This window comes from Sturnus vulgaris, chromosome 16 (assembly GCF_052056855.1).
Source record: "Sturnus vulgaris isolate bStuVul1 chromosome 16, bStuVul1.hap1, whole genome shotgun sequence".
In the NCBI taxonomy this organism is placed as follows: Eukaryota; Metazoa; Chordata; class Aves; order Passeriformes; family Sturnidae; genus Sturnus; species Sturnus vulgaris.
Genome location: NC_142258.1, coordinates 6,222,665 through 6,511,022, shown reverse-complemented (window position 1 = coordinate 6,511,022; position 288,358 = coordinate 6,222,665). Strand labels below are relative to the sequence as shown.

Below are 288,358 nucleotides of genomic sequence, written 5' to 3'. Positions count from 1 at the left end.
TGACACTTCTTAATTTATTTTCCTCTTTTGTGATCATTAGGCAATAACACTAAATTAGCTTACCATATTTGCTTAGCAAGTCAACAATTCTTGAAGCAAAGCTGCAGAGAACTGGAAACTTACTGGGACACGTGGATGGTACCTCCTGTTATTAGAGTAGAAGAAAAAAGAGGGGATTTTATCTGTATTTTCTTAGGGCAACCCTCCCTGTGTGATAGATACAACCCAATGCAGTGATGTCTGCCTGAATTTGCAGAGAGCCTGCAACAATAGACCTGAGGGGAAAAGTGCTGCATCTTTTGGAACTGGTTGCTGACACCCAGGTCAGTCATGGATTTTTTTAGTTGTGAGCTGTGTTCCTGTTTATGAAAGAAGAGCAGGAGTCATGCAGTGGATTCTCATCATCAAGCAACACAATTTCTTTTGTAGTCAGTCAATAATCAAAATAAAATTAATTCTTCTTGCCTATGAGTAGGTAATCTCTAATCTTCTCCCTTTTTTTGGGTACATTTCAAATATTTAGCTTGCCTTGGAAGTACAGGAAGCAGAACAAACATTTAGTGCTTTAGTGTGGCCATAGATGTGTCTTTTGCAGCAGATCTCAAGCAGGGTATCTTCAACTACAGACTCTGGCCTAGGGAAGAGGACATTTTAGATTTTTAGATACTTATGGCACAGTGTGTTTGCCATTGGCTTTTTGCTCTTTCAGCAGTGATTTTGGCTGCTCACTCATTTTTCCCTGGTTGAACCATCCTGGTGTCTGTGAAGCAGAGCCCATCTAAGCCCTGAGCCACCTCCAGACTCAGCAGCAATGTCACATTGTCCCTGCATGGTCTGCCCCCCAGTTCAGCCTGGAGAAGGGCAGAACTCAGCGTGGATGTGAAACAAAAGGGAAATTTGTGCCCAGTGCCTCCAGGTGGCCCTGGGGGTGCAGGGTGGGTGTGGGGAGCCAGCAGAGCTGCAGGAGTTAACTGCATCCAAAAAATGACCCAGGAATCTTATTTTTGTTACTTTAATTCTGTGTACATCACAAACAAACAAGCTGTAATGGGAAAAACCATTTTATCAATATCCTGTGTCAATGATATGGAGATTAAGGGCAGCTGGATTCCAGCAATAGCACAAAATGTTGGGCAGAGTATTCCTATGCAATTTAATCCTTTAATCCATGCAGTAAATAAATGTTTTTGATCTAAACACAATCACTTTGATTACAGCAGCAGAGGGGCATATTTTTTATTCTGCTGGGCTAGAGAGGAAAAAGACTGATGGAGGTTTGACAGAGTAAGCCCTATAAATGTACTGTCTTCCTGTTGTTTAGACAAATTAATCTGTGGGTAAGGGCACTATTATTAGCAGAACAGACCAGGGCTCAGTTTCTTGTCACCCATCTCTCAAGTATGATAAGTATTCTTCCAGAAGAGTTTTGTTTCCAGAAATTTTGTTTTCAGAAAACAATATAATTGTTGTTCTTTTTAAACTATCTTCAAATGAAAATAATTTTGATTTTTAAAAAATTCAATGCGTTTTATGTGGAAAGTTTTACCTTCAAAGTTTAAAAATAGTAAAAATCAATTTTTAATTTTTTTTTTTCAGTTCAACCAGACACATAGTCAATTGCAATTTTTTTGATGGGATGCTGTTGGGATGTTCTCAATTTTACAAGCATTCCATTTCATGTCAAATTAATACCAAACCTTATGCTTATTTTTTAAATGGTAACATAATAGAACAGTTGGGCTTTCTTATTGTGCTAGTGTTGAGTTATATTTTCAGCTGACCTGCAGCTGGTATTTAAAGGAACCTTATGCTTTAGGGCTATGCAACTAAAATAATTGTGACCCTTCTACAGTGATGGGGAAGCAGATCTCTGTAATTAAAGGTGGTGAGTTATTTTGAAAGTATGAATTTACAAGAGGTTAAAAAAAAAACCAACGAGATTTTTGGACAGAGATGCATTTAACAAAGAATTTTCAAAGGTTAATCCAGAAAATGATGAATCTTTGCACAGCCTGAGTGCAGCACAAAGTGAACAAAGCAGCATTCCCTCAGCCGTGTTCCCATGGAGGCATCTGTGGGGTATAAAAGTGAAAGAAATGAGGGGAGTTGTGACGTTTCATTGCAAGCTGCTTAGTCCTGGCTGTTAATTCCAATGGAAACCCTGCCCAGGTTCTCTGCCAGAGCTGCCTCCCACTGGGGGCTGTGCAGGGATGGAGCTGGGAAAGCTCCAGGGATGGAGCTGATGGTCTAAGAGTGAAGGAGAATGTCAGTAGGATGGATTATAATAATCTAGTTAAATTAATTGAGACCTAAATGGGGCAGGCCTTTGAACATCCAAGTAAATATTGGCAGGATTTAGGGAGAGTTTACTTTAGTTTGTCCTTCAGAGAGACCCCTTGGCATCTCTGTTCTGTGTTTGCAGTGTGGCTCCTGGAGAACTTTTGGGTTTCAGCTACTTTTATTAGTGACAATGGTACAGTTCAGAAATCTCAAGTTTATTCTTGATTTGCTCTAGTCCATTTTATTAGAATGGCCACTGGGCCCCTTAAAACAAATTTTGCTGTCCAATGCCTATGCCTGATTTCTCTCTCAGTTTTGCATCCCAAACCTGTTGCCCTTCTCCAAAATTCAGAAGATATCTTCCCTAATCACATGTGGATCCAGCCTTGGTGGCTATTGGGAGTTTATTTAAATTATAATTTGTTTGTAATATCCTTTTATTGAAATGTTATGGAGCATATTATTCTCATTTATTTTTCTTTAACGAAAAAAAAGGAAATCGTGTGGATTTAATTTTATTTTTAAGACAATAATTAATTATATTTTGAATTTTGAATTATCAATCCCTTGTGATGTCTCGGATATTTTTAAGTGTAGAGCTTAAACTTTTTGTGAAAAACTGTCATTTTCTTTATTTATTTATGCTGCCCACTACAATGGGGTTTTTATTCATCTGAGCTGTCCCTAAGAAAATAGTTAAGTGATGAGGCATTTTCCTCAGAAATCCAGAGGGGCTTTTTAGTATATTTTAAAAAATGTAATATTTTAAGTCTGATTTTCCATCCTACGAGCTATAAATCATACCTGTTTACAGATATGTATGGAATTCTGTGGACTAATGATTTGAAAGTGCTATCACAGGAAAACAATGGTGTTGCACAATAGTTGACTCCCCCAGGAAATTGCGGAGCTATCTCAGTGCTCAGGAGGTTTAAAACTGTCAGTGCTTGGTAAAGATGAGTAATAGCAATCCTAGGTGTTCTCAGCCTTGAGTTTTAAAATTGTTTTCAACTCTCGATGCAAATGTCCCTTTCAAGGTGAAAAATGTCACACCAGAAAGGCTGAAAACTTTCCAGGCAATTACACTGGTGAATAAGTGTGTATGGATTCTTGATAACTTCAAAATAAGCTCTTTTAAAATAAATAATAATAGTGAAAAAGACAAGAGGCCCTTGTAATTTATATATGGGTTGACTGGAGAAAATAAAGCATTGAGTAAATCTCTAAGGCTATTTACTGATTGCTCAAGTCTAGAAATGATTTTTTCAGTTCTGCATTAAGGTTTCCTCTACAGACCAGCTCCACAAAGGCTGTCAGGTTTTATGTAATGACATGGTCAAGTCTCAGTCAGTGACCTTCAAAGCCCCAGATTTCATTTTGTATTGCAAACCAATATTAATAGGCAGTAGTCCATCCACAGTTTATCTCTTGCTAATTTGACAGAATTTATAAGCAGCAAATGTGCTTTCATTTTTTTTCACCTACAGCTCTCTCTGCTGTAAAGAACATGAAGTTTTTCACGATAATTCTTTTCATGTTCATATTATGCCAAGAATCTGGCTACCTGTTCAACAGATGCAAAAAGTTCCTTTTGTCTTTTCCTGGCAATTTTAGGAGGTTTAAAGACAAAGACACCGAGTGTTGTGACTGCTATAATTGCAACTGAGAAAATGAAGGTTAATATTTCAGAAGACAGGGATGAATTTGTTTAATGTATGTTGTGATTCTCATAATTTTCTGTTGGCATATGATGGTTGGTTCACGGGCACCCAAATGGCAACATATTCATGTTTGACACAGCTGAGATTTAATGGCTGTGTCGTCCCTCTGTAGAAAATAAGAATCCTTGTATGTCAGGAAACAAACATGCTTCCTTGGAACTATTATTTGTAGGCACTTTGAAAAATGACTTTTTAACCCCTGTTTAGCAAATTCTCTTATGCAAAAGAGAATTTTTATTACTTGAACAATTATTATTATTTAATGTGAATTTGAATTTTAAATAATCCATTTCCAAATAAATATCTGCACTTGATTGCAATTCTTTTTCCCATCATTATCCTTTAGGGAAATAGTACATAATGTGCCTGGAGAAACCTGGAGGCCCTCTTGGTAAACTGCATCATGTCTACAAAGAAAGGGGATATATTTAGATGCTTTACAAATGGCAGAAATAAATCTGTTGTCATTTGGTATCAGGCATAGATTTGTAGTCTAAATGGAAAGAACAAATTTTTCTTTTAACATTGTGACTCTGAAGCATAATAGGCAAAAGAGCTAAAAATACAAATTTAAAGCAACTTTTCTTTAGGCAAAAGGGAGCAAAGAAGGATTAAAGCAGGTAAAGGAAGCACATAAATGGATAACCGGAAGAAAGAATTACTGAATCATGTGCTAAAGACAACTCCCAAAGATATGAGGCCCTAATACTATTTTTATCTAGTGCTTTATGGCTATAATCTGGAAAATTGCTTGCACACATCTAGCATGGAAGCAATTCCACTGCTTTCAGTGAGTTAGGAACAAATGGGGCTGCCATATGTGAATATGTTTTCCAGCTCAGAGCCATCAGACTCTCCTTTGTGCCTGTTTAAAGCCTCCAGTGAAGTCAGTGGGAATTTGGGCCAGTTGGAGATTTCATCTGGAGCTCATTTGGAGCAGTCTCACAGCAGAGCTTGTGTTTCCCTTCAGGATGTAACTCACAGAAAAAGAAAAATCAGGCATCATTTCACCCTTTCACGTGGTCAGGACAAACCACATTGTGATGGCTGCTGAGGAGGGAAACCTCAGGCACACCACGGCTCACCCTGGGGGATTTACCCTCCCAGCCCCATGGATTGCAGGGCTAAGGCAGAGCTGTGACTATGGCCAGGCAAGCCTCGTGCTGATGGCAATGCTGAGCTCTTCTGCAGAGTTGGAATTTGGGCTTCTGGACCAACTGGGGAGTGCCATGAATGGGCAGATGCCAGTTTAGAAACGTCTTGTCCTGTATCCTCCCTGCCTGGGGTGAGCACACCTGTGTTTAACTAAGCTAACCACCCTCCACTCCTTTCCAAATCTGGCTTGGAAAGGACAAGCCCTGGGTAAGCTTGGCCTAGTGAGGTAGTTGGAAACAATGGGGGAAATATGGCCACTTGCTAAATTATTTGTAGTACAGTTGAAAAGGTAGCTATACCTGAAATGTAAAAGGTAACTGAAAATGATAACGTGATTCCAGGTACAACTCTTACCTTTAAGGATCAATGGTGTGTTTATGAAACTGCAAGCTGTTTCCATTATAGCTTATCAACAGAATAATATTTGTCTTTTTCTCGTAAGTGACTCCTTTTTGCCTGTGGGGAAAAAAAAAGTTTAAAAGTATTTTTCCCAAAGAAATAATTTTTCATGATATATTCATACTTGGAAAGCAACACCTACCATGAAAACATAATTTCTTACCTACCGATTATGTAGAGTCACTGAGTTGAAAGCCCACTGTACACTCCTACCATGAGTAGATCAACACCATGCATCTCTGAAGCAGTGCATTGATATGGACCTATTCAGATTATCAGTTTCAGCTACGTGTAACCATTTTATTATAATTGACCTGGGTTTGTTTCTACATGTCTCCCTCATTAAAATGTATAGCACCTGGGCTAATGGATTTTGTTTCTATCAAGATATAATGAGGACTGGCATATCTGCATATTCTCCGAGTGCACCAAGAGCAGAGACAAATACTCCATTTTATTACCATCTGACAGAGACATAATGATTGCTGAGAAACTCATTACCATCATATTATGCAATGATTTAACTCGAAAACCTTGCTGTGCTGCAGCCTAGCAGTGGCAGAGCTCTTGGAAATGCCTGGTTTTGTGTTTGAATAGAGTGAGCTGAGCTGATTCCCTTCACCCCTGTGCTGCTGCTGTCTATTTGCTTTGCAGATTCCTGACTGGCTTTGAGTGTATTTCATTACTGTGTAATTAAGGAGTATCACTGAAATGGTTAGAAAAGCACACATGATGAAAATACAGGTAGTGAAGGAAGTTGGTACAAGAGGGACAACTGAATATTCTTCCTTCTCTCTGTTCTCCCTCATTTGCACACCCCATAACACGGTGGTTTAGAGGTGTTACAGGTTTATAGGTCGGGCACCCTGGCTCCTCTTTGGAGGCAGCTGCTGAGAGAGTTCCAGCAGCTCTTGGTCAACTTTTCTGCAGCTTTGCAGATACAGACAGGTACTTAGAGATAAAAGCTTCTCAGCTGCAATTTGTGTCTTCGTTCTCTGTACAACTTTCCTCTTCCAAATGGTACTACTGAGCTGATTTCTTCAGAGCTCAGTTTAGTGCAAAAGACCGTGACAGAAAATGTCACTGAGCACAGTTTATCATTTGAACACAAAACTCCTCAGTAATGCAAAATAACATGGTTCAGCTGGCAAATGCTGGCTGCAGTCACTCTGCTCTCATGCCAGGCAAGTGAGGGGGGGGTGGACTGATAATTTGTCTCTGTCACCTGAGATAGGAGGTCCTTAAGTGTTCTAAATGTCTATATAATAGTCAAGAAGGTTCTAGTCAAGTTCTAACCCCTTCCAGCCTGCTTGACAAATTCACCTCAAGGTTTAAAATGTCGCTGTATGTGAAGGGGTGGGAGCAATGTTCTCATTTTTCCTTCCAATGTGTAGAATTCACAATGTTGAAATATGTTAAAGCATTCATTCTTTCATATATGTATCTATAGAGAAATGCACCATTTTAATGGGGGGATGGTAAGAGGATTTTGGGATTTTGTAAACTTTTTCAACTTCAGAAATTGGGTTAACATTTCAAATTTCAAACATTGAGCAACCCTAACCAAATGTCAGGCTGGACACATATTTGGGATGGTTTGGGAGTGTCATTTTATATAATTGGACATCTGCTTCAGCAGTTTGGATCCCTTTGAAAATAATTTGTTCTTTTAAGTAAGTTCAGTTATTAAAGAAGCATACAGTGTGTTCACACCACATAGATGTGATTTACTTGGTGAGAGGAAGAGTGATGCAGCAATCTAGAAATCTAACTTTAGCCATTTGATTTCAGTACTGTAAAGTCAACGGATAGAGATTAGTCCCAATATGCAGAAAGAAAAATGCCAGGGATGATTAATAAACCTGTTTCCACCTAATCAGCAATGAGAACTTTGCAATACAAAAGTCCATGAAGACTAATTTAAATCCTGAGCTAGTTTACCTGTGTTTTAGTATTTAGAAAAGAGGAGAATGGATAAGCTTCTTCTGTTTATGGACATTGGTGAGCAAGTTAACAGGTTCAAATGCCTGCTGATAAAGACAATGTGAAATTGATAAAATAGGTCATGCGTACCTGAAAATAAATGGAAAGTTTTCTCCATATTCAGTGTTTGATCATGTAAGTAATTTAGCTGTGTTATATCATAGAATTGTGAACACAGGATTTCACCTGGGAGAACTGCTGTGGGTTTATAGAGCAGGTTTCCCAGTTGGAAAATGAACCATATGGTGCATATGTCAAACCCAGGGAAGGAGGTAAACCTCACATAGACCTAACAGATTCACTCTTAATTAAGATCAGATGGTGCCTACCATTAATCAGGATACCCAGGCAGTCTATTTACAGTTACCTTGATCTGGGGTGTGAAGTTGTTGTATGAGCAAATTTCTCCAATTTTTCACCTGAAATCAGTGGAGTTTCAATGATGTGGAAGAATGTTCAACACAAACCTTTGTGTTGGGGGAATTCTTGTGAGTGGAGATGGGAACATCTCTGGACAAGCCATGTGTCTGGTCTAAGGCTGCCAGCTTGGAGGAAGGCAACACACAGAGCAGCAGGGAATGGGAAGAGCTGTGTGTGATAAAGAACTTATTTCTAGAGTGCAAAAAGGGTGACATCCCTTAATTTCTCCACCTTCTTGCCGTTTCCATCCAGCTCCTTGCTCTTCACTGTTCGTTCAGATTCCAGAATGCACAAAGGCTTTTCAGTCTGTTGTAAAAGACTCATTTGCTTTTGAAAACTTGAAAGATTATTTCACAAAAATGGTGATGACTATAAACCAAAGAGATCTAAAAGTCCTTATTGGTCTACAGATGCCATCAGTCCTCAACTGCTAAGTTTTGTTTTATTTTCTGCACATATTTTAGTCAGCCCTAACTGGCTCCTCTTCAAAGTAACCCAAAATCATTCAGCAGTATTGAGTCAGCCCCACAAAAGCTGGGGCACTTCTCACCCAGTGAGTATCATCAGGCTGAGATTTCCTTATTACTGATAGAAGCAAAAAAATATTTATTTTGTAGTGCAACTTATGAGGGAGAGTTAAAAACACCCTCTTCTTGAAGAGTCTGTAGATAACAGTTACTGGCCAGCTTTGGCACTGAGGCTGTGGACAGACTTTCTTTTTTCACAGCATTTTTTCTTCCCTGTAGCTTTATCTGCATTTTGGAGAAGGCAATCCATGTCTTATATCCAGGAGTATGGAGTGTGTAAGAAAGTGCCATAACAATTTTTGAGTACTGAGAAGGAAAAAAACCCACAGAATTATTTCCAACAAATTGGAGAATTGCTATCCCAACACACAAATTTAGAGCTCAAATGTTTCCCTACCTTGTGTTATTCTGGCAGAAAGAATCCCATGTTGACTGTATTGACTAGAAGGAAATTAGGTCACTGCACAGTGAGGCATTGAGCTCATTACTGATGTTATAAAGGATTGTTTTCCTTAGGTAAGTACAAGGATGTTGATAGCTAAAATATACCATGTGTTTGTTTTGGGTAAACATTTTGCTGTAATTCAATTTATGAGAGGGATCTTTCTCTTAAAAGCATTGGACATGTCTGAATACTAATAAGAGATTATGTTCTTTAGCTCTACATACTGGAGAGCCTGAAAACAGGCAACTTAAGTCCAGGAGAAGTAATTTTACAGTGTAATTATGAAATAAGAAAGACAGCACCCAAAATGACAACAGGGTGCTGATTTTGGAAACAAGAGTTGTGTTCATTCTTGTGTTTCTTGGGTTGGAGGACCAGTATGTCTTAATGTAGAACATAAATAAACCATATGATAGAGAAAACCAGTGAAAATACCTATAGCTGTGCAAACTTCAGAGGGATGAGAATTGCTGTTTCCTCAGGACAGGTTTGTGTTGACAATGTACAAAAAGAGTCTGTTGATTTTGTTGGGATTTTTTGTGAAGAGGTGTTTGATTTTGCCTTTCCTTTCCTTTCCTTTCCTTTCCTTTCCTTTCCTTTCCTTTCCTTTCCTTTCCTTTCCTTTCCTTTCCTTTCCTTTCCTTTCCTTTCCTTTCCTTTCCTTTCCTTTCCTTTCCTTTCCTTTCCTTTCCTTTCCTTTCCTTTCCTTTCCTTTCCTTTCCTTTCCTTTCCTTTCCTTTCCTTTCCTTTCCTTTCCTTTCCTTTCCTTTCCTTTCCTTTCCTTTCCTTTCCTTTCCTTTCCTTTCCTTTCCTTTCCTTTCCTTTCCTTTCCTTTCCTTTCCTTTCCTTTCCTTTCCTTTCCTTTCCTTTCCTTTCCTTTCCTTTCCTTTCCTTTCCTTTCCTTTCTCCTTTCCTTTCCTTTCCTTTCCTTTCCTTTCTCCTTTCCTTTCCTTTCTCCTTTCCTTTCCTTTCTCCTTTCCTTTCCTTTCTCCTTTCCTTTCCTTTCTCCTTTCCTTTTTCCTTTCCTTTTTCCTTTCCTTTTTCCTTTCCCTTCCCTGAATTGTAAACAAAGCAGGAATTTACTCTGTAGGGAACAACATTTGGTGTGGCAATGGGATATGGAAGAAGCCAATTTGTGGATATCCTGTAAGGATAAATTCTGAGGGAAATCCTTTCACATCTGTAAGCATTCAATCCTCATTCCAGAGTTTGGTAAGTGATTCCACTGTTATACCCAGTTTAACTGTTTAACATGCATTCTTACCTCAGAGGCAGTGTTTGCACAGCTCAGGAAAACCCTGACACCAGGCCTTTTACTCCAGATCGGAATTAGGAAAACTTTCTTCACTGAAAGGGTGGTCAGGCATTGAAATGGGATGCCCAGGGAAGTGGTGGAATCACTTTCCATCCCTGGAAGTGTCACTGTAGGGGCGAGTGTGACATACAAAAATGCACACTACATTTCAGAAGGCTAATACCTGTTTATTACAACAGCTAGCTGCCTTTTATACCCTCTACACAGTTTACACTTTCTTCATTGGTTACAATTAGTCAACATAACGATCACTAGTGTAAAACCATCTATGCCTCTGTTTGCCACAAAACTTTTCTAAAAATGCTTTTTGCAGCTTCAGGTTTCTTCTTGCTTATCTTCTTCTCTTCTTGGTCTCCAGGCCAACAGCTTGGTCAGAGAATACTTCTCAAAAGAAATCTCATTCATTAACCCTCTCTAACCCACAGACCAGTTGTGAGTTCTGCTATATGGAAGGGTTCAAAAGGCATGTGGATGTGGCACCTGGGGCATGGTGGTGCTGGGTTAGTGTTGGACTCAAAGATCTTGGAGGTGTTTTCCAACCTAAATGATTCCACAAGGCTCCAGGTGCCTGTGGTGGTGTCCAGCTGTGCCAGGCTCCCTGTGTGTCCCAGCCAGCCCAGGGCAGCACAGGCTGTGAGTGCTGTGTCCTGCACAGTGTCCCTGGGGGCAAGGACAGGACACAGATGTTCCCTGTGCTGTGATCTCCCTTCTTCAGTGGCACGCTGGAACAGAACAGCTTCTTTCTATTTCCTGAGTTTTCATTGTCTTTTAATTTAGGAGAGTTCCAGTCTGCTCTGGAGGTCTGTTTTATAAGTCAGTCAGAAAGTGTATTCCTGAATCTGATAAAGCAAAGGCCTGTGCTTGCTGTGAAATATGAGCCTGATTCACAACCCTCTTGTGCTCTTGGAAGTATTTCCATTGATTTCAGCAGGCTTGGATCTATTCTTATTTCTGTGAAAATTCTGAAATAAATGAAGCTGCTTTAGGTCATTGGGAATGAAGGATGGCAGCTGTAGGTAGAGTGTTATTACCATGGTGCCAATAATCTCCAATTGTATTCAAGCTCTTACAAGGTGTCCATGGGAAATAGTTCCTTTTGTGTGGGACAGATGACTTCTGAGTTCCATATTTTTTTTTTCTTTTCATTCCTGGTCTATCCTGGTTTCTCTGAGGCTCCTGATTTTTTGTTTTTTTTTTTTTTCCCCCCATTGGTGTTCTGGTCGCCCAGGGAGGCAGTAGCTCATTAGAGATCCTGCTGGATTCCAAAGTTTGGCTTCTTGCCTGGAGTCGTGGGTTGACTCTGGCTGGACACCAGTTGCCCAATAAAGCTGATCTATCACTTCCCTCTTCAGGTGAACAGTGGAGAGAAAATATAAAAAAAGGCTTGTGGATCTAGATAAGGACAGGGAGGGATCACTCAACAATTTCTGTCAGGGGCGCAACACACTTGACTTGGGGAAATAGGTTCAATTACCAAGATTTCAGGAGTCACATGATTTTAAAAAGCTTATTCTCTCCTGAATTTTCTCTTCTCTTCTCTTCTCTTCTCTTCTCTTCTCTTCTCTTCTCTTCTCTTCTCTTCTCTTCTCTTCTCTTCTCTTCTCTTCTCTTCTCTTCTCTTCTCTTCTCTTCTCTTCTCTTCTCTTCTCTTCTCTTCTCTTCTCTTCTCTTCTCTTCTCTTCTCTTCTCTTCTCTTCTCTTCTCTTCTCTTCTCTTCTCTTCTCTTCGCCAAGCTGAATAATGATATTCTGCTTTCTTTAATCACAGAATGTGGCACAGCAGGTAATGGTGCTGGTGATGCTGTCAGTGCCTTGGCTCTGAAACAGTAAACCCAGCCCAAAAGGACAATGTGGACCTCCTCAATCTTCATCTCTGTTGAGGCAGGTGTCACTTAATGCCAGGAGCAGTGAATGGCTTTGATGGTGTGGAGACTTCTAAATGAGGAACATGAATAAAACTGCTTGCTCAGAGACATTCAAAACTGTCCATCTGTCATTGTTACCATCTAGGATTTGGGTCAGAGAAAATCTCTGCCTTTACTAGAATTCTTATTTTCTTGATCATCAAAATCGGTAATTTAATCTCTCAGTCTAAGAAATAATAACAGAATGAAATGTTGAGTATCAAGCTGTAGGCTGTAGCCAGTCTACTCAAAGAAAGGCTGATTTGTCTAATTTTTTAAATTACTTTTTAAAAAATATAAACAGTGTTGTGCTTTGCACAACTGCTTTTTATTTTGTTGGTTCCTTAAGAATAACACCTGTAAATTTCCAGTTGTTTATCTGCGTTTTTAAATGCGGGGTGTATTCAGGTCATGTTTTTGCCTCCCTTTTCCTAGACTTACTGTTAGGTCTTTGATATTATACAAAATAGTCAAGCAGATAACAAACAGTATGGATTGTTATCACTGGTTTAACTCTGTGAAAAACAAAGCATAATGTTTTCCAGGCACTAAGTTATCTTTCTTTTCTTATAATCTTTACAAATAATTTGAATATTATTACAATATGCTAGGTAAATGTCTGGGTATATTTACATATGTATCAAAGAAGTTTTTTTATGTTTTACAGTGAAAGACTTAACTGAAATGAAAAATATCAACCAACTACTTTTTTTTTTTTTAATGAATTAAAAGATAAATGAGGCTGAGTTAACAAAGCTGTTCTCTCTGCCAATTTTGCCAGTAAGTATATTTGCAATTATATGTTCTGAGTTTTCTCAAGCAATTAACAGGGAATAAATTGGAGTGTTTTGCTTCAATTTCAGACAGGTCAGAAGTAGCATTAAAGAAACCCAGTTGTGTTATTTATAGACATTGTCACACCACTGATGCTCCTAAAACTTAAACGTTGTGCTCAAGGAATTTTCTTCCCCCATCTCTATTTTTTCCACCACTGCCTTTTGTTTCTTTGAGCTGCATAAAGTCCCAGAAAGCTCTGTCCTGTAGTTTTATTTCTTTGAAAATTAGTCTTCACATCCAAAGTGCATGGGTTCAGATAGAGTTATTTCCTAAATTGTTTCCATTTGACATATTCATATTCTGAAATCTGAACCCTGACTTCTGGAAGTATGTGAATTTGAAATTTGAAGGGAGGGCATAGTAACTGCACAACACTTAATTTTGGTTTTGCTAAACAACAGAAAATGATGAGAAATCAGCAAAAACACAAGTTTCTCTCCTTGCCCTGCCTCCTTGGTCCAATTCTCTGCAGGTTGTTTTTAGCAGTGTGTATTCTCTTCTCTACTGGCATTGGAAAACTCAGTATTTTGGTTCCTGCCTGGTCTGCCCTGCTTGAGAAAAGAACCTCAATAGATCAATTAAGACAAGAAACACTCTTTCTGCAGCACACAGCCATGGGGATTCCTGAGGGCCACTTGGACACTGCCCAAGCTCTTGGAGTGGCTGCCTGTGGTGACAGTCCCACTGGCTTTGTGCATAGCAGAGCTCTGGGCACGGATGGAAGGTGTGTGCAAGGATCCACTGTGGTGTCAAAGCCTTCTTATCCCTGCCCAGGCCCTGCTTGGAGGCAGATCTTTCCTTTGCACAGGGTTCCCGAACAGGCTGAGCACAGAGGGTGCAACCAGCACAAGAATTCCTGCTTTTGGGACACAGCAGAAACTTTCCTGCCCCCCCAGGTGCAGGTATTGCACCCAGACCCACATATCCAAGTAGAGACAAAGCTCATCTGTCTCCTTCAGCTCAGTTTTCTACTGAGCCCAATTAATTGTACTTATGACATAGTCCCTTCCTTGTCATTGTTTTCCAGCCCTGAATTCACCATAGGGTTTGCACCCTTCAGGAACCTGCCTGTTTGAGAGTTGCTGTCAGGGAATATCTGTGTTACACTGATTCTCAGGGGGAGCACTCAGGGCAGGCATTTCAATCATTAATTGTCTCAATGATAGGAGTGATGTTTCACACACACTTTGAGCCAGTATAAGCAGATGTTACTGCCAAGATCACCAGTTCAGCCCTCCCTATGTCCCTGGCTACTTTTTCCCACCCCAGAATTCCCTCTTTGGTGAACTTTATTGTTTTCTCTCAGATAAGTTCCCTGATCCACTTCCCCACACGGCCACACAGATACTTGTCAGCACGGGTGGAGGAGTGGAGCTGAGAACAAACAACTGCAACCACAGGGGAGGGCAGGACTGCACTCTTCTGGTGCCTGTCCTAGCTTAAGCCAGCCTAAAGTGTATGTGAAACTACTGCCTCACATGAAATAGTTCTATTTTACATCCTGCTCCTTTAGTTCTTCATGGGGGTCCCTCTTCAAAGTGCCTGTGCTTCAACATGTGGTTAGAAGAGTTGAAGTGAGAGAGTATTTGTTATGTATTGAAGATGGGCTCAGTTAATCAGAGTTTGAAAAAGAATTGGATCTTCTCTTACAAGTTGAGAAATCTAGAGTTTATTGCAGGGACAGAGTGGGGAAATAGCTCTGAAGGCATTTTAAAAATCCATCATCTGGAAGCATGGGTTTCCTTGCTTGGCAGCTCTTGGCTTGCTTCCCCCAGGAGGTTTATTGTCTGGTCAACACTGATTCTGTAGCACTGAAGATTTTGAGTTGTTTTATGGTACCCATGGCTGTTCTGTCTCTGACTTTGGATTTGGGAGGAAGAAGGGAGCTGGTGTCAGGCCACCTCAGCTCCCTGCCTTAGCTGATCCTGCTTTTGCTGCCCTGGGGATGCTGAAACACCATCCAGGGCTGGGATCCTGCCAGATGGAGAAGTGTGGGGGTACTGGGACAGCCTGGGGGCACTGCCCCACGAGCTGGGACTGCAAGGGACACCTTGGTTTGTCTCTTTCTCTGCATGGTTCAGTCTGTGAGGCCACTCTCTCATTCTCATGCAGGGCCACCTTTACTCAGCCTCACCAGTAACATCACTGCAACTCAGCTTTAATTGGCCAATTTTTAAAAAGCTGCCACAGTCTTTAGGCTCCTAATGACTCCTAAAACATGAAATGAATTCCTAGTCACTGAAGCCAAAACAAAAATAAAAAAGAGCTCAGAGCTTTTTCTACTGTTTTTCTTGCCTTTTCATGGGTAAGTTATTATAAAGGAAGCTATGTAACCCTGGAGACATTCATTATTGTAATGATAACTGGAAAGGGCTTCCTGTTGAGGAAATAATAAGTGTATCCTGGTTTGAATGAACTCCAAGAGAGAAAACTCTGTCCTTCTGCCTGTCCCAGCATGGTGCCCCTCCACAGGGGCCCTGATGATTTCTACATGGAGCACAAGGGAGAAGCTGCTTCTCACAGCACCCATCTCTGGCTGTGCTGGGGATTCCACATGGGAACCCGAATGGGAGGTAATTGAGCTGGGAAATACATTTACCTCCCTCTGGGTCCCACCTGCTGTCACCTCCCATGACAGTGACAGGGATGGCACAATGAGATGCCGTCAGTTTGCTTTGGGGAGGCTCCTGGCTGTAGTGGGAGGAGAAAAGCTCTCGAGGGAGAACTCTGGGAGTTTGAGAAGCAGAAATCCCAGAACAGCAGCCACTCCAATGCTTTTCTACGTTCAGCAGCATTTTAGAGGGAAATCTTAGTGGGTTCCTCTTCCTTTTCCTAAGCTCCACAGCCTCAAGCAGCCTGGCCCCTGTTCCTCTGAACCAGCTGTAAAACCTGCAAATGGGAGTGCTGGTAGACAAGGCAGGAAGGATAACTATGGGCAAACAGTTTGGATGAAATCATCTTCCTTTTCTCTGCACATCTGCTTCTGTGGAACTTTTGGATGGTTTGGGTCATTTACTGAGGGGCTGTGTTGGGGTATTTAGATTCTGTTTTAAGTGAGCTGGGGAAATGTATCAGTTCCAGCAGGGAGAGCAGAGAACCATGCAGAGTTGTATGGCTGATTGAAAAAAAAATTAAAATAATTAAAGGAAATCACTGACCTTGGATTAAATGTTGCTGTCAGCTGCTCAGAGCATGGAGCTTTGCATAGCTGTGGGGTGATTATGCAGATCAAATGCATAACCAACCAGAAAATGGGAATTCTGTTTTGCAAAAAGCTAGAATTGTGCAACAGTACCACAACAGCATCTCTGCACCCAGGGTGGCTGGGGCAGGGCTCCTTCAGTCTGTATCAATAAGCTACACACACAGAGGCCAATCAAAATTCTCATTCGTTCAAAATCCTTTTATTCTAGATAAAAAATTTCATGGTTAATCATTATCATCTTGTTCCCTTGCTAGGTAATTAGTATTGCATTGTTGCTTTGTGCCTTTCCCTATGTTCCCTTCATGTTAGAGAAGTTTAATTGACATTAAAAGAAGAGGAAATTAAAGGGATTTTAATCAGTTGGTCTGTCCTATCTGTTTTAAAAAGAAAAGCTGGAGTAATAGAAAAATAGGCTGGTGTCTATGCTCTCTTATCATCCATTTTGCCGTTCATTACTGAATTGATGAGAATGTCTGCTTTGCATATTTAATCATGGAACTGCTTAAAATACGACTGGGGTTTCTTCCTGTTAGTGCTTCTCTAGGCAACACTATAGGTGTCAACAGGTTTCTGCCTATTATCTCAACTTTTTCAGTGTTCAATCAGAAACCAACACTATGAGGTGAAAAATGGGCACTTGTAGTTTTCTCAGAAGGTTCTTTGATATCTAGAGTAAGATTTCATCTCATAAAGAGCTAAGTAAGAAAATAATCTTATCTATAAGGACTCTTCAAATCTATAGTTTAACATAAGAGTTTGCTTGAAGCTGTTTGCTTAGAGATTTTCTGAATCAGGACTTTGGTGCACTAAGCTTGCAGAATCTATAAATGCCCAATATCTGAGTTATCAAATGGTTAGATTACTTATCCTGAAGGCAGCAAGAGAGCAGAACAGGTCACAAAAATAATATTTGGACTACATTAAAATTCAAATCCTGAGAAATTTTGAAAACACTCTAAATAATAAACCCTTTCTAGAATTTGACTCAAACAATAAGATAAGTTTAATGTATTTTAGTGACCTGGATGAAAACTGAAAACACTGGTCTCATTTTTCTTAAGCAAGGATGTTGAAGAACTATTATTGTCAGTTTTTCCTATAGTGAAAAACAAATATGAATTTTAAATATAGTGTTTATTAGGCTCTCTTCTGAAAATTGACAATAAAGAAAATCAGAAAACATTCTTTAAATAGCCTTGGAGAAATTTGCTAAAAGAATAGGAGTTCTACAATTTATGGTGTGCTGTTCAGAGGTGAACTCAAACATGCCACTACCAGGCATTTAATACAAAGCAAATTGTTAGGGACTTCGGGTTGTACACACTGGAATAAGCAGGAGAGCTCCCACTCATTTCACTGTGCTTGGAGTCAGGCAGTGAAAATGAGATCCTGGCAGTTCTCCAGTGCAGACTGATGGCAAAACTCCCATTGCCTCATTAGGGACGGGATGTTGTACTAGGTTTTGTTAAGGCTTCATTCCCACTCAACTTTTATCCTCAAAATGAAGGAGAGCAGGAGCTGCATCTCGTTGTGTGCCTGCTGCTGCTGTGCAGGTGAGGAGCAGTTAAATGCCATGGCTGGCTGTGGCTTTGGCAGCCTGGCTGGTGATGGGGGATGGCCCTCGGGACATTTATTGCTCATCCTTGGGTGGGAGCCTCTCCTGAGCAGGTGCTTGCAAGCTCTGACTGTGTGGAACCTGCAGAGTGACACATTGGTGGGGACAGGCTGTGAAAATGATGGATATGGAGAGGGAAGTGCCTTTTTTACCTCCGCTCAGTGCCTGTGCTCATTCACCCACATCTCCTGACCATGCAGGTGGGCAGAGGTTTTCTGAATCCCAGGAGCAGTGTTTCTAATTCAGACTTTTTCCCTTTCTATTCCTAGCATGTGATAGCAAGTTGCACAAATTGCTTATAAACCTCAAGACCCTCCCTAGGATTTCTTGCATCCCTGAGCTAAGATTTTCTGGGTCTCAGAGGTCCATGCAACCCCAAACACCAGTGAATCCTGTCTGTGGTGAATGTATTAGAGAGAAGAGTTCAACTTCTTCTGTAAAAGCACCTAAAGTGGAAACTTTACCTAGTGTCCATTCTGATTTGTTGTCCATAGACTAATTTTGGAGATCATTGAATATTGACAAAAAATAAGCAGCAGGTTTTTTTTTTCTTTTGTAATTTTGAGACTTGCTGTCTAAATATGATGCTTGAACTGTTCTGATTCCGATGAAATGAGCACAGACTTCTTTGCTTTGATTTTAATAAACAATGGATTGGTTCCTCTGCCTACATGTTAGTAATTATGAGAGTAATTGTGTGTGACTGTAATTACTCCTGTGCTTAATTTTCATCCTGGTTAAAGGCAGAAGGAAGTTATCAAATAAAAAACGAAAGTGGTTTGTTCCCAGATATGGAATCATGTTTTTGCATTAAAAAGTTGTCTGACAGACTAGATGAAATGCAGATCTCTTCTGGGAGGTCTTTAGCTATTGTGTATCTAAAAGAAAATGTATTTACAAGAAAATATATGTTCCCCTCAGATTTTATTTTGGGTGTCTTTTGGAGAGGTGTCTTTGTCTCTTTGGGAGACATCACTTACAGGAAAATCACAAATCCTTGGGAACATGTGTTCCTTCATGTTGCAAGCAAATCTGTAAATGAAAGAATGCAAGGACAGGTGCAGTGTGGTTCTCCTAGGTGTGAGATGACTTTCTCTGTAACAGTGGTCATTTCCTTACTGAAAGGAAAAATGTTCTGAAGTTTTCTTTTCTGAAGCCCTTAATTGGGAGGTCCTGAGACTGATTTAACTTCTGGATCTCCTTATAGATAACTGCCCAGGTGTCGGAAAGCATGGAGGTAATTTTAAAATGCTTTCTTTGTCTTATGAGAACACTGCTACAGTAGAGAAGATGTCTAAGCTGCCATGAGCCCAGCTTTATGGATCTGGAGAAGCAGAGTGTACAGGGTAGTTACAAGTTAAAAAGCCCCCTTCATTTTAAATTCAATAAGGCCAGCACTAGAATACAAATGCATTCCTGAAGCTCTTTCCTTCTCCTTTGAGTGACTGCAGTCTCTAGGAGGAACACAGACACCACCATTAGCAAGGGACAAAGGGACAGCTGTGCTGCTTTTCAGCAAGTGGGCAAATAAAATAACTTGGGAAGGAGATCTGAGGAAAAAGGAGACTCAAACCCAAGACCTTTGATTAACCAGCCATCTCCACCCAGCAGTAGTCCCTCTAACAATTCCTGTATAGAGTTATTTCCTAGCAGTGACATTGGAGGACATTACACATCTCCAGCCTTCTCTTTCCCTGTCTTGTTTCTGTGCTCGATGAGCAGAAAGCTTTGCTACAAATTGACAAAAGTTCCAATGCTTTCATAGCAATCAGCAGCTTCCTGCAGGCTTTGCAGGGTGTCCTGATGAAGCCTGGAATGATGAGCAATTCCCTCTGCACTGATGGTCACTGCCTGAGTGTCCTGAGAGAATCAGGAGGGTCTCTTGTTGGACCTTTGGTGGGATTTCCCTGTGCAGAGCCTTGCTCCCTGAAGCTCCACTCCTTCAATCTGAAGTTCTCTTTTATTTATTCTGGGATAGGAGCCTTATAATGAAGGCCCTGCACGTCAAATTATTTGAATGAATTAGACCTTCGGGAAGCCATTAACAGAGGCTTGTGCTGTGTTCAAGCATGGTTTTTGTGTGGCAGCAGCTCCATCTGCCACAGCACTTCTCCAGGGCACCACACCACACAGGCTGCGAGCCACAGGGAATTGCACTCTCGCAAGCACAGCTTTTTGCAGAATTCCCAGTTCCCAGCAGTGCTGGTATGATCAGGTGGCCTTTGCAGGGCACGGGAGGCAGGAGGAGCAGGCTGGGCAGGGCGCTGTGCCTCTGGGATGCTCTTGGTGTGTGCCACGAGGGGGAGGCAGATGCTGCTGCATCACCCCGGAGGATGCACGCAGGAGATGCAGCCCGAGGGACAGGGGAGGGCTGGACAGAGCCGTGACACTCAGCCCTGTGATGAGCTGCTGAGACCTCGCTCTCCTCTGCGAGGCACTTACAACTTGGCACGTTTTCAAACAGGAGCTCTGTCACTGTGTCACCCATTGCACAGGTGACAACCTGCCCTCCAAAACTCCACTGGGATCTGGCAAGGCTCACTGAGAGGAGCTGGGTGACAAGGCACTGGGTGCCTGTCCCTGGCCCAGTGTGGTCTGTAAAGAGCAAAAGTTCCTTTCTCATCTTGTCCCCACGCTCCTTTGCTGTACAATACCTGTGGTGTTGTGTTGTGTGCTGTTCCTCAATGCCCACGGGAAGCCTTTTGCACTCCTCCTGTTCCAGGTGCTACAGGTGACTTCTCAGCTCCCCCCACATGGGAACGTGCCCTGGGAATTTGCTCAAGCAGAAGTTTTGCTGTGCCTGCTTAGAGAACTCTGACCTTTCCTCAGAAATTCAAGTGTTGCCCTTGGTTTTCAGCGAAGAAAAGATGAGCACATATTTACAACTTCACATAATTATATTTTATGATAACCTGACGCTAATGTGAACACCAAATTGAACATCGCAATCTAATTGTGTACTTCCTGTTGAATAATGCAAGAAAGTAGCAGTCATTAGCCTTGTTCTGTCTGAGAATGCAAGGCTCTTCCCTTTCTGGAAAGCACATAAACAGAAGACAAAGAAACAAAATCTTCTCACAAGGTTGTCATTGTTCCTTTCTCTCAAATCAGCAACAGTGTCTCAGTGAATTAGATTCCCTGCACTGAGCACTCCCTGGTGTCTGGATGTTAAAAGAAAGGGTGTAAAACACGTTGTACCAGCTAGCAAACCATACTGGCTTCTTTGAAACCAGTGGTTGCACAGAATGCCCGTCTGGTTTTGAAATGTTGACCTTGGTCTGACACTCTGTACACGCTGGTGGCCCCAGCCAGTCCCCCAGGGCTCTGCTAATGTGGCAAAGTGGAAGGACAGGAAAGATATGAAAAAAATTGTTGAGTCTGAAGGACAGAAGGGATGAAAAGTAGCAAACGGACCAACACTTGGCAACGCCACCTGTTTCCAGGTAACCACTTTTATAGCATTCTGCAGTGTCAGGGGTTCACTCACACATTCAAGTTCAGGACTTGGTGTGGGGTTTTGATTTTCAAACCTCTTTTCTGTAAGGAAACTTCATTGTAGAGAGGGTAGGAAGAAAAGGAGGAATTTTGTTTGAAGCTGAGTGCAAGGCAAAAGAATCTGCAGACCTAGCTCATTAATGAAATTTGGAAGTGGGCTGCAATGTTTTGACATGGCTGTCAAAACTATTGTTTTCAAATAACTGACCCAAGTGATTGTCACTCAGTGTTTCTGCAAATCCAGGCTTTAGTATGGGGCTATTCATCAGATTGGAGAACTGAAATGTAATTGTAAAATAAGAGAAACATACAAAATGGAGTGAAGTAACAGATCAAAGGTTTCTTGATTTGTGCCTCAGCCTTTCTTTCTGTCCCGCTGGTGTTCAAGGGGCAAGGGAAGAGAGCAGAGGAGATCTTCCCCCTAATATAATCTCCCAGCAAGAGAGAATTTTCCTCTTTAGCAGGCAGAAGCCTGGGAGGGGGATTAAAAGAGGCCTGAAGGTTATCCTTATCCCCAGTGGATCATTTATTTAGTGCTGGCACTGGGAAGAGTGGCAGGATTTAATTAATGGTGTGTTTCCTTTGTCTGTCCCATGGCAGTCACATCCCACTTACAAACAGTTCTTACACTATATATTCACCCTGGTGGGACTCAGACTTGCACTGTGGTGGATCCAGTTAGCATCATGTACCTGGATATCCTTCCTGTGTTACAGCAGAGCCTGGTGGTCCACGGATGTGACAAGCCAGCAATGCACAGCCCTGGGTAGGTAAAAGCCATAAAGGAGGATGGAGTGACTGTCACACAAGCTAAAAGTTCAGAGAATGTCTTTATGTCTTTTGATTTGCACTGGGAGCACCAGCTGCCAATGCACAGCAGAGGCAGCTCTGACTCACGATTGTTCCTGTTTCTGGCAATCTCAGTATTTGCAATCACCATTGGGCTAATTGTTATGAGAAGTGCCACTCTGCTTCACACATCTGATGTGTGTTGATTGTAGCTGTATAACAGAACAGTTTGTAACCTTCTGCTTCTTGTCTGTGTGAAAGGGATGTTTCTTTTCACTCTTGTGACAATTGAGAAATTAAAAGCTGTCTCAGCTGGGGCTGTGCATGATCTAAGTCTTGTGCCTGCCTCCTTCTGTCATAGAGCTCCCTTTACTCCCTTGGGGAATCTCTGCGAGGAAGGGTTTGCTGCCATGAACAAGCATGGGCTATTGTGCCTTCACATTGCAAGGCAGACTTTCTAAGAATTCAGAATGTATGTATAATTTTCCAGGCTCTGAAAGAGCAAACCGTTGCTCCTGAAGTCAACTTAATGTGATATTTGAGGTGAGTACGGGCATAGCAGGAGTGTGAGTCCCTTGACAGGATCACCTGGCCAGACTGGCCTCTGTTGGAAGCCCTGTAATCACAAGTGGTGTGCTGAGGTCAAGCTGTCCTGTCCAGCCTTCAGAGGACAAGAAGGATGTTCCTGGCTAATTTACAAACGTGGTTTTATAAATGTGTCTCTGTGATGTGCACACATGAAAGGTGAAAGTAGCATAAGTTTGGTTGCTTTTTCCTTGAGCTGAAGGTTGATGATTTGCTGTTCAGTCTTAGGGTGTGAGTGGTTCGGGAGAGTTCCTTACACTTTCCTTTCCCCTCACATTCTTTCTAGACCTGCATAAATCCTAAATTCACGTCTGTTTGGCACTGCCAAGTGCATTTCTTAGATGTAAGTTAGGTGGACTGTGCTTGGGACTCTGGCATTTCTGACATACAACTTCTGTCTTTGTCTCTTGTGAGTTACTGCCTGGCTCTGCTGGCTTTTTCTTCCTGATTTTGGTCAAATGCTTATATCTAATAAAGTTTGTGGGTATTATGAAGACAACTAGCATTATGAGCTCTCCTTATGTCTGTAAACTGTCTAAAAATGGTCAGTAAGACTTTTCTTAATGGCAAAACCAAGTATGTCAGTGTTTCCAGGGCTGCATTTCTGTCTGTACTATGTGCAGGTTGCAAGATGAGGGACGATTTTCCTATGGGGCTGTTTCGTGCTGTGCTTACCTTTCCCACTCTGGTATAATTTTTTTTTTTGTAGATTTGTATCTCCTCTGAGAAACTAACTCCCTCTTTTGGCAATTTATCTCTCTTTTTATTGTCTTTCATTTTTTTTTTCTTTTCTCCTAACCTGTGCAAGAACAATTTTGCCTTGCTCGATGTCAGATTCTTGAAGAGGAACATTTTAACTATGGTTATTTGAGGATTTAAAAGCAGCAGTTCTGAGGCATATTTAAAAAGAATATTAATTTCTTACCAGGAGAAGGAAGCAATGCCTGTATTTTTTTGTCAGATTGCTGAACTCTCTGCCTTCCCAGGTTGAGTCTGCTTGTGCCCCATTTTTGTTATTGCAAATGCTTCTCTTACAGACTTATTTAGTACTGGTAAGTGTCTCACTAGTGCAGTGTTGCCCAGCCATTAATCAACCCTGCAAGTGGAGCTTCTATTTAATTGTTGGGGTGGTCCCCACAGCTGGTGTGACACTCTGCATGTTCTGGTGGCCTCAGCCTGCACCTGGCACAAGGCTGAGAGTGTTTCTCTCTGGTGAGCACCTTGCCCATGTACCTACACTGGACTGTATGCACCAGAAATCACTCCCCCAGGTGAGTAGGGGCAATTTTCTCAGAAGGAAAATTACCCTGGCTGGATACTTCACCTCGCTGTAGCAGAGCTGTGCATGGCACCAGGGTGATTCCCACTGCTGGAGGGAATTGCCTCAAGGATGTACAGGGCATGAACAACAAGAAATGGCCAAGTGGCCACTGAACTTCAAATAGGAGGCAAGGTGCTTTTAATAATTCTAGCACACATTTAAATATTTCTGTGAATGTAGATTTGAATTGTTTAAGACCACATCTCCTTGAAAGACCCTGGGCTTAGCTCATTTGCTGAGGCTTTCAAGGGAGCAAAGGCCAATGCTCTGATGCCTGTGAAAGTTGTACAAGTCCACTCTCTCAACAAAGTGTAACCTACAGATGACAAATGGAATGTGTATTTCAAAATAAAACAAAGCAAAAAGTACTGCCAAAAAGCACACTAGGAGATTTAGCAGTTGGATGAAAGGAAAAAATTGTGGAAGAGAATGGGTCTAATGGACAACATCATGACCTGTTTTCTGGGAAATGGCTTGAAATGGCATGCAACAACGTTTTCTAATCTTTCGAGAGCAGAGGAAAGGCTTTCAGCTCACTGCTTGTAGTACTATGTGTTGTGGCTTGGCTTTGTACTGAAATACCAATAATTTAATGTTTAGCTGAGAGTAAATGTCTTTGGAAGCAAGAGGGTGAGAATGGCAGCCTGCAGTCTGGAAGGATTGGTGTTTTAGGCCTGATGTTTGTTTGATTTCTGAATATAATGAAAATGGTCTTGATACGTCAATAACCAATAATTTCTCTGAGCTTCTTAAATAAAAAGGACGAGTGGTTGTACTGCAGAGTGACATCTTGTGCACGTACAGCTTTTCTTTGGAAGGTTTTGCCCTTTGCCATTCTCATCACATGGTTACTGGAGCACTGTCATTGTTCTGGAAGATGAAGAATTTTTTCATTCCACATTATTCCTGCTAATGCTACTCAATTTTTTCAAACAGATCAGTGTATTGACTTACTAGCTCTAGTCACGAGGAAGCAGGACCAGTCCTGTGAACAGCAGAGGATAAATCTGTCAGGCAGAGAAGCAGGGATTTGTGTTACAGAGGAGTCAATACGAGACTGTTGTCCTGACGTCCATAATCCATTTAAGCTCTTGTCTCAAAACACATTACTATGTACATTTTCCTGTAGAGTAATCAGCATTTACCCTGAGACATGTCCCTGCCTTGAAGGGTAGGGACAGATGGGCAGTGAATATTCCCAATATGACAAACATACTTAGGAAGTATCTATTAATTATTCCACAAAACTTATATGTTGACCTTTTTGTTTTCATAATCTCAAGGTATTGAAGAAATTCTGTCTGCATATTCCTTTATAGAAATACAGCATGCAGTGGGAAAATTTTCTTGAAAGGCTTTATTTTGTAAATCCTATAAGGGAACTTCAAACCCACCACACTCTTAGTATATCATCTAGGGGGAGGGATTATTTTTTTCTCTTGGTTTGGTTTTGTTTGTTTGTTTATTCTTTTCCTGTATCACAGCTTTCCACCAGTAGCTTTTGATATGTTGTCCTCATGTGTTATATTCCCATTTCTCCCTTTCTGCTCACCAAAAATGCAGACTCTAGTTAAAAACCCACTCACTTCTGCCAAAATGTTTCCAGCTGAGAGACAAATCAGGGCTGTATCATTTTTATTTGGTAGCTGTCAATGTCATTCTCCTCTGAGGTGCTTTTTGTAAACTGTGGCCATGATTGTTTCGTAGCTACTGCTTTCAGACATGCCATGCACTCCATCTGTCAGAACCAGGAAATATGTCTTAGCCTAATTATGGTGTTTGTGAAGAACAGACTGATCAACTGAGTTCTAGTTTATTTCCAAAGATAGATCTGAAATGATGTATGTACATAATGTGGTGGCTTTTTGTGTGGTCAGGGGAGACAACAGTGAAACCTGGGAGGAAGGAAGTGGCATGAGGATGTTATAGCTCCTGCTGCTGGTTTGTATCCAGCACTGACCAAAGGAAATGGGTGAAGGATGTTGGCTCTTTGGCCCCACTTTACTTAACCAGGCATGTTTTGACCTGTGGTTTTTATCAGATGATTAAACTGCAGCACTTGTAGGCAGTTCTCTGCACAGGCACAGCCCTTATAGTTGATGTAGTATAGGAACAAACGCTCACCAAGGTTTGTTTTCAATCTTACAAGTATGTTTCCTTCTGGAGGCTGATTTTCTGGTTTCTCTTTAGAAACTGGCTCCTTATATTGGTCTATGCCCCATGTCCTGCACAGTGATTTATTTTACATGTGAAATAGATAGCACTACTCAAAAACTTATTATTTGTTTAGTGTGACAGTGGAAGGGTAAGAATAGTGATTGGTCATGTGTTTTATAAGGGAAGCTCCTACTCTGGGATTTGGCATTGCATTCCCTACTATAACAGCCTCCTTTTCTCCTCTGTATGTCTTGAGGACGAAGTGGAGGGTCTTGCTTGGGTGACCTTTTCATCTGCAGGGAAGAATAAATAAAATCCCTGAGAGTTTTATCAGGGTCCATCTCCTAAGGAGAACTTTGCAACATTGAGAAATCAGCTGGATTAAAGGATCAAGATAGCTTTCTGAAATTTCAGGGCTGAGGGCTCTTTTCTGACTGTGAATAACCTATTGCAGGCTTATCACAAAGGAATATACCACATAATGGATGGTAGTGAAAATCCAGCCATCAAATTATCAACTAAATAAATAATCTCCAGAAAAAACCCAACCTGATACATGTTTTCAATGGGTTATAACTAATAGGAAATGCTTCATCATTTAAATTGGTAGTCCAGGGTGTTCTTTAATTAAATTACCTTTTTGTGGAACTGATGGAATGTATGTCTTCATACCCGGTGGTAATTTACTGAGGTAGAGTCAAGGTCTTTTCTGGAAATGTTGACACCAGAGTGAGTCAACTTCCCAGAAAAACACCAACGACCTACATAGTTTGAGTTCTGTATTTACAGTGGGCATCTTAAAGGCAAGATTGGCATATTTATATACAAGTGAAACTTTATTCTCAGTATCTGTTCTTACATTGTTGGTATTTCTAGTCTGTTCTATGCCTGAGGATGGGTAAGAACTCTTTGCAAAATTCTGCTGCCCATATTTGTCTTGTGAAGTTTAATGAGGACTTTTTCACAAGGCTGTGCTAATGGAGTGAGCTCAGGGTTCTCACTGTGTCAGGTGAAGTCCTGAGGGTGGCTGTGAAATGCTGGACCCCTGATGTCAGAAATGGTCTTTGGAAAAGGAGAACAAACACAAAAACTGTGCCATTTCCCTTACCCAAGGGAAAATGAATCCAGTCTATTCAGGGGTAGGAGCTTCTCTTTTACTGGAACCTCTCTGTGTCAGAACAAAATTCCAATCTGAAATAAAAAGTGGAAATATCAATGCTTCCTGCAGTTTGAAAATGAGAATAAATGTCAGATCAGTTCCACCACTTCTTGTTAGGACAATGTCAGAATGATTATTCAAATGAAATAGTTTTAATTGAAATACTGATTTAAACTCACTTTGAATTTGTGATTTAGGTTGTGGTGTTTAACTTTTATGCTTAAATATTGATTTCTGAATCTATAGTGGCATATACTGGAATGAATCACATTTTCAGCATTGACGTGGAGATACTCTGATAGCCTTGCACAACAAAAGGGAAGTAAAAAACGAATAGTTTTGATTTTGTATTCAACTCTTATATCTCAGACAAAGCTCTTTTCTTTATAAATACAATATGAGGACTGTAGAAAGCTTCATTCTAAACCAGTGTCCTTGAATCCAGATGAGATGGATTGCTTGACCTTGAAGTTATTTAGGTGTCAAGTGTGTGGAAGTGGTTTTTTCTTTTCACTCTTGTGGGAAGTGTCTCTTACCTGGCTCAGGTCTGACCCATTTGGATCCAGAGTGTGCAGTGCATGGTGCCTGTAAGTGGAAAAAAGCAGCACCTGAGCTCTCTGACACCTCAGCTCTGGGGGCTGTGGAGTGATGTCACTGACCATGCAAGAAAACACTGTTGTATTTAATGGGCCACTCAAGCTGTGGACAACTTTCCCGAAATCAGTGATTTTTACATTGCTAAATTCGAGTGGTGTTAAGTGGAAAAGTGGACGCTCAAGTGAAAATGGCTCTCAGTTTTCCTTGCCTAGATATTTTTATTTCCCTTTCTTTCTGAGTATTTCACCAAATGCCTTCCACTGGCTCATCCTGACCTTTCAAGGACTTGGTACTACAGCTTCCTTTCCTCCTTTAAAAAAAAATCTTCCTGTGGTTTTGAACAATGGGGTAGCAGTGGTAGCCAAGACAGCTTGGACCATTAGAGTGATCACCTGTTGTCTTTTATCACTGGTAATTTTTCTCCAGCCAAGCTGCCTGTTGTTATTTGTCCCTTTCTTGTTCCCAGAGCTACAAATATAATCAGTGAATTGGAAAGTTTTCAGGGGTGGTGCCTGTAATGAGTAGGAACATCCTGCTTGCTTCAGGTCCAAATTTAGGCTATGTGGAGCATCTTCCTGGTTTTGGCAGACTTAGACTCATTTTGTGAATGCAAGGGGATTAAGAGTAAATGGAGTCATTATATTTAGAGCTTTTCTGCTGTTTCTCTTCCAAGAACATACCTGCAAGCCACAGCTTCACTGTGTCATACCCGGGATCCTGATTAAACCAAATTTAGTTTTCTTTTTTGACTTCAGACATGTTAGGACACAGAGAGGTGGTACCTGTGTACAGAATGTTACTGTACTCTGATGTCTTGCTTTAGGGATTCTATTTAATGGCATTACTAAAATCCCCCTTCCCCCCAGTCATCATTCTAAGACAAACCTGTGTGAATTCAGACTTTTCATAAAACACCTTATGTCTCACCTGTACATTTTCTTAAACCATGGATAGTATTTAGAGCCCCAGTTCTGCTGTGTATTTTCTTTAGCAATCTCCATATTCCACCAGCCAAACTGCAATTCAAGTTGAAGTGTAACACTTTAAGCGTTCTCTTTTTACCACAGCTTACCCTAATGACCTTGAGGGGCTGTTCATGTGCTGCAAAGCCTTAGAAAACATCATGAGGCAAACCAGATAGAGAATGATATGCATGGTGGCTGATTGCAATCCAATCATGTCCTCCTTTTATTTTTATTTCTTAAAGATAATAAAACCCTAAGCAGGAAACACACAGTGAAGCTTCTTTGCCTACTGAAGCTGCTCCTACAAGTCTATGAGCATAAATCAGCAATTATCAGTGGCAATTTCTTGAGAAGTGCAGGGTTTGGGACCTGTGTACAAAATCACAAGCCTGATGCAAATAAACCTCAGGGTGGTTCCCAGAGAGCCAGGGAGGCTTCTCTCATATTGAGATTACTGCCAAGCAATAGTCTGTCCACATCACTGTGTTCAGCCTTGTTATTCTTTCTCATTGTTCATGCTGTGGTGCTTGAAAACTTCAAGCCCAGAAACTTAACTGATTTTTTTTGTCTGGAAGAATGTTTTTGAGAAATGCAGTAATTCCAAGGATGTGGCATCTGGTGTGTTATGACCTCAAGGAGAAAGAACACATGAGTTTGGATTGTGCCTCCACACATGTGCATTTCAGGAGAATTAAATATGTGTTCCAGGCAGAAGGAGAAGCAGGAACTTTCCAGCCAGCTAAATGCTTGTTTGGCCCATTCCCCATCTTCATTATAGCTGCACTTGCAGCCTGACTCTAATCCATGGTAGCTGCCTGCCAGCCCTTGGCATGAAATCTTTTCAAACAACCTGTTTCATAAATAAGTTGGTGTTTGGTTGAACCAGAAAGTTTTCCTTTGTGGTTTTCCTCCAGCTCCTTGTTCTCTTTCTCTTTAGTCTGAGGAGCCTTGAGTCATGTTTTTATTTGGCTGTTCTGCTTCCAGCTCAAATGGAATAGGGTTACTGCTTGGCAGTGGGTATTTACTGAATAAGTTTCAAGTAGTTCCACCCTAGGAACCAGGGGAATGTCTGCAGACAGTGATTAAAATTTGGGTGTAATTAAGAGATATACAGTGGGGTTGCACAGCAGCAGTGCAACACTGCAATATTAAGAGTGAGCTAAGAGTGAGTTCTGGGATTAAGGGTTTCTGAGTGGGTTCCTGAGTTAAGCACCTAAATTAGTGACCTGCCTTTCAAAACAAATGAGCTTCTGACAGATTTCATTGCCTATAATTTCCCTTTCTCTCAGTTTGCTTGTCACATGAAAGGGATGATTTAGCTCACTGCTGGGATAGGCAGGGCTTGATTTGTTTGTGTTTTTAACAGTGGAATGATAGTCTAAAGTAAAAGCATTGATATGAAACTGAGGAGACTTGGATTTCATTTCTGACTGTATCACAGAGTACATGTGACCCTGGGCAGCTCATTTAATCTGTCTGTGCCATGGTTTTCAGTTGTAAAATAGGGCAAATCCTATCTTTCACACAGCTTTTCCCCTTCTAGCTCTAGTTTGGATCATTAGACCTCTCTAAGTCACAAAACCATTTCTCACTCTGGGTATGTTCAGTCCAAGAGTGTGATACCTAAATATAATTCTGCTGCTAGCAGGATAGAGAGTAAACCATTCCACAGAATCTCAAGGACTTGGGGCTCACTTTGCTGCTGTTTCAGTTTGCAGAAGTTTTTCTCCATATTTCCTGAAGTATTCACTACAGTTCACTCAGGCTTTTTCAGTGCCTTATTAGAATGTGTTTGAGAAGCAGCAAAGATGAACATGCTCCAGTGCTGAGTACTGTATTAAAATCCTCTGCACCTCCATTTCCCCCATTAGACAGAGATTTCCATGGCTACTCTGCAACAAGCTCTCCACAGTGCTCTAAAATGCCTCTACTTTTTGAGCTATTATTTCCTTCTTCAGGATTTTCTTAATTTTGGAGCTTTTCATTTAATCAAATAAGACATATGTGCTGGCAGATGACCTTGCTAAGTATTTTTAATTAAAAAGACCAGCTTTTCTTTCCCCCCTTAGGGAATGACTTTGTGACTTATTTCCAACTGAGCATTCTTGTTTTCCTAGACAATTTTTTATTTACAGACACCACATAAATGATTTGCTTTGCTTTGACATTTTCCAGCTAGCTAAAAGAAAGCCACCTTTTGCTATTTTTTCAGTGGGGGCCTTGCTATCAGGGGACTCCTTTCTCTGCCTGTTTATGGTTTATGGTGATCCTTTGTTTAGTCAGAATATTTTTTCCAAGTCAGGAAAAAGAATCACTTATTGACCTGACTTTTATTGCTGCTCTGAGCCAAACATCACCCATAAATTGAGCATCCTCTTTTATCTGAATGAAATGCTGTAAATTCTATTAAACATTTTACCATTTCTCTCCCTTGCAAGAATGTTGGAGTGTCATCCAACCCAGAGGAATAGTTTCATTTTTGTTATTAAATAATCTGGTCCTGTTCTTTATCAATCTCTATTTTAAATGAGTTTGCCTAAATTAAATGACTCTTTATTGTGGCTGGCAAGACAGAATGGTTTAGTGCTCTGGCCTTTTATCTCTGGAGACCTGAAGGCCTTGCTTTTGGTCCAGATAAGGCTGCTTTGCACCTCTGAAGCAGTATAAAGTGACATTCAGCAGCCTCAGAGGACTGTTAGCAGAATCCTTTATAGCTTGAGAGCCCTTCACAGAGACTTTCAAGGAAGTTCCTTTCCAATCATTGCATTGTGCTACTATAGTGCAAAAAGATGATTGGAAAACTCTTATGCTCAAGAGCAAATCCTTGTGCTGATTTCCTGCTGCAGGTCCCAGACAATCAATTTGTTTGGATTTATCTGAGTCTGGTGGGTCTGGCCAGGTCCCAGGGCCATGCTGCAGTTTGCACTCAGTCTAATGTGACCAGACCTGCAGTCTTGGGCAATGGCTGCAAGTCCATCCTGGCAGAACTGTCCTTGCTTTTTATTAATTTGCCCTACTCTAAATCCCCAGGAACTCATTTTACCCAGAGGGTAATACATTTATTTATCCATCTTGGGCCCATTTCAGCATTCTCAGGTGGTGCTGAGGGTTATGCACACCATCACATGCCAAACCAGAGATGGGATTTGTAGTGTCTATGGGAAGAGCACATGGTTCTGTTGGAACATGACAGCAGGAGTGCTGTACACAGCTTTGGCCAAATGCTTATAAAACTGGAGTGGTTGTGAGAAGAGCTGCATTGCTCTGCCCCACAGGGTCTGTGTGCTGCTGTCTATCTTGTCAGAAACTTTGGACTTTTGCAATTATTTTAACAGTCTCCTGCGGTTTGATGAAAAGGCAGCGACCTTCAGGATTTTTATTTCTGTATGTTCCAATGAGGAAGTTATTTTGGTAATGGAGAAGTAGAAAAGCTTTAGGAAGTAGTTGCAGAATGAAAGGGAATTGGCTGGCAAGAAAAATAAACCTTCAAGAATCTAAGGGAGATCTGTATGCAGTTGGCAGAGGTGCATAAAGTGGCATTGGCTGTTGTTGTACTCGGGTAAGTGAATCTGCATTTGATTGCAGGCAGAGATTGATCTGATTCTGAGAACCCTTTCAAACCCATAGCTTTGACTGCTTCCTTGGGGATCTGGCTTTACTGTAATGTTTGTGGGAGCCTTGTTGAAGTTCAGGAGCCTGGGAATTGGATTTTACCAGCTTTGGTGTTACTCTGAAAAAATCCTACAATTTTTCTGTCCCTCCAATAACGCCTGCAAGAGTTACACTGGAGGAGCAGAAGAGCTTTGGATGACATTGCAGTAGCTGAACATGGGCTGCAGAAGGGCTGAAAATCTGAATTTACACCATGCTGATACAGCAGCATATGACAGGGACTGGAGGGACCCCCATCTTTAAAACCTGGACTTTTAGAGAAGCTCAGATCTTTTCACTTCTTTCCTTTAACTTGCTGTTGGTGCACTTCTCTCTGCTGGACTCTGCTGAACTCAGCTGAGCTAATCTGAGCTAGCACTGTGTGCTCCTCTTCTCAGCTAGAGAACTAAAGCTTTAGTGGCCAATCTCTGATTTGATTAAAAAACCAACCAAACAAAAATACAAAAGTAGAAAAAAAAATAAGAGAAAAGGAAAACAAAAGAACTTGCTGTTACAGAATAGTCTCAATGAACTTTCTAGCTGTCATCACAATAACTTCTATTGCATTATGTTTGAAATTTCATCATGCTCTCCTCTGGCAGTGATTCACCTAGACAGTGAGAGAGTATTAGGACCAGCTTATCAAATAGTTGCAGTAATAAAATATTTCCTGCCTTTCTGTGAAGAGCTTTATAGAATTATGGCAAAGGAAGAGGTACAGCTGACGAGGGCTTCATGATGCTTCATAGCCCAAATGCTTTTTGCGTGTTTTTCTATTTCACAGTTTGTATTGGATTTCACAGATAAAAGACTAATCTTGTTGCTTTTTTGGCATAATTTGTTTTGTCTGCTTCATGCAACTAGGTGATTTAAATGGTCCACAAGTGAGAGATACCTTGGGGAAAAAAACTTAGTTTTCTGCTTCATATTATTCAGACTCTAAAGCTCAAAGTAATTGAATCTCTACTCAGAAATGAAGATTGAGTATTTTTGTTTTAAATTTAAGTGTCTATATAAACATGATGCCTCAGGGCTTTGCTGATTTATAATGTATGTGATTTGAAGGGTGCCTTAGTGGCTTCAGCAGAACCCTTTTCATTTTATTAGTCTTTGGGAACAAAATATGCAGCACATAATTCTTTTCTTTCCTGCACTATAATATGGCTAATGCTCTTTTCTGTCATGATCCTGTATAATGCTATTAGCTAAGCAGCTGTTCTGTACCTCACACACACGAAAAACACCTCCCAATATTGGTTCCTCCATGCACTAATGATAATCTCCATGCAGTTTTTTCCCTTTTTTTTGGTGTTTTTCTCCTTTCCCCTGCTGCCTCTCAGCCAGGTGGCTTCAGCCTAATGGCCATAATAACAGATGAGCTGATGATTCCAGAGCTTGCTGCTGCCACACCACTGCTCCTTGGGAGCCTCTCTGGAGTCTCTGTGCACAGCAGGATGTCTGCCCTGGCCCTGGAGCCTTGGAAAGGCACAGCCTGAGGGTTCTGTGCTGTCTCACTGACTCCTGTGGGTCTGCAGGTGACAGATCACCTTCCCAGGACGTGCTTTAGCTGCTTCTTGCCAGAGTGCAAGTTCAGGAGTGTGAACACGAGTGATTTCCCTCATCCTTTCATGTGCCACAGCCCCAGGTAACAGTGCTCAGGTGATGTCTCCCACGGGAGAAGTGGCTGAGGCAGCAGCACTGTTTGATATTTCCAGCCAGCTGTGTTATGGCTTAATCTGTGTCAGATGTTTCCAAGCACCATCAGTTCAAAATATATTCCTGCAAGTTAAAAACCAGGACAGGTGGGAGAGAGTCACAGCTGGAGTGACCACTGAACAGTCCTGGTGGCACCAAAGTGAATTCTGCCTCCTGAATGAGCTGCCCAGGTCAGTTTTCATTTGAGACCCAAAGTAAAGCTTGAAAATTGCAGAACTGGCAATTTTAACATGAGAGCCCTCTCAGTGTGACTCTGATCACTTTTCATGGGCCTGTATTTTTCTGTGAAAACCTCTTGCCTCTTTCACTTCATGGACAGCCAGTGGTCAGTGCTTTGCAAGGCAGTCCAGGGCTGAAATTTGGAATGACCACAATCTCATAAATGCAGCAATTTATGTACTGTAATCTGAAGGTGAGACCATAGTGATGCTTGAAGAACTCTGTTTTCCTCAGGGAGCAGCAGTAAATGTGTTTAGTTTGGCTTTTTGGTGACAGTGTATTCTGTTGATGTGCAGTGAACTGAGGAGTTAGACTGGGATAAGTGCTCTTAGTATTGGTTTCTATTTGGGAGTTTATTCTTGTCAGTCAGGCAAGGACAGTGGAGAGAATTATCTATAGCTTGGTATAAATCCCTCAATTTCTGCAGAAATGCAGCCTGTATGAATTGAGTTGACTCTTTTAAATTTTATTTAATTTTTAAGTTTTGACTTGCTTAATGGCCATTGATATATGAGCTGGCCTCCTTTTGTGTGCAGGAGGCAACAGTCCTTTTGCACAATAAAAGCTTCATATGTTTTAAAAACCTGTGGGCTCTGTAGAAGAATGTTCATTCTGCACAGAACTGACAGGAAAATTGGCTTTAAAATTGTTCAAATTATTTGAGAGTGGTGTTCTCCTTGCTTGTACTTAGATACCAGTGTAATAGGTCCCTTACAAAAACCTAAGGCAGTGAGACTTGGCTTTAGACAAGGTGGTACTAACACTTCCATCGACATTTTTTAGCCTGGACTGAGAATGTTTATGCTTAAAGGAGTTCTAAGTTTGTGTGTCTGCTGGTCAAGTGTTACCCAGACCTCTCTTCAAGCTCTGTGTAAGAGTGCCCAGAGGTACACACAGAAGGGAACAGGTATTTTTGTCTTTTTTTTGCTGGAACAAAGTGGTTGCACTCCACAGCCTGTTGTGTATGTGTGATGTGAGTGTGTTTTGCACTGAAGGAGGGTGTTGGCACCTGTAAATTCTGATGGTGCAAGGTCTAATCCTGTTTTCCTCCTGTTCCTGCACAGATGCTGGTACATGCAAGCACAGGTTCTTTGTGTGGGGCAGTGAATGCACAGCTTTTCCTGGACAAAAGGGAATGTTAGCATTGGAAAGATGAAGTCTGTAAATAACTTTTTTAAACTGAACTCTTTGTCCATGTCCCACACATCCCTCAGGCCACTGGTTAGGAATTATCCCACGCTGTTCTGCCTATTCTTATCCCTGGGCTTTCCTCATCTTCACATTTATACAATTGCATGTTACCTAAATACACTGTGTACATCAGGGAAAATGTTTATTTTTTATTTTTACTACTGTTTAATTTCCTAGTGTGCTGCTGGTTTCCTCAAGAGCCATAGAGTAACAGCTGGGACACAATTTGTACTTCCAACAGATCAATAGGGCTATATGTGCCTTTAGTTCCTAAGAAAACAAACATTTTGTTTATCTTTTCCTGGAGCAGCCTCTTTTCCACTGAGAACAAACATAATTTGTCAAACTAGGAATATTCTTCTCATGCCCAACTAAAAAACCCAAATTAATTTATAGTATTTCTTGCTCTGAATACTTCTGGGAGGCATTTGAACAGTGACTCAGGAATATTCCCACTTCTACCAACTTCATAGGCGAAAATAAAAAGAAAGGAAATTCTGTCAATTAAAGAAAAATTATTGTGACTAAAATATGTGAGGTCAATGAATAATTTTAAAAATCCAATGTTACATTAGTTATTTGAGTCTTTTACTTTGCTTTGAGTTCCAGTCCCAGTTTTGAGTTTCAGGAAGATACATCTCCCATCCGACCCTGGCCCTGCTTCCCAGCAGCACAGATATTATAGATCTTATAGATAGTATAGATAGTATAGATATTATAGAGAGGGGAAATTGGTTACCAAAATGAGGATACAAATGCTAAACTTTTCCATTTTGGTGTAGTGATCTGTGGAGCAGACTCACAGAAAGACAGATGGTATTTTCTACTGAATCCTGGATATGGATAACCTCTCTACTCTTTCTTCCCCAAGAATTTTCGTTGCTTTCTGGTGGAAGACAGATGATGTGGCAAAAAGAATGAGTGATATCCCTAGAATGGCAGAATTGGTGAATTGATGTGATTTGCCCATAGTCATTGAAGGCATCTGTGGCAGAGCAGGGAATTGCTTTGGATCTTGTGAGTTCCAATATTTCATGGCCCTTTCTGAAGGTATTGCTTTCTTAACTTCCTCCCCTCCCCTCCCCTCCCCCCCTTTTTTTTGTTATTCTTTCTTGACAGATTTTCTTTGGCAGTTTGGCAGCATCCCAGATATATTCTGATAGACATCAGAGAACTGAATAAAAATTAAATTAATACAATGACAAAAGCAGTCAACCATTTCAATGACAATCAGAAAAGGTGTAGGGGGAAAAAAACAACCAAACAAAAAACCTCAAACTGCTTCTAGAATAAGAGCATCACTATTCATGAGCCATTACTGAACTTTTCATTCTCATATCTGATTTATTTATTTTTTAATAGCTTTGAAGAAGGAAGAAAATAAGATCAGAGCTGCAATGCAAAATGACAAGTGTTGGTTTGTTATTGGTTCCAGCTAATAAATATGAATATTGCTGTGAGTCTCTTTCAAACTGTGGGTATAACAACTGAAATTTCATTCAAGCTAAATGAGGGAGCAGTTAAAAACATCTTTATTGAGTGAGGGATGAAAGAATAGAGGCTGCCTCCAGAAGCATAGAATGGTAAAACACAAAGAAGTAGTTTGGTTGGATTCAGGCATTTCCTTGGATTAGCAGAGCATGCTGGGAGATTGCAGTGCTGGATATGAGGAGAATATTTTTAAGAGAAGCAAGACCAGAAAAACTGAGGAGATGATCAGAGTAAACATTACTACCACTGGGAACATCTCTTTGAGGAACAAGATGCTAGATACTCTTCTTGCAAGAAAATGGGTTGTTATTGCTTCCTTATTTAAAAGAAAAAAAATAGAATAATAAAAAGAAGGTAAGAATATATAGAAAAAAATAGGTCTTGTCTCCATCACCTGTTTCGTTTTTGGATGTGGATGACAGGTTTGGCTCAGTGCTCAGGTGAAAAGGGAGGTAATGAGATCCATATTTTGGGCTGAGTCTCAGCTAATACCAGTGAGCATAAGTGTCTGCTCTTGACCCCTTGTAAGGACAAGATGTGCAGAAGCAAGTGGGAAAGGTGATTGAGTTCTCCTCTCAGTTTAGGGCAAATTAGATGTCATTTGACACAGGATGGTTTCCAATTCTGACATACTTTACTGTCAAAAAGTGATGCAAGGATGAAAATAGAACTGCTGGAAAGAACTAACGTTCATCCCTCTTCTGACCAAACTGCAGAAAACAGGATAATTATAGGTGTGTGGGGGATGAGGAACCTTCTGAACTTTGCCATTTCCCTGTAAACACTGAGCCCAGAGACTCATCCAAGTTCTGTCAAGTAAACAGTGGGAGTCCATTGCTATGGCCTAATGAGAGAGGATGGTGTTAACTGGGTTTTTTGTTTGTTTGTTTGTGAGTTTTTTGGTAATTCTTTTCCTTAAAATCTTTTTCCTTCCATGTCAGTGTATATTAAAATATATGTATTAAAATTGCACCTGTGTATCAAAAATTTCCTCCTATAATGCCAAGCTCACAGCTAACCACACCTCACCTCTAGGAAGGGTTTGGGTTTCCTCCTTTCTTTTCTTTTTTAGCCTAAAGAGAGCAACCGTTCTGCTTTTGCAAAGCTTTATGTATAATAAATATGACATGCTTATTATAAATGTATAGTGCCACCACAGTAAATTTTGCTCAGACATGGTAAATAAAACAATAGGAAATTACCTAGGCAGTGATTTGCTGACAGATTTTTGTTTGGTGGTTGCTGTTTCAGTGACTATAAACTCCAGACCCACAGTAACTTTCTGCCATTATCATCCCACATTCTGCAGTTATTTTGCATGTTTTATGGTGCCAGTGTTGTTTCCTGCTCAACTGCATACCAGCTAATTTAACTTAGATAAATGAGCTGAAATCGAAACATAGTGTGACTGTGGCCCTAATGGATTTCTTTTTATTAAAAAAGGGAAAAACAGAAATTTCTAAACCCATGAAGCATATTTGCAGGATATGCAATTAGCTCTGGGTGGCAGAGACACCCTTGAAGAAGGTGCTGTGCAAGTTATCCATCTCTTTTGTCACTTCTCACTCAGCATGTGCCATATGGGAACATTCAGCAGAGATTTGTGTGGAGGTAAACATCATCTTTCTGCAGCAGCTCACCCATGGAGCAAGGTTTGACAGGCAGCACTGCTTGGATTTGCCTGTAGAGTTGTACTTGAGTCTGAAACCCCTCCTGCCCTTCACAGTTTTCTTTGCTGAGTATTTGAGTTTTGTGGAGTGGGGAGGTAAAGTGATCTCTGTGCTGAGCTGCCTTTACCATTGAAATCTGTTATAATGTCAGATCTCCCAGGTTAAATTTGTTAACTTTTCCAGCATGAGCTGTGGTTTGACTGAGGCATGCCCGTGTCATTAGTTCTTGCAAACACCCCAGATTTCTTGAAAGCTTCAACACACCTCAGAGGAATAATAAAGTCTGGAAGATATATCTGGTGAATAGTTGTTCTGTGTTTGAAGGAGCTCCTTGTATTTATGTCTGTGAACCTCAGGCAGCAGCTTCCACCCTACATGGGAAAAAATTGCTTGCATGGCACAAGGCTGATACTGGGATGACAAGGAACTGCTGGGGCACAGAGTGCTAAACCAGCATTGCTGCCAAAGAAATGACACAAAATATTTTACTCTGATTTATGATAAGGTAGAAAACATTCAGGGCACTCATAATTAGAAAAACACCCTGATTTAGATTCATTTGCTTTTTGAGCAGTTCTTAGCCCTGATGAGTCTATAGTGCACAAACTATTTTAAGAGATGCTCTACTCCAATTTCATGTGGTATCCATGCTCTGTGTCTGAAATGTTCCCCTCAAATCCCATTAAATAACAGTCTATGTGCCAACATTATTCTCAATTTTCTGACCTTTTCAAGCAAAATAAAAAGGTACTCATAGGCATCTCTTTAGCCACATTTTTCTGTTGATAAGAATTTTGAGTGCTCATCTAACATTTTTCAACTTCAAAGCTCTTCAGAAGTGAGGGGCCTGATCCAAAGTCCCTTGAAGTAAATGAACAGTCTTTCTGCTAGCTTCACAGGGACTCAAAAAATAAATTGCGCTCCTAGTGCTGTCATTTGCCCCCATCTATTCTCTTAATCCCTGCTATCTTTTGCACCTTCTTAAGTTTTAGGCTCTGAGTAGTCTCTCTCCTGTTGTGCTCTTGTTTGGCAGTGGCATGAGACCATTCCTGTGAGTAAATTTCTGAGAGATGCTCAGATTTGGGGTATGTATAGGCCCCTTGTAACGAAAATATATCTTTATATATGGGTTTCCAGCCTGCCATTCACAGTAATTTCTTCAGACGAGATGGCAGTGAAGTCTCTATTTTGGTAACAAAACCAGCTCTTTGATTTTCCTGGTGGTTCTGTGATTCTTTGTAAGCCCTTCTCACTATTAGAGAACTCAATTTCTCAACTATTTGGATGGGTAATTCCACTTCTTTAAGGACTACAGCAGGCTTTATCCTTGTGAAACTATTTCAAAGGTCCTAAAACACTTTGCTGCTCACAGCTTGGTCAGCAAGGATCCTACATCCTCTGTGCAAGGACGTAGGTGGAGATCATTCATTTAACAGCTCTGCTTTGGCTTTAACACTTTCTCCACATCGGTTTCCTTTATAACTCCTGCTTTTCTTGCTTTTGCACCGTTGCATCTTTCTGGCAGATTTTGCTTTCTCTGTGCTGCAGAGTTCTGCATTAGTTCTTCCCCCGTTCGTGTTTTCTCTTCCATGTTTGTAGCATGCATTTCCCCCCCCCCACCATGTTTCATCAGCTTTCCCTTCTGTTTATTTATTCATTCCAATTGTTTTTCCTCTTCTCCCTGCAGGGTACTCTGCTTCTGCAGAGGTGAGGGAACATTGTGAGCTGACAGTGTGTGGGCAGGTGGTCAGTAGGGATCACTGATATAAAAATAGTCCTCCAGTCTATTAGCAATTGCTGCTGCTGTTTTCATTGTTGCTTTTTCTGCAAGTCAGCTGGAGCCACTGGAGACCTTTGTGTGGCAGTCAGTGAGTTTGACTCACAGATCCAGGATCTCCTTGGGCACCAGGATTTTGATTTACCTCATTGCTTTTGGTGGTTTTGAGCCCTCTCAAACCCACATTTAACAGAGAACACAGGAAGTGGTTTTACGTGCCTGTGTAACCTTCTGTTCTTATCATTGCTAGGCTTTTCATCACCTCCAGTTATCTGTCTTTTCATTAGGTTGGGACTTGCATTAAATTACCACTTGGTTCTTATTCCTGCACTTGAACTCCTGGACCCTACACAATTCACATTTTCTTCCCTCCTTGAACAGCACAACCTCTTAAATCTGCTACAACAGAAGTTGGAAAACTGTCCTCATCTTGCTGTTGCAATGAGATAATTCAGCAGCTGAATTACCTCGAATTCTCTGATTTTCTATAAGGAAAGTAGATTCTGCCAAAGCAGCCAGATTGCCTTTGGCTTGTTTGCTTTCCTCGTGTGTATCTTGGCACTGTCTCCCACGTCCCTGTCTTTGAGCTGGTGTTGAGTCCAGATTTGCTACAAACAAGATGCAGGTTTTATTTAGCAGCCAGTGATTAACCATTAGAGCATGCTGCTGTAGAAGGTGATGGGAATCCTCATCCTGGAAAGTGAATGTGAATCTGGGGGTTTAACTGTGCCTTCTCTGGGTGAAATCCAGTGTTGGTTGTTCTGTGAAACATCAGTGTAAGTCCTTCCTGAATCTTTGATGTTATTCTGTGTCCAGTGGCAGGGATGATGTGAGATCTGGGGCTCCTAACTCTGTCAGAGCCATGTATTGACAGGCTCCATGAGCTCTATGGGTTTCCTTAACACGCAGTTTAATGATCATCATCTCCCACGTGATGTGCAACAAAATGTAAAATCTAGGGGAAAGAATACTTCAAGGAAATCATAAACTGTGAAAATCACATGTTTGGCTTTATAGACCCCAGTCAAAAGCAGCACAGACTGTCAAGTACTTGACTCTAGGGTTGAAAAAGATAAGTATTTCACTCCACATTCTTGTTTTCAGCAATTCTTGCTCATTTGTTAAATGAGGACTGTTCTATGGGCTGCTAATGTGTTTGAACATAATTTAATGTTGTATTTTGGTTGTAATTCATGTTTCTTGCAGCTGCCAGCAGCTTAGGACCTGTTTATAGAGAACTAGACATTATACATCAGTTCTTTTGGGGCCAAGTTTGGCAGGGAAGGAATCTACATAAAAATAGTTAAGATGGTAGTTTCTGGTGCAATTATTGGGTAAGAAGTAGTGATAGACTATGGAGGTATTTTATAGCCTTCAGTTTTTCTCTCATTCATCCTAATGATCAATCTCAAAAGCTATACACCTCTTTCTTCCACCACCCCTCTCCTTCATACTCTAGTAAAGAAATAGGATTTTTCTAAAGGCAATTTTCTTCCAAGAAACAGCACAGACCATTTTCTTTTGGACTTCATTGCTTACAGAAAATTTTCACCTAGGTAATTTCTACAGAAAATGGAAGAGTTTATAGCAGAAAAAAAATGAAAGCAATTAGTTTTCTGATTAAATTCACCTTGGTATTGAGAAGCAGGTAAGTATTTTCTGTTTCCATGTGCATTCAGATGGAACGAACCTGGTAGAACAATGGGAAAGGCCTCAGTATAGAAAATAATAAAAAAGTAATTGGCTCTTCTGTGTTCTCAATAACTGTCCTGGGTTACTGTGTCCTTTGGGAAACAAACACATCTGTCCAATACACATGTCATTGTTATCACAGGGCTCTCTGAATATTTAATATGATTAATTCGTTTCTACTTATTCTGATTTGATAACCAGCACTGCATTTCCAAGCACCCCACAGCTGATGCTGTTGCTAACATTGGTGCTGTAAGGTACTGGGGGTGTGGCATGTGCTTTTCTGCACACCTGAGCAAGAATCATCTGTGTCATTCTAAAGGTAAATAGTGCTGGAGTGAACATGTGAGTTAAATCATACCTTGAGCAAGAGGAAACACCATCTGCTCCTCGAAGAGCAGCTCCTTGGCCTCTAAGGTACTTTTTTTACTGGCAATTATTTGCTCTCCTTTCTCTCCAGGAGAAGGATCAGGATGATGAATGTCCTGTCACATTCCCAAATGTGGATGTGCTCCTTCACATTCAGTGAAAAGATATATATATATATATATATCTATATGTATAATCCAGGGTCTGCATTTCCCCTGCCCCTGTCAGCCTCTCCTCCTCAGCTGCTGACCCATGGAAAGGATGTGAAGGAGGGAATTCAGGCTCTCAGTGCCTGTGTAGGTCTATTATTCATGTTAAAAATCTAGTCTTAAAATGTGGTACCTTGAAGATGGGAAGCAATACGAAGTTCCAAGTGGTTTAACCCTGTAACAGCTCCTTGCTGGTAGGATGGAGCTTCATCCTGCCAACATCATCATGGTAGAGTGGAGGATGACAGAGTATTGCAGTGACTGACTGAGGAGCACTGATTTAAACTTCAGTCTTGTTCCTTCAACATTTTCTTAGGTTGAATTTGCTTTTCTCAGGTGTTAGGTTTATGCTTGCATTCCCTTGGATAAAAACACAGTTTTGTGCAACTAAAATAGTTTGTTTGCTTCCACTTGCACAGAGATAATTAGTTGCTGGTTCACAGAATCAGAAGTGGATATTGCCCATGTGTACTGAAATGGAGAGTGATGATAATTTTCAGAACAATAATTTAATTTGCATGGCTTTGGTAGTTAAAGCAGCCCAGGTGTTTGTTGTTAGGCTATTGCCTGAAGGAAAGCCCACAATTTCTGTTCAGTGCCTTAAATTTAATGGTTTTGTGTGTCTCTGGTGTTCTTTAGAAGGCCAGAAGCTTTAGAGCAGAAAAGGGAGTAAAAGTTGGATGGAAGTCTGAACCATTGGCAAAGGCTTGTAGCCTGAAACGTTCTGCAAACCATATTTGTGTAATGAAAAGGGACCACATTCCTACAAACTCTGTCCTATTCCTATTGTGGAGTCCCTCTTTAGTGTAAGGGGAACAGCCATAGGCTGCTCTAGATCTACAACTACCATCTACAGTGATTTAGTAGCATTTGGACAAAATGTTCTTTGGTTTGAGGACTTTGAGTCAAACTGAGGAAGAAAGACAGGCATTTTCTGTTTTGATGACTCTTCTGATTGCTCCTGTTATTTTGTATCATTTTTTTTACAATTTTTCAAAATAGTGGCATGTTTGACTGAGGTGTGAAAAAGGTATCTCGTCCTGTCACGTATTTCTTGCTTTGTGGAAAATGGCCCTTCACTTTAATCCTGGCTTCATCTGGAACGTACTGTGTCCTGAGAAATTGTTTTATCCATCATTTGACATGTGATTTTGTAGGGTCAGATGTGAAAGGACCCCACAAAATGCATCATCTGACCTGTTTTGGTGTGGTGTGGCATAAGTCATAAAAATTGTTATTTTTTCTACTGTAGGTACAGTAATTTTAAGGGTATTTTTCCTGCATTGCCCATGAAGCAGCAGTTTAGCCTGTTTACTGACAATACACATTACTTTTGGGATTTTAAGCATATCTCTACTTTCCACTCTACATTAGGAAGTCTGAAGGATTCTTAGAGATATATTTGCAGTATGATTTCTAGGGATCTGTTGCACACCTATTTCTGTCAAGGGAAGTTGTTTTGTTGTCAGCGTGTTCATGTTGTGAAAGATGAGCCAGTATTCACCAGACAATGTTGTACGCTGAAGTTTGGCTTCAGACTCCTTAAAAATCATAAAGCAGAGAAGTAAAAGGGGGGGATAAAATCTCCCAATCTTCACCACTCAATTTGCAGAATTAATTCTACATATGTACATTTTTAAAAACGCTTTTTGCATTGGGCAAATCATAACAATGTCTAATAAAGCTTTTTAAGGCAAAAAGAACCAAGAACACCAAGATATCTGCTTAGTGTGGATGCTTTCCATTGCAAATTAAAAAACCCCAAACCTCATATATAAGATCCTGATCTGTGTTGAACAAGTTTGCAGTAGCAGTTTCTGACTTAATGGAGTTTTTGAAAATCCTGCTTGTTTGATGTCACTTGTTGTAAAAAATACCCTGTTCTTATCAAGTTTAAATTCAAGATTATATGAGACAGGGACTCACATTGATGCCTTTGCAGTGCCTAAAAAATGAGAATCTTGATCTGTGATCTCTTATGTGACACTGCAGTAAAGATTAAAAAAAATTTACTTAGCAGGAAAATATGAAAAATAGTCATGGCAAGGAATTCACCTTGATGTTACTGCAATATCCACCTTTATACAGCTCTGTAGTTGTGACAGTGGTGTGCACCTCCACATATCAAGTAATTTCACTCCCATCTTTGAACAGTTCAGCCCATACTAATTTAAGTTTCTCAAAAATTTAGACACAAACTCATCAGCCGGCTCAGAGTCCTGTTAAAGTGGGTCCAGACATTTCCAAATACATTTAGACTCTCAGTGAGTCTTGTCTGAGCTATGAATTAGCACAACTGCAAACCCAGATGAGCTTTGAGGAGGCTTTGGATCACTGTGAACATTTTATTCAAACCTGAAATCTGATGGGATGAAGCTTAGTGGGAAGGATTTTTTTTCCTTCTAAACCTCCTGATGAAAGTTATTTACTTGATCTCTTGGCAAAACCCCCATAGGTTCCAGGCTGTAATGTTCCTTTGTTATTGCTCATCTCTCACCTGTAACACAACCACAGAGGCTGCAAATTGCCTGGAGACTCCTGGAATCAGGGATGGTGCCCCAGGCATTGTTACATGACTGGTGTGTTAAAGTCAGATGGTGGAGGGGAAAAAATAAAAAAGAAAAGCAGGTGTGGCTTTCTCTGTGGGCAGCAAGATACTTCAGGGGAATATGTAAGTGAGAAAGAAGAGTGTGTCTCTATGTTTTAGCAGTTCGGTTATATCTGTGTTAATAAAGAATTTGAAGGGGAATAGGAATGATGTTACAGTTTAAGGATAGGGTGGATTGTAGTGCAGAGCAATGGCTGGCCATAAAACCTGCCCAGAGAATTTCACATGTGATCAGAAAGGGCTCCCTGGAGCCAAGGTGCTTTTGTCCTGCTCTGGGCCATGGCAGGGTCTCTGCACTGTGGGCAGTGTGGCTGTGTGCATGTGTGGGGAGGGTGTCCCTACTCGAGCATCACTGCTTTGGTGGATGCTGCAATGTGTGTACTCAAACATGTGCTTTCCACAAATGTCAGCCTTCAAAGCACTGAACTCTGTGCAGGTGGGATTTATTCTGGCTCCACCTCCATTTCTACAGCCAGTCAGCTGCTGGGTACTCTGTATCCCGTATCTCAAGATTCCTGTTTCACTGCATCTGCACAGGCAAAAAATTTTTAAAAAATTAAAAAATTAAAAAATTAAAATCCCTCTTTTAATCACAAACCCTGTACAATGGTGGTTCTTGGTGTGTAGCACATTTCTAGGTGCATTTCTCTATGTAATGACTTCTGTATCAGAAATAGCCTACATATCACATAAAGGGATGCTGCTTTTGAACTTGGCTCTGACTGAATAGCAGTGTCTTACAAAATTCAATGTGAATTTCTAGAATTTCTATCAGAAGTGACACTAGGCAATAGTCTTTGAAATACCCCTGCTTTGAAATTTTCAATAATGTAGCCCCCTTTTGGGGTCAGTCTGTCCCTCTTTAGCTTTGTTGATATGGAGAAGGTGCACAAAAGGTGCTGTATGTAGTGAATAAAGCAGATTTAATGAACGGGGGAAAAGCAGATGACACACTGTGAGAGGTTTTTCAACAAAATCCTTGGAAACCATATGCAAAGAAAGGAACTATTTTATTGAATGGATTTTGAGTCAGCTGTAAAAGTGGACAAAGCTGATCTTTGTGTCTTCAAGAGGGAGTTTCTTTGAAACAGTCATCCTGTTCCTAGGGGAAGATGCAGTAATCATGGATAGTAGCCTGAGAGGTCAAACTATTTTGCAATATGAAAATCAGTAGGGCTTTATGGGTGTAAACACTATTTTACAGTAAACTTTCCAGCCTCAGCAGCTGATTACTGTGGTGCTCTCACATTGTGCTCTGTAATTGTCACCATTAATACTTTGATCTTTGTCTGTGTGAGTGAAGAGCAATTTAAATTACCACCAACCCAAAGTGGTATCGAACAAAACAACCTTTTGTATTTTATATCCTTGCCTATGCAGGAGCATTTGGTTTCCTATGAAGTTTGTTTCTATGTAAATTTTCCAGCAGATTTCTTCTTGTTAGAGAAACCATACAAATTTAACCATAGTTTGTACCTGATAAATTATTAATCTGGCAGAAGTTGCTTGATAAACAATTTTGTGTCATTAAAAACGCTGTTCTGCAGTATAGTGGGGAGTTATTTCAAGATTTTGTCTGGAGGCGAAGGCATTCACACCAAAATCCAAGTAATACATGTGGCAATACTTAGAGCTGTTTAAATGCCACCTCTGTCCACTGACTCAGCTCATGGTTTTTCAGTGGCTGTTGAAATCAGAGAATGATTACATGAACATATCATGATTTTTTGCTTCCTTGGCTTCTGTCTCTGATCTTTGACTCTTCAAGCCTTACTGATGAGTTTATACTTCTCAGTTAACTGCTCAAAACCCGACTGACATTCATTTGTCTTTGGAAGATTTAGGAGAAGACCCTTAATGCAAAGTGGGTTTTGGAGACCTCTGAAGCTGTAAGGCTAAAGCCAAGCCAGCTGTTAATACCACTGGACTGAAGTTGGCCCTAGAGATAACCAGCAGGACTTCAGTGCACAGCAATAGACTTGTGTTTTGCCTAAGGTCACTTTAATTACTTCAGCAACATTAATCCTAAATTAGCAAGGCTTACGTATGGCAAATGACTTATCTCTATTAAAGAGGGCATACATTTTCACCGAGAAAAATTATGATGTTTGAAAGTGAGATGCTGTCAAGAGAAAGGACAGAGAAAGATCTTGTTATACATTTCCTGCAAATGGACATTTGAAAGTCATCCTTTCTGCTACAAATATATAACATGTTACAGTATTTTCTTCTAAGCTCTAGTTTGTTTCTTGTCTCTTTGGGGATTTTTATGCCATTAGTACCACCAAGTTCTGTACCCTAGACCCAGTTAAACATACTTATAGATAAATACAGGCAATGCCAAGCTGGAAGGAGGAGAGCATACCTGAAAGGGGATTTTGTTCTCTCTATTCCCTCCCTGGGGGGGGGTGCCGAGTACTGACAGGCAAGGACAGCACTGAGCAATGGATTTCAGGAGCAAGGACACAGTTCCCTTTGTTTTGGGGAGAGGTGAGTGAAGTCCTGGGGCTGGTCACCCTCCCACTCTGTTCATAGTATGCTGGAAGGTTTTTAACCTGCTTCAATAGGAGGTTATGTCCAGAATTAGGTAATAATGATTTCATGGGAGATGGATTAGAGCTCCAGGCAGAGGTGCTCATGGAGGCTTAACATGTAACTCAGAGGAGAGCTTGGCCTCTTTCACTTAGTGAAATACAGGCCTGGAAGAGCTGTGATTTGTTTCTAAATGAAGCACATGAACACTAGAGGAGGAGACCTTGCTGGCTTAAGAGTGAGGGGTGAGAGTTGTCCAAGAGTGCATTTGGGTTTGTAATTAGAAGAGTTTTTCTCAGACCAGTGGAGCAGTAGACTTCTGCAACAGCCTGCCAGGAGAAATCATCAGGGTGAAAATCTAAGCTTTTAAGTTCTATTAAAACTGACACGAGGTAAGAACAGTTTCCCATTGTAAAGAAGAACTTAAAAATGTGCTTTAATATGTAATTGAAACACTTAGCCAGAACATTAGAAATGCAGAGCATCACTTGTAAATTGTTGTCATGGTATTAGTTATTACTATTGTAGCTGAGTAAGGTCAGCACCTTTTTGGTGAGATATGCTGAAAAGTGAAGAGCACTCCTGTTTCACATGTCTTTAATTGGGAAAGGCAGAGCAAAGGTAGCAGGGAAAACAGCAGCAAGGGGAAATAAAGAAGTGAAGTGACTTGCCCAAGGGCACTTGGCATTTCTCATTTTTGCCCCCAGTGCACACGTTTTCTCTTCCTGGAATAGAATGGGTGAATCCTGCAAGGCACATCTCATTTGTTATGAGTAGTCAGATGAGAATTCTTATCTTAAAGTTTCAGGAGGTGCTGGCATTTCTGCCACTTCAGTGAAAGGAGAAATTTCCTTAACACATACATAACAAGAGCTGTAAAATAAAAGGTGAAGTGAAAAATGGTCAAGATGTTGTAACTTTGACAATTAGAATCCATCACTGAACAACAGGAAGTGGAGAACTTGCTGAAAATGGGGAAATTCCCCTTTTGTGTTTTTGAAACTGAAGTTGGTCCTATTATGGCCAAATAATTAACACAGGCCAAAAAGTAAAGAAAGAGTAATTAAGTTAATGTCTCTAGTTTTAGCTGAGAAAAATCCCAATCCATGTTTTACCATGAATAAATTGGCTTCTCTTTTCTTTTCTTCCCATTTTTAGTGTCCTAAACTGATAACACACACTTGTTTCTTCTCAGTTCTGGACCCTCCCACATGTGAAGAAAACTATAGCCTTTCAAAAATCTTATTTTTAATTAACTGAAATGATATAAGCTTCCTAATATACAGTCTATTACAAAGTTTATTCCCCTACATGAAGAATTTCTGCCGCAGTTGCTGAAATGAGATGTAACATCTGCTTGATCCTACAAGTGTTCAAAATCCTTTCTTTCCTGTGCCCACAAACAAGGCTCTCTTCTGTGCCTGTTCTCTTCTTGCCATACCCTTGAGCTCTGCCAAGTTCCTGAATTTGCTCAGGGTAAAATTAAATGTCAGTGTTGTATTCCCAAATAAGTTACAGCAAGTGATCTTCCACTTTGCATTCAGTGTCAATCTGTGTTACTGGAGTCGGTAAGTGGGGCAGGAAGAATGATAAAACTTGACAGGATTTCCTGATTGTCAGTTCTGGTCTCATGATAGCTGAATTTCCTTCCCTTTGCTGCACAAGCAATGAATTGATCATAGGTGCTGGCATATAATTTATCATCGTTGGACACCTTGCTGAGTTAAACAGGACAGTTTGTCTCAGAGTGATATTCCAGATGTGTTCTTGACACCTCTGAATTGTTGCACTCTGCTTTTGTTTATCATCTTTGAAATGCCAAAAAATAGAAATTCACTTTTTAAAACAATAATAAAAAATTAAACTTTGAAGAGCTTGGAGACCAACTAAAAGAATTGGCCAGTTGGGCTCATTAATTTTAATACCAAAGACAGACTTTGTAGAATCAATGTTAGAAGTTCCTTTTCTTTCTCTATGTTGTTTTATACATCTGGGCTCCTCTTATGTTCTCTTAGTTGGGTTTGCAGTCCACAATTTATTTGAAACTCAGCGCTCTGATGTGCAACTTAATGAAATCAAATGCTTCATATTTGGCAAATGGTATTTCAAGCCTTCCTTGGATTGGATAATGCATTAATATCAGCCACTCCTTTTGTTAGATTGATACTTACCATAATGTATATAAGAATTAATCAGCAAATAGAGGAAAGTGCCCGGCTTCCTTCTCTTATTGAATCATGAGCATTTGCTCCACATTTCACTTGGAGGAAAAGTAATGCATATGAGCCAGATTGTGGTTCAATTTTTGGTGGTTGCTTTTGGAGTGTACTGGGATTCCTTGGTCTTTGCTTGCTGTTACATTGGACCTTAAGCTAGAAAACCCCTGAGCAAAGCCCCACGAAATTAAAAGAGAGACTTTTCTTTTATGAATAAGCCACTCTGTGCAAGTTACCTCCTATCTGTGTGTAGAGGGGAGCCTCTCAGCAATCTGCTTATTGTGCACATGTTCCTCTTGATTTAACAAGATGAATCAATTAGAAAGGCAGCCAGAAGTACCACTGCGTGTCATATTAATTTAAACATTGTTTTCTGCAGTTGAAAACTTTATATTCAGTAACTTGTTAGATTTATCCCCCTCCTCCATTCTCTCAGTCTCTGATGCACAAAATTATTAAACTTAATTGGGTTTCTCTGGACACTACTCATTTCTCAAAATTTATTGCAATTATACAATGCCCATAGCTCATTTATTTTTTTTTCCTAGTGATTAAAACTTAAGACACTGAAAAATGTTATGTGTATTTTCCTTTTCATCACTAATCCTTCTCTGTCCTCTGCATTCAAGACATATTCTGTAGTCATGAATCATTAAAGTACCAAAATTCACAGGCAGAGTTAGTTCATAGCTAAGTATAGTAAAACCAGAATGTAGGTCAGAATTCTTGAAACATTTTTTATAAGATATTTTGGTTTTGTTTTAGAGTATGTTTTTCTTAACAGTGGAAACATTCCTGTATTTCTTATCTATTACTGAAGTAAAAATTGGAAGTAAAAATTTTTCTAAGTTGATGGCTATTACCAAAGATTATTTTTTGAACTGTAGTTGGTAAACAAAAATATTGTGTGAGCAACACTGAGTGATGCAGTTACACCCAAGCAAGGTAGAGGAGGTAAAAGTGGCTGGGAGTCTTCATGAGCTGGTGCTGGTCCTCATAATTTCCACAGTTTCTGTGGAGGGCTGGTTCTGTGTGTGTTTGCAGAGGGGGAAACTCTGCTTCTCCCAGGGTTCATTCAGCCCTGCTGTGCTGCCTGTAGCTGCTGTGGCAGCATCCCAGTGCCTGTGCTGTTTTCTGGGACAAGGAGCACTCAGGACCATCCCAGCAATGGCAATGTTGGTGTGGGGTCCCCATCCTGCAGCACCTGAATTTCCCAACTCAGTCACCAAACATCTCCAGCCTTGGCTCCAAGGAATTCCAGAGCTCAGCTGCTGGGAGTGCTGTCCTGGCAGGTGTTCCTGGGGGCTCTCTGTCACCTTTCCCCCACTGACTGGGCAGGGAAGTGAGCTAGCTGGGGTTTTGATGTGGTCCATGATAGCTGTTCTGATGCTTTTATGCCAAGAGGTGTTTGCAGGACCTGCATGGATCCCATTTTGCAGAGGCAAAACGTGTTCTATGCTTGGATGCTGCTTTGTCATGGTGGTAGGTGAGTAATGGAAGTGAACAGGGCATAATTAATACCATTATAATAACTAGGAGTGTTTTTAGCACTAGCCAAAGTAGAAGGCACAGATATTTCTTCAGGCAGAAACACTCTCTGGGTAATGCAGCAGAGCAATGCATGTGCCAGGGCAGTGGTATCTGCCCAGGACAATGCAGAATATGCTGGTTTGATATAAACACAAACCATGCAGAGTCCCTCCCAGCTGAAACAGCAGCAAAGTTATTCAAAGCAAATATATGCAGTGGCTGAACTTCCTCCAGCACTTAGTGAATGGAGTTCAAGTGACGAGAGCTTGGCCTGTTTCCAGAAAACCAGACTTCTGCTTCCAGTGCTGGCAGAATAATGTTTGGGAAATAAGCTTGCATCTGAAATGTAAACATGTCCTTTAGTTCACCAGACTTTTGAAATCAGCTAAAGGGAGTGGAATAAATACTGTGGGGTGGAAATGTGGTGGTTGGAGATACTGTAGAGAGAAGTGATTTGAATTGTTCTTCTCTTTGGAGCTGAGGAGCTTCTTTGTAGGCAGAGATGGACCTGCAGTGTGTTGTGTTTTTGAGGAGCCCACAAAATTCACTCCATAAAATTACCAATGGTTCTTGCTCTCAGTGTTTACAGAGGACAGGAAGTTAGTATGCAAACATTTATGTCTGGACAAGTTCATCATCTTCTTTTCTTCATGGTGAAAGATGGGTGAAAGCCAAGGCAAATAGCAGCCATCTATTTGTGAGCTTTTTTAGGGACCCTGTTTGTGAGGAATTGTTATGGCCATTTTTGTCCAAGTCTTGCTCACATGGCAGCCAGAGGAAAACTCTTTTGACCTGAATGGGAAACCAGTCAGGCTTCTGATATTTTTATAAGTTATATAAAATATTGCCTTTCCTCGTAGATATTTCTTTGAGCAAGTGAAAAAATAAAAAAGTGTTTAATTTCTGTCACGCTTTCCAGCTGAGGTCCTCTAAGTGCTTTAGAGCTCGTGTGGATTTGGCCTCACAACATCCCTTTAATTCTGGTAGCACTCATTTCAGCATTATGGATGGAGAGGTGAGAGAAGCCACTTGGCATTCTCAGGCCAGAGCTGTACGAGCACCAATCTCCTCTTCTGGCACTGTTCCCACAGTGCTATTTTTTCTCCTTGACTATAACGTGTCTTACTAGCAAACTGGATTTTTTCCTCCAGTATGAGCTCTTGAAACAGCTGAATAAAGCATCTCAAAATCATAACTAGGCCTGAGCTGCACAGCCTTCAGCACTACATGACCTTTAAGTGCTGTCAAGGAGTGACAAGGAGTTTTCTTGCAGAGAAAGCTGATCTGCTCACCTGTGAGGCCAGTTTACAGCAGGAAATAAAACAAGTGCATTTTGGTGATTATTGGACATGCCACACTCTCCCCAAGCTCTAAGGAGCACCCTACTGCACATGTTTATTCAATCTGTCATTTCCCTGGAAACTCCCTATTCAGATGAAAAAATCCCTTCAGCTTAAAATACAAACCAATATCCTTTACTAGTGTAAAATGAAAACCAAGCCTCCCATAACTAATGCCTCCTTGATTTCAAACTTTTTCTTAATGTATCAGCAGTCATTCAAGTGTCACATGTTTTCATTGTCCTCTTGCTCTCCAGTGAGGATTTTTCATGTAAAAAATATCTTTTAAGTCAGGTTATTTGGTGTCATTAGATGAGAATCTGATGACAAACACTGCAATGGTCAAACTGAATCATGGTCTTGCTTCAGTCACTGGAAACAAAAAGCAATTGTGATGGATTAGGTAGTATAGGAATATCTGGCTGAAAACTTTGGTTTTTAGGCTGTGAACCAGTTATGGATGTGACTACCTGCAGTAATGTCTAAAGCTGAGTACTCACAATTTGCTAATTGTCTCGTCTTACCTGAATTTATCCCATGAGTCAGTGAGGTTAATGGGCTTGAATTCATTTGCCTGACAGGCTTCTGTTACCTCAGATTTTATTATCACTGCTTCCTGATACTGAAAGAGAAGTCAGCTGCATTTTGTATTAGAGTTAGCTGAAAAACTTTATGGGAAGCTGTCCACACCTGAGACTCCACCCCCTCTGATTTGGAGTTTCCAACTCTGAGTTTTCATCCAATGTCAAAATACCAAATGTACTCTGTGAAGTGACATCATCTTCTCCCTGTGTTTTGCTGAGCAAACTTTCCCTGAAGCAACATTGGGATCTGCAGTTTGAGAGCAGAGGAGCTGAGATCACAGGACAGAAAACAATAACCTTACAAAAGGACCTGTTTTATTAGAAGGTGATTGACATATGAAATGCATGATCATGGGCACTATAGCATTTAATTTCGTGAAAGGGATTAGAATTTGATAACACGAAATTGATACAGCTTGTAAAAGACTGCTGGAATTTACACTGGCTTTTTGCTTTCTTTGTAAAGCTGGCGGCTAATTTGTTAATCAGTCACTGAATTGTGATTTAGACTGTGAATTCCACAGGCGTGGGATTCTTGTAGAAAAACGTTTTGGATGCCTTTCATCTAAACATTCCACTTGTGTTTAGCTCATGGAGAAATCAATGCAGTTTATGCACCTTCTTAAACATACAAAGAAGTGGTGATTCAGAGGGGATGAGAAACGCCATTGTCAAATTCTGGGAAAAATGCTGGCATCCTGGAAAATATGTTTTTTGTAAACAGGATAAAACCCCCGCAACCTGGAGGTTTTGTTGTTGTCCTTATATTGAAAATAGCAATGAAGCAATTGCTTCTGGTTAACTGAATGTTTTGTTTCCATTTAAAGGTTTTATTGTTAAGTCTTGAGTTGTTTTTGTTTTGGGCTTTTTTTTTTTTGTGTGTGTGTTATAATTACCAATTTTCTAAATACATTTCATATCAAAAGAAAGAGAGAACCACAACCTTTCAAATAAGTGAAAGTTACTACTGTCATGTACTGAGCCTCTGGCAGCATGAGCCACCTTGAGCTGGTTTTTTCAACTGGAAATGGACATATCTGTAAACAGGCAAATACTGAAGCTGCATGAAAAGGGTTAAGTAGGAGAGAAAGAGTAGAAAATTGGCTCATGCTTATGTAGTAGTAAACCTTGTGAAAAGTTCAAGTCCTCCAGCACAGACCTTTAAAGTCATACAATCAAATTGATTTCCATGCAGGGAGAGCTGCCTTTCACATGGAGGAGATGAGCACATGCTTCATAGCACAGGAGAAGGTGGGAGGATAACTGGCAGATTTAATTCTACTCTGAACCTGATCCTGCTGTGACACAGTGGGGGTGCCCTGTCCCTTGTTCTCCTGCTGAACAATGAGAACTCTCACAGATTATGGGAGCAAGTTGTCTAGAGCAGTGGATGGTGTATCTGCATGTGCAAACCTGTCGTGGTTTACCCCAACAAAGAGCTAAACACTCAGAACCTCTCACCAACCCCCCCTTCCCCTACTGGGATTCGGGGGAGAACTGGGGGGAAAAAAACCTTAAAATTCATAGCTTGGGATACAGATTAATAAGACTAAACCAAGAAGGAAAATAATGATAGAAATGGTAAAGGAATTCTAACATACAAAACGAGTGATGCCTGACTCTGCTGCTGACTGATCCCAGCCAGCTTTTCCCTGTCTGGATGCTGTGTGGATCCCTTCCAACCCAAACCATCCTATGGTTCCATGGAACCAGCCCCTCTGTGACATCAGCCCAGCTAGGGAGGGCACCAGGGCTGTCCTGGAGGTGACAAACCCTCGCCCCTCTCAGTGCCAGGTGCCACTGGCAGTGGTGGCTCTGCTGTGCCTGCCCCCATGGACACCTGTGGGTGAGTGGGAGCTCTGGGAGCTCCTCACTGGTGGGCTGGGGTGAGGAGCAAAGGCTTTCAGTGCTGCTCAGCAGCAACTAAAACATCAGTGTTGACATTTTCCTCATCCTGAATACAAAACACAGCACTATGCCTGATACTGGGAAGAAAAGTCACTCTATACCAGCTGAAACTAGGAAAAAATATCAGGCAAAATTTTAAAAAAGAAGGAGATAGTGATTCAGTGCTGTGCACCTTCAGTTTGCAGTGAAATTTTTCCATAAAAAATATAACACAGTCACGGTCTATGGCTGCTCTGTTTTGCTGCCACTAGTGAGGCAATGGGGTAAGGCAGAGAAACTCGTTCATATTTGTTTTCCTTCTGTTAAAATGAAATTTATCCTTAAGAAAAGGCTCCAATACTAGATTAAAGGAGCATCTTGAAAATGATGGAAGTGAAGCAACTTGTGAGATAATATTCAGCTCACTCTCTCACTGGTGCTGCCACTACAGTTAAATTCAATCTCTCGGGAAGCTGGGACCTTGTAGCAGTGTGTTTTAACAACAGATTGCCCTAGGTTAGTAATGAAAGTGTTTTCTGTACTACTGTGTTTGGGGAAAACAGTTTCAGTGGTGCTAGAGAAAATCCCCAGCAATTCTCAGTGGTCTCCTGTGGCTGAGGAACACAGGTGTTATACATGCAGTGTTAGTCTAAGTTTGGTCTTTGATGTGTCCTTAAAGAAAAGAGAAATGAGATTACAGCCACACTCAGTGTGTGTGAGAGCCTAACACCTTGCCCCATAGGTTTTGAACCTAGGCCTTGATTTAAGCCATATTTGATGGAAAGTGGACATGTCCAAAGTATTTAAGGTAATCCATCATTCTTCAGGAGAGAAGATGCTGATGGGAGGGCAAGACCTTAGAAATACCCTTTGCATGCTCCCCAACCATAGGAAATGGTTTACCTGCAGGTTATTAAATATGCTTACAATCCCCACAGAAAAAGGTGACCTACGTCACCTCCAGCATGTGATCTGCTAAAAAAAAATAAAATGTAGCTGGGATTTAAATATCTTTTTCCATAGAGCTGGATGAAATAGTGAGAATGTTATCCAAAAACATAAAAATAATTTATCTGGTCTCTTTTATTTGAAATTCAAAATGGTAATAGGGTATTGCAAACCAGCCAGTTGTCGTTATTTAAGTGATTAATTCAAAATTCTTGGCCAAGTTAAATCAAATCCTTTTTCCTTTATTAATCCATTTTTTGATTCTTCAGATTCATTGCTTGAAGATGATCTCATGCTATTGTATGAATAAAACAAAAATATCATTTATCTAGGGCTGATCCCTGCCTTACCCTTTTCTCTGACTATTGATTTCTCCAGGTGTTTTATTTCTGTATCAGGTAATAAGATAGTGATCTGATTAAGGGATGATGAGAAAGTGAAATACTTTGATATACAATATGTTCAAAAAAACCTGATTGAGAAATAAAAGGAAAGTATAGAAGTGAGCTCTTCTCAACATTGACATATAAAGAGAAAAATACAGAAAATCTTTTAAATCCCTCCAAATCTTGGTAGCTAACAGAGGTCAGATTAGCCACTTCAGATGTAAGGTTGTACCCATTTGACTTTTTTCCCCATTGTACTTTGAAGTTGTTAAAGGCCTGTTGGTAAGTGAAAGCAGTTGAATCACTGTTCTTTTAATGTCTGTTGGGTATTTCTGAAGGAATTTTTGTTAAAAATTACAATACCTTTTAAGTCTAGCTCAAAATATCTTTCAGAAAGCTACAGAATGTGCAATTCATTTTTGTGCCTTCATAAAAATGATGCTGAAGTGACAAGCAGGGTCACTCTTCCATGTGTATAGGCTTCCCTAAACCTACTGGCGTCAGAAAGGTGCTGGTAAATAGCTCTGTCTTTAAAGCTTTAAATAATTAAATTCCTCAGGCTAGCAAATAACCTTCTTAAAACATGGCAATGCTTGAACCTTTTAACAAGCCTGATATGAAAATGACACTGTCTAAACAACTAAATCTGAATTTAACTCCTCGTGGCTTGATGGGCAGTTCTGGTTCAAAAAATATGTCCAGCCAAAATATTTTCTCTGTTGTCAAGTGCTTGAATTTTTTGGATGTGCAATGCCATTGCCAAGAAATAAAACACAAAAATAACCCAGAGTCTTTGTGAAATGCTTAGAAAAACAAATCAGTTGTACTCCTTGCTCACACTAAAAAATGTATTGCTGCCAAATCCTTGAGAGAGCAAACAGAGCCCACTGAACAAGTCAAGGCACTGGGAAACCAGTGCTTGTCCATGTGATATGAGCTGGTGTTTGAAGGAACACAATTGTGCCATGAAACTGAGGGCAATGCCCCAAGTCCCTGAGAACCTGCTTAGATTTCTTTAGCAAACAAGTAGGCAGTGAATCTTCTAAGTAGTGAGATGCTCCTAGTTAGCTTTGCACAAGAGTACATTTTCTTGTGTTTAATTATTTAAAGGAAGCTGTATAATGGGTCTTTGGAATTGTGTGACCCACTAATCAATCCATCCACTTCTGCATAATGCATGTGGCATCATTGTTATTCCATTTCAAGATCACTTAGGAGAAGCTTTGCCAGCCTGCTCATTGCTCCTGTGCAGTCAAACACCAACACACAGCAGTGCCATTTGCCTGCTGTGCTTGTTTAGAGCCAGCTGTAAATGTTCCCAACAATTGGCTTTCAGAGAAGCAAGGAGTCTGTAAATTCCTAGGTTTGGGTGATATCACTCGAGGTCCCTGATCTTTGGACCTGGGCGAGGTCCCTTCCCAGTGCCAAGGAATATCCTTGCTGTGAGATCCTAAATGTGAGGGAGTGTTTGTGAGCCTTGCTCTGCAGGGTGGCCCTGCTGTCCAGCTGGGGTTTGTCTCCCAAAATTCCATTATATGTCTGAAAAACAATCCTTTTAGACACCTGAGCTGGACCTACTGGACTAACTCCTGCCTTTCAAATCCCATGCTGTAATCTTAAGGAAGGTGCTGCCCACACTAACTGCCCATAACAGCCTAGCAGAGCTCAAACTCTCCTTTTTCACCCTTAGGGAAGCACCTTATTGTACCTCCAGAAGGAGGAGGAAGCTTGGTTTTGGAAGGTGTGCACAGGATCTTGGATGTGATGTTGCTTTCCATAAACTCCAGGAAATTGTGTAGGGACTGAGAGGAGGGTATGGAAAACATAAATTTCAGTAATATCTTGATTAGATGCCTTTTAGTCTATTTCTAATTCTCTTATCTTGTTTTGATTGTATGTAAAGGGTGGAGGAGGTTGCCTCAATCCATGACAGTCCTGCTGGAGACAAAGGGCTGTAAATGTCCACTTCTAGGGGTATATGATTGTTAAACATCATGTGGCCTAGCAAAGAGGGAATCAAAAAGCTGTTTGTCCTATGGCTTCTCTGGAACTGCCTTCATGAACCCCAGTATTGTCCCCTGAAAATTAAAGAAAATTATTCCCTCCAGTTAGAGCAATTAATAATTGCCTGATAAAAAGTGCTATATTTTATCCAGACCTACTGTGTGTCTAGGATTATTCAATGGATCCATATAATAGGATCCTTCACCAACGATTGCTGATTCCTAAGTCTGGACTGGATAAATAGATTATATTATTATTATTATTATCTATATTATAGATAAATAGACAGCCTCTCCTGTGCTGTGGAGATGAATACAAGGATTGCAAAAAGGTTTGTCATGCCAAGATGCCTATGCTGTGTCATGGGTAGTCACACATCTCTTGGTCCTTTTCACAGCTGTAGTCACAATGATTTTTAATGAACTGCATCTCCTCAAAGTTTGAAGCATTTGAAATTATACTTTAATTTAGGATTATCTATGCTGGGTAGGTTTTTAAGGTAAAATCTTGGTCCTCACTGAAGAAGTGGAGTTTTGTCATTGACTATGTAAGGACTAAGACTCTACCCATTATATCTACTGGCAATGATAGGTAAGTGAACATGAGTTTTTTCATTAAAAAATGCCCTGCAGTGCTTCTGAAATGCACAACACACGGAGAAATATATTGTAGATTTAATGATTTATTCAATGAATGTAAAAGCTGGTTGCATAAAGGAGATTTAAGTGATTATTACCATCTGTCACTAGGTTTCACTGTGCTGCAATAAAAGTGTGTTTCAGATTATCAGCAGTTCAGTCATATAAAAACCCAAAACGACCAGTTTCTTGTGATGGCATTCCCCAGCTCTGCCCTTAGAATTGCCTCTCCAGATGGTGGGTATGTGAGCACAGAAATGCACAGAACATGGATGAATCTCAGCTAAAAGCTTCCAGAGTGCAAACTGCAAAACTATTCAGGGAGAAATGTTGACCTGGATTTCAGACAGTGGGAACATTCCATATCTAACTTCTACAGTTCCCTAATCCTCTTCCATCCTGTAAAAATATAGGGACACATTTCCCCATGTCCACCCTTTTTCTTCTTTTGATTTTGTTGCATCACTTATAATTTTAACTTGTTTTTTTTTTCTTCTTCCTTGGCTTGCTGAATCTTTTCTCCCATATGTAAATCCAGTTCTGGGCAGGAGCTGCTCCACCAGCTCCCTTAAGACCTTCCTTCCTCCTTGCTGCCATGAAAATATAAAACACAGAGAAAGTAGAGGGAAAGGGAACAAGGTCACTGGCAGGAACAGGACTATGGTGCACTCCTTTTTCAAATCTAGCTGGGTTTTTTTCCCCCCTTCTGTGGTGTCCTGAAGTGATCAACAGAACTTCAGCTGTCTTGATCTACAGGTAGAACATGGGCTAGGTTGGGTGTTTTAAAAATGAACTAGCATTTTCTTTCATAATCTAATTTTTTCCTCTGATTTAGAATCTAAAATAGGAAACATGAAATTAATATAATAATACCAAAGAGGAAAGGACATAGTTAATAATTTTGGGTTTTCCATCTCAGCTCAAAATTAGCAATACAGAAGGTTAGTATTTTGCTATAAGCAAGGGATGAGGACATCAATCATGTTCTCTGTGCCCTGGGAAAACTAAGGAGGAGAGAGTGATTCTGAATCTTACCAAAGATTATTAATGAGTAGCAAGCCAGAGAAACATGGAAAAAGGAAAACAAAAAAATGCTATAACTGTTATATAGTTAATATCTGACTTCTACTGAATCCTTTTCTTGGTACATTTTGCCAATTTCCTAGAACTGGGCATTTGGTATTTTCTCATTTGACTTATACCTAATTATTGCTTTGTTTCAATGGCGCTTGAATTCCATGGATTTCTGTCTCTAGTGATTGTGAGGGACTAAAGGATTTTACAGGACGAAAGGATCAATATTATACATATAAATAACATTTACTATTTTTATTGTTCAGATACAGGTTTTTCAGCCACAACCTGGGCTGATTCTTTGGTGAGGTATTCTGCTCTACTTGCACCTATCTCACTCAATATTTTTTTCCCTGTAGGGTGTTTTATTGAGCCACTTTGTTTCGTTGTGTTTGTGCTTTGCTGCTCTCACTGTCCCCACTCATCCCCCACTGTCCTTCCTGAAGAAAAAGATGTAGGAGAGATACATCATCTCTTCATCTGTCTACATAAATGGAAGTGCTGAATAACTCTTTGACAATCTGAAAAAAGATCCACTTTTGGTTCTGTTGTGAAAGCTGGAACCCTGAGCGAAGCTGTCAGTCAGTCTCTGAACAAAGACCTGATTATCTCTGGTTTTGGATCAGCTCTTTGTGGTTTGCACAGTGAATGTTGTTATTGAAAATCCTTCCCTTAGCTATGGCTGTAAGTGCTGGGCTTGGGCTGTTGTCACTCGCTGCCTTTGATCAGTGCTGCAGGTACCAAATAGCTCCCACCCACATGGTTTGATGGTCTGATGGGAAGGTCTTGATCCCACATGGCTCTGGGAACATCTTTTTGCTAAAGAAATTTTTTACAGTTGTAGGATTGAAATGCTTCATGCTTCCTGAGGCTGCAGAAAGATGGTGTTTGCCTGAATTCAATGTCCAGCCTCTCAAAACGCTGCACAAATTATTGACAGCAGAATCAAATGCAAACTTTCACACTTCTGAAATATATTTTCACTTATCTTTTTAGAAGTACCAGCACAATGATGGTACTATTTCCTTGAATCAAAGGAACGAGGTCAGAAAGTTTTGAAAAGGGGATGGGATATTTCTCACTAGCAGTGGTGCTGGGTAGTTATGTATTTATCTTCATGAGGATGTACTGGAAATGTGTTCATGAATGGATTTATCCACATATACACTGCTTGATGCTTGTGTAGTACTGTTCAAATTTTCTGTACCTTCTTGTCAGTTTGAAATACTCAAAATCAAATCTAGAGTGTCTGAAATGTAGAACAGCGTTTTTCAGGCTAAATTTCCTTGACTTGGAAATAGTTTTTGGAAGGATGATAATATCTTATGCTCTCATGCTTGTGTGGAGAGCTGTGCCCCTGCTCAGGAACACTCTGAACTCCAGGCAGCTCCTGAGACCAGGGATCAGCCCATTCTCACCAACCCTTGCAGCCTTTGGTACGAGTGTGTTGGCAACACACAGAGATTTCTGCTCCTGTGAGAGCCTTGTCACACAGTATTTAAACCATCTCACAAATTCATAGGTAGATAGGAGTTTGTTGTTTTGGATGAGCCTTTGAGGAGATGGTCTGCTTCTGTTTGGAAGGAGTGTATTTTGTCATTGAAATCTTTTTGGTCCAAGTTACAGTACCTGCATCGTATTGATATTCTCCCATGGTCTATTTAGACCTCAGGTGTGTGAAATACATATTAATTAAACATTATATATTTTAAAGGTATGCTAAAAGCTTGTTACTATCAATATTTGCTCTAGTGGTCCTATCCTGATAATAGCTCTATTCCTCAGACTGCATCATTTTTTAACTGCTTGAGCAAATACATGCTCAAGAATGGAAGGAAAAGGTAAAGAGGTGTGGAAACCAGAATCATCACCAGTGGACGAGTGCATGTGCGTGGGAACTTCACACGGGACCTTGAATAAGCTATGGTAGAAAATCCATTGCTGAAGTGATGGGCTTGATCAAACAGTGTTCTAGCAGGGACACAGCTGGAGCTGGTGTGCATAGAAGTGACCATAAAGATATTCTACTTCAAATTTTACAGTCTTGTCTGCCAAATCAACCTGAAGTCAGGCAAAAAAAAGAAGAATTACTGTTTCCCTACTGATATTCCATTAATGTATAATATTTTGTATACCTTTGTTCATGAAGAAGTTAGCCAACAATCTAAAAATACACAGCAGGGGAAATGGTGAGCTGAATTTTTTACTATTTGTCACAATATTTTTGCTGTAGTTTAATAACTTTTCTATTGTGCTGCAAAATTCCCTCCTTGGTGACAGAGCACAAACTGCAAAAGCAGCTGGTTAGGAATATGCTTTGCTTATCCCCTACATGTACAGCATTATTCTTCTAGATATAAGCTTGAAATGGTCTTTCATTTTGGAATATATATTTAGGATTGGGCCACAGATAGTTTTCTGTCAGCTCTGTGAAATTAATACTTTTTTATGACAGTGTTTTACTGCTTGCTGTATGTAATAGCTTCTTTCATTGGCACTTATGTCCTTTGCAGGGAAGGAAATTTGCCTCTATGACAGTACACTGTGAGTGTCATTGGCTTTCATATTGTCTATTAAAAAAGGTAATTGTGAGGAGCAGTTCAGACCTCAATGAGGCCTTCTGAACTGAACCCGTTTCAAAGGGGGAAGCCAGAGCTGTCAAGACTTTGACTTCCTAATTCCTGAAGAGATGTTAATTCGCTCGGCTGCCTGATCTACAGGGAGTAGAAATGAAACTCCACTTGCACGACCTTTGGTGTCAATCATTATGGGAGGCATCTGCATTTATATTGTCAATGCACAAACTTTCTTTACTTCCTGAAGCATGAAATCACCTTTCAGATGAAGAAAGAAATATAACCCTGCATTCTCGGGAGATGTAGCAGTTCCATCTAAGGCTTCTGTTGCACAGAGAAATGTTTAAACACAATATTCTGACTTCAACATCAACCAGTCTCCTGGAAGTTGTCGTTTTTCAAGTGAAAGTTACACTATATTTTTTAAAGAGATCTATTTTATTACTTCATATTATTTTAGGACTTCTAATGTTCCATCTCTAAGCCAACAGGAGGTTTATCACTAACTTTGATACTGTCAAAACTTGGCCCAGAGTGTCTCACATTAAGTTCTCAGTTAAGCCTGTGTTCCTCTGGCACAGAAAAAAAAAAAAAAGAAGCTGTATATTTTAATGAAATTTTACAAACTGGAATAACAGGGTGAGTTGGTAACCTGCAGCAGGATATGCAGCCTGTGCCTGTGATACATAGTCCTTTAATGCATTGAATTCACTGGGATATTTTATGGTGTTTGGTATCAGGTCTTTGTGATCTCTGCTGACATTCACTTAATTGAAGGATTCACACAGAGAATTTTGGGGTATCTCACTGAATTCTTTCACTACAAAGTTAGCTAAATGAGACACACTTGTACATTTCATTACAGCATTTGGGCAGAGATCATGAATTGGTTGCTAGGGCTTGTTTCTTGCTGGTTTTGCTAATGCTCATGACAAAGTTCTTGTCCATCACCTGAATGAGTCAGAGGCTTCCTATGTGCCATGAGTTTATTGCAGCTCGGAAGTTCTGATTTTAAGAAAACAGTATGCTTCCAATAAAATTCTGAAAAGGCTAACTTTTAGTTCCAGAGTTGAGGAGATCACACATCAGACATGCCCACTTTCTCATTCTGTGAAGTACAGAATAGTTTTCTTCACTCTAAATGTGCCAATTGGAGCTTTGTTTGTGTCAGTACAGCTTATCTTGATTACCTCTGCACGACTGTGGCTGCACAGCCTCCTAGGTATAGTCTCAGTCATAAGGTGTGCTTCAAACTGTGTCAGCCCTCTAAAAGCTGTCCTCATTTTGAAGTGAATGGGAGAGAAATTTGCTTCGTTTTCTATTTTTTATTTTGTATGCTGTGACATATTTCAGTGTTCTTTTGTCACCTGAATCATGTGGTAGAAAGACTTAGCATGAAATGAAGGAAAACAACCCTCAGGGGTCACTGGAGATGCAGCCAGCAAGTTTAGGCCAGTGCATGCAGTAGAAAATGTAGCCTCAGTAAAAGGTAGGAGAGTAGAAAAATTAGCAAGACCTTCACTGCACAAATGTCTCAGAACTTTCCTCTCAGAAGGGCAGGTGTGCTGAAGAACAAGATTGAGCTGTGTTGTTCCCAGTCCCAGACCCCTCTTGAGCCTGTTTAATATAGCTGCCATCTAGATCAGTGACAGGGCTTTCAAGGCAGGCTTGGAATGTGAGGAAATGTATAAGATTTAAAAATGAATCTGTGATTTCAAAACCTGCAGTTTCTGTCAGATCTCACAAGTGAACTTGCTGTTCTTGTTAGAATGTGGCTATGGAAAGACAAATTATTTAAAAATGGTGTCTCCTTTACTCTACAGAAATGACACTTTGGGAATGAGTCAGGATTGCTTTAATATCCAGATCATACTCCTGATCTTGGTCCTTTGCTGCCATTGGAGTCTGTAACTCTCTTGTCCCATCTTTCCTGCCCCTCTATTGCCAGATTTCCTATGGGATGTTCACGTGCTTTTCATGAAAGATGGCAATTGGCAAAGTAGAGAAAGTCATGTTTCCATGACAGCAGCAGCAGCATAGCAGGGAGCATTCAGCAAAGAGCTGCACCCAACTGGGAAGCTTCCTTATCATCTCCAGCATCCACAGTACCTGTGCCCAAAGAAAAGGATCCTGTGAGCATTCCTGCACAGCAGTCTCCAGGGAAGGCAGCCTGGTCTGAAGGGCTCTGGGGGAATGTTGGAAGGGAATGCCTTAGGATTCTCTGCCTGGATCATCCAAACAGATTCCATGGATTGTGTCTCTGCATCTTGACAAATCCTTCGCATGATAAGGCTGGCAATTAAACAGGGAAAAAAAAAACCAACCAAAAAAACAGTACAGAAGAGAGTTTTGGAAGTAAGAAGAGTCAGCTTTCCTTGCTCTCTTCTAGGTCATGATGCACAGGGATCATGAGTCAGCCAGGAACTGGGAGGATGATGGGATTTGAAAGCAGGTTGTTTTGTCTCTGTCAGCAGGCTGCAAGTTTGTTTATGAAAGGCACAAGTTGAACTGAAGATTAAATCTGCCTGATTTTTTAAATCTCCATCTGTTGATAAGGACTGGCACGAACCCAGTGGCATCATGGCATGAAGCTCTTTACAAGCCCATCTCAAAGAAGCCTGAATTTCTCTCTCTATCCCTAGAAACTAGAAAGAATAGGTATATATTTTTAGAAGTTGAAACCTTAAAAAGAATTTATTCCTTATTCTTCAAACCAGAAACCAGTTGGCATGACCTACTTTTCTATTTCTGATATCAATAGGATATGAACATAAGTAGGCATGATCCTTTGTTTGCAAAGATAGCAAGGCAAAGTACAAGAAAAGAAAGAATATACATTGCAGGATTAACTTCTTTTTTTCCCCCTATCAATATGAATTCTTTCTGTGTCAGTTTTGTAGAGGATTTTTCATATTGCATTGCAGTTCATGGACCAGTTTCATACCTAGTGTAAGATGCCCTGCATCTCACATGACATATTTTGGCAGTTCTTCCCACGTTTCTGTACTACAAGCACAACTTCTGTTGTCTCCTTGGCATAATGAAGATGCACTCTACCCAACAGTCCTTAGGTAATTCTGTATCTTATCTGTCAAGTTTAGTGTGACTCCATGTTACACATCTTTTTACAAAAGACCTATTGTTCCTAGTCAAATAGTCTGGGTTCTGTGCTTATTAGCACTTTAAATAACCTGCTTAAAATGTCACCTGAAGCACTGCAGAAAATCATCAATACCAACTGTGAATTTAGCCCAGATGCTTTGAACTTGTATCTGATATGCCTCATGTCTAATATGTTCCACAGAAAAATTCAGGAAAACATCAAAGTAGTGCTTTCCCATGAGCCCTCACATCCTGCAGAGCCAAGGCAATGGAAAGCAGCCAAGTAAGTTCACACTGCAAAGCTATAACTCACTTTCCATTGAGTGATGAGTCCGTCATCTCTTGCAACTCACAGTTTTAAGAAGCAAGAATCCTTCAACCAGACCCCAGGAGTGCAAGCTAGTGACCCTGTTAATCTCCTCTCTACTTCAGTGGCATCTGTCCCTTTTTTCCTCTATTTTTTTTTTTTTTTTTTGGTAACCCATCTGTACATCCTGGCCAGCACGAAATCAAAAGAGCAAAAGTAACTTGTCTTCTCAGTAAGTAGGGCACCTTCCACCATGTGAAACAAAGCAGTTTTTTTTTAAAACTGGTGCCTGAACTGGAAGCTTGAACATACCATGAAGAGCCTTTATCTGTGGAAAGCTCTGTGCACAGCTCTTGTGACCACCCCAAATGTTCACCAAACAGAGAAAAGCTGCCCTTCATGCTGGGGCTTGTTCTGGTGGAGGAGCTGGGATAGAGGAGGAATGGAGGTGCACCTTCTGAGTTAGAAAATACATGCACAGTTAGAAATACACATGCATAAATTAATATATGGCTGTAGCTTGCAGTTTTATGCATCCTCTTCAGGGGAATATGGGTCTGGTCCTCCAAAATTCCTCATCTGTCTGGGATCTTTTGCTGGAAGACAAAGAAAACTGTAAGCCTTCTTTGAGATGGTTTTGAGTGCTCCCAGATCTGTCTCTGCTGCACATCTCTTCTGTAGTGCTGCTGCATCCAGGAGAGGGAACAAAGGTGTCTCTGGCTCCACACCATGTTCAGGTCACTGAGATCTGTTCTGTTTAAAGCTGGCTTTGGCTTAGGAGAGAAACATTGCTCTGTAACCTGTTCCAGTGTACTCAGTGCCCTGAGCAGAGGCTCTGTGAGCACACTCTGTGAGAGATGTACGTGCATGCCTTGAGGAGGATCTGGGTACACAGAGAGTCTGAGCAGGGAGAAAATCTCCAATGCTTTCAGTTACACTGTGCATGTTCTAATGCAAAAAGAATATATGGTCTCTTTTGTGCCACGATTATACCTCTTTGTCTTCTGTTGAGTTTAGGAAGTCTTTTGACATTTGGAAGAGAAAGCAAACCAAAGCCAGCTTTTAGAATTAGTGACTTCTAAACCCTGTATTTTCTGTAATAATCTCCCATATCAGTATAGAATACAGATTTGTGGTCTTCTGGTGCAGTCAGTTTCAGATTGACTTCTTGTGCCTGTGTTATCTTTCCATACCGGAGAACCTGATTAAAACAGACTTAATGTGAATTTCTTGTTCAGGTCATGGCTGAGCCAGTGACTGCCTTGGGACATGGAAAAATGGTTACTCTAGCCCAGGCTGCTTTAAAAATACTTCAGCTGAAAATGTACAGAACTTTTGAGGCTCTTGGAGGTACATATATTGTAGAGGAGAGTAGCATACTGAATGGAAAGTAAATATTAAAGCTTTTTTTGCTAAGAAAGGAAACATTTGTCTAGGGAAGTTATGATAAGAAGCTTGTCTGGAAGAGCATGAAAGGTGCTCATAAGCTTAGCATCAGCCAGAAGAGCAAAGATACTGGCCTGATTCTTTGTGTACATTTTTATGAAGATGATTGCTCATACTGAAAGCTCTAAATGCAACACACCAAGCATGTTTATGCAGGATTATGTAGTTCTTGAAAGTCTATTCCTGAAGGAAGTTAAACATAAAACTTCAGCATTATCACTACAAAGAGAAGCAAAACTTTCCACTCAGGTAAAAAAAAGTGCCATTTTTCTTCCTTTCTAAATGAACATGGAAAGTAATTTGACAGATTTTTAATTTTTTTTTTATTTTTTTTTACTCTTCAGTATCTTTCTCTCTGTGTATCCTTTATTCAGAGAGCAAGAAGTTCCTTTTGTTCTTACATTATTTAGAAATCACAGGGATTGAGAATCTCAGAACGACGTCAGAATTTCCAGTTGATTTTCTGTGGTTTTTGGTTTTTCATAATGCTATGTAGAAGGTTCCTGAAACTGGCAATAAAACAAGAAGAGAGCAAGGATTGATTTAATACTTCTTAGTGCTTATTGGTTTGGACTTGTTCTTGATACTGGACGTGAATAAGGGAAATCAAAGTTCTTGTGGTCAGTGTCCTGTAGCCCCAGTGGTTTAAAGAAGTGATTATGGACATCACAATTATAAATGTTAAATCATGTATGGGAAATAATCCCTGGAGAGAGGGAGAATGCTTAGTTGTAGCTTTTTTAATTAGCAACCTATATTGTCTGTTTATAACAAACTCTTACTGACAAAGCTAGAAACATTTCTTGAGCTCCAGATGGCTGCTTTTCTTTATGACTTGCTGTAGGGCACAGACTTTGATTTTATATATTTTGATAATCTATCCTGATTATTCAACTAATACTCATTGTTCTCCCTGTGCTGCAACAATACTCTTTGAGAAACTGCAGCATATGGCTTGGTGAGGGAAATCTCAAGATTAAGAAAAATCTTCTTTATCTATATTTCTCACTGTTTTGTTTCCTTTTTCTTAGGGCTAGGACCTGCAACTTTGATAATAACTCTTTAAATGCTTCCTAGAGACAAGATTCTCATTCTGGGAGGTTTCTTTCAATGCATGGGGGATGGTCTCAGAATATTTGCTCATCTTCAGAAGTCTCTTTTAAGGCAACCAATATGAGAGATAAAGTCCCAATTCAAACCAAGCTAACAGCAACAATAAAAACAACAACAACAGATTCTGATTTTTATAGACCAATATTTACTGGAGCTTTGTGTATCCCAAACATGAATGCAGTTTTCCTAACTGCTTCAAAATACAGCTGCTTCCCAGTAAAACTTTCTTTCTGCAGTGGGTCCCAATGTTCAAACTGTTTCCTGATTAAAAGCACTCATCTAGCCCTTAACAAATTGGGAAAGCCAAAATCTGTGGACAGAGATTCAGGAGAGAGCACTCAGTATAAATTTTTCATTTGTTTGTTTATTTGAAAAATGAAATTGAGCCAAAAGAAAAAGTGCAAAATATTTATTTTCCTTAAACTCTACAGTGTTGTTTTCAAGTTTGCTGTCAAAGAAATCCAAAAATAATGATTATCGTTAGCTGATGAAATGGGTCTGTGATTTATGTGCCATATAAATATTTTGGCATTAGTTCTTTATTCATACCATGGAATAAACTTGCTGAAACTCTGCACTAGAACAAGAGTGAAAGGGAACATAAGGAAAGGTTTACATGGATATTGTTTTTCTTAGGGAAAAGTACTTCATTTACATACTTATTTTCATACTTATTTTCATATTTTCTACTGGGTGCCTGGATAAATACAAATGCCACTTCCCCCAATTTAAAATAAAACATAAAGAAAAAAGGACAACTTTTTAAGAAAAATATTTTACTTCACCACACTTAAGGTGTTGTCTTTGCCATAAGAAATCAGTCGAGTTATTTACTATGGAGAGAGACATTCTCTGTTGTATGGGGTCCTATAAAGTTATTCTGCACTGTTCAGCTACCATTTAATTGTGTAAACTTTTGCCAGCTGTCTGCAAATAGGAGAATTCGATAATAGAAGATGTGAATGTCACTGATCTGAGTACAATTTGACCCAAAGAAACACACGAGGTTAAATATTTGAGAAGCAATTTTGTCCAAGAGAAGATGGATAAATGAGAGGGCAAAGTTCAGTGGGTAGGCACCATGTATTTATTAGGAATATTTGTGTTGCTCACAAGTGGGCCAACATGAGCTGTAGGACCCTTGAATATTTGGCACTTGGGAAGATGTCAAAGCCCAGTGCAGGAGCTCTGTTCTCTTGGTAGCTTTGCCCTCAAGGCTTGGCACTGCAATGGTACCTTTAGAAGAGACAAAAAGCTCTCTGCCATCCATAATATTCGTTGAGGGGACACAACAGTGAATTTGATCAATCTTAAGAAGTTCTGCTTAGCTCTTGAATATTTTGTGCTGCATCCTGCAGTTGTGCCAACTGTGAGAAAGCTGAACCCAGACATGCAGACTATGACTAAGATTGTCTGTTCATGTTGCTGGTGTTGTTCTGTATTTACATTCCAGTGGGTAAAAGGACAAACTGTGTGTGATTCACAAATAGGAAACACTGACTGTGGACTTGTCCCAAATGGCTTTTTCAGAGACATCCCTATAGCTGTGACTTCAGGAAAGAACTTATAAACAAAGTGTAAATGAGCATGCAATTTACTGGACTGATCTATGTGTACAGCTTAATGCTGAGGTTTTTCTGTTAGTATTCACTTCACAAATGAGAGATGTACGATGTTTAAATTAAATGAAGCAGAAAAAGAATTGATTCTCTCCTTTCCCTCCATCTTTCTTACTAAAAGTTTTTGGCTTTTTCACATTAATGGCTGTGCTCTATATTGGCATTTACACTAATGAAGAGCCCATGATGTTTCCTAAATGTTCCACTACAAGGACCTTGTTAATAGCTTTCATTTATCCAGCAAAATAGAAGCTCCTTGCAATCTCCAACTATTGTGCAATAAGCCAAGGACATAGAAGGGACACAAAACTGGAATCTGTCCTTAACTGTGCCATCCTTCATTCCAGTATGGCCAGGTGCTTTGTTCAGGAAACCAAAACCTGGGAATGCAGGTTAAAAGCAGCTTGCAGGCATCTGTGTTTGTTCCTCTCCCATGACAGAGAGACAAAAATTGAAATCTCAGTGTGGCCCTGTGGTTGGTCTCACATTGGCTCCTGGGAATCTCTGGTCTGTGTGGTGCTGATCATTTACCTAATACAAGGTTGGGGCACTGATATTGACAATTCCTTCCTTGCCTTGCCAATCATCCTCCTTCCAGAAAGTGTGAACCACAGAATCTGTGGCTGATCCTGGAGGTTTTGATCCAGGTGATCTTGGGCAGATCCAGTAAGGCAACAGCAGCATTGCCAAGGATATAAATCACATGTGGTTCATCTCCCAGCCTGTGCTCTAAGAGCTGTTGAACTGAAGAGTAAAGATTCTTTTCATACTCCAAATGTGATATTTAGTCACAAAGAATAAGAGTAATTATTTTATCTATCTTTTAACAATTAGTCTTGACACATCATAATGAGTTCTGTAGTCTTCATCTAATCAGCAACTTTAAAATGATCATTTAAAGACTGTGAGTGATAAAGATTAAAAATTACAAATACTAATAACTTCCTATGATTAAAAAAATCAATTGGATAGAAAACTAGTTTCATCTCAGTGAAATTACATTGTATATGAGAAGTCATAAAGATATACAAATATAGAGTAATCAGTGCCAAAATTTAAACCATCTCAAGGGGACATTAATATTATTTGCATATATTTTGACTAATTTGACTTTATTATGCTGCAGAATGTAATCTTTTAAGATCCTCCAAATAATTTAAAGGTTTTCACTGAGGCTGCTGTTTTATAAATACTTGTGTTTTTACTTTGAAAGTAGAAGTACTTAGGAATTTGTGTTCTTCTTGGTTACTGTGTTAGCATCTATTTTCCTAAAAACAGGCAAAAATAATTAAACAATCTCTAGGCTGATTTTTAAAATTTTCTCTTCTGAACAAAGCAAAGTTCAGAAAACAGATTCACTTTTGGAGAGCATTTTTTCTTGCTGTTTATTTCTCTCAATTTTATTAAAATAGTAGGACAAACCTCTGTGAGTTCAAATTAGTCCTTCATAAAAATTAAAATCACAGATATTCCACTGTGACTTCCACATCCTCTCTGGTTTTGTTGGGCATCACTGTAAGGTGTGAAAGCACAGCAAGAAAGCACAACTTCATTGTTTTAAACTGACCTGAGACAACCCTCTGGCTCTTTTTTATTAATCCACAGAAAATTTCTTTTCCCTCTGTTTTGAAATTAAATGGAACCCATGGAGTTCCTTGTAGGCAGGGTTGGACTTCCCTGTGCTCAAAAAGGAGACAACTTTGGGATGGAAGAAAGGGATACTCATCACAATGCATAAAAAGTTTTATTCATAATGTAGTAGTAATTAGCACAGAACTCTTTTACAATGAATCAATAATGGAAATAAATCCTACAGTGCACTTAATACAGGAGAAAATGAGAAAATGGCTATATAATAGTTTAGAAAGTGCAGGAACAATTTATGGAAGCACTACCAGATATTCCCAAAGGTTTCAGCTACCTTTGCTACATGCTAGAGGCACTAATTTGAAAATGGAACTGATGCTTCCTGCATTCTAACTCTCACTTTTGCAGAACTGTATAAATGTTCCTGTTTTGCTATGTATCAAACATAACATAGCTCTGTTGAGGCTGTGACACTGTTTTCTCAAATCTACAGTCAGTGCTTCAGATAATTTAAATTAATATGAGCTGAATGTTTGAACGGAGAACTGTCTGAAAGCAAACAGAACCCAAACAAAATGAAAGATATCACGTCCTTGGATGTTTTCAGTGGCTGACTGATTTTCTTTGGTCAAAATTCTTGAAGAGCAAAAACCACAATTCCTTGTAGGTTGCAGGGACGACCTCTTCATTTTCTACCTGCAGGAGCATTTTAACATCAGATTTGCTGGATTAGTCATTTTGGAATGTTGCTGAAACCTGCTGGTTTAACAAATAAACAGATAAAAGAAAAACTACAACAACAAAAAGAGTTTGACACTGACTCAGCTGAATGATTTCACTGCCTCCTTCAGCATCACCTTGGTCTCTTGGTGGGAGCAAAACTCCATAAGCACTGTTGTCTATGAACACATTCCAGACTTGAGCTGTGTTAGGGAATTCATTCTAGAATTTTTTTTCCAAAGGCCTAATTGCCACCAATTATCTAAAATTTGTCTTGTGATCTAAGGAGTGCCTCCCAGTCCTGTGTAAGGAAACACTGTCCCTGTAGAGATATTTCCACACTTGAGTTTCAATAAGTGAATTAAAACAAAATAAGCTGAAAGTAAATTTCAGCTGGAAGTGAATAGTCTGACTCCATTTTTGACCAAGTTGAATCCAAATCAATCATAAACCCTAATTAGTCCAGATCCTGTTCGTTTCTTGAGGCTAAGTGCCAGGTATATTTTGGTATGTTGATTTTGGAGTTGCTATTGGTGTTATTTTGTTCACCAGGGTTAGATGTTCTCGTGATGTTTGTTAGGAGCTGCTCCAGTGTGAGCAGGGTGCTGTTGTGGCTGATGCCCATCCTGATTATCTCAAATATTCCATTGCTAAGCTGCTGGGCAAGCTTTTGTTATCAATTTACTTGGCTTTCCTACAATCCTGTGCTGCTTCTCAGATAGCCTTGAACCCCAGCTCTCTGGAAGGAACAGATGATTTATTTTTGCTGTAGGTTGCTGCTGAAGTTGCTCATTAACTGTTATTGATACGATAACACTTTTTGCTATAACAGACTTTCTTTTTATTATTAGATCTTTAGGAGTTTCAGGATTATTAAGGTTCTGAAGACCTTACTCTTTTATTTTGGATGTCTCTAACATTTGGATTTTTAAAAATGATTTGTCCTATTTTTCTTTATTTACTAAAATGTCTATTGTAATCAAAAGAACTTCTATCTCATTTTGTCCTTCTGGGGGAGATTTTTTCAGAAGTTCCAGTGACTCTGTAATAACTAGGAATATGAGGTTCTGTGTGTGGTCTGCTTCTAGGATACCTACTTGAAATTCTCAAAATGCTTGAAAGTTATTATATGTACTGTCCTCAAGTAAATCATGTGCAAATAATGTGTGGGGATGAACCAAACTTATTGTGATAGATAAAATTGAATTGGAAAACCAGGTTTTTACTCCAAAGCCTGAGATCTAAAACAAACTAATTTTTAAAATGAAAACATGGCAAATCGGCACAGCAGGTCTTGCCCACCAAACACTAAGCTCATCAGTAATAATTTTTATGTTATTTTTATTTGTGTTTTATCTGGCTTCTGATTTTAAAAGAATTGATTAGAATTTTTCAGTTCATTTAAATTGGAACAGGATTAGACTAATAACTAGAGATTTTTAAAATAAGTTTGCACTAATCCAGAGGAGCTGTTAGTAATACAAGTTATTCCAATTGTTTGGTTTGCCTGGTTATTGCAAAACTCATAATTAAATGTTTTCAACTTTTTCTTTTTTGTTAGAGTGTTGTTTATAATTCTAAAAAATATTTTTTATAGCAAGACATTTCTCTTGGGTTTGTCATTGTACAAAGAAATGCAAAGTATGCCATTCTCTCCCCAAGTTTTCTGGAATTTGTGCCACTTCTCTCTATTGTATGTGCAGTGTATCAGGTGGGTTCTTTTCTCTTGGGTTCTTTTCTGTTGTTTCAGGTTTCTTGTAGGAAGGAGGAGTTTTTTTCTCTTCTGTTATTTAACGAAGAGCAAAACAGACTTGAATTGGATCTTTCCAGTCATAAAACTGCCCAAAGTTTACTTGGCAAAAACAGGAGTGAAGAAATGACATTTCTCTCTACATCCACCTAGAATTTACCTCCTCACTCTTTTTAATAATCTCTCTTTGCCCTTCAGTTCAGATAAAAAGCAGGCATCAGATTTTGTATCAGTAACAGAGAAATCTGATTAAATAAATCACATTGAGCAGTTTTATGGTTGGTCTATTCAAATTCAAAGCACACTCTGAGACTGTAGCAAAATCCAGGAGAATGCCCAAGCACAAGCTTGAGCAGGTTAAAGCTGGTGTTCATGTAGCCATCAGCAACCTAAGCACTCAGTACTGCTGTCTTAAAACTTGTTATTGTATTTTCTCCTTTTATATTTAATTATGAATTCATATCTGTACAAGTTATTCCAAACTTCTCTCTTCATAGCACATGAGATAAGATTATATTTTTGGGGGATGAACGTCCATACTGCAGTCTGGGAGACTTGAGAATTTTCCCAGGCTGCAAATGAGAGACTTTTGTTCCAAGCTGCAATATGGCAATGGCAATATGTCTATTTATACACACACACTGGATGTGTACCCGTCCCTTGCTATAAGATTAATGGTCCCATATTTTTTGAAACTCTTTGACAGTGAACTTGATTCTCTTTTGTTTTGTACCTGGTGAAACACAACTGATTTAATCCAGAAAAGTGCTGGTGTGTAAGAGTGTTTATGGTAGAGTGTCACTGTGGATGATGGTTGGTAAGGGATTGCCAAGATCCCATAATCTTTAGGGTTTTTGTTTGATCCTCACAGTAATGTGCAGTGGATAGATGGAGGGACAGGGAGCAGTGCATGGCTTTCAACACTTGGCAGATGTCTGAGTTAGGTTTCCATTTGTACCCTTCCAATGGATTGAACCAACATGGTTTTAAGGTGTATTTACAACTATTCCAACCTTACCCTAGGGGAAAATATTTGGTTTTCAGACAGTGTGCAAATGAGAAGACATAAAGATGACTTAAAAATACCTTTGCGCCTCAGACTCACCATTTCCCTCTGTACTCTGTGACTGGAGGTGAAAACTCAGTGCTTTTAATTCTATCAGACAACAAACCCTGTTTTATTAATCAGACACAGGTTCTCTATCAGAGCATGATGATGGTCTGGGATGAATATTTGAAACCCTAATAAGGCTGAATGAGTTCCACATTATTGTCCAGTATTTGAACAAGAAATAATTTTTTTTTCCCCCCACAGAAACATTAAAAACTCTGTAAGGAATCCAGTGAACCTTTACTCCTCTAAGGTCCTCTTGGACAATATTTCCCCTTGCAATATTCCTACTACTTAGTTCTGATTTTTTTTCCATAAAAGAGTGATTATCTTTCTTTTGAGATTATTAGATTATTACTTTTTTTTTGAGCAAACGATTTTCTAAATTGAACTAGTCCATTACAAGAGCAGAGGGAAAGTTGTTTTTGTTTTAAAATACTCTTAGAGGATTTGATCTACCCCTTAAATCTCTCAAGTTGATAATGGGATGTTTTTCCCAGTCCATAGTTCTGTTTGCTTAAGAATTTCTAGAGAATTACTCAAATAGAGTTTGAAACAGGTGAATTTTCTTATTAATCCAAACATTATCTGAACATACTTCTTCTTTAGGATTTAGGGTTTTACAGCAGTGATGCAGATAGGAATTCAAAACATGATCCACCTCAAGGACTGATGTATCCGTCCAGACTTTGAAAATTACCCCGTTAATGGCAGGACAAGGCATGTCAGATGCAACTTTTGAGACAAGACTGGCTGTTTATTTCATTAAAAGCCTCTTTTTATTATTTCCATTCATTTCTGCCACCAGGGAAAGTTACAGATCCTAAGGTGTTGTGCAGATGGTTTGACTTTGTGAGAACTGAACTTGGTTTGTGTGTCAAGACTGTGACATATTTCTCTGAAGTTTTTAGTGGGAATGACTTGCTGGGTGACAACAAGTAGATCTATTGCAGGGAGAAGATTAGAACAGAATTGTTCTGCCTCATGGCCCGGGCTTTCAACTACCTCAGAAAGCAGCAATCTTCCTCATTCTGTAAAGCTGTTCTAAAAAATCGTGGTGTTTTTTATTTTTGTTCCACAGCTGTCAAAATGGTACTTAGTATGTTTATTCAACAGACTGTGAGCTGGAGGTGTACTCACTGAGCTGATCCTGTTTCAATCATTGACCTTAAGCAGAAAGAAGGGAAAGATCAAACAAATATTTTTTTTTCTGATCTTTGAAAAGCTGCCAAAACTAACGAAGTTGAATTCATTTGGGACAAACGAGATGTTTTCGTTTTTCTACCTCTCTCAGCTTAGTTGTGTTTTGGATGGCACTCAGCTGGAATACAAAACAACTGCATCAAACCCCTCTGAAAGCCAGGTCTGTCTCGTGTAATTGCAGTGCCACCCAGGAAACACTTGTTTGTGTATCTTTAGTGTGTGTTATTCTCATCTTCTTGGTAAATAGCCCAAATTCGCACAGTGGGCTTGTTTTTGTTTTCAGTTTTGTTTTGTTTCACTTTTACATAGGGGAAAGAATTGGAGAAATAACTTTCCACACTTCTTTAGCTTTCCCAGAAGAAATCAACATAAATCAGGGGCTGGCCCAAATACCTCTACTTTTAAAAATGACAGAGGGTAATTTTTAAGTAGAATATTTTTTTTTTTTGGTATCAGATAGACTGCTGATGTGAAACCCCCTGGAACTGTTGGTTGTGTCCTTATGCTCAATGCTCTGAGGTACACACACGTGTTCCCAGTTTAGCAACCTCTTATCCATCCACATGGCACATGTCCAATATTTACGTGTTCCCCAGTTTCCATATGCTGGGAATAAACCTTAAAGCAAAGCCACGTTTCTCAAAAGGTCATTAAAGCTTTCCAGAGGCAAAACTGTTCAGTGAGGTTCATGCAGAGAGTGAAGTGGTGCCATGTTGGTGATGGATGTAAGTTAAATAACGTGGGCTGACCTTTACATGGCCCGAGACAATTCCATCCCACACTGTCTGCTCTTGGACTTTGCTGCAGCTTTGGTTCTGGCTGTGGGCTCCTGGCTCTCCTCGAGCTCAGATGGTTGTGGAGGGCACTGCTAAGATTGGGGGTGGATTGTTCATTATTGGAGAGGTCATTAATTGTTTGTGCATGAATCAATGTGGCCCAGGATATTTTATTCACTGAATTACAACTGAAACAAACCTACAAGAACAAAACCGAGCTCAGCTGGACCAGCCTGGTTTTCTTAGGTGCATTGCTCCCTATTCTGGCCTTGTGATAAAATAATTTGATTTCCCAGGAGTGTAAGCATTTGTAGGTTTAAATAAATAAAACCAATATTAGCACAAATACATGAAAAGCATTTAACTCCCTGAAAGTTTCATTGATGATAAACCAAGTCATCCTACAGACAATGTTGACTTGGGAAAATTAATTTTATTATGGAAAGTTTATAGCAGGCCTTTTCTTCCGTTGAACCTCAGTACTGTGTTGAAGAATAAGATTAATACAGTTCTGAAATCAGTTACTTTAACCTTGAAATGTAAGGGTGTTTGCCAGCAGGAAACAATTTTCACTCACCAAGGACAGAACTCATACACAGAAAAGAAAAATTTGAAAAGACAGTACTTCAGAAATCTGATAAAATGGTTATTTTCAACTGGAATTTAGGAAGCTATTAAGTGCCTGTAAAAATTTTCTGTTATATAAGTTTTGCAAACCGACAGGGTTATTTTTTTTCTCTCTCTTCTGACCTCCTTCATTTTAATTTTTATCTCTCTGTATTGCACTTGAAGTCCAGACAGGCTATTGTCTGTAATAAGTTTTTTGAGAATTCAAAGACATTTCAGTTGTATTGAAACCAACATGCCTGGTTTATGGATATGTCTGTTCCTTTCAGTCATATTTTATCATTTATTCATCAAAAAAAACCAGCCTGGGGGAAAACAAAAATTATTTCAAAATGGTTTTGGCTGAGTTGCATGAGGGAAAACATTTTTTTAAGGCTTTAAGGGTTATTCTATATGAGTGCTGCTTTTTTGATATAAATTTCGCTACCTTTTAAGAGTCAAAGGATGGAAGTTGCCTTTGGATGTATGTGTGTGTGCTCCAAAAGAATTTGGTTTAAAAGAGCATTAATTTAAGGTTTCATAGAAATTCTCTTAGGGCAGTAGGAAAACTTCTATTGGTTTCAGTAAATTGACTCAATCCAACAGGCAATTAACTCAGGAACCAGACCCAAGGTTTATGGTATTTACTAAATGATCATATTTGTAGTTTACTTGCTGTGGATTCAGAGCCACTGTGCTCGTTACCCTTCACTGAGTTTCCTTTCCTCAGGTCTATCTGGTTCTTTGCTTTTCAAAGTTGAAGGGTGAAGATCAGGAATTTCATCATGAAAGCTGCACAATGTAAAAGAACTGACACCTAGAAAAACAAGCAGAGTTAAACAGGATTTGACAGGCTGCAGAAAAGAGAGAGTGAACAGGATGGGAACAATGAGCAGCAACTAATTATTATTTCACTGGTCACCACAACACATTAAAAACTTCCGAAGGCTATGAAATTAATTGCATGCAGAACAGCACTCAAGGTGCTTAATATTTTGTCTCTCTGGGACAATTTGCTAGAGACATCGTTTGAACTACAAATACAAAGCAGGAAAGATGGGCTTCTCTCTGGCTGTGTCATTCTTCATTTTAATGAGGAAAAAATGTCACACAGAGCAGTGTGAATTTGAAATATTATAATATGCTTCAGCTTTATGTCGGAGTAAGTATGTTTCTTAAAAGAGCCCTAATGATTCTAAATTCTAGACCTTGTTGACAAGACATCTGCTTACTTGGCCTGTGGTTTGTGTCTCATCTAGAAGCTCATTAACATATATATTAAAAGAAACCTATTAAAATATTTGCATTTTAAAATGAATCATAACCCCCCCACACTTTCCCTCCCCCCCATCTTTTAGAAACTTGTTTTGGTCTTGCAAAACATTCCACTAGGGAGGCAGAAATATTTCAGTTATTTTCGAATCATTTAACATTTGGGTAATTCTTATAATTACTTTTCTCTTTAATTGTTAAAGCTGGAAGGCTTATATAATATTACTTTCAAAATTCATAGTTCAATGTAAATAATCTTTTCTGTACCCACAGACCTCTCAGCTGGATGCTGACTTGAACCCTAAGGGTGCTCATTCCTTCTTTCGGTCTTCTTTATTATTTTCTTCTCTCCTCATCAGTTTTCTATTATTCTCTTTCCTGCCTCTTCATCTGTCTAGAGGCACATGTATTGGGTGAAATGGCACTTGAAGCCATGCTGGTTGTTTATTTAAACAAATCATATTGAGATGAAAAGAGCAGATGATTGCAGAGATATAACAAATCTCGTCGAGAAGCTCATCAGGCTCTTGAGAGGTCTTGTCATTTCAAGGGAATCTCCCATCTGGACTGGTGGCTCAGAGATCTTCCCTGGCAGCACTCCTGGTCCAGCACGGTGTGCAGGAGGCTCCTGCCTGTCTGCTCTGGTGTTCTGAGTCTCCTGCTGTGGCAGGGCTGGCAAATGTGACAGAATCAGTAGAATACAGCCACCAGCAAAGGGGCTGCCTGCTGTCCAGGCTCTGTCAGGAAATCTCTGCACAAGGGATGCTCTGAGTGCAACGGGGAAATCACAGCTGAGAAGGTTCAGCTGTTTTCTAGAAACTTCACAGCACAAAACATCTTCAGAACAAGATGTTTTTCCCTGCAAGCTCAGCTAGTGGAAACTAAATAAGCAGAAATATTTGCTTCATCTGCAAAACCAGAAAGGTGATCTCCTGGGAAGGTGAGCAGGAGGTTCTGCCACCTCTGCTGGAAGGGGAGCATGGCTTGGATGGCATTGGTCTGGCAATGTGCTCACTGTGAGCAGCACCCACTATCGCTAAGCCATCACTAATTTTTATTTCAGGAAACAGGTTCCCTAGAAGGAAAATCTATAGCAAAGATGAGCTATATCTACTTTGGAGCACCCCAGGTTACACTGGGAATAGTATTTCTTAGTGGCAAGTCTAGCAAAGGATAATTTTGGCAGCTGAAGTTCTCATACATAAATAGGAAATATTTTTATTGCCAGACACTCCTCTTCCAGTTTCCTCTTAAAAAACTTTTACAGTATCAGTTTCTTAAAAGATTTTTAGTGCTTTCTCAGGCTTTTAAACCATTTTCTTGCATATTGAAAGCAGCTCTATGGGGAAAGGAAAGCTCCTGCTGCTTCTCAAAAGCAGTATGTGTAACATCACAGTGGGAAATAACATGTTTCATGAACTTGATTTATCCCCTCTGCTGTGCAGTATAAATCCTCCTCCCTCACTGCATGGCCTGCACAGACATTTTTGAGGGCCTCATCCTGCCTGGTCCTGAACAAAGTGCAGAGGAAGGATTTAATTAAAAGCAAATATTTCTTTTTGGGAACTGTTAACTCCTACACATACTCTGCTACCTAGCTGGGGGAAGCACTAAGTAAAATTACAGGAAACAGTGAAAAATATTTCCTATCCACTGGAATGATTAAGTATTTGCAGTATCTAGTACATTATTTCAAAATCACAATTATAACCCATGCAAAACAGTGCCAGACAATGCCTCACTTAAGACAGCATGGTCTGTTCATTCTGTTTCATAAAAACTAGTGGAGGACAACCTTCCATGGCTTCCATTTTATGTTGTTTTTTCCTCTTAGACAATGCATTTTGATGGCAATTTTAATGGCTACCAACCTATTTTTTTTTTTTTTAATGGGCAGCTGTTGGATCCCTGTTCTTAGAATAACTGAGTCCCTCACACTCCTTAACTTGATTTTGTCTCCAGTTTTTGTGTTGGTAATTTTCACAGATAAGTGAAGCAGGGAAAAAATCATAATGTATGTGGGAATGTTAAATTAATAAAATGTGTGGGAGTTAAATGTTTTCAACTGAGTGAGTCACTTGCTGTCATGCAGGACTAGAAGTAAGTAGTCTCCAGATGCAGCAATGCTCCTTCCTCCTGGCCAGGCTGCAATTTCTGTCCTACTGCTGGCTGTCTTCAGATGTGATGTACCCCATTGAATATTAAAAAGCCAGGGAGGTTGTTTGCTGTTTCTCACCTTAGAAAATCTAGTTGTTGGTTTAGATTTCTAAACATCTAGTCCTGCAGTGGACATTAAATATTGAGCCACCAAACCCTGGCTGTCTCTGTCCTAGTTGTGCCGTGTCATTGTGTTTATAAAGGCAGCACTCAGACCATGATCAGAATCCCATCATGGTTGTTGCTGTACAGACACAAAGAAAGATATCCTTGTCCTGGAATTTGAAATCTCTGAGATACTAAAGGGGTGAGAAGCTTTGTTTGAACCTTGAGGAGTTGAAAGATGCTCATTAAATGTTTCACCCATCACATGGGCAGCTTGTGGTGGGGCTGGGAAATGCTTCTGCCTGCAGCCTGTGTCTGAACAGCAAAGCTCCTGCCAGGCTTGTGTACAAACTTTACAGATTTATAGCTCAGTGACAGTCACTGATTAAAAAATAAAGCTATTATGCTTTATGAAGTGTTGGAGTATTTTATCTCTTTATGTCTGTTGTGGTGTCCTTCCCTCTCAGCATGAGAGAGAAAGGGACCAAGATCATCCAGATAACACTGCCCTTATTAATGAGAAGTTCAGCCAAGCATGTGCTGGTTTTTCTGTCTCTGTGCTGTGGTTATCTGCAGAACAGGAATAGAAGGCGAATATCTAATCTTTAAAAAGGGCTTTGGAAGATTACTTCAACCTTTACCCTGCCCCAGCTGAGCTCCCCTTAAATCCTAAAGGGATCTAAATATCTTGTGTTTCCAGGATGGACATTAGTGTACCAAGCTGGAACCATCCAAAGCAGCAGGTGGGAACTAGCTGGTGAGAGAGATTTTTACATAAAAAGTAGAATTGGAGAGGGTTGCCTTTTCAACTTTCTTCTTCTTTGTTTGCTTCTTCTTCCTAACAAAGAAAAGTGGAGCTGTGTGTGTTGGAACAAACCAGTGGGAGTGAGTGAAGGTCAGATGAGGAGGATTATTCCTTGAATGTTAACCAGAAATGCTAACTCCTAATTCAGTGTGGGCTGAATTCTTTCCCTATGTCATTGTGACTTCACGGACTCCCAAACAATTATTTGGATCTTGATTTTCAGTGAAACTTTTAAGAAATGAAGAGTAAATAAACCTTTAGTATCTGTGGGGATTCTGCCTAGATTAGCATCAGCCTTAATTAGTCCTGCTGCTGGAACATGTTCAATTCTGGTCTCCTAAGACAACCTTGTTCCTTCAAGAGTGTGCTGACAACACGACCTGACTTTCAGGCTGACAAGGATAGATTGTATAACCTTGTGGCACTGGCTTGCACATATTTTTCGGCACTGCATTTAAAGCATGGAAGTTACTGTATGGGAGAGAGAAGCTGTAAAAGACCACATTCCAGAATAGAGTGAGTGTTTCCTCTGCCACTCTGGGAAGAGAGCAGGCTAAGCTTATGCAGCTGAAGGTTTGTTCTTTAACCTCAATGTCTGTTTGGAAAGAAATGGTTGATTTATGACCAAATTTATTAGATACAATTCAGTACCAATTTCCCTATATTTTCCTTCAGTCTGGACTGTGCTGTCACACAGAGCAGCTACACCTTCAAGAACACCTCTCTGCCCTCTCACAGCTGGCAGAACAATCCTGGAGTGCACTGTGCAGCACTGGCCAATTGCAATGTTTCAGGATGTTTCGGTGAGATTTATCTCAAGTGAACACAAAGTGCCTCTGGCAGCTCCACTTCATGAGGTCTCTACCCACAGTCCAGGCGCTGCTCTGAATGGCTCAGGCTTGATGTAACTGTAACAGAGACTTGATTTGCTTTCATGTTTGTACTTCTGGATTCAAAGCACTGTCTTTCCTCTCCCCCAAGCAAAGGCAGAGCAATGAAAATAGCTGCAATTTAGCAGGTGTACAATGGAGATTGGGAATAGCTTTAGCAGCTCTCCCATCACAGCCCTGCCCTTGGGACACAGGGGCTGGGGAGTGCCTGCCATCACTCACACAGCCTGAACGCTCCATAGCACCAGAGGAGTCAAAGGCACTTAATTCTTTACAGGAGGTGTTTATGGCATCAGTCTCCAGGGCAGTGTGTGAATTAGAAAAAGGATCATGTGTGTACCTGTCCTTGCTGTTAATTACCTTGCCATTGAATAAAACAGAGCAACGTAAAATGGCCTGAGGAAGTATTTAGACTGGCTGGAACATAAGGTTAAAGGTTTCTAATCTGCTTTATGATGGATGGTCCCAGCAGTGCTGAGGGGCAGGAAGCAGTTCTTTCTCTTTTTGGTTATAATGGCTCGAAAATTTTCAGAGTGTAAACTTCCAGCACCTCCCCATCTGCAGTGCAGCTCCAGTCCCTCTCCCTGATGTTTGCACAATATTGCAGCAGTCTCTTGCTGCTGGAAGAGCAGAAGTAAGAATTCCTAGAGAAACAGGACCATATATTGTCCCTCTGTATGTTTTCCTGAGAAGTATAAATGGCAGCTGCTTTTTTCTTAATCCATCCATAAAGTTTAGCTATTCATAACCAATTTCACTCTATAGAGCTCTCATGTATGTTTCAAAAATAGAACATCTTTAAATGAAAGTGAAATCTCATTTTTAATTCACACAAAGGTTAGTGCTTCTGCTCCTAGGAGTTGTCTTTGAATTGCTGTGAGAAGGTTACCTTGTTTCTTCTAACATGCACCTATATCTGACAGCTGGTCCCCCTCAAAGAAACTTTCCAGCTCAGTAATTTCTGTATATAAATGATATGCTATGAAAATATTGTCTTTTTTAAAGAACTTTTTTTTTAAAAAAAGCTTGGGTCTTTTCTTTATGTGAAGAAATTTCTTTATGTATAGACAAGAACTTCAGTAGTGGAATAATATTCCCCATCACATTTAACTTCCCCAGAGTCCTTGTAGATCATAAAAATATAATTTCAAATTCTAAAATAGATTAGACATAACTATGCAAAGAACCAAGGCTCTGATTTTGAAAAAATCCAAGGTCAGAGGGGAAGGGTCTTCAGAGTAATACAGGGCAGCATTTTTCTGCTCAGAGCTGCTTGGACATTCACAGTGCAGAATGTCAGTCAATCCCTTTCCCCCTCCACTCTCCCCTCTTTCACTTTTTCCATCAGCAGCTTTTAACTAATAATCTTCAGAGCTCAGTGATTAAAAAGTCTTTCTTGTGAGCAGCATGAAGGCACTGCCATCCTTCATGTTCCGCTGTGAACATTGGCAGTGATCATTTCTCTAAAAATGTGCACATTTTGTTAAATGCTGTCATTTATTTCAATGCATTTATTGCCATAAAACTTCAATGACAGTTTAATTAAGAGCTTAAATATTTTATACTACAAAGTAGAAATATTTATGAAGGAGCTTGTCAGAAGCAAAATATTAGAAGAAAACAGGTGTTTTTGCAGAAACACGAATATATCTAACAGTAAACATTAAAAAATAAATTATTAATCATAGTTCTTTTCATTACTATTGTATTGCCTTATGAAGATGTTATGAATGACAAAGTCTGTGGGTGTGCAATACTGTCTAATCCAACCACTTGGTCTTCCTATTTGTATCCTGTGGTGTGGCTGGACAGATTATTTTATTCAGGAAAACATATCAGGACCAAACTAAGGTGAAGGCTGTAAATTAATGCTGTGCAAGGAGGGACTGAGAACCAGAAAGAACCACGCAGACATTTGCAGGCACTTGTGAAAAGCTCTGAGAAGGCACCTGAGTTGCCAGGGAGGTGTTTCTGTTGCTGTAGGTGGATCTGTGGATTTGGTAAGAGGTATTGAACTGCCATAAGATCCAGTACAACTACAAAAGCCTTTCTGAGCAGGAAAACCCTACAAAGAGAAAAAGGATGAGGGTTGGTAGTTTGGAGTTTTAGGGACCGAGGCTGAACATTGGAGAAAGGGAAGTTTGCTCACACCTTGATATGTGCTTGTGGAACGGTGCTTCCCTTGAGGATGATCCCTGACTTTATCTGGAGGGTTTTTTTGCCTTCTGCCCTTTGTATAAAGCTAAAAGCACAAAGAAGAAATGCTTATCTAAAGGCTTTACTCCCACAGTTAAACTGATTTTTCCTGCCAAATGTTTTCTGAAACAGTAAGACTGTGAAGGTAAACTAACCTTTACTGTACCTTCACATTGATGGCAGAGTTATTTTTCCAAAACATCCTATGCCAGGTAAATGTCCTCTGTTTCACTGATGTATCATCCTGTTCCACTATAACCAACTGCCAAGTGACTTTGTTTTCTCACTCCAAACTCCTAATGGAGCCATTAACATTTTTTCCAACAACTATTGTTGAACTCAGTGGGTGCACTGGGCTGGCAGAAATCCCATTGGCTGCAGTGGAGGCCAGATTCCACATATTGCTGTTTCTCTGTTAATTAGTGGATTTATGTTTTTTCCCTTTCCAGTCTTCACAAACAATTGAAGGAGCTGCAGTGGGTGCTTCTCATGCTGTCTGCTGCTTAAGAGAGTGAGGGAAGGAATTAAACTGTTTAAAACACATTTACTCTTTGTGATGTAAACTCAATGACTTAATTCTAGGTACAAAACAGCCAGGGAGTTGGTCTGCCAGCCTTGCCAATGTCTCAGTATATGAAATAATGAGTGCCTGAAATACAGAGGGTTCCAGTAACTGAAACACAGAAAACAAATTAAATGTAGCTCATGACTAGAGGCTCAAAACTCTGTATCCAGTGCTGGCTGTAATATCAATCCTGTCTTAATCTCGAATTAACAAAGAAATTGGGCTATTGGTTAAGAATCTTGCTGTCTTGAGAATCAGAGCATATTCCCCTCTTAATTCTTCCCTCCAGGGAGGATTTACATCAGTGTTGTAGATATTTTTTTTTTCTTTTTGCTAAGCAGTCCTTAACTTACAAAATACAAAAATACTAATCTTTCTCCTGCTTTAATGTCCAAAATCTTTACTGCTGGAAGCCACAGAGAGTATAAGTGGCCTGACTCAGAACAAAGGGTAAAGCTGTGGCTCCACTGGTGGGGAAAGGAGGAGAAAAATAGCTCTTGTCAGAGCAGCCACTGGTTGGTTAGAAATAGAATGCTGCATAGTCTCACCTGAAGAGTTCCTTCTTACAACTATTTATTTTAGTCATCTACTCTAAGACAGCCAGTAAAATAAGGTGGGAGAGTCATGTGCCAATTCAGAATCATTTATCCTATGGATAATGTGCTCAAAACTCCCTCAGGATGGCATTAACCTTTGTTTGATTCAATCCAAGAGTCTCACATGATTCCCAAGCTGCCGTGTGCTCTAGGTGTGGAGGGAGTGCACTTGAACATTATTCATCTGGTAGCACTGTAATTAATTAGGACACATTTTAGTTAAGAGTAGTATAGTGAAGATGCTCACTCACAGGTTATAGTTTTATAATTGCAGTGCATCAGATTTTTCTTTCATCTTGCCTCTACCTTTCAAGCTTAGAAGCCATTAAATGTAAACTTCTAGCTTCCCTCCCCAGTAACCTGCTATTTCAAATGCAGCTCTACTTTTAATTACCCATCAATGCTTGCTTGCCCAGCCTGAAAACTATTCTTTCTTGTGGTGGTATGTTTTGGCTTATACCTTACTAAATAACCAAAGAAAGGAAAATCTGTTTTGTTGAAGTCGTTTTGCTGAACCCCAGCAACAGAATAGTCACATTAGAGCAGTGCTGGAGGATAAAATGTTCCCTGATCTGAATGGGAAGAGTGGGCTGACATCAGAAACTCATCAGCACCTGCCTCACAGTGCTGCTCCTGCTCCTGCACACCTTTGTTTCTAATGCAAAGAGCTTTACTGCTTGCTTTAGGGTGTGGAGTGGAGCAGCTTCCTTTCAGAGCTCTGCCATAAAAGGGGGGTCCATTCAAGTCCCTGGTTTGCAGGAGTGGGATATGACCCCGTGCTGTGCTACAGGTGAGCAGCTACAAGTTCCTGGAAATCTGTCCCCTTGCTTCTGTCAGTTGTGATTTTTTTTTTTTTTTTTTAATTTAATTTTTTTTTCCTTTTCAGTCCTCCTTGGTCTGTCTGCCTTTTCCTAAAACCAGAGCATGTTTGTAGCCCTGGGAATATTTAGCTGTTGTCAGTAGAGTGTGTTCATCATACTTGGTGGGTTTTTTAATGAGGACTTTTTAGAGAAAAAACCCAAAAAACCCAAACCACCCTTACTGTTGTGTATGATTTACGGTGTCAGAGGAGCTAATTAAAAATAATAGGGAGGAAACTGCCCAGAAGAATATAATTGGAATTAAATCCAAATGGAAGTCTGTTTTGGCCTCTCTTGTACTTTCTCCCGAATTTTGGAGCTCTTATTTGAGCATTAAGGAATGAAATTTATTTTATAATATACCTAAAGTAGAATAAAGAATCCAAAGTAGTCTGAGTGTAGAGTGAGTATGGAACTTTTGTGGCTTCTATGTCTTCATCACTGCTACATTTTCAATGCGTTTTTTTAACTCTTTAAATACTTTTTAAAAAAAATTACACACTCAAAGAATACAGTTTTACAGTAGTTATAGGAAGAGTTTAGATGTTACCTTAGGAAAACTTACTATTCCTATCTCATTAGCACTAGCTGCTCTCGATGTTCCTTGTTGCAATTTCTGTATAATTTCACTGTTTGCGTTCATTGTAAACCTCTTGTGTTCCCCCACATAAAGAGCAAACGAGTGCCTTGTGGGCTGGAAAGATGACAAAGTTCTACCCTCTTTACTTGTATTTCTGAGAATCTATTTTAGATGTTTTATGAACAGAGAAAACTGTATTTAACAAAGACAGTAAAACAAACTGAGAAGCTCCCAGGCACGTAGACACTGTGCCACAGGTTATAAATATCTGCCTGAGACTTATTTCAGAAGAGGGAACAGTGTGGACTCCTTTGCAGTTAAGAATGAAAATTCTTGTGGCCAGTGGTAATTGATCCAGCTGGCATTTGGATTAGCTCTAGATGAGAGACTTGCATTCAAGGTTTTTATTGCCATTATACAAGCTGTCCAAGTGTTTATGCCACGTCCCCATGGAAAACAAAAGATGACATATATGCAATTTGGTTCTGGTGTTTTTGCTGCTACAATGAATGCACGTGCTGGCTTAAAATGAGAAAAAAAAAAAAAACATCAAATGGTTAGGGCTTAAAAATGTTACTTAATAGAAATAACCTATTTTTATCAGTAACCAGTTTTATCAGGCTGTATCCGTATAGCACAAGGTGATAGAGGGTTTTACAGTCTGTGAGTAGGGCTGTGACAGCCCAGAGCTAATCCCCCAAAAGGGGAAGATGTGCACTTGAGTCCAGCTTGGGGCACACAGAGGGAACTCCCCTGAGCCTGCAGGAGATGATGTGGATGAGTTGTTAGAAACCACAGGGCAGTGTGTGCACACCACAGTCCCTGCTCTGCTCAATTAAAGGGCTTTTGGGCATGAGTATCACAGACTGGCCTGCTTCCATGAGTCTTTGAGGGAGCCTGGAAAAGCACTGCAGGTTCTGTTTCTGAGCAGTTGGCTTTGAGGAACCTGCAGGTTTTGTGTTGAGCTGTTGGGTAGGGCACTGTGTGTGAGGCTGCTGTGCACAACCACTGAGCTGAACCAATTTTAGTGACAGCATTAGGAAACTGCTCCCTTTGACTTGGTGTTTGGATGGCTCCAGGGGAACCCTCTCCTATGCTGGAAGATGAAGAAGAGGGTTCAATTCCTAGCTTGTCACGAGTTGGTTCTTCCTCAAATGCTGCTGTACAGTGTGTAGGTGTGTGCCAGAACAGTATCAATTATCTGCTCTAACCCCCTTTCACATCAGTGAGTTACTATCTTGTGGCAGTCACAACTGTTACACTTCTTTCCCCAAATATATAGAAACATGAGGTTAAATACTGTCTTGAAATAGTTTTTTTCTATTTTTCAGAACTGTGTATGAGCCGGTACATAAAAACTGTCTTTTTTTTTTTTTTTTTAATAGCCCCAAAGTCTCCAGCAGTGTGTTCAGAATGCAAATTAATCAAGGGTCCTGTGGATAAAATATTGTGTGATCATGTAATTAGAACCATTCATATATACAGTTGGGCCAAATTGAAGATGCATGGGCAGTTCTAATTCTGGCAATTCTTAATTTTGGAGTGCTTGGCTTAGCAATAAAATGCTGTTTTATTGTAGTTCTTGGATGTAATAAAAAATATACTGGAAGATGAACAAGTGAAGTAGGAAACAACACTGAAGATAATTACAAGCAGATCTTCATTTCAAGCAGAGAAGTTAATCTTCCTTTGGACTCTTGGGTCTGTTTTAACAGAGTAATTAGCCATGGACCCTGTGGCTTTTGACTCCCAGTCCCAGCTCAAACCTCTGTGTCCTAGTAAATGAGGACACACAGTTCTGTGACTGGGAGAAGCTGTCAGAGGCACATGTATTATGCACGTTTGAACCACAGGGAGAGCAATGGGAGTCAGCTGGACTCTGCTGCTCCAGCAAGGACATGTGTCCAACTGGTTTCAGTGAAGTGAAGAACTGAAAAAATTTAATTCATGTGCATGGATGAATTATTTTAGCCCTCTTTCTTGTCTTTTACTTTGTCTATTATTTTTATAAGTATACAGTTATGGTTGAATTCAGCCTGGCAGAGCTGTAAACCAAATTAATTTGGTTTCTACTTTAACTTTTTCCATGCTTTGTTTTTGGTTCTCATATTCAGCTTGTTTCCTTTACTTAGATAGGCATTGCCAGAGGTGAATCATCTGTTCATCAGTCTGAACGTCCGTTTGTTATGAATCTGGTACAAATGGTTTTTCTGCCTCTCTCTTGTTCAAAAGCAGCTCCTGTCTTCTGGATCAGGCCCTTGATGGTTTTTCATTTGATCATTTCCTTTGCCTTTTCAGCCTCAAAGGCCCTTCCAGCAGGGGTTCGTTCAGAAGATGTTTGGGAGGAGATGGGCTCTGACCACCATTGCTGCTGTAGGAAGGGAGTTTATGGATTTGCAGTAGGAGGGAAGAAAACTTGTCTCTCACTATAGCTTGCTGACCCATTTCACATGATCAAATATGGCCCTTTTAAAACTAAATGGGCCTAACACTGGGGGGGATTTGGGTGCAGTGCTCCTCAGCTGAATTGTATGATTAGTGGGCTTGATAGCTGCAGTCTGTGCTGACAAGCCAAATCATTCTGCCAAATCTATCAACCCCAGAGTCTTGGCTTTGTTTTTTTCCCCTTTTTCTTTTCAATTATACTTACAATAGGAATGGGTAAAGATGGGAGGGAAAAGAAGGTAAGGATAATTTGTGACATGTATTTCTCCCAGGCAACTGGAAAGGAAGGCTTTGGCTGAGCCAGAAAGATAAACAGTGAATACAAATTCTGAAAGTTGAAAGGGCAACCTAATAGGGTAGAAAAAACAAACATTACTCTCAGCTTCCTATGAATGTTAACATTTTTCTCAGGTTTACACAGTGATCAGTATTTAACACTGGCTGATCCTTATTTTAAAACTGTTGACATGAGCAAGCAAAGTGGGGCTTACCATTAACGTCAGTGGGAAGAGGCTCACACAGCCATCACTGCTCCAGCTTTGCACTGCTTCTTGGAGGGGGGAAGAAGTCAATGTTAAAAGCCTCCCAGTGGGGCTATTGAAGTGAAAACCAAAAGAGCTGCTAGTTCTATGGGAAGATTATTCCCTATGGCAAAATGTGTGTGTTGAATAATCTACAATCCAGCCTTATTCTACTTCCAGTTTTCTAACACACTTGCAGAGAACTCGCTGAGCTTTAACACTTTCCCTTTTCCGCTTCATTTTGAGGAATGCTGCTCTCAGTCCTACAGCTAAACCCATGTGATATCAAAAGATGATCAGCAGAAACAAGGAAGCCAGTGCATCATCCGTCCCACTCTCTCTCTCTCTGGGGAATTTCTTACCCTTCTGTTTCTTAGACGTGTCAAATGTTCTGTTCTGTAGGTAGCAAACTTCAGCACATCCTTTTCCTAAGGAAGCTCTGCTGCACAGCTCTTTGCTCACTCTTTAAGGCTGCAGGAATGCCAACTAGCAGACACAGTTTGCAGCTAAAGAAATGTTAAGCTGCTTGGTTTTTCTTGTCTGTGTGCGTCTGTGTGTGCTATAAATGGAGGAGGAAGGATTAAAACTTTACACAGTCTGGAGGTAGCTAAATCTACTAAATATTGTATGACTGTCTTTGCCATCAATAATTCAAAGAGCTAGAGTCCAAAATGACAAAAATCTCCCTTGGACTCTCCTGTAGCTGCAGGCACAACAGAAAAGGTCTGAGCCAATTGCAGACTTGGTGCTTTGTTGGCTATAAAGGTTGAAGAACACCTGATCTCCCTGCAGTCATTAAAAGAAGAGAGAAGGGTAAAGCAGAATATTGCTTCAGAAAAGGCAAAGCACACTTTGGCATTTGCTACAATTGTACTGATAGATGTGAGGGTTCTGAATATCTACTGCAGCACAAGGAATGCTACCCTGAAATGCCGGGTTAATTTAGGAATGTACTGAGCCCAATTATATCGTTTTTGTGTAGTGAGATCACCTAGTCCCTGCTCTCCTTTAATCACTGGGCTGGATGCAGAGACAGGAAGGTAGAACACGGATTTGTGTCACCTGTAGGATGCAGGTATTGATCCATGTGCACACCGTGCCAGCAGGAGCAGGGAAGGAGTGAGAGCTGTGATGTTATTCCAGCCCTGCAGGACGGGCTCAGGGTGTGCACAGGGATTTTGGGCTGTGTCTCCTCCCCAGCCTTTGCTGGGGGATGCAGTGTTATAACATGACTGTCCCAAAATCTGTGGACCTCAGCCTTGATGGCACTGGTCCGTTGCATGTGTTATCAGAGTTGCACCATTGTTTGTGTACTCCATTTTACTGAGTACAGCTACAGCTGAGAGCTTGAAAAAACACCAGGGGAATGGAATGAGTTCTAGGAAGAGGGAGAAGTTGCTAACTAGCTAGGAAACATGGTGTTTTTATGTTAAAAACCTGATCAGGCTTCAGTCCTCCTTGGCTCAAAGATTATTTAACTGAGAACTAATTCCATGTTCTGACACTTGGTTATTGCAGATGCAAATTTAACTTCATGAATGGGTTCATGAGTTGGCCCTAAAAAATCCTGAGGTGATAAATCCAAGAATATCTTCCTTTTAATTCCCTCTATTTCTAGAATTTCAAATGAACCTTGTGCCCAAAAGAGCAGAATATTGAGTTCACAGCTCTAGTCTTCATCATCAGAAATTGTTCTTGCAATATTTCTGGCTAAAGTGAGCAGACCATAAAAGCCTCTTCTCATGAAATTTTCAGCCCAATTTTATGTTACTGCACAGCCTGGAGCAAAAATTTTTCTTTTCTAAAGTTCTTATCTGAACTTCATTGATAAAAGTTTGGATTTTTTTTTTTTTACTGACTACTAACTTGCAAACCTCCAATGTATATGTGAGCAATTCCATTAAATTTAAACATCAATGAAATTACTCAAGTGAATAACTTGAAAAGATCACTCCCTTTAAAGCATGTAGATAAAATTCTGATCATTTTGCAGAGCTCTGTTTGAACTCAATGACACTCCTGAGAGCAGAGAATGAAATCTTGGTTGAACATGATTGACATTTTGATGCCATGTATTGTCTGACTTCCTCCAGTAGCTTCATAAAAAGCCCACAGAAATAATGGGATCAGCTCTTAAGTCAGTGGAGCAAGTTCTCTCTCCACTTCAGGGTGAGAGTGGGTTCAAACTGCTCTCCTTCTTTGAGGTCCTGGACCAAATGCTGTGAAATCCCTTGGACTTTAAGAAGGATGTGTTGTCTGTGTAAATCATAGAACATCCTGGGCTGGAAGGGGACCCATGAGGATCATGGAGTCCAGCACCTGGCCCTGCACAGGCACCCAAACAACCCCACCTGTCCCTGAGAGCTTTTTCCAAATGCTTCCTGAGCCCTGTCAGGCTGGTGCCCTGGGGAGCCTGTTCAGTGCCCAAACACCTTCTGGGGGAAGAACTTTTTCCTGCTCTCCATGCTGACCTTCCCCTGGCACAGCTCCAGCCATTGCCCTGGGGCTATCCCAGGGAGCAGAGATTGGAGCTGCAGCCCCAGGACAGGTCTGACCTCACTCTGCTCCAGGCTGGACACACCAAGTGTCCTCAGCTGCTCCTCGTGGGATTTTGCCAGGATGTCATCCAGTGTACCCTGAAGCCAGGGACTGACTTTGGAGCAGGCCCTTGAAGGTTTTTATGTTAGATTGAAAAGCAATGTGTTTAAAACTCAAATTGTCAAAACTTCCTCTTTAATATTCTTTAGATTAAGGCCTTTACTCCTCTTGGCATATTGCTGGCTTTTAAGTAAATCTGTGTTACGTGAGTAGCTGATGCAAAGAGCTAGTTTAATATGAAGCATTTTCCTCTAAGCAACATGGCCGAGGATATAAGCAGTAAATTTCCTTTAATGTAGCTGCATTATATATTTCACTTACATTTTAATATAATTATAGGTACAAATTGTTCACATTTGGTTTTATGAAGCCCTGAAAAGTTATATCTTATGAGTCAACATGTAATTTCCTTCTGCACAAATTGCAGAATTATGCATTGAAGCTAAGTACATTGAATAATGGTAATTTACAATTGAATTCCTATGGATTTACATATTACAATCACATTAATGCTGAAGGAATCTGCAATATTGTCAAATAGGTTAATAATAGTTACTGTTAGCACTGAGAATACCAATGAAATTAATAATGATTAACCACTTACCTTAAATGTATGCAAATTTATGCAGCTACTTTGAAATTACAAAATGGCAAAAATGCCATGGAAAATAAAGGCTGGAAAGTGGATTAAATTTGTGTTAATGAAGGGTTACCCAAACACAACTCTGGGTTTTCCTAGGGAGTTCTGTTCACGTCTGAAAGTTACTAAAAATTTGACTCACTTGGAACTGTAGAATTTTTCCTTTTTTCCAAAGTATTTCTTGTAATTTAGAGTTGCAGTTCTGCTGTCTGCTCCACTCATCTTTCTCGTGCCTTTCCTGCAACACACAGTGCCACACGGACAGAATTATGCTACTTATGCATGTGTACCATCCTAAAAATCCCTTTCCACCATTTCTTTGCTGTTAAAACCAAGAAGTTCAGTCAGAGACTCCCAGTGACTTTGAACAGGTGCAGAAATAACCCATCTTTCTTCATTCTGAGCTTTCCCAAAACCGTTTGTCCACGGGAAGCTTTTGAGATAAGCAACCAAGAATAGATGTTGAGAAATTGGTGCTCCTTGGAGATTGAGCCTGAAATCTGGACACAATGCCCTTTGTGCCCTTTGTGGTGTCAGACAGGAACTCTCTGTGCTGGGAACTCTGTGCAGGCTCCTTTCAGGCACTGATAGAAACAGGCTTTTCTCCTGTGGACTGGGATGAGGCTACAAAAGTCTTCAAGCAGAGGTGGTGGAGCCTCAGTTCCACAACTAAATTCTGTTCTTCCAGCTGGTGCATGGATGTGTTCAGCCTTGAGCCCATCTCAGAGGGCAATGAGGATCTCTGTCTCCTTTGGGAGCTGTGTCCAGACAGAGTCTGAGCAAGGAACAGGGGCTCCCACATCAGGAAAACTAACACTGATGTGCAAATCTGCAGGTGTGTGCAGACTCCCTTTACACAGCTCTGATGCAGGGCTGGGTGCTCATGTCTATGTCAATGGAGAGATGTGAAAAACTGGGCTGTAGTGAGCTGTTTTATGAGTTGGGGTGGAAAACCTCACTGAGGTGTCCTCTAAGAAGAAAATGCAAATACATTCAGGAGAGCATGGAAGAGGGAAATAAATGGCTCTCCAAATGAATGAGGCCTGCTATTTGTACAGGCATTAATATTTAACTGTCCTTTTTTCACAGGCTATTAGCACTTGAATTTGTAGGATGTCAAAGTTTTCCTGCTTTGGATGAAACATAGATTTGATTGTGGCAGACTTTGAAAGGTGCTCAGGTTTTATTTTCTTGATCACAATACATCCAGTGTATTTGAGACGTGTTTAAAGCTACAAAGCATCCAGCCCTGGGTCTTGGCAGCCTCTGCTCTGCATTTCATCTTGTTTGATTAGCTGGGGAACACAGCCTCCTTCAAAAGATGGGGGGATTTTGGTGTGCTTTTTTTTTACCCTCCTGCTCAGCGTGAGTCAATGGTATGTGAGGAGTATCTATTAATGCTTCAGTCAAAGCAGGAAGTGATTTTTGCTAATCGTTTCAGCCCTTTTGAACTGGATGACCACATCCATAAAACAAGGGGGTTGAACAAAACATTGAGAATTTCCCCCTGCTTTTAAAAAGAGATGTGGAAAGGATGAAATAGGTAATGTTTGTTTCTTCCTCTGTCATTTGGAGTGAATGATTGCTGTCAGTAAAAAAAAAGGGGATATGCAGAATGCCTCACTGCCAAAAGTTGGTCTTAAAAAAATAAGGCAAAATTACGATTTTGTGGAAAAGAATTAATCCGTGACACTGCCTGGTCTCTGTATAAGAAAATGGCTAATAAGCCGTTTCCAGAAAGCAGCTGGTTTTCTTTCTTTAGCAGAAAAACAAAAACATACTTAAGCTTGGATTTAGGACAACCTTTTGGTGAACAGGAACAGTATAAGGAAAAATGTTCTTCTAGTCAATTTGCACATTTTATGTGGATCTGTCTAGAAGGTGGCTGTTACAGGAAGATAAGGATTCTAATTTTGTAATTGAGTGCACTTTGAAAAGACAATTAGGAGCTAACGTGATAAGTAATTGTAAATTATAACAGCAGAGGAAACCTGATTCACAGTTCTCTGTGGAAACTGTATTTGTGTATTCAAATGATGCATCTGTACTTTTATTTTCCCTGCATGTACATTTGATTTAATAAAGCTAGAAAAGATTTCTGTATGGTTTGGTTTTAAAAAACAGGAATTAAAAAATGCAGATGCATCTCACTCAGCCTCATTATAATCTCAGAGCAGTGCTGGAACTGTGCTAGGTAGGATTTGGCAGCTCTGCCATTTATGAAGAATTATGTGGGTATGGTGCCTGCTATCCGTAGTCTTATGGGTTTTACAGGATTTTGATCTATGTCTCTTTGTCTGGGATAAACGCCCGAGTCAGGGGAGAGCAGGAGGAAGTTTTAGTGCCTTTGTTATGGCAAAAGAACCATGCTGGGGTGTGTCTGCAAATCCTGGTGGTGCAGGGTGCAGCAGCAGCTCCAGCACCGTGGGGCTGAGGCTGCAGGCTAAGGGAAGAGGATTCTCTGATTATGGTGCTGCCTTATTGCCTGGCACAAACGTGCAGCCCTGGGCTTTGCCTCGCAGTCAGCTTTCCAAATGGGGCTGCTTCTATTTGTGATCGTTAAAGTGGTGACAATGATTTTATTTCACGGGGAAACGCTGTGGTTTTTAGGGAGATAAGTACTCCGTGCCCATGGGCAAGATGTCCCAGCTGCTCTAAAGCTGCTCTCCTCTCTCCGGGTCTGCACTGGCACCCTGCAGATGGTTCTGCTGTAAAAAGGTGATGCTAACACCTACCTCATTACACTTGCTGCTCCAGGCAGAACCAGAAACTTCCAGGACCCTCTGTCAAACACAGGTGGAGCAGGCACTGTTTGAGATGGACGTTTGTGAGATCTTTTCTGCACTCTGGATATATATTTTTTAAATTTTTAGTTATTCTTGATCCTATAAATGAACTACTTGAGCATCTTCTCCCAAGGGTTTTAGCATAAAGTAGTGAAATGGTCTCAAGGAGCCAAAATTTTATTATTAAAAGAAGCAAAAGTCGTGTTTTCTCACCCTCTTAAGCCTCCTCATGAGTCTGCTCCACAGACCTGCGCTCTCTAACGGACTAAGGAATGATGCAGGAATGTTTGGGTGGGACAGCACCCAGCTGAGGCAGCTTTGTGCTGCTGCCTGGGCTGAGCTGAGCTGAGCTGAGCTGCAGAGCCCCCGCCCCACCGGGGAGAGGATGCTGGCCCTGCACAAAAAGGGTTTGACAGGCAGCCCCCATGTGAGAGCCCTGCTGGGTTCCCTTTGAGCTCCTTCCTGTTAAAGTAGCTCTATGCCAGTTCTTCAAGCATTTTTTCACCTTCTTAGGGGTCTTCTTCTGGGGATAATTCCTTGATCTTTGTTTATGGCGCTGCTAACTTCATTTAAGGGAAATTCAGCTTTTAAAAGGGATATTTCAGCGCTTTGTTATGCTCATTTAATCAGTTCAATGTGGGTTCATTTTGAGATCATATCATTATTCAGGACTTTAAAAAAATTTCTTGGAATTTATTCTAACTAAGATGTTGATCTGATTTTCAAGAAGTAAAGCTCTTGGATTTTTTTTAAAGGTTAGAAATAACAAATATTTTGAATTCTTGGTCTACAAGGACATTTTTGAAAACTTATACTCTATTTTCCACATGTTGCTGTAACTGCAGTTGATGGAGTTTTTGTATGCAATCACAAAATCTCTAAAAGTAGCTGGTTATATGTAGTTTGTTGAAATATCTTTTATTTTATCCTTATGATAAAATCGGTTCTCTAAGAATCCAGTGACAGCAATAATTATTAAATTAATGAAAGTATAACTTTTTCTCTTGTCTTTCTAAATGTCATGGCCTTTTTCAGGGCATATTAATAAAAACATTTTTTGAAGTGTCTGATTTATGAAACTGTCAAAACAATTAATAAATTTACTGTAAGGGAAAAAAATCCGTGTAAACAAAATTAAATATTTGCATGAACGACCTGATGTGAGGTTTAGGAAAGGGCCCATAAGAAAGGATGCTTGACTGTTGAAAAGAAACAAAGAGTAAAATTACTCTTGAGTTCTCACATTTGCAGCCAAGTTAAAGTTTGAAAGTCATTTTAGAAAACAAAACCATTCTTGGGTAGGGAAGAGGGAAACTATGATCAGTTTATCACTGCAGAAATCATCCTAGTGCTTAAATCAATCAAACCTGTCATATTACTACTCTCAATTTCCCCAGTCTCTAGACTCAGGTCTGCTTCAGATACAGCAGTGCCAATTTAGCAGGTGCTAAACCTACAGTAATTTTGTGTATCAGCACTTTTTTTCACTTGATAATAAAACTTCCACACTAGTGGAAGCTTCTGGTACATGGAGACTTTAGTGCCACCATAAAAACAGCATTGTAGGAAAACTGCCTTAAGGTGAGAATGGATGAGTAGTTTCAAAGTTGTTATACAGTAGCTCTAAACAGAGCCAGGATGGGAGTTCTGAACAGAATCCCAAATGTTATCCTTCTCTCGAGTTTTGTTGATTTAGTGTGAAGGACCATGGTGTGATTTAGTTGAGAATATGCTGCTGTGTTGCAATTTGTCACATAAAGCCAAACTTTCTGTGTATTGCATATAGTTTTCAGTCCAAAGCTCACTAAACTGGTATTTACTGGCAGTAACTGTCCTCATACCAGGCAGTGTTCTCCAAGCTTGCATGATTTGTCCCCGTGCCTACAGGGTCTCTTCTAGTGAATATTCACTGGAAGGAAAATAAGGTAAAACAAGACTGGAGAGCTGCTTTTGCTGAAATGAAGTAAAAGTTACAGGCAGACATGGCTACAAGAAATTGATGCTTAGGAAGGCTTTGGAAATCCCAAAGTGATTTACCAAGCTGGGGACTGTTAACCCTGATTTTGGTTATTACTTTAGCTGACCTCAAAATATTTCAAAGGTGACTAGCTTATATTATTATGTGGTCTGGTAACCTGCAACTATTGATGGACTCTATCCATACAGATTAGAATTCAGTAGGAACACTTATCCAGACTTTGCAGCCTGTCCTGGGTGTCTGGAAAGGAATAAATACATATATTTCAAATGTGCAGTTAGCAGGAGAGATATATGCAAAGCAGATAAAAAGCCATTTTTATCTTGCAAAGAACAGTGATATTAAACAACATAAATGCTGTGTTGCTCTGGAAATCAGGTTTAATTTTAGATTATTGAAATTGGAGTCTACTTTATTTCTGTACAAATGTTCAGATTTTTCTGTTGAATGTCACTGATTCCATCAAATATAAATCTTGACCTCAAACAACATCCAATCAGGCACTAAGTGCAGATGTGTTAACATATAGGAATCCATAGCAGCATTAAGGTTTTGCATGTCTGCTTTAAAGACTAGGGACAGATTTGTGCCTGTTAAATGATTCCTATCTAGTTAGTGTGATGATAATTACATGAGTCTTTTGGTGACTATTGCTGAGTATCAAAGCACAAGTCAGTAAGGCTCTTCCATAGATGAAGTCAGAATAAAAGAGGTTGCAAGGGTGCTGTTCATGAGTACGTGCAGTAATGCTGATCAGAAGAATTTTTAAGTATATATCAGTTTCATCTGACCTAGACAGACAAAATAAATCGCAACAAAAAACAAATCTATCAAAATGTTGTTCATGAGTATTATCCGAATTCCTGCTGATGAGGAAATTGCCATGTGTACCTAAGAGCTGGGGCCATTGCTTTTCTCACGTGCTTTTCACTGACACCACTTTATGAAACTCATCAAGGAGCACTTTGCTATTAAAACCTGTGTTGATTGTAGAGTGATTTAATTACTTTCAATTAAATATCTCTTGCTTAAAAAGAAAAAAATCATTCATGAGAAGAATTGCAAATCTCATCTAAAAATGGTGCTGAATCTGATTCCTCTGGGACGTTCAATTCATTCAGAGGAGCTATCTGGGGTACAGGCATATTGTTTATTAAACAACAATAGTTTTATTAGTTATTTTTCAAGCAGGTAAAAGCCTTTTGACCATTTTACACAGCTGAAATTCCTGTCACGTTCAGAACCTCACACAGGAAACTAAAATATAAGTATGAAATAAAGCATTAAAATTTAAAAGGTTTGTGAAGATACTGCACGCTCAGATTCTTGTGAAAATACATATATTATCACACATGCACTCACACAAATATATGTATTCCAAAGGAATGCCTAAATTCTCTTGTGAAGACATATAAATGCATACACAGATGATAAAATAATCATGATAGGGAGTTCATTGATTCCCATACTTTGCTTTTATACTCAAATTCCTAAACCTGGCTGCCTAATTACTATGAAACTTCTATTTTTGTTTTTTACAAAAATAATTGCTGGAAACTTACACTAAGGATATGAAGCAGCACAAATTATCTTGAGTCTTTGATGTAGCATTTGTTTGGAGCTGGTGCTCACTAGAGGGATGTGATGCTGTGGGTAAGGCACAGATGAATTCTCCTCTGCAGAGCAGCTACCAGCTGCCTCTCTTACAACTTTAAAAAACAATCACTCACTGCCAAGCCAAGAAAACTCATTAGTATGTTCATTACCCAAACCAGGAGCTGATAAAGGAGGGGGTTGACTTGTGGCTATATAAAATTTCAACCCACTACCACCCTTCTCCTGAAAAAAAATACCCCAAACCCAAAAAAACCAAACCCGTCCAAACAAAAACCAATCAGCAACAAACAGCCCATAGCCCAGACAAGTCTTTTCCCCTTGGAATTCAAAGAAGGGGTTCATGTTTCTAATAACTTTAATTAAAAAGTTTCTCTGTGCGTTTAACAGGTTCTATCAATCTCCCACCCAATAATTAGCTGCCTGCTATGCCTCAGACAGGACATTTTCTCACTGTTCACCTGTTCTTAGTGTGACTGCAATTGAAACCAAAAGCCCATTTCACCCAGCCAGGAGTGGCCTCTGGTTTTTAACCATGTGGGGCTCCTCTGCTGCCTGTCAGCTGGCACCAGGTAACAGCACCAGGCTACTGCTGAGGGTGGCACTGGGACTGCTGAGCTGTGTGGTGCTTTGTCCTGGCTAAATATATTAATTTGTGTGTGTGTGTCATGATCCTGCAGTGAGAATAGAAAGTGTATGTGATAAAAAAATCCTTGCCAGTTTAAAAGCTGCTTATGAAAATCAATAATAGATGTTTTTGTATGGATCTTTGGAAATTAATCACTTCTGTCTGTCTTTTGTTTTATACTTTAAATTTCACGTGGAGAAAGCATCTCTGGCTTTTAATGGATGTCCTTGAAGATAAGTTTATTAAACTAGTTACATTTCTTTTCAAATAACCTACTTATCTTTTTTTTTAAATCAACATTACCTGTTAATCACTGTAGTTGATCATTTTGTAGTTGAATATGCTTTTCCTTTGATACATAGGTAAGCTCCTGATGCTGTAGGCCTCTAATTTATACCTGAAAACTTATGAATACCATGAATAGAACCCATTATCATAATTGTGATTTCCTTAAAGAGAGAATTATGAGCCCAGTCATTGCTGCCCTTGATTTATCTGAGCACAGTGCTCATCCTGAGAGTAGAAATAGCTATAAAGGAGTGAAAAAGAAGTTTTCCCTAAACTATGACAGACAAAGTGGTAAGATTTTGTTTTCTGTTTATTTCTTTTTTAATAAAGCAAAAAACCCCAAATTTCTCTAGAAACTATCACAAAAATACTCCACTGAGCATGGTGAGAGATGTAGGTAAGAGTTAAATAATGAGACTGGAGCTGGTAGCACTTTATGGCCTGGGCATGGGTTGGGAGCAGGGTGTGACAGGAAAGCTCTACAGCCTCTTTCTTTTCAGCCCACACAGATAAAGCTTCATGGAAAAATATTTTGAGTGCTGTGTGAATTTCAGTGTTGTGTGATTCCTGTGACCACTCTCAGAGTTTCTGTGTAACTTGGCTCGAGCTGTTGCTTGACATGTTTTTCTGTTCTCACTGAGCAAGGAGGAGAGCCACCAAGGGTCACAATGAGACTGGGACTGGGCAGCCACCCCAGTGCCACTTGTCACTCACCAAAGGAGCACGTGGGTATTCTCAGGCAAAGATTTTTTCCGAGCAATCACTTGGGTGATAAAGGTCAGACTGTGTCACTGAAAGTATGTCTGGGTAATGAATGGATGAAACTGGTTGTGCTGGAAAAGAAAATCACTTCTAGAGGTGCCAACAATAGACAAGACTTTCCCAAACAGTGACTCTGTTTAATGCCTGAATTTTCAGACCAGAGTAAAAAGCAGAGGGAAGTGGAAGAGCTAGAGTGTTCTAGGTGACAACTGGTTATTCCCTGCTAACAACAGGTTTATGTTAACATATTTTAGTTTAATAGGGTTTTTAAATGCCAGCTAATTACTCCTTTGTATTATTAGTGTTTTAGCACTCCAAACATAAATTAGGGTATATTAAAATTTGAAGCTCTTGTGTGGCTATGCAGGTTATTTGTTCAGGGTTTCCCGAGCATCAATTTGGTTCACACATCTAATTATAATCATCATATCAAGAGTGTATGGAACGTTCCAGCACATGAATCTCTAATATTGAGTAATTCCTTATAAAAATGAGGCAGCCCATATGGGTGAACAGATGAAATGCTGATAAACACTGTGAAATAGAGCAGATGCATGAGTTATACCAAAGGTTCCTCACTCCTAATATTTACTGTCCATGAGGAGATAGAATTAATTTATTGCCCCATCTTAAATTCTCTGCACTAAATACAGCAATGGAATTGCAAACCAGAATTATCCAAGGTATTTCTAGAGATGGTGATACTGTTTGAAGGGGTTTTTTTTAGTTTTTTTTTTGGGGTGTAAGGTTGGTTAGAACAATAATGAAGGGAGTGTTGGATTACCCTCCTGGTGAATGCCACCTAAATAATGGAGCAGAATGTTACTTGGACAGTGCTCTCTGTAATGACTTTGTTTCTATTGTTCAGAATAATTGATGTAAATTGAACAATTTTGTGCAATGTCTATTGCAGCTGGAGAAAACCGGTTCCTTATTACAGCCTAAGCATATGCATTTTGGTGTTTATGAACGACTTTATTCATTTGTAATAAGTTGCTTAAGGCAAATATAGTGGATGGGTACATAGTCTCTCTTGGCTTGTGTGTAAAGAATAAAAGGTTCATGAATAAAAGGTGTTTGAAGTGTTTGTAAAACTTAGGTCTTGCATGATTTGGTTTGTAATAAGGCCCAGTACCTTGCAAGATGATACATAATTTTAAGAGGTTTTTGGTGGCAGCATCATGATGATGTAGGAGCAGCTGTTGCTCCCTCTTCCCTGGCCCCTGACTTTGCTGGGCTTTGGGCTCTGTCGTGCTGAGTGAACTTTTCTGTTCACTTGCAGTTGCTGCCTGAGCAGCCAGGGCTGAGATGCACTTTAGGGCAAAGCAGAGCTGCATCTTTATTCTTTGCTACAGTGAGAAAAGGTTAAATTAGTGAGCCCAGTACCTTTGTTTGGGCCTCAATTGCCACACACCTATGTCCATAGATAATTGCATGTTGTTTTAAGGCGAGATTAAGCTTCCACATGTTTTCTTTGAGCAACAATACTGTAATGTCTTATGGTTTGACACATGCAGGTTTTGAGAATACAGGTAACAGAGATGGAATCTGTGGCTAATTCTGCTCTTTTAGAGTCAGAGGAAACTCAGGCTGCCTTCCAGCACTCAGACACAGACTCCTTAATGCAATAATCTGATTGAATTCGATATTGTTCATGAAGGCTTCTTTGCCACAAAATTGGAAAGGGTGTTTTGGGATGTAGATATTAGAAGTGTCTCACAGCACACCCAGATAGTGTTTCTATAAGCATTAGAGTCAGCAAGATTTATTTCAAAGATCCAGCTTATTGGAGAAAGCCAACCTATTAAATGTCTGTTACCAGTGATGGCATTCTGGAAATGGAATTGGTTTTGCTGAGCAAAGAAATGAAACCTAGATTGTTATATACAGACTATGATAGGCACTGATTTCTTAGCATAAAGACTGCTGGGTTGCTCAGGATTTATTACTGTTTAGTTAAAATATGTTGAGTGAAAAGGTTGATCTGTCCAAATGATTTGCAAGGGAAAGAGATGAAAGCGTGTTTTATCAAAGTTAATGAAAAGCAATGGGGAGATAACTTGTGAATAATTTATTCATGAAACTTCATTTTTGTTCATAAATTTCTTGCAAACAGGTGGCAATAGTCTGATGCATTTGAATTTCTTTTTATAACTTATTTGACTAATTCTTCATCAGGGGCTCACTGCTAAGTTGGATGAATTTTGTATGATTTGAGCAATGTTGATTGGCTCACCTGAGTCACTGCAGATCCTGCTCCCTGATGAGAGACATGAAATTTTTGGTGCAGAGTTCTCCATCCAAACCCTGTGGTATTTTCCCAGCCTATGAACAGAGATGATGCTTTTATCTGAGGGCCAGGCGGGGATCAGCAGATAAAAAGTAATTAAACTTGATGTGCAGAGGAGGGAATGTCTTTATTTCCAGTCTTTCCAGCTTTCCCTCAAGGTGAGAGCAGGTGAGTGGCACCAGGGCTCGGGGTCCCTGCCTGCCCTGCTGCTGGGGTGGGGAGGGGAGAGATGGGGAGAGGGCCATGGAAAGGATAGTGCCCCACAGATTTGTCACATTGTAGGCTCTCCATGCAAACCAATCTGGAAATGCTGCTCCTAGTACACAGGTGCCAGCTCCTCATGGTGGAAATGGTGGAGGGAGTCAGAAATTTGCAGGTTTTTCCTCACACTCTGAATAGCAGAGTAGCTCCCAGAGCTGGGCTGGGAGAGGCAGCTCTCAGTACCTCTCTCCTACCCCATTCTGAAGGCAGTGGCACCTGGAAAGTGCTGCCTCACACAGAGTGGAGGGCTGTAGACAAAACCACTGCCAACACTTTGATTTTTCTTTAATAAGCATTTCCTGATGCCCATGGATTTTCTGCTTAATCTACGCCCTGCAAAATAAAACCATAACCTGGCACGTCTTCCTGGGAGCATTGCTGCTCCTTGTGCCTGTCAGTGCAAGGGGAAAAGGTAGCAAAGTGCCTTTTCCAAGCTGCTCAGGTGTGACAGCACCCTGCTCCATCGCTGTGTGCCTGGCAGCCACTGAGTCCTGGCAGTGATAGCCACGTTCTGCAGTGTGGGCCTGAATCCTTTGTCAGATCAATGAGGCCAATTTTTTCATTAAGGGGGGGGGAAAAAAAGTGCTAATGATGTCAGAATACTCCTTCAATTGGTTTGTTTTTACTTTTTTTTCCACCTCTAGTAATGTGTGCACAATTTTTACGTAGAGCACACTCTGTCATACTAGGTTGTTTACAGCTACTTCCATATAATATTTAATAATAACTCTGTCAATATTGCTGGAGAGATGTATGTTTTGTTTTCCTGGAGACATTTAGGAAGTGTTCAGGAGTAAGTAATATTTCCATAATCTAAATTCATGCTCTACCCAAGAGGGCTGTGTCTCAGGTACACAGAATTATGTCTCACAAAATATGTTTATTGCTACAAAGATATTGCTATATCTTTTTTTATAGTTCAGTTGTTAAGCTAAGTAATGATGTATAGCTGCTTACACCAACATAATAACAATTCTTTCACATCCTTCATCCTTACAATCTCTTCCTCTCCCCTTTAAATATACTCATTGAGGGCTCTGTTAAATGAATTCTCAGTGACATATTGGTAACAGTTTCTCTTTTAAAACAAACAGAATCAAACCAAGAAAAAACAACTCTCTAGTTACCGTAACTGTTGCCAAAAGAGATGAGACAGCATAAAACAAAAGCCTACCATGAATGTATTTTTCTTTTAAAATTCGGGCCTTTAGAAAGCAATACTGACATAGGAAGAAATAGTTTGGACCCCAAAATAAACTAAGAGTTAATTTATACAAGAAACATCACCTTTGAAATGGGACTACAGTAGAAATTGTTCAGTAATATTTCACTTTTTATTTTAGTGGTAAATGTAAAACGTTGAGACCAGGTCTTCAGCTATCATAAAAGGGAACAGCCAGTACTTGACTTGTGCTTGTATAGCACTTCTGGATCATCCGGAGTGCAATAAATACTAAGTTTCAGAAGTCACATGGGGAAAATCCCTTTTAATCAAGGAAGGAAAATTTAGAGGTAAAAAGAAAAGGACTTCCTATATTAAAAAAAGAGCAGTCAGTGTCTTTCTCACCAGTTGAGCTAAACCAATTTTTAGATTATTTTTCCCCTTTGATGAAGTCAGTGTAAATGGCATGTATCAAGCAGCCTTGGTCATGGTGCCTAAGGGCTTGGTTACTTTTTGATGCAATTGGTATCCTAGGAAGTATTTGTGTGAATTTCTCTGTGTGTCTCAGCAGGAGGGTATGGCTGGTTGGGGATAGCTGAATTTATATTTCTACTTTTAGTACAATTTCCTACTGGAGATGTATTCAGCATAAATATTATCTTAAGCTTTGCTACAGCTGTTGTGTGCCTGTGTGCTGGCTGGTGAGAAGGCAGACCCGAGCTGTGCCACCCTACCATAGGCATCCCAAGGTATAATTCGCATTTTTCGTGGCTTATTTTCACAGAAGAATTGGATCTGGATTTTGAAGTCGTGGTGCTGCAGTGTGGTGCTCCTGTGTGCCCTGGAGCTTGGGTGCTGAAGCCCAGCATGCAAACCTCAGCACCAATGCAGCTGCTGCTGCCTGCTCACACTGCTGCTCACCAGGACATCCTGACCACACAAGAGGTGTCATTTCCCCCTGCTTTGGTGCTGCTGTTGTGAGGGGTGACCTCCTGGTCCTTCAGCCCCAAGCTGAGTGGCACCAGCAGATGAGTTGGCAGCAGCTGGGACTCTCAGAACGGGGTGTGTGACAGGAGGGATGAATACGCTCCCGCTGCTGAGGCAGCTCCTGGAATTGGGAGAGCTTTAACTGACAGTGTTTTCAGCAGCACAGGCCCCAGGGAGTTCCAGACAAAGGAAATATTCCACGAGACTTTAGGAAACAGAGTCCTATTCAATTATTCATATTTTCACTCGGTTTTCATTTCTTGAGAATTGCATAAGTTGTTTGACACAGGCTCGGTTTAGTTTTGAGGATTGGCGTATGATTTCTTTTGTTTAAAGAATCTTAGAAACATTGTTTGAAATGCTAACTCTGCTGTGAATTTCAGAGGGGTTGGGGACTCCCTGGAAGTCAGATGGAGCTGGGAACTCACACCCTCAGGCAAACTCTTAGTTCTCACGTCCATCATTAAAATTGACCTGTAAATAGCTTAAGGGCAAACAGAAGGCATTTTTTCCCCTTTATTTGCTGGAATATGCACATATAATTCAGGAGACTGATACATAGACTGAAAAGGAGAAGCCAGTATCACAGGATACTAAAATCCTTCAGGGAAAAAGAAGTGAGGGGAGATCATGCTGTTATCAATTCACAGTGCTCTGGTATCGGTGAAAAGCACCCAGAATATTGCATCACCATCTATTTGTTTTGTAACTTTCTTAGTGGCTTTGACAAAACCATCAGTTTCATCCTGTTAAAAATGACGTTTTCTTGGCTTTCTGGTGCTTGATGCCTGTATTTAAAAAGCATCATCTGTAACATAGAGCCATCATGCTTTTCTGTTTTGTGTTCTCATTGTCAGAAGAAGAAAGTTTTGGGGTTGGCAGGTTTTAGTGTAGGCATGAGGAACAGGAATGGTTCTGGGACAGCTGTGGTGATAGTTGAGCACAACTGGGGAATACCTTGCTGTCCAAAGTAATGCTCCTTTACTGTAGGAACATGAGTTTACTTAGAGGGGGTTTCTTAACAGACAGAATGGGAAAAGAGAGGAATGCTGGAGATGGGAAGTGTTTGTTGTAGAACAAAGAGAGGCCTCAAGTTTCCAAACTGACCTCCTCTTGAATTTATTCCACTTGTTTGGTTAAGGAGGAAACCCTGAGCAGTCACAGATGTGAAAGGGGTCAATCCCTCTGCTGTGGGAGATGAGAGGATTTTCTTACCCAACACAAGGGAGTCCTGGAGGGAGATGTCCTAGATATGCACACACCTCCTGGGGTTGTTTGGAAAATTAAGGCTGCCTTGGCTATCCCCAGGAGACAGCAATCTCCAAGTCAGAGACATATGTTAACACTGTCTATTTTAATATTGTCTTTCTGTTATGTCTTGTTCCTACTGGGAGAATAAACTGTTTTGAGTAAGAGCAGATTCTCTGTTTATGGCACGCAGCAGGAGGAGCAGTCTGGATCCAGCAGACATGGAATACACAGGGAGCTTGTAGGACCTGGGATGGAGTGGTGGAAGGATCAAGTGTTGCCACAGCACAATGGGAAGGGAGACACAAGCACAGAGAAGAGCAAATAACTTTGAAAACAACAATTGCAACCCAAATTTGTTTGCATGTCCCTGTTCTGAGGCCTCACAGAGGACTCGCCAGGCGAGATGGATTTTTCATCCATGGAGGCAGCATGGAAATATGGGTCCCCTCTGCTCCCAGCAGTCATGTAATTTTTGTCTTGTTTTGAAACTGTGTTTCTCTATTTTATGAAGGATAAGTTTTAAAATAGAATGGAGCAAATGTATTTATTATTGTAGAACAAATGCAAATATCTTGCCTTAAAATGCTGCTGCTTGTTTATGTGTTATGATCTAATTATTTAAGAAACTGCATCTAACTGTTATTGCAGTGTGTTGAGGCTTCCTAGTGGAAGCCATAAACATTCTTATGATCCCCCCTACATTTTTCTAACACAGCAATATCTATTCCTGAGGTAACTTGGAAGTTATTAGTAATTCCTGGAGTTTTTTACTTTGCATTCTGGTGGATGGTAGAGCTGTGCAAGGATTACCAGAGCTTGTCTTGCTTTTTTTGTTATGGTAAATTAGAATTCTGGTATTCCAGCCATGGAATCATAAAACGTTTGGGATGACTTAGGAAGTATTTTCACAACAATATCTCTTGATGTGTAAACTAGTTACTATGCAAAAGGCATCTTCCCATCCACTTTGGGCAGGAGCTATGTAGGTTAGCACTGGTCTAGTTCCTGTGGTCTGACACGAGTGCAGGATAAACCAGAAAACTCTTGGGTGTTGCAAACTGCACATCAAGACTTGCACAATGTAAATTTTTCCTGGATGCTTTGGATGTTTTTCTAGGCCAGCCCTGGAGGCATCTCCCACTAACCATGTTGTAAGAGAAGGGGAATCAATAGCAATGAAAGAGGAGTTCCTGTAAGTCATATAAAAATATTCGAGAAGCAAACCATCGTGGATTTTGGCTGAAATATTTGTGACTCCTTACAATTTAAAGAGAATTCTTTCCTGGTATGAAACTAGAAAATTTCATAAGATATATGCTAGGAAAGGTGTATTTGTATTCAAATAGGATTTGACTGCTGTGGAAATGGTGGAAACAGGATGTATGTTTGCTCCTGTGTTATGGCACCTTAAATTGTTCTTTGTGATCTTAGCAGAGAGAGATTAGCAAATTAAACAGGAAATCTCTGTGCAAAGCAATGTGCAGATTTGTTGTATTTCCGAGTCAGAGTGGTCTCAAGAGAGAGAAAGCAGCACAGAGTACCCTTAATGAAATTGCAAGAGTCAACCTCAACACATTGATTTCTAATATCTGAATTGTTGTCAAAAGATTAGAGCAGGAAAAGAGAGAAGAAAGCCAAAGGAGGGATAACAAGGTGGAAGACAATGGGGAAAAATAGAAGGATGAGGCAAAATAGAAAAGGTTTAGTAGTAGTATTTAAAATTTTCTAGGTGAGCATAATAAGATGATGCTGAAAAAACAGTTAATCATTTATTGTGAAGTGTCTTCCTGAGAAGAATGGAAGCTGAAGAGTCTATGGTGTTCTGAATAATGCTTGAGCATAGAGGCCATAATTAAATAGGGAATCTGGCCCTCGTCCAAATGAGTTTGGTACCTGTGTCCTAAGCACCAAGATCTATGGAATTGATCAAATGCAATGCCATTGTCATACTTCTCATGCCAGGCAGTGATGAGAAATTATGCATTGTTTTTGCTTCAGTACGTGGTACTTGTGTGGCTGGTACTTTTTACATAGAGGCAGCATCATAATCAACTTTCATTAAGAGTAATGCTGACTGTTGATTTACTACAAAGAGTATTTCGATTAAGTTTAGCATTCTCGATAGGACATGATAATTATCTGGTGTTGACATTCAATTTTGTAGGCCTCAAGTTTACAAACAAATCCCACATCTTTGTTAGGCATATTAGCAATTGAAATACCCTCCTAAATCACTGTCTGTATAAATGGGAAATCTCTGCAATCAATCCTTCTTTTCTTTGAAAATAATTTTTGGAGGAATTTGCATAATTGGCTTGATAAAAGTCTGATGTATAATGTTGTCTTTTAAATGCACTGCTACCTGAAATCACGATGAAGTATCAACATGCAGGAGGTAAATATAAAACAAGCATTTAGTAAAGGATGCAGCTGATCTCATGAGGTGAGAAATGGCATCTAGTGATGTTATAATTTGAAGTGTCTTGATGTAGGTATTTTGCTGTGAAGGATATGAGAGAAAAGGACAGAACTCAATCATATCAAGAAGCTTTGATTTGCACTGAACTTTGAAGTGAAATTTATGCTGAAAAGTGCTTTTAAAATACAGTGAGGGTGATGCAAATGAATGTCTTCACTTTGGTGCAAACGAAGAGCTCACTGTATAGAGTCTGGGCTAAAGGCTGGCTTTCTCTGGAGCTTGGTGCTGTCCCAGCTGCTGCCCTGCCCTGCATCCTGCCACAATGGACCCAGCCAGCAGGACTGCACCAGGGTATCCTCTGGTAGGTTATGGTGAAGTCACATCCTGCTGCTATTTCCAGTCTGTGTGGCATGGCCAGCATTGTCCCCCTGTCCAGCACGTGCTCTGAAGCTGTCACTGCCAGCACTAGGAGCTCACCACACCTCTGTGCCCATCCCACGTTCCTCACCACAGGCTTGAGCCCAAAGCTTTTGTGAGGCACCGGGTGCTACATGTCAAAGTGCTGCTCCTGTCATCTGACATGGTGTGTTTCATATCAGGAAAACACCCACCATGACCCCCTGTGAGTGGGAAGGGCATCCTGGGCACGCTGAGATGCTGTGCCAAGGAACAGACCCAGAGCTACAGCAGGAGAGATGGATGTGCCTGGCCCTTGCCTCTCCTTTCCCTGGGGGTTTGGAAATAATGAAATGAGGGATATCTGCTTTCCAGTATCTTCTGTGCTGTGTGATGGATGTCTTATGAACTCTGCAGATGCTATGATGTGGTTACTGTAATATGCCTTGGGCTTTTACAAGAAACCTGCTGGAAAATTTAGGAATATGTATTTACCCTCTTTAAATAGTGATATCTGCTACAATGAATGCTGCTGTTATTCCAGCAGTTTCTTTTGAGAAGTTAACATGAGTATCTTGTAGCACCCTGGCCATTTCTGAAGACATGACTCCTGGGTCAGAGCTGACTAATGGAAAGTGAGCAATGATGTGTAATGCCCTCAGCTGGGAACTGTTGAGTAAAGGAGCTCAGGTAACACTGCAAGTGTGATTAGAGGTTTGATAATACTGACAGTCAATTGTGTGCTGCATGTGGTATCAGTGTGGGGATCTTAAATTACAGAAGTAGCATAAAGCACTTAATTTCCATTCTTCTGTACTTGCCAGGGAATTTTTGACTTTTTGTGAATGGTGTTCATACTGTGGTCAGGCACTTTACTACATTATAAAACATTGCCTATTGAAAACCAGGAACTATCATATATACACTGGCAGGGTTGGGATTTTTTTTTGTTATTTTACATTTGAACCATTATGGTACTATTAAATAGAAAATGTATCTTTTTTTAATTTGAAAGAATTAGCCATGCCCGTTTTATATTCTAATTCCAGTTCTTTGTTTGCAATATGCTGGGATTTGGATGTGCACAACACATCAAAGATTCGAGTTGCTGGGATTTCTGTCACTTTTCTAACATAAGGCATTGCAAGACAAAAACTGTTTCTGCATTGTTTACAATATTTTGTAAAACATCATTGTCATCCTGCCATAGTAAATGCTGACATATTGTTATCACAGCATTGCACAGGAGTGTGTAAACTCTACAGTATGCACTGGTGTTTTGGGGAGGGATGACAGAAATTGTGGTGTGTAGGCAGATGGGGACAAAGCCCACCAGAGCAACAGCTGCTATTTTTGGGGTGGTTTTCCACAGCCCACTCATATGTGTGCACTGATGAATCAGGAAGGCTTGTGAGTCTTTGGGGATTCTCTAAAGCCTTAGCTAAGGATTTTTTCAAGCCCTTTCATTCCGTTCCCATGAGAACAAGATGATCCACAATAATCATACTCATTTTTAAAATATAATAGGTGATTTTTTTGTTTGTTTGTTTCTGCTGAGACCATAGACAAAAACTTGAATGCAGACAGCTTATTTTCCTTTTATTTTTTTCTTAAAATCATAGCTGAGTAGACTGGTAATGTCAACAGGCTTTGCTGTGAGAGAGGTGGAGGTCAGCAGCACTGCTCTGCACAGTTCAGTGCTCTCAGGTTCATTTTGCAGCTCTGTCACTTTGCCACCTGGGTGAGTGGGACCAAAGTACAGAGAAGGGGTGGGAGTTGGGGAGCAGACATTGTACAGCCTTATTGATCAGTAATTTCATTAGTTCTGCAGATAGAAACACTGATGGCTTCTCTAAGAATCCATTCCGCTTTCTGTGGCTGCTAACACAATGGATTTGGGGGAAAGACTTATGGAAATGAGAAGTAATTGGTAATATTGATAGAGATGCCAACTTTCACTATTTTTTAGCTCTCCTATTGACTCTGACTGGCTGTCCAGGCTAACATCCCAATTAATGCTCTACTTTTTCTGACCATTTTCTTATTTCTGTAGGCAGGCTACAGGAATCTGCCTTCTCCTCTAGTGAAGGCAGGGTGTGTAAAGGAAGGCACATGAATATCTCTGAAGCACTAATTGTACTCTTCATATTTTAAATATGTGGGTTGGGTTATGTGATTTCATGCCAGAAATATATTTTCTCTCGTCATGTGTGCAGTCAAAGCTGCAGAGTGAATCCATTATCTCCTCACGACTGAAGTGGTGCTTACTTGTCTTTCCTATCCTTTGTTTACTTGAAATCTTGAAATTTGTACAAGCAGAGACATGTGAAAATAAGGAGGTGTTTCTTTCCCTTCATATTTGTTTATTTTGATAACACAGCTGTTTTATTGTCTGTCTTTATTTGTTGGGATTAAACTGGGCCAATAGAATCATGGAGTCCTTTAGGTTTCAAAAGACCTTTAAGATCATCAAGTCCAACTGTTAACTCTGCACAGCCAAGTCAGTCACCAAACCATGTCCCCAGGTGCCACAAATACACATTTTTTAAATACCTTCAGGGATGGTGACTGGACAGCCCATGCTAGTGCATGACAACCTTTCCAGTGAAGAAATAATTCCTGTTATGCAAGAATCTCTCTGGGATAAACTGGCAGCTGCTTGGCAGCGCTGAAACCCCTCTGTTTCTTCTGAGTAGAAGTCTAAAATCTTCTTTGAGCACTTTTGTGGATTTTGTGGAGTCTGAGTGGGGAAGGCAACTATTGGTGTGTGTTAATTTGCTGTGCTAAGACATGTTTTCAGGCAAATATTCTCTTGCAAGACTGGAATTTTATTTTATAAGATAATTAAAGACAAGGAAGTACACTTTGTAGTGACCTGTGCTCCCAAGGCAGAGCTGGACCAGGTGGAAGTGATGATGATAATATTTTCTAGAGAGGAGCAAGAACGGTGAACTCCAGAGTTTTCTCTGACTAATTCTAGGGTCTAAAGGGTGTAAGAAAGGAACATAATCTCCATTGCTGTGCTTTGCTTGATTAACTTGAATAGATTAGTGCATAATATTCCTTCTTTCCTAATTACAGTCAAACAAATACTTCAACAGGCCTGTAAGCAAGAGACACACAAGAGGCAAAGCACCTTCTTAATGACCTCTGTGCAGTGGTGAGTCCTGTAAGATCAATGTACAGCAGGGCTGAGTGTCAGAATGCCACTGCATTGATTCTGGATTGCAGCTAAACTGTAAACAGTCTCATTTGGCTGCTCACTCTTCTTTGGTATTGTGAGCAAACAGCTTTTTAAAGACATGTTTGTTGAACCTTTGAACTTTCCACACAATGTGGTTTTTTTTTCCCTTTATCCATCCATTTATATGAGTGTGTGGAAAGAGTTCCTTTCTAATTAGTTAAAATGTACATAGACTATGAACACATTTACTTTTTGGAGAGTTTTCTTAAAGTTTTTCTGCTTCCTGGTATCTCTGGGATTGAGTAGTTTTTTCTTATTATTATGAATGTTCCCACAAGTATGTGTGCTGACTCCCACTGACTTCAAAGGAATTTAACCAGAACAGAGGAAACTTTCTGGACCAATTCCTTCTTAAGCTCAGTGATCCTTGCAACAGGTCAAAACAAGATGGAGTGAAGCACATACTTTTGGGTGAATAAGTTTGCATTTTTAGTCTCTTTAGAACCTGTACTAAATTTTGAGTTGAAGTGGCTAAAACAAATGTTCAAACTATATTTTGTGCAGAAAAATAATAACCAATGTGTGCTGGGGTTTTAAAAGTGGGAATGATTACTTAAATTGCCATTAATTTTTAATATTCTTCGTGAGTCACAATATCCTTGACTCAATCCCCTGACAGATTGTTTATGCCTCAGACTGCTTGGGTCCTGCCAGGACTAGATGACTTCTTTGTACTCCATGTTATGTTCAAAGAATTTAATCCCCTGACTATGAAGTGAAAACTTTAAAGCCATATTAAGCTTTTCACAGCCAGAGACAGAACACTTATTCTTTTAACATTTTTCAAAATTGACTGAAGATAGATATTAATGTTTGGGTTTTCTTTCCCCCTTGTGTTTGCATGAAAAAAATCTTTCTTCTGTGCTTAACCTCAACAATGAATTGATGATGTGAAGGCCAATCCCTTTCCAGTGTGATCTGCCTAGGAATGAGCAGGGATGGGCAGAAGTTTTGGCCATGGAATTATCTACTTAAGCTGCATAAAACTCTATATGTTCCACCTAACTGCTCTTCAAAAACATCTAATGGGTGTGGGAGGGATTTTTAAAATGAGGTCTATCTACCAGATTGGTTTTTGCTCTCAAGACAAGTCCTAATGACTGCAGTGTGGTGGCCATCACCTTGTTCAAGTTGTTTTCTTGTATATATCCTGTATATTATATATTATCTTGTGCCTTCATACCGAGCACACTATTTCTTCTACTTAAATTCTTCCAGTTACTTTGAAATTATTTAAATTGAAAAGGCTGAATTCACCCTGGATGCCACTCTGGCAGTGGCATATTGGGAGAACAGGTAGCTCTGGCTCTGTTAGAGTGGAGGTTGATTGCACCTTGAGGTGTCAAAGTGGAATATCAGTGTCACACGTCAAGGCTGAATTAGAGCAGCTACACAAGCCCATCAGTCTCTTGTTTGCTTTGCTGTCTGCAGGAACCCTCCCTGCTCCTCCTGCCCGTTTGCTCTAGTGACAACTGGGGGACGTGAGAGCTGTGGCTCAGTCACAGTGGTGACTCCTCAAATCTGTCTGTGAAAAGCAGTGCAGAGACCTAATTGGAATTACAGGTGATGTTTCATCTTAACGATCAATTTTACTGAATTCCAGCAGATGCTGTGATGCTCAACCTTTTGTGGGGTAGCTATGGGCTGAAGAAACATCCTTGTTGTGTTGCTAACAGCAGGTTCAGTAGCAGCTGGTGCCACAGCATGGCACAGGGAGCTCTGGGGGGCTCCTGCAGGACACCTGGAGGCTTTGGGGTCCTGTGGGACACTCAGCAGTGATGTCCAGCCTCAGCAGCAGCAGAGTTAGTAAACTGCTCATTGAAGTGGTGCTACTGACTGTGTGACTGTAAAAGGGCAATAATTCACCTGGGTGTAGTTTGGGGGAAGTAAGAGGGGCCTCCAAGACTGGGATGCTGCCCTCAAACAGAGTAATGAGTTCTGTTGCAGTTAAAATGATGTTAATTGCAAGCAGTGACATTTAATGCCAACCAGCTGATCCTTCTTCAAGGGGATTCAGAAGCAGGGAAGAAAATGTCACCAAGTATTTTTCTAGGAACAAAGGGCACACTTTCAGCTCTGCTCTCAGTGGCCACACCTAATGATTACCCTGAGGAGCCTTGTCTGTCAAAAACATGCCACTCATCACTGATCTCATTTAGGCTTTAATAAAGCATATGACCCAAAGTCTTTCAATCCAGCTATGCAGATAGGATGCCCTATGCATTTAATTAGGGAGCTTAAAAGCCACTAGTGTTTAATTCTCTAACCTAGCTTGTCCCCTCTCCCATCACCAATCCTTCCTTTTAGAGATGGAACTGTATTTGCATTGTGGGGAAAGCAGATGGACAAGATAATTGAACAGCTAAGATGGGTGGTCCAATGTATGTGTCTATTTTTTATATTTATATATATATATATATATATTTGGATCTTTTTAAATGCAGCAGAGAAGGCTGAGCTAAGAAGGTTCAACCTAATGTATAAGTGAGACAAGGCAGGTGACTGGGAGTGGCACAGGAGAGTTGTGGAGTACTTGAAGACTGAAATCATTGAGAGGAATTTTAGTGGAGGATTCTGTGTTGTTTTCTTGCAGGTCCAGGATCCCACCTTTCTCACTGCCTAAGAAAAGATTATTTAAAATTAAAGTACAGAAGTAACATTTGTTTAAACTGAAAACTGTCAGAGTTTTGGAGAGTTTCAGTAACCAGTAATTAGTCAAAGTAATTGAGGTTAGAAACAACAATCTTCTCACAAGAAATGGAAAATCATCTTTTTCAGAAGATTATGGGCAGTAAGCATTGCAGGAGCCACTGTCTTGAGTTTACCAATCAGATAGAGTTTTGAACTATATTTTCTCCATATCTCTTGGCAACAAAAAATTATATGCATTAAAAGTGCTATATTAATCCTTTTTTTTTTTTTGACCATTGGAAAATTGTTCCCTGCAGTTTTTATTTAATGCTTTTTCTCCAGTCCACTTTTAAATGATGCAATTGATAGGCTTCCAAGACTGATTCAATGCCTGAGCTTTAGGTACTAAATCTCCTCGAACTTCTGGCTGAGCAGCAGAATTGAGTCACGATTCTCATATATTAAAAATTAAAGGCCAGATTTCCTTTGCAATTTGCACCTCCAGAATTCCTATTGAATTTATGTCTTCTTTTTGTCTTTTTCATTTTTTTTCAGTATGACACTGAGATTATTAACGGGTTTCGTATTAAGTTAATTATATTTTTTATCAAAAACTTTGCCCAAATCCTAAAGCCCAACATCCTGCCTCTGACAGAGTCTGTGGTGGGCAAGAGGAATGTGAAGCAGCTGCTGGCAGCAGCAGCAAGCTGGCAAACGTGAAGCACCTCAGTTACTGCTTGTCAGTCCTCATATCCTGAACTGCTTGTGGAGTTTTTATCTTGAATAAAAATGCTGCTTTGCTGATTTTTGGTTTTCGAGGTTTTCTGGTTTGGGTTTGTTTTGCTCATTCGTTTGTTTTGTTTTCTACGGAACTTCTCCTTTCAGTGGAGTCAGAGATTTCTGAGTGAGTTGCACGGAAGTGCAGCTTCAGAATCAGTCTTTTGGCTGTTGCTGAAGTGCTGGGAAAAACTTTCCTGTTTAACTCTGGTTCTCCCTGTAAAGCAGATTATGAAGCTGTGCTACACGAGAGGGAAAATGTCTGTATAATTCAGGGAATGTTGAAAAGGGCAAACACTCTCAAGATAAGCAAATAAGTTGGTTCCAGCCATGTCAAATATAAAACCCATTCTATTTTCCTTTTTTAAAACAACAGAGGCTACATTCTGCAAAAAAATATCGGTTCTGTCTCCCAGGAGATAGAGTTGCCACAGCTAAAAGGAGCACAATTTCTTTCCCATGATGTGACTGGCACTTCTGAGGTACAGTTCCTCTGCACTGGATGATCAAAATATGATAAAGTTACATGGTCAAAGTCAGAAAATCTTACTGCCTTTTATCCATGTGATGATCCTTGCTAGAGGAAATGAAAAAGGGAGAAGGCAGGAGATGTTCCACACTACGCCTGGAGTGCTCAAAGACTTTTTCCCTCCTGAGAGAATCTCATCTCCTGCAGCTGCTGTGTTATTGTGCTGACTTTCATAGTGGGCTTTGGAACTGATCCAAAATTTATTCCCATTTTGGGAGGCTTTCTGTCAACTCAAGATCACTGCTTGTTACCAGCCACTGCAACAAAAGGAGTGATAGTTCACAGGTGTGGAAAACCCACTATATTCTTGGAGTTTGCATTTGATTACCTAATTGTATGGTTTTAATTTCACACACTAGAACTATCACTTGCAACCTTGAATTTTAGAAAATAACACAGAAACTTTGATTTTTTATATTTTTCATTATGTGATCTTTTTCCTGTAGTTAAAATCTTTTTGATTCAGTATCCTATGCATAAGTAATGTAGAGATTGCTATTTCCTCAAGAATTATTTGAGAGGAGTCCATTTAAATATAAAATAGAAAGTCAATGGGATGAAATTTTTATTTGAAAAGTTGGCATGACTTTTTAAAAGCAATATATTTATAAAAGGTGTTGTTTTCACTTTCAGTAATAAGATGGTGGCATTTTGGGCTATAAAGATATGAGCAATAAGTTGCTTGTAAGCTACAGAGCTCAGTGTGGTCATGAAATATGATAGAGTAAGTGCAAAATTACCCCCACAGCCATTCCCAGCATTGAGAGAGCAGAGAACTGGCACAAATCCACCTCTTGTGAAGAGCAATGCATTTTGGAATTGGTTGTTGGGAGCCCCTTTGAGATTCTCTGTTCACAAAGGAAAAGACTATATTAAGTCTTTGCTTGGGGGAGAGTAGAGAGCTTTGTCTGTGATTAAACAGCTATGAACTTCAGGGAACGGCAAAAGCAGTCATTTAGGGGGGTCGGGGGAGGAAAAGTAGCACGAATATTTTAGTCAAAGAAGTGTTCTTCATCCAGGAGGGTCAAAGGCACTTGCAGAATTGAGAGCATGTGAAGATGAGAGCTCTGGCCTGGAGGTCATTGTGTGTACAGGCCAAAGGATGGATAGAGACCACAGGAATGCTAAATTTGTCTGAAGATGCCAAGAAACACACAGAAAAGACAAGGGAAGACCAAGGGTAAAACCACAACTTTCCAGTAGTATTAGAAACTTAATAAAGAGACAGGAACCAGGATGAAATTTCACCCCAGGTATCAATCACTAGTTGTCTCAATTTCTGGGCCTCCCAGCATTTCCGGGGATGGTGCAGACCTAATTTAAATTGACTGGAGAATTACTTTGGTTAATTATCTGTTCTGGAGCACTTGAGAAGTAATTTACAGACCCCAGTGACCTGCAGCCTGCCAGGCCCACCAGCTCCAGAATCTGGGTCCTGCTGTGAGATCTGAGATAGATGAACTATCAGAATTGGAGAAAATGTTGACTGAAGTGAAAGAAGCTGGAGGTACCTGACCTCTTCAAAGTACAGCACAACTGTGAAGTCCTCCTTTCCCCTCAAGGACAGAAAATATGATCCTTTGGAAAATGGATGCTTTTTTACAGCTGCTGCACCTGGTTAGTCTCTGCTGTACAAAGGCCAGAGCAATAACAGTGAGCAAAAGGCCAGGGATCAAATAGCTTATTATATTTTTCTCCTCCATCTCTCATCAATCAACGCACCAGGGGTGTAGATTTATCACTTTGCTCTATGTGCAAACCTTCCCAAAGTTCAGGGTTGGTTGGATGGAGTGAGAGGACAAGGTACTGATCTCTGGCACTTGTGAAGCAATTCTGTCAAGGGAATTTATCTGCCTGCAGGACCAGACTGCTGCTGCCTCAGGTGCTCTGGAAATAATCACCCTGTGCTGGCCAGTTGCTGGTGAATAGGGTCAGTGTATCCAAAATCAACCTCAACAATCAGCCCCTGGCAAAGGCACATTAATGAAGGAGATCAGAACTGGGGCCGTGTATTTGGAAATGCACTGGTATTTTATGTTTTATGGATAATCAGTACCCATTAGCCTATCAAAGTAAATAAGGTGTGTGCTGCATTTTTGCTTTGAAAACAGTCTAAATAGAAGAAAATATTCCAGGAGCAAACAGAAAAAGCTCATGCTGCATTATGCTGAGTTTTCCCTTGACTTTATTGCCTTTATTCTGCTGTAGCTACAGAAAACTCATTTAAACTATGAAACTTCTTTGGCATGGATTCTTTATATTGATGAAACAGAGCTGACTTTCTCTGGAGAGCCAGAATGTTATTAAAGCACTTAACCTAGCACTGCTGTGGCTATCAATTATGCCCTTCATTTACACTATACAAGGCTGACGGCTTATTTGAAGTTCAAGAGGTTTTTTTAATGAGATGTTAATTGAGTACACCTGCAGTTGGCTAAAATTTTCATGGACAATTAAGTGTGATCTTTTGCCTTCCTAAGTTCTTTGTTTTTCCTGGGTTTCAATACTGTATTTCAGCAGGTGTGTTCAGTGTAGAAGTATGTGTACTTTTAGTATACAGCAGCTACAGCAATGATCAATATTTGTGATTTGTGATTAACCCTTTAAGGTTATTGCCTAAGTCACTGTGTATTGGGGGTTGACCCTGGCTGGACATGAGGTGCCCACCAAAGCTGCTCTCACTCCCCTCCTCAGCTGGACAGGGAGAGAAAATACAACTCAAGGCTTATGGGTCAGGATAAGGACAGGGAGAGTTCCCTCACCCAGTGCCATCACAGGCAAAACAGACTCAGCTTGGGAGAAATTCATTGAATTTATTACCTATCAAATCAGAGCAGGATAATGGGAAACAAAACCAAATCTTACAACATCTTCCCCCACACCCTTCTCTTCAGTCTGTGTGGAATTTTTCCTTCTGGACTTCCTCTGTAATTCTGCAGTTCAGCATATCTGACCTAGTTTGTGCTAAATTAAAGGGTAAATTTAGGACAGACTGTCTGCTGATAGGATGAATTTTGGAGACAAGAAAATTGATCTATCAGATCAAAACAAAATCCAAAGCACTGCTTTTTAAAAAACCAGCCTCAAACAGATGCTTTCATGCTAAACAGTAACAAAACAGAAGTTTGTGCGTATTTTGGTGTTGCATAAAGGAACTTTTAAGAATCCTTAAGCCTGCAAGGATTTAGACACCTGCAAACTCTTCATGTTGGCTTTCATTATCAACTCGGATGGAAAAAGTTTAGAAATATTGCTGGATTTACTATTATTGCCTCAGTTTCCTAGGTCTAAGTGTTAAGTGACAATTTGCAGTGCAAAGGATTATTAGCAATGTACCCATTAGCTTCCAATTAAGAACATGTACATAATGAACTACAGAATGATGGAGGTTGAAGAGACCTATAGAGGTCACTGGGTCCAGCTCTGGTTCAAGCAGGGCCAGATGATGCAGCAGTTGATATTGTGCTTTTGGAACCTGAGGACTAAATTGCTTTCAAGGTACCGTTATGGAGATAACTGCATGGTTATAACAATTGCATTGTCTCAGAGCTCATGGGACCAAGAGCTAAAACATTTCTGGTTTGGCTGATGGGTTCTGGGTGTCTCTACAGTGTCTTACTGCTCATCAAGGCCGTGGGTGTTGGGTAAAAAAAAGGTCTTGGTCACAGTCATTGTTGAGCTTCAGATAAACTAAAGCTGCAGACCACACTCTCTGCCTTCTTGTTTCTAATTAGTTATCAATTTCTGCATTAGGATATCGTATTTCAGAAATGTATATGCTCATTATTAGAGAGTAACATGAAATAGTAAGTAATTTAGAAAGGCCAGCAACAAGTCAAAATATGGGGAGGACATGACAAGACTAGGACCTCCAAGTAATGAAGCCTGAGTGAAATTAAAGGCATTCAAATAATGAAGAAGATGCAGAAAGGGTGTATGAAGCACTAGATCAAAAGCTCATGGTGAATGTTTCTTAATCCCTAAAAATCTTTAAATAGAGACTGGATGTTTTTTTGGCTGGATGGTGAGTGAGGAGAGATATGATTTAGTCAGTGCTTTTTTACCCTGAAAAGTATTCAGTGGACATCCCAGTTAACAACAAAATAAAAAATTAAGCATGTGCATTAAGTATGTCCTTAATTAATTCTGATTTTGGCTTCAAAGCATTGTCATGATCAGCATTATTTCCCTGAATCGAGTTATGTTTGTAGGGCAGACAAGTTGTCCCTGCAGTATTCCAGCATGGGATTTTAGTAGTTGTCATAAAAGGGGTCAGGCAGGGTTGTTGGTCATGGCAATTCCTGCTAAACTCAAACTATAGTAATTGACACAGCATTTATGGCACTTTGTAGTGATTACTCTGTATAATCTGTATAACAGGGAAATAGCATTTGTTAAAGCAAAAGTCAAGTGATCTAGAAAGGGAAAAGGAGGCTTTTAAATTATTTTTATAAATACTATGGTTTTGCATAACAAATGAGCTCGTTTTACATACAGTTACCTCTTAATACTGAGGAGTCTGAGACCACTTGGGTAAATGTGATAATTAAGGCAAAATTGTAGTGGGGAGAAAAAGTTGGAAATGGCATTGAGAGAGCTGCATAAGAGAGAACTGGAAATAAAGCCGAACACTTATTTTTGGGCAACATCATTGAACTTTTTGACTTGAAGTTGCAAATATTAAGAGGAGAAAAATGAGAAAACAATAAACATTTTGGAGACGAAACATAGTAGTCTGATAAAAACATTTTGTCAGCTCAAAGAAGGCCAAACCTGTGTAATTTCCCTCTGGAGACCTTGACCATCCCACAGAGCAATGAGTAAAGTGAGGAGAAAGGATGGATTTCGACACAGTTTTTTTTGCAAGTGATAATATTCTCTTCTCTATAAAGCAATTGGGTATTGACTGGCCAAAAAGCAGAGGGCAATGAGTTTCTAATTGGGCATTTAGGCTGCTTAGCTGGGCTGCAGTTGTAATAAATCCTCACCTCTCTGGTACCAGTGTCCAGGTGGTCTTGGCAAAATACAGATATCCATTTCTGGGTTAATGTTTTGGCTCCTGAGAACTGGGTAACACAGGAAGGACACTGCTGGTTATGCTTTTGTTTACATTAAGTTTTCGTTTGAGTGAGAAAATTTATTTGAGCCATACAAACCTGGAAAATTTTTAATCTTTGGTCTGGATGCCAACTGAAATTTGAGTAATTTGTGAAGTCCTGTTTCCTGTATCATTTACTCTGGTGTGAACACTTGAGTGTGGTAAAAGGGAGAAAAAGTAGTAAATTATCTGTGAGGAGAATTTTTATCTTTTGCTTTATGCAAGTTATTTTTGATCTGTGGTCTATGGACCTTCTGAGGTTTCTTGAAACCTTCCTGAAGGGGTTCAGGAAAAGCAAGTTTTCACATTCCACAGAACGCGAATCTCCTACGCTTTCACTGGAACGTTTTTTTAGGGTCCGTAAATCAAGAGATTGAAAATCCTCTCTCTAAACATACTAAGTATACAGTAATTTTCCACAAGAGAAGACTAAATTGCTTTGCTACAATGCAAACTAATTTTAGCACCGGATTCTCTGGTGTATTTCCTGCAGCTCCCCTGCCCCTGGAACCGCGAGCCGGCGGAGCAGAAACGCGCGCGGGGCTCCAGAGCAGCGATTGCTCATTTATATTCACCAAACTCTAAAACCACCGAGCAGAACTGGACTGGGCTCCAGTCAGTGCTGCACCTCAGTGCTCTGCAGGCCAGCACGCTCAGAGCCTGCCAGGAGGGAGAATTTCAAGCTCTGGCAGGAATTACCCACTAATAAATTGGAGGGAGGCTTTGGAAGGGCTCCAAAGAGGCAGGTGTTCAAGCTAAAACATTTGCACTGTTTTCACCTGAGTGGCTGCTCACCCTGAGATCTTACCTGAGGGGATGGGTTCTGTGCTAGTACAGTAATGGGTGTCCACTGCAGTGATCTCCATGTCTGAGTAGACACCCAGATCAAATAGAGACAATGACTTTTTAATTGTTTTTTTTTGCCTCTAAAACAGAACCACTGCCCATCAGTTGATAATTTGCACGAAAATGCAAAATTGCACAACCTACTGAATATATTAAACAGGAATTTTTTGAGAAGGGGGACATAAATTAAAAAATACCCCAAAACAAAATGGTCACACACACACACAAAAAACCCCTAAAAACCAACCCAATCAAACAAAAACTAAATCAAACCAAAACACCATGTATGTGTAAAATATACTTATTTTGCAGTTTTTGAAGGCATACAGCCGCTATGATTACGTGTAAGAGGAATTATATTTTCAGATCCTTTTCAGCTGTCTTTGCAGAACAGGAAGGGATAAGTGCAAGCTCACTTTGAGGCCTGAGCTGAAGTGTGCAGAAGTAAATGGGAAGATTTCCCGAAGCCCAGTGCCCTTTAGATTGTGATTTTTAAGGTCAGTGTTTCTGTAATTTGGGAGGTACTCTCAATGTTCATTTGGCCAAAGCCATGGGTAGTGTCTTCTGCCTCTGTTTTTAGCCAGTAGTAAGATTTCATGGATTTTAGCTGGGCTATTATTATATTCTTTGTGCATAGTGAACTACTTATTAACATTTATAGCAATCTCTGACAATTAGTAGGCAACATTTTTGTTGCCTATTGGCTTTAAACAATTTTCAGGTTTTCTCTTTAAAGTACACTGAGTTTTGCCTGGGTCCTACTGCTTATACTCTCTTTTTCCTACTCTGTTGAGGGTTAATATTGTTTTCTACCCTGCAGTCAGTGAACCCTGTCACATCAAAAGGAAGCTACTGGAACCAGTATAAATTATTGTTGATTCACATTTTATGTGCAAGAATGACTCTCTTGACAAAGACTTTTCTTCCTGGGCTTATAACAGCCACCAGGATATTCAGATTGTTACATTTCCTTTCTTTCACTTCATTTCTAGATATGAATGTGACAGAACAAGTCATCACAAAGATGCTTTACTCTCATCCCTGCCATTCTTGTACTTTTACTAAGATTCAGTCATTGGCAGAGTGAAGAAAAAAAATTGGCAAAAATTTCACCAATGAGCACAACTTAATAACTCAGCGTGGGTTCAGTGAAGAATGTTTGTACCCTTTAATTGGGGAAACATAGTTATCTTAATGTCACCATTCTTCTAAATTAACTTTAAATTGCATTTGTATTAATGATGATCATTATGTATTAATGAGAAATCATTTGTTCCTTCAATATTTTCTAATTGTATGACTTCCATAGCTGCCAAAATGTTATTGGTGGTGGTGATTACCAATTTGAAAAAATAAACAATCCTTTTTACAAGAACGGATCACTTACTCAAAATGACACAAAGGATAAAAGAAGAAATAGATCTTGCTCATTTGCTTGGTTGTAATTAGAATCATTGCACATTGAGATCTAAATGTCTTTTGCCATGTCAGTCTTTATTTCACATGAGAGAATCTATTTCATGTTGTCTTGATCCATCACCTTCACACTGCAGGAAAACAACAGCAGAGACATGAGCCTCTGTTGTGTTGTTAACTGCTGCTAAACAAAACTTTTATGGCACTGAAGACAAAAACATGCCAAGATGACTTAGCCTTAAAGCTAACTGGCTTCAGCTCCAGACAAGCCTTTGCTGGTGTCATAAAAAAACCTAGAGGAGGATTTGCAATGTGTCCAGGCTTTTCCTCAGTGATGCTACCTGCGCTGGATATCTGGAGAATGGATGTTCAAAGCTAGCCAGTGTGGATTTGATCCAAAGGAAGTTACCCTTAAAACAAAGCTGCTGCTAGCTCCATCCAGCTTGAACTGAGACCCAGGAGGAGATTATAGAAGCTTCATTTTCAATTTCCTCTGAATGCAAAACCAGATCTGCTGGTCTAAAGTTGGATTGGATTAGAACAGAGGTGTTCTGCACTTGCTGGTTAATTCTGTGACCTTGGACACTGCTGATCTTGAGACTGTAATCTAAAATTATTTATTAAATGGTAGGAATATATCAGTGAAATTCTTGAAGATAGTTGCTTTCAGAAGGGTGATGAATTTTTTTTTTCTTTGCAGGAAAAAGCCCCTAGAAGGCCTAAGTATATCTGGGATAAGTACATTGTGTAGGGTGGGGTCAGATCCTTGTCACTGGCCACAGCCCTCTATGGGACAGCAATTTAGCTCCTACAGATAACATATAGTAACAAAATACCAGTAGGGGGTCTTGTACTTTTCTAAACAGCTTAATTTTCCAGATACTTCAAACTTCTGCTGAAATCCTCTGGGGGCTAAATTTTGCAGCAGGGCTTCAGCTTTTCTTTTCTCCTGGGAACAATTCTGTCTTGTAAAAATGAATTTTTTTAAATGGTTGCTTCAAGGTTTTTTCTTTTTTTCCAGATAGGTTAATATTAAGAAAGGTCATTTTTTTTTTTGTGGTTTTTTTTTTTTTTTTTTTTTTTTTTTTTTTTTTTTTTTTTTTTTTTGTATCACTCCTGAGCTCCTAAGACAGTTACCTGTGCTGAGACTTAAAACATGTTAGCTTTAAACACTTCCATTAACAGTGCCTTGTGGTCTTGCAAATCTCAGCCATTCACTGTGCTAAATAATATTGCCTATATCCAAACAACCCAAATTCCTGTTTTCTGTTTGGGCATTGCCCTGCAGGTATCAGGAAAGCATCACATTCCCTACCAGGTAGGTGTGTCTTGTTTAAAACTGTTCCTTTAGGGGTTTTCTGGACACTGTGCCCAAGCTGTACAATCTGATTGATTCCTGAAAAGGAAACAAGTGACTCCATTGATCCTGTTCCCGACCTTTTTTCTGATTTTCCCTGTATCACCCAGGTCAATCTGAGTGCTCTGGCACACATGGAAATCCAAATGCTCCATGGAGACCCCCAGGTGTTGGCATCAGGACCTGGCCTGGACTGTCCCCAATGTCCTTATCTTCCATCTCACAGAATGAAAGGTCAGGTGAAAGGTCAAGTGTTTTGATATGTAAAGATATAGGGCAAAAAAACTCAGCAAGGTCAGCAAAGTAAAAATCCAATGTATTTGTGGAAGAACAACAATTCTTGTGCCTACTGGGAGAACTTGCTGAAAGCAATCCTCTTGCCAGCCACACTGAGTTTATGTCATAATAGTAATAAAAGGCTTGTGCCCCTCCCCTCTGGTGGAAAGTGCTTTAACTTGACCCAAGGCTTTAACCCTCTTTTTAATTTTTTTTATTTTTTTCTTTTGAAAATTTCTGAGCCCTTATGGCAGTTCCTTTTTCTGGTCTCAGCTATTAAAAATGTATCATTTTTATTGGTTGCATGGCAACATATAATCCTTTTGTTCTGTTTTGTTTAAACAGATGCTGAGAACTCTGCCTGTCATAATAAGTAAAAGCACTACCCTCAGGCTTCCTTTAAAACTGAAAAAGAGGGGAGTGTATGGGGCTTGAATTAATGTTCCTTCCAAAAGTAAAACTTTGGGTTGTAGACCTATAATTCACTTAAATATTTATGCTTCAAATGTACACTGGTGCCATAACCCAACTGACTTTGGTAGGTTAACTCATACAGACCAGGATGGGAGCTTCCAGGTCAAAGGCCATGGCTCCTCTGACCAGAACACAGGAATTGTTCTGCAGGGAAGCAGTGACTTGAGACCAAAAATCAGCTGGGAAATGGAAGCATTTTTTCATTGACTTTAATAGGCTGTAAACTCACTGATGTTTAGTGAGCTTGTTGGAGAGCAAAAAAACTGTAAGTGGCATGAGAAGGCCACAGTTCTGATTTGATTTCTCTTGGATTGACAGGGTTTTATGGATGCTGGGGAAGTTTCTCCTGACCTCCTTCATCTGCAGTTGAATAAGAGGCAGGCTGTAGGAGTTTCACAACTTGAATGCTTCAGTGGCCAATATTACCTGTTATAAAAGGACGAGGGTGTCATTTGCTGTATCAGAGATTTTCCTGACAAATGGGAGTGGAATGCAGCCCTCAAGACAAAAGTAGGAGACTTGCAGTGTATCTGTCACAACAGAGATGTTATAAACATTTAAGAAGTTTATTTTGCTGCCTTTAAACATTGCCAGAAGCAATACAACCCAGCACTTTTTAAAAATAAAATGAATACTGATATGGTACAGCCAGGTGTCCAGGTTGTCTAAAGAAGGTAAATGAACCTGTAGAAAGGTTATTTAACTTTGCTGCTGCTCTATATGATATGTCGACTTGGAAGCCTGTGAAGTGACTGTAACGTGTGTGTGTTAGTCACAGACCCAAATTAGGCTAACAACACTCCCAAGAGTTATTTTTAGGAAGACTGAATTGCTGGGATATTAGCATGTCTTCAATAAAAATTCCCCCTAGCAACTTCTATGGGACCGTAGGATTTCAGTGCTGGATTTGAGCTGGACCCTCAAAGAGGGAGGCTCTTTCCTAGTTTACTTAGAGAGCAACATTGTTAAGAAGTTTTGGTGAATGAGAAAAATCTCACCTTCTCTAGGTTTAGTCTCAGCTCCGAGAGATTTCTATGGCAAATGGAAGAAACAAACGGGTCGTGAGAAGGTTGGTTCAGGTCAGTGACTCATTGACAGGCATGGCACAACATGGGTGATTTTTTTTAAACTATCTAGGGAGGAGCAAGGTGTTCTGAGCAGTCTCTGCTCCTGGGAACATGAAGGGAGAAGATAAGGACGGTTCTCAGGGTATTTTTGAAGCTGCACAGACATCCGTGAGCTCAGGCTTATTGGACAGACATCTGTACATCCTCTGGCTTAAATCTTGAGCCTTTTCAATGAAATGAAAGTGTGGATGAGATGAGACAAGGGCTTCAAAAATGTAATATTTGTTTTTTCAAATGTAGCTTTTACCAGTGAGCTGTTCAGATGATGTCCATGCAGTTCTAATACTGCTTAGTGCTGGATCTAGTCTTAAACTTGTCTTTTTGCTTCTGTCTACTTTATCTATCATTGAGAAATTATGAAACCACTTCCATTTTCTTGTGAATATTAAGAAATCCCGCTGTGACTTGTTTTTAATGCTCTCTGGATTGTGCCTGAGGAATGTTTTTCTTTGGTAGCAGCTCCTACCTGGGTGTTTCACTGGTACCCAGATTTTGTTCTGTCAGACCTTGAGATGCTCTGCAATTAGTTGCCTTTTGATCATCTATTCTCTTGTCTAGAGCCATTGGTTAATCTGCATTTTGAAATGAGAATGTGAGTAGCAAATTTCACAGTGACTCCCAGCTGGTGTCCACAGTGTATGGAGAGAGAAAAAAGGCTCTGCCTTGCGAAATTGCCCTTTCTGCTGGGGGAAGGTAACACAGTCCAGGAGTGGACCTTGCATCCAGGAGTACAAATCTAGAATGATTTTGTTAGTGTTGCATGAGTAATTTTGAGTTTGCAGGGGCATAGGTGAGATCATTGTCTGACTAAAGTGTTTTGCAGAGGGAAAGCTGCTGTTTCCCTTCTGGTGGGAACAGAGAGGAGCATAGAAATGTGTTTTCTTTCTTTGCTCTGCTTTTTACCTCAGGCATCCTCAGCTGTTGTAAGTGGAAGTTCTGCTGGAAGGAAGCTTTATCCAGTTCTTCTAAGTGTAATTTTAAAAGAACACATTTATTGTCCATCGAGTTCAAAAAAGTGTAACAGTTTGTCATAAGGAGATGGTTCATACATTGTCTTGACTCTTTGTATGCTCCCAATGTCATTACATTATCTAATTTACCAGGTTTTATTTTCTTTCTCTGTGCTGTGGCACTTCTAATAAGTTGCTTTCCCTTTGTTACATAACCCATATCTCTAAAGCTTCCCTAAACTCACTCTGGCTCAAACATCATCTGCATCTCCATTCCTCTGCTTACCAGCATGGATTTGGGGGTCTCACTCTCAAACTCAGTCCACCCTCACACCTACAGGATGCCCTGGAAGAAATAATAAAGGAGCCCCCAAGTCACAGCCATGAAATTGTCTGAAGATACCAGTAAATAAAAAAAGAGCTGATTGATTCCCATATGGAGGCATTGTTAATTAAGTCATACATGGTAATGAACACTAAGCAAAGAATGCTACCTGACATCAGCAATTATTTTATTGATGCCTCCGCATCTCAATCAAATGCAGCTGCTGACAGGTAGTATTTAGCAATGATGGAAAAATGGTAGCTTGGAGAGGAGGGGAAGTGGGGGTCTCCAGTGAATGATGGATTAATTCCATTAGAATCAGATTTTCTGGATACAGTTTTAGTTGCAAAGCTGAGTTAACTCCACCTGGGTAGCAGCACGAGTTTATCGTAGAGAACAAGTTCTGAGCTGATGCAATCCCAGGTATTGATCGAATCCTCAGTAGGGTTTCCTGCTCTATAATCATCACAGCAGCAGCTGCTCAGGCCACCAGGTTCTCCAGAACCCTTCAGCAGGAAAAGTGCTTGTTTCAAAACCAGTCCTTGATGAGCAGACAGGAAAAGCTCAAATCCTCTATTCATGCATTTATCCATCTTCAGTATGAAAGGATTCTCAAAAATCTCACTGGTAACTCAAGAAGGAAGCTGAGAAAGACTAATAACTTTCTGACCTGGTCCCAACTATTGACTGCTCACTCTTACTGGAAGTTCTCACAGCACTAGTTCATAAAGCCTTTTTTTAGAGGGGGGAGTAGAAAGAGAATGGTATTCAAGGTATCCCATGGAATTGAGAACAGAAGGATGTTCTCTTGTGTATTAGTCTGGTGCTTCCTCGTGTCTCTGTTTATTTTTCAGAGCGGCAAGAGACAACCCCTGCCAAATTAGGCAGCTGGGTGTACCAGAAATATATAAGTACTTGCTGATTTAGAGAGGAAATAAACTCTATTTAGATGATGTGAAAACTCTTTTGGTTTCATAACATATCTTTAGTGGAGAATCAACAAAAGGCCAAGAGCAGGGAGATGCTGATTTACATTTCTTTGAGTATGTCTAGAAAGTCTTTCCTGTGTAATGTAAGCATTCAACAAAACCTTTTTCCAACAATTGGAAACTGGTAACTGTTAACAATCACTGATATCACTGTATTGTGCTAATTTTCTTCATGTACAGGCAATATGTTTACTGGAAACATTTTCCTTTTCTGTGTTATTTTTGACCACTTGATACTTCAGCCTTTGGAGGAAGAGTATCACTTTACTTTCCCATTTTATTCCTATTGTATCTAAGTATTTCCTTCCATTGTCTTTCTTTTTTTCTTTTTCTTTTTAACACAGATGGATAAAAGGAGAAATCTATGGCCTTTCTGTATATTTTTGGCATTTTCTATATGCTGACTTGAATTAAAACTAAGAACTTTGCCTTTTCTGCATTTGTTATATGTATGGTTTATACCTGCTTCTGCTTCCCCATAAGCCAGCTTGGTTTTTAGTAGTTACAGCTTTCTCTGACTCAGACTATGGTTTTTCTGGACATCCAGAAAAATGTTCTTAAGCTGTTCCCAATTACTGTAACATTTTTCTTATAAAATTCTTTCTCCCAACTGATTTGTCTCTTTTGTTCCCTTTTCTCCTCTCCTAGCTTCATGAAATTGATCCTTTTAAAGTAGTAAGCCTGTATATTAGTAGTCCTGGCAAAGTAAAAACTTTTTTGTTTGCACTTGAAAAAATGCAATCAAGTAATGATCACTTCTTCTTTGGATAATATAATTTTTTGTGATCAATTTACTCATTATCACACAGATGAGCTCTAATACAGAATTATCTGTGCTGGATGCATCTTTTCTGAGTTAAGATTTTGTCATACATAGATTCTTAGCAATAGCAAGGGCAATTTAACTCTGGCAGCATGAGTTCTCTCTGCATAAATCAAAAATTGGAGTCTTACTCTTTTTCTTTTTCTTTATATATATTCTCATATTGATTTGTTCTGTGATTTTCTCTCCTTTTTTGGGAGAGCATATTCCTAGTAATTACTTGTTAAGGGGTTGACCTGACATATTTTTATAATAAGACAATTTTTGCTTTTAGCCCTGAGTTCAAAACATAGGCTTTATTAGATTTGCATGAGACTGTGCTAAACCTAACCCCTGGCTTCTGTAGTCCTTGGACCTTTCCCAAAACACACACCCCTCCCTCCACCAACCCCAAACCAGGTATTGTTGGCCTCCTGACTGCTGATACTTCTCAGAAATCAGATAAAACCACCCTGCAGCCTCTCTTCTCCTTGGTGGAGGGATTTGGCCATCCCTGATGAACTCCTGTGCTGATCCTGAAACAATGAGCTTCTTGTTCTTTAGATATACTTGGAGATTTTTAATTAAGTTGCTCTGAGAATGGAGAAATCCAACTCTGCCCAGGCTGTGTGTGTTGCTTGCTGGAGCAATCCTCCTGCCTATGTGGAAGGAGCTGCAGTCACATCTGTGAGCACCTCTGGCCAACCCTTTGTGATTAGATGGCACTGGATCCTTCAGGATTTCTGCCTGCATCAGGATGCCTCACTAATCCGTGTTTATTCTCAAACACATTCCTCCATCCCCTCAGTAATTCCTTTTCTCTGCTTAAAACATATATCTTATTAACATCAACATGTTATTAACAGCAACATACACAGTAACATGAACATTTGCATCAGAAAAGAGTAACTTGGGGTCAAATCCTAGAATTATTGCTATGGTTATTTTTTAGTGTATGAGTTAAAGTCATTCTTGCAATCACCCAGGAGACACACAATGCATTTCATGCACATGCCTGCCTTGGAGAATACAGAACCCACACCAGAATTAAAATGCTTATTAAAAAAAGGTAGTTTAGATTAAATTTCTAAAGGGATTTATGAGAAGCTGTAACACACTGTCTAAAGAATATGGATTTGGCTGTGAAAGAAGGAAGACCTAGAATTGACATGAAGGCTTTTATTCTTAGAAATGGTTTTATGTAATGGAGATCTGTGGTATTAGCATGTTTTTTTCCTTTCCTCAGGAAATAATTAAGCATTCCCTTCTGATCATTTTATGGAATCAATACTCTTTCAGCAGCGTTAGCATTATTTGTCTTTGGGAAGTGCACTGTTATGGATGGTAATAATTTTTAAATAGCTGACATTAACTCTTTTCCCTTGGCAGAGAATGGCATGAATGAAGGCTGCTAGTTTCTTAGCACAGGCTGCCTCAGCTGGGTGTGAGAGGGACAGAGGTCCAGGTCCCTGTTCTTTGATTTTGATTCAGGCAGGCGCTTGTTCTGTTTCTTCCTCTAGAAGAGCAGGAGAGGTGAACCCTCAATGTCTCACAAGAGAAATTTTTAACCTGTACAGTCTGAGCTTGGGCTCTGAAATGTCCTGGGAGCATTGGGTGGGACCTGAACAAAACTGAGCATGAATGTGGAGTGGAATACCCTGATGGGAGCAAGGGGAGTAAACACAAGTACATGGTGGATTGCAGCAGAGGAAACAGTGAGTCGGCTGGCTGGAAACACAGGCAGGAATGAAGAAACAGAACAGTTCTTCCCTTGTCTTTTTCCTCCTCCAGATTCCAGGGGCAGTTATAAAAGGGACAAATTAGTTTCTTCCCACAGCTGTTTGCTTTGCCAGCTTTCCTCAGGATGTAAAGAAATCAGGTGGGGAAGGCTGGAGAAAGATGGAATGAGTCTGGTGCATACAGGGGGATTTCTTTGAACCCCACTGGCTGCTCCCACAATTGCTCAGAACATAATCTGCTGCTGGCAGAGGGAAGAGCTGCCAGCAGGAGGATGGGAGGAATCCAGGGAAAGGTGCAGGATGTGGATGCAAATAACTGATGTGATCTGCTGAGCAGTTACCATGCTGTTCTCACACAGCTAAGATCTGTCTTTTCCTATTGGGGGTGAACTAGAGGCTCAGCTTTCAGGCTGCAGCTTGTCAGCCTTCCACATACCCAGATACTCACCTCTAGGTGCTCCTCTGCTGCACCTGCATGCAGTGAGGTAAGGCAAGAGTTCTGTTGCCATTTCTACTGTCCTTACCCTTTCGTGGGGTTTCTTTCTCTTCAAAGCTTTTTAAAAGAGACCCCCTAAAATGGTAACACACATAACACTGATAATTATCTCTGTGTTTTGTAATACTTGTAAATGAAACTTAAGAACCAGCCAGTTGTTGGAATCTAATTACGGGAATTCACTTGAGATGCAAGTTTCTTTGCATTTAAAGTTGGAACTGTAATAAAAAAAAATAATCACTGACAAAGAATGGTTTCTGCTGAGAAGAAAGTCTGACTGCTTCCCTCTCTGCCATGTCTCCCATGTCTAGCACAAAGCAATGTGTCATTGGGATCTCAGATATTTTACTAAACTCTCTGGAAGATCAAAAAGGGCACTGGAAATACTGTGTTTTTCTGGCTTGATTCCCTCCTCTGCACAGAGACTGCTTGAAGAGTCTGCTGAGAGTAGAAGGTCTTTAGCTCCCACGGTGTTAGAGTTTCCATTAATCATGAAAGCTTTTCTGTGAAGCTCTCTATTGTGTGTGGAACATCCCGAGCTTCTCCTCAGAGCATTAACTCTGTGTCATGCCTCTGAGAACAGCTCTGGGAGCCTGATGGGCCTGTGCTCACCTGTGCCAGGGCAGCTGCTGCAGCAGGGTTTGGGCAGGTGGAGTGAAAAGCAATGAATTCCTCTCTCATTTTTATGGGAGCTGAGCTGGGCAAGCAGATTGCGGCTATTTTCTGTTCCCATTATGTGATGTAAACCACGCTTTTTGTGTGTTTGTGTCCATGTGACTGTGGAGAACAGCAGGGATTTTTAGAGCTTGGCTTTGAGCAAGAAGGAAATAGCAAGATATGGAAAGGTATTTAAGTGCAGTAACATGGAGGCAAACCAAAGAAGGGAGAAATTATTCCAGGAATATAACACTGAGCATGTTTAAGAGCTGGTGTGAAGGGGGAAAGCTGAGTTCCATGATGATGTTTAATCTGCTCACCAATAGCTGTACTGGAGATGTAGCAGGGACACTGAGGTGACAGTTAGCTGAAGGAAGAATAGAATGGAAAGTTTTATGTCTGTAAGTGATGTATAAACTAATGAGACAGTTTGAGAAAAGCTTCTGCCTCTGTGTTCCTGGGCTGTGCACTGGCTGCATGCCTCAGAGCCCCTGTGTGTGCTCAGCCACCTCAGGAGCATGCCACGGGGGGATTTATGGATCCATGGATGCTGCAGGGCTAAGCATGGCCGCCTCTGGCTCCCCCTGACCTGTTTCTTTTAGGGTATACTGCTCTGCCAGTTCCCCAGACTGTGCATGGTGGAGTTGCTTTGTGTGGTTTTCCAGCAGTGTGGACCAACCCTGGGTTTTCTGGGCATGCATTTGTTCCCTCCCAGTGAGCTTAAACATTCCCTCAGGCTTAGCACAAATATGACATTCTCACCTGCCAGAAATAAAGTGCTGGGGGATGTGATTTCCCTAATCCCCTCAGATTGCAATAAAATAAAATATTAGCAGTTACTATCATCTCAGGAACCCTTTCTCAGTCAGAATAGTCAGACTCCACTGCAAGAAACAATTCCTCTGCTGGCTGCCACTGGATGCATTGCAGTGCTACAAGGTGCCCTGTCCACAGCAGCAATCCCCCCAGAGAGGAGATTTATGCATATTTGATAGCACACACAGTGGAAGTGATGCTGCAGTTAGTGTGTTTAGATAGCAGGTTTTTGATTATCAGTGAAACCTAAATGGCATCCAAGCTAACTCTGTAATTCCTCTGAATCCCCCCAACAGAACTGGCTATTAAAATGTGGCACGACTTGAAGGGAAGATCTGTGGTGCTTGTCAAGAAATTTATCAAATAGTCATTTATTATTATGACTCAATATTATGAATACACAGGCACATAATCTTTCCATTTGCAAGACACTACAAATTTATCTCCCTGCTGAAAAAAAACCCTTCCAACTCAGAAAGTGTGTTGGCAGAAAGAGAGAAAAAGGCTGTTAAGTGAATTAATGGCTTAATGATGATTGTTTATTATCTGCATTACACTAGTGTTTAAATTGAGACTGGATCTTTTATGTGTTCAGTGTTACACAAAGGCTGATTGCACAAGTGGCTTCCCCAAAGAGCTAAATGGAGAACAGATAAAAGACAGAAGAAAAATAGCTTTTCCTGGATCTAAGGAGTAGAGAAAGGAGCTGCCTTGCCTGGGGTTATGTAGCTAGTCTATAGCAGAGCTTGGATGTGAACCCAGATATATCAGTACAACTCTTCTCACACAAATTGATGTGGCATCTTGATTTTTATCTAGTATTGCATTAACTACTTAGTGTCACCCTGGTGAAAGTGTCTGTGCTTCTCTGCCTAAAAGAGTAAAGGTTTTTTTCCACGTGTACACAGGTATAGAAAGCTAGTATTCATGTCTGAAAACATCTTTAATCTCTTATTTTTGCATATACACGTTTGTTAAGAAAATGCAAGCAAATGTGAATCTGGTTAGTAATGCTTGTTGGAAGCAAAAATACCCTTGGTCTTGAGCACTGGCCTGGAATTCAGGCCAGCCATGTGCTAGCCTGGCTCCTGCCAGGTAGGCTTTGCTCTGGTAATGTGCTGCAGAGTGATTTTTTTGTTGTTGTTTTGTTTTTGTTTTTCTTTCGTTTTGGGGTTTTGTTTGTTTGTTTGTTTGTTTGTTTGTTTGTTTGTTTGGGGTTTTTTTTTTGTTGGTTTTTTTGTTTCTTTTTTTTTTCCTTTTTTTTATTACATCTCTCAGCCTCACAGTGCTTATCAGCACCACGACCATCTCCCACAGTCAAACTAGGTCACCACAATCCTTCATTCTTGACCTCAGCTGAGCTGCAAGAGCCCGAATATCTTCTATCTTGCTTGGTTCCTTGGAAACCACTTAACAGGGAGCTAGAAGGGCATGGCACACCTTCCTGTGATGGAGTGTGCCCCGAGCAGGCTCTGAGCTTGCTGCTAAAAGCTCTGGTGCTAGAGTAGGGTGGTGCTGGGGGCATACCCTGAGGCAGGCAGCACTGGGGATGGGGGAGAGCACCGAGGGAGGGTCTGGGTACAGCGTGGCCCCAGGGCAGCTCCTGGCACTTTTGGCACTGTCCTGGTTGTGAGTGAGGAGCTCAGGCTCTTGCTCAAGGCTGGGTTTTGCCCCAGAGTTTCCAACGCCTGGAAAAGAGCAACCTTCCCCCTCCACAGGCTCCCCAAAGCCTCTGCTCCAGCCCTCTGCCAGAGTCCAGAAAGTGAACTACTTTTTGTTTTTGTGTTGTTCCATTCATGGTGTCTGGGGCTTGCAGTTGGGTTGGGCAGTAAGAGGGGATGAAGAGATCTTTTCATTAAGTGTTTGCTGGTGTTTGCTGCCACTTTGGCTCTGCACAGTTGGCACAGCAGTAATATCTGCTCCATGGTGTTCTCAGTCTCCCCGGCTGAAACAGGCATTTCGCTGACACTCCAGGGCTTGTGTTTTTGTTTTTTTTAAAAGAACTGGCTCATTTCCCAAGGCAGAAGTTGCTTTTAAGAAGGAGCTTCCTGCAGTGTACAGTATTTATTTTTTAATTAGTTGAGCTAATGTGCAATTAATGTTTATAATGCAAACCTGTCTGGGGCCATCTATTCACTTAATCAGGATGCTTTTAATAGTTTAATTTTCTTTAGGATTTTTTCTTTGGGAACAAAACACTGTGGCTGCATAGCAGCATTTTTCCAAACCTTGCTGTATGCTTGGCTGTCCCTACAGCATCTTGTCCTCCAGAGACCAGCCTTGATGAACTTTTTGTTCTTTGCTGTCTAACAGGTTTGTAGCTCTTTCCCAGAATAAACAATAAACCAGCAACAAAACATCTCGCACTGACAGGAAAATTTTTAATCTGTTTGATGCTTGTTTTTATTCCCAGTCTAGAAATAAAATTCTGTTGTGGATTCGTAAACCTCGCTTCAGATTTTAACTGGTTTGAAATAGGATTTTCTCTGGTAAATATATTTGCACAGATACATAAAGGGTTTTTCTGTGTTTTTAGTCATGTATTGCCCTGTGTCACCCCAGTATTTTGCAACATGTCGATGCAACAATCTTAGGCTAGGGACAATTGCACAAGCTTGGACAAAAAAAATACAAAACTGTTTAATCCTGGATACAGTTCAAGTGTAGACATTTAGAAATGCAAGTGTGACAGATGATCATGGGCTGGAAAAACAGCAAAGAATTTGGAATAGCTGCTCCATCCCTTGTGTGTACATGCTGATAGTTGTACACGGAGATCTGATTAAGGATGTGTTAGAATGACCAAAAATAAGTTTTTCAGCAGCAGCTGCACCACGTGTACATGTGGCAATTGCAACTCAAAAATGGCATCAAAGTGTAACAGTGACAGTGAGTGTTTCAGACTGGCTGAACTCCCAGGGGTCACTTTCAGTTTGCAAAGGTAACTCCTGTTTCAGCAGCACCCAGGATGGAAAAGCACCTGCTCCTTTCCCTGGCAGTAAATTGCTGACCTGACAACCCAGTACCAAACTGACCCGTTGCTTTTCCAAATGCACTGCTCAAAGACAGTGCTGCTGGAGAGTTTGGCAGGTGTTTGAGTGCATCAGTAACCTCAGGCAGAGCAGAAATGACCTTAATAACTGTGCAGGTTTGTTTGTTTCTGTTTGTTGGGCTTTTTGAAGTAGCATCTGTCATCTACAGGTGGGAAAGGAAGTTACTGCTGCCAGATTTCTGCAGTGTAACCTGCCCTGGGATGCTGGTGCCCTCAGCTCTCTCAGCTGCAAGAAGGGGAACTTGAAGGTGCAATTACAGCTCAGACTTGTCCTTTGAGATATTCTCTGGAGGGTCTGGCTTTTCTCTGAGTGTCTGAGACTGTATAATGCCTAAAGCTGTCTGCTGTGAACTACATGATCTCTACCTGAGCAAAGCCATCCCTGCTTTAAAGATCAGGGAGACAGAAGTTGTGTGGTGAAGGCAGACTCAGAATTCCTGTTTTGTGATGCCCAGCCCAGTTTCCTGAACATGCTGAGGTGGGTTCTATCTGTTACAGAGGGTCTTTTGATGTGCTTCTAATTAAAATTGTGCAGCAACATCTCCCAGCCATACCACCTGTTATGTCCAGCTCTGTGCAGTGTCCAGGTGTGCTGGAGGTGTGTCCTGTGTGAACAATACCAGGATCTTTCTGTGCCCAGCACACTGAAGTAAAATTAACAATGTGTGTTTAATTGCACCATCCTGGCAGCTGCCCTGAGCCATCCACCCCTGCAGCAGCATGGCTGCAGTAAACACTGCAATTACCTTGTGCTGCAAAGGTCCCTGTGCTGCTACTGCCTTCATATCAGCACTGCAGCACTCTGCTCTGCACTGCTCCACACTGGGCTCCTCAGGGGGATTATAGGCAACCTGGTTTCAGGGATTTATATTATTTAAATTATAAATATCGTGCAAGAATAGGATTTGTAATGGAAGTTGGAGTTTTAATATGTTTATACAGATAACACAATTTAAAGTAATTAGTTTGTGAAGAGTGAGGTAACAAAAATTTAGGACAGTTAACATGTTTTACTTATTAGTGTTTCAGCTAAAAGGGTGAACTTGTCTCTGCCAGTCTGTAGGAACTGGGATGGTTAATATAGGGTGACAACTGAGTGCCTCCCCCTGCTCTGGCTGCACAGGTCATGCTGTTTGTTTTCAGCATGTCAGAGCTTCCAGAAGCACAAATAGCTGAGGAACAAAGCATCTCCTACTGTGACTCCATCTGATGACCCTCCTGCCAGGGTGTTGCCCTGGATTAGGTGGCCTGAGTTGTGGAATGAAAGTGCTGAGTGGGGAAAAACTTGCTTAAAACCTTTTCTATGAAGTAATTAAAGACTATCAAGCTAATCATGGCTCTCGAGAGCCCAGTAGGAAAACTTGGTACTGTTATAACTGTTCTGGGACTGCCCATATGTGGAGTGCTCTCCTGGGCTGCTCATTTCCCAGGTGATCTGTAGCTCTTACCCCTCTAATTTTGCTCATGTGCACATCCCTCTGATCTCTTCAGTGGCAATGCAATGCTTTTTTTGACCTCTGTATATTTTTTTGGTAGAAAATCTGTTGATGTTGGGATTTAACTGGTATGGATGTAATGCCTTCAAAATAACATCACAGTAAGGGGAAACCCCCACAATAACCAGGATATTTATCCTCCTTTAGTGCAGGGAGTGAGCTAAATGGTTATTTGTCCCCTGATGCCCCCCAGTTCTGTCATTCTAAAGTAGCCTTTGAAAGCAGTGGCAGACACACATTGTAGCTAGCACTGAGTGGGGAAACAGTGGAGGTGTTTGAGGGTATAATCATAAAAAGGACAGAAAATAAGAAAAATATGGTGTAGCTGTAGCAGGCAGAAAGATGACAGATATTAGGAATTTGAAACTTTCAAGATGTATCATTTGGTAATATCCCTTCCTATTTCAGACTTGATCCTGTTCAGTGCTGGGGTCCAGTAGGTGAAAGGCAGGGAATCCTACTGTGCATTAATAAGACTCTTGTATGGGGTCCAAATTCCTCTTTACAAGCCCCAACTTCCAGGGCTTTCTTAATGTACTGCAATCATATCCCCTCTGAACTGCTCTTACTGGTGAAAAACTGAGAAAAATGAGAGAATAGGAAAACCTGCTGTGGTTGTGTGGGTCTGGGTGCATGTAACAGCACCTGAAGCATCAAGTAGCCTCCACCTGAGATTTTTGGAGCTCTGCAGCATCACTGCTGCTTCACCTCTCTATGAAGGAGATTGTGGCTCATCATGAGATTGTGGTACTGCCATGAAGCAAGGGCAGATGTCTAAAGTAGAGATCTGATTTTACAGCAATGAATCATGTTCATAGTATCAGTTTCTGGGCTGTTAATTACAGTGAAGGGTTTCATGGTAGGAACTAAAGTAAAATCCATTGTGATGTTGATCAGCATGGAAGGAATTATATCCTTCTGATTTGGTCTGCTGTGAAAAAAGGGCTCAGTAAAGATTCTTCCTTCTGAAATAAGAATATTGCATAGTAATTAAAACTATCATTGTCAGTGCCTTAATGGAGGAGAATCAAGCAGGAGACAAAGACCACTGGGTGGGTCAATTTGTAGGGCATTGAAATCAATACCCAATTATCAGATAGTGCTTTAAAAACACTGGTAAAAAATTCAGAAGCAGGGACCTTAATATGCAGTTAATTTACTCTTATTAATTTAGTAACATTTCTTCTGAATGGACACATTGAAACTCAGTTGAGGGCATTTATTTCAGGCATGGTTATGGGCTTTGTGAGTATGCAGGGAAGGAAAAACCATTTAGGCTATGTTGCAAGACACATCAGTGATAGACTGGACTTGTGCATTGGAGAGATAGTGCAATGTGGAGCAGCTGGTTCCTCAAGATGATACAACCAGAGACAAGTCAAACCCTATTTTGAGGAAAAAAACAGAGAAAGTTTTTTCCTCAAAATAGGAAAATACATAGATAAAAAAGGAAAAGGAAAAAAATAGAGGAAGTGTGGCTATGCAGTGCTTCTTTCACTATATTTCTGCTCCTGGTGTACATTCTTTCAATATATTTCTGCTCCTGGTGTACATTCTTTCAGGAATGGCATCCAAAATGACTTAAAAGAACTTGCTATGCTTCAGAAAGAAGTGGAAAAGCAAACAAGGTATGACATACCCCAGTGAGGCTGTAGAGCATCAGATGGGTGTTGCCATAGCAGGGCTGCCTGTAGGGGGGACAGGAGTGGGATGGTGAGAGGCCAGCGGGGTCTGTAACATCATCCACTGTTCCATGGTGGGGAAAATGGCTTTGTGTTTCCTTCCAACAGTGCCCGTGGGATTGATGCAGAAAAAGAGAGAGGATGGTGGAAACACAGCCACACTCTCCCACGGGGTGGGAATCCATGGTAGGCTCTGTGGCTGCTGCTTTGGTCACCTGGAATGTTGTGATGAGTTTGTAAAGCTCCTGCACTGGGGGCACCCAGGGATATCCCAGTCCAGAAGATTTTCTGTAGGTACCCCAAGGTGTGGCACACCTCTCTGAGGTGAAAGATAGGGCCACAAATGCTCTTGTTTCCCAGCATTTCTAAGAATCTGAAAGTCAATCATGGTTTCATTCTTCCCAGCAGGAGTATCTGGGATCCTTTATGGGCTTTAATGTATCAAATGAATGGAGTAAAGCAAAGTTCTGATGTGTGTTATGTGGGAGATGGTGAGAAACAAAGGGAGGAAGGAATAATAGCAATACAAAATAGGAAAATGAAATCTGTTCCATATGCCAAAGCAACAAGGACAGAGCACAAACACTGCTGCCTGCAGGCACTGAGCAGAGTCTGCTGTGAGAGCCACCGTGAGCTGTGTGACACATCTGTGCCACAGCCACTTAGCCTGTGGTTTGTGCTCTCAACACAAATGCACATCTCATTTCTTTTTTGGTTTTTTTTTCCTAGTGCTGTTTCCTGAATTTCCAGGGAACAACTGTAACAGGGGAAATACAGTGATTGCTCCCATATTATCACTGCTTTAAAATTATCCCCAGATGTCTGTCAGCTCTAAGTGGTATATCTGAAATCAGTGTGGGCTGAAGAGCTGGGTACAAATCAGGGTCAGAACTGACACTGCCAGATCCTGAGCTGCTGTAGGGTAGAACAGCTGCCCTCAGATCAGAAGGCTTCTCTTTCCTTATATTGGGTTGTGACTGGAGTAGACATTTTGTATTGGTCAAATGTAGAAGCTATGAAAATTGCCTTTTTTTTTTTTTTTAATTAATTAGCTTATGAATAAATGCTTTAATTTTTTTGCACACTTTAACTTGCTCCAAAATTCCTTTTAGTGCTCAAATGAGTAATTTTTTTTGCAAGCTTTCAATGGTGTTTAATTAAAAAGACAAGGTTTGGAGCTTGAACTTGCTGATTAAATTAAATGTCGCTGTTTTAAACAGGTGTCATAATCAGAAAAAAACCCAAAAATCATTAACCACTGAAACAAAGCTTATGTAAAAATACTTGGATTCAACAATGATGACTAGAGTCCTGTCTAATTTTAATGCCAGGAGCATCTTTTCAAAGCAATCATGCTTTCCCAAGACGTTACCAATGAGGAAGGATTAGTACTACAAAATATTACACCTTGTTTAGATTTCCATAGAGACAAATTCCTTGTTTGCTGTAGGAGTTGCTCATCTTTTATTGGTAGCAATGCCACTAAATCACAGCTGTCAGACTGAAAATAGACTCCCAGTTCTGACTTCTTGCTTTGACTTCTTTCTTCCAGCTCATGACTCCAAATCTGCTGGGGACAGGGACAAGATGAGGAGGGCACTGCAGCTCTATCCCAGTAAAGAGTGGCGTTTGCAGCCCAGTTTTGGAGTAAGAAAGTGCAGGCAAAACTGTGGCAGTGCTCCATACTCAAGGGAGAGCTCTTCAGCTTGTTCACATCCACTGAAGGGCCAGAATTGTGAGGCTGGTGGGGCTGGTACCCCTAGCCTGGTAGCCAGCTGTGGAAATACAAACCAGCAAGGAGCCTCACAAGCTTTTCACTGCCATCCCATTAAAGTTCAATTTCACTGCTTGCAGCTCAGTTCAGGAGAAAGTCCCCCCGTGCTGAGAGCTCACAACTTCAACTGGCAGCACCACTGAGCTCAGGGGGCAGATCAGTAATTCTGTGACATGCAACTGAATCAATTGAACCCTTGCAACGTCTAATTAATTTGCAGTTGTTATGAAAGAATCTACAAATGATCATTATTGGTAATGAAGCTATTGATCCAAAGTGGACAAACTAGGCAAAAAAGAGTAAGATGTGAAGGCTCCGTGTCAGATCCTCCAGCCACCCCCAGCACTTTAATGACCTCAGTGGGGCTTTGTTGAGTAACATCAGCTGAGAACATGGCACATAAAATTTAATGTTCCTTGAACTGTTTTAGGATTCAGTAATAATGTAGCTTATGTACACACCTACGCTGAAATTTTCAAAACTACCCAGGGGAACTAAATGCTAATTGTAATGGAAATGGGCACTCAAAGCCCTTAAATGGCCTTCCAGATCTCAGTGTGCAGCCATTCCTTGTACAGACCCATTGCCCAGATCCTCTCTGGCTTTTGTGTGTCTGTGGGTTTTGCTTTCGACCAGAAATCAGCACCTTTTCCTTCTCCTTTTAAAGAGTTGGAATTGCAATCCTCATGACACAAATTTTGGATGCTTTGCTGTCAAATCTGTAGATTGCTATGAAAGGGCAGTGTAATATGAATTTTCCAGTTTTTAGTTTTAATGTGGCTTTGTAATTTAAAAGATAATTCAGGAGAGACATTTTGGGAAACTCATTGCTGTTTGTGGTCCCACTGCTGTTTCTTTTTGACTGTTCAGAATACAATCACTATATGAGAAAGAGAATGATATAATTTAGTTGTTACTATAAATTAATCTATAGCACAATTCCATTAAAACGAATAGAATAATGTCAGGATTAATTTTGGCCCAATTTAATTTTTTTTTACACTGGGAAAAAACATATCATGCTTGTCAGGAGGTAAAACAAGTCTGACACTACGTTCTCTGAATTCGTTCTTCATCCTTTATTAATGTTAGAGAGTAATGATGTGCTGTATTACTTTTCTAGCAGCTGAAATATTATGCTGTTTTAAGTGATTTTATCCAGCCCTTCAGGGACATTTACTGCTGCCTGCAGCAAAATTGGATGAGATGTGCATATATAAGTGTGTGCTTGCTTGCATATGTGTAAACACATGTATGGAGTTGTGTGAAAACACAAAACTCCAAGAAAGCTCTGCAAATGGAGGGTTTTAAAAATTGCTTTGAAGGTAGATATAAGCTTTGGTGGTATTCAAGCTGGTTCTATTTATTGAATAAATCTTACAATTAAGAGCAAAATAATATCTAAACAAGTTAAATCTTACTATTCATCAGGAAAGATGAATTCCTAATGTTTAGCCACTTAGCTGTGCTGCTACTTTTTTGTATCTTGAGGGAATTTTTATTAAAATGCAAATAGTGTAGCTTCAACACTGTTCCCTGATTAAATGGAAAAAGCATCACTTAGTACTCATTGAAGTCAAATGTAATCAAGATGGAATTGATTTTATATTCTGTTCATGTAAACATTGCTTATTCTAGCTCTTAAAAATCCACAAAAATAACAAAAATGCCAGGTTTATTTTTCAAATGGATACAAGGTAAAGAGAGAACTGCTTATATGAATTATGCATTTATAATGGAAATGATGCTAGCCTAAGGTAAGAGCAAGAGTGATACTCCTCCACTACTATAAACTTATATTGAAACGATGGTTATGTGATGAAATTTTCACAGCCTGAGTAGAGTTGAGACTTTTCAGCATATTTACAGCTGGAATTGAGGTCTCCATCCATGTTTCTTACCTGGGATTAACTCTTCTTACTGGAAGGGTCCAGCTATCTTGAATTGACTTGCAGGTATTGTGTGGTGGAGACACAAACATTAACTGCAGCTTGAGCATTGCCTGAGCATTGGTTTAGCCTTTTGTTCTATACCCTATTATTACTTGCAAATAACAGTATGGACCCAGAAAATACCTGGCTGCAGGTGTAACCCTGGCTGAGCTGTCACACTGCTCCATCCAGACATTGCCAGGGCCTGGGTGTGAGGGGGCACTGAGCTCTGTGAGGACACAAATCCATCTGGCAGGTGCAGGTAAGTCTGGAGAGTTTCCAGCTCAGTTAAAGGAGCTTGCAGTTGTCACCAGGGAGAAGTGCAGCTCTAGGTTGGTCAGTCTCTGAAGCTGTGCAAATGTGCAGGGACAATCACCCCTGCAAGCACAGGACACCACGGGAGGCAAAGAGGTGCTGCCTTATAAATGATGGGCTCTGGGCACCCACCAAAACCTCCCCAAGTGACACCTGAACTCCCTGCTGTCTGCCACCAGTGCAGCACCCACTGCTCAGGTGTACAGTTATGGGGACTTGCTCTTCTACATGCCCTCAATGGCGTGGGAAGAGAAATCCTAGTTGATTTTTCTGTCTGAAAAAGTGTGGGGTTTTTTTGTGTGTTTCTCTGTGCAGGCACAAACATGCAAGTCCAAAGGAGATCTTACAGTGCACTAAAAAATTAGGCACTAGACATTTCTGTCTCTGTGCCTCCAGCTTAGGCTTTTAGGAGTCACTTTGTGTTAAGAAAAATAGTATTGTGCTTGCTAAGCAATGTGGGTGTTTTGCTTATGAAGATGTAACTGCTAAAATCTCCCTTAAGTCACAATATCTGATGAGCATGTGAATGGAAGATAAAAGCTTCTATTGATACTGTGTTAATGCAGATCCCGGGAAATGTTTCTGAAGTTTGGAGTTCTCTGAAGTGTTAGTTGGGTTTTGTGAGGTTTGCTGTGTCATGAGCAATATTTCAGCTCCCTTAAGTGCTGAGGAGGAGCCGTGGTGGAAGAGCACAGGTGGATGGTTTGTGTGCTCCCATCACAGGATGTGTGCGACATGGGGACACTGCAGAGGGTGAGAACAGAGGGGGAAATCTCCACAGCTGGAGCAGGTGGATGCTCTGAAGCCCATCCTTCAAGTGAATAACCCCCACGAGCTCAGTTTGCAGGCAATGAGCTGAACCTGCCTCCCTGCTTGCTTTCCTCCTAGATTTCACTTTTTTTCCCCATATTGATCTAAGGACAGCAATTGAGCTTTTTGGTCACTGCCTGGGGTTTTTCTAAGCTACAGTTTAGGTCATGTAAAATACAAATATTAGTATTAATGCTATTATGGTCTTTTAGTAGCTACAATTAGATTATCCAGGAAGAAAATTATATTTTGAATTACTGTGAATTCTTGTGGGTTTATGTATTTAGTGTTTTTCCCTAGATGACAACTCCTAATAACAACCATTATGCACATTTTGCAGACATTACACTGAATGATTTAGACTTTAAGAAATTCCATTTTTAGAAGCCAGTCTTTAAAAAGAGAGTTGGAGTGTTGGATCATTTTCACATAAATGGTAAAGTGCAAATGAAAATTAATTCCGTTTGCAAAATGTGTTTCAGGATGTGTTTAAGCAAGCTAAAATCAACAAATCAAAGGTCAGTCTTAGAAGGTGCAGAAATGGGGAGTGAGTGCCTTGGAGAACATCTAATTAAGTCCCTGTAGAGGAAATTATGGTTAATTTAAAGACCAGAGTTATTGCATCTGGGGCAGGTCTGCATGTCCATTATCCAGATGACTTTGATGGTCTTATTGGAAATGACTATAGCAGAAGGTGAGGTAGCATATTTAGGAGTAACAACATGTAATAAATTCATAATATCTACTACTAATAACCTGTTTCACTCCAAAGTCCATACACTTTCATTTAATATGGCACCCTATTTCCAAAGATAACAGTTCTGCATTATAAGTGCTGTAAAAGAAATATTATAAAAGAAGTGTCATTAGAAAGGAAGGTGGGATCTCAGAGAATCCCATTAATTTGTTTTTACATGTCTCCTATTTCCTAAAGCAGCATTTGTACCATGAACAAGTCTTCTCAAACCTCTTCCCCTCTAAGGAGGTCACCAAGTTAATTGTGCTCAAGTATTTCTGAAATGATGCCCCTTTTTCAGGTTGGAAACCTCCATTTTAATCCTTGTTTGGATTAGTCACTATTTGACTTGTGCTGTCTCCTTAGCTGAACAGGTTAAACATTGCATACATTTTTAAAACCCAATCCTCCCTCAAAAAAAAAAAAATTAAAAAAGAGTAAACCATGAAAACCATCCTTCTTTTTGTTCATCTTTGAATTTCGAGCTTGGAGCATTGGCCTTGAGGAATGTAAAAAAAGCCCAGATGGTTTTTATAATTTGTGTCAGGGTTTCTTTTGTTTTAAATCTCTTCAGACTGACAATAACCTGTCACCACCTTATGTTTTTGGTGCTCTTTTTGTAAACAAGTCAGTAGTGCAGGTTAGCTAAAATCCATGAAGAGACTGAAAATAAGAGAAGAGCATTAGCTGTTTCACAGGCTGAACAGAGAAAGATATGATGAAATCATTCCAGAGGCAGAGAGGAAATGTGATTTTCATGCTATTTTATGATTTATATTTTCTGAGCTGTTTTACAAAGCAAAGAAAAGGAAGTGAAATATCCTGTGGTGATACCTCAGTACCAGCACAGATTATGGAGGGATTGTGGGTGAAGAGTGCCAAACTCTTCTGAGCAAGGCTGTGCAAAGGGGCTGCTGATGTCCCTCCAGCCCAGCCCCGAGAGAGCTTCTGTGCTGCAGTCAGGTCTGAGCCTGCTGTGTGACACCTCTGTCCCACACTTCCCTTGTCCTCCCAGCCCTGGGGATAATTTCAAGAGTCAGGAGCACGATTGTGGTGAGCTGGAAGCCCTCAGCAGTTCTCCTGTGTTTTAGTATTGTCTGCTGGCCCAGGTACATTGAGCACTGTGCATTGGAGTTCAGCATAAAAAGGGTTTTAGTAAAACTTGTGATTCCTTAGAAATGCTTTGTGCATGTGTTGGACCAGTGAACTTATTCTGGGACTTGAAAAAAGTTCAAGACTGAAAAAACATAAGATTTCAGACTCTGACTGGGTCCCATGTTTCTTCTTGCACCTGTGAATTTTTGCACTCCTCCTCTTACTAACTCAAGTCAATGAGGGATCTTTGATTTGCTGTATATTGTAAGTTGTTGAAGGCAGCTGTAAAATTTAGCAAGCAGAACTCTGCCATTTCTTGATCGGAGAAATCTATTTAAAAGGTGCCACATTCAATTCTGTTGGGCTTTTAGAATAAGTGTTTATAGTACAACTTCTGTGGGCTCCATACATGCTTTTTTCAAAGGAACTTTTCCAAAATTATGGAAGTTTTACTTTTAGAATTCATTTCAGTAGAGGATATCTAAATCCATTCAGCTTTATGGAACTTGTTACTTGTTTAATGAGGGTTAAATGCAAGCTGAATTGGAGCATTCAGGCTATTTCTGCAGTGATATGTCTCAGATCAGAAGTTTGAAGGAAGGAAAACACATTTTTAGTGGAACTTTGGAAGTCTCATGTTCACAAATTTAACAGGATTGTCTATTATTGCCTGTTTTACATAGGATATTCCTCAGATCTGAGCAAGGAGCTTTAAAATGTGAATTCCTTGATCCACTGAGATAGATGTCAAGAGGGAATTTTTACTGTCAAGACTGACTTCATCAGCAAAATTCAGATCTACAGGGATAAAACCCTCTCATATGCTCTCAGTAATTTTGATTTTCAGTCTTAGTATACTCAGGGTCACTGACAGACAGAATCAAGATAAAACTCTTACTCAGGTGGTCTTTTCCATGGTTTTCCAACTGTATTTTTTTTTTTTAGACTTAGCAGTTTTTAATTCTTTCTGTGTTTCCTCAGGGGGCAAAATTTCCACGCTCACACTCATGCTGACTGTTCTGTGCTGGCATCCTTCCAAGCTGCTGTGCATCTCTGCCAAGGTGTGAAGCTGCAGGCTGGACACAGCACTGTCCCTGCAGCTGTGTGCACTGAATGCCTTCATGTCTCACACATCCCTGCTTAAATGTCTGCCTATGATGCTCACTGAGCTGCAGAATTTTTATTCTATCTAATCCCTTGTCCACAGCCTAACCAACATATTAAAAACCAAAATCATTCCTTGACGTGATTGCTCAACCTTGTTTCATTGAAAAGGTATCAGATATTTTTTCCTGTCTTTCTGCTGTTGGAGGAAAAAACGATTTGAACCATCCCAGCTCTCTGTTGTTGTTGTAAGTGGAGGTCTCACGTTTGTTGTGTTGCTAGGGAGTGTGTGCAGCTTTTGTTGCTTTTGAATTATAGCTGCTAGCACTTATCTTCTCCTCCAGAAAAAAGCATTTATAGCAAGTTCTTTGAAAGCAGTGCAGTCATTTGTACTTAAGACAGAATTATGGCAGCAGCAAATAGATGCAGGGAAGAATATGGCCTGATGTTACTTCTATACACAGGTAACTCTGCTTACATTGGTTATTCATTTTTATAAGAACAGTTTTCTTAACTTTCTGGAAGAGTGGAACAATAGGATTTTGCTAGTGCTGGTGAAACCAGAGAATTTCCCTTGGCCAAATATGCCTTCTGTTAAGCTGCAGTGTTTTGTAAAGACAGGCCACTGAGGTGAAGATCTAAGGAGTAAAAAAAAAGTTGGGGAAATTGTTTTACTACAATCCTGATCTGGGATGAGAAACAGGCTTGAATTTTCCATTTTCCTTCATAACAGCTAAAACACTCCTGGTTCCTCTTTCCAAATGGAAAGGCATCTTTATTCAGAAAATGGACATTTTGCCTGGTTTTCGGTGATTTTTTAAATTGCAATATTTTAAAATGGATTTATTTTTGCTCCCATGCTAAGCAGAAAACATTTGGAAAGTATTCTCCACATTTTGTTGTGGTTACATTGAAAGTTCTTACAAAATGGAATTGTTGTTGTCTGGTTAACTGTAATTTGCTGGAATTCAGAAATTATACCAGACAATTGCACATCCCTGTTTCTGTTTCATGCACATCTTGTTTCATATTCCAGCAACATGTGTTTTATTCTGTAATCAAGACAAGAATGGATTGAATGGGAAGAGAGATTCTTCTTCAAAATTCTAAATGTCTGGTTGTCCACTGGGTAGAGAAGTTGGTGCTAAAAATTTCCCTAGTGAGGAATGGACTAAGTTCTGATCTCTTCCTTCCTGTTAATACCTAAAGATTCTGAGGACACAGTGAATATACCCAGCTTTACCCTGAGAAGGAAGGGTTTTGTGACAAAATAGCCCATGTGAAGCTGTGTGTTAAGTGAAAGGTTTATTGTTTGGGCTTTATATTCTTTTCATCCTTTTTTATTTTGAAATGCCAATCACTGACTTTGCCTGTCAAAGTTGAAGAACTTAATGTTCTTTTCAGAGAACCATTCCATCGATGATTGTTTCAAATATTTAACCCATGTGGTGTAAATTAAGTGACAATGTAGGATTCTTTTTATTCTCTGTCCAAATTATAACAAAACCAAGATATCCTCTCCCCCTATTTAGCCTAATAAGTTAAAGGCCTGTGAAAATAGACTGATGTCTGTATGTGTTTTGGGGCTTGTTTTTTTGTTGGACTTTTTCTTTTTTTTTCCCCCCAAACCATTATGGCTTTATGATGAGACTTCAGAAAAGCAATCTCCTTCTATTGACCCGATGCATTTGGATGTGCATTCCAGAGGCATCTGTCTCTATTCAAATTTGCCTCATTCAGGTCTAAATAGTGATGGTCATGATGTAATTTTGGAACTGGGACCTTAAGGGAATGAATATGTGTGTTCTCTATGTGTTTCTAAGTTTTGAAAGGACTTAAAAAGAAAACAGAGCACAGAAACCCCTCTGAGGTGGAGGTGGTGGTAGGTGGGCTGAGTATTCTGGAAGAAGGAGCAGTTCTGTGGCCAGTGGAATAATCTCTTTTGTAACAGAGCAAAAATAAACTGCAGGCAGTCAATGTATCTGGTATGCATTTTTCTTCTCTACTTATATCCTTCGGGACATGGAGTAGAAAGTTCCTCATATAAATTAGCTCACATGCCAGAGGGGAAGAGAGCAGGGAAGACTTGGGCAGTATGAGATGTGATCAGAAAAATCAATCACATCATCATCTTTCTGCCTGAATGGCTCCTGATGGAAGGAATTGCTGCACCCTAACTCTGGAGTTAATGATACCCTGGTGCTTCCCTGCCTCCCAGGCAGCCCACGGGGCACTCCCCCAGCGCTGCTGGAGCCCTGCTCTCAGTGCAGGGAATTGGCTTTGGCACTGCTGCAGCTCTGCCACTCCCCCAGTCCAGGCTCCTGCACCTCTGGTGACAGAGAACAGCCTGAGATTGCTGTGGGGAAATATTTCCAGAGTTACACCTCGCTGTGAAAAGCGCAGTTCTGGCTCTAGCAAAACACACGGATAAAACTTCTTGTCATTTTATGCATAGCTCCTGCTGTAATATGAGATTGGAAAATGAAACCAGCTTGAAGCCAGCGTGTAGTTCTCTGAATATTCAGGAAGTAAAATAAGCTTTCTAATTAAAGTTGTCTGTAGCTGCAGAAACTTTGGATATCAGTTCTTCGTAATAAACTTTTCACCACTAAATGTAGTTTATTCTGAATATCTGTGGCTGTATTTTTCCTCTGTGTTGCTTAGAATTTAGAGTAAGTCAGGGCAGATCATCTGGATTCTCCAGAGCACATCTGTAATTGATCCCGATTACTGCCAAAGTGTTTTTATATCAGTTGCAAGTCTTGCTCTAGATTTTTTTTTTCTCATTTCCAGAGCTGTGTGATGCTCTGGAGGAGAATGTGAGATTCCAGAGAAATTTGAGTTGTCCAGACCGGCAATGCTGAAAAGATATTTTAATTTTCATGCTGAAGTGCTTATTTTTAGGCTCTACTTGGTGAAAATATCTTTGGGGGTATCTTGGATCTAGACATACTGAAATAACAGTTTTTATATATTTTATTGATCTTTGAAATCTCTGTTGGGCGTTCAGCACATGCAGTGTGTTACCTACAGCCATTGCTTTTCCCAGTGCTTTTCCATGCAGCACAGTGACTGCTTGGCTGATGTTTCTACTTCTTACTTCAATTCTGTTTCATAGTATACAATATTTGTATATCCCTGTGTTAAACTCGAGCTGCTGTTACATTTTTTTTTTTTGGTGGCCCTCACCATGTTCCTCTGCCTGAAAACATAGGAGGAGATTTTGATATAAGAAGTGACCCTAGGAGAGAAAACTGCTAATGTGAGGATTAAAGTCTCATTGAAATGGAAGTAAATATTGGGCTAGACAAAGGAGCACAAAGCATTCCTCATCTCAATTTCAGGTGTATGGGGGATGCTAAAGGTGGGGATCAAGAAGGGTGGACTTGAAGTCTCTAAAGCACAGTTGTTTTCAGAAGCTGCAGAGCCATGAGCCTGTGCAGGTGGGGATGAGGCAGGAAAATGCCCTAAATGCTTTGCTTTTCTCCCGTTGATGTGGGAGTGAATTTAAGGGAATGTGCAGAGCCTTTGCCCCACTCTGTCTCAGAACAGGGTGGGGTGTCCCAGCCTGCAGAAGGACAAGGGTGGACAGAAGAGGTGGATGGAGCCAGCAGAGCTCCACCACCACAATAAACACAGAGCCAAGGAAGGGTGAGATGTGGCATTTGGCACTTGGCTGCCTCCAGGACAGCTCCCTCAGTGCTTATGACAGCAGGAAAAGGAGCTCAGGTGAAGCCATACATTGATCCCTAGAGCTGTGTCACCCTCTGGAAAAGGCAGCAGAGGACTTTGTGCTGAGGTGTGAGCCTGTAGCATCACTCATCAATGAGGATGTGCAGGCTGGTTGAAGTGGACTGATATTGTCATCTTATGTCATCATCAGCACACGTTCTGGCATCTCAATTACTGATCTAAAATAATGAAAGGAGCTGTCAGGTCAGGTGGGTTAGATGAATTACCCAGCTCAGTTACTCCTATCTGAAATAATCTGTATCACTTACTGAGCGTCAGCATGTTGCTTACTTGAAAAATTGCACTTTAACACTAGTTTCTCTGAGACATAAACAGGCATTAAAGAATTCTTTGGGGTATAGGTACATACCAGAGAAAATGTCAAACCACTTCTTTAGAAAATATTTTAACATTGGAAAATGATTTAGGAAAATAGTAGAGGAAAAAAACTACTATGGAGAAAATAAACCCGCTCACAAAATAAGAATTTTAATATGAGTGAGCACACTGATTTCTGAATTTAACTTTATTAATAAAAGTGGCTGACTATGCAGTTGCAAAAATATGCAGTACAGATCCTGCACCAGGAATCCAATACCAGTAATACCATTATAGTTAATTTTCACACTTTATTGCCTTAGTAACTTTCTAAACCTCTCACAACAATGCTAAGCTTTGTATGGACAGGTAAGGACACAAAGTCCTCACAGGTTTGCCAAGCCAATATTCAGAGTAGTGCAAGGAGTGTTCATATAATGTCATTTGTAAGGTGAAGAACTAGGAGAAAGAGAAAAAATGTAAATAGGGGAATTTTTTAAAAAGGCAGAACAAAATTACAGAAATTACAGAAATCACAGTAAATTAGAGAAATTACAGATGATAATTTACTGTATTAGGTGAATGTTTCATTTACATTTGCTATTTGTTTTTTAGTTATGTTAATGAGATTAGGAGCAGCACTTTGGGTTGGTGCTGTACAGACCCAGCACATCCCCAGGGTGCCATACTGCTATAACGCCTCTAGAACCCTCTGCAGCTTCAGCTGCAGCATGATTTGCCTGGAGATTGGTGCTGCAGAGAGATGTGTGAAGTTAAAAAACAATTAGAGTTAGATGGGAATTTTTATTCGTAATGGAGAAAGCAAAGAAAACTGATTTTTTTTTTCTGAAACCCATATTTTAGAAAGAAAAAGAACCTACAGAGATATTTAGATTAAAAAGTATTTCCATCTGGATTACTGTTGAACTCTTAATTAAGAAGAGTATAACAATGAAGCATTTTTTAAAAAATAAAAATGTTTCTGAAAGGAAAAATCAGTTTTCAAAGACTTCTCCCTAAACAAGAATTTCACCATAATTTATACTTTCCTAATAGTTATGCTCATATAATATGAGCTGTAATGATAGGCTGACATTTATTGATAAAGAAATGTTCCCCTAGAAGCTGGCTAGTCTAGGGCATTTTTATTTTTCCCTGTTTCAGAGGTAACAGAGTTCAAGCCCTGCACAAGCAGTGTGTGGGGGCTGGAGGATGGATTCAATCCCAGCTTCCTTTCTAAAGGATGGAAGATGGATGTATGGAAACCAGCAGTCCCTTCCCTGCTGAGCCATGTGGTTTCTGTGCTAGAGCAGTGTTGGTTCAGTGACCTCACCTTCTCTTCTCTCTCTCGGAGGTCTAATCTTTTTTTCCCCCATATATTGTAATCAATGAGTCAATTGCTCGAGTTTCTCCTCTGTCTCTGGCCTGCTTTGTGTATTCACATATTTGCTTCTGTATGATGCCCCATCCCCATCAGAAAAGTTCCTGGGGTGATTGTCCACTGTGTCCTCCTTGTTGCTGTTTGGAAAAAAAGAGAATCTGTTCCTGTTTAGTTCAGATCTTGGTGGCTGCACTGACAGACAAACCCTGCCTGGGCATGATGTGGTTTCTCTCAGTTACCAACTCATACAAACTCAACAGCTGCCAATTATGGCTTTTCTGTCTTGGCTTGGGGTTTGTGCTGTTTTTGGTGAGGCTCAAACATGCCCAGGTCTTAGGGATGTATAATCCAACATAGGGAATAGCTCAACTTGGCTTTGGGGAGTGAGGGAGAGGAACTCTTAATAAAATCTAACAAAGTAGTACTTTTCTATTCCCAGTTAGTGTTTTTCTACCATAAAGTTGCCTTTCTCTGCAGTCATAGTTTGGACAAACGCAAATTAGAACAGATGAATCTGAATATCAATAATGTTCTGAACTCTGTGGGATGCCTAGAAAATGAAAAACGGAATAGATTAGTATTGGTCAAAGCATGGCTGAGAGAAGAGCTATAACTTCCAAGAGCAAATGTAACCAGAAAACATCATACTTAAAATGAAGCAAGGTCAGTTGTTGACAAAAACAGTTTAGCATAGATAAATTAAGAATAATTGAGACTTTATGTGACTTTATTGCATGAGTCTTTAAACCACTTAACTGAAGTAAAAGGGGCTAAGAGTCAACAAGACAAGTTGGCATTTCAAATTATTGAGTGATACAAAATAGAAAACCAGAAGGTAGATTTTCATCTCCAAAATAATGAGAATTTTTTAGTTCACAGAGATAATTTCTCTTGTGGCCTTCATGAAATACAAAAAACGTAAAATGTCAAAAGGTAACTAATTTGACAAAGCAGAAGGAAAATTCGTGTGTCAGGGACATCTTATGTGAGGGAGATGAACAGGAATATGTGAAATAAGGAAAGCTGCCTGAAATATTACACATACATACACTTAAGAAACCAGTATGAGTAACTACCCCATCCTTATTTCCATTTTCAAAGCTGGGTGCTAATTCTTCATTACACAGTTGTCCTCAGTAAAATTCAAAACAAGGAAAAAATGGACTTGCCCCAAGGACACCCAAAAACCATGCCCAAAGCAGAATTCAGGCCCTCCAAGTCAGTGGCTGGACACCCACAGAAGCACGAAGGGGCTGTTGAAAGCCCTGCTGATAAAGAGGTTTGCTCTCACACTGAGGCTTCAGGGTGGTGTTTCTGAAAAGCAGCAATTAAGAGGTGAAGGGACTGTGGACTTTGGAGGTGCTCGTGTGGGCATTTCACTGTGCTAATGGGGTGGCACAGTCACAACAAGCTTAGGGAAGCTCTGCTCACCCTGGGCTGGGTCTCAGGAAGGTAATCAGAGTGATTCCTGCCTGAACTTCAAGGCCACAAAACAAGGACAATCAGTGTCCTGCTGTTCTCACTCTGATAGCAGCATTACGCAGTGAAACATGAAAATATCCAATAATCCCAGTTTCTCCTCTCTGGCTGGGTGCAATGCCAATTGTGTGCTAGATTGTGGGGAAAAACGTATAGATTAGTGCTTCAAAACGAGCATAACGCTTGGCTGCACTGGCTGACAATCTTCCAAAGTGCTTTACCAATATTTCTTACTCAGTCTCAACACAGGCATGAGACAAAGATGCTCAGTGTGCACATTTCACAGTGGGGTGCACACAGACTGAAGGGGATGGCTCTGGTAACTGCCTCTGCTGGATTCACATTGAGGTTTGCTTTGTTGTATATTCATGACTGCTGCAATTATTGGTCTGAGATATATTTTTTTATATACATAATATACATACTATATATATTTATACACACACAAAGCCTACCTCACATTAGCACATGGCCAAGGATGCTTTGTGTAAACACAGCTGATCTGCAAGTGAAGCCAAGTGACAGGAACATGCCCTGACATGGCAGAGGAGTGGCTGCACACTTTCCCTGGGCATCTCTAGTGTGGAGGTGAAAACCTCGTGCAGAGAAGCAAAGAGCTTGTCTGGAGACAAGAGTTGGCTTGCTGGGAGCACAGCTGAAGTTGTGGGCTGATCTTGCCTGTCAGCACCTATAGGATGAGTCTGGAAAAACTGTCAGCAAAATTAATTTGGGCAGCCATATGTATCCTGTCCCATAATAGCATGATGCCTCCAACCCTGAAATCCACGCTGTTAGGTGAACAACATTTCAGCTGGTGCAGGAGGCAGCTCTCCACCAGGGTTAGATTGATAAAAGTGCTACTTGCAGACATTTTCTGGGCAAAACCTGACTTCCCAAGCACTAACTCAATCCAAAAAACTTTGTCAATTAGCCCCATAATCTTATTTTTATCTCCAAATATGACGAGCACACATGTGTGTCTGGCTGCCTGACAGCTGCAGACCACTAGGGAAAATCAGAAGACAAAAAACAGAGCTGAGATTTTTGTGTGTCTGAGCAGATGAGAATAATTTATGTACAAACTATTTATAGAAAGGATGTAGCAAGCTAATTAATTGTTTATAGGGAGAAATTTAAAGTGCATAACCTGAGATCTGACATTCTGTGTGATAATACTAATTAGAGATGAGCTGGATTCAAAAATCAGGATGTGAACAGAGATACATTTTGGGAAAATTTTGAATCTGATCCAGATCTCAACTGTGCAGCTTTTTGTAGCCATTAGGTTAGGCCAGAACAAAACCCTGGCTTGGAATTTGGCCTTTTGTGTTTTGGTAAAGTGCAAAGCTGGATCCCATTTATGTGATGAGGACCAGCTCCTCATTAGCATCTGGCATACATGGGGAACAGAATTAAATGGGGCTGCTGTGCCTTTATTGGTACATATTTGTTTGGTTATTTTTGGGCAGTTTATTTTTATTTTTTTTGTTTTTTAAAGTAGCTTAGAAAGGCTCACTGAGTTACACATTAGGATCTTAGAAAACTGTCATGGACATTTATAAGGTCATTGTCAAACTTGTAAATTATTATATTCTAGAAATAACCTAAAGTTTTCTTGAGCCTTCTCATGAAGGAATGGCCTATTGGTATTTTTTAGGCTTTGAAGAGTGATGTAGAAGAATTTGCATGCTCAGCTTGGAAAGGCAGCTTAGGTAAAGCCATTGATTCATGTCTAGCACTTGCTGGTGCTTCTGACCCAGTGCAGTAGTACCTGAATACTTTGAAACTTGGTTCTAAACTGAGTAGAAGTCAACTAATATGTACTGCATAAATACATATACACAAGAGTGAACCTGATGAAAAAAAACTTGAGAGCAGAGGAATCTCAGTCAAATATTTATCTTATCCAGTGCACCTCTCTATACAGAGGCACCTCTAGGCAGAAAGAAAATCCAAGGGGAGAGTGCAGCCTGCCTAAAGATTAGTTTGCAAACAGACAACACTCAGGTGTTGCTAGCTCTTCTTTCACGTGTCAGAGGTAATTGCTGAACCTCTGTGAGCAGCTCTGACCAGGCTGTCCAATGTTCATTGCACAAGGAAGGCTCTCCCTGCAATGCTCTTAAATCAGCAGCCATGGGCATTATTTGCTGTTGATGTTGGTCTTGTTTTCATCCTTTTCATTGCAGACAGGTTTCTTTTTCCGCTGCTTTTTACTTTCTCTCTTAGTTTCTTCTCCTGTTTTGTTACTCACTTAAACCTCTTTTCCCACAAATGTGGGGTTGTTCTCATCTTGCTGTCAGTGCATTTCCAGACAAACCACCCTACCTTTGCTGGGCTAGTCCCTGAGCTGCACAATCTCCTCCAGGAGCTGCAGCCTCAGAAAGGATCTTCCCTCCTAAGGAATCTGCTCCATTCACATTCAGCACCAAAGACTGCTAGTTTGGACTAAAAGATGTTTTCTCTCATGCTTGTCACAGTTGACATTTTGTGTCTTGGGGCAGCTTCTCCAACACACAAACATATTTCTGTGAAAACATTCTTCCACCACAGTGACTTAGAAGGGTGGTAGGTGTTTTTTTGCAATGCCAGCTGAACTGCAGATGTGAACCACATCTCTGCAGAGCACTGCTGCTGTTCGAGGAACAATCCATCAGCCTTGTCGTCTTCAGTGAAATTACGAGTCTGCCTGATAAGGACCCCACACATAATATTTATTTATGTAACATTGTATTTGTCAATGGGAGCTGAGACTTTGACCTTATTATACAAACTTCAGTATTCCCAAGACATGTCGAAATCCAGTTTACTCTTGCAGCTCAGCCCTTCCAAACCCTTTTGCATTTTCATTGTACTTTTCATTGTGTAGCTAATTAAGCCATGCTCATATATAAACACCATTATGCAGTTGAACAGCTAATGAAAAGTTCTCTGATATACATATATACACACTGATATATAGTGTATGCAGCATGGGAGTTTTTTCCTCAAGTAGGTCACAGTAGGTTCAAATCAAAATGACATTTTACTAATGGCATTGTAGGAAGACAGATTAATACAGTCTAACTGTGAGATTTCTTCTCCCTCTGGTAACAAAACGAGAATAAATTAAAGCACACAGTATATTTGCTCTTTCTTGACGCCTAAATCAAAATTTCAGAAAATACAAACCCACCAAAATTGAACTGGCATATAGAACTGCAGCTTTTGGGTTTAGCTATGAAAGTCAAACCATGAACAGCATCTCATCCACACACACAGATGAGCTCTGACTTGGGATGGCAATGTAAGGTCTTGCTCTCCCTGTGCCTCTGTGCCCTTTGCAGAACCTTTAAAGGCAGGAAGGGAATCTGTAGCCAAGGTGACTTGTTGTGCAAACCTGCATCCTTCAGTTAAACCCGGGCTGTTGTTTGCATCTGCTCTGTCCTGGATCACATCACAACAGCCTTCTCTTGTCTTTCCTGTGAAATTTTAATTCAAAGATTTAAATTAATCTAACTTGGCTCTCCAGGCAAGAGTCCAAACGCTGCAAACAGAAAACCAGAATTTGGTTTACGAACACACTGTGAGCTGAAGCATGCAAGGTTTGTCTGGCTCTAGTTACCTGTTTCCAGGGATACTTGAATCTGCTTAAGTAAACCTCCATGTTTCTCATTTTCACTCTTCTTATCAAGAGAATTGTGCACATTAGGTTTCTTCTGCTGGCTACAAATACTGCCTGGGGGATGAATGACATTGAAGTTCAGTTTCTGCTAAAGAATATGCCTTGGTAAAGTGTGTTTTGCATGTTTAATTGACTCCAAGTCATTTACCTTATCACGAGGGTACAAGGTAAAAGACCCACATAGCTAAATACATCATTCCAAGGCCAAAATATGGAGAATAGTCTGTTGGATTTGATGCACTGTAAATAAAGGTCACTAGATTTATCCATTATGGTAAGAAAAAGCCATGTATGTAATTCCCAGTATAGAAATACTACCTTAGGATATTGTGTTAAACCATGAGGTGTTTACTCACATACACTGAGTACAAGTGACAGACTGCAGGGCTGGGACACGTGCTACTGTGTGTTCTTACACTGGCTGTGTACTAAAATAATTCTCTCTCATCACTACATTCTCATGGGTATTAATAAAATAAGCCCACTAATTTAACAGTATTCTACAACTCCGCCTCAAGTGCATTTCTTGTTCTGCCATGTAAAAAGTAAATAAAACACACAGAACAATTTCTCATCACCACTGGGACTATATGCCAAGATGATTTGTCAGAACTCCTACAGCTTCAGTGTCTTTCCACCTGTTTCTTACACCTTCCCCCCTTTCTTTTATTTTTTACTTTCAATTTATTGTTTTTAAATTCAATGAGATAACACACCAACCTCAGGGGAGGAACTTTGCACCATTCCACAGTGAAAATGGAATTCTTAAAGTTGTGCTGTTACTTCTCAGCTTTTAAGGAGCATGTGTACAAAATCAGTGGAATGAAAGTCTTTAACCAGCCTGAAGTTTCAAAACAGCCATGGGGCAAAGTCCTGGCTCCAGCCTCTGTCAGCTCCCAAATGTATTTCATTAGGAAATAAAGGGTTACACTGTAATAGTTTTGCTTTAGACAGAAGTACCTGGAAGCTGTGAGAGATCTTAAATACCTGATTCTGAGTTTTACTTTCCTACATATGTAGAAGATTGTCCCAGCCTCTGTAATTAACGCTTTTGGCATGGGAACAAACTTTGGTAAATATTGCATTTTCATATAGGTGGATATTTTCTGAAGATGTGTGAAGAGCTAAAGAAGAAATTAAAGTCATACAGAGAATTTATTTCTGGCAATTGTTCATAAATATGGAGAATTTAGGATTTCAGGAAAAATGCAGGATTATGCTTGTTATCCTTCCTTCCAAAATCAGATGAGATAATAGTAGGAGCAGTGGATTTCAGTACAGTTTTTTGTTTCAGAGTGTAACAAGGACTGGAGAACCAAAAGGTGGTCTTCATTGTGGAAGAAAGCAGTAAGATATTTCCACTAGGGAGGGTAAAAAAAGGACCAAAAGCTGAGGTTCCTTTGACATATTTACAATAAGAACAAAGAAAAAAATTGTCAGTATCGGGTTATTTTTAGACTTTGAGGGTAAATACCTTGAGTGAAATACCAATATTTTATAGAAAAACCCTCTGTTGCAGCAGAGCTTCTTGAAATTTTTGTTTGTTTGTTTGTAGTGATCACATTCTGAAATTTTGTTTTGCCTGAAGCTTCATACAGCTGATCTCTATCAGAAGAAACCAAGTGTTTTTAGGTTTGCTATAATTTGATTATTTATACAAAATTCCTTCAACCCCTTATAAATGTGTGAATAGGGAAAACAAACATAAGCTCTTTGTTATAATGCTAATTGAGTTGTAATACTCTCCCACTGGGTACTCCTCTGTCCCTGTAGGAAATTAAATCCCTTAAAAAATCTAACCCCTAATCCACTTAATTTTCTTTTGAAAATCAAATTAGGCAGCCAAGTTCTACTTTTGGATACCTAAGTACCTTTGTAATCCAAACCCAGGTCATGTTCTGAAGTGAAGCTGCAATTGTGTGTCCTGCTTAGCCCAGGTCTGAGCTGTTTCCTGCCTTGGGGCTGCCTCCTTTCTTCCTCCCTCCCTCCCTCCTCCTCAAGGCTCCCTGTTTCCTGCTCTGGTCAGAACTACTGGAGGAAGAAAAGAGAGTTGTTTTCTCTGGTGAATGATCCAACCCAGATCCCTGCTTTTCTTGTGATGTCACAACAATAATAGGGTTTTGAGGACAGTGATGGGCTAAGAGATGGAGAAAAATTAAGTTTTGTAGGTGTTGGTATCATCTTTTATTAAAGCAAGTGCCTTTGCTGGACTCTGTCATGTGTTTGCAAAGTTGCCTGCTTTTGGTTATCAAGCTACTGAAAGTCACTGCCTCTCCATGTTAACCTGGTCCTACTTTCCTTAGAGCCAAATCAGCAGGGTCCTCAGAGCTGATATTTGAGCTCAGTTCCTTCCATTTGAGGATGTCCCTCTTTCCCTACAGAGCATCCAACCCCCCGAGCTGCAGCAGATGGGCAGTAACTCACTGAGTGCCTGTTTTAGATGGAGGAATTAAAGACTGGGAAAGAGGGAGGACAATTGTCTGGGGATGGGGTGACCCTGCCTGCCAGGCTGCAAGAGAGTCCTTGGAATGAATACAGTGCTGAGTGCTCTTGGGTCTGTTTCTTCAGCTTTTGCCATTTTACATCTCTAATTAGGCATGGAACTAAATCCTTAGGAAATCTGGAAGGCTGCAGTGGGAGAGAGTCATGCTACAGTGGGAGTGGGGTGGCTTTCAGTCTTGCTGGCTTCTGTTCTGCCACATCTCTATTAAAGACGCCCTCCCCAAACCTGAATTCACGTGGAGAAACAAAAGCACTCTTCCACTCAGGTGTGATGTTCTCTTGTTGTGAAACACCAGCCAACCTTTTTCCAGCCAGGACTGCATGGATGGGTGGCTCTGTGGGTTGCAAAAGTCAATGATGTGAAAACAAATGAAAAAACCATTTCTCTTGGAGTTCTTGGAACGTGTGTGGAACAATTGCTAACTGCTCTGCAGCTGAAGGTAATGTCAGGGTATGAATCTGCCTGGGCTTGCCTAGCAAGAGCAGACCTTGTCTGACAGAAAGGTCAGAGCTGTAATTCCTTGTAAGAGTTCAAATCCCCCAGTGAAAGAGGCCAAGGAACATCTGTATTTGGGCAGAGGAGGTCTGGCATGGTTCTGGCACACATCCAGACAGAGAAGTTTGCTGTGCCTGTGCCACTGGGACATGCCACTCCTTCTCCAACTTACTGGCCCGTGTTGATAACCTGACTGCAGATCTTTCTGACAGTACCAGGGCTGAGCAAGCCCCTTTGTGACAAGCAGCAGATGAGACATTTAGCATTCACTACTGCAAACATCTCCCTTCTATCACAAATCTCTGCCCTACAATCTCCTTCTGTAGCCTTGTGATATTTGAGGTATTTGTCATTACACTGCTGTTCTGAGGCTCATGGTGAATTTTTACAGTTGGGCTGGGATTTGCCTGTAGCTCTCTGACATGTTGAGCTGTTTGGCTGAAATGTTTGCTGTAAGAAGTGCTCTTCCAGAAAAAAAAACCCCAAAGAAACCCTTGTATGTGAAGGCAGAAGGGATGATCACCTTTTGGAAGCACTTATCTCTCAGTATGGACTGCAGGAGGAATTTGTGCAATAAGATTAGACAAATGTCTCACACCTACTGTCTCAGGCCCTCTTGAAAAGTACAGGAGGCATGGGAGTACCCTTAGAGACCTGGTCAAATTCACAGTGGCCCAAATGAAGCACGTGGGAGAACAAGGAATTGTGGTGTTCTGTGTAGGAAGAGCCGTAATGCTGATCAGCCTGCACCCCACTCTGCCTGCAGTGCACTTTGGGTTTTAACCCAAATGAATGATTTCAATATTGTGACACTGCTTTAGTGAACCTTATTTATTTTCTTTACCTCTGAACTCTTTATAGTGGGGATGGAAAAAAATCATAAAGTATGGAGGCATGCCCGTGCAGTAATGAGGCCATTTGTGTCCCATCAAAGTGCTGTTTTCATCTTTGGGTTGAAAAGATGTTTATTCTATTACTGGTTGTGGTCTTATAGACTTCTGTTTTTCTAACCACATGTTTAACATAAATTACCAACCTCCGAGGGGATATGATGGCCTGTTTCCAACTGCATAAACCACTGTTTCATGTGTAATGGAAAAGTGAATTTTGGCAGCTTTAAACAAAAAAAGGACCTTAAAAATTTGCATTTCAATACAAAAGTACTCCTATTGGCTCTGAGTCATTCTGGTGTTTATATATGCATTTGCAGGCTCCAAGAGCAGTGCTTCCAGAGGTAGTTAGCACTTGCATAAAAGCACAATGATTTAGCTGAATCACCTCTAGGAATTAGAATTTCAGTGGTCAAAATTCAGACTTGAGCCCAATGTAGCAACTTCGTGCAGGATTTCACCCAGGCAGGAATTCAGGGTTTAGGGAGTGCCCTGTGTACTCTGGAAATTGTCTTGCCACTGGTGGAAGTTCACTCTGGATGGACAATGGGCAATTCCTCCTCATTCCCCAACCTTGTGCACCAGGGCACATCCTGGTTTTGTGCCACCTGCAGGATCCCTGCTTTGGAGAAACCAGTCCATAAACAATGGGATAACATTTCTGCAGAGTTTTTCTGCACCTGCACTGTTTCCCTTCAGCCCCAGCAATGTTTCCATTGTGCCCTATGTGGGACAGAATTTTATCTGCTGGTAAAATACCAGGGAACCTGGGTCATGTACTCATGCCAGTTTTCATTACTTTCTGCTAATTATGATTGTAATTTTTTTTTTAATCTGCTGAGATTATTACAATTGTATGGAGATTCTCTATCTCCGAAAATAAATAAGATTCTCTACTTATCCTTTGATGATCTATGTATAGTATGAACTACCTCTCCTCTAATTACATTTGCCTGATTCTTCAGCAAATCTTTTAAGGCAACATTAATCAAGTGAATTTGGAACAGAGAGCACCTGAGGTGCCTCATGCAAACCCTCAGATTGAATTTAAATTGTGCTCTTAGAAATGAAAGGTAATATCCAAAGAACTTTTCAAAAATTTAACTTCAAAACCTCCCAAGAATATTTTATTTTGATACATCTCAAAAACAAAACAAAACAAAAAGAAACAAAAAAAAACAAAAAAAAAAAAAAAAAAACCAAAAAAAACCCAAAAAACCCTGACCATTTTTATTGCCAGTATATTCTGCTCTTAGATATATTCAGTTTACACCAGGAAGGCAGACAAGAATCACTACTCCATCAAACAACATTTAAGGAGTTTTCAGTAGCCACTTGGGAACAATAAATAAGCTTCAGGCTTGTTGCAAGAGCATGTATTTTATATATCCATAAAGCAAAGATCCTTCCTGGCTAAAGGGTTGTGTGTCTCAGTACATATTGCTGATCTGGTTTTTTGTTTTGGTGGGGCTTTTTGTGCCAAGTTAGGCACTTTTCTTCCAAAACCCAAGTTATTTTACACTGGAAAAGAGGCAGCATAGAGATTCACTTTACAGTTTGACAGCTGTTTCTCGGTAAGTTTGCAACAAAAGCCTCATGTGAGAATTCATTACAAATTCCAAACTCAGTAAAAAATTGCAGTCAGGTGTTTCTGAACCATCACAAAATTCAAGAGAAGGAGCCCTTTAAGTGTAATATTAAACCTAGCACATATCTTAGGGCTTTGGGTTTTTTTTTAACTTCTTAAAAAAGATGGGTTCAAGACTCTTCTACATTAGGTTCAAATAAACTGTATTAGTGAAGCATTAATTCTTCTGCACTTCTATCACCTGTGTGCCAATAGATCTAGAAAGAAGTGGCAGAGGAAACCTTGTAAATCTGCCTGACACAATTTTATTCCCCCTCTTCTTTCTCCATTTTCTTTGGTTTATTTTCTTCACTCAAGAATGCATTAGTGCTCTCAAAATAAATAAACCCAAACACTTTTATAATGACTTCCTGGGCTTTGATATTTACTTTTCACTATATACATTTCTAAGGAGGGTTTACCCCATGGTTTCAGCACCCTTGGTAGTTTTTTGAAAGTGTAGCAGTAAAATTGCAATTTCGGGGCTGTGTGTGCTATGTCTGCTCCAGTGACTTGCATCTACTAAGTGAAATGGAAAAAGAGGGTGTTGGGGAGCTGAGCTGTGACCTAGGCTCAGGGAGTGTGCACCCAAAGATTGGGAGAATTGTGCCCAGAATATTAGAAATGTATTGATGTTTTCAGAAATAATTCATAGTGCTATTTGTGCTATTTAATGGTCCATGAAGCCAATGGATATGTTAGAGCTGGCACAGCTTCTGTGTGCTTCAATAGCTTTAGATTAGAGTATGTTCTATTTGGTTTTGGAAAAATAGAGATTTTCACATCTTGATAGCACTATTACAATAATTTGTGTTTGTTATGCCTTTACTGCTTTGCCTCCAGATGATGTGGATTGTGCTGAAAGCATGGCATGGGTGAGCTCTGCTAAATGATGAAGTCTTAAACTGAAACTACAGCTTCTTGTTAGACATCACATGAGGGTGTAAAAAATGTTCTCAGCATTCTCTGTGCACTTTTTCATAGGAGGAATATGCGAGAAATGCAGGTTAAATTTCACATTCACATCAGCACTTTGGCAAACCCCACTTGAGTTCCTGTGTGAATCAGGATCGTGAATAGTTGTGTTTGATTCCAGGGTAACACTCAGTTATTTGTAAGCTCAGGCAGGACAGGATTGATGGTGAATTCCAGCCCTGCAAACAAAATGCACTTGTACATCTCCATGGTGGAAGTCAGCAGTTTTGTTTGTAAAGATGATTTTCTGTGCCCTGTGTAGGATCTTGACCTGAGAAGAAAAGACTTTTATGGCATGAAAAACTGAAATGTTTCTGTGCATTGACTACTACCAGCTGTCAGCACGAGGTATTAGTATAGAAAAGAATCCCACAGTAATAGATGTGTGCATGTTTTTGTAGATAGTAAAACAATAACTTTTTCACTGTAAACCCTCTGTCCTTTGGGACTGGGGAGCTCGTGTAAGAGCCTTGACTTGAGGAGTCCCAGATGTGGGGCAGGAGCTGAGCCCCAGGGCATACACGCTGAAATGCAGCCTGCCCTCCCTTCAGTGCTGCACTTTGTCAGCTTCAACTGTGTTTACTCCACATTCACATGTTTATGCAGAGATGTTTCATGAATTCTTCATGCCAGGTCACACCATCTCTGCCCATCCCCTTTGTTAAATGCACTTATTTGAGCTGGTGGAGGGAATCAGATATTTTAAGACTGTGTCCAAGATTTGTTTATTTCCATATTTTTCTTTTTTTTTTTTTCCATTTATTTTGTAAAATCCAGGAAAGAAGCCAATTTAAGCTATGCTCATACTGTGTCTGGCACAAGAGAAATAAATCAGTAGCATTTTACTGAGACAATATGTAAATACAGCTCAACCTTCCTCACACTGATCACTTGATTGCCAATTTGGCCTCTGTGCAAGTACAGTGTGGCTGAAATGATGCTTCTTTAAACTCACATGCTACCACCATTCAGCTCTCCGTATATAGAACATTTTTTTGTTTTTAATTAGCAGCTTTGATATTAAGCCAATTGGCAAATATTTATTTGATGAAGATTCTCCATTCATTAGCAAAATGAGAAAAAATGAATCTATAATAACATATAACTGCCCCATTAAGCAGCATTAGCTATCCATTTGAGAGATAATAATGTAAAATACAATTTTCCGACCGCCAGATGTTGATGAATAAAGTGGTGATGAATTGGTGGCACTAAAGCAGCAAACAGGTCAGAGGTCAATTAGTTCCAGCAGAAAGAAACAACCCACTGGGAGAGTGGCAGCAATGCCCTGATGGATGCTCAGGGGGTGCCTGGCTGGTGTTTTATTCAGAATTGTGAGCAGGCAGCTGAGAGACACTGAGACTCAGGAAAAATTGATGTTTACCTTTATGGATTACTGTTCTTATTGCAGCACAGCCAGGAGATCCCAGCAAGGCTGGGGGCTGTGGCAGTGCTGTCCCCTCCCCAGGCAGCTGATAATACTGGATGATAATTTTGGACTCACTGAAAAAAATCCCCTCAGCCTCACTGAGACTGGGTCTCATACAGTGCCTTGTCCTCCACAGACATCTGGATATTGTTCAGCCTTGACATGCTCAAGTGAAAGTCACTGTGCCTCTCCTTGGGGGCCAGTCAAAGAAAAAAAGATTTATTCTAACACGTAATCCCATCCTTCAAGAGAAAAACACCTCGGAACATGCTGAGCTTTGATTTTGGGTGACTGGAACAAAGGAAGATGAGAGCTCCAAGATGAGACAGCTGAGTTGGAGGACCCAGCAAGGGTGTGTAGGATGAGTGCTGAAGTGTAGCCCCACATTACCAAAATCACTGACTGTTCCCTAAGTTTGTAGGAGTAATGCGTGGTGGAGCAGGGAGGATCACAGCCCCAGCATTGTTCTTTCACTTTGCTTAATTAAGATATTCACAAGGAGTGAGTTGAGGCTTCTGTTCCAATAGATCTTTCTGAGAGAGTGCCACAGAAATTAATCAACTTTTTTTAAAAATCATCCATTTTATTCTGACCTATCACCTTCTCTTACAGCACTAGCATGTAAAGCTTATGCACACTGTGTTAAACTATGTTAATATATTCCACAAATCACTCCCAAGGTTTGCTGCATTATGTTGAGCAAAAATGTGATGTGACAGATAATAGAGAGGAGAGAACACAGGCACATTCCCAGAGACACACTCCAGCTCTAATTAAGTGCAAGTTTTGGAAAACAGTCATTACAAAAAGTGCTCTAGTCCTTCTGTTGGTCATTATCTCCATCGCTGACTGTCCCCTACAAACTCCTGTCACTTTATGACACTGCTGGAAAACTTAAGGGACAAGAAAGAGTAAATATCCATCACAGACTGCAAAGTGAAATTGGTGGTGAGCTGGAAGCATTCTGTGCGTGTTACCTGGCAGAGGGGAGATGTCAGTGATCCACTCTGCTTTTTGTGCTGTAAATCATCTTTGTTATATTCAGATGTTTCATTCTCTGGAAAAACAGATCACTGTTTTTCTGTCTGAATAGCTATTTCCTCCTCCTTGTATACTACACAAAAGCTATCGCTTAACTGTAAAAGCTTCTCATCAAATCTCTGCAGGATGTTCTTTGCCCAAATCTGCACTTTGAAGACACTTTTTGCAGTGCAATATCTGAATTATATCAGATATATGGCATCTTTTCTTTTTCTTCCTGAAATTAGCAGCTCTGAGCAGAATTTAGAGTTGGAGTGGACAAAAATCTGCTAGAAGTGGCTCACTAGAAAATGTTGTGGAGTTTTCTAAGTAAAACTATGTGTGGTTTTTAATTTTTTTTTTAAATTCAAATGTCTAAAAAAGTCTACATATTTTCCCCTTTTTGAAATTAAAGCTGTACTTCCAGAAAATTCCACTGGGTGCAATTAGTAGAGATGGTAGAAATGCTCATAGTGAAAGCTGAAGCTGTTTGAAATCCAAAAGGGTTTAGCTCTGAATTATTGCCATGATCCTGCAAACACTTAGACCTGCTCTTAGCTTTAAATGCATGGAAATCAATCAAACCAGCTGAAAAACCCCAAACTATTTTTTACCACTGCAGTGGTATAAATGGAATGTGTAAGATATAGGTGGTGCCAACAAGCTTTCCTCCAGCTGTGCCCTGATGGGCAGGTTGGGGACACCCTGGGGACCCTGAGCTGATGTTTCCACCTGCCCTGACCTGCCTTTGTTCCCCTAGAGCTGGGCTGAGCCCTTGTGCCCAGCTCAGAGCCCTGGGGCTGGGCTGAGCCCTTGTGCCCAGCTCAGCACAGGGCACACAGCTCATGAGTGCAGAGGGAATTTGCTGTTTGCTGTGCTGTGCTGTTTTGTCACCGTGTGAGGATGATGCAGGACACGCTGGGTGATGTGGCAGGAGGAAGGGGCTGCTGCTGCTGATGGTTTAGTTCTTTCCTGAGTGCTGTCTGTGCTGGAGGTGAGGGTTTCTCCCAGCAGGTGCTCAGGGAGCCCCAGGACTGGGCTCTGCCTGTGTGTGCCAGGGCTGTGCTCCCCCCGAGCTCCTCTGCCCAAGGTGAGAGCCAGCCCAGGGCTGTGTCACCATGGGCCAGGGGCTATTCAGGACTCTGGGAAGCCGGGTTGGAAGCTGTGCTGGCCCTCTGGACGTGCCTGATGTCAGCTGCAATTCCTGCTGGCAGGGCTGGGTGTGCAGGGGGTGCTCGTTAACATGCATGGGATAAAACACGCTCAAATGCTGTGTGCAGCTTCACTCTTTTTATTTCTTTCTCTCTCTTTCTAACTTTACTGAAGAAAATCACTTTCAGAATCTTTGTTTGAACATCATCTTCCTTTTCTGTCCTGTTATTTTCTCTCTGCTGTGATTTACAGAAAAACCCATGTAAATATTTTATGATAGAGCAAATTTTATTCTCTCTTCTTTTCCCTTAAAGAAAGCACCAATAAATGTTGCTTTGTTTTTGATTCATCCTCTGTAATAGCTTTCTCCCAAGCCCAGAAAAATCCTATACAGAGACAGATCCACACTTTATTTCTTTCACAGAAGAGATATATTATTGACTTCTTAGTGTAGAGAATAGTATTTTTTTTCTAATAGCATGGACTGTTGTCCTGATATTAGCATCTGGATATATCTTCTTCAGACAGATGGGCTTGCTATTTTGAGTCAAACCCAATGTGAATGATCAAAAAATTAATTTAAAACAACGAATTAAGATAGTTATTAATTTACAGTTCCATTTTCTTCCTTTCCATTTTAAATATCTATGTCCTAATGCATATATACACACATGTATGTACATAAAGAGTACCCACTGTAATTTTAGCCAGTATCTCTCAGCAGATGCACGCACAGAAAAAAAATAAATGAATAATTTGCTGATGCAGAGTTAGGAGTCGATGTTTGTTTCTGAGAGCTGAAGAACATGTAAATGTCAGCCCAGATCCTGTGGCTTTGTCTGCTGTCACACTCAGCTCAGCTGGGACCCGCAGCAAGCAAACCTTTCAGGAAAGGCAGCCTTGAGCTGGGGTGCCTGTTTGAGATGGGCTGTAAGAACTGTGTGCCTGTTTTCACGGGCACTGTGCTGACACAGAGCCAGCAGGGCTGGGCTGAGTTTTCTGTTTCCTGGCAGGAGCCCCCAGAGCTGGGAGCTCCAGCACGGACCCAAGTCCCTGGCAGCTCGCTCGGGCTGTCCTGTCAGCTCACATATGTCACAGGAGCTCTGGGAAGGAGCGGCTCTGAGAGCTCCCTCCTGGTCATGACATCTCCTGCAGTCTCCTTGAACTCTCCTTTTGAAAATCCAGGCTGTTCACCCCATTATTGATGTGGTACAGCGGAGGGAAGGGGGAGAAGTCATAAAAAGTATGTGCTTATTCTTCTCTGTCGCTTTTTTTCATTGTTTCAAATTTGTGAAATGCAAGTTCAAAGAAAGGGTAATTACTTTCTGCAAGGTGCATTTATCTAATGGGAGAGTCATTTGCAATGAAAATATTTTAAGACCTAGGTGAAATGCTGCTAATGATTTGCTTTGTCAGGTCGTTAGGTAGCTTTCAGGCTTCACTGGAGGTAGCAGAAGTTTGTTCTCAGCATGACCACTGAGGAAGCACTGCCTTAATTTGTGATCATATCACACTTGCTTTTTATAGTATCAATTTAGAATGATAATCTCTCCTCGTTGTGGGGGACAGTGATGGGAGAAGGGGCTGGATTGCTGGGGTTGGAGGCACTGGCCAGGTCACTGCAAGTGCCCCTGGAGCAGGCACTCACTTAAGCCTTCTTTTACATTAATGGGCTGATTTCATAGCCCAGAAATCTTTTTTAGCCTGTTCCTTTTTCTTTTTCAGTATTTTTTTGGTTGTTGTTGAGCTGTTGCAGCTCAGCAGGCTCTGGCTGCTTGTATGCCAGGGGGCTGTTTGTACCAGAGCTGCTTCCCACAGGGTGTAATTCTGTCAGACTGACGTTCTTACTGAGCACTGCTCAGGCCTCTGGCAGCCAATTGATTTCAAGGAAAACGTTTTAGTATAAGAATCTCAGATTCAGAACATCTGCACAGCACAAGGATCTCTGTGCCTTTATGAAAAAGTTGCTTACAAGGAGAAAGAATCTGGGCACTTGGAAGGGCCACTTCACCTGTACCTCTGCAGTTCCACAGACAGCCCAAACCCTCTGGCAATGTAAGAAATCTTCATTCCTTCATTTATTTTTCTAACATATTTATTCTAAATCACAGTGAAATCAGGTTTCCAAACTACTCAAACGTAGCTTGAAATATAACAATCATTTGTCACTTAAGAGCTTTGGCCAGGCTCCTTGAGAGAGAACTGTGAGAGGGTGCTCAGTGTCACCTGGATATTTGTCTTGTGATGCTGGACTTGCACAAGCAGAAATTAAAAACATTTAATTGACATGGACACATTTTGATGATAAACTTGACTTTTAGCCATGAGAACTCGAAAGATCTCTCACAGTTTTTCCTGGGAGAAAATTCTTTCTTCCATTCCACACCCCTCAGTCTTTTTCACTCCTCCCACTGCCTCCCCTTTTTGTTTGTTATTGAGGTATTTAAGTCTGCCTAGGATAAGGGACCAAAGAAATAATAGAAGTGAGAAATATTACAGGTAAAATACAATATTAATGTAAGTAGAGTATGCTACTACTATTTTACAATTATTTTTTATAAGAACATCCATTTGACTGTTCCCAAACAACTGCATTTAGGTGTTTCAGATAGTGAGTACAAAACTGTTTTTAGAAATACTGGGAAATTTCACTTTATTTTATTTAATCTAGTTAGACACCTTGTCCTATGATCATTATAGTCTGCTTCTTTATGGTTGGATCAGGTTTCACTATGAAGAAGTGAGTGCATTTTTACAAGAGAAAATTCACACAGAAAAAAGAGCATTTGGGGCAATGCAAGGAAATACCAGATTTCTTGGCCTGTTTTCTTTTACTTCCTTCTGTTTCCAAATGAACTTGCAGATCAGGTTGGGTATAATGTAATTTTACTCCTAAACTCACTTATTTAATCTCTTGTCAAAGTTGTACTTTAATGTCTATCCCCAACCCTGGTAAAATTAAAAATAAAGAGCGTTGTCAGGTCCGGAAATGTAGTTATTTCACTTGTCATTTCTTGTTAGTCCTTTCCTTCACCTATGATCACTGAGTGGATAAAATATTTAACAGAAATGTGCTGTGTTCTATGAGAAGCATTTGAGATGAGCAACAGGGGCTGTCAGCAGAAGAGGTCATCAGGCAATTTCACTCTCTGCTGTCTGCTGGGGCCTTTGTAAGCCAAGTGTTATGAAAATAGGCCAGTCACACTGAAGGAGCTGTGGTCTAACACACACTCTGTGTTTTCAATAAGAGAATTTGGCTTGGATCCCAGGAGGACTTATTTCTTATGTGTGCTACTTCAGGTCTCTGGGAAATTGGAAGAGCATAAAAGTTCATTTCTGTGTGACCCAATGTAAGCAGTAATTTAAGAATGGATTCAGGTCTTTTGTGAAGCAGGGGTAGAGTGCACCTACACTAATTAGGGGATCTGTACCTACAAATGGGTGACAGCAGGAGCCAGTGGTCTGAGAGGCACTGGGTGGATACAGCCAGCTTAGGATGGCTTAGGTCTGATTCACAGAGATGCTGAGAACTCGTTATTTCAGTGATCAAGCAAGGATGTTCAAAACTGAGTGCCTCAAGATGAAAAGCCATCAATAACCAGGTTCCTAGTGTAATGTGCCATCCTTCACCAGATGCTGTACATTGCTGGACCTTTGTTGCGCAAAGCCAACACTTCAGGGATCTCTTCTTGACCTTCCTTTGAGCAGAATTATGGCCCTCCTTAACGAGCTGCAAAGAGTTTTGCATATCTGGCTGAACCTGTGCATGTCATCTGTGCAAAGAAGTCACATATGCCACAGAGTTTGCCTCTCATCAGAGGCACAGAGGGTGAGCTGAGCCTGCTGGGACCTGTTCTGCATGCAGAATGGGCCTGGGTGAGCTGCCTGCCTGAAGGAGCATGGCCAGGAATCCCACCCAGGTCAAGCCCAGTGATCTTGGCTTGTGTCAGGATTGACACAACTCCACAGTGCTAATGGCAGGTCAGGATGCTAAGTTGCATTTTATCTCAGTCTGTCTCCCTCTGCCTCATAAATAAATGTTTTCATGGGCATCAGCATTATTTTAATACTGTGCTGCAACCTGAATGTTTTCAGTTTTTGAGTAGTGTTCTGAAAACTCCCAATAGTACCCCAGTTGTTGACAGCATCATTTCCATTCACTCTTTTCTAATGCCTTGCATTTATTTTAATTTTTTTTTAAATTTTTTTCAATCAAACTTATCCCAGCTGAATTGTCTCATTTTTTAGAGAAAAACATAAATCCCTTTTCCCTCTCTTCTCTTCCCACCCACCCTGCCTCCCTGAAGGTCATGTATACCTTGGAAACAAATCCAGCTCTTGTTTTTAATGCTGTGTGAACAAAACTCATGACAGCACTGGGACACCCAAGTGACTACAACATCCCAGTCTATTCAAATACATGATGACAGATGTCAATCCAAGTGCAGAGGCAGCAAGAGAAATAAAGGATGTGAAGTAATTAACATTGCAATCAAGTAATCAATTCATTAGCAGAAATGAAACTTGCACCTTTTCTTAGTTTTCTTTGCCCCTTGTTTTCTTCCAAAAAATAAAACGGAGTACTGTGGAGAATTTTCTGTCCCTTTCTCTCCCTCTGACTACTTAAGTACAATCTTTGTTTCATTTTTCCTAATAGATCTCCCCACAAAGCAAAGTAATTATTGATAATATTCTGCATTTTCAGTCAGTCTTCTTTAGATTTGGGAAGTTCACTAAGTAGACCCAGTTTAACCTCTGAGTTGTCCTGCTCCCAGCATACAGATGATACCCCTGGACAGAGCTGTTCTGCAGTTTTTACAGGTACCTTTTAATGTCCATGCTCATGGCAGCAGGGATCACTGCCCAGCCTTTGAATGGAAGGGTCACCTGGATGCTAGATAAATTATATTTATCTCTAAATATTAATAATGGGAAATAAGGGGAGTGGTTTTAGTTGTGTTATACCTATCAGTATGTGTCCTGCCTGCCCTAAGTACATTCTCTGTTTGTCAGGATTCACTTGAATATTGCAATTATACAATTAGCACATTTACCCAATGAACATAATTATACATACTTACTGTAATCATGATAGGAAAAGAAAAAGCCTATGTTTAATAAGTCCCAGTGAAATTCAGATGAGAAACTCAGCATTAAAAGAACATTAAGTACTTGATACAACACCGAAATGATTCATATTCAAATGCCTCAGAAGAATATGGGATTGCCAGAGAGCTGCTGGATTGACATATTCAGATATTCATTTTCCAGTGTGAATTTCTTTGGCTGAGTGCAGTTCATGGCAAACTTCTTTTGGGAAATAAACTCATGTGCAGTGACTAACAAATTTGTGTACATATTTTACAAATATGTACAAAATAAGGTGTGTTCAGGTGTAATTGTGTAAATTAGTGGCCTAGGATGCCTTTTAATTATATAATTATCTTCCCTAAGATAGAAGCTGTCATTGACATTGAATTCTTCTTCCAAGTTTCTGGTAATGGGAATGGTTCTTCCAAACTTCAGCATATTGGGAAAAGCACTGCTGTGGAAAAGGTCACATAGAATTACTCCAAAGCACAGCAGGGACAGAATCATTTAAGTAGCAAAGCTGAGTGAGTCTCTGGGGAATTCACAGGAATGGAAACCAGGAAGGGAGGTTTTGCCAACATTCACCTTTCCTTTTTATTTTTTATTCAAAGATTAACTGGTATGGTTTTGAGTCTTCCCAATCCCTGAGGTACCCTCAGTGGACCTCTGGGAAGAGAGCAGATGCAGCATAGGTGTTCTGGAAAGAATTTATACTAAACTTGTGTTTTACAGCTGAAATTATTTATTTCGAGGTTATAGTTGAGTTTCTTTTTCAGGAGACAATAATAGGGCAGGAGGGAACACTGAGAGGTCTCAAAGCCTGGGTCTGCCCCAGGGCAGCCTCAGCTAGAGCTGAATAGGGCATGACACAAAGTGTACAGCCTGCTCTTGAGAACCCTCAGTGACAAAGATCCAGCAACTTCTGTGAATAATCCACTTCTGGGCTTCATAAAAATTGGTATTAGAAAGATATCCTTACCATCAAAGTCAAATATATCATTGCTATTTAAACTTGGTGTTACTTGTCCCTTACTTTGGGAATCTACCTCAAAAACCTTGGTTATGTCTCCCATGAGGATGGAAGGCAGAAAATCAGCAGCATCACGGAAGGAGCTGGTAGTGGTTACAGAGCAGTTATGGGTGGTGTTTTGGCTTAGGTTTGAGAGAGTCAAAGTGCCTGGTGCTCCAGGAGCACTGGGACAGGAAAAGGCATGCCAACATGATCCTGGGAAATCCCCAGCATGGCTGCTTCTACATCTTTCTAATCAGGATCACCCCTGGTGATTTTTGCTTGCTTTTTTTTTTTTTTTTTTTTTTTTTTTTTTTTTTTTTAATTTCTACATCTTTTCCTTTATCTCCTTCATTTATCTCGAATTTCTGCTTCTTTACAGTGCTTTAAGTGAACAGCACTCAAAAGATTTTATGGAGTGGTAAGAAGGGCATTTTTAGGACACTTGAGCCACTTTTTACAACTGTGAATTAGTGGAAATTGTTGTGGAAATTCAAAATACTGGTTCTTCAATATATCGGTTTGGAGATAGGCAAGGCATGCTTCTGTTTTGCTTAAGAAATTCAGTGAGAAGAGGAAAGTGCTCCATGAATCATTCCTTGCAGAGGGACTGAATCTCCATGGTGTAGTCAGATTACTGTCACTCAGATTTATGGGAATATACCTAAGGTGAAGATGGATACAAGAATTTAGCTTAGAAATCCTTCCCAGAGGTGACTTGCATCAACATGCATGTGCCAAGTGGACTTACACCTGTAGTCAGAGGTGAGTTCTGGGAGATTAAAGATTCTCCTCAAATGTAGGGCATGGCTGTAACTAACTTTCACAAGATTTACATGATTTACATCGTGTTCTGCACGGCAGATACCTGACAAAAGCTGTTGGAAGGTCTCCTGGGTGTTGAAAGCAGGGTATGGGATGCTCCAGGCAGATCATGGGAGTTTTATGGTGACTGCTTTTTGTTGATGCACTGATGAGCAGAAAGCAGCCAGCTCTTTCAAAATCTTCCTTTAGGGATTTGTATTCTTACTGTGGAAGTGTTAAACTGAATTCCATGTTGTGTGTCCAAAGCAAGCTGGCTCAGATGTAAATACATACTGTGCCAGCATTTTGGTTTTTTATCACAGATCAATCTCCCATCAGGAGAGACTATTCTGAAATAATGTAAAGTCCTGACTACAGCTTTTTAGCCCCTTTTAATGACTTGTCTCCAAAGCATTGTAGCATCTCGAGGCTATTCCCAAACAAGATGTTACAAGCTGGTAGCTGCCCCAGTTCAGAAAACAGGAACACAGACATTGAATGAGAAGCAGTTTTGTGCATTTAATTGGTAATTAAAAGTATACTTGTGTTCTGTGACCTCAAGGCCAAGCATTCACATGCTAAAATGTGACTTGTATTTGACCAATACTGTTCTGATATCACCTACGTTTCAGAGTTATAATTTTAATTGGTCACTAGCACTTGAAGCAGCGTAAAATAAATATTTCATGATTCTCATTCATTGACTGATGTCTGTTACATTATTAATTTGTGTGTAAATGTGTTGTTCTGTTTGTGTTTGAGAGATTTAGGGGCCCAGAATTGCAGTTTGCCCATTATATCACTGCATAACAGTTTTGTCAACTATGTCTATGTTCCAGTGTTTCATCACTGTGAAAAATACTGCATTTAAGTGATATGTAAGGGATTTTATGTTTTCAGAGAAGAACCCAAGAATTTTAGAGAAGACAGTGTTGTGTTTCAGTTTGTAGCTTCCCTTAATGATTAGCTTTAATTTGGATTAGAGTTGAAAGAATAAGAAGTGCTATCCCAAAACCTCAAGGAGTCTATGAATAAGTGGGACCAACATCTTCAGCTCTCATAGATTTGTAGAACTCTGTAATTGATTCCAGTGCTCACTTATGTGAGCTGAGGATCTGAATATTGACAGGTGAGGAGGAGGAGCAGGAATTCTCCAGGAATTGCTGAGGAGCAGGTGGATATTTTTCGCCAGGCTGCCCAGCACTCTGAGCAGCCGCTTGGGGAAGAGCTCTAAAGTCTCCAGGAAGACTTTAAGCAGAGAGAGAGTACATGTGGTTCAGCAGCCAAGCAGAAAAATATATTTAAAAATCACTATTCTGTTTACTGATTACCTTTGGGAACTCAGGAGATGTGATGCTTTTATAGAGCAATCAGCAAAAAAGTTCTGCGGTCTCAGGCAGTTTTGCTGAGTTGATACAATCCTAGAGAAGGTGTTTTTCAGTGAAGGTTTCTTAGATTCCCTGTAGGAAGAGAAAGAAAAAAGTCTCGAATCCCTCCTGACCTGATTTTCTGATTTTTAGCATTTACTCCCATCCCTAGATTTGGGAGCTTCTTGCTGCAGCAGCTTTCTTGTCAGGAGTGAAGCAGAACTTGGAGCATGGTGTAACTGCATGTTTCTGTAGCAGCATTGGAAAGAAAATAAAAAATGCTTGAGGTAAAATTTTTTCATTTGTTGGAATTTAAAAGGAGCAGAGCTCACAAGAGTGTCACATGTGGAGCATTTTCACCCAGATCCAGGTAACTTCAGCTTCTGAGTGATTGTTTCTGTGATTGTGAGATGCAAGGTCCAAATGAGCAAAAAAAGTCAATTTTTTAAGAAAAGATAAGCCTGTCTGACTCCCTATATTCTTATCACGTTGTTTAGTGTCTACAAGCTTAAGTGTCCTTAAAATATTCCCTTTCACTCCTCTGTTTCTAGGTAAGGTTATGGAAAATCAGATCAGGATTTGGGATTTCTCAGTAAAAGGAGGTGAATCATCCTCCCTGCAGCTCACTTTTCCTGTGTGTAAAGGCAGGTTAACAATGTTTATTTGACAATGAGCCTTAGGGCTGGGTTATTATCTCGAATGTTTTGAAACTGGAAACACCTCACCTAGTTACATTTTTATTTTTACTGCTAGTAATGCTAAAAAAAGCAAGGGAGCAGTAATAAGGCAGCTGGCATTCACCTTCAGCAGTGCTTCACACCTGACTCTTCAAACCTTCTCATTTAGAAGCCTGAGAAATGGGGGATCCCATGTCCAGTGATTCCTCACCTTTGTGGCTTTGAACTCCAGCTGCCAGCAGGGCTCAATGGTTCTGCAGCAAGAGATGAGAAGTGACCTGGGACTTGGAAAAATGCAAAAAAGCAAACGTGTTGCAGAAAGGGACAAAGCTGTTTACTTTCCTCACCACTCTGTCACAGTGATTTGTGAGAGGCTGAAAGTGGGGCTAACGAGATAAATTCGTGACTTCTGTGTTGTGGCCAGATTAAACCTCAGTTTGAGGAGCTGTTGAATCATTTCTAGTTTAGGAATGCATTTTGGGTGTTTTATGCCATAATTATTCTGAAATACCATCTGAGACTCCCATGTGCACAAGGAAAGCTCTCCTGATTAATGCTGATAGGTTGCTTCTCTGTTTCCTCCAGGATTTGAATTCACAGGGCAGAAAAGTCCCTGTAGCCTGTTTTTCCTCTGAGCCAGGGCGTGTTCTTAGCTGGGAAGGGCCACAGATTTACATTTGTTAAAAGTCCAGCATGAGAGCTGGAAAAGTACTTTCAAAAACTACAATTGTGAAAGAGCCGGTGCTCTGAATATTTGTTTATGCTTTGTTATTGTTTATAAGCTTTTTTATTCCATGTGAGAGAGAGCATTGGAAAAAAAATTTAAAAGAGAGGTTTGGAACTGCTCAGAATAATTTTGTCAAAAAGACTTTTTCAATTACAAAACCATTTTCCCCAATATTCGGAAAAATCAATTTTGATGACATTTGTTTTGTTTTAAAAGCCTAAGGGATTAAGTGCTTTGATTGTGTCAAAAGCCTGTTTCAATTTTTGTTGTAGAAGAACTTCTAAAACTCCAAATGAACATTTTAGGAATGAAGTACAAACATAAATACGTTCTTATGAGCTTAAAAAGCTGAAAACCATCCCCCAACATACTGACAGATCTCAAGCCAAAGTGAAAAAAAAAATCCAGAAAATGAATTACTGACATTGTCATTATTGCCACTGGTATATGGTGCTGGTTTTCAAGGACTAAAAATCTTTTGTTTTGAACTTGCTGTCATTGAGTGATCAGCACAAACACTGAGCAGGGAGAAGGTTTCTGTGTCAGACAGAGCCTTAGGCTGCAGCGTGGCTCAGAAGCACGAGGGATGTGTGGGACAGACTCACTGCACACCCAGCTCCTGCCTCGTTTCTTTTCACCAAATGCATTTTAGATGTGCACCAAGAACAAACCCCTTAATTCACTGTGCTGAATCCTGCAGTCAGGGATTCCTCTGTGACATTCATCACATTAAGGTTACCAGGAGGAGAAATACAATCTCCGTGGTCCATGGCGTGAAGGAAAACGAGAAGTGTTTGTTTCTGTCTCTCTCAGGCTGCCCTGCCCACTCCCCATGTCCCAGGGCTGGGCTGGGGGGTCCCAAGGCTGCAGCTCTGTGCCCCAGCCCCAGGCTCCTGCTGTGCCCAGCTGCCTTCCTGCCTTTGCTGGCACTGTCCCTTGGCAGCTTGTGGATGGTGGGACAGATTTCTGCTGTGCTTTGGGTTTGTGGAGCAGATGCTGCCTGGCACTGGCTGGCAGAATTTTGGTTAACTCCTGCATAAGGGAGATCTCCCTTGAGGATTTTTTCCTCTTGCAGTCCATCTTTTCTGTGCTGCAGACTTCTGAGACTTCCTCCCAGTGCTGCAGACCTGCAGATTATTGCAAATTACTGTTTTTAATATAGACTGTGCCTCACTCCTGATCCTCTCCCCATGACACATTTTTGGGAAGCAGTCCCAGCTGGGGCCCACAGCCTGGTTTTGTCCATTCCTCCATGTACTGGGAGGTTTCCCAGGGTGAAGCCCTTCTTGCCTCTCTGGCAGCTATGATCATTTTTCTTTGCAGTTTGTTTTGTGTATACAGCCTTACCTTCATGCCATCATCTGAGAAACAGAACCTGCAACTCTCTCATGATAAAAGTCTCGTTGCTGCAAAATCTTACAAAAAGCAGAGTGGTTGTGTAGCAGTTGCACCTGGATGTAGAGAAGACAAATTCCTGTCTGTGGCACCTACCAACAGCTCCCTGTGTCTGCCAGCCATGTGTCCTTTGCTTCCACAAATGAGGTTTGCTTGCCATGGAACGCAGCAATTTATGGCTGAACGTTTCAGTAACAAGTGATCTTGTCTGCAATGGCTGCTTAAGCAGTCAGGGCTCTGATAATGATCTCACAGTCCTGGTGATGGATCCTGGAGCGTTTGTAAGAAATGGCTTTAAGTGCTTGAGGAATTTAAGCCTCATCTCTTCAACCTACATGAGGAAACAAGCCTTTCCCAAGTTACCACAATGTTGTGGCCATGCTGATCCAGAGCATCACCTTTGCTCTTTCAGTGTCCTCATGAATAAAGGAATCTATCCTCCCCATCTTATTTCTCCATGGATTTATTTTGGAATAATCATGTCAGTTATCCTAAATGAGAAGCAGCCTGATTTTTACAAAAAGTCCAAATATTGCTGAATGTCAATATTTGTAAATGCTTTAAAAAATCTCACCCTTTATTCTCTGGATCTTACATTGACTGGAATGTTGTGTATCAGTAAACAGCTGAGGACAGAGTTAGGAAGTAGCCTGAGTTTGTACTTTTTTGCCCTTCAGACATTGTACTTAAAAGGTAGAAAAATCAGACCCACTTTTCAGTCTAACCTGACCTGCACTAAATCATTAACCATGTTAATCTCATCCCCTCAGTTTAAATATGAGTGGATGCTTACTCATTTCTTAATATAGTTTTGCTCTTAAATGATTCATATTGTTTTATCGTTTTCATAGCACTTTATAGAGACTTGGCAGAGGCCTGGGGGACCTTTACTCTCTCCAGCTTGTCACTCCAGATGGCTTTGCATTTCTACAGCAGATGAGATGCTCTGGTCATGGCAGTGCAGTTGCCTGCATTTACTAATCCGCTTTGCCAACCTCCCAGACCCTTGTAGGATGCTTCTGTGCACTACATTTGAAGAGTTTGCATTTAAATTGGCTGTTGAAATTCATGTTTCATTTTCTTATTTTAATTACTGTCTCTGCTGCTTTCCTAGATAGTTACATGCTCTGCTGGAAGAGTTGGGGACTATAGAAGATTCTCGTGATTTTGGTAATAAATTTAGATCTGATATTATTGCTGCTATACCAGGATCTAAATAACTTGTGACTCCATATTTTTTTTGAGTAACACAAAACATCTATAGTAAGAATAAGCAAAAGAATAGTGTCTTCATTCTATTTTTGGTGAACTGAGTCTCTGAAAGATTAACTGGTTTTCCTCAAGATGCTCAAGGGATTGTCCCAGAATCTGGGACCTCCTTTCTTTGGGGCTTGTATAACTTCTGGCTTAAAAATTCATGAAACCTTGTGGGATCAGATGCAGAGCAGCAGCCTGAGGAGCTAATCTTATGCCTGAGAGTCAGTAAAATGAGATTCCTCACAAGTGCAGTTTCACTTACACAGTGGAAATATTTTTCTGACTATTAATTTACTTTTCATCTCCACGAATATATTTGAGTCGAAAGTGGTATGAAATATTGGGTCATTTGCAGCTGGAGTTTGTGCAGTGTCTGGGTCAGCCAGGAAAGCTGTACTCAGCACATTGAGACACTGTATTTTAAAAACCCTCTGTTACTGGGTGGCAAACAGGCTTCATATTCATAAAGTGTTGTGTTTCTGAAAGACTGTCCTATTATGTTACTCTGAAATCTACTCACTGAAGCTGTGGTCCTACTGCGTTTCTGAGAGTCTGTCTTTGGGTAATCCTCCAGCTCTTGCCTCAGGCCTTGGTGTATGACAAGTGAAACCATGCTGTGACACTGGTGGTGTCAATTTACTACTCCTGTTTTGTACTCCAAGTAGAGATAGCAAATTGATCCATGCTCTGTTTAGTGGCTTTACTGCTTCTGAAGTGTTCCTGCACCTCAGCAGATTGCATCTCATTCCACTTTCAGGACCAGATGCCTTTTCCCATTTGCCTGGTCTCTACAAAGGGTTTAACATCAGAGGCAGGGGTGTGCACATTGCTCTGCTGTGACCTCTCTGGGGCTGTTAAAGCCTGTGAAAAGGGAGGGAAGGACTCCTGAATTCATACTTCTGCAGGTTAAGTCTTGCACAATCAATGTTGAGAGCTTGTGACAGCAGCAGAGCCCTGGTGAGTGGTGTAAGCAGATCTAGTCAGCTCTGTGTGTCTGTGTGTCTGTGTGTCTGTGTGTCTGTGTGTCTGTGTGTCTGTCTGAGCTCCACAGCTCCTGGCACAGCACTGCAGGCAGAGCTGAGGGAGTGGGCATTGCTGAGAAGCTGTAATGGAGAAGAGACTTTAATTGTTGAAGCTTTCAGTTATCCCGAGGCTGGTTTTAAGCTGTTGTAATGTTCAGAAAGGGGACATGTGGGGCTCTGCTGTTCTGTAATACTTGTGCAAAACTCTGTGGGGCCAGTTGGGACCAGCTGCTGTGCTCTGCAGTAATTCACTTTGTAAGAAATGAATGTTTAGAACTTGGATGTAAGGCTTCTCCAGGGCTGAGCTACTGCTTGGCCACTTGGCTCTGTCTTTTTGTAGGTCATTGCTGATGCATTGTGAGTTTGAATTTAGTGCTAGAATGAATTATTCACCATTGAAGTCAAAAGAATTTTCAGCTCAAAGTTTCAGGCTGTTTACCCTCTCTCCCAGTCAGAGGAAGCACTACTTAGATAGATAGTTAGAAGTGCCATAAGAGTTTTTGGCTGAATTAAATTATAATTAACCTGGAAACAACAACAAAAAAAGGGAAATCTGAATATCTCTGAGACAGGATAAACTTGGTGGGCATCTCAGACCAATTTTCAATCCTTTATTTGGGCACTATGGAACTTCTAAGAGGATTTCAATATTCTGTGTATTAGATGATTCCAAGCAGAGATTATTTATTTGGCAAACTCCAAAATCCTCATTGCTCATCCCTCCCTTTCTGTGACACGTGAACCTGCCAGGAGGTGACAGGTGTATTGAATTAAGTGCCCGTGGAAAGGAGAAGGGTTTTAGGCAGCCAGTTCCTCATTTCTCTGGTTGTGATCTCTAGCAATGCCATCACTGCTGGATCTAAGATCGGGGCTGAGCCCAACCCTGTAGTTATGCACTTAGAAAGTCACAGCCTGTCAGAATAGCATTAGTGTCAATCCCAGCACCTCGCCCACCTGCTGCCACCCCAGATCATGCCTGAAATATTAACTCGTGTCCTCCCTTGTAGTGATGAAGGGAGGATGATCAGCTCCTTGTCAATCAGACTTTCAATCCGAGCTTCTAGCGTGCTTATAAATTATACTACCATTAGCTAAAACAAAGTGGGTGTTTTTTTCTCATGTTTCTCATCTGTTTTCCCATTGGAGAGAAATCTAAGATGACACATCCATGCTCCAGGCTCAGAGGTGCTGCAGAGTGGATTGCAGGAAGCCTTTGGGTCTGAGGGGGGTGGATGCTCACCAGTCTGTGCTGTGGCTCTCGACCCTGTGCATGTTCAGGGGTGACATCCACAGTGCTGCCATCCTCAGAAGAGGATACATCTCCCTGTAACTAAGCTCTGGGTATTTCTCAGCAGTCCTGCTAATTGCTAATGACAGGGACCTTGGAAGTCTCTGAAAGATCACAGTATTTTAATTTGAATTTTTCTCTAAGGAGGGAAGTTGACAGCGAGCGAGCAGTCAGTTCTCTCCAGGCACCTCCATTGGGAAGAGCAAGTTTTCACCACTCCAGTAAAACATTCAAAGCACTCAAATTTCACTCAGGATATTGTTTGTTGTATACTTTATGTCTGAGATAAAAGAAAGCAAACTAATTTTAAAATTCCATCCCTGGGGGAAGATAAGGATGCCAGGCTTATTGACTACAAGGAAATCCCTCAGCTACTCGAGCAGTTAAAGGAGCCTGAGAGTGATTGTAAACCCAACTCTCTGTCAGGTGCCCGTGTACAACTTTTTAGCTAAAAAAAGACTTGTAAAGGAAATCTTCTAAGCAGAACAGACAATAACTAACACACCATTAAAGCCTTGAAAAGGGTGAATGTGTTGCTGTGTCAGGGCTTGTGCCTTTGTAGGTTTTCTCTGAATTAAACCAGAGCGTGCACCTTAGCATCCCATGGGGAGCCAGGATGTCAGGGCACTGCTCTGTCTTCTGGCAGCTCAGAGCTGGAGCACCTCTAAAATGTGCTGGGATTCTGGGGAGTGGCAGCAGTGGCTCATAAGCTGGTTTTACTGCTCTTGATTAATTTGGTGTCAATTACCTAGTGATTCTTTTTTATACAAATCTAGAATTTTGCCCATTTGAGAGAGATCATAGAGCTGTGCTTTAATTTCCATGGTCTGTTAGCAAAATACAGAACAAAATTATTTTAGTCAAGATTTCATCAGACTGATTAGAGTTTGTTTCGTTTGAGACCACAGTGGTAGTTGATACAATGTCAGAGCCTGGCCTACTTAGAAATAAAAAAAAAAGCCCAGAAAAATAAAATCTTACTTTTTATCAGAAAGTGTGAATCCCTAGTCCCAGCAGCTTTTGTGTGTAAAAAAAAAAATTGTCTGCTCTGACACAGCCAGTCAACAGATTTCTGATGAAACTGGAGCTGTTTCACCCTCATCACTTCTGTCTTCATGATATGAAACTTTCTGCAATAACTTTATGCTTTATTTTGGCTTAATTTCCTTTGCTTTAGAAATTTTCACCTAAGTGAAAGTGGTAGCACTCCTGATTGTTCCAGACTAATTTGCAGTTTGATTATAGAATCAATTAAAGGGTATTAATGAGAGATATCTCCTGTACTACTTCATTTTACGGTTATTAGGAAGCAACTTATGGAACAGTTACCATAGTCACAACCTAAAAAATAGGGGCAGTTGCAAAGCTTGTGAGTAAAATCCTGTATTGCTACATGCATGAAATCATAGATAAGTGTGACAGGAGTTGACATCTCAGATACAGTTTGACTTACCAATGAGGGACAAGGCTTCGATAAGACACACTGCCTCTGGAGGGGAAAAAAGATTCACTGTGGGAATCATTTTGATTGCTGAAAGAAATCACAGCGCTTCAAAATGATTGTGCTATAACTGCTGTAACATCAAAGCAAGGATAAACTCCTGGAAAACTACATTTGCAGTATTTCCCTTTAACCATTTAATAGAGTCATGGAATGAGTGAGTGGGTAAAACACAGGAGCTGCCCACAGCAATGACTCCTCTTTCAACACACACGGTTCACTCCTGTTCTCTGTGTGGTTTGTAGGAATGGGGATTTCATCCACAGCTTCCCCCCTCTGACACCTGCTGTCTCCCAGCTACCCCAACTCTTACAGCTGCTGATAATGTTTTCTTTTCAAGCCCACTGCAGTAAATGCCATGTCGAAAACCTGCTGCACAGAGCAGGCAGAGAAGTGCCTGAGACAGACTGAGGCTGTTGGGCTTTTTGTGCAAGGGCAGCAGTGTTAGTGCTGTCCCTTGTGTCCATGTCCCCTCTGAATGACCACTGAGACCAGGGTGTCTGTGGTCTGGCCCTTTGCCCTCCTGATCCAGCACATCAGCTCTTCACTGTAAAGGTGCCAAAGGTTACAATACCATATTCACGTGTATAGGCTACAGAGCAAACAAAGATCCAAAGAAAAGGCAGCTTACAAGATGATTGAAATTTGGGTGTAAAAACTGGTGGGTGACTGATACACCTAGAAGTAATTTGAGCCCATGACCTCTGGGGCAGGGTCAGTCTGAGCACGGGCAGGCTGACACATGTGAATGCTGCTCAGAAAGCCAAATTAGCAAGTGCTTTTGCATGATCTGTCTTCTGCTGCCTGGGCATTTTCCCACAGTGCTTGGAGCTCTGATTAAGGCAGTCAACCATAAATCACTAAGGCACATGTCAATGAAGCCCTTACGATGCCACTGGGGATAGAGGAATCATATCCTCTTATTGCTTTAATCGTGAGGCTGGAGTCCATTAAAAATCCATTTAAATCCATGAACTGGTGCTAGTTTTAAACTGGTAATTTATGTCCAGTGGATATTAGCAGCGTTTTTTCCCCCTATATCTGAACTGTTGCCAACAGCTGCTCTAACTAACCAATGCTATTCATGCTCAGGCTTATAGAATATAATCTCCTTCACTTTCTGGGTCTATATCAGCAGGCAGCAGTAATGGGTATTGTCTGAATCAAAGCCTCTTATAGAAATGTTGCAAACCAAAATGAGAAGACTGGAATAGCATAGCATCAGTACATGGAAAGTATTCTGAACTGGGAATTGATCAGTGGATTTTCTGCCATCATCTTTCAAACTGCAATTTGGAAGGATTCAGAACAAGCTCAGTGGAATGTACCTGATAACCAACATCCACCTACCAGGATGAGCTGTACAATAATAATTAAACAGATGCTTTTAGCAAACAAGGGTACATTCAGTCTAGTTAATTACTTTGTTGATTTTGGAGTCTGAGTATTTCAGAGGCTCTATATCCTTGTACTCATCTGATTTGCAAAACAAGGTGTTCTGCAGGGGAAGAATTCACACACACAGTATGAGCTCTTCCCCTCCAGTGCTGATGCCTGGTGGCCTTTGAAGATAGGCAGGAATTCTCCCACTTCTAACTGACCAAAATTGGATTCTGCTGAAGGAGTCTAGTTGAAACAGTGTAGAATCAATGTGTATTGTGCTGTTAATATAATAAGGAACACTACAGATCAAAAGCAGCAGCAATGGCACAGCTGGCACCTACATTATTGCATGTACAGCTAAACAATGTAGAAGTGAAGACTACTTGGGCAAATGTATCCTGAGGCTGGGGCAGTTCTGGCAGCATTTGGACAGGGTCATGACCCATTTAAAGTAATCTCACTTCTCTCCTCTACACTTTTAAAAACCACTAACTGTTCTATGGCAGTTCCCATTTCGGTTTTCTTACAGAAATGAACTTTGGAGCTTACATGTCAAGGTTTACTCATTTACTCTCATTTACTCATGGCATTAAAAATTTTTGGAATTAAAACAAAGCAATGCAAAATCCTTTGTTCCACTCTTAAAGGACATTCCCCAGCCCCGAGGACTGTGGATAGTTCAGTTATCACATCAGCAGTCAGCACAGGGCATTTCCATCCCCCACCTCAGGTCACTGCACTTCCCTTGCCTTGCTCTGAGATCCACTGCCCACCTCCCTGTGGTTCAACCCTCCGAGCTGCCAGCAAAGCACAGATGTCTCCCAGCCAGTGCCACAGGGACACATGGGGCAGAGGGAGGGCTCTCTATGCACAGGGCATCTGTCTCCAGCTATTCTGTCCATCTGCTACAGCTCTTGCTCTTAGCAGGTGAGCACCTTCTCCAGGAGCACTGCAAGAGCAGGAAGGAACTGGCACCTGAGGGGTGATGAGATCAGCAGAATGTTGGATGCAAATGTGTGGATCACAGTTGGAGATCCATAAAGGGATGTAGGAGCAAATGTCTTACATTTGTTGGATGTTGTGGCAAGGGATTTGGGCTCTGCATGTGGAAATGATGGTCAGAGTGCAGGGGAACTGGCCTGATCAGACAAAGGCAGGCAAAAGTAGCCAAAAGAAAACAGCAAAGGCTCAAATATTTCTAAGCCAAAGTGCTGGTCCTTATTTTTCAAAATGAAATTAATTAATTTCTTCTGGAACTCTACCAAACTATTTATTCTTACTTCTGGTAGCAGCAGCCACAGAAGTAACCAGAAATCTCTAGGTAGTGCAGGTGTTTGCTAGCAAGAGCAGCTGTTCCTGTTAGAAAAAACCCAAAAGGTTCCCTTCAGTTTCAGCTTCATAACCCAGATGACAAGTTCTGAAATGAATTTAAAAAAAAAAAAAACCTCCAACAGACGCTTCATCAAAACCTGGCTTGGCTTTGCTTGCAGCTGTTTTGCTCCTTCTGGGGCTTGGCATGGGATAGCTGCTGTGGGAGCTGTGCTCACCCTCTGCATGTCCTTTTTTTGACTCACCTTCCATTCAGAAGCCAGTTCCTTTTTTTTCTTCATTTTTTTGCTCATTAGTGCAAAGGAAGCGACTGTGCTGCTGCCTCAGCTGCTGCCTCAGCCAGACAAAAATCAGCTTCTTTAGGCAGGTGCAAGGTGTTTGTTTTGTGCTGGGAGCTCACTTGGGACGAAGAGTAAACAACAAAAGTAACTTGCTCCCCCCAAACATCTTAGTTAATTTTCTCATGGGAAGGTTCTCCTTTGAAGTGACTCTGCTCATCAACTGGACTTGGAAGCATCCACGTAATGCCTCCAAAGACAAAGTTATACTTATGTCAGCAGCATTAGGGAAGTTAAACTTGTGGATATAGGCAATCCAAACTAAGCCAGGAAGCTTCTGCTTGATTCAGACAGCTTAGAGCTGGCTATCTCTGAAGTCTGCATTTGACAGCTGCAGAACTATTTCCTTTTGATTTTTCATGTACAAAGTCCCATAGTTCAGAAGAGAGGAGCAGAGTTTCATGCATATGACTGAGTGGAGAGAGCCAGAAGCGTTTGGAAATTATTCAGTGCAAGTTATGATTTGTTCTTACTGCTTTTCTTTTTAGCACCAGAAATCGGTGCTGATGTCATTCCCTTGTTAGTTGCTGAGTTTAGTGAGAATAAAGGACAGCTAAATTGGGACCCTGCAAAATGCAACACCCAGATGGTTGAAAAGGCAAGTGAACAAGGTGCTGAAATGAGGGGCTTTTGTCTTGGGTTTGAAAAAAGAAATTTAAAAAATCAAGCTGCATACAAGTAATACACATGACCACAAATGGAAGGGAGGTTCATTTGGAGCTTGAATTTTGCATTCCTTCCCATCAAATCAGGCAGTGCTGCTGTACTTGTGGGTTAAAAACAGAAACAAAGCCAACAGCAAGGCAAGGCAGAGAGAATCCGACCAAACCCCAGTCTCTTTGGCAGTATTTTGGTACTCGGGGCTGGTAAAGTGCATGTCCCAGACTGTGTTTTCAGGGACATCCACCCTTACTGTGATCCCTGTAATGAGCTCCCAGCCTGGTGCTCAAGGACCATCCCCAGATTATTTCTATCCCAGATCCTGGATATTTCATTGAATACATGTTAACCCCTTGACATCACAGTGCTATCACTGCAGAATGACAGCAGGCTTGGCCAGCTCACTTATTGCAGATGTTACAACAGAGGCCAGAGCAGCACCTACAGATTGGAGGAGCACTAATTAATAATTATCAGGCAATTACACAGCCCCATAAGCCAGGTATAGCTGCTTTAGAAATGCCCCAGGAGGAAATGAAGTGGAGAGGGAATTATTCTAATATATGGCAATTTATCAGTTGCTAGCACCACTGAGATTTTGTTAAAAGTTTCCCTCAGAGTTCCCTATGACAATGTCATGGATTTATGGCTGGTGATGAACATCTCTCTGAGTAGTGCAAAACAATACAAAGAATTAAAGGTCTCTGGGCATTTTCTGAACTGGGATACAGATGAAACAACTTCCATCATAGTGGGTATCTTGTGACAGAAGGCAGTGTCTTTGCTGGTGGTCTGTGTGATTGGTAGACTATAATACTATTTGCTCAGATTACTTTACACTGGAGCTAGAGAGAGAGTTGGTAGCCAAAGAAGCCAGAAGAAATTTGCTTAGGTTTTCTTGATACTTTTTCTGTCTGATTTTTCTCCATTTTCCCAGCAGCATTGGTTATATCAGACATAGCAGCATAACACATAGGTGCTAAAATTAACAATGCTGTGTTGTAAAATCCTCTTTTAAAAAAATGGTGACTGGTGGGAACTGCTCATGAATAAAACTGAAAAAGAAGAAGGAGCGAAGCATCATGGAAATGTTGGCAGAACTGCACTTTCCAAGTTTGAAATGTGAAAATTCGTTGACAAGCAGTATAGATTGCTTTAGGTAGGGCAGGGATCGTGTACAGATTATGTGGTTCTTGAGAAAAGAACGAGAGGCACTACAAGTGCCCTCAGCCTGGGCTGACATGAAAGGGGGGTTCTTGATGGTTTGGTCAGGGGTTCCACTGCAGGACAGGGAAGGAGGAGGCCCCCAGGCTCTTCCTGCCTTTGCTTTGGGAGGAAACTGCCTTTCCTTTGCAGGAAAGGAAGAGCCTTGGGAAGAGCCTTTCCTTTGGAAGGATCGTGGCAATGAGGGCAAGAAGGAGGGTGATGCTCTCAGGTGCTCACCTGTGCTGGGAGAGCAAGGTCACTGCTCACTCTGTAACTGTGTGATCTTCCTTGCACAATTGCATTTCTCTTTTTCTCACCACTTAAGAGTTTCTTTATTGGGTTTGTCTTTGCATGCACTGGAGTTGGTGAACTGATTCGATGTGACAGTATAGCTACAATTGCAGAAAAAACAGGAAGAATGGCACTTTTTTTTCAGGATACTCTGTCCTGTTCTATGATTTATTTGGCATGTTGAAGCATTAATGCTTCATGTGAGGCAGTAACTGACTTTTTGATCTGGAGGTTTTGCTAGGAAAAGCATTTTAGGGTATCCAGCACCAGGAGCATATTGGAAAAGAAGTGGAGAAATTGTCTTTTTAACAAAAACTAGTAAATTTCCTCAGTGAAATCTATACACCAGCTGGGCCAACAGAGTAAAGGGCAGAATTCGTTTCCATACCATTTGATGGTGATGAAAACACTGAGAGTGTGACATTCATTTTTGTCCTGAACAGTCACCTTGAAGAAGATCACAAGCTCATTCAAACCAGGGCTGGGGCTCCATCTTCCAGCAGCTTTCTCAGTACCAGGCACATAACATTTCTGATAGTTTTGCAAGGGTGGATTTTTCAGCCTTTCAGAGTGTATTACCTCTAGGGGGTCAAATTCCTTGATTTCTGGTTGCCCAAACAAGCAAAGGAGAAAGGGTAGGGGAAATTAATACAGCCAAGGGTTTCCAAGCCTTTGGTTGTGCTCTTGAACAGACTTTTCTTGTATTTGTATTTGTATTTAAACTTCACAATGAATGAAGTTAATTAGTCTTGGTTAAGCTGATAACACCACTGCAAGGATCCAAAAACTGAGCCCTCCTTGTCTCTGTCAAAGAATATCAATATTTTCATTCTTCCATAACCTCATTGCTCTGGTTAAGCAACACTAAGCATGCATTATGCTGAAACTTATGCACATAATTAGAGCTTTGGGAATTTGGAGGTATTTTATCCATAATTAATATGAAAGTTTTCAAGAGTAGGGATTTACTTGCTACTTTTTTTTTTTCATTCTTAATTAAAAAAAACCACAAACCAAAGCCACCCCATAAACATAAGAAAAAAATTGACTCTGGATCTAAAAAGACTCCCTTAGGATCTGTCCCTTCCACATGTCAGTCAGGCCCTCATGCCTTCAATTCTGACCTTTCTTTGCATGGAAGGACACACAAGTGCTTCAGTTTCACTGCCAGGAAGGAGGCACCAAAAGGGAAAGATTCCACATGAAACCAGGATAGCACTTCCAGTAAATACCTCACTCCACAAACACTCGTAGTGGAATCAGGGCCATAACTCCCGGAGAAGAGAAGGGAAATATTCCCCTTTGGAAGGGAATTTCAAGCTGCATTGTGCACGTTTTGCTGTGTTTAATTGCTGGCCCACTTGGGTGAACTGCTTTTGGGGCTAGCAGCTCCATGAAGTTCCCTGATGTGTGATAGATCAAGGGAATGTTGGGAAAATCAGCTTCTTCTCATACAGTGCAGCATCTCCTGCTGTCTTTTGGGACAACAACTGGCTGTTGATTTTAGTGTTTTGGCAGCAATAGAAATCCTGCCCTGGTTTTGGGTAATTCTTATGGAAGGTGGCAAAACACATCCCTCCCTGGACAGCCCTCTACTACCCCTGCCTTCCCCTGCAGCAGCAGGTGAGAGAGGTCAGAGCAGCACAGAAACATACCTGGAGCTGAGTTCTCAGTAAAATAACTGGCAAGAGGTAGAACTAAGTAATTGGACTTGGCCAAATAAAATGTTTTTAATGTTATTCAGAACTATGCACTATACTCAGTACTGTTTGCATTGTAAACACAAGTCTCTTGATTTTTAGTAAAAGCAATGTTGCTAGAATACTGACAGTAAAAAAATTCTTTGGAAAAACAGGGAGAAAACCTGGTGTAACTTAGCAGCTTTTACTACAGGTGTGCATAGTGCAGAGAGTGGAATACTGAATGTTGTCCCCAGCTTCAGCAGCCACCTCGTTTGCTGCAAGTGTGAGCAAACAACTCGGGAAGAATTGCAGGGAGCTGCATCCTTGGAAGGAAAGACAAAGCTCCCAGCAGGAGCAGCAGTAGGTAAAAGTATTCCTAAGTTCATGTGGACAAAGGACTTTTTAGGGAAAACTTCAAGCAAAGAGGGTTTACATCTTATTTATATTCATTCAGGATTCTGTTTGCTTGCAGTGTTCTCTGTCTTACAAAGGAATCAGCTTTTGTGGGGACAGCTGGGACTGGGATGGCATATTTTCAAGTCTCAAATGTCAATGACTAATGCTGATTTACATGCAGATTGCCTCTCAGCTTTATTTTATTTGTTTATTTATTTATTTCTCAGAAATGCTGTCATTTGCCTCTGAGGAAGAAATCAATGAGAGGGCAATAAGGATGCAATCTTATTGCCAATTCGGGAAAAAAATAAAAATACAGAAATAAAAAAGGGGGCGAGAGGAGCATTTCAGCAAATGTATAACTGCTGGTAGTTTTTCCATTCAGGTGTTTTCCAGATGTCAGTCTGTGTGGGAAGAATGTATGCACCTCTAGATCCAGAGCTGCTGTTGAGCTCAGGCTCTGTGTTTAGTCTCTGCTGTTTGAGTTACCCTCTGAGTTCTTCATTGTTGGTATGAAACAAATCCCATACCATTAGCTCTCTTCCCTGGCAGCCAAAAATGTGAAATCCTGTAGCTCTCACCATCTGGCTATGAGCAGCCAAGGTGTGGTTTTTTTTCAATTGAAATCTCTTCTTTCCAGGTTGTTCCAAATTACAGCTCCATGCCTTATTGACAAAATTAATCTCTTGTAGCCTGCACATCTCCTAGATTCAGTGCTGTAATTTGGTTTTTTATTTTCCTCTTCTCTCCAGTCTGTCCCCATCACCTGCTCTCTGGTGCTGGATGCTCTGTGGGGGAGGAATCAGCTTTGCTTTTTATCTTTACAGTGACTTTGCAATCTTTTTCTTCCACCCTGAGAAATGTTTATTGCTGGTGATTATTTATAATCAGAAAGAAATAGGCCTAATATTTTTACAGGTTTCTTGTTGAACTTGGCAAGTTAGCATTTGGGAAGATTCAGACCTACTAGCAATGAGAAAGCTGCAGGCACAGCCATTGAAATTGAAATGTCACGCACTACCAGATTTATTTTGCTTGGTAGTTTCCAAAATACAACTGCAGTGTCACCAGCCCACGTTCATGTTTAACTTCCACTGACTTCAATGAGAATTTGGTCCCCAAGCTGCTCAGAATGGCAAACTGCAGGCCAGAAGTAAATAGGTTTGCATAAACACAGCAGAAGGTTTGATGCTGGGTTCAGCTCTGGGTGTGCTGACAGCTCCAGCTTTGGATGCAGCTGCACCTCAGCCCTGAAGGATGAGCAGACACCCACAAGGCTCAGGTCCACCTTGCTGGGCTCAGCCCAGTGTGCAGCTCTGCTGTGGTGCTTAGAACAACATAGTCACACTTGTGGTTATCCCAACATAAAAAAAACCTGCACATAAAAATCCTGGTTAGGCTGGGCTAAATGCTTATCTCTCAGGATTTATTGTGGTCGCTTATTCTATGCACAGCCCTCAAGAGGACTCAGGAGAGTCAGGAGATTTATAAATAAGGAGTTGGGACTAGCAGATAAAGCAACTATGACACAGCCCAGCTTTTGAGGATTTATAGCTGAACTGCATTGATTTTTATTCCTTTTATTTTTTTCAGTTTGAGTGTCTAAAGACATATGAAATGATCACAGATTTATGGTGACCCTGAAAATCACTTTCTAATTGTGATGAAAATATCTTATTAAAGATTTATGTGGAGCAAGGAACCAGGTGACAACTATTTCTGGTGCTGAGTGAATGTGCCTCAGAATAAGTAAACATTACTGATGGAATGAATGTTCTTTCTTGAGGATTTTTAATGATTAGAGAATTTTCTTAATTATAGTCAGATATCTAACCACTAATTACTCTGCTAAAGTGTGTTCTGGTAGCGGGAGAAATGCAAAACAAATTTACTTACCTATTAAAATCTTTATGTGTCTATTACTGCAACCAGTCTGTGGCTCCTCAGAAATATAGACTCTTATTGATGGGATCCCAGATGCTAACTAGAATTTAATTTAGTTAAATGGTTTGTAATACAGCTTGTATTTCTCTATGGATATACACCAACAGAACAAGATAAAACCATTAACAATTACTCAGGATTTTTTTTTTCGTAACCTACTTGCACCCTTCCTCCTTGAATTGTAAATATAAAATATTTACAACAATTTATGTAAAATACTACTTTTTTTGAGTCAGAAAATCTGCTGCCTATGCTATAAAGTTGCTTTCAATGCTGTCATTCCAGTTGCAACTGTCCAGCAATTTATAAGACACTACATCTGTCTCTACTTATCTTTTTAGTAGATTACACTAAAGTGAATCCTTAAGGCTAAACCCTCCAATTTACTAAAACACATGCACATAAAATTACAGCTGTCTCACCAAGACTTTCATTGATTTGAACAGAACTGGGATTCATTTAAATGGTTCTAAAACTTAGATAAGCAAACTTCTTTCAAATCCATAGGAAAAAAAACCCCACAAGTAAAGTACCAAAACACCCCCAGCCTGCCAAGCAGCCCTAATTACTGGTTTATTGATTGACTCATCAGTGCTTTATTCTTTATCTGTGTGTCTGGTGACACCATCTCTCCCAGATCCCTTGGCTCCAGTGGCAGCTAGGTGTGCCTCCCACACGGAGGGACCATCTGGGCAGGAAATGGGATGTTTCCTACAGTTAAATCACAGTACGCTCCTAAGGGTAACTGTATCAGACATTGGGTAAGATTCACCCCTCTGAAGCTTAGCTAAAAATTAAAAGTTTAACTTAAGCTGAAGGCAGGGTAATCATTGACTGCAAAGTACAAAGGGAGTGTAGATGGAGACATTAAGACATATTAAATGGTTTTTATATATCTAAAGTTAAGAGGTTGCTTCCTCCCTGGCAGGTTTTCTGCTAAGTCCCACTCTGACTTTCTGCACACAGTTTGGAGTATTTCCCCTGAAAATTTCATGGGAATATCTCACAGGAGGTGTAGGAGCACCTCCTCTGTGGGCTGGTGTACATCTACTCAACTCCACACATCCTCACTCTGTGGGAGTGCCAATGGTTTTACACCAGATGTGGAACCCCCTCAGCATCCTAGATTATAACTCACAGAGGCAGGGGGCTCAAGAGGAAACAGGGAAAACAATATGTAAAACATGGAGCAGAAGGGAAGTGAATTTCTCTGAAGGCTCAGTCAGAGGCTGTTCAATTATCTTCCCAGGAACTAATGCCCCCATTTTGCACTGTAATTCTCATTACCCAGTTCTGTCACCCAGCTTAGTGCAGCAAAGTGTTCAGGCATTGCTGCTGCTGAATGTGAGGGAAAGCACCAGAATCCAATTAAAAATCCCCTCAGCATTATTAGAAACCAAGAATTGGCTTTAAGGAGTAGTTACAGCAGTTTGCCTGGAAATGTGTTGTATTTCCCAGTGCCAGCCTTCTCCCTGCTGACAGGCCCTGTTTGCATGTCCAAAACCATATCTGCCTGTGCAGTGAGCAGTTACAAATATGATGCAAAATTTCATGGAAAAAACTTTCCAGCTCATGTGATAAACAACCCTAGATGATCAAAGTCCATCACCAAACCCTCTCTGCTCTGACTTTTCCCTTGGGAGAGTGGATTCGAGAGCAGCACATGGCGATGTTACTTTGCTTAATGCAGTGCTCCCCATCTCTCAGCACCCTCATCTGCGTGGCTGGCAGGTGCAGCAGTCTGCCTGCTGCTAATTCATTCCTGTGTTTGCACTGATAGCACTGCAAAGGGTTGATTACTTCAATGAAAGTGCTTGACATGTTTTACACTGGCTGCTTGTAGCATTATGCACGCCTGCAATGTCAGAAAGCAGAGTTTGTCCAAGACTTCCCAGCAGTATTTGTTCCCCAAAGTTGAATTCTCGATCACCAGCGTGGTCAGGTGTGTTTGCCCTTCCAGCCATGGGAAGTGAAATCAGAGAAAAATGAAGAATCAGGAAGATGTATTGCTGCTGCTTTTGCTCCCTGGACAGGAGAGCTTGAGGGAACAATTGCTGGGTTTGAGACAAGTCATCCTGCAGCCTCAGCCAGGGCCCTATCACCCTCCCAGAAGGAATTTCCTCCTAATACCTAATTTAAATCTTCCCTCCTTCAGCTTAAAGCCATTCTCTCTTGTCCTATCACCCCATGCCCTGTCAGCAGCTCCCTCTTGCTGTGTGTGGACCTGTGGGCTGCTGGCAGTAGCTCTTTGAGCCAGCACACCTGGTGTGTGCCACAGGAACAGCATCTGGGCACGCAGGGTCTCACCTGCAGCCTGGGACCTTCTCCCCTGCCCCTCCAGGAATACAGGGGGGAAAAGCTGAGCTCCCACCTGGGCAGGAGAGACCTGTTCCTTTTGTGCCTCTCTTACTGGGAGCTCCATTTTCCTCTCCTGTTGCTTCTGTCATTTCCCCTTTGGCACAGGATGAAAGCTTAAATAGGAACCAAATGTTATTTTCAGGCTAAGCCAGGTGCTGTGGTCCTGCCTGGCCTCACAAATCTTGTTGAAAATGCCATGGAAGTGTTCAGGAGCAGGACTGGTAATCTTGCAATGGTATTTCAAGCCTTGCTTCAGCAAAAAATTATTTGAGGATTTATTTAGGTATTGTGCAGTTAAGTGTTTTTTTAAGAGTTTTGCTTAACCAGACAATTTTTAGTTTTATTGTATTTTTGTAAGTAAATTTCAATAATTTCATCTATGTCTCTTCTGGACAGCTTGATGTGCTTTAAAATAGGCTTAAGAAGTTATGTCTAAAGTTTGCTGTCTACATCAGAAAGGTTTGAGAAAGCTACTGAAATCACAGAGGGAAGATGGACCTAACAATTTGCTACAGAGATGGTAACTTGTTGGCAGAAGGTGGTGCTGTTACCTGATGTTGAAGCAGATAACTGACTCCCGTGTCAGTGAACTCCTGCTAAACCAAGTCCCTGAGAAGCAAAGAGATTTTCTTTCCCCTTCCCCAGCCACAGATGTGATAGTGAATAGATACAGATGAGGTTTCCTGGTCTCTGAGATACAATCATCTTCTTAATTAGAAGGCAGATGGCTATGCCATCATTTCTCCCAACGTAAAGCAGAATATCAGGTGAACTTTGTTCTTTAGAGAAATAAATGCAGCCACACCGTGCTCTTCACATGGAGTGGCTGATTTCACTGACACAGACATGTGGCCTGAATTTAACAAAAGCACAAAATGATTGATATAAGGGACAGCTGAAAGATTTTAAAGTGGGGTGGATTTTTTTTTTTTCCCATGAGCAGCATGCTGTCACACTTGATAATATCAGATACCAGGAGAGAAAATTTGAAAAATCCAAAGGGAGGTTTTGGTTGGGAAAAGCTCTTTTAAGTCCTGCCTCGAGCACTGATAAAATGGTTGGTACAGGAGCTGACAGGTGATGCATAGCAGCGTGGTGGGTGCATGGAGCAATTCACAGGTGGAACACATAAATCACTCTTGGCCCTTCAGAACGATTTCAAGCCTTCAAAAATACCTAACATCTTTTAGAAACGAAAGGATGAAATGCAGCAAATGAGAAAATAGATAACAAGTCTCATTTCTGAAGTTTCAGAATATATAGAGATCATATTATCAAGCTTTACATCATAATCATAAGAGTTAAAAACTTATTTTCTATTTAATCAAAGATGATTTTTTCAGCTAATCCTATACCTGTGGGACTTATGGCAATGCAGTAAGACATGTTATTGCACGTTTTCTCATAAAAAATATTAGTTGAGGGGTTAGAAATTGTGAAAATTGAATGTTTTACCTAATTCTGGATTAGAATACTCAGAAATTACTGTATTTTTACTCCACTTACAGTTCCTAATTTAGAAAAATATTAGAACTTGAGAAAGGCTGTTCCTGAAATAGCTCACTAGAAACTGGTGTCAGAAATTGCAATCTGTGTTCTAAATTATTTGGATAAATTTTCACATTCAAGCAACATGGAAAATTTAGATATAGATCCAACTTTTTATCCTGAAGGGAAACCAGATTTCAAACCTTTGGAAGTCTCTTTGCTCATTGTTAATCCTTCAGTGATTTAAGATAATTTTAAATACAAGCTTCCATAAAAGAGAAAAACTTCACATGTGCAAGGAGAGAAAATGAAACAGTGAAAAAGAAAGTCCAGATAATTAAATTAATCTTTCAGGATCCATGCTATCAGCTAACCTGTATCAGCAAGGAAAGCACTGGTGAATTAGGAAGGGTGAGAAATATTTTTGCGCCTGTGGAATAATAGGAATAATAATAATCTTTTGAACTGGCAGCTGTAAGCAGGGGCTTGTGATACCATCAGTGGCCAGAGCTGAGAAGAAGCCCTGAGGGGCTGCATGGGCTCAACATTTCAGACATGAATTTGTACACTTGCCATGTGCATTTTGGGTCAAATTTTCAAAATTCCGTAATCTTGTCTTTGATTCTTTTGTTAGAAGAGCTCCATGGATGTAGAAATATCCAATAAATATCTGGGATTTCAAGGGGCGTGTGCTGGGCTTTGACAGTGTGGCTTTTTGGAGCCAAGGCACTCTGCCACCTTCAGAGAAGAGAAACACAAACACAACTGGTCAGATGCTTCTTGAGATACAGCTGAGCCTGAGCCTGGAAGACTCTTGCAGGATTTTCAGACTTTGAGCACAAGGCTGCTTTTTTTTTTTTTTTTTTTTTTTTTTGCAATTGGATTTCATGGTTGGAACTGGGTGTATGAATCCTGAGACTAGGGAGCAAATAGCTTTTTATGGAGATTTGAATTACATTTTACACTTGAAAAATCAGCCCAAGCAGGGAGTGCAGTGGCCTGGTGCTGTGTCTGTGTGCCAGACCCTGCTGCTGTCCCTGGCCCCAGCAGGTCACACTCCCCAGGCACCTGGAGCACTCTGTGCCCAGGGCAGGGGAAGCTGATAAATGGAAAGAAAACAATTAGAGCAGGTGCTGACTCCTCCTTTGAAGGCCTCCTTTAAATCAGTTTTGAAAGCCTGTGTGTATTTTAGCTCTCCTCTGTCCTGTCAGGGTCCAGTGACCCAGCAGAGATGTGGGTTTGCCCACAGGTTCCTTCTGCTGCCAGGTTCTCAGTGTGGAGTCACCCTGGACTGTTTGAAGCCTGGGTCATGGACTGTGTCCCTTCTGCATGGGAACATCCTGCAGTTTTCCATTGCTGCAGCTGGGTTTGGAAACAAGTGGAGAGGATTTCTGGTGGTCTTGAATTTTCCTGCAGTGCCCAGTGCCTACCTTGGAATAAATCACTCTGAATTCACTAGTGTCCCCCACTGTTTGCTGAGAGATGTAGCTTTGTTTGATTCCACTTTTGGTGATATTTATCTTCTGCAGACATTAGCAAACTTATCTGCCAGTTTATTTATAAACTGAAGAGTTCATAAGGTTGATAGATATTTCCTAGCTTTATGGGAATTTTGAAGCATCTCTGGACAAATGGGTGACTTTACTGTTATTTTCCCTCTGAGCACAACTCCAGTTTAGGGCCCTAAATAAAAATCTATAAACGTAGAACTCCAAACCCTCAATTCTCTCTTGTCAATGGGGGAGAAAAAAATATCAGCCTAATGGTGGCACAATCTAGCCCTGTAAATAACACCCACTCAGGTCCTGCTCCTGTGGAACACAGTTATATGTCAGCTATGATCATTGGTTTTCCCAATTTTTTGTGTATGTGAGTTGCTGAAAAGCAAACCTTTCCCACAACTAATTGTATTTCCTAATTACCTGTGAAAAAGCAATTATCTGCAAGTGATACAACTCTTTGGAAAGGCTCTTTTAATTGGCAAAAATGGGGGAAGATGCTCTTCTGTGGATGCTTTTCAGAAGGATCTTCCCAAATATTGTACCTGATATATCACATTAGACACATCAGATTGGGTTGCATCAGCAATGTTGCATTACATCACATCACCGAGGTAATGTGCTGTGACAGACTTGCAATGCAATGTGTCAGCTGGAAAATGGGGAAAGATGTGATTTCCTGAGCAAAATGCTTCTTAAGCTTTATGGTATTTTCTGCTCCTCTAACTAAACAAGTGGCTGTTTGTGTATTGGGGTATCTCCTAAAAGACTCAATTGCCTGGTGAAGAATTCTGGGCATATTCGGTGTTTCCTGCCTCTCCATTGACTATTGACAGGTCTAAAATGAAAGGTATTTTTTACTATTTACACTTCCATACCTAGATTATAATATATTTGCTCCCCCAAACTTTCAGTAAACCAAAAAAGCACTTTCTAGGAAGAATATTCTTGCCCAGGGTAGAAGCCAAGCTTTTATCTTGGCTCACAGAATGTGCCTCTTGTGGGGAATGCTGAAGTTGTGCACCAGCAAGGCTCAGAATCACAGTCCTGAGAGCCAAAGTGTGGCTGCAGCTCATGAGCACTCAGAGGTGCAAGGAGAAGGGGATTTTCTAATGCAGGACTTGTTTATGATGCACAGTTTCTACAAGGGTAACACTGAAGTGCCTTGCTGGGGTGGCAGCAGGAAGATACTGCAGCTCTCATCCTTCAGGGATGTGTAGGAAAAATTTGCTTTGGCCAAGGTGTTTTTGCAGCCCTGGGTAAAGATTACTTGGCTTGCCCAGGGGAGAGGGCAGAGCAGTGTCACTGTGGTCACCTGCAGTGTGTGTGCCCAGCCACCCTCCCCAAACTCACACTGCCCACCTGAACCTGCTCCTCAAATGATTTCTAGTCAAATTTAGATGCTGGCAGTTGGGTGTCTTTGACAGAAGACTTGGTTATGACTCAGAACAGAGCAGAGAAGATGGAAACATGTCCACTTCAGGTGGAGCTGTGGAGGTAGGAGATGTAGAGATGAAACTGGAGTGCAAGATGAAGGAGAAAAACACAAAAATGTTAAGCTCTTCAGAAAAGGATGAGCCATGAAATCCTTGCAAAAGCAAAAATCAAAATATTTTCTGCATGTTTTCATAATCTGCACAGTCAGCAATAATGAATTGCAACAATGTGCTTCCTTTTCTAGTTATTTCTTTCTAAAATTCTCCACTTCTTTATGCTCAGCATTGTCTGATATTGAGCATCCTTTCAGGTATACATTATGCTTCAGTGAAAGACCAAAACCAATCAGCAGAGAATTTCTGAAGAGGGAAGTGCTATACAATAATGATGAACATATTGTCCTCAAGCTGTGGAGGTTAACAGACCCAAATTGCTTTGCTATTTGTACATATTGAAATAGGAAGAATTTATATGTTTGCTCTCATTTCAGTGGGCTCTTGTGATTCATTACATTGGCACTTCAGAGTTCAGAACAGTCACTTGTCTCCTGCAAAGCAGCACCCTTAACTGTGTTACTATTTGGTTGCTCATTATTGTCCCAATTCTTCATTTTTTATTGCTGCACAAATACACTTTGGTTTCACAGTAACTTGTGCCTAATGTTGGTTTCTGTAGCATTAATTGTAGGAAGGATCAGGGTCCTGGTGTACTCAAAGAAATCAGCTAAGTAAATCTACAATAGCTTTGCTGTTTAAACAATGTCTTGGGCCATTAAAACTACAACAAACAAACAAAAAGATTAAAAATTGGTTTTGTACCTATGGATACCTTTCATTATCGTTCAATAGGGTTTTTAATGAAATGGCAACAGACACGTAGAAAGCATTTACTTACTCTTCTATTTCCTTGGTTTAGTCTTTCAGGACAATACAATCATTTTACAGTCTGTACTGGGTAAGGGAACAGCATAATTGCTGAGAAATGAATTGTGAGTTTAAAGTCTCTAATCTTTGCCTGCCAACCCACATTCCTTGCTTTAAGCAGGCATTGAGGAGAGGTATTCAGGTGCCTAAAGATGAAAATAGGGTCACAATGTTTTTTGCTTTGTTTTTGTTCCTTATTTGCATGGTTTTTGGTGTGTTTTTTGTTGTTTTCTCCCCAGAAATGAACAGGAGCTCCCTCCAGCCCTCTGCTAAACTGCTATATGCCCTATTGTACCCAAAAAATCCTCCAGTACTTCTACTGACCTGGATGCTAAGTTGCAATCGAACCCTGGCTCCGTGTCCAGGCATGTGAGGCCATCCCATATCCCCCAGCTGAGTGTTTGGGTGTAGATACCCACGCTGGAGCCAAGTGCTTCTCCTCTGTCAGAGATGAAATGCATCCTGAAGTGCCTGTTTGGTCTCTATGAACTGCATGAGAATCCCTTTGGGACAAGCCCAGAAAGGGATATTTCCAGTCTGATAGCCATATTTGCTCAGGAGAGCCTTACTTTACACAAAGGGTCAGCCTTGGTGTTCCTGTCACTTCTTTTCATCAAAATGTTTATTTTCTATCTATCACAGGTATGTCATTCAAATCAATAGCAAACGCTCTAATCTTATCTTTTAACCAAATATTAGCCATGCTTTCTATTTACAAGCTGACATTAACTCACACTAACCTTTTTCTGCTTACAGGACTCCTATTCTAAGCCTTTTCTTTAAACTTGTTACTAATGCAGCCTTTTATGTTTAAACCCGGTACAGCAGCACAATTAACTGCTTTACTTAACATGCAAGTTTGTGAGAGATCTCCCTGATACCACTGACATGAAGAAAGTAAGTGGGGTTAAACTGACTCTCATTACAAGCTGATCTTTGTACAGTCTTTGGTTGGAGGAACTGGCAGCAGACATGTATTGCAGAATGAAAATTAAAAGTTACGAGAACCATTGCTACATAATGGTGAGATCAGATGAGAATGGGGGAATCCACACAAGTCTTTAATCTCCATCAAGCCAAGATATTGTTTCTGCTTTGTTCTGTAGTTTAAAATAAATCCTTAATGAAACTGTCATCATCTCATTTTGTGGTCTTCATTTCCTCCTGATTATAAATAAGAATCAGGTTTCCCTTTAGCAAGACTGGAGGGGGGGCAGTTCAAACTCTTCTGTTCACAGCAAGAACTGCTTTTCCCACTGCAGTGTTTCAGATCTTTAGCTCCCTGGACTGAGCCTGCTTTGATGGTGAGTTCACAGAGACACAGAGTGTTCAGAGGTTTTGTCACATCAGCCAGAAATGCTCCATGATGAGAAGCTCTCCCAGGGCTCAGCAATCAGGGAGCAGGCTGGGGATAGTGTTGGTAAGTGACTGAAATGGTGACATTTCCCTGCCCAACAAAACACATCTTTGTCAAAGTGGAGCAGATAAACAGGTAAGTGAGCTAATTCTGTGCTTCACTCTGTGAAGAGCAGGAGTTTAACACGATTTTAAAAGTAGTAGCAGTGGCTGAGACCGCAAGTGACTAATGCATGACTAAGGTTTCTACAGAAGCTGTAAGGTGAAGGCAATGCTCAGTTCTGCTTAGATTTATGAAGGCTGTGATCAGCAGGTATGCCAAAATGGAGTGATGAGTTTTAAAAAGCTTGAGAATAAGGCTGGATTCCAGGGCTGCAGGGCAGATACGATATCTGAGTGAGATTTGTAATAGCAATGCCAAGGACATGACAGAAAAAAACCACTTTAACCACCCACTCCCCTTCAGGAAGATTTTTGCTTTTGAAACTCCATGTAATAGGCACCCAGGCAAGTACTGAAAGAATCCAGCACATGGAATAGCTGCTGAAGAAGCTGCGAGAAATCACCTTTAAAGAAGCAAAACTGAAACTAGCAGTGAGATCTCTCTCACTGAGAGGAATGGGGATGGGATGGGGAAAGCAGAGTGAAGAGATTAGAGAAAATGAAAAGTTTCCACTTGGTTTGTAAATATTAATGTGAAGAACTCAGCACAGCAGTGTCTTGTGAGCACCTTCTTTAGCACCCTCTTTTTTCAGTAGGCTGCTGGAGATTTGCATTGCTAATGTGCTTACATGAAAGTGCTCCCAGGGAAGAGGCAGATGTAATCTGGGCGAGGCAATAAGGTGCTTGAGTAATTTTACCTCTGCATCCTAAACTGTATGTACTGGATGTGAAGCCTTGGGGTTTCTGGGTGGAAAACACCTGAACTTAGCATTCATTAAAGAGAGCTGGTTTCTAACCACTGTGTCCTCGATAAGTAGCACATCAGTAGGAGGGCAAAATAACAATTGCTCTAGGCTTGGAGATGCTTTTGCATTACTGCTACTCCAATTATTTCCTTTTTTACACATGTTCAGCAGTCTCTCGCCTCTGTAATTACCACACTGAACACTTTAGCTATTAGATACAGCTAGTAGACTTTTAACAAGACATCATTGCACTTACACTTGCTATCTTACAATTTAGCAATGTCTTTGAGACACGTGTAACAGGCTCACAGGCCTGTGTATGGACTCATGCATATAAAAGCTGGCTGCAGCCAGAGATTTTGCTAAGAAACAGAAAAGAAGCCAAGGATAGAGATGCAGAATAGTAGAGAGCTGATGCACACCATGGCCCTGGTTTGAATATTCTTGTTAAAAGTTCCTTTTGATATCTGTATTGGGCAAATTTTTCCTTTCATTGAGAAATGGTGGCTGAGGATGAGAATGGCCAAATTAGAGAGCATGTTGAAAGCCTGAAAGCCTCTGAGGTTTTATGGGATGTCAGATGTGAGGACAGTTGTGTATCAGCTGTCCTTAAACACCTAAGGGAAGGGGAAAGGCAGGTTGCCTCTGCCCAGCTTTCCCTGTCTGGAAATTAATTTCCTGTGCTCTTGTGATGGTGCAGAATACAAAAAGAGGTAATTTTTTGTACACTCAGGCAAGCAGGAGCATGGTGGGCCAGGTTACCTGATTAGCTGGTGGATTTTCTGTTCTAACCCCAGGTGGCCAGGCAGAGCAGGCATTTAAAAACTCATCCATCTCTTGTCTTACTGTCTTTGAATTTGCATAATTAAAAGTGAATTACTTGCTGTATTTTTAATATATGCAGTGAAAATGCATGAAAAGCTGAAAAATTACAGCAATCCAGTAATTCATGTCATGTCCCATTCGGAATTACAGCTTTCCAGTCCCAGCTCAAACACCGAGGATTTCCTGCCACCATAAAGCTGTAATTGCTGAATTAATAACAGCGGGTTTTGAAGAGTGACTGCACAGACTCTCTGACCCAGGTAATAGAAATACTCATGTTAAAGTGAATTTGATACATGTGACTTAATCTATTTCATATTAGGCTCAAGTAGTGAAAATCATTGCTGTCTTTGCCACAGGATGTTATGAGAACCACAGCAAGGTGTTCCGTTTAAGGCAGCTGTGTTGCTAAGCCAGTGGGGACTAGAAATCAAATTTCAGGGACAACCTAGGCTAGTTGTCCTTTTACCAGGGAACTTGAACCCCAAATCTGTTAGTCTGCTCAGAACTTCTTGGAGGTGGAATTCTCCAACCAGCTGCAGAAGCATGGAGAACAGAATGCAAAGGTAGATGGTGCAAGGCTTCTGCTGATGTTTCATTACTCCAGGATTTTGTTATCAATTACTAAGAAAACCCCAACTTCCTCCTCACCTTCCAGTTTGGGAACAAATTTTGCAGCTGCTTCTCCTTGCAAAATGTGATATCTGCTGTCTCCCACAGCTATGATGCTCATCAGGACTGGGATGAAGGGCTGATATATCTAAACAGAATGATCAGAACTTAACTGAAATGGCATGAGCTGAATGAAATGTTCCTTTTTTCCCCCCTTTGGTCCTTGTTGCTGTGGTCTGGGGTTTTTTAAGGGTTACTATTGGGGTTAGGTATGAGAAGAACTTGGTGATCAATTTGCTTTAAATTCCTCAGGCTGGGACCCTGGTGCAGCAGCCATTTGAACCTAAGTGGCTTTACATTTATTTCAGTAGGTTTTGTGATTCTTGGTCACTGCTATAATCTGATTCAAGCTGTTAGAGATCAATTGGCCCATGTCTAAGGATCTGCTTGTACCGTGGGATTGATTTAGTGAGCAACTATTCATGTTGCAATGTTCAGCTGCAGCAAAAGACAAGATGTATGAGCAATCAGAAACTGAACTTCTCAGCTCAGCACAATGTCCTGTGCTGGGGATCTTTGAAATAGTCTCATTGAGATTGTATGGACATTGTGGATAAGATGAACTGGCAGTTTCCCGGACTGGCAATCTGGTTCCTTTCATAAGAATTACCATCATTAATTAAAATCTCTTTTTTCTGTCTAATTATTTCAGCTCTAATTCTCTTGCAGGTTCATAAATAGTAACATTCCGTTGTCCTGGAAAAAAAGTTCATTTTTCTTATTTTCCTTCTCTTTGTCACTGCCCTCAATTCTCTGCCCTCTCATGGCTTAAGGTAATTAAACTTCCACAGTCTGGTCACCTCTCTGAAATATTTAAATATAATCAAAGACATTTTCATGTTTGTTTTGTGGGCAAAAGTCCATGAGAGTCTTGAAACAAAAGGGTGTACTTTTACCTTCTGCAAATAACAGGAGGTGAGGGGCCAGGGATCCCAGGCTCTCCCCACTCTGGTTCACTGTCACCCAGACCCTGTGAGTTACAATTCTAAGGGCACACATTTCAAGCCTTATAGCTTGTAGGGATTGTGAAAGGTATTTAACCTGATCTTTGTAATTGCCTCCTTGCCATTTAACATTGAGATTACTGCTGGATGTTGCTAATTCTCTCAGCTGAACTTTTGCATTCAGCAAATTATTTTTGCAGAATATTCCTGTGGAAGATACTCACTGAAATTTGTACATGCATGAATGCATACATGCAGAATAGCTTGGGCTCACTCATGTTAATGGAGAGGAGAAAAATCTCCCCAAAGGCAGGTATGTGCACCACTATTATCCAAAAGACCTGAGGATTTTGAGAGAGAATCAGCACAAACAGTGGTGTTAAGGCAGAAGATCCTGCTTTGGGCAGCTTGAGGCTGAAGTAGAGAGGATCTTTCCAGGCTGTCAGCAAGGGGATGGTTTTTATCAGTTCACTCTGAGATCTGCCCTTCCTGTGGGTGTTTAGGTTGTGGCTGATGTTTTCGTGAACTTTTCTTTATGAAGTGTCAAGTTCTGGTATAAGAAAATATCAAGTGCAGCTAAAGGTCAAAGTAAATCATGAATGAAATTCCACAAACTGTTATACAGCAAGGGACAAAAAGTAATGTTAGAGACTAATTCTAGTTTACATAAATACTCTCCCTAGATCATAAATACTCTCCATGTCCAGAGGAGCCATTGTGCTTCCCACTTGGAGATTCAGGTCCACCAGTCAAGATAGGAAGTTTAGAACATGATTGAGACGTCCACTAATTTCACCATTAAAACAGAGTGGTACCTGAATCATTGCAAGGATTTGGAAAACTTTTCTGAATGCTTTTATTTAAAGAAAAAAAGAAAATTCCACTTCTTCCTCCAAAAACACAGAGATACCAGTGATATGAGGTGTCTGTGGAGGTTTCTGTTCAGCACAGCTTGGCTGACACCAGAGAACAAGCAGTAGACAAGGATTGCTGCTCCAGCTGTTTTTTTTTTTTTGTTTTGTTTGTTTGTTAGGTTATACAATGAGGGAAGACAAAAATCAGGGTCTATTGCCTGTTTTAAGCTGTTCCATCTGTGGAACAGCTCACAGGCTGGGAGGGTCTGTCAGACCTGCCCTTCTGAGCAGCAGTTCATGCCAGTATTGAATTCCTGCTTGGTCCAGAGTGCAAAGTCTTTGTGGTTTCACAGTCAATGCAGTTCTGGTTGTTTATGGTACGTTTACAAGCAGGACTTTCAGTAGCAACACTTTTAATGGCTGTGAGGCCCTGAATCAATGGTGTCTATCAAACCAGCTCAATTCTGCTTAGAAGCAATTAGTTCTGTGAGCTGCAAAGACAACAGGATTTCCAGAGCCTGTGCCCTGCATCCTGGATAAATGGAGAGCTCATTCGTCTGCTTACCAAGGTGCCTATTTCACAAAATTTGTAGGAATGTTAATACCCTGACTACACACATTTATATTTATTGAGAGAGGCTTTGTGATCACATAAAACTTAAGAAAGCATAAAAGGAATCAGTTTTCTTGGATATTTTCAGTGCTGGCTGTATCAGAAAGGAGTGGCAGAATGGGAGTGAAGGAAAAATGCATGTCCACAGATCACAGACAGAAAAGTAGGTGTTTTGAAATACTTTGATGGTAACACGAGTGCTGTCTCCTCTCCAGTGTCGAGGCTTTTGAAAGCTCACTAGGCAGCAAAATGAAATGTTTTACGGTTTTGTCAAGCACAGCACAGCCACTGATATTATACTTGCAATTTCATGACCTGGTAAACAGATACCTTTGTGCTTAAGGGTCTAAATGTCAGCAGTGTAGAAAACTGATGATTATGCTGCTTTGTGAAATGGGAGCTTCTTCATGAGAAATATATCGCACCTGAAGCAGCATCACTTGATATTTGCCCTTGTAAAGCATGACCTTGTGACCAGTGCTTTCAGTGAGATAAAGAGTGAAGGGAGCTGGTGGGACAGCTGAGCTGGAGACATGTTTATCTCCTGCATCACGGGCTGTATGGAATATGTGTTGCCTCTTTGAATGCAGTGGTTCAGCACCACATGCCCGTACTGGGTTCTTGTCTTGGTCCAGTGTACAAACTTTCTGGGTCTCAATACAATTTCAGCCAAAGCTGCCATTTTTCTATAAGAAAGACTTTCAGGAACAACCCTCTTTGGGCTGTTGGCTCTGAAATGATGGTGTCTATCAAACAATTGATGAGTTTTCTTGATGGCTGCATCAAACCATCTGCCAGTCCTGGAGATCTGGGGTAGCTAATTTTATAAATTAATCAGGGGTAGGAGAACATGGCTGTGGGAGAAGGGAGCCCCTGGCTGTGAGTTTCCAGAGAAATCCTTTTCCTTCCAGCAGGAATGGTAGCTCTGTGCTATTCTCACAGTGTCTTATCTAATGTGTTATTGACGCCATTGCATTTGCTTTCAAACACAGTCATTAGAACATTTAATTTGCAGCAGCTGTAATTTATATTTGTAATTTTGTCTAAGATCAATAAAGGAAACTGAAGAGATTTATAGTCCCAGTTTCAACTAAGATAAATTGAAACAGACTCTGTTTCCCTGAAAAGCTTTATTTAACCAGCATTTTAAAAGAACAAAATGAATTAGATGAGATATTTGCATGCAAGCTTTGGTAAATAATCCCTTGTGTCTGGAAGAAATATTGGAAAGGGTGAACATGGTCAATGTGTTCTTCTCTGAAATACAAATAAACTCCTGGGAAATGTTACCTTAGTGGAGGATCTAATGGGACTCAAGGAAGCATTTCAAAATGCTTCTTAGCAGCAGCAGTCAATAAATATCCTTGAGATCTGTTGTATTAATACTGCATAATAAGCCCGTAGCTGCATGTTTTAAATACTGTCAGGATGAGTCTGAGAGTGGAAAGTGAGACCCTGAAAGCACAGCTCTGCCTTATTTTACAGCAATCCTTGAACATGGATTGCAGAAATGTGTTAATAATTTTTGAAAGGTCTGTATTCATTTATGAAATATTCATGTTCCAAGCAGTGCTTCATGCCTGGGAAGAGGTGCCTTTCCCATACAGCAATTAGCTGAGGGATTATGCTGAGCAGAAGAGACATGAGCAGTGTCAGGCCAGCTCAGGGCTGTAGTAGTTTCAAGAAGAGTCTGACAGAGGGAAGGCAGAAATTCCTAATGAACCTTTCTCCTTCTGCACAGCAGCTGGACAGGACACTGGAGCAGAGTCCAAGGAATCTGAGGGCTGGGACTGAGGGATATCCCTGCATCTGGCCCAGGACAGGGCACAGCTCAGTAGCTGGTGGCTGGCTGTGCTCATCCCTTGTGCTCTGAATTTTTTAAACATGCCCTGGGAGAAGGCAGTATATTCTTTCTCCACCCTCTGTTAATTTGGTTTATGCCTAATCCAGCTGCCTGTTGCCAATAGACTGCTGGTAGTGCTGTGCCAGGGCATGTGTTCCTCTGCTCTGCCATGCAGCCAGGCTTGAAATTTCTGCTGTTTTGGAGAAAACTTCACTTCATACTGCCATGTGATCACATCATACTGAAGGAAAAGATAATCTGTGGTTTGAAGGAGAAAGGTATGAAAGAGAAAGTTCCACAACAAGACTTTGACTCCCTCCATCAGGCAGGTTTATGTGTTTTTTGTTGTTTTTTTTTTCCTTTTTTATTTTTTTTATATTTTTTTAATAGGTTTTTCAATATTATGGTGTTTTGACTTAGAGTTTTGCCAAGCTGCTGTACCTTTCTGGATGCATTCATATGCCCTGAGCCCTCAGGTGTCTCAGAGCCCCTGGATGTGTGTGTGGTGTTCATGGAGGAGCTCACCTTTCCCCTGTCAGTCTGGAAAGGTGTGCTACCATCTGACACATTCTGCAGGCACTTATCCCTGAGGGGAGAAATCCAGGCTGGAAAGTGGTGAAATTAATCTGTGCTATTCTTAGGTTGCTGAAGTGGGTGAGGGTAGAAGAGAAAAGATCCCAATTTTCTGCACTTCCACTTGTCTCCTCCCATGAAGGTTACAGAGAAAGCCAGAGAAGGACCTGCCCCATCTGTGTGTGTGCTGCACTTTGTGAGGAGGATTTGTCTTTAGATGCTAACTGTAAAGGCAGCTCCATACTGTTCTCCTTTCTGTTCTTGTGGCTGGTTGTTTGAATTCAATTAATTTAATATGTTTTTAATAGTGCAGTGCTGCCATCTCTACAGTACCTTGTAAACAACAATTTTTGCTGTAAGCAGTCAACCAGCACCCTGTGTCTAGTCATTACAGGGGTTGAATGTCACCATTATGATCTTGGGCTTAATGTGACTAATGTCTCAACTGCTGCAAAGTGTGTTATATGGGCCAGGGGATTGTACAATGCAAAATTAATTCTATTCTTATAACTGCTATTAGTAACAGTTGGACACATGTTAAGAGAATTATTAGATTTATCAAAGGATTTTGGTGCCAGGGTCAGAAGAGAGACAGAGAATCTATGGAGGAAAACAGACCTTCTTCTGAGGTCCTCCTCTAGCAAATGAATAACAGAAGTGAATGTGTCGAGGGAAAAGAAGCTGAGAGTCAAGGCTCAGCATCACATGGTGAATTTAACAGAAGAACTGACTAGTGGCCTGTAATCCTGGACCACTGCTAGGCTTACATCATTATCCTGTTCATCCAAACAAAGCTGTGGCACACTGGAGCCCCAGGGGCTTTGTTTATTGTGTGCAATCAGTTCAACTTGTCATTTCACCTACACTTTCTATTACCCAGTGTTTTCCTTAGGAGCCCCTAACAAACGATTCAGGAGAAAGATTTCTTGAAATGAATAACTATTTGTGAGGCAGTGCATGGTACTGGATTTCACCTGCCGTGGGTAATGGAAGAGAGAAATTTAGAAGAAACAAAGATAGATTTGAATGACTGGTGGGTTCGTTTGAGGGCTTGCCAGTCCCCTGTAGTGGCCCTGTATCTTTCAGCCTGCTCTGTGCTCAAGCTCGCAGGGCTGCCAGCCTGCATGGAGGCAGGATGGTCTGTGCTCCTGTCACCACTAATGAGACTGGGGGAGTGGATTTCCTTCCAGTGTTTTAGGGTTGTCTATCCTTAGTGTCTGTGCTGTCCTGCGTGGGGGTGCAAGGAGGGATGGCTGACCTGAAACTGCAATCGGAGGGGTCCTCTGTTGTGGGGGGTTTGTTTCTACAAGGAGACATCTTCTACCAAGCTTCAGAAGAGGAGCTTTCAATCCACACTGCAGCACAGCCAAAGCTCTGTAGTGTCTTCTCCACTGCATTGCACCTCTGAATTTGGGGGTTGTGGGATGAGTACGACTGAGGAAAACACCCCCAAATGTAACACCTCTCTAAGATGGGCTGTTTTTTCCTAAGGGCTTTCACTGGGCTGACCTGAGGCTTGGTGCCCAGCAGTTCAACCCTCCCAGCAGTGCTGAGAGCCAGAGCTGCAGTCCAGAACCTGGCTGCCCTCCACGCTTCCACACACTGCTCTGGTGGGCAGGGTGTGATAGGGAGAGAGGAGATCCATCTCCCTGCCTGGGGTCCCTGGGGTGAACAAATGAGAGAAGGGGATGTTTAGGAGATGTATGCCATTAAGCCAGCATTTCAAGTTGCTACATAATAGGCAGCATTGTGAAGCTCCTCCAGGGAGAAAGCTTCTGGTGGTAGCTCTCTCTGTGCCTCCTGCTGTGAGTCATTGTGAACTCAAGTTCAGAGGAATTGGTACCAAGGAAAAAGCATTGAGATAATAACCTTGAAAAATCAAAGGAGAGAAGGGGGGGGGGGGGGGGGGGGGTGGAATTTCTTCTCTGAAGGGAGCAGAACTGCCTCACCCTAAAAGCATTCTGTAAATCATGGAATCAGGCTTCCCAGCGATCTGCCTTTATCAAAGGCACCATCATCCTCTGAGGGTGGAGGGACGTGTGCTTTGGGATTTAAGGACTGTCCATATGGTGTCACACAGCCTAAGCCAGTGGTTGGTATGCTGCCAGTTTGCAAACCAACTCATCAAGGCAATGAAAAGGTTTTTAAATCTTATGCTTGCAATTATAAGGAACAATAGTTTGTAGTGCCTCGGGAGAAATAGTGTGCTGTGATTGCCTTTCTCTAAGCATTCAGGCCTCTGGTGTTAAGAGCACTAACATCTATTCAAGCATGTTTTACCTTTCTAAGAGCCATAGACAATGCCATGTTGTGTGGGAATTTCGTGGTGTTTGCTAGCTGCTGGGCCTTCTTTTCTTGGAGATAAACATGCATTGTGTTATTAAGAAAGAACCTTCAAGTTGTTGTTCTGATTTATATTCCCTTCTACACTGGTGCATGCATTTATTGTTTGTTAAGGGCTGACAGCCCTGGAAACCTAAGCTCTCTATTTATCCACAGAGTGAAATTCCTCTCTCTGTAGAGGGGATGCCAAAGGCACTAATTGTCAATGATGTTGTTGTGCACACAAAAAAATCCTCCCTCTGTTTTCCAGCCAGAATAATTTTGCCATGTGAGGGAAAACTCCTCAAATGGAAGCTGATTTGGAGAATATGTCTGGCAAAGACAATGGGGCTTCAGCTTGGGAATGTAGGCAAGCCCAGGAGAAGGTGAGGAAAAGCATGGTGTGCTGTCAGGTAGGAGATTGGTCCACATTCAGATTCATCCCTCCTGTCCTTACACAGTCAAAAATGATGGTGAGCCCATTGCTATTATTCCAGGGACACAAAGGAAGAGGGAGAGGGAGATTTTGTAACAGTAAAAATGCTTTTCTCACCTTGCACATTGATTTTAAATGTGGTCTTGACATATGACTGCATCACAACTTGCAAAAATGAGAATTCAGAGAAGCAACTGACTGGTTACTGCCAGCCTATAAAAATAATGTTGAAAGGCTTTTTTATTTACTCGTTTCTTTCTGTAAAAAGAAGGTGATGCTAGGGAGAAAAACTAAATTTAACAAAAAGCTGAAGTTTTATCTCCTCTGTTGCATTCCTTTAACAAAGTAGGCTGAATCTTCCAGCCTTAGAAATCTCTGAAATCCCAGAGAGCAGGAAGCTTCCTCCATCTGAGGAAAGATGGTAGCTTTGGCCCAGTGTTTGTTTTGCAGGGCATCTACTTCAGGAATATAAAAGCAAATTTATTTTAATTATATCAATTTGTGTTCCTTAAAAAGTCTTCTCCATAACTAACCCTGGTATTGAATTGCTTTGTATCTCTTCCTAATTCACTCACACAATGCTCATTCAACTTAATTGACAGTAAGGGTGAATTTATAGGACTATAATTCACACTTCTGGGGAAAGGAACAAAACAACATGGAACTATATTATTCGCTGCAAAAGTGAAGTAGGGAGAGTCATCTGAGCAAACTGTATGAACAATTTTAATAGTTTCCCTCATCAGGATCTCTTAATAGTATTTCTTTTGCAGTTACTTTAGGCCATTTGAAACTGCTTATTGTGAGAAGTTGCCAAACAATACTAAAATAAATCCAAATATTAGAGGAGTTTTTAAGAGTGTAAGCTGTTCACTTCTTTCTTTTTTTGATACCCTTTTCTCTGGAATAAAAATACTGAATTTCCAAAAGATCTCCATTTGCTGGAGAGCTTGTCTGGGTCACAAGGAAGGAAGGTGCCTCCAGCTAAGCTGTTGATAATTGTTGCTTAGCTTTTCTTGGCACGGGTCTGTGGAAAAAAAAATCTTCAGATAATTTGATATCAAAGAGCAGAACCTCACCACCCTTCCTGTTGGAGGAGTGTTTGGGGTGTGAAGGGGACACATCCAAGTGCTGAGGGGAGGCTGGTTCTGCCAGACATCACAGAATTCCTCTGAGAAACCCCAAAAGGCTGAAAGCAAAGTGGGTCTGATCCTTCCAAGGGCTGAGCAATCACCTGCAGCCACATCCTGGCAGTCTGTGGGCTTGGAGCAGGAGGGGATTCTGTGGGAAGTGAATTCCAAAAGGAGTAAAGTGGGATCTGAGCACATGACCCACTGTGCTTGTGGGTCAGCAGTCTGTGTTTAAGGTGTGGGGTCTTAGGAGATTGCTGTGTTGCCAGTTGAGTATAGTACCTTTGAAATGACAAGACTTTCTTTCTTGTGTTATAATAAATAGAGGTAATATGATGCTAAGAATTAATAAGTGGAGTTTATTTGTCCAGGCAATCACCCTTCAGTATAAAAATCAAAGGCACTGATGAACTATGGCCTCACTGTGTGAAGATTTTACAATATCATGATTACTATCAGATCTCAATAACTTCCAGTAATGTGTAAGTAGCATCAACAATTGCTATCACACAATTTCATTGGGCTTTCAGATAAGTATCTAGAAGTAGAACCAGGTTTTAGAGGTATAAAGAATGCAATTACCATTTTAATATCTCTGCACAGGGAACAGGAAGATTAATTTTTGTAGGTCTATTTTTGAGATTTTTTTTTCACAGGTTGGGAGAGATATGTAAAAAGCTGGCAACAATACACTAGAAATAAATTAAGTGCTGCTGATAGCTAATTAAAGCAACATGACTAGATAGGAGAATTACTGGAAAAATCAAAATCTCTCATGCCTTAAAATCATGCAGTACTTGTGATTGGGTTTTCAAGAAGAAAGAGGAAAAATTTTGATATTGTTGGCTCTTGTTTCTTAATGAATTCTAAACCAACATTTTCAAAGGAAGGCTATATCTCAGGAGTCCAGAGACCAGGAAAAAAAAAAAAAAAGGAAAAAATAAGTCTTTCTTCCTCTTTAGGCTGTATTTATTGTTTTAACACATTTAACATCTGTGAGTGTATTTATTGTTACCTGTCAATTCCAGGTAATATGTGGATACAGTGAAATATGTGGATACAGTGTAATATGTGGATACAGTGAAATATGTGGATACAGTGTATTTCATAGCTTAATTTTGGGCTCATTCACTGCTTCCTGACAAAGCTTTTAGAGTTGGTCCAACAGAAAATGCACTTACTTATTAAACAGGGTGGATACAAGACTACTTTATTGAGATCCAGTTTTAGAAAAGAGGTGGAAGCTGACAAAGCTACCAGAGAGCTGGACTTGTTCTGGGGAGAAGCAGTGGTTTTTGCTCATTCTGGGGAGAAGCAGTGGGTTTTTTGGCACAGAACGAGCAGGAGGTTTGCTGTAAGCTGCTGGTCACCACCTGTGCTCCTCCAAAACTCGACCTGAGCTGAGCAGCGGTGGCTGAGCCACACCTGGGAGGTGCAGGGGGGACAATTTATGGTCCAAACCAAGATGGACTTGCTAACTGTGACTGGGATGATGGCCCTGCAGAGAGCTGCCGGCTCTGGTGCTGAGGTGGAAAGAGCAAACAGGGTTGGCAGGAGGAGCACACACCAACCCCATGCCGGGCACGTTCCACCTGCATCCCCCTCTCTGAGGCATTAGAGATATCGAGCTTATATTTTACTCTGGAGATAAGGCATGGAAAATCCACGGCTTTTAGATCTCGGTACAAATTAATCCATTCAGCAGGCAGAAGGTTCTAAAGTGGGTTCAGCCTCGAGGCGTCACACGGATCTCTGCGGGCGAGAGCAGAGTCACAGCACGCCGTGCCTCTGGCAGCTCCTGCAGCAAACACGGGCAGGTGGCACATTTTAATGGCCCTCTAATGTAGCCGGGCACATTTCTGTAAGTGCCAGGAACACTGGTGTCTCCTGCAGAGTATTTCTGAGGGGGTTAGAGCCAGAGATGTCGAGATTGTTACGAGTATTGCATAGAATTTTCTGGTTTGGAGGATGTGGGGTGGGAGGGAAGCAGAAATACTCAAAATACCTATACTTGGGGAACTCCAGAATATATAGCTGTGTTGACCTATACTGGGCTTGTCTAGGGGTAAAGTGAAGGCCATAAACTCCTTGCTATAATAACCTTAAAACTATAAAATCACTCAGCTGAATGAAGTCCTTTAATATATTGGCTTACAAAAAAACCTATGTGATTTTAAACCAGCCTTACTCAACTGTCTGTCTTCAAGGAGTTAGATTTATGATCACTCCATTGACATCTGTTTTAAAGTATAGTTTAATGAAATGAAATTAGTTTGTAGCTAGTGAAAGAAAGTAAGGAACTTTTCCCCTCTGTTTGCCTTTTAGTAGAGGATAGCACCAGCTTCCTGTTTCCCAGTGATTATGACCCATGACTTGAAATGGTATTTCTTGGCACCCTTTTCCTGCTGCTACTTTTCACCTAAGCATCAATATTAGATGTTCAAGAAGAAAACCATCTCAACAACACAAAGTTTTCTAAAATCAGGGAAAGATGTGGGGTTTTTTTCCTCCCAAGTATTGCTGATGACTCTTCAGAAACACGGTTTTTTAAATGCATGTGTCTGAGTTTTGCAGAAGTTTATTCCAGAGCAGGTGCACCCAGGGATTAAGAGATGCTGTGTGAGAACCAGCGAGTCCAGAATTACAGCCCACATAATTTCTGGGCAGCACTGGGTACTCACCCACCCACACCTGCATCCCCACAGGGATCACCCCAAGGTCCTCTGGTGTAAAACCTGTCAGGAGCCCCTGCCCTGCCTTGGCTGTGCCAGTGAGGAGCGTGTTTGCAGTCACACCACCAGGAAAACTGCGTGGGATGTGTTCTCCATGAAACATCCTAACGCTGCACAGACAACTCTGCCTGTGGCTTGTCATCCTGCCTTGGCATTTTGAAGTGTTTCAGCTCTGCAGCCTCACAGTGAATTCTCCTCTCTGCTGGTGCTGCTGACGAGCTGCTTTCTGCACAGCTCTGCTGCTCCGTGAATCACTTTGGGAGTTGGATTTTAGTGATCAGTAGCAGTTCCCTGCAGGATTGACAGTCTCTGGCTGCTTACAGACCCCACATTTACCTGTGCCTTGGGGTTCGAGCTGCCCCAAACCTGCAAGGCAAGGAGGGACTGGTCAGGACCACAGACTTTGGGTAAATCCCTTAGCAGCCCTCCCTGTCACCTGGAAAACAGAAATAATTTCATCCTCCAGCCCTACAGAGGCTTACTGATAAATGTCTCTTCCTTTTGGAGAGCACTTGAATTTCACTTAGTCTTATTAATGCAATTAGCTAAAGTGCCTGGTCAAAAGCTGATGGATATCCCTTTTTTTATAGAATTATGTGGCTTGGTGGTGCTGAGCACTCTGCAGGTCACTCCAGTCACTTGCACGGGACAAAAATAGCTGGGTTTAACTGCTTACACCACAGCCAGAGAAACAGATACTGGGTACCCTCAGAAAGTCTTTATTTAAAAAAAAAAAAAAAGACATGAGGAAAACTACAAATGCAAGAGAAGTACATCTGTCGTTTCTATTTAATTTCAACAGACCTTTGAATCCCAAAACCCATCACTGGTTTTGGGGTTTTTGATCATGACATGGATCAGCAGTCACTGGGGATTTCTTACTGGCACATTGGAGATACAAATGAAAAACTCTCTTGCCAACTGTGTTTTACTTTTTAGTTTCATAGGAGGTTGTGCTTGAAAGAGAACTGACTTATTACTATACCAGAAATTTTTTTAATTAAAAGCAAAAACAGAAAAAAAAGAAGGGAGAGGGGGGGAAAATGCTTAGAGAACTCTTTCAAAATGAAAAATTATTTCCTCTGTGACTATTTCTGTGGGTCTCTTTCATGTCCATATTCTCTGGATGTTTCAGCAGAGTGTGAGGCTGGCAAGGAGGATGGGAGAGCAGTTCATGTTCTGCCCCACCTTGCACAGGTCTGTGCTGGAACCACCTGTGAGTGAAGCTGGCCAGGTCCATCTCTGGCTGATCAGAAGGGAAAAATGCCACACATCTGAGGTGAATCAGCAGGGAAGAGCAAATTTTGACAGTTATGCCAAAGTAATTTGAGTTAGACAAAGCTTTGATGACTACAAAGCTGGACTTGATATCCCGGTGGGAGCAGATTTTCCTGTTATATATTCATTTAATAATTTTTTTACTCTGGGCAGAAATAAGGAAAAAATGGCTTTTTGACAGACTCATGTGCTTGATTCTGAACTCCCAAGGAATGCAAAGAACTAGCCAGGCAAAATCCTGAAGAAAAAGTAGCACTAAACTGGGACTTTCATTCCTTAATTCCTTTTTTATTACTAAGGTGTCTGTTTGTGTGGAAAAGGTTAATTTTTTGGAAAGTAATTCCAAGTCCTTACAGTCACAATCTGTAATAAACACAGCTTATAAAATGAGAGGCAAATCTTCAAATGATGCAAGGGATTTGTTGCATATTTATGCATACATTTGTTGCACTGAATGGGTGGAGGTTGTGCCTCAGGTAGATGTTAGTGCAGTAATAATCCATGAGGAAGGTCAGCGCAGAGGAGGCAAAGCACGTTTTTAATTTACACACCTATGTGATCATGGCAGGTGTTAAAACTGGCATCCCGGGTTTCAGAAGGGAAAACACAAAAGATATGGGAAGATGTCTGGCGTGATCAGTTTTAAGTCATGCACTTGAAAATGATCCAAAGTGAAGCGTGGAGTTTCAATGCCGAGAATTTTATACTTCAGCAAGAATGCTGCAGCCCTGCTGATGAGCTGACATTTGCGGTCAGTTATTTCCCAAAGGTACTGGCAGTTTTATAATTAGGCCCTGAGTTAGCAGCGCCTTTGTGCTCCTGCCTCACCCCACTCAGGTCTGCAGGGGGAGGTTTGCAGGGTGGCTGCGATGTTGGACTCCTGCTGACCAGCAGTAACCAGAGCAGAGGGAGGGCTGGGACTGGCGTGAGCCAATTTTGTTTGTTTAGCACCGAGGGTTTCTGAATCATGCTTCCACTTCAGAGGGTTCTGCAGGGTCAGGAAGGGTTCATTACATGAGTGGGAAGATGTGTAGTTGCAAGGAGTCTTTTGTCACCCCTGGGAGAAAGCAGGACCACGTTGCCTGGGGACACAACAGGGATGGCCTCCCTGATTCCCACTGTGCCAAGAGCGCTCAGGGGAGCAGCCAGAACTGCTGGCCAAGAAATGTTCTCATCCTTTAACATTTTCATTGTTTCATATATTCTCCTGAAAACAAATGGCTTGTCTGGAGTGAAGCCTTCCATTCCAGTGCCACAGAACAGAAGTGAATTGTGAGATCTAAAGTGCAGATTTGTTGGCACAACAACACAGAGAGTGAGCAGTGGCCACATAACCTGGAGGTGACCTCGTCAAGGTGACTTTTCCCTCTGCTTACCATGAAAAATGTTGTTTCCTGCCAGTCCCATTCTCAGCATCTTCTCCAATGAAAATACAGTGTTCTCACAGATATCTCTTACTCTTCAATAGGACTTTAACCTCAGTGGGATATGGGAGACCTGGGTTTTGTAACCTGCATTTGCAGAGCCTTGACTTTACCATCAGAAATCAGGTCTTATAGACAGGATCAGAAACTGCCACCTTGGTAAAGCTCATGATAAGCAGAAAGAAGGGAAAAAAATGGATAAAGTGAATTATTTCCATTGTTTTCATATCACAGTACGTTTTGAGAAATACTCAAAACAAAATATGTTCTGGGTTTTTTTCTTAAATTCCTTGTCAAGTTACAGCAAATTGTGAGTGTGCAGAGATAAATTATTGGAACATTTTGTCTGCATTTGCATGCATAGATACACATACATATACAGATATATATATAAACACGTGTATAAGTGTATTTGTGCACATAAATAATGTATGTGCATGTGTTTGTGTGGTCATGTCTACACACATAAGTATATACATGAGTACACCCAAGAAAGTAATTTTCCATAGCCTTTCTGTTGTTTAACAATACTGAAATGCGGGCATTCAACAATCTAAATCCTCAAATGTGTTGGAGAAACGTAGATTTTAATGGTGTTAAATGAACCATTTAGCACAGAGGGCCTCTCACCTTCAGTGGCACACTCTCAGAATGAAATCCAGTGTTGAGATACAATTATAAAAAGAAGAAAAACAATATTACCTGTTTAAAAGAATATAAAAATCCAATTAAGTTCTGAATTTTAATTTGCTTGCAAGCATGGGTTTGTTGCTCTGTGAAAAGAATGAAAATGTAAATGACATTTCTGTGTGTTATCTACATAATCCAGAGGCTAAAATATCCTGTCATGCTTATTTTGTCTAGTGATGATAAAACTAAACAGTTTTAACTGAATTTCCTGTAAATGGGCAACTAATCAAAAATGAACATCTTTATATTCTGATCTTTCATTAATTTATGTACAAACGCTGCTATAAAGAGATTAGCTTGTGCAGAAGAGATTGAATTGTGCCTGGCAGCTGGAGCAGTGTCAGGCTGTGGCACTTGGAGTGCTGTGGGTGGGAGAAGCTGGAGCCACCTCTCCCTGCTGAGCTGAGAACCCAGCCAAAGACTCGGGGACACCTTTGGGTGCTGGGGCCAAGGGTCACCAGCCAAACACACACAGAACATTGTCCCCAAGTGTCACCACTCAAAGACGCCCAGAACATTGTCCCCAAGTGTCACCACCCCCTCCTGGCCCCTCTCAGCCCTGGGGGCAGTGGATCACTCATGGCCATTTGCTGTAATGTCTAACAGGAACCGGTTTAGGATGAAAAGGTGCTGACCTCGGGGTGCAGGAGAGACTCTGTGAGGCATGAGTGAATCTGTTCATTCCTGCCTTCCCTTCTTCCTTTAGATTTGCTTTATTTGAATTAACAATATAGAAAAAAAAATCTGTGCCTGGACTGTAAGTATCCAAATCAGCAATTAACTTGTGTCTGCATAAGGCTGTCACTCACTAGCCTGGCCTAGCAAAGCGAATGTCCTAGTGGGAAAAAATAACAAAATACACTTTAATGCCCCCATGTCTCTGCAGGCTGGGGTCATCCAGCCATGGTCTTGTTCTCCAAGGAGCATTGACTCCTCCAGAATAAATCAGCACAACTTCAGATACTGAGAATGCAGACAAGTGAGATAGTTTGTGTTCTTTATATTGATATTTAATACATCGTTAGGGACAGATATTTGACAAATTGCTAATTGAGTAGCACAGAACAAACCTGTGCAAGTAAAGCCTGAAGAGGACTAGGTGCTACATCAAGGCTGGTGTAAATGAGGTTACCCTCAGAGAATAGCTTTTTGTGTGATTTATAAAGAGAATTTAAAACTGGTAAAAGGTAGAATGTCCAAACTCACATTATTTGAATAGAATTTTGTGCCTAAAGGTGGGATTAAAGATTCAGGCAAAGGAGTCTGTTGGGTGTTGGTCAAGACTGAAAATTCTTGTCTCAATTTTTAAATACCAACTCTGTAATGACGGGTGCTCAGTGTGAAGGGTATCCAGCCCTCCAGTGCTGGGAAATCTGCTCTTTCTGAAACAGTCAGAGAGGTTGTTTATAGGATCTCCAGGTTTGGATATCAGATGCAGAATAAATTATCAAATTGTTCTTGTGAGCTAAAATAGTACAGAAAACAGGGCTGTAAAGCTACCAGATCCAACAGGTGATAGGAAACAGCTTTGTTCCTGCTCTTTTTTACAAGCTGTATGTACTGCTCCTGGCCTTTAATCTCACTACAGATTCTGAAGCATTTGAACTGTTCATTACATTGCAGCTCTCTGGCAGAGATGGGAACAGCATCACCTGAACCCAGATCCTTCTGTGCTTCACCAAGTTGGGCACTCATTCTGCATTTCTCCAGCTTCAGAAAGGTGGCAACTCTTATGGCTCTTCAGTAAAGTAATTAAAGGACAACCAGGTAAGTTTTAGATGGAAGTAAAAACTAATCTTGCCTTTTTTTCTGTATAGAGAATTTAAAAAATATTATTTATACTGTCTCTACACCTAGAGAGAATCTGTTGTTCAAAGTTGTGTTTGTGAAAATGAAAGGAATTATAAGTGTATGCAGAGATAGAAAACACGTTTAACATGACAAAGCTAATACTGCATGGTTCTAACCTTGTTTCATTTAAAGCCTCAAAACCATCTGAGAGTCTCATTCAGTTTCTTACAGGTGATTTGTTGTGTAAGAAACATCACCTTCAGCATCTCACAGGAAACCACCAGGTGTTGTTCACCCCTTCCATGTTAACCTCCTTCACGTCTCTTCAAAGGCAGCATGTGAAAATTATCCACACGCGTTTGCAAACATACTGTAAACCTGTTTTCATACTCATAAAAATAAAATTACAAAAATCTGTGAAGCTGTGATGATGCAGACAGAATTTTCCCCAGTATTTGGGTGTTTTTGTTCCTGCACATGCTCCCCAGGAGTGATGCATCTCAGCAAACCCCAGCAGGTGCAGTCAGCAAAGCTGCTTTGCAAGCACCTCGCTTGCTGTTTGTGCTCCTGGAATTTAAGAACTTGAAGCGTGCCCTATTTTAAAAGCCAAACACTAAATTCAATCAGCAAAAGATTAAGCAGTGCCAGTGCATTCTGGTACAGCTAAAAAAGGATGAAAATTTCACCTCAAACGAGTTATTTGTGTTTGAATACTGAGTGCCCAAGAAGGGGTGATAGCTATTTGTTGTAACTCTGTGGAGATGGAGTACATGATTCTGAACAGCACAGTGGTAGAACAGCACTGATTATTGAGCTCCATTCTGCTCAAACCAACTCAGTTTGCCAAAAAGTCATGCAGTGGGACTTGGCCATGTACTCTGCTGCTACTTTTAAGTCTTGACTCAAACACTGCCCAGGAACCAACAGGTCTGGAAGGGTTTCAGAAGAGCTGATCTCTGTGTGCTGCCTCACACGCTGCTCTCACCACAGACTGCAGCCTCCCTCTGCAGTTTGTGACACAGTTTGTACAAATGGCATCTCACCCTGCTCACTGTCCCAGTGGTGCTTTCCAAGAAGGAGCTCCAAGAGTTCACTGGAATTGTGCTCAGTCTGCAGGGCCCCTGAGCTGCTCTGAGTGCAGCTGACAGCTGGGGTTGGGACAGGAACACGAAGGACTCTGTGCTGTGTGAGCTCAATAGAGCATCACGGTTCTGCTGGGCTGGGCTGCTCCTCCTCCAGGAGTTTTGGGGAATGCCACAGTTGCACAGCACAGCCTTTGGCAAGACCTGAGGTCCTGCAGGAGGGACAAGGCTGCAGGGTCTGCAGGAGCAAAACCCAGGAGACCAACCCCAGCAGATGGCTCTGGAAACTGGGGCTCCACTGGGCAAGAGGTTTGAAAAGCCACAGGGGAGCTCCGTGGTCCAAACCAGCCCATGGCACCATGCTGGCTCTGTTCATTTGCTGGTTCTGGCTGGTCCAGTCCTTGATGGCTCCTGGACCCATAGAACAGAAGTTTCTGTTGCCTCTGTGTGCAGAGGCAAGGACCTGGGGGTGAGACAGACCCAGCTCAGCCCTCCTGTTGGACCAGGCCTGAGCAAGCTGTCTGGGATGTCTGTGATAATCTCTGTTTTATGCTGACCTCAGACCCTCGACCTCTGCAGCCAAGGTGTGAGCTCACTGCTGATGGAGAAGATGTCACTGCCCTGCATTTTGATGTCATGCTGGGCAGTAAATGCAGGGCACTTGAAAAATTGTGAGTGTTCTCGGCCACTAAAGCCTGATTTCAGTCATGGATTTTAATGATATTATGCAATAAACTCTAAAGCAAATAGATATGAAAATCTATGTTTGATCTTACAGAACCTCTCAAGTGCCTGAGACAGTTTCAGGCCCAGTGGCTGGAGTTAAGCTTAATTAAGCACTGTTGAAATGCAGAGTAGGCAGGGAACAGCTTCCCTTTTTGCAGTCCTGGCAGTGCAAGGGGAAATCCTTTTCAATGTCAGAGAAACCATTGGCTTTCAAATCTCCATCGTCTGTGTTATCTCCTTTAATCTATCCATCCATTCCTTTAGCACTGGAGTTTCAGTGTCACAGTCCAATCCAGGTGCTAATTTTTCAATAACAGTTTCTGAGTTCTGGTATTTTTTTAACCACTTTTAATTAATTAATTAATTAAGTTAGTAATCCATTTATTTATTTATTTTAAATGAAGCTGGGGTTAGCTTCGTTTATACTGCAATGCATATATAGAACACAAATGGCCTTTCTCTAATCACAGTGCTACTTTTGATAATAAAACATAGAGGTAACTGTAATATTCATCCAGCTGAAGAAATCTGGTCTTTGGTCCTCTTCAGATTTGCACAATTTCAGGACTAAGTGCTGTGAGCATCTATTTATGTGGAGACAGATGGTAATTACAGAAAAATTATTTTCCACATAAATATATACTTTTTTTCTGCCACTTCAATCTATCTTCAGTTTAACGATATAATTTTTCTAGATATGAACAACTTTTGGAATTTATTTTAAGAGTCTTGTAACTACCTGATCCTAAAATACCTAAAAATGTGTTTGCAACTTTCAGCTTAACACTGTGTGACTTCAATCCTAGCATTAAGCTCACCTGTCTCAGAGCTCAGCATCTCCCCAGGTGAGTGCAGGCTGACACAGTTTTATCTTTTGTGAAGATCCCTTATTTTTCCTTACCAGCTAGAGAGTGAGAGGCTGGCTGCCCACAGAAGCTGTGATCAGAAATGGATGTGTCAGCTGTTATCACCAAACTTGCACGGATGTAATCAGAGCTGCTTCTGTGTGCCAGAAGAAACTGGAATGTTTACAGTTTTCAGTGCAGCACGAAGGAAACAATGGCAAGTGAAATACAAACATACAGCCACATGTGAAATACATGGAAAAAGCACAGGAGTGTGCACAGGTGTGTGTGTGTGTTCACTCTCACATAAAGAGGATGCCAAAGGGAACAAGCAGAAAATGTGTTTGCAGGTAGAAAATGTGACCAAAGAGGGAGAACATTTGGAAGCAGAGGACAAGGTGAGTGTCTGCAGAGCAGAAGTGATGGCAGCAGCCTTTCTGTTCCAGCACAAGGATGTGAGGGTGAGTCCACTCCAACTGCAGGGTCTGGGCTGGGGGAAATTGCACACACTCTGTGTGCTGTGCACTCTTACTATGGAGACAGATAAAGCCAGGAAGAAGGTTTTGTGTTGATGGAGAGACACTCCATAGTATTTGCAAATTCTAAGAGGAACAAGCTGCTCAGAAACACTAGTATCTTCATTCAAATTGATGCTGCAAGCAGGATGAAAGGGTCTAAATGGAGACAGAAATATTCTAGGGGGTAATACCAGGTGTGGGAGTGGTGTCTAGGGTTTGTGTCTCCCTGCCACTATCCTTTCTGCCCTTCTCTCTTTATATACCCCCTTGTCTCTTTTTATTCCTGAAATTGTGTGACCTCCTGTGCATCCTCACGTGGTCTGACCAAGTCCTATCCCCTCATGTGCCCAGTAAGCTCCTGCACTTCTTCTGACAATGAGGGTAGTCTGAATTGTTCAGTTTTATTCCTGCTAGGGTTTGGTTTTGTCTTCTTGGGAGGTCAATGCTCAAAGGAGCAACCTGTCTATCTCTGGCTTACACACAGTTTCAGCTGAACAGCACCAGGCTTCCAGCAGAAGGATTGTAAGAACAAAGAAAAAGGTTCATTTAATTTACCTTGAGGAATAGTTCGTTTTTCAAATAGAGACAATTTGAAAAACACAAAGCACTATGCCAATACCTTAGTCACTCTCAAAAACAAAATTAAGTCTTTCTTGGTAGGAAAATAAATGTCAATGCTGTGTACATTTGCATCCAGCAGCAATTCTGAAACTAATTTCATAGTAATTGATAAGCTGCTATATTGCTTTATTACGAGCATTGAAGCTTTAAGCACTCCTGCCCAGGCCAGACTTGGCCTGACCCCAAAGTGGTCATTTGCCATGTACCCTGCAGGCTGTACCCAGCAGGCTGAACAGCAATCAGAGCTGGCACAGAGCTTAAACATTGATGTTCACTAGTGGCTGAATACAGTTCAGTATATTATGGGCCAAAAATCTTAACTTACACAGGGCAGCTTAATGAAGCCCAAAACTGACCTGGACAATATGAAACCATCCATCAGAGTAGAAAATAAGTTACCCTTCAAGCAAGAGGCCATTAAATAGCTGATAAATACATATTTCTATGAGTGGGATTTCAGGACACTAAATTTAAACCAATATCTTCTTTTTTGAGTGATGCTAATAAGTATCTTTATTGTTTATGAAAGTGACTGTGAGAGTTGCCTTCTGAGAAAGGTGCATAGTGGTTTATTTGTTAGAAGGCTGTGTCTAGGCAGGCTTCATTCAGGCACGTGATATCTTATTTTTAAATGTAGAACCCCCCTCAGCTGAGGTGTAGTGGGTTATTTTCATTGTCTGCTTTCCCAGTGCACTGACCAGTGCTGGGGCTGCAGGGCTGCACAGTGGGCTCTGTGTGCTCAGAGCCTGATTGTGCAGTTCACTCTGTGTCTGCAGCACTGCTCTGCCCACTTAGGCCCCCTGAGAGGCAATTCACCTGTTTGCTCCTGCTCCTTCTGCTGGCAATTTCTACCAGGGGCTAATTTCTACCAGAGGCTCTCGTTATTCTGGACATCACAGACTCCACACCAGCAAAGCCTCTTGCTGATGGACTCATGCTTTCACATCAACGAGGTGGCTTCCAGAGGGACACTGCAAGGACAGTGACAGCCTTGGCACTTTAGGGCTGGCAGGGAAACAGCCCTGAGCCACTCTCTTTGCTTTGGAAAGCCCAAAGTGAAGGACAGCAAGGTTTTGTCTTTGCAGGGCACAGAAGGACACGTGTGCTCAGGGCTTTGCCACTCAAAGATTTCCCACTTGGCTCCTGCTCTGAACCGACCCCAGGAGGAGGCTGTTTCTCCCCAAAGACTCCAGGTGAGGCTTTGGGAACCTTCCTGATCGTATCTGACTTTATCAACCTTGACTTTGTAGCCAAAAAATGACATCCATGAAGCCCTACCTGCAACCTGGACCCACATAAGGGTGGCCCATGGAGTTTTGTTGCACTTTCAAAGCTCTTCACAAATTCATGCAGTTTCTCTTCAACTTAGCAGATCCTCTTCAGCTTTCTGCAGCAAGCAGGTGTTTCTCCATATTTCCAGTCTGTGAACTTCAAGAAATCCTAAAATAATTTGTCATTTTATAAATAAGTTGTACAAGCTGTCACCACAAATCTGTCACCACGCAGATGCAAGCATGCGCAGTATGCACTGATGCTGAGATCAGAATAAAGGCCATCTAAAAGCAATTAAACTTCCAGGTATTAGTCAAACACAATTATTTAAATTGCTAGTCAAAAACAGTTGATAAAATAGATAATTAAAAAAGATTGACCTAAAGCTGATTTTAAATTATTCTGTAACATGCACATAACTTATATAATTGCTCTCTCATGACCCAGCCTCCATTAAAAAGAAATTTCACCTAGGAAAAAAATTACATATGCAGCACACGGAGATTAAAATAAATACTTATTATCCTGAATGCTGGAAATTATGTGAGGAACTGCATTAAAAAGTAGGAACAAATTAGCCCTGCATTGAAGACTGTAGTGTGGTCTGTCATTTTAATAAATCACACTCAGGTGGTACTGAAATAGAACATATGACAATGCATTAGCCCACAGAAATAGTAGATGACCTAACATATATAGATATATAAAAATTAAGCTGGAAAAAGACAGAATAAGATCATGGAATCATTTAGTTTGGAAAAGGCCCTTAAGACTATGGAGTCCAACCACTGCCAAGTAGATGCTGAGATAATGGGGGACTTTGTTTTTCTTATTCAGAGTAAAGGGGCTCCTAAATGACAGTGGGATCCAATCCTGCCATGAGCACAGAGCTCAGGGGGCAGCAGCTGCTGTGGAGGGATTGCATTCACACTGCACTAGGCAGAAAAGAGGCAAAGAGGGGCAAGAACTGTGGCACAGGCAGGTTGAAGGCCAGATTTCCAAATACTTAGTGCACCTTGAGGAGGAAGATGGAAACATTGGAGGAGTCTCAGATGCCCTTTGTGACCAGCTAGGGTCACACAAAGGTGAAAAGCAAATGTGTAGACCTGAGGTCAGTTTGTGTCCTTGGTGCTGGGAGGGTGGTGGAGTTGTGGCCACAGCTGGGATCAGCAGGAATTGCTGGAGAAGAAAAGCAGCTCTTTGTGTCACTTTGCAATTAGCACCCCTCCCTGCCTCATGTCCATGGGAATGGCTCACAAACTCGGTTTGTTTGTGCAATGCTCATAAAAGAACAAAATCTTGCACTGCCTCTGTTGTAAGATCATGATTCTGAGTTAGCTTTTAATGTCTGGATGCCCAGCTGGAGTAAAGAAACTGTTGAGATGTGAAACCACAGCACTTTATACTCAGTTCTGCTGCTTTTGATCTTATTCATTTTGGTTGATGCTTTTGGCACCTATGGCCAAATATAAGCATTGACAACAATATCATCAAATGAAAAATAAGTGAATTTTGACCTATGTCTACGATTTGCAGAAACTGTTTGAAGACATGACCAGTACTGAAGGACATTTCTTGAGGAAATTCCTGTAAGACTCCCATTTTAATAGCATGTACCTCTGCCAGTCTCATTGCAGAAACACGAGAGCTTTCAATTTAAAATGCTCCCCTGCACAAGAAGTAGTTCTCCAAACCTGTCACTTCTCAGGAGGCCCTTTCTCAGGCAGCCTGCATTTTAAATTGAGCTAGTTATGACAGTTTTCACTGCAAAAGGGGACAAATTAGTGAAAGCCGAGCATATAGGAACTCAGTTACAGTAACAGCTAAACAACAGTAACCTGCTCCTGGGAAATGACTGGCTTGGATTTTTGCAGTGACCATCCATAGGAAGAAAAGAAAGTCATGTAGGACTAAACAAGCTTGCCAGCTTTGTGCCTAAAGTAATGAGTTACAAAATGGCACAAACTAAGATCATTAATCCTGAATTTATTGACAAGTTTGAAAGCCCTGGGTAGACATTTGTTAGAAATTCAGCTGACAGTGCAGTCTGCTCCTTTGTCTGTGGTATTCTGAAGCCCTCTGCAATTTTAGATATGTTTGTTTTCTTGTGATGCCTTTGAGACAGGGTGATGTGGATCCCATTTTTGGTGATGGGATATAGAACTCACAGGCAGGCATGCTGGAAAATGACCTGAAGCCAAATTCTCACCTGCTCACTTCCATGCCCCTTCCTCCCCCGTTGCAGATAACTGCACTTGAAGAGTGGACACAGAAAATTTCTTATTGCAGCTTTTCTACACGAATTCATGGCTCAGTCTGGGACTTACTGAGCACTACTAGAATGGAATGGTTAGGAAGGAGATTTTTTACTAATCTGCTTTTAGAGTCCAATTTTCACATCTGAGTCTTATGATAGGAGATCAAAGTCCCTCATTACGGGGCTGAATCCAATATTTAATACACTTAATGCCACTTTATATACTCACAAGATAGTCTGGTTTCCGTATAAAACAACATCCAAGCTCCTTGTGACACTTAATGAAGGGACAGAAGGAATGTTTTTAAGCCCTAATTTTCCATGCTGTTACATGGCAGTGGAGCAGGACTGACTTCAATAGTTAGAATGTCATACAAGCAGCCTGTCAAAAGCAGGATCAGCCTCCTCTGCTTTCCATGAGGGGATACAGAAGTATCCTTATTAATGCATCTGTCTTTCAAAAACTGTGCTGTGATACCCTGCACTAACATCTTTGGAACATCCTGGACTAGGGAAATGTCAAAACTCAGGATCTGAGTGCACACTGTTACTCTGTAAATTGTATTGGAACTGATTAACCTATCAATCTTTATTATTCAGCTACTGGAAACAAGACACATACTTCTCCTGGGGATTTACCTGGAGTGAGATCAAAAGGAAACTGCTTTCTCTCCTTCCTGCATAAAGGTTCAAATTTTGTTTTGACTAGTGATGTTGAAAATAAATAAATATATCGAGTGACCTGAATAACTCGAGCGATTCCCTTGTGATTAAGGCGGGAAGCGTTTGAAACATGAAAAGTTGCACCCGTGTTCAAATGAGAGGTCCTGGTTAATTATTTAGAGCAGCCGAAAGCTCATCAAAAATTTAACCAAGATATATTTCTCTATGATTGTGCAGGCACCACAATGTGCAGAAATGGAGGCTTTAACTCTGTTAAATGAAACCCTTGAGTTTTCACCTCCCAGCTTTCCATTCCTGGCTCGGGGCGGGAGGGGGGGTGGGAAATGCATCCTTTTCTCCCATCTCCCCTCTTCCCCGAGCTCCTACAGAAAATTGCCTTTGGCAGCAGTGATGCACATTAGTAAGGTGGATTTAAATAGCACACCCTGGCAAATAAATAGCTTAAAGCATTGGAACTGCTGTTGGAGGGGGCCCACAGCAGAATGTAGCTGCAGCTTTCCAAGGCTAAACCATCTCTCCTCGCCAGACAATGTCAGATACAAGCCAGGCTGCAGCACAGCCTCATTCTTCTCCCATCTGTGGTGTGGCTAGTAGTTCTGAACTTGGCAGAGCCTGAGGAAGGGAGGGAAAGCATGAACTGCCTTCCCAGTGTCCTGTAGAGCAGATAATATCCATATTCCCTCCCCCTGTGGCACTGGCAGGAATATAAATGTTCCTGGTGAAGGTGAGGAGGGGATTTTACAGGCTCAGAAGAAGCCCCAGGAGTGATAGCTCCTTGGTTTTCCACCCATCATTGTGGGATAAGTGCTGCACTGAATGGCATCTCCTTTTCTCTGTTTCTCTTCTTCAGGCTGTATTTTTTTGTTTGTTTGTTGTTTCTCCCATTGACTCAATTCCCACACATGAGAAGTCAGAGCTCTGCAGCTCTCAGACTGTTTAAAGTTCCCTCCTGCTGCAGCTTCCCTGTCCGGAGGTGAGTGCAGCAGCAGGAGCAGCTCTGCAGAGAGGTCTCAGCCACCCCAGGGAGCTGCAGGTACCCACAGACCCCCAGCCTGTGCTCCCTTGAACAGCCACTGCTGAAAACTGGAGGCTGTTTTTAAGCAATTTAGTTCAGATCTCACCAATTTTGTGCACACTGCCTCAGAGCTAGGTCTGGGCCATTGCCCTTTTCTTTGAAGTCCATTGCATTTGTGATTTTCTTTGATCACTGCTGTGGAAATGATAGAAATGTTTTTCTCACAGGTTGCTATGCACACAGGCATAAGAGGGCTGAGAACTGCAGTGAAGGTGAAATATCTGACCCTATCTTGACTTGGTTAAGATTAAAGTAACATTAAATAGGGCAAAATTATGTACTAAGTACCTTGAGAGACTGATGAGGAGGGAGCAACAGTATTCTACTTCTATCAATATACTCAATACTTAAAGAGCTTTGCCACTAAGCTTATTGAGTGTCAGGGATTTAAAAATGCCAGACACTACCTTAGGATTTCTAAGGCATCTTGTTACACTGAGTTTCCAATGATGGCACTTTATAGCTCATATTCCCAAAGGGACAAAGGGAAGGAAGGAAGGAAGGAAGGAAGGAAGGAAGGAAGGAAGGAAGGAAGGAAGGAAGGAAGGAAGGAAGGAAGGAAGGAAGGAAGGAAGGAAGGAAGGAAGGAAGGAAGGAAGGAAGGAAGGAAGGAAGAAAGAAAGAAAGAAAGAAAGAAAGAAAGAAAGAAAGAAAGAAAGAAAGAAAGAAAGAAAGAAAGAAAGAAAGAAAGAAAGAAAGAAAGAAAGAAAGAAAGAAAGAAAGAAAGAAAGAAAGAAAGAAAGAAAGAAAGAAAGAAAGAAAGAAAGAAAGAAAGAAAGAAAGAAAGAAAGAAAGAAAGAGAATCTATTCTTTTCACACCATCTCTGAGTAGAAAGGCCACAAAAAACAGTAAATGGGGTTTCCTGGAGGAGTCCTGGTCTTGCTCTATCCTCCCAGATTTCTGGAGTGCTCTGTGCACTGAGCCACTGGAGACAAAGAAACAACTGTGCCCCAGCTGCCTGTGCTGATTTGGCTGATTTTAGTCCACACAGCTTTGTTATAAAAACTTAGGAGAAAAACCTCTGAATCCTTGTGTATAGTTCCTGTAAAAGCCATTCTAAGTTGAGAGGTGATCAGTCAGGGGAACGGTGGTGGGAATAATGTGGAAACTGCTGGAGAAGAAAATAATGGCATTTTTTAGTTGCCATTATATCAGTCTGTGGTGAACCAGCTCACAAACCCCACTTGTGATCATCTTCTCTGGAAAAGATGAGAAAGGAACAAAAAAGGATGGTGAGCAGGAAAATAAGGGACTAGAAGGAAAAATGGTCCATACAAGAATGAGCATCAGACTCTTTAGACTTTCAAATCATGACAGATATTGGGAATACTAACATGGAATAATTCTTCATCCGTTCTCACAGTACATTACATACTTTTTACACTGAGAAGACTTTTGGTGAATAGCTAAAATAAACCCCCAAAATCAAGTGGAATATTTTGATGCTTTGCAAGTGGTAACTAGAGAAAGAATCTGTACAAGGGTAGGATTTTCATTTAAAGCATTACTGTATATTTTGATTCCTTTGTCTCAGTTCATGATATAATGGAGCATAACTGATATAACTTGGCTTGATGTGACTCCTCGTTACACACACTGGAACAATATCAGCAGAAGCATTTGAAATTACACATTTTTACAGACATCTATTTTAAGGATCAGTAGCTTCAAACAAGCAGAGCACTTAGGCATACTTTAAAGGCTTATTTCCTGCAATCATGCATGGGTCATGGCTTAATCCTCATCAGAAAGCACACTTTGTGATCCTGATTACAGGAGGGGGCAGTGAAGGAAGGACATAGAAAAGCAAAATTAGCAGAGTTTTCAAAAAAAAGCTCAGAGGTCTTGTACTCAACCAGTAAATCTTTGATGTTAATTTGGAAGTGAACTGATTTTTTAGAATTCTGAAGGAGGGAACCCAAGAGGCAAAACAAAGTTGATGATTCAAAGTATCTGTTAGGAGAATGAATGTCAGTGCTCAGCACCGTGTGACCATGTGTGACACAAAGGAAGAAAGGCTTTGGAAGAATCAGCTGGCCCGGCAGGGAACAGAAAGTCTAATGGGAGAAGCTGCTAAATCCAGTATTTCTTACTAAATTACTGAATTTCCCTAGTACTTTTTAATATGTTTTTTAACAAAAAGGCAGGTCAATGAATTATTTTTTGAGTAAAAAATGATAGAGTGGCTTTGCTTGACCTTGTACTTCTGTCAAATGAATGGGGTGTGAGAGGATCCTGAGATCACCTGAGAGAAGTGGGAATCCAACAGCTCTCTGCAGCAGATAAGAACTTCATTCTGTGCCACTTTAAATAAGTTAAGCAAATAATTACCTGTGAGTAAACTACTCAGGGAGAAAAATGCTATATATAATAATACCTAGTTATGTTCTTTTGCACTTTTAAACAGAAGGTTCATTACAGTACACAGCTGTATTCAAGAACTCCCCAATCACACACATTTTCTGCATACACTCTGTGCAGTCACTGCTTAATAGAATACCTATTTAGTGGATATTTTAAAAGCTTTTAACCATTAATTCGAGGTCTGTGAATAGATATCAGAAATGTGTTTATTCCTTTCAAATACACCTAGCTGAAGTGTCAAACATCCAAATTTCTTAGTTAATTTAGTTTGTGAAAAATGGGTATTTGACAGTTGAACAGGAAGCTTTTGTATTTCAGAGTATGAGGAAGGGAATTTTCCTTGCATTCATAAATCATTGAGATGCCAATATTTCTGGAGTATGGGATTTTTAAGATGCTCTGTTATTACCAATTATTAAGAATTCTTCCAAAATTTCCTGAGAGGTGCCCATGCTCATTATTGGAAGGACTCCCTCATCTTCTTATACCTTTTTGTTTAAAGATTTTTCAGTGGGTGTGGTTTGCAGAAGCCTCCAGGCTGCTCTTGTTCGTGCTGGCAGAGTGACCTTGAAGCACAAATCATGCCTTCATTCCTACCCTTTGTGCTCCATTTATTGCCCATTGTCTCCCCAGAGACTACTCCAGAAACTGAGTTGTAGTTTTCCTCCCCCTTCACGTTTTTACCTGGTGGTGTCCAGAGTGGTTCCCAGGGGTTCCACCTGCACTGAGAACTTGGCTCTGGGTCACGTTTATGAAGGGTAGCAAGCACAGGCAGCATTTTAAGGCCTATTTAATCATTCCAGTAACTCAAAATTTCATTTGAGCTTGCGTTGTTGATCTGCAAGGCAGGATTCTGCTTCCAGAGGGGTTCTGGCCTCTTGCACCCTGTGTCCCCCAGTTATTGAAGGTGCTGCAGCCAAACCATGTCCTGAGCAGCAGCAGAGGCAGCCTGAGAAAGAGAAATTTTCCCCAGTGCTGTAAAAACAAGGGAAAATTTTAGGGGGTATTTCAGCTATTCTGCAGGAGTGTAATGAGTAACCAACCAGTTCCAATGGTTATAAAGTGGGGACAGAAAGGTCCTGGCTGTGATGTGGTGACAGCCTTTGTCTTTGTGTGCATTTCTGCACATGCTGAGCCCTGAGCTGCTCCAGCTGCTCCTCCAGCGCTTCCCAAACTATCCCTCATTAATTCCTGGTGCAAGACTTTGTGTCCCATGATGCCACAACCATGGCACAGGTATTTCTGCTGCAAATCCGGTGGGAAACGCTTGAGATTGTTTGTCTCAGCATCGCTGTGATCTGCCTGCTTTGGGCAGCATGCAAGGTTGTGCCTGGGCACTGTTAAGGTGTGCCAGGTGTATTCTCTGAACTCTGAGTGTTGATTGACTCTCGTCTCACTAAGCAGCTGGTAATTGTCAAAGGTGTTTACAAGCCTTTCATAAGTGGAGAAAAAAAAACAAAAAAGGCCAGGGTGCACTTTTTATAATACTAGTTTGTAAATTAAAGATTCAAATATTTTGATTTTTGAGAACGAATTTAATCTCACTCCTGTGAAAAGCCTATTTCTCCCTACCTGTTACATTCAGGAGCACTTCTGCAGATGAAAACCAACTTTGCATCCTGGAGCCTCCCACAGACATATGCACACACATTATGTCCCATGTTTAATTGCCTTTCAAAACTGTCTTATCTTGGCACGAACTTGTCTTTGGTTTATCTCTGCTCAGGATAAATGCATACCTAATCTTATTACTGGATGCACTCAGAGCAGACAATCTCATTAATAGCCACCCTTGAGGGATTTTTATCCATGGATCAATTTCATAATTGGAACACAGCTACATAATATATAAATATATCCCTTCAGTGGCACAGCTGTTCTCAGGCTGTTCAGTCTTGCACATATCATGAGAAAAAAAAAAAGAATCCAGAAAGAAAGAACGTATTTTTAAAATGGAGATTCTTCTTGGAAGCTTGTTAGGTTTTCAGATCACACCACAGGCTTACAAGCTTGATTTGTCAGGTTCATGATTGTTAGTAGATATGTGAGTTCTATCATTTTTAGCCTGGATAGTCACTAAGAATAGTTTTCCTTATTCTTAGTAGCATTGCATTGCATTCTGTATGCTGTTTGTTGTAGCATATAGAATTCTATAATGGGAAAAACCTATCGTGTTAGCTACATATCATTTTCTAAAGCAGCAGGAGCTATGCAGCTTTTAAGAATTAAATTATGTTCATTTATTCAGTGACTGCAAAATACCCTGCTAAGAGTGTAATAGCTTAAAGGCTTCCTAATCAACTTTACTTCATCATTAAATAATTATGCTTTGTGTATCTGAACTACACTTTTGTCACATCTCATATACAGGCTAGTTAGTGAATATGAGTCATTACCAGGGCTGAGTGAACCATTCATAATTAAACCTGAACCAAGCAAAACTGCCTGGTTTCGAGTTGTGTGAAGCTTTCAGCATGTCTGGGCTAATTTTCCAACAAACTTCGATTCAATTATATCCAGGCCCCAGCAAGATAAAGCATATATTTACTGCACAGATCCAAATCACAGCAAGAATTGCTGCTTGGAGTTTGGTTGATTTTGCCCTCACCCCTGTCAGTATCATTACACCTCTGATACAAAGGGATTAATTTTCTTTCTCCCTCCCCCTCTGTAGGCACACAGTGAAAATGGGCATCACTGAGGCTCTTGGAGTACAAACACAAGAAATTAGTGAGCAAGTGTTGCAAAGTTTTACCTATTTGTAGCTGCAAGTCATGCAGCTGTACACAAGGTTTTCCACGATGACACCACTGGGTGCTATGAGCCAGCTGGTCAAAGTGGGAAAGAAATTACTGCTATAATTCAAAAAGAGAATTATGATATCAGTGCTAAAGATGATACTAAAAAAAATAGCAGGAAGTGTATATTCATGTGTTTGATTATTAGCAGATCCCAGATCACTCAGAAAATCAAACATCATCAGCTGCCCATCTTTTGATGTTGTCAGCAGCAAATCATTCTGTCCCTGCTGGTGTGGAGGGAACCAGGCTGCAGTGAAAGCAGAGACATTCATGGATGTGTTTTCTTGTTGTGCTCACTCAAGAGGCAGTGCTCTGAATCCAGATCTCAGGAGATAAAACAGCAGTAAGACACCCAGTTTAAATTGTGATGACACCTCACCATCAGACTGACACCCTTAGGGACAGGATGGAATACCTGCTGCTTGCTGTCTGCAAATCAAATCAAAACAAGAGCCACATTTCAAACAAAATTGCTACCTAAAGCACACGGGGAAAATGGAAGTGTTGGGAGGACAATTGATTGATAGGGAGGTATCTTTGGAGTGCACCATTCAATTGCATCATTTATATTTCATTAAGCATGAAATTATGTTTATAATAGTATTCGACAACTCTGTGAGAGATATTAGCTCATAAGCCTAGACTGAATTAAAACAATTATTAATTATTACTCTGTTTTTTCATTTTTAATGAAATTATGCTTTTGAATTCAGAGCACTGGAGAAGGTGTCTTACTTTAATTCATAAAAACATCACTTTGACTGGCTTTTGTGTAACTGAGAGGATGGAAGTGGATGTTATTTAATGCAAACACCACTTAATCCAGGGATGAATTGTGTGTAATCTATGTGGAGAATGGAGATTCCCTGCTCCAAAATGGACAAATGGTCAATGGCAGGGAGATGGTGCAGCAGCCTCAATAACAGGGTGGCCATGCAGTGTGCAGGGAAACCCATGATGAGGAGACCAAAAAAAATAGGAAGAGTTTATAAAAAAAATAGTAATATAAAAAACCCCAAACCCTGCAAAAAATTATGGGAAGCAGAAAACAATCTGCAGCCTCAGGAGGTGTGAGAAAACAGCAGGAAGCACCACGGAGGGAGGCAGAGGGCAGGTATCACTTGACAGCTGGAATCTGTGCTTCCAAGAGTTCCAAACCCATTGCAGCACCTGCCTGCCTTGCTGTGCCTTCAGCCAGCACCACCAGGCCTGGGCATGATGTGTCACAGGGCCAAAAGGGACATAAATGGCCAGCTGGCAGCCAGCCCCTCTCGTGGAATCATCCACAAGCCCCTGTGTGATGGAAAGGGGGTGAGCTTGCAGTAAAATGGGACCTTCTCTGTGGTTTGTCCAGAAACCAGAGCTGAGAGGTTTTGTTATATCTAAAATCTCCCAAGACTATGGTTAGGCTTTTCCACTTCATCCAGTGATATTAATACATGCAAAAATCCCTTGGACTTCAAAAGGCCATATTCACCTGGTGTAAGAGCTGCAGGATATTTCTGGAGGTGTTGCAGATGTGGATGACTTACATAAAAAAATACTCAAGTTTTTACACCAGTGTCATGGCACACAAAAAGTTCTTCAGTTCACCTTCATGTATTTTTCTATAGCTTTCCAGCTCTCACACTTATTCTGCTAATGATTAAGCATCTCAAGCACTTTAAAACAAAGCTTTTCACCTTTAGATATTTTTATTCCCTCTGTACGAGAAGAACAGATTCTTGCTGGCATTTATCTTCCAACATGCTCTCTGGTACCCTGACCAAAAATATTTTGAAACACATTCCTTTTCATCTTGGAGCTCTGTGTGTACCAACAGCCCATTTTTTTTTTTTTTTTTTTTTTTTTTTTTTTTTTTTTTTTTTTATTTAAAGGCTGATTTATTTTTTTTTTTTGCTTCTCCTTTTCTACTTTCTTCTCCTCTGTGTGCAGCTGACCACATGGTTTCATTCACTGAAACAGTCGATTGCAAAATTAGACAAACACTTTGACTTTGCCGCTGGCTCTCGTGGCTGCTGTACCTCTGAAGACTCCATTCACCTCTAATTACATGTCCATGGAAATCCTGCAGAGAAGGAACCGTGTAAATCATTAGCCCTCCTAAATGAATGTGCAGCTGAGTAGCTAACAAAGGGATTAGCACTTGACAGGAGAAGCTTGCATGCTGCAGGAGAGGGTCAGGGGGTGAGTGCCTATTACACTGGAATAATTGCCACCCAGTGCTGGGGGAGGCGGTGTCTGCAGGCTGTGTTTGCTGCACACAAATGCAGAGAAGCATTTTCTCTCAACTCTTACCCCTCTGCCTGATCTGCCTTTGCACAAATCAAGGAGACGAGCTGCCAGTGGGCAGGGGAGCTGAGAGCTGGAGCATGGCTGAGGAGCATGGAAACTGGAAATGCAAGGTGATTTGGAGACCAAGAACCTGCCTGTTGGACAGAGGGCTTCCACCCCTAAATAAAACCTGTCCTTTTTAGTCTTTAAATATACAGTTTTGTTTAATCCTCTATTGCCTTAATATGGCTTTATACAAAGTTTGTTTTGAGCTTGTGAGTTTTTTAACATTTGTAACAAAAAAGAATATAAAGACACAGATGTTTTCTTGCCCTACTTAACCTTTTCTTATTTAAAAGCATTTTATAATTCAGGACAATATTCACATTGCAACAAGCTGTCTGTAGATTAATCTGTCTCCATACACCTAATATTTTACCTTTTTAAGAATACAGTTCTTACTCATGGACTTTAACAGATCTGTTAGCTCTGTGGACACAAAGGAGGAACACCTATGGAGGATTTCAAAATGCAGTAACAATTACTAGATGCAATGGGTGGCCGAGTTGGAGGATCGTGGTCATTGCTGTCACCGTGGTGCTGTTGACAAACTGTCCTTTCTGGAAACATGCCACTACATTAGCATAATGTGGCATGGAATATCCTGTTTAGCAGTAAGAGGGATCCTACAGTTAGGAAAGATTCTGGGTGAGACTTCCTGCAGGAATAAATGCTCGTCACTCGTCATCGCAGCTGTTGTGATTCAAATGCTCTGAGATTCTGTCTTGAAGCAGCCAAGGACAAAATCACAGCTAAGATGACTGGGGAGCATTCCCCACATGTTTGGAGTTGAGCAGAAGGGGCTTTGTGTTCGATTTCTGAGTAGGATGACATTTTCTTTGGTGCTCTACCTCGAATTGCTTGCTGAGATCACACAGAGGATTTCCAGGTGCTGGGTCTGGTGCCTGTTTGGTTATTTGAACCTCACCAACAATACATGGTGGAAAAACTTTTGGCCTATTTTGGAATAAAAGATGTCATTTTATAGCAAGTTAGCTCAGTCAGAGTAATTTAACTGCACTATATATAACTATGATGTCTTTAGCCCAACTTAAAGATGGTGAATTTTAGTGCGGGCATTTTAAGTTATCAGCTCCAAGAAAAAAATGCCTTAAAGATACATAACTAAATCTGAGGAAAGACACAACAGCAGTAGGGTGATACTGTGCAATGTGAAAATATTGTTTATATCCAAACATCACATGCACAGTTGAGCATGAATTCGCATTAAATCAACTTGAGCTTCAAACATATATTTTTAGATATGGGTAGAAAGAACTATTTTTCACTCACAGAGTCCTAATATCACAAAGCTTTTAATCCAGTGAAATATATGACTTCTGGAAACATGAACATGACTAATATTTCCAAAGGCTTGTTGAATAAAAGCATCTGAGCACAGGGATGATACCTGGTTGCTAGTATTGTGAATCCTTTTTGTGGCTTTATTTCTTTCTGTATCTTTAGTGGTTTGTCAGTTTTGCCATGACAAGCCCTGTAGAGGTTTGGAATGAGTGAAATTGAACTCAAGAGTCCACGTTTTTGCCTCCTGACATTTTAATGCTTCACTGTGGTGCACCAGCAGAGCAGGTGAGGTGAGGATCACCTGTCCACAGCCATCACCTCCTCAGGCCTTGTGGCCACTGGCCCAGCTGAGCCACAGATACACAAATAGGAGCCCTTTCACCTATTCATGCTGCTCATGAGCACAGGCTGGGGAAAGACCACAGAAAAAGTGATTATGGGAATAAAAGGAAATTTTTGCATGAGGCAATGGGCATCCCACACACTGTCTTCCATTCACCACAAAAAACTCCTTCCTCTTGTCTGATAAAGTGACATCTGGTTAGTATATTTGCCTGATTATTCAGTTCTCTGCATCACTGGGAGGAAAGTAATCTCTCTAATTGGTACAGAGAATTTTTTCCAGCATGGTTAAAACAGCAGACTCTGTATTGAAATTCCTTCATGGCTGTTGTTCCTATCAGCTTCAGAAATCATGGAAAAGGAACCTAATTTTGTGTTTATTTGTTCATAGAGTTTACAGATTTGCAGCCTTAGAAACAGTATATAGGTCTAGTTTTGAAGGAAATAAAATGGCCTAATTAATTTTCTGCATCACTGAAATGGAGCTTCAGTCAAATGGGGAAGGCACACATTGTGGATGTCAGAGAGCTGTCCTAGGACCAAGCCTCCAGCACTATTTGGGAGCAAAAGGTAGAATGAGACAGTAGATGAGATGAAAATGCTAATTAGAAGAGGCATTTGGATGAGATAGGCAAATCTTGTAATCTCAAATAAATCTGAAGTTTTATTGCTCTGTTCTTGTCCCATCCTGAGTTTTCTGCATTTTGTTCCTGAAAATATCCCTCAGTCTATTTGGATCCTTCAGGCAGTAACAGTCTGGTTGAAAAGACTATTCCTTTTCATTATTTGTTAAAACCCTAAAGGTTATTTCCTAGAGATAAATAAGAGAGTGGTTGCTGCCTTTACAGTGGCACAGGTTTTCTTTAGTATAAACAGGCCTGGTCTGTTTAGTCTGGAGTGATTTTCAGAGGCCAGGCAGTAATCATCCCCTCAAAGGTGTCTGTGTCATTCAGAGCTGGACTACAGACCCATCACTTGGCTGGAAAACCTCTTGGTCAGCAATATTCTTCCAAGAGGAAGACCTAGAGACAGTAATAATGCAAACCTGCTGGAGGTGAAATGAGCAGGATTGTGTATTTTGGGCTGTTTTCCTTTTTGCTGTTTTCCTTTTTGCTGTTTTCCTTTTTGCTGGAAGCAGCTGTGTAGAAGCATGGACACTACAGGTAAAAGTGGTATTTCTCAATAGATTGTATTTGCAGTTTTAGACTTCTTCCTACTCTTAAAGTGTCTCAGGAGACTTTTATCCTAGTATGTTTGAACATTTTAGCAACATTTATTAGGCAGGATGACATCCCAGTTACTAAGAGAGGTTTTGATGCTCCTTTCCCAGAAGTGGTCATCCAGAAATATTTTTAGTTGGTGAGAAAGTGACAGAAAGGGCTGAAGTACCCCTGGTTACAGGAAACCAACAGGCTTTATAAAGAAGTTTACAAGTTCCTTTTCATAAGGATAAAACTGAAAGTGGTGAATTTGTAGGGTTTGAAATAAAAAGACATGGTAATAATCCTCTAATTCTCAAAAAGTCTGCAAAGGAGTCAGTTTCTGAAATACTTCTCAATAGTCTGCTTCTGAAACACTGTCCTGGTCACCAAAGGAGCAAAAAATGTTCCTGGCTCTACATAGAGCAATATTTTAAATTAGAGATTTGGAAAAGCTTCCTAATGAAGGATATTTAAACAGTGAACCTGGCTGCTAAGGGAAGCTGTAAAATCTAAGTTAGAAAAGACCAATTAGACTAACACCTGTCTGGAATGGGCTCAGCAGGATTCTGCACCCCTGCAGTGAAAATGGACTTAAAGCCACTGTCCTGCTGTGGTGCTGGTTTTTATCCTCCAGAGCCCCACTCAGGTCCTCTGATTCCATTTTTGCTATACACATATATCTCCCTAAACTGTATGTAAGTGCTCTAAGCTCAGCTCTGAGGGTCTTCAGGCTGTCTCATTTCTGTAGCTCCAGTCTGTCTGGGGGAAAAAAAAAATCATAAAGCTGAAGTATGTGAGATCAAAGTCTTCTCACGAAGTCATGAGGATTAAAATTAATTTCATTACTGTGGGTAGAGCAGCTTTCCCTAGGGAAAAAGGTGTTTTTTTGGCTCTGTTGAGTTGGTACCTCAGCTGACCTCATTCAGGGAAAAACTCTACCCCATAATCATTTTTTGGAGGGGTTAGTGTTGAGGGTGAGGATCCTTGAGGAGAGGAGATAGTTCCCTACAATTCTCAGTGAGGTGTGCAGAGGTTCTCCTGGTTCCCCACAGACACTGTGAATATATTATCTCTGAAAGGCTCCCTTCCTGTATGAGAAATGTGCACATGGCATTCACAGCTCTGGATTCCCCTCTGGAAATCAGGATCCTTCATGCCACAGTCAGTGTTGCTTCCTAGGGTTCTAAATTCTTGAATTTAATCTCAGCTATGAGATGCAAGAATGATACCCAGCAGTATCTCCCAAATAAGTTGATAAAGCAGCTGTGTTGGCTCTAGAGCAGCTTAGCTTTAGGCTTCTGAGTATGATGAATTATTGTTTAAGGAGATGTATTCATAATTCTGTTCCTTCCAAGCAGGTGGTTGATATTTTGAGATCCCTGCTGTATCAGCACTATGTATATTTGGCACAAAAACTGCATGAATATTATAAATTCTATATTTAATTGAGTCTCATAAAGAAATCCTGTAAATCATAGTCATCCCATCAAACAAACCAGGAAACTGATGTGGTGAGGTATTCAATAACACAGCTTCTTTTTGTCCCTAAGGGACAGACAAAACTTTGTTGTTTCCCTTAGAAGAAAAAGAATGATGATAGTCAGTTATCTTTGAGGTAGTTCTGTTCACCTGAAAAGAACATAAAATCCTAATTCTTAGCATTAAAATCAAGTAATATGAGAAAATACTTTTACATCCAACGCCAAGCCTCCACGAGCCAGCACTCAGCCAAAAAGGCTCTCTGTTTAGGCTTTAGGAAATACCACAATGCCACTATTGTGCATTGCCACCATCCTAAGCTTTCTTGCTTCTTTATGTCTTCCTTGCAACATTTCTTTGTGTTTCTCTGTCCCACATATGGTGGCAGAAAATATCACAGCATGGTTTGCCATGCAGTAGATGGTGAAACTCCTTTGTTTATATTCGTGAATATTAGGTGATATTATATATGCTGAGGAGTGAGAGTTAATATTTTGTCACTTTACTGGGGCTGCTAAAATCAAAAAATCCTACTGTGTTTTGCTTTTCCTGAATGAAAAAGAGTCTAATAGTTCTTTCTATAAGATAGACTCTGGGGCTTTGATAAAGGATCTAGATCACAATAAATTAAAGTGGGGCAGTTAAAACAAGCGTGGGTCTTACTTAATAACAAGGGTAAAATACACATCGAAATGCAAGCAAAAGGAGATTTATACCCAGTTTCCTTAGGTGGGTTTGAATCTGCACAAAGCTAAAACTGCTTTCATTGTGTTAAGTTCTCCGTGCCACCGGCTCACAATGCAGTACAATTTGCACCTATTTTATCTGTAGTACATCTATTACATCAAATCAACAGGAGGTGAGAGAGGCTTGTACTAAGTGAATGCAGTTCATTATTTAGCTGGGTCTGGCAACGTGAACAAAGGCACTGGGGGTTGATTTTGGCACCTGACCCTCTCTGGCATCTTTTTCCTGCAGAGCCCTGGCGGTGGGAGAGAGCAGTTTGCTCCCGGGAGCAGCAGACAGCCCAGCGAGCGCTCAGAACCCTCTCTGGAACGCATGCACAGCCACGTTTTCCTGACAGGCTGCTTCAAGTGCTCTCCAGAGCTATTTGATCAGGTCCTCCAAACCCTCTTCAGAGTGCTTCTCTTCGCTGCTCTCTGTGGCATTCATCACAGGCTGTTTTATCTGGGTGAGAGAGGAGCACACACAGGGGCTTGAGTCCATGCAGTGCAGATACAAATAGACTGCTAGGCAGGGCCCTGGCCTCTCTTATCGGAGTGAAACAGCTGGAAAAGAGCTCTCCTTGACAGGCCAAGGTGATCCTGGGGCATCACACCCCAGGCAATAGGGGACGAGTGTCCTTGCTTGTCACAGGGCAGGGCTGGGCTGACAGAGTTTGTAGATGTGTGCTGAAAAGCCTTTGTGATAGCAGTGGATTGTCCAGGGATGGCAGGAGTGAAGAGATAAGTCTTGGACACGGCATCTGTGTGGAACTGATGCCTAGAAAGGCTGATCTGGAACAGAGACTAGACAGAGTGAGATGAACAAAACAGATATTTATTGAAAGGCCTTAAATGGATACACCTTGGGCAGCACAAGAGTCTGGCCAGGGCTGCACCCAGGATGAATCCAAGACAGATGCTGGTCACGAGTTTTTACACTTTTATAAGTTTTGGTTCATCTACATATCGGGGTTAATTATCCAACCACAGCCCCCTGGCTTGCCCCCTTCCCTTTGCTGTTGTTTCTGCTTTTTGGGTACCAGTTGTCTGTGATTCTCTAGCTGGGAAGGGATTATTTTGTCACTACCCTGTGAAGAGAACTTACTAACACCTAATATGAAGTTTCAGAGTTATACACACCAGGCAGCAGAGAATCTGAAAAATATAAAAGCTAAAACCCAAGGCATCAGCACAGCACAACAGTGCTGCTGAGGAAAAGCCACTCAAATTCACAGCTCCCATGCTGAGTGTGAGGGGAACATCAGAGTGAAGGGTGATCCTCACTGCATCTGCCAAGGGCAGCACTTGTCACTGCCCCACTTCTCATCCTCCACCACAAACGAAACCCAGTGACAAGTTGCAGTTGTGTCTTTTTGAGATATCTGTTTTGATCGTGTTCTGCAGCAGCAAAGTGCACCCTCTACCCATAAATTTGCAGAAGTTTTAGAAAGGAAAAAAGCAATTACAGGAGATCAAAAGGAAGCTGGTGAGAGAACAAGCACAGGAAATGGTGTCTGCTGCTGGTTTCCAGTTTGCTCAGGGAAGTGGAATGGGTGGCACAGCCTAAGCAAATAACATGGGTCTATTAAGCAATAGGCATGATTTACTGTATTTTCCTTCCTATCCAAAATCATCCACAAAAAATGACCAACAGCTCCCTTTGCAGAGGCAGGAACATTGTCATATGTACCAAGGGGGTCACTGAAAGTAAAAATAACTGTAGAATTAAGTAACTGTGAATAAGATCCTTTGAGCAACCAGGATTTCATTAACATGGCCGAAGGAGGCCTAAAATGCATTGGAAAGTTACAGTGTTCAAATGCAATTTTCACATTTTCCTATTACACAAAGTAAAAACCTTTGCCCACCAGAAAAGGGCTTGAGCTTTACTGTAATAGAAGTTGAGAAGTAACTCTGCTGAAGTCATTGGTGTGAGCTAATGAGCTGTGAATATACTTTAATATATGAAACAATACCTGGACAAGGATTCCTGTTGATTTCAGAGGGACTATTTGTACAGCCAGTTACTGCCCTGTACAAGTCTATGAGCATGTGGGTTTCTGCTAAAATAAGATTACATGTCCATTAGACTATCCAGAAGCTACAACACTGCAATATATGGTATTACCATACACTGAAGATAGGTCCTTGGGAAATTATTCAATAGAAATATGTAGGAGACCAATTTCCTCAGTAACAGCAAATCTTTCAAGCACTGCAGTTTAGGTGACGATTCAGCTCTTGGAATAGAATCCATTTAACTTTGGATTTGGAAAGGACAGTGCTGGAAGTTAGGGAGCAGCAGATTTATGTGTCACTGGATTATAGTGGTGAGGCTATTTTGCAAATAACCTGCCCTCTGAAACTGCTGACTGTAAGATGCTTTAGGAATATTGACATTTTGCCATAAGTAAAGAAAGCTCACCCCTCAACTCATATCATCATATGACTTAACAACACATTTCCCTTGCATAATGAAACAATCCCCATGTCCTCAAAACAATTATAAAAACATCTTCCAGTTATTATGCTACCCTGCAGCAAGGAGAAGGCTATTGATCCAGGCCTATGTTTCATTTACAAAAAGAGATTTTCTGGGGGGAAAACAGAGATTATGAAATACTCCAAAACATGAAGCAAATGGCTTCATCTCAAAGAAGAAACAGCCCTTTGAAGAAAAGTAAAATGCTCAAAGTATCTTAAGAACAAAGGAACACAAGCACCTGGGTCTATGAATTGCTCTGGAGTAAACTATTTCTTACTGCAGTCATAATAAAGGCTCGAGCAAGGGGAAATCTTCCTTAACAAAACAAAACAAAATAATGAGAGGTCACTCCAGAGAGTTTTGTGTGGTTTATGCATGGGGAACTGAATGGAGACAGGCTGCATTTTTCCCCCTGTGAATCACAGGGCCCTTGCTGGCACTGTGAACTGACTCAAGAATTCCAGAGTCTCTGTTCAGTCCTGCCATCCCTGCTTCACAACCTGGGCCCGACAGGGGATCTGTGATGGCAGCACAGTTTCCATACCAGTGCTTTGATAACTTTTCCAGTGCTCCACAGCATTTATTCCCAAATTTGCCTCGTTGATGGCAAGAGGACAGCAAACATCCAGTGCATGTGCCCCAGGACACTGTCCTCTCTTTTCAGCCTTGCTCCAGTGTGCTAATGGGTGAGAAAAACTGGCTATGGGCAGGGACAGGGCTGTTGCAGGTGCATTTAAAGAAGGAAAATTACTTTCACAGCTGAAAGCACTGCTGAGAAACCTGGGATCTGTCACTACTTCCACAGAAGACCTGACACCAATGTCCTTTTGAACACTGCAAACTGTGCCCTGCCTGCAGCAGCAGTTCCATGGATGGTGGGGAACCTCCAGTTCACGTGGATGGGAGCAGGAGGAAGTGCTGCCTTCCTCTTCTCAAGGGGTGATTTGTTTCCCCTAATCCAGAACGTTGCAGTATTTTTATATTTGCTTTCTGTGTTGTCTTTTCAGGTGTGCAGCTCTCGAGGAGCAGTCTGGGCTCTGATTCCTCAGAAATGTGTCAGTGTCATTCTCTGTATCACTGAATTCTAAAATCACAGTTTCAGTTGCTGCAGCATTTATAGCATTCAGCTTTCCTCCTTTTCTGAGGTTGCGTTCTTTAATTTCCTGAAACTCGGTAACAAAATCAACACAGAAGGCCAGAGCTGTTCCTTGTGTTCTAAATACATATTCAAAAACTCTCAGCTAATTAGTGCTAAATTAAAATGCAAGAGGAATATCCTTTATTTTTAGGTTATATGGATAAATCACTTACTTCCTTTACTGTTTCTGAAGAAAGATCAGCCACTGCATGCTGTTAGTGCCACTGAGAATAATAAAAAAGTCATCACAAAACGATATCTTGATAAAACATGACCTTTAAAGCTGAAGCTGTGGGAGCAAACCAGATAAAAAATGTTTTCAGAATGCACACAAAAAGGTCGGCAATGAAAGGAAAACTGATTATTCTCACATTCTTAATAATTTGAGAAGATTGATGCAATTAAATTAGGTATTATTTTAAAACAGTGGGATTTCATACCATGCTGACCACATTATTAATTTTTGAATGAACTTTCATTTTTTTCTTTTACAAAAATGTTGATTTTTATACACACGCTTTTCATTTTTCCACACATGCCATAAAACAAGGACAGAAATTTTCACTGCAGGAATTGATTCCTAACTGGTCACTTTAAGCCATGTGGTCTTCCTCCCTTGTAATTACTGACTATGTCCTTATCCATTTGAAAGGTTTCTAGCAGCATACAACAGCTGGGGTCATTCTTATTGCTCCTGAGTAATCTTGTTTGGTACAAACACCTGAATTCACAAAGGAGCCAGCCACTGTCTCAAGGTTTCTGTGTACAGAAGCTCTCATACAGGGGAAAAAGAATAATTAAACCCCAAAGATCTTTGCTAGCATTATTTCATTTTCTTCTCCTCAGATTCTTGTCCTGATTTTTAAATTACATGCAAGTGGTCTTGGAGTACTTAAGCCAAGGTCATTTTTTTTCTATGTTTCTGCATAATGCCTTAAAAGATGAATTTCTAATCTCTTATTCTGACTTTGTAGGTCATCTGCCCTAAATATAACAAATAATATTAAAATTCAGGCTTTGCTGATGTTCAAATTAAATGAGAGGCTGTGAGGATGAGCAGGTTTGGGGGGGTGCATGTGTGACCTTCTTCAGTAATCCTAGTTTGGATCTATAGATTAAATCTATTTTTTTTTTAAGAAATACATTACCACAAAACCCCCAAATCATCCAGAAAATACACAGCATCAGCATTACAGGGTTAAAACTTGAATTAGGTTGTGGAACCAAGTCAGTGGGAGGGAGTCTATTCTTAATTGAACTGAAATCCTGCTCACAGCCAGGAGGAAGCGTGTGAAACACCCAGCTAGGTTTTAAATGTTAGTCACATTCCACAAGGCTTTCCTGGCTCTTGTGGATTGAGGAGGTAGAGGAAGGGTAATGAATGAATAAAATGTGAAGTTAAGACCTTGTCTGTTGAGGACTGCAGAATTCCTGTGGCCAAGGAGCTGAAGGACAAAAAGCTCACCCCATGTGCCATGGCAGGAAAATTGTTCAGCTCCATGGAGAGACTGATGGATGGTGACTTGCATTCCTTTTGGAGGAATTTCCTTGGGATGTGGTTGTTTGGGGCCAATTTAAAGGGCCCCAGCTTGCATCCCTCTCTTTCCTTTCCCTTTGTGCAATGTTCTAAGGGAGGGACCAGTCTCAGCTGACTCCTGCTGGTTTGTGCAGCAGGATCTCAAATCCCAGAGCAGTTTGTCTCAAACCCCAAGGCACCCACAGCCACCTGCAGAAAAGACACTTGCTACATCCAGCCAAAAAGGCAGACTCTGTAGATAATCTTGCTAGAAGCAAAATTATTGTTAATTTTCCTATTTCACTCCACATGTCATTAAACATAAAATATCAGTGCAGTACAAAGCTCACAAAAGAACAACATGGAGGCATTTCTAAGATTCTGAGAAAAACAGACTTTTGGTTCACTTAAGTAATTACTAAATTCCTGAAGGAGATGCAGCATGTTTTCTGTCTTTCTACACATTTATTACTCCTTTCTCCTCTGCCCTTGGTGAGCTATTCAAACAAGGTGGGAGAAGTTTCATCTGAAAGGACAAAAGTTGTTATCCAAATTTTTCTTCAATATAAATTTGTGAAACTGAGTCTTTGAACACACCCAGTTGACTGGTTTTATGCCTTTTTTAATGTTGATGTCTTCCTTTCTTCTTTATCTTCTCTGCAACAGCTGGCAGTACTACTGCCAGATGCCACCAAAGTCTACAGAGTATTAAAAGCAGGCCAGCCCTAACCCTGGGCTTGAAAGAGTGATGATGTCTCAGCAGCCAGAGGACAGAGAGGAAATGAGTGAGACAGAAGGAGCTTGTCAGAGAGCTACAACGTCAAACTAACAAAATAACAGACCTGAAATTCAAAATGCAGCTTGGTAGCTCCAACAGCAGGCAGATGTACTCACACATTTACGTTTTTTTTTGTCCTATGATGGAAATTAATTTTCTTGACTGACTCTTGGACTTCATGCATGACTGCAGAATTTGTCTGAATTGTATAGGTAAGAAAAAAAATTAGGTATGGAGTCGTCATGAACAGAAAAATCCAAGCACAATCTTCTTCCTTGCTGGTGGCCAGGGCAAAGGTATGCTAAGTAGATGAGGAATGCAGTCTGGCAGATGGCCATTCCCACCTGGATGCCTCTCACCTGTCTGGTGAGGTTAAACCATCCTGGTCAATGACATCCAAGGTGATGCAAATCCATGGGCTTGTCCTCTCTTTGTGGAATCAGTGGAATTACAGCCTTTAGCACAGAGTGCTAAACCCCCTCCACATCTGTGCATCCTGATGTTTTCTCTGCTCCCTCAGGAGCTGGTGTGCTCACACCTATTGGTGGCAGCCATACGATTCAGCAATGTGATTCTCCAGCAGCTGATTTGCAGTGATGATTCATTTTTACTTCCAGGGGTTTCTGGAAGTTTCCAAAGGGGCAGAGTTGCCCCTTTTAATTCTCTCTCTCTCTGATTTGCATCTCGTGGGGTACTGTTGAAGCCAAGTAGCCTGAAATGTAGGCATTTAGGATTTCCAGGGTGTTGGCCATTCACTGAGAGTTAGAGCTGAGGCAGTGGCTACTGAAGAGCCAACTGGAATTGCTAATGGTAAGGAGCTGAAGCCAAAGTAATCCAAGCCAACAGAATCCTTGGAAGCCAGCGAGACCTGTCTCTGGGGTCTGTCCTACTGAACATATGTTTGGAACTTGAAAAAGGAAAGGGGCATCTCAAGGGACGTGAATCAGACCAGTTGAGCAACACTGGAAACTTGAACATTGCTACAAAGCCAAAATGTCTTTGTTTTAGTATACCCAAAATTTATTAAAGCAAAATACTGCAAAATAGCAGAGAAACAAAATCTGATCCAAATAGATATTTGGAAGAAGACGTTGACAAAGAGCATAATCTATATGCCAAGTGTTCCCTTAGGAGCAGACTAATTTTGTGCAGACATTCCTGAATAGGAGATACATTCATAAAAATGTCTTGTCACCGGGTTTCAGCACAGCATGGGAACTCCTCACTGAATTAGTTTCCAACCACGACTCAATCCCCTCCTTTCTCTCCCTCCCTCTCCTGCTATGACCAGCTAGGAGCAGCCACTCCCTCTCAGTCTCTCCACAGGGGTTAATTCATCCTCCTGTGCTCTGCAGCCACTGGGATTGCCCTGAGAGTTTCCAAGGTAGAAAGAGAAAGTAGAAGAAAAAAGCAGCTCCCTGCATGATTTGTGAAGCATACAAAATACAATAGTAATAAAAATAGTAATGAGCTCATTATAATAGAGATGGTCTCATTAGCAGTGCAAATGCCAATCATATATGTGGCCAGGTTCCTGATGGTGCAGGGAGAACTTTAACACTGTCTTTTTCTTCCAGAAGTATAAATCCTATTTAAAACCATCTAATTTGTCCAGTTCTTGGGCTGCTATCCCTCCCTTTGCTCCCCACAATGCCACTGCAGTTTATAATGCCTGGATATATGGGATATGGGAGGTGAGATGCACATCCCTGTGCCCTGCCAGGGCCAGTGCCTGCCCTTCCCCTCCAGGCTCCCACTGCCACAAGAGCAGGGAGAAGATAACTCCATTTGCTGGCAAGAAATGTCTTGAGCATACAATTGGAAAATGTATTTGAAAATATCTTAATTGGGAGGAAGACAGTTTCCATCAACATGCTGGTGATACATTTAGGGTATTTTCAGAGGCACAGTAAGAATGGGGATAATAACACAGTTTCAGACATTTTGGGCCAGTTGGAGTGCAGTACTCATGACTGTGCATGTCCTGCTGCTTCAGATATTCCTCCCAGGAAACAGCAGTGCAGGGTGATGGCATCTGCCTGTGGCTGGAGTGAGGTTCATCCCTCCTCTCCACTCCAGGCAGGTGGTGTGGCTTCTTCCCTTCCAAAGTTTCAGGCAGAAATATCATCTTGGCTGAGAACGTGTTGGCCACTGGTCATTCTGGGGGAAGAAATTGCCAACCAACACCCCCTGTAGGCTAAATTCTTGTTTTCATTTGTAATCCAGGCTACCAGAAATGTAGAACTCCATCATGATCTGCCAGGTAATAATGAGCCACGCTCTTCAAAAATGTACTTAAAATTGAAAGTGATTAAAGATGCTCCAGCCTGCAATTGCCCATTATTCACCTGTGCTCTAAACGGTTCGTTTTTCACATCACTCCAGGAAGTTGTAACTTCTTAAAGCAATGTTCCTGGTAATTAGGGGAGAGCAGCAGCAGCAGCCACTGAGCATTATCTGTGCTGCAGCAGTCACTCCTTCTGCAGCTGACAGAAATGTGGAAAAGAGAGGCAGCCCCTGGTCCCACTGCTCAGCATCTCCTTGCCCAGGAAGTGACCACTCACCAGGACTGCAGCTTGGTTTGGAGAAATGCTGGACTTGGGGAGGCTTAACCCAGCTTGGTCTGAGCTTCTGGGGTCGGTTTTGTGCCCAGAAGGGAGCTCTGGTACCCCTCAGGAACATGGCACTACCTGCAGTCCAGGCAAAATTCCTGCCTCTCTGAAGTTGGCCTAGGAATAAGAAAAGGCTTTTAGAAATCTATTTTTAGGCTCTCTACTTTTTAATTTTGAAGCGTAGTTAAAGTAGCTACAACAGACAGACACATCCTGCCACTAAACCTCAACACTGCCTTCATGGCCTTCATTCTGTACACATTTTTGATTTACCCATTTTACTTTTCAGACAAAGTTAAATGAGACCTAGCTTTTTTTCTGTTGCACAAGTAGTGCTGCTTTGGTCGATAAATGTATCAGAGTGATACCACAATGATTAAATAAAGTAGCAATATAAATAAATAATATTCAAAATCCCAGGCACTTGAGAAAATACCAGACACACTAATTGCAGGACCAAGTGCTGTGGTTGTCCTGGCTGCCTCCATGCCCAACCCAGGGCACAGAATGAACCCTAATAATGGCTCAAATAGTCCATGACAGTGAAAAAATATAACTTTTATGTGCATGGGCTCCTCTGGCTGGAAGCTGCCTCCCTGTAGAGATGCACCTACAATACACAGAGTATTATTTCACATGTGCTGTGAGGTGTTTGTAGTTATGCTTCCCATTTTGCTGCTCAAGTTGCTGCCAGGACATCCTCAGCCCACCTCTCCTCAGGCTGCTGTCACCTGTGATAGTGCCTGATGGGGCCAAACCTTCTGAAAAGAGCAGGAGAGAAAGGAGCAGTGCTGGCAGACCAAAGGTGGGATGGAGGCCCAGGGCTCAGGCTGTGCTCACTGTGGTGGGTGAGCTGTTCTGTGACACGTCTGCAGTTCTGATGGAGACAAACCCATGCTTCTCTAAGCATCCCTTCTCTCTCCTGTATCTTCCCAAACCCTCTGTGATCAAGTGTGTGCTTCCAGGACTCTTGGATTCATAGCTTGCTTTACACAAGCCTTTGGTTTGGCAAGGGGCACGATGCTTCATTTTGGCTTGGAAGAGGATATTGTTTCACACCAATGCTATTTCATCTTTAAGCAGAGGACAGTGATCATAGTTGCTGAGTTTGTGAATTTTATCACAATAGAATAACAATAGTTTTTACCTGCCTGGAAAGAACTGTGCACACAAGAAGTATATGAACAGCAAGTGGCAATATTGCAAATAATTACCTGTGTTACTAATGACAGGGACTTATTTCAATATTAATAAGAATAATAAGCTTGTTCAAGATGACTTTATCTCATTTCAGCTCAAGAATTCATTTCAATAATAAGGAAAAATAGAAATACGAACAGGAAGATGTATGGAAAGACTACAGAGAAACTGTGTTGTAACTGTGGTGAACAAAATAAACGTGCTGTCTTACTCTGATATGCATGATATGATATGCATGATCCTGGGCTTTACAGGAACAGCGAGCTCCTCAGCTGGAGGCATTGAGAGGCTGCAACACAGCACAGCAGCCATGGGGACACATCTGTCAGCTTGGGCAAGGGACAACTTTCCAGTCCTGAAATGTCATCCCACTGCTGGCAAGGTCCTGTGCTGCAGAGGCCCAGAATGGCAGGATCTCATTTCCTGGTGAGGAGTTTGTGATGGCTGGAGCTGCCACACATCCAGGCACAGCTAAACCCCCCCAGGACCAGCAGGTCTCCCTCCCCACCAGAGCCTGGAGCTGCCTCTCTCTGCTGCCCATGCAGGTCAGGCAGAGAGATCTGTGCCTCAAAGCACAGGGGGACAGCTGAGAACACGAGTTAGCCAAAGGAAATGAAAGGACAGCAACCAGCAGATGATTAATGGCACTGATGTGAACCCTGCTGACAGTGCAGAGCCTCGGCACCTCTGCTGAGACAGATTAACTTTGTCTCCTGAAACATGGGAACTAAAGGAAGAGAAGCTACCCACTGGGAAATGTCTAAATCCATAGAAAAATAATGAGAATGTTTGGGCTGAAAGAATTGGCTGGAGAAAAATTTTGGCAAGGTCTTCCACTCTTTAACTGAGTGCTTAACATCCATTCAGCTCAGCATGCAGATTTTGGGTTACCAGTCACACATCTCCTGGCTAAAAAGTCAAAAGGCAGTAGAACAGGAATTGATCTTCATCTTTTTTGAAGTGGTTTGAAAACCTTCCTGAATTGTGTTTTTCCACCCTGACCTATATTTCTGTGATGATTCATTTTTCTGTTCTTTTTTTTCAAGGGATGGCAGAGAGCACAAGCTTTGCCTGGGCTGGGTTTTCCCACCCTCATTGCCCTCATCTCTGCCTGGTAAAGCCATGGACACACTTGGAGGCAAATCCCTCCTGCACCACCAGCCTCCCATCTCACTTACAGGATTAGGGGATGCTCTGGCAACTTCAAAGACAGAAAGAAAAGTCAAATACACACTGAAATACTTGTTGCCTGAGCATGTCTCTGTGTGAGACATGATGAGTTTTCCATCAGGGATTTATGGTGTATTTATTCATGTCATAAAAAAAGCTGCTCAGTGGCAAGCAGAAGTCACTTGTGGGTTAGTCCTGGCATGAAGTTTCCACAAAGAGCAAATAAGAGCTTTTCCCAGGCCTTGGGGTTATGACAGGGAACTGCATCCTCCTTTGCCTGAGAGCACTGGACTTGCATTTTCAAGAGATGTGCAATCCAGGTCTGCACTCTGGAGCCACATGGAATTACCTGTCTGGGCCATAGCACAATGTGCACTTTATAAACAAGGGCCTGTTTTCACTTTATGTGGCTGGGGCACTTGCACCCACGCAAAGGAATAGAATATAAATTTTATTGCTTGCCACATTTCCTTCTCTTGTTGCCCTCCAGCTTCACTCTGCTGAAGAAGTTACAAAACTTTAGTATTGTGTCAAAACACTGGAGACCAGCAGGATTTTAAGGCCTGATTCATAACTCATAGAACATCAAAGGAAAAGTCCCAGTTTCCCGAGTTTCTTTTTCTCATTTCTGCATTTGAGATCTGGCCACAGCTGATTTTTTGATATGCAGAATAAGCACAGCCCAAGCTGTCCGACTTTGGTGGCATCCTATTGGGCTGAGGCAGGAAAAGCCTTGCACAACATCTTCTAATGATTCATATTTTGGGGAGGAGGAACATCACCTCTAGGAATTCAGCTTTATTGGATACTGTAATCCATAGAGATAAAAGCACTTACTAATTACTGCTGGGTTTTGTTTCTTTGAAGAATTGGGTTAAATCTCTTTTGAAAGAAGATGTCTGTTTGTGCTCGTTAGATGTATAATTTAATTTGTTTAGGATTTTCTCCTTTTCTAGAGTTTTGTTCCAATGATATCTGTACTTTTCCTTCTCTTCTTTCCCTCTCTTTTCTCCCAAAGTTATGAACTTTTAATACACTCTAGATTTATTTTCTTCACATAACAATCACCATCCCCAAGTTGAGGCATCTTCTTTGGGACCTCATTTTTTCCCTCTTTTTTCCCCATTGAAAATTCATTCCCTTAAAATAAAGAGGGAGGGGGGGAAGGGTGCTGCTCTTGCTTGCCTGTTAAATAATTCTGAGATTTATTTGCTTATGGACTGAAACCTGTATTTGTGCTGCACTGAAGAGAGAACTCAAAATATATACTTTAGAAAAGAAAAAATTGTGATATTATAATTTATCTGTCAACCACTACTATGCAACACTGCAGAAGCAGAGAAAATTGGGCTGAAAGGGAACTTGGGGCTTCATTTAATTCATAATTCTTCCCCAAGCCAGGACCAACTCTGCCTACATCATTCTTGACAGATGTTTTTCTTACCTGTTCTCAACAGCCTCCAGTGGCACTGGGTACACAACCTCCCACGGCCATTTCTATTAATACACAACTGTTCTCACTGTTAGAAAGTTTTTCCTAATGTTTAACCTGAATTTCCTGAGCAGCAGTTTAACCTGTGAGTTCTCATCCTGCTCACATGTATTTGATCTTGTTAAGTCAATCCAGCTGAGGGAAGTGGTTTAGCACAGCTCCCAGGAGCTTTCTGCACTTGTGTTCCTTTGCAATTTCAGAGCTTTTTGAAAAACCCACCCACTGAGAGCTACACCCAAAATGCAAATAGAGATCAGCTGTTTGCCCTGCCCATGTCTGACATCTCTTGGGATTTTGTTGTGTTCTGGGGGGGGGAAGAAGAAAAAAGAAGAACCTGGCCCAGGTTTCATACTTGGGTTACAGCCTTTGAGTGTTGACCAGGTACTTCTGCACTGACCACGTCATGATTTATTATAAATGAACTCTTTCCCCTTCTCCCCATCCTGAAAACAACACCCAAAAATAGGGAATACTTCTAGCTTGCTGTAAATAAAGAAACACTTTGATGGACTATCCTATTTCTTACCTATAGGATGGGAATATGGACACTGCTATTGATTCCTAGATGCTCTCATGGCTCTATAAATGAAGATTAATGTTGCAGTCACCTTTGCCTGGTAGATTCATTTGGGTCGGACAAAGAACTCTTTCTTCACCTGATTTCCTATGTTAAAGGGAATTATTAAAAACCTCCAATATACTTGCAAAATGCTCAGAGATGCAAGTCTGAGGTGTGCCCTGTTTTATGGTTCTCAGATTTAGGGATTATCAGGGGAGTTGATAAAACTCCCGGGTGTAAATTTGCATGAGGGGAAGCAGCTCAAAGGCTTCATACAACATTTTCTGACCCCCCTAAGGTGAGAGGGCTGAGAGGGATTTTATTTCTGGCAGCCACTGGTGCCCCCCAGCCTTTTCTCTTTCTCTCTGAAGCAGCAGTGTGAGCTTTTCAGGGCTTTTCCACAGGCAAAGGAGACATCTGCTAACCAGGACACAGAACAGCTGGCTCACAGCTCTTCTGCTGCTCCTGGCAGTGGCACTGATTTTGCCAGCCCCTGGCACTGGCCTTGTCTGGCTATTAGTATTTGTTTTCATCATTATTTTTTTTACTACAATTCTAAATAACAATTGAATAAATTCCTCCTCAGAAGTGTTTTTGTTTTTATTACTGTGCCCTGCAGCAATGGGAAGTGAAATATTCTTATTGGATTGGGGTGTGATTCCTTCATGCTGGATGAGGGGGGCATGGGGCACTATGGTCAGAACAAGGTGGGTGTTGGAATCAGGGCAGGAAGGGGGTGCCTCAGGCATTTGGAAAAGCTGGCTTCCCTAGCACTGGAGCAGTTGTAGCCTTGCAGGCACAAACCCTGAAAATGTGGAGGTCCCACAGCATGACAGACCAAACTGGTAGGAAAACAGGGAGGATCTATCAGACCACAAATGAGCAAAGAATTGAAAGCTTTTTTTTCTTTTTTTTTTTTTTTTTTGATTGATGCCAAATGATTTTGTTGCTGGCCTCAGGAAAATGAAATACTGAACAACAAAACACCATCATTTGGGGTTAATCAAAGATTTCTTGCTTTGCCTCAAGCTGAAACAGTTTTGGTTTGTTTGATCCAGAAAAAAAAAAAAAGATAAAAATATCACGGACAGATTTAAAAATGAGGTATTTTGGACTGGGAAAAAAAAAAGGACTAAATTACTTTGTTTTCTTTTCCAAGTTCTGACCAGCTTTCTTGTATGAAACTGTTTCACAAATTTGTCTCAAATGGTTTTTGTCCAAGAAAAAAGTAATACAATCACATCTCTTTCTTTAACTCAAGCTTTCTCCCTTTGGTAGGACACCATAAATGCTGAGGCTGCACACGCACACAGACCTCGACCAGCAAGAACCGTGGTTTGTCACGTCTCTCCTAAGTGACAAATCAATAAAGCCTCTTCAAAACCCAGCCCAAAGGTCACACTGCAGCGACAGGTCTGTAAGCTCAGGCATGGCTCAGTCTCACAGGTGGGAGCAGAGCCCCAGTGCTGCAATGTAAAACCTCAGAAGCACAGGGCCAAAAGAAAGCAGCATCACGCCAAGAGATGCACAGGAATTCCCACAGGAACTGCCCTGTTTGCAGCACAGCCCTGAAGCAGGGAGGTGCCAGGTGGAAAATGATTTCTAGAAGGTACCAGGTGCTGACCTGCTCTGCCCAGCTGCCCACAGCATGGCCAGGACACAGTGACTGGCCAAAGTGCAGGTTCAGAAACAAGATGCTTCTGCAAATGGAGGACCTTAGGTTGGGTCTGAACTTTGAGCACTCAGAGCAACATTTAAGAGACTGATCAAGTGCCCTGAAGCAGACTGAGAAAGTCCCTGGTGCAGGCCTGAGTCAGGCTCTTCACTCCCCACTGGTGGCATCACCCCACATGAGGTGGCTCTCCTGGTTTTCTTGAAATAATAATGTTTAGCAGTCTGTTGTAAATACTGAAATAGATCTAATTATTCATTTAGTCAGGGGAAAGGAATCTCCTACTGTTTTCCAAAACCAGGCAAAATGGCCAATTGCAGCAATGCAGGCAAGAAAGGCATGTGGCAGCCCAGTCCCATCTGGAGTACGTGCAGATGGAGAGAGGGAAGCTCTCCCTCACTCTGCAGGCATCTGCCAGCCCTGCACCTCTCTTCAGAAGTGTTTGTACAGCATGGCCAAAAAATCAAGGTTGTGGGGTTGTTTTTGTTTTTGTTTTTTTGTTTGTTTGGGTTTTTTTTGGTTTTTTTGTGGGTTTTTTTGTTTGGTTGGTTTTTTTGGTTTTTTTTGTTTTTTTTTTTTTTTTTTGTTTGTTTTTTTGGGTTTTTTTGCTACTTAATAAAACTAAAACTCACAAGCCCAAAAGAGTGAATTGTCCAAATCCAAATGGTACCAGTGTAGCTCAACCCAGCCATAACCTCTTCCATCAGCTGCCTTAGAGGAGGGTGGATCTCAGCTGTGATGAGGTTCCCAGACAGCCTGGCTCTCATGTTCTCCTCCTGCACTGTTGCTCCTCTGTGGCTCATGGAGCAGAAAATAGGAGTGACAGCAGTGTGAGTGGCAGTGCTCTGTGCTCTGTGGCTCCCTGGCAGCTCACTCGGGCTGCAATGAATGGGAAGTGAAAGCTCCTTGGGCTGACAGCCCCAAACACCAGCTGTGGAGTTGCAGGGTTCTCATACATCCCATTAGAGGACACAGGACAGAGTGCACAGACAATGCTTTTAATCACCTGGAGTGTTACCAGATCCCCTCCTACTCGCACAGATAAGATGGATATCTTTGGGTGACTGGCTACTGACAGCTCTGCCATCTTTCCTCCTTCTTTGAGATTCCTTTCTCAGTTTTGTTTTGTTAATATGCCACTTTCTTTCTCTTTTCCTCCTGCAGCCTTTTAGCCCTGGTGTGTTGTTGTTCCTCCCAGCTTGCAGGGACAAGCTCTTTCCTCCACAGAGCCTTCCCCAAGTGACCACCATGTCTGTACCCACAGCAAACCCCTTGCAACCTGCTGAGGGGGACTCAGAAAGCCAATTTTCTCCCTTTCCCTCTCCTTAATGAGCTATCATTTCCAGCCCTTGCACGGCCCAGGATGTTGAACACCCCCTCGTTTTGCTTTGCCCTCCCCTGTGTGTGGCTGAGTGCCCAGAGATGCTCCCATGCCACCCATGCCTGCAGGTCCCACGCTGCTCCCTGGGTCAGGCAGAGCAGGGGGAAGGAAAGCACAAAGCCCAAACCCTGCCATCCACCAGCACCATGAGGCAGAAGGGAATTCCCTGAGTTAGACTGGGGGGCTTGGCCATACCAATGGGAACTCTCCTTTTCCAGACACAGCATGAGGCAGCTCTGTCCCATCAAGGGACGAGGGAATGGTTCCAGCAGCAGAAAGCACAGACAGTGGAGTTCCCTCTGTAGTAATGGCATTAACTCCTTTATGGCTTGTTTTCCAGCCCAGAAATAATCAATAGAAGTTACAGAACATACTAAATTATGCTTTGCTTATTTTTCTAAAATTATGAACAACTTTATGAGCTTGTTGTCAACACCAACTGCCAGAAAGGCAAACTAGCAGACTCCGTAATCTTTGCTTTAAGAATCTCGCCATTTCCAAATTTCTTTCAAAGTCATGAATATTTTAAAACTAACATAGCCTGTGGTTCCTTTAATTTGATTTTTTTCTTATTATTTCTCAATTTCTCCGCCATCCATATACCCCTACATCACGATTTTAGACTTTTCTCTGCAACCACAAGCTGTTTTATAATTACAGCTTTTATTGTGTTCCAGAAATGGGTGCTGTCAGTCAATATTTGAAAGTTCACAGTAGGTTTGTGACAAAGCAATCCTGAATCATCTCCGTTCATGCAGGAGTTCAGGCTGTGTTTATTTTACTCTTACCCAGCAAAGCAGATATTGCTATGAGTGTGGCCAGCTGAAGTCACAGCTGGGGGGCCAGCTCAGCTCCTGACTCAGGGCTCGATGTCTTCTTGCTGGTTACCAGCCTGGGCTGGTATTTCACGACCAACCTCAGGTCAGGTCTGTGCTGTTGCAATTCACAAATGCACAAATATTTGTTATGGTTTGGATCAGAGTCAAGCCTCAGCCAGCATCAGTTGCAGGAGGGCAAAAGCCTTTTCCTATTGCACAAGGGAACAGGCACAGGAAGAGAAGTCGGTGCTGTGGCCCAGTGTAAATCAGCTCTTGAAATTAAGGCTTTGCTCCAGTGATGACTAATCTCTTTGCATAATTCCCCTCTGGATGTTTTGGATACAAACATGTTGTTTCTCCTGTAGTGCCAGATTTCTGAGGGTCTTTCTACTATTCATGTCAAATCTAGTTGGGCTGCAAGTCTGTCTCAATAAAATGAAAAAATTGTTCATATTTGGAGACTTAGACATACAAATGTTTTCAGAAGAACTCATCTCCCATTTCAAAACATATGTTTCCTCCTTTGTATCTGTTTTGTCTTTGAGATTTTTTTGCAGGCTTCTTAGGAAATGTGTTGGCATGAACAATATGTTTCAAGTAAAGAGAGCAAATACTTTCAGAAAACAAAGTTTTTAAAAGTCATAATGTTTGATTCAACATGGTAAACATCTGATTTATTTACTGTCCCTCCAGGAAAGGCATCATAGTATTGCCCAAGACAGAAAGGCCCAATAAAAACTGTTACAGTCTTGAACAGCAGATGCTGTAAATTATCTGTACCATACACTACAGCCCAAAAGCTGTTCACAGAAGGGTTTGCTATGATGACTCACTTCCAGGGAAGCTGTCTTCTGCTCAGTAGAATTTTAGGTGGCCAAAGGGAAGAAAAGATGCAAAATTAATTAAATACAAATTTTTAAGTGTTCACCCTCTTCCAACATCCCCAAAGGTTGGCTGGATACACCCCATTGATTCTCTGCAGGGCAAATGAGGAGAGGTGAAAGCAGAATAAGACTTCTCTGTTCCTTTGGAGCAACATTTATTTGTACTTCCCCAAATCATCCACTTGCCAGCATTATAGTCACTTATTTCCTAGACTTTCCACCTAAAACCATTTCCACTTCAGGAAATGGGGACTGAACAGAGCAGTTACAGGAGTGAACAGGGATTTCTGAGCCTGTTCTGCAGAGGATGCTGCTCCAGTGTCTGGAATGGTTGAGGATGGAAGGAACCTGTGGAGGTCATCTGGTCCAAGCAGTCACCTGGAGTGAGTGGCCAGGACTGTGGCCAGATGGCTTTTGAATATTTCCAAGGATGGAGAGTCCAAAACCTCCTCGGACAACCCATGCCAGTGCTGTCACCCTCACCATCGTGCTGCACATAGTTCAGATTTGCATCAGCCATGAAGAGCCTGAGACAGAGACAAAATTGTCAGAGAAATTAAATTCACACCTTCAGCCCCATCTTCCCAGGCTAGAGCAGGAGCTGAAACAGCCCACGGGCTTTGTTCAATAGGTATGCAACTGTGAATTCAGGGGGTTTAGTGGATTCCTCTTCTGCAGATTCAAGCCCACTTGAGAGATTAGTTATCCAGGAAATGCCTCTAGGAATCTGATACAGTTGAACAAGCCAGAACACAGTGTCTGTTCTCAAAATTCGCTAAAAACTTTGAAAAATTAGCTTTATGTTGTGTTCCAGCCTAAACTGATCTTTAGTATGGGACAAAGTAATTTCTAATCAGTACCTGGTCCAGCCCAACATGTGTGACCTTTTCCAGTTTATACCCCTGCTCTCTGTGCTCTGTATCAGAGCTGGTTCCAGGCTCAGTGAGCTGCAGGGATGTTCTCTGTACACTCTTCCCTTGTGAAGAACACCTCAGCCCTGATAGGAACAACCCTGCCATCATTTGTTTTATTTCCACTGTCTGCTCCCAAGCACCTTCATCAGAGGCTTCGAGTTAGGAGTTAATTAAACTGACAGCTCTGCTTCGCTGCAATTCAGTGCAAAACAATTGAACTTTTATCTGATCCAATTTCTCAGCAGTGAAACCAGGCAGTTCCTGGTGAGAGAGGAAGATCTGGAAAACACAGTCATGGGTCAGTGGGGTTGTGCTCCCTTTGTATCACTGCACCCAAGACACGGAGCACATCAGTAGCAGGAGTGTGGCTGTGCTGGGTTGATGTGGAGGTGGTGATGGCAAAGGGTCAGGGAGACTGAGGAGGTATAAATGGGGGAATTCACTTGAGACTTGACCTGGGAAAATCCTGTTCAAGAGTTATTTGAGCTCTTAATCAGAATCAGGGAGAAATGCCAGCTCAAATGTTTGTGAGGTGTTGGGATTTTTAAACAAGCTGTTTAAAATCATAGAACCCAACATCCTTGTTTAATATTTTTTTTGCTTATTAAAAAAAAACAAACCTTAAATTACATCTTAGAGCCACAGCTCAGATACTCAGGAATTATCTGTTGCCAGCTAACACGGGCATGTCATTGCTGTTGTAAAATCACAGTTTGACTGAGCGTGGTGGGGTCACTGTGCTTCACTCACAGCCTCGTGTCTGGGGCTCTGGGCAGGTTGCCTTTGAAGTGAACTTGTACTGTGACTCAGTGGTGAGTCAAAGTGAGCTGACACTTGTCTCTCAAAGAATGGAATGACAAGAAAACCTTATCATCGTATTGAGATAATAGCCAGGCTTGGGAAGGATACAGTTTTCCTGTCCAAGTGAAGATGCGGTTTTACAATGTCAACTCACTTTATCTGAAAAACAACAAAAGAAATCTAGGTCCATCTCTACTGAGACATTTCATTTTGTACATAAAATGTGCTTCACTTGAATTGCAACTTTGTTTTAAAAAAAACAAATAAATCACGGTCCCTTTTTGCTTACATTTGCTTACATGCATCTGAAATTTTACATTGAAAACTTAAAAAGAGAGGAGAGCTTTTCAGGTCAAGAGATCTAGGGGAGAACAGCTTTCTTTGTCAGCAAATTGTGTGGGGCAAGAGAAGTTTTTCAAACAGTGCCAGCAACTTTGAGTAATTGTTAATACCAATGGTTGTTAAAGCACCAGCAATCAGTGTGATCAAACACAGCAGTCCTGGGAAACAATTCTCTGTAATTTTGGCTGAACAAAGCAGTAACAACAATCAGAGACTTTAACTCTATTGAGTAAACAGCTTCTCTCCTTCTCACACGCCTGGCCACGAACAATGAGCCATGCAGCAGCAGGAGGTTGGGTTTTTATGGCACCTGGTGAGAGCAGGAGTGCCACAGTGGTGCTGGCTCGGCTCTTGGTCACCGTGTCTGTGTGGGGTGCCCCCTCTCACACCTGAACCTCAGAGAGGAACCCCACACTGTGACAATGTGTGAACACTTTCATGTTGTTTAACCATTGTCCAGCTTGCCTCAATCAATCTATTTTCCCACACTTTTTGTAGCTGTAAAAACAAACTATTTGAAGGGTGTTTAAGCAACTTTTTATTTTACTTTTTGCTTTTTTAAGGTCGCATTTTTTCCAGTTTACTCATAAGGACCTTCCACTGTGCTGTTCACTACCTCTTCTGACTAATTATCATTTTTCCATAGTTAAAAATGAGTGGAGATGAGAAAAAAATGCCTTAGCCTATTGATATAAGATAGGATGAACAGATAAAGCTCTATTTTTACACTGTGCTGGATCCAAGCCAAACAGTCCATAAAGGTAAAGGTACCTTTTCAACAAGTTCCTAATATATAGTTATTAAACAAATAACTGCAGACTAAGATAACAGGTGCATCAATAATGTCTGGGAAAGAAACAGCATTAAAAATGGCAGATTTCTATGTTTACATTACCATTTTTACATGACTAGCTCATCCAACACTACAAATGCCATGTTAGTTTCTTACTATGAGAGGATTTTCCACTACATTGCTCTATAAACTGTATGATTTTTTTCCCTAATATAGCATTCAAATTGTATTAACTATTCACATTAACTATCTGTACAACCAAGTAACAAATCACTGCATTGGCAAACTGCTGAAAAAATACTTTGTCACTGGGTTATAAGCAAGGATTTAAGATGCAAATCAGGGATTTCAACCTGGCCTCTAGAGCATTACAATAAAGGCTCTACCAAGATCATAATGCAGCAAACACAGCCACTCCTGTGAGATGAGACTCTTAAAACACGTTGCTGTTTGGTTGTAGTATTTCCCCACAAGAAATTCTCCATAAAAAAATCCCTTTGAAGTTATTTTAAGAAATGGTCAAAGGAATCAGGGTATTTTCTTTAATTGTGCTAGCAAGTGAAGGCATGGGTTCAAGCTGTAGCTGGGCTGGTGAGACTTGCTGGGAAGGAGTGATTTCAGCTGCATTGCTTTGCTGAATCAGAGCCTTAGGACTGGTGAAAATGAGTAATTTGAAAAGTACAAGCTCAGTTTGTACTTCTGCTAATTGACACAACACTCTTCTTGCTTAATTCGGAAAGTCTTGAGCTAGGAGATCTCTTCCCTTCTGCATCTCAAACCCAGCAGGGATGGCTATTCTTGTGTGGCCTCCAGGAACCAGTTACACGGATTTAGATAATCATTTCCAGACCTTTTCTTGTACTTCCTCACACAGACTTTCCTACAGATGACCTTTGGGAGCTGGAAACTCTGAGTGTTGTGGAGAGAACATGATTTCCTGACTGCTACTGTAGTGAACCTTGAAGCAGCTTTCCTGCATCATAGCCCTGCAAATGAAAAATGTGAACAGCAAAAATGAAAGGGAATTATGGTAAAACAAATAAAGTAACTCTCACCAAGGGAAGCTGAAGAGTCTGATCCTTCAAGACAGGAGAAACTGGTGCTCTTTTTTGGACTCTGTATTTGCTTTTGAAAGAAGAATTTCCAGCACTGTCAAATCAAGATTAGTAAAAATAGAGAGGTACTGTCTCAGACAAGGGAGAAAAGAGAAAAACTGCAGAAGTCTTTCCCACTGCAATAGAACAGATAATTTTTAAGTTGTAAGATATCTCTTAGTACTCATCACAAAGCACTTGGGTCCAGATGAGGGAATTCCCAGCATTTCACACAGTGTTTATGCAGGAAATGGGAGAAATAGGAAGGCCTATGGTGAAAAGATTTAATATTCCAGTTGAAAGAGGTATTAAAAGCTGGAAGGCAGCATGTTCCACGTCCCATAACAGTGACACTCAGCTGCAAACATGCAAGCAGAAAGCACAGGGAGGAGAAAGGACTCCCACGAAGGACAGGATTAAGCATGCTGAGGACAGGATGATTTCAATTAAGGAACAGAGCTGATCCAGGCATGGGTAAAAATATCAGTAACAGAGAGGAAAAGTCTTGGGAATTTCCCAGCACATCTTCTCCTGTCCAGGCTCAGGCTCTGGGGTCCAGGCTCTCTCCTGGGCAGGTGGGCTGGGCCAAAAGCCTGAGCAGGAAAATTGATGTTTTTTTTAGTGCTGCACAGCCCAGGTTGTCCTTCTCTTAGTCTTTGAGAGTGGTGATGACACAAAGAACAGAAGAGGCTGAGCTAAAAACCTCTGAAAGACAAAGGAGGCAAACGGGTAAAAAACATCAGCCTCTGTCTTTGTCCTGAAAGCTTTTTGCCACTGAACTAAATGAGAAGTACAGTCAGCCTTCAGAAGGGTGATTAGCATAGCAGGGCAGCAACAGGCAAGCATGAAGGAGGGAGAAATGCTCGTGTCTGCTGAGATGTCTGACTGCACTGGGAGGGTTTTCACTCCCTCTGCCTTGAAGTCTCTGTCTTTGAGCACCACAATGGGAATTTCTGCCCCCTTGAAAGACTGCTTTGAAGAGCTGTACTTGAATAAAGATATCCAATATGCACTGCAGATAACTTGCTACAAGTACATCTTCCCAAAACCTCTGGTGTGCTCTCCTGAAATAAATTTATTTTTTCCATGCATGTATTTCCAGAGATGCACGTCAGGAGTATTTAGACACACGGAATCTTGAGCTCACAAGTCAGCTGGGAGACCTGACAGAGCAGCAGGGGTTGTACTCTGCTCCTCAGCACTGGCACCAGCAGCTTTTCTGCTTACCCCAAGGCAGCTCTGTGTGCTTCAGGGAGAAGAGGAAAAAAGGGTGACCAAAAAAAAAAATTAAAAAAAAAAATTCTATTTGTCACCTTGAGGGCAAAACAATGGTAGGAAAATTCATCCATCTCACAAGATTCCTGTCATCATCTTCTCTACAGCTTTGGTTTTTTCCCCTTTTTCACTACATGTGTGTAGAAAACAGCAGAATGATGAAAGATACGAATGACTTGATTGACAAAATCAGTAAATATTATATAGTGAACACGTTCTCCAGAATTGTTTAGCAACATGATTTATCTTGTGTAAATAAGATGGAAGGCTTCAAGCATGGCATGGAACCATTTCTGTCCATCTGGCTCTGCAAGGAAATTATGTGGGCAAAGTAGAATTACACTTCAAGCAAGAAAAAAAAGAACCACTGAAATTATATCAGTAAGATTAAAACAAACAAACAAAAGAGAATCCTGACTAACACTGTTTAAAAATATGGAGCTGTTCTAGGAAATATAAAAAGAAGTGAGAGCTGATGGAAATGAAGAACTAAGGTTTGGATTTAGTAAACGATGCTTACTTGATTACACCCATATGCAGTCACTGATGAGCTCTTGAGCAGAACTGATGAAAAATTGGATTGTTTACATGTATCAAACGTAGCAAATGGGAAGCTGAACTCAATGTGCCAAAAAACCTTGAGAATAAAAATGCTAGCAATAATTGCTACATTTTATGTGTCAATGGCATGCCAGCAAGGATTCTGCATCAAACTCTGGCCAATGGGAAAAGGTTGGGTATGTGAAGCTGTAATATCACTTATCTACCAAGCAGGCCACCTGATGAGTGACAACTTTAATTTCAGCGTGAAATTGGCTGACTGGCTGTTGAAACATCCATCCCTTCTGACAGGGATGGTAGTCTCTGGATATTTACTACTAGAACCTTCCACAGTCGTCCTCCTGCTCCACTCCTCCTCATTTCAAGCAGCAAAGAGAGCAGCCTTGGCTAAAATCACAGTTCTCCATCGAGGAGTGGGGCAGTGATGGTTTCTAGAGGTCACATTGTCCATACCTCTGTGGACAGGTCCTGGTGCTTGTGAGAAAATATGAGTTCTGGGGGGTTGTGTACCCAGAGCACAGGTACCCAGGTCTTTGGGGTAGGTGTGGGAGTAAAAATCAAAGAGATTTTGTTTTATATGGAATGAATATGTGGTTTAGAAGCGCAGATTTTGGACTGGAATCCTTTTTGTTTTCTTCACAGGCAAAGATAAGCTCACCAGAAGAACAAAGCTTGGCTTTATTCTTGGCCTGTATGTGCATGATCTTGCATGATAAGGATATGAATATGATCTTGCACTGTGTTAATAGCACACATTACCTTACAGCACAGAATGTTACCATCTGTCTTTTGAAAATAAATACTAATTGGAGAGAGAATAGTCAAAATAAGCATGACTATTGTACATTTACTATATTACTACATACTGAGTATTGCAGTGCTTTCCTGCCTGGACAGAAGAGATATTTAAATATCCCATTATTATCTGTAATTTGGTGAGCTGGAAGAAAAGTGCATCTCATTTTTAAGCTGCAGTCTCATAGATATGAAGAAGACTTGATGTGGTCCTGAAGCTGACTGCTTCGGATGTCTGCTTATTTAGGATCTTCATTAGTACTTGCAATCATTTAATTACTCTGATTTTGATATTTGCCATCCACTCTGGGTTGAGGGAATGTTTACAGCTAAACAGCAATTAAAAGAGAAGCCAGAGAGCAGATTCCCAAATCCTTCCAAATCAGCCTTGAATTGTGAGCTCCTTCCTCCAAGGCAGCTTTCTACCAGAAGGATCCCAGCAATTACAGGGGCTTTGCCACAGCACCACGTGCAGATTTTGCTTTGCCTCCAATTCTATATTTAATCATACTGAGAGTTCTCCAGAGCAGTCTAGGTTTTTCTAAAACACTTGGTGTCATAGTGAAAAGGGTCCAGAGATGACATTCCTCAATGAACTGCAATGAGGGACATTCCACAACCAGAGAATCATCAACCATCAATCAAACCTGAGAGTCTAAGAGCCACTCCTTGGAAAGAGGTGATTAAAAAAAACCCAAACTAGAAAACATATCTGCCTAAATAAAAGCTTTTCTGATGATTTTCTGGCTATTAGGATCCTATTTTCTGTTGTGCTTTTGCTTTTTTGGCTGCCTGGTGCCCCAGAGTAGCTGTAAACCTTGCCCACAGCAGCTCTGGAGTGACTTTGCTGTGCCAGAGCAGCACACAGGACACTGATGGTGTTTAACTTTCCTAAAAACTCCACCTCCACAAGGGCCTGAGGGAATGGTAACGTGCATATGAAGCCTGAATGCTGCATTGACTTTTGGACTGCAACAGAAGGCTTCCACTGAATTGAGAGATTACTGCTAATTTTTGTTCAAAAAGGAAAAAATAGAACTGATGAGGATAAGTTGTACACACAGAGCATGCTGAACACTGCATCAGCCCAGAGACTATTAGCACATAATTAATTGAAATGGCTTGGCACTTGGGCTTATGCTACTGACACTATGAGAGTTAATGTTGGCCCACTTTCCATGCTCATTACAATCCATGTCAGTACGATGGACACATTTGAAACCACTTCCTTCTCTTTGTTACAGTATTTGCCAATAGCTGGAGAAATTGATGCTGTGAAAGGGAGAAAACATCTCCAGCATTGCAATGGAGGAACAAATTATTCTCTGGTGTACATTATAATTGCAGCATAATCTGGTCAGAGAAAATTAACTCCTTCTTCTGATATGGTCCAGGGAATTGTTTGGTGATGCTATGAAAGGATGCTTTGATTTGTGGTGTTAAGTAATTGTAAACAGGTTGGCTCTCATAAACACATTCTTGGAGGAGCTTGAGGGGCTGTGTCTCCCGAAGCCTGTAAGTTTGTAAGTTTGTGAAGTCATCTCTCAGCAAGAAATGTTTCTCCTCCAGAATCACATCTGCAGAGCAGAACTTTCATCTTTCAAGTTTTTAATTTTTTTTATTTCATTTTTTTCTTAAGGCAAATGGATCTTCTCGTAAGGATAGGTCTTAAAATTCTTGAAGATCTATTCCTGAAAAAAAACAAAACAAAAACCAGATGTGCAGTCATCCCTCAGTACCTGGTTAGTAGCAGAGAGTGGTGGTGAGTACAGCAGGGAACTGCCAGAACTTCTTGCCAGAACATCCCACCAAGATCAGCCTTGCACAAAGGCTGAGTGTCTCCTGCTTTGGAAAACAAAGCAGGAAAGGTAGATGTGTATAAAAATGAAACAAGGAATTAAATAAATACCATCAGATTTTTGTAAGCTTCACGAGATAAAGTTTCAACTTCTATTCTGGCATGAAAGTTTAGCCCCTTTCAAAAATTAGGCTTTGCCAAAAAATATTTTCTTCCCCACTACTGTAGTCAAAGACTGGGGGAAAGCCCAAAGGGCCGTTTCTTCTCAGGTTTGAGGACAAGGGTTTGCTCTGACATTGCAGACAGGGCAGATTGTGACTGTGGGTTCTCTGAACCCAGAGGGGCTGTGCTGCTTTACCAGCTCAGGCTGCATCCCCAGCACAGCCATCCTGACCATACTGGGGCCTGTGTGCCTGCAAGCACACTGAACGCATTCCTGAGGAATTGTTAATGTTGCAGTGTCACCAAGAGCTGCTTAATTATCAAGGATTTCTGTGTAGCACCTACAGGGAGAGCAGCTTTGAAGAGCAGCTCCATCCACACCAGCCGTGCAGCACAGCTCCAATTATTCCTGCCTGTGCCACCATCAGAGGGGACAGCTGGCATTTCTTCAGCTCCTCGTACTCCTGCTAATAATGAAGAGTGTCTCAGCACGCTGCACGTTAGAGGGAGATTTAATGTGCTGGCTGAATATTCTATTGAGTTCCTGATTTGTGTCAGCAAGGCTTGCTAATTCATAAGAAGAAGAGTCCCCAGAAATTATCTCCCATACATTTAGACACATTACACAAATTACCCTGGAGAAAGCCTGGCTGTGGCCATCAGTACTTACTGCAGGTCTTGGTTGACCTGAAAGGTTGCTAAGGGATCTACTGAAGAACAGACAGAGCTCAGAGTTCAGCATCCTGCTCACACACATCCCTCTGGGATACCTGATGGTGTCCTGGAGGAAAGCTCATGAATCTTATCCTTGCTGCTCCTCCTTGGAGAGAAACCTCCTAAGATTCTATCCCTGCCAGTCTGTGCTTTTCATTCCTGTGGTCTCTGCACGACTCCTGCTCCTCCAGCATCCTGGACTTCCCAGCAGCTTTGCTGATCCCATGGAGCAGTCTCAAATGGATTTTGCAACTCCCCTCACCTCTCCTGTTAATGTAAAACAAACCCCACATTCCTCACCTCAAAATCACTCACAGAATATGCAGGAACTGCACTGATCCCAAACACTGTGTTCCTATTCACCACCAAAGGGAAAACTGCTGAAAGCCAGTGTGAGGGGGTGCCGTGGGGTTCCCTCTGCCCTGGGGGATGCAGTGAGCCCTGTGCTCTGTGCTGCAGCTCTGATGGGCACTGAGGGTCACACAGGGGCGACTGAATGCAACTGTGGCTCCATGCTGGAGTCTCCAAGGCTGCCACGTGTATTTTGATACCACAAAATCCCAGAACCCCTCATAAAATATTCATCGCTTTTTTAATGCCATGTCTTCTAATTTTAAAATTCAGCCCCTAAATAATTCAGCAGGCTCATGTAAAAAAAATATAAAGAAAAAATAAACAAGTCTCCAACAAACAAAACCCTCATTTAGGTTGTGGTACAGTTACTAAACTTGTCAAATGTTCCCAACATGTTGCATATTTCTTGTCAGGGGTTTATGGCTGTGCCCAATATCACCAGGTATTGAGATTTTTTGCTGCCTGAAATCCAGAAGTACCAATGATCTGATCCTGCTAAAGGCTTAGGGGATGTGCAACATCACATTTGCAGGTTTGTGAAAAAGCAGCTGGTGAGACCCTGCCATCAGCTTCCCCCCACATCCCACCTTCTTGAGCTGCTACAAACTGCAGCTTGTGCCATAAACCTAAAACCACAATTCCTCCCTGGATGCCCCACATCCCTGCCATCCCACACACGTCCTGGTGACAGCCCCTCAGGGCCACCTGGTCACCCAGACTGGGCTCTGTGTCACAGACCTGAGGATGGAGAGTCCACACCTTTCCTCAGCACTTGCTGCATAATTAAAGCATCTAATTTGGTTTGAATCTTTGTGCTGTCTGCTTCCAGCTCTTCAGCTTTGTTTCTCTGTGCTAAACTAAAAGGCTACTGCACCCCAAACTTTCTCTTTTTCCTTGTACAGGGAATGCTGTCCCACAGAAACAACCTCAAGTTGCCTTCTAATACTTATTTATCAACACACAAAGATGCTCAGTAGTCTTAAAGATGAAATAAAGCTGTAAACCTCACTAGCCAGTAGTTGTTTTTCAGATTTTGCCTCTGTGGTTTGTTGCTGTTCAGGGCTGACTCTGGACAGGTTGCTCTTCTGAATGCAAACCCAATTCACCTCTCACTGCAAAAATACAGCATGGCCCCTGAAATGGTAAATATGCCAGCTAGTTTTCCCAATTTAATTAACTTTTCCCCAATGGCCTTGCTTAAATAGACTTCAAAGTTCAAAGGAAAAAAAAATTACATTTTAATAACACTCTTGACAAAAATGGGGAGAAAGTTTTCATTATTCAGTGTTGAAGTCATGGAAACTCCTGTGCCTAGCGGCTGTTTTGCCTTTTATAACATCAATAATTTAACACTTAATTGTTGTGCATTATTTGGTTAAAGCAGATTATGACTCTAACATTAGCATTTATTTTTCAGTAATGGTGAGATAGCTCTTCCTCAGTAAGAATATATCTGGACATTCATTTACCCTGCAAACAAAATCACTGAGTAGCTCATCTCTAATGCTACTATTTAACCACTGAGAAATGAAGCCTCTCCTGGTGTATGATGAGAAATGTCTGTTTATTACCAAGCCATTTTGATGACTTTTCTGCAGTGCACTTTCAAACCATTTAAAACCCATATTTTTAAGGCAAACTCCGGGATTAACAACCCTATTATATTGTGTTTAAGCTAAGTGAAATTTCTTGGTGTATCTTCAAAGGGCAGGAGACGTTTCTTAATGCCTTTCATTTATCAGAAGAAATTAAACCCCCTGGAGCAGTCTGGATGCAAAGGACAGCCCTGTCATCCCTCAGGACAGTGATGGCACCCTGTCACTTGTCACATCTTGGAGGACTGCACACACTGCAAGGCTTGGCACTGCTTTCCCTTTGAATTAAGGACCACACAGAGCCCACAGGCTTCATCTGAGACTGGTGAAGGGCAGGGTAAAAAACTGTTGAGTACCTTGAAACTTTTCCAGGACTGAGAGAATATCCACCATGAATCTGCAAAGCCCAGGGGAGACTCTTCTCTGCTTTTCTGTGCCCTCCTCTGGGTGGTTTGCTCTGGGGACTTCTGCTCTCCCCTCTGCCCATCACACTGACCTGCTGTGATGGACAGCCCTGCACCAGGACAGACCTCCCTGATCCTCTCAGCTCTTAAGATTATTGGGGAAAATCCCATCCACTGTTAATTATGGGGGATTTCAGTGTTTTCACCTCAGAAGAATGAAGGCTTGATTTAACTTTAAAGAGATACCACCTGCAAAGGTGGAACTACTGAATACTCACTCAATACTTAGATCACCATCACAGCAGCACAAATGATAGAGATCTGAGAGGGAGAAAGGGTCTTTTAGGATTAGAAAGCAAAATGTGAACTCTGCTGGGATTAAGCGGCACAGAAAATTCACCTGCTGTTTTAAACCCAACAATCTTGTAACTTGGAGCAATCTTGAGAGCCTAATCAGAGCAAATCACTTTCAACTATTGATTTAAAAAAAGAGAGACTGTTATACCCATATACTTCTTTTACAAAGATGTAAAAAAACCCCAAACCCAGACATTTCAAAGAAAGCAATTTTTCTGCTCAAATCTTATGGACCCTTTCTATATTCTACTCTTTTGAACATATCCTGATGCAGAGAGGCAAGAAGTAAGGACCATGACCCCAGTGTATAGATATGTAAATTAGAAAAAGTTAATAGCTTTGAAAAGTTTACAGGTTCAAGAGGAGCACTGGTTCTGTGACACATTTGATAAGGTTTGAGTCTATGAGCATTTGCACATGGAGCATAACATTTCCATGGCCACACTAACACAAATCTGTGTTTTGCAGAACTCCAATGAATTCAGCTCTGACAGCAATTAGTCTCACCACCTTATCATACACTACAAAAAGTCAAGTCACACCGAATGCAAAACTAAAGGTTGGATTTTCTGAGGTTCCTAATGCCTGCTCAGGCATCTGTGCAGATTTTAAAAAATGTGCATTAATGAGACTCCACGGAACACTGAAGCTACTGCAGAAAAATTGACTCCCTGAACTGCAGGTTATGATCCTACTGGGAATGAATTTGTTTGTGTGTTTTGGGTGGTAGGTACACTGCCTGCTCTCTGGAAATAAGCAGCCTGAGCAAACTGTGCTACTCATTGAGCTAGAAGATAACATTGCAGGTTGATTACGAGCATCCCTAATAAAACCCAGAAATCCTCAGAACAATAAATAGCCATAATACAACCTGAATCCCCTTCAGCAATAAGAATAAGCAATGACCTTCTGAGCACCTCACCTCAGAAATATGTGCAGGGTGGCAATCTGTCTGCGTGCAGCTGCCTGAGATGTGATTAACAGGGGCTCTGTGTCAGCCTGCGAGCTCCATTTTGGATGAGGATCTCTCCTGCTGTCTTCTTACCTCTGCAGAGTGATAATACCTGCAGAGGTGTCAGGAGACGATCTTGCCCCTGGCGTGGAGCTAACAAGGATCATTAAACTCTGATGAACATCCATTTAAATTGATCTTTCTTAGTCAAAAACCTGGCTCCTGTCCAAGGCAGCTGCTTTAGAACGAAGGCTGTTTGGAGGGGGCTGGGAAGGCAGGGTGAGACAAGCTCAAAGCACCCAGGATGCCCAAGTGCAGGAGGTATTCCATGGAAAAGGCACACAGTGCTGATCCCCAGGCCCTGCACGGCAGGACCAGAGCTCTGCAGCTCTCAGAGGGGTGGCTGCTAACAGAGATCCAGGCTATTAACAGGAGCTGCTGTGCTAGAGATGGAGAGCTGGCAGACATCCACGGCTCTGACCTCAGGGCAGTGCCACACACAGCAAGAGGAATTCCATCTGGGAAAGTCCATGGAAGGTGTTGCTGGGGGCCTTGTGGGGAGCAAACCCACATTGTGCTCAAGGCTTGCTGTGCTTTTCCTGTGTCTGCTTGCTAGTGACACTGTGGTCCCTGAACGTTCAGCAGATCCCAGGGAAGTGCTACAGAGCAGCTCTGTTCAGATGCCCTGAAAACAGGAAATCCTAAATGAGAATCCAGTAAGTCAGCTGGCATTTCCCTGCATATTGGGTATCTATAAAAGTACTTGCATGTGTTTAGCAAAGCATTTAATTAAGTGGAGCTGGGTGGTAATATTTACTCAGCTAATGCCTCTTTATTAGCAATTGCTTTCACTTGTACAATGGCCCTGTCTTTTGTTTTTAAAGGCCCGAGTTTTTGTCACCACAACTTGCTCTTAGAAAGACTCCAAAATCTTTTGAAAATGACTGGTATTCCAAAACCTGGGGAAAAAATTACCTGCTTTCTAGATAGCCTGTGCTATTTTCCTGGTTGCAAAGAATAGAGACTGCCCTAGAATCATAACCAGTCTGTAATCTGCTGTACTTTATCTTGTATTTAAATGCTGTATTTTCACATCACTCTCACCTGGTCATTCATGGAGGAACACTTTTCCATTCATTATTGCTAGCACAAATTATGTCTGCAAGTTGAACATTATCTAATGATTGTTTTAGGGAGAGCAAAATAGTGAAAATCCCCTTGAAATCCCAAAAAGGTGGTTTGTGGGCAGATTTAAAGGGAGAGAATGCTTCAAGCTATCTATTATTAATGCTCAGCTATGCTGACCTTTGACAAATAATCTTAAGTCACACACAAAGAGCACAGAAAGACCTGAAAGACCTGACCCAAATGTCATTGAAAAAGCTTATGCTGGGTTTTAGTGGGATCTAGATCAAGCTCAGCACTAAATTAATTTCTGGGTTGTTATAATCTTTATACTTGACTATCTTTCATGTTGTACCATATGGTTATCAAAATGTATTGCATTTCCATCTGGGTGTATGCATGAGCTGTACATTAACTCTCAGAATGGAATCCTCATTATGAGAGGAAAGAGGGTGATTTAATAGCTGAGGAGGTCTAAAAGTACAGATTCACCTCGCAGTGAAATGTTCCCCTTGGTCTGTTTTATAAATGGTGCTTCTTGATTTTTCTCCTCATTTTATTTCATGCCTCGTACTACTGGATAATGTTTACTCTGTGCCACTTCCCACCCTGTAAAATGGAAGGACAGTTTTGCTGAGAGAAAAAGAAAAAACAAAACAAAACAAAACAAACCCCAAACCACAAAACCCCCCATCAGCCCAAGGCACCCTCGTGTCCCTGTGACTTCCACAGGGTTTGTCTGCAGAGCTCACGGAGGGGGTCAGCACTTCCCCCTCCACAGGTACTCATTTGGGAAACTCTCATTTTCCTTTGGCAGAGTTTCCTGTTCAAATGGCACACTCCTTTGAGAGGGAGGATCTGAGCTCACAAGCAAGATTTTGTTATGCTCTGGCTTCACAAACAGGAGCTTAAAACATCAACAGAGCCTTTTTATATATGGAGTAAACAGAAGTGCCATGAAGGAGCTCGCTGTCTGCTGTAGATTCATGAAGTGAGAATGGGCATGATTTTCCTGCAGATAGGAAGTAATTCACTGCCTTCAAAGTTTCTGGCTCCACAAAGATCAGAGATCCAGATGCCTGGTACCATTTTCTGCAAGTACAAACTGGGAATTGTGGAAATGCAAGAAATCTTTCCACACAGAAGTAAAGTTCTACTCTGACAAGCTCTGGAGCACACAATGCTCAGTGTCTTAGATCTTTCTGACTGAGGGTTGGAAGGGAAAAGAGAAAGTGTAAGATGTGCAATAAATTACATTTATTTATAATTCTGCTTTGGTTTAGAACCCACTCAATTTATACCAAAAGCCCTTGGCTCAGAGACACTGTGTATTTTGCATAATATATAAGTACTCATAGAAAAATGTAGTATACAAAAAAGTGGCCAACATTTTTTAAAGTGACTAATGATTTTTGAGTGTTTAACTATAAATAACTTTAAAGGGAACATAATTTTCATAACCCTTGAATAAACCTTTTCAGCTCTTCTTAAAGTAGATACTACATTGCAAGTTGGAAATACCCTTAGAAATTTGGGGCAGCTTCTCCCCTTAAAATTCATTCTTTTAAAATTTTTCTGCTCCATGAGGACTGTCAAGATTCTGTCTCCATGGAACATAAGTCCCTTTGAGGTTTCTTCGAATAGCTTACAAAAAGGCATGGCATTTTCTTAACATAATGTCCCAACCACTCTATTAAACAGCCAGGACTGTTTAAAAGCTTTGGGTTTTTTCCATTTTGCTTTGTTGTTTTTCTTAAAAAATAAAACCAAGGGGATATGGTAAAAGGCTTCTGAAAAGAAATGTTTGTGTCATTTTCCAAGTGCATCTTCTTTTGATAAAATGCCCTATTATATCTTTTAAGCTTCGTCCTTCATTGTCTACATTCCACATTTTCATGCTAATTCATGCATTTACCATTTTTTCCTTCCTCCATCTTCAGTTATCCTGCCCACTACTGATTTTGCTCCCAAATATTATTTTTCTGTTGGTCACCTGACTGTGCTGTTCCCATGTCTCTGATCCCTCCTCTTGCCCCCTGCCCTCCAACTTTTCTCCTTTCCTAATTTAATTTCTTCTTCTACTGCTCAGGTGACTTATGACTTTCAGCATTTTCCACTGCAATTCTTCCTCTTCTGCAGCCCTGTCTAACCAATTATCTTTCCATATGATCTTCCCTCACAACTTCTCAGAATAATCATTAATTGATAAGGATTTCCATGCCCTCGTGTTTGTGACAATCCCAAAATGAGCCACTTTGCTCAGCCATTAGTCCAGTCCCTCAGTGGTGTTCCATTATCAACTCACCCCATGCCATCCTCTGCTGTCAATCAGCTTTTCTTGGTGTGAACAACCTCAATTTCCTCTTTGTTTTTCTTTGCATCACCACCCTCACTCCTAGTTACTTTGGCACCCCCTTGATGCTCACAGTTTTTCCCTCACAGCCTGGCTCCTAACCCACCTTTCAGCATTCCCAACTGGAATTAGAGTTTCAATATTCATATCAGGGGTAGCAATCAACCAGTCCAAGATAAAAACAGGGCAGAAATTCAGGAGGTGGCTTGTGAAGCACGCAGCTTTTAGCAATCATAGGCAATGAGATTTTGGGGCTGATCTGCTCAACCAAAAGGATGGAGGCATCTCCCCTGGGATGGTAATTGAGGAACTGATGCTGTCTTGCCAACAGACTCTCCTCGTCTCTGCCCAACAGACATGGCTTGGATATTATCATTCCTCAGTGCCTCGAAATCTGGGCATACTAAGCAATTATTTCCCCTCCTTCTCAGGTTTTAATTCCACCTCCCTGGCTGCAGCAGGTGGTGATGCTGCAGGTGTGCACTGCTGTTCTCACAGGATTTTGTATTTGTCATCCAGCAGCAGCTGCTCAGTCACACTTTTATTTCCCCCCTCATTTTAAGTGCATAGCAAACATGAGGCATTGCTCCCCTTGCACTGTGCCATCTGCATTTCCTCATTTTTTGGTTTAATCCTGCCTTGCTGAATTTGCCATTGCCCTATGTCCTCCCAAACCCACACCAAAATTTGTACAGGTTTGTGCCTGATTCCCCCTCCAGGCACTGACACTTGCACAGAACAATTCCCGTGTGAGAGGAGCACGTGGAGAGGATAGGGACAAGGCAAGGGAGGAGTTTCTGTGTCTCACTTTTTCTTCTAAGAATCCATGTGCTGATGATGGGCTGCAGGCTCAGTTTCATTGCTGTAGTTGTTGGCTTGGTTCACAAAGAGTGAAAGATTAGAGGAATAAAAGAAATGAGGATGACACCTGAGGACAAATCTGTGGAATCAGAAATCTTTCCAAACTATTTCTATAGATGTACTGCACTCTGGGAATAGTTGGTTTAATTTTTCATTAACAGTTTGGAGCCCTCCCCTCCATGTCCCTAGTCAAAACATTTTCCCTGGGCTGCAACCCTCATGAAAGACCACAACATTTTTCCTGAGCACTGGAGGAGTTGCCCACACAAATCCTCTGCAGGAATTGTGTGAAGGGCTGGATTTGAGTGGCTGCACAGGTGAGAAGAGTTGACACAGCCAACAGGGAGAACAGACAGAGCTGCCCTATGGCTGTGTGTGAGAGGAGCCCTGACAGGCAGGTGCTACTTAAAGGAAACAGCTGAAGGAATGGCAACAACTCTATTGGAAGCATGACTAAAGTTGTGGTCCTCACTTACTTTGTATACCTGCTGCTTGAGCATCCTTTATATTGGCTTTTCTGTTCAAACATGGAGATGGATCTCCTTAATTTGGTTGCTTTTTTCCTTGTATTTTAGTCGTAGAACTGTAGAAATTAATTTCCCTGATTAGTTCTGTAGAGAAAGGAGAAATGACATGAGTCAATTCAATAAATTGTGGCAGAGTAAGTAACCTGCTATGCCATGGAAAATTGTTCTTACTTTGCTGAAAGTCTTAAGTATATATTTATACTCTGTGCATTTCCAGATTTTTAAACTGGAACAGAATTATCTGATATTCCTTGCAGGAAAAAAGTTTTATATCTTTTACCTCTGCCAAGTCAACACAGAAGAAAAAGGAGGGATTTTGCAGTGCCTCTCCCAGCAATGAGGTCCATTAGCTTGGTTTTAAAATTGCCCAATTTGATTAGAAGAGCTGAAGTTGGGGGGGAAATTGTCCTTGGACTAATAAACACCAAATTTGATAAGAGAGCCACAGAAAGATATTTGCTGCACTGCTTCACGAATACAGCTTCCAGAGATGATGATATTATTTGTTTCAGCCTCCACAATAATACATGAAATATGATTAATCTTTAGTTCCTTATGATGACATTGGGAACCCAAACTGTCTGAAATAACTGAGCCTCTGAAGCATGTGTGTGAGTTTTTTCTTGGTTGACCCATTTTGGGTTATTTTGGGGGATGTGTGAGGTGTGTTCTGGTTTGCTGCTTTTTTTTCCTTGAAAAAACATATTGATAAGAACATAACCTTGAGGAATGCAATATAAATTCTGCATCTTGGTTCAACAACTGCTGTGCCAGGAGACAGAGAAGTCATTGGGAGACTTGAGCATGGTCCCAGGGCACTATATAGCTCATGAATATTTTTTGACCTCCTCTTAACTTCTCCCTGCCTGCATGACTGCTGTTGGAATGAAAAGTGAAACCAGCCTGAAATACAACCCTTATACTTCCATTTTTTGAAAATGTTCCAGCACTTGGTTCCATCTGTGCAAATCAAAACCCGTGGCTGAATAACATACAAAGCCTTATTAAAAAATACTAAGCAGAATTATATGGAAATTAGGGTTTCATTGTCTTTCATCTCAGAAAGGCTAATGACGCTAGAGGACAACCTTCTTATCAAAAATAGTTTCTAATACAAATTGCCTTTGACTATATTTACAATGTCACTTTTAATCAAGTAAATTGTCAGGCTACTGCACTTCTGCCATCTACATGACACAAAAATATAATGAAGAGAGAAGCGGGTACAAGTGCTTTCAGATTTAACTGGCTGCCCACTTCATACCAATTACTACCTATTTAGTAAGCTTGCTCTTCTGTTCTTAGAAAAACACTAGAAATGAATGTATGAGTTTCTCTGAAGGAGACACCATGCAGAAAAAAGCTTATTCCACTTACCAAGAACATTTGTCTTTGTAATTACACCTACTTTTCTTACTCCTGTGCAATTAGTAAATACAAGCTAAAAATAGCCACCTGAACACCAGTATGGTCCCTGACTGTTTCTCTATTATGTCACTTTTAGGTTAGCTCAATATTCCATTTGTTTGTAAGTTAACAGCTCTGTTCAGATGGGTTCACTCCTGCAGGTGCATTTTCACTCAGAGCACATACTCCTGTCTCCACATGCAATTCCCACCACGATTCAGGTACAACCAGCTGTGCTGTGCCCTGCTCTCAGCATTCAGCTGCCATCCTGCAGCTCAGCCACACTCTGGCATGTTCCCTGGGCTTTCTCCCTGGGCTTAATGTGACACGTTTTTAAATACAGATGGAACTATTTCCACATTTTGTGAGGGGTGTTTTTTTTGGTTGGTTGGTTGGCTTTTTGGTTTTTTTTTTTTTTTTTGTTGGTGGTGTTATTGTCTCTTTTAAGTTCTGCACAGAAACTACAAGCATTTCAAAGCAGAGACTGAAAGAAGAGGATGCACAGCAGCTCACCTCAGCTGCCTGCTCTGGCTCAGGATGCCTTTTAGAGATTGCCCTGTCCAAACCTTGTCTCTGCAGACGTTTCTGTCACCACCTTGCACAGCACAGCAAGGACAGGAGCTCCCTGCAAAGCCAGGAGGAAAGAGATCCACTGCCAGCCCAAAGGAGAAAGCCCTGAGCACACTGCATCCCTGCACAGCCACTGGAGACACCCCAGTGTTGTCCCTCTTTGCTGGCTGGGTAGAAGCAGAAGGACAGCACTGTGTATTTGCTGCCCACCACAATGGTGTGCCAGGATCCTCAGCCAGTGAACAACAATGCAGTTTCACTGGGAGAAAAAGAGGTGGGTGATTTACACAACTGTGGTTGAGGAAATTCAGGAATAATGAGTCCAGACCTTCACTGGCATTGTTTAAAAGAAGAAGTAGCTCTGACAGCAGTGGAGTAAGGTTCTAGTTGTCAAGTGTGCATCCTTTGATATTTAGAAAAAGTGAACTTATTAACCATTTCCTCTCTTGTGAATTAACAGAAGTTCTTCACTGAGGCCAGCTGTCTGTTTTCACAAAAGGTGCAAGAACTTGACACAATTCCATTACCAAATGTAGGTGAAATATTTGGTTTAAATGTATTACTGAAGAACTGTCATACTATGTGGATAGGCACATCTAAGAAGCTGCTCTAAAAAAAAAGCCTAAGTACTAAAATGTTTCAAGTCATAAAAAGCATTTTTCTTTCTTTGTTCATTCTTCTTTTCTCAAAAGACAGGTTTCTGCCATCAGAACAAAATTATTTCAGCTGGAGAACAAATACTCTCAAATTTAAGCTTGTGCATAAAAAGCCTCAGAGCCTGATGGATTATTAGGCTGTGGAAAAGAGCAAAGCATAAATGCAAAAACAAGAGCAGGAGCCTAAACCTGAGGAAATCTGGAAAAATTCTCACTTGGTTCATATGGACCAAGGGTCTCATTCCCAGATTTTGAATCGCAAGCCTAATTTTCAGACATGTCTCTTAAAAGTTCCATCTGCTTTTGACTTCTCAAAGCTGGGCATATTGGAGAAGTTGGCTTTAATCTGGAATCTTGCTCTTGAAATCAGGACAGTGCCAGGCAATCCTGTTCTTTTATACCTCCATGGGTTTTTGCTAAGGGCAGAGGGCAGAAGTGAAATGGCCAAAGCCTGCAAACAGCCCTGGAAGCGTGAAGGGAAGACCCAGCAGTTACAGACACTGTCATGAGGGTCTTACCTGGTTTATAACCCTTTAAATCAGACCTAGATGTCCACTTTAGCAATTTTTGCATATTTTACATGTGAACAAGTGGACTTAGAAGGAACTAAGGGAGAAAATTTCACTAAGAGTTGAACAGTGTCACTGGATGGCTTCTTGATGCAGTTGTTGGACCAAGGCAGTAGGAGAGGTCCACTTTAGATTTTGGACTGACTTAAAGCAAATCAAACTTTTCCACAAGATTTTTCATATTGAACCCAAAATGAAGCTTATTTTTTGGGGGGAGATTTTTAAAATTGATGTTGTTTTACTTTCCTCTCATTATTTCCTCAAAAGGAAAGTTTCAAGGGCTTTGTTTGGAACAGAACCATCACTCATTCACGTTTTCTTCTAGCTGAAATTTTTTTGTTTAATCCAGCACAAATCTGAGTATAATTTCTGCCCACTCAGAACTTGTGTTTAGGGGAGCACACTGATCTGCCTGGCTGTAGCTTTCTGTCATGTGTGACTTTAGCCCTACAGAAAGCAACACAAATTGCAGGAAGCCAAACCTCTCTAAGTGCCAGAGGCAGTGACCAGAGGACTGGTGACAGTCCTGCTCTTGCCACCACGGGATGTCAGTCCCACCATCTGGTCCCTCAATGCCCAGCCACTCCTGTGGTGAGACAGGCTGGAGAAAAACAAGTTGCTGGATGCTAATCTGGCAGCAAGGAAGGGAAAATATTACTGGCAAAATATTACTGATCTGAGAACGCCATCCCTCCTTCCAAGGAGAGGAAAAGAGGAATTTCTTCCATACTTTCCAAAGGCAAACTCTCAAAGCCAGGTTTGCAAAGGTCACTTCATGTGCAGAGCAGCCATTCTCCTCCTGACAGCTCTGGTCATAAATTCAGAGCTCCACAATGAGGAAATAAAAGTTTTGATTATATGCACTAAATTTCTATGATACTTTTCATCTCTTTCCTATCACTGGGAACTGTTTCCTGAAAACTGCCTTGTAAAAATAGTGGTCTATCAAGTCTGGTGTATTATCTCCAAGACATGCTGATTTGGCTCAATACCTTTTAGGTGACAGGGCTTGCAACAACCCCCAGCCCAGTGCCCTGGCTGTTTCCTGCCTCAGGCCACTCCACTGTCACATCAAACAGCCAAGCTCTTCTCTAGCAGGTCGTGTCCTTTTTATTTAGTGACCAGCTCTCCTCAAGTAACAGCCCCTCAATCACTGGAGGCACCCACAGGCAGTATGATCTCTCTCAGCACCCATCATGTTGAAGGCATCCACACAAAGCTCTGACTCCAGGACATGTCACCATCTCTGTGCTCACCCTGAAGAGGGTTTTGTTGCCTTGTCAAGGTCATTCATTCTCCTCGCCCTCTTAACCTCTCTACCAAGGGCTGATGAAACTGCTTAAGTGCCCTTCCTCACTCCTCACCTTCCAGAGACCTCAGCCCAAGAAAATAAAGCACATTGGGGTATGGGGGAGAAAGGTTTCTCAGCTGCCTGAGGAAGCAAATGCAAGAATTGTTTGCACACTGTGCTGCTCCTGATGGCTGCTCAGCCCTGCAGCAGAGACATCAGTTCTGGCCCTAGGAAAACCAGCTTTGAGCTTCAGCTTTTGGGCAAGTCCTTTAATTTGCCAGTGTCTCTGCTTGTTGGCAGCTGAGTGGGGATAACCATTGCTTTTCCCACTCCCTTTCCATGCAGGTTTAGCTCCCCAGGACCATTGCACACAGAGATGCCTCAGCCTAGATGCTCCAGGAACTCTTTCATCTCACTCCTGCAAAGCCAAGTGTTGTAATCCCATATTCTCTATATAATAAATGTTAAAATCTGCCTGAATGAAGGAGCTAAAAAACACACAACAAAGAGGAATGACCATTTTTCAAACCCACAGTCCTAAAATTCCTTTTTATACTTAACCACCCCAACACTCAGGGTTCTGAACCTTTTTAGGGAATAGTTTTATCAGCCAACACGTTTGAAAGAAAAGTTTGCAGCTACCAATACTAAATAGTAACTTAATTAGAATGTTAAAACATAGATTCTATACAAAAATATACACACATGCACACTTCCACCTATCACACATCTGAAGGTTTTTCATACAAGTCAATTGGGTGTTAGTTCTGTTGCTTTTTATAGCACAAATAATTTTATCTATAAGTACCCAGCTTTGCTTATTGAGAAAATAGTCTGCAGAATTAAGACTGCATTAAAATACTATAAAATGAGAAGTAAGGTATCAGTTTAATGGCTGGATTGCAGCATTTCTCTTTCTAAATACAAAGAATTTAGAACATTGAGAGGAAAGGACAAAAGAATGAAGTTAATATATCTAATATTCCTTTTCTTCAGGAAAAAAAATACTGCAGGACTAATTTTCTCAAATCCCAAAAGAGTGAAAGCGCCTTTTCCCCCCACTCTTTCTGAATGCAATTTTCATTCTTTTGTTAAATTAGAAAGGCTTTAATTTCCTTTTTCATTACAGTTTGAGTTATAAACACAAGCAGAAGCTTCTGGGGATTACATTAAACAGAAAGGCACACAAAGCATACACGGCAACTCCAAAGTGTCCCTGTCCCCAACTGAGGGGACAGCAGGGCAGTGGCAGAGCTTGGCCAGGGCCCCAGCTCTGCTGCTGAGCAGGGATCCCTGGGCTCAGCATCCTTCATTTGTGCTTTCTCAGTGGCCCTGTCTCCTTTCCGTGCCTCCACCCTTTGTGAGCCCTGCCTGTGCCAGCCCCCGGTGCTGCTGCTCCAGCCCTGGGGCTGCAGCTCTGCCCTGCAGGGCTCTGCTCTCTGTCCCTGCTCCCTGTGCAGTGGGAAAGCTTCTCCTTCTCGAGCACATTGAATTAGACCTTTTCACCCTCAAATGTTTCTAAAGCCATGAAACCAGGTCTGGAACTACCAGTTTTCTTTTTGCCGAATTAGAACTGCTGGCTGTAACAGTGGGTCTGACCCTCGTTTATCAAAACTCCCATTATTTTTGTATTACATCACAAAAAACCCCCCAAAACAAGCAAAAACATTAGGGGTTACAACAGAAATGTACTGACTTCTTCAAGGGCAAAGCCACCAGCTTGCTCTTGAGTTAGGTTTCTGCCTTCAGGTCAAACCCTCAGCATTTTTCTCGTGGGCACTTTGAGCAAAGGAGAGATCTCCAGGCTGCTCTGAGCCCTGCCCAGCCTGACCCTGGGCACTGCCAGGCGTGGGGCAGCCACAGCTCCTGTGGGCTCACAGGAGGCTGGAGGAAAGCTCCCTGAGCATCTTCACTGACCACTGCCATCACTGCCCACATCTGCCTTCTCTAAGAGGTCCTACACTTTAATAAATACTGCCAAGAAAAAAACCACATTTTTTAGCACCAGAACATTCATGCTTTCCAATATTCTTTCTGTATTTGTAAGCTAAAAGATCAATTTGTTCTTCTCCTGTCTCCATTCAGCTGCCAGAAAGGTCATCTTAGGATGAGGTGTGCCAAATAACACAGAGTATTTTGGGGGAGAAAACCAATGTGACTATAGAAATAGTCATGTGTGCTTGCCCTCCTTGAGACTTTTAACTTACAAAAATCTAATTAGGGAAGGCTTAATGTACAGCATGTATAAGGATGCCAAAACTTCTAACAAAATATATGCAGTACCATTTTCTTCATGCTTCATTAATAAGGAACAAAATGTCTCTAGACTTTCTGTAACATATGCACAGAGTGATTTGAAACCAGACTGAGATTCTTTTCAAATGAGGGTTATAATATACTCAAGCAATAACAATGCTTTTTTTTTTTTTTCTTTATTGCTTTGCTTGTAAAGTTGTTTCCATGTTCTGTGAGGACAAAGTTATTTGTCATTTTTGCAAAATATAACTT

The 288,358-nt window shown here is 41.1% G+C and overlaps 1 long non-coding RNA gene across 5 annotated transcripts; it reads left to right on the top strand.

The window, feature by feature from the left end:
• The first annotated feature begins 87,793 nt into the window (after positions 1–87,793).
• LOC148221892 (uncharacterized) lies at positions 87,794–273,518 on the top strand. 5 transcript variants are annotated; one of them, XR_015807212.1, is made up of 5 exons: positions 171,834–172,022; positions 207,091–207,200; positions 224,075–224,218; positions 227,246–229,227; positions 270,003–273,518. It is a non-coding gene; the product is annotated as an uncharacterized LOC148221892 (long non-coding RNA). The 5 variants fall into 5 exon arrangements; XR_015807211.1 differs by lacking the exon at positions 270,003–273,518 and having other exon boundaries at positions 227,246–227,293; positions 229,120–232,532; XR_015807209.1 differs by lacking the exons at positions 171,834–172,022; positions 270,003–273,518 and adding an exon at positions 87,794–87,897 and having other exon boundaries at positions 227,246–232,532.
• Positions 273,519–288,358: the final 14,840 nt, after the last annotated feature.